Genomic DNA, 271,809 nt, shown 5'->3' on the forward strand with positions numbered 1-271,809 from the left:
GTCAGAATTTTTCACAGCATGTTTTCAATAGGTTTTACTCGAAATATAAAAAAAAAAAATGATTCGGAATCATGAGAATACCCCTTATCACTTTTGGACAGAGATAAAATAATTTGAGGTAAAAGTGAGCGCACAAATTGCCACGCCCACAAAATGGACAAATCTGGATATATAATTTTTTGAAGGCGGAAAGTTTTATTTTATTCAAATATGTACAATTGTGTTAGAAACAATTGCAGTGGTATAACCAGCAATTTAATCGAAGAAAAAAATATTATTTTAATTTTTATTATAGTTTATTTATTTTATTTTATTTGTTGATATCCTAAGTTGCAATAAATATGGTTTTTTTGAAAAAATAACATGAAGTGCTACTTTATATAAATAGACAAGTATGTAAACAAAAATTTCAGCTGTGATTACCAATATAATAATGCTGAATAATGAAAGTAAAAGATAATTTTTTCCACTTGTATTATGGGAGAATAAAAATAGATCACATCCGAATTTTTGCATATATAGTAAGAGATATCATTGAACTACAACTAAAAATTATTTTATGTCACAAAAAAAAAAAAAAAAATACGGAAATATCAACGTTTCCATTGATTGACATATTTTGCGGCCGTCAACTTCCTGAATAGGCTTCTTATCTAAAAAGAAAAAAGTAAATTTTTTTTAATCAAGAAGCTTTTATCAAGTGCATAGTAGAGGGGTTTTGAGAATTTCGAAAAATTGGGAATGTAGGCCTGGATTTTCTAAAAACTGCCATTTTTACCCTTGTTTTTCGACATCAAAATAGTTAAACCACTGTCAAAATGCCATTTTTTTCGGAAAAGCGCTCTATCACGCACTTTATGTAATATAAAATTGTCTATAAAATACGCTTCAGTTCAAGTAAATCGGTTAAGTAATTCACTCGCAATTTTGACAGCCGAATAAAAAAAGTTAGTTTCGAGGAAACGAGCCTCAAAATTTTTGGACCTATGCAGCCGCTGCAAGAAGTGCAGTTGTTCTGGGGTCTATTTCTTCGTAAATATTCTGAGTATACCAAAAAAACTTCGGCACTAGAGTTTTGAATAGTTTTGAATAGTTTTCGATTGATTAGAGCCAAAAAAAATGTTTAAATTCTAGAGATATCTCCCCTTTTAATCCAATACTTGTATAACAAACCTTAATCCAATATAACAAACCTGTAGCATAGTAAGAGAAACACCCTCCACTGTGGTTTTGACATCTAAATGTTTTACCGTCCGAAAAACATACATTGAATGATATCAAGAGTTTTCTGGCCTTCGAAAATACTCCCTAAGTTCTCGCGAACCGAATAAAATCATCGGATCAAAAGCACAACTTTTCTCAATTGTGGCCGGGAAAAGGCCTGCTTTTGTCTTTTTTTCGGATTTAACTCCATTTCATTGCATTTGAAACTAGTTTGGCAGAACAACTGAGCAAATATTCCTGCAACAATTTATTGATAAGTTTTCGTTCTTCTTAAATGCCTGATATGGCCAAAAATGTTCAGTTATACTTGAATCAAATGGCATTAATTAAAAGGTTTGCAGTTCAGTCAAAATCTTTCAAATAATACGAATTTTTCCCTTGTACCGCTATTATAAATCACAAAAAAAAATGGAGTACTGAAATTAACGGCACTCCATGAATCTTACAACTACTACAAATATCGATATAAAGATAGAGTTGCAATATTGGAGCCTTTGTTCTGGCAAAGAAAAAAAATAAATGCCAATAACTTTTTAAGTGTAAAAATAGCATTATTGTTTACTGCTCATGCTACTGCCATTATGAAAACCGTTATATATGTAAATGTGCCATCATATATATGTATATTAGGGTGTTTTTTTTTTTTTTTTTTTGAACTATTAATTTTTTCAATCCCATCAAGAAATTTACTTAGAAATGTCCTAAAAAAAATCTCTGAAGATTTGAGCTCTTAATATTAACATTAAGGACTGGACCAAGGCATGTAAAAAATTTTCACTGAAAATACACCACAATCGTCATTTTTTATCTTTAAATTTCTATAGCTCAGAGGCATTTTATGGCATCGGTTTGACTTTAGACACATATTCTTCAGAACTGAATTGCGACAAAGTCGAAACTTACACCAGCGAGGTATTACGGGGCTCTAAACCTGATTTTTGCACTAAATTCGCTTTTTTTGTATGTATCTCGTAAATGATAAGAGCTATAGAAAAAATGTACATGACAAACTTGTAGGAATTTTTTTTGCTACAAAAAAGGTTCGAGGTCAAAATCGCTATCATTATAACTTCTCGAGATATTCTGCTTTTTAAGTAAGGCTTCATAGAATTTTCATAGATGATATGTAATAAAAAATCTATAAAAATTCCATACATATTAAAAATGTTATATAAAATATATGGGAAAAGTAAAATGATTTAAGCACAGTTTTAATTGCAAATAAAGAGCCTGTTTATATTGGATTCGTTTTTAAGGGTAAAAACTGAAACTTCAGGAGTATTTGACACCTTAATATAAGCGCTTGCTCTTACGCAACATTTTCACTTCACATGATGTGTTAAAGTATTAATGATAATAGAGTTGGCCGGCGCTGAGAGCGTGTGCATGTGGCGACTTAATCGTTAATTGGTCGTTGTTTCAGATGTTCCGCGCCGCAATCTTATTGCAACGCGGCCGATTAAAATCTTATTAACAGATGCCAGCAAGTAAAAGTACTGACATGAATTTTAATATTACATGCGAGTACGGCTATTGATTTATATGACAGGAAGAGAGTTATAATATTTAATTTATATAGTATGTATCATAATTTTATATATATATACAGGGTGCATGGAGCTGAGGTAATTGCATGGTAAATGTAGAAATTAATCAGGCTTAGGGTATAACCACTGTTGAATGACGGCAAGCACTCAAGAGTAGAAAATAGGAAAATATACTTTTTTTGCCAACATATTAACTCACTACATCACTCATGTGTCTTCCTTTACAATATATCACAATTTTTGTTGTAAATTTACATATTCATTCTATATTATTTAATTATATTTTTGCCACGCATGTGCTACTACCTTTATGAGAATAAAATATTCAATTAAATTATTTGGTGTAACACGAAATTGAGTCTCTGGCATGCGCATAATAAACTCAGCAGATAAACTTCATTATTTTCCAACTGTTTGCAATAACTTCTGCTCCATTAGTCTTTTAATTAAATTTGGAAATAAACAGAAATGCGAGTGCAAAATTGTAGTACACAAACCAAACTGTCGAAAAAGAAAACAAAAGTTTTCATAATTCTCTGCATCATATACATTCACCATAAGTACATTGGTGTGGGTGACAAATGATCGTGTATACACATATTGCATGCGTGTGTGGGTGCGCCTGTGTAAGCGTCATCATCATAATAAACCATATTTGCAGTGCGTGTATTTTATGGAGAATGCTAAATAGCTATGGTCTATCCATAAAATACACTTGGTTCCTAACAAAAACCGACACATAAAAGCTGTCACACATGAAGCACACACACTTGCATACAGACATTCGAGCATACAGCTACTATAAACTTTAATGTGTTAACTAAAACTGGCAAAGTAATAGCACTCGAACACGCACGCCCCGCACACACACACAGCAGGAGTGGACTAAAACTTGGCTTTGGATGTGCATATATTTGTATGTGTGTATATATGTGCCTCAAGCTGTAAAGCTTAGCCCCTAAACTTGCCGTTATTTTTCACTGCATTTGCGGCTACCAACGCATCAGTTAAAAAAAGCTAATGTTATTGTTCTTGCTTATGTTTATACATTTGTGGGTGTGTGCGTGTTTTTTTCCCTTCTCTCTGTTATAATCTGCTAAATGGTTGCCAATTTTTAAGTGTTTACCAACCTTCTAACCGTCACTATACTTCATTTCACTTCGTGCTCTCTTCTCTTACGGTATTTTTTTTTTCGTTGTCGCTTAGTGGATGTAAATATGCCGTTAAACTGACCGGAAATGAGTTTAAAACGTCCAGCACTCACCACAACCACAGCAAACTTGGTGCAGTTTATAAATGCGAAAGTTGTGCCATGAAGGACGGATCAGAGCGCGCACCATAAGCTATATAAAGAAAAAATGTAAAACAAGAGACACATAAAATCTGCAAACTGATGTTGCTGGTATAACAGTTATTGAATATTAAGCAGCTGCAAATGTTATTAGTAGCTTATAGTGGAGGTTAGTTTGCAAAATATTTTAGCACAGTAAGCTGGAGGGCTATGCATGTTGTACGAATTGGGCACGTAATTGCTAGGCGAAAGGGGAACGGCAGATTCTGATTGGCTCCAAAATGTTTAACCAGATACCCGATATATCGCCGTAGTAAGTTTTTTTTATTTAGTTTCAAAACTCGTGCGACTAACTAGACAAATAGAGAAAATAATCGAATCTGCTCAATTTTTGTGGGTTTAACTATGATAAAGCGCCTTTTGAATCGTTCAGTTTGTATGGCAGCTATATGCTATAGTGATTCGATCTGAAGAACTTCGACTTCTTGTTTTAGCCAATAACTCGGACCAAATTTTGTAAATATATCTCGTCAAATACCATAGATTTCCATACAGGCATTTGATTGCGATCACTCAGTTTGAATGACAGCTATATGCCATAGTGGTCCGATATCGACAGTTCCTTGTTGAGAAAAGGACGTGTGAAAAATTTCAGAGCGATATCTCAAAAACTAAGGGAATAATTCACTTATACTTGTATGCAGACAGGCGGTCAGACATAAACGACCTACTGGCCGACATATGCGGTACAAAGTCACACGGAATTTCGAAAATCTCTATATCAGGTATATGGGGGCTAAATGAAATAATTATTGACCTGAACCAACCAATTCTCTGAATTTCAATTATATATCTCACACCTTGACCAATATTTTTGGTAAAATGTCAACTATAAGCACTGGGTTCACAAATTCAGTACCAAGAGGCTTGTTGAGTAATTTTTAGTCACACGGTGGAATAACTCAAATGCACTATAAGTGCAAAGTTTTATCCTGATATATTAATTCATTCTTGACCTTTGTGCTGGAAAGTGAAAGTGCGATATGGGAAGTAGGCGTAAATGTAGTCTGACTTCACCCTTTTTCACACTGTAACATAAGAATATCAGAGGAATGTCACCTATCAAAACGTTCGGGCGGGTCTTGAGATATGTGATTTCACCTAAAAGTGGAGGGTGCCACGCTCATCGTCCAGTTTTCACACCGGCTCCCTTAAAGCCGTCTTATACCAACTTGAAGGTAAGATTTAGTTTCCAACGTATAATGGGGTTCCCATCCGATTTCATCAAGTTTTACACTGTCGATTGGATACCGTCAAAAACGGACTATAACTGTGCAAGACCTCACATATTGAACATGTGGACTCCAGTGCGTATGGATATTTTTGGAGTTCGGGGAAAATGTTTCTGTGATGATTATATACGCTTATGTCAAAAATGGGTTGAATCTGCTAAATACTTCCCAGAACTTCTAGTTGATCACATTTATCGACCGATGTGCTAATTTAATATAAAGTTTTGCCAACATCTTTGTTTAAGTATTTCTTCAGCTTTGGTCCTTGCGATTTGCAAAGAGTATAAAATATTCGGTTATATCATACTTAGCTCTTCCTTACTTGTTTTGTATAAGTTGTATAAGTAAGTCATCCTGCGCATACTTTTGCTGTGGTTTCTGGGCGCTAGAAAAAATTTCAAACACTTATTTCGACTTATCTTCAAAATGCTAATTTGTGCGGATATTTCGAGGGCAGGACGAAATATCATCTGTCATCAAACAAACAGTCGTCGCACTCGCGACCAGGCACCCATGTCACTGTTGACAGTCATAACTTCGAAGTTGTAGATAATTTCGTCTATCTTGGAACCAGTATTAACACCAACAACAACGTCAGCCTCGAAATCCAACGGACTAAGTAGGCAATTAAGAAGTAAAGTCCTCTCTCGATGAACAAAAACAAAACTCTATAAGTCACTCATTATTCCCGTCCTGCTATATGGTGCAGAGGCATGGACGATCTGATGAGTCGACGTTGCGAGTTTTCGAGAGAAAAGTTCTGCGAAAGATTTATGGCGCGCGTTGGCCACGGCGAATATCGCATTCGTATGAGATATACGACAACATTGACATAGTTCAGCGAATTAAAAGACAGCGGCAACGCTGGCTAGGTCATGTCGTCCGAATGGACGAAAACACTCCAGCCCTGAAAGTATTCGACGCAGTACCCACGTGGGGGAAACAGAGGAAGAGGAAGACCTCCACTCTGTTGGAAGAACCATTTGGAGAAGGATATGGCTTCGCTTGGATTCTCCAATTGGCGCCACCTTGTGAAAAGAAGAGACGACTGGTGCGCTGTTGTTAACGCTAAGATATCTGAGATCACTATATATATAATTATAACTGCTTTATTTGAGATAGCTATTCAAGCTACGGTACCATAGTTAACATTTTGTTAGTTGAATAACAATAGAAGAATAAATTAATTAAGATGGCCCAATAGTGTTTTTCAGTAAAATTTCCATTTCAAAAATAACTATTTTTTCTCTTAAAATCTTAATAAATTTTCAAATTCGCACTGTCTTACATAACCAACCTTGTATAATGAATGCCATATTGCTCCCGGGCAACCAGCAGAATTGTTTGGCAAAAGTTGGAAATGCTTTTCATTTATTCGAATGCCACGCACACACAGATACACAGCGGCCATGGGTGCAGCACCTTGCCGAGTCTATTTTATTAGTGCTTTATTTTTATGCTACAACAACATTTAATTCCACTCGTAATTGAAAATATGAGTGCACTCGTACATACAATTAAATTCTGACTGCCTGATGGACGACAGACAGCACATGCCGGCATGAAGATCACGCGTTGCGCTACGCTTAAATGCCGCACGTTTCGCAATGGCGCGTGAGCTCACGCTCATTAAAATAAAAACAATTCATGTATACGTATGTGTATGTGCATGTGTATGAGTGTGATATGTGCCCAGGCACTACACAGATGCACAAATATAGCGAACAACGGACTTTGCGGCAAAGTACTCCTATGCGCCATATGTTGCATGTTGCTGTAGCATGACGAGTAATTCTTTGGCGTCGCTACAGCGCAGCGGTGATCAACTGTGCCACCCAGAATTCAGTCACTGGAAGTAGTGTAATTATTCATATGAATTGGGCGCTATGCCGCGTGGTGTATGTGTGCAACTGTGTGGCTGTGCGGTGACAGGACGCGACGAGTGTGTGCGCTTTCATTGAGTGGCGGCTGTACATCGATAGGTGAATGTGACTTGGAGGGTCATCGAGTGCTGTTGTGTTACTCGTTATAAGTGTGCGCTGCCCCCGTACAATATGTACATATATAGGTATGTAGGTATGTATTTAAAAGTAATGGACTTCACGTTGTGTGTGTTGGTGTTGCCTATAAGGAGAGACAATCACTTAGCTACACCATATAGATGCATGTATGTAAGTGCTAACTCATATGCGCCATTTTGGCCATAATTTTATGTTCTGCAGTAATAACTATGCTCGCTTACCCTGGTGGCTATAATGCTTATAAGCATGCAAATAAGCGTGTGTTTATGAGCTGCAATCGCACTAGCCGTCCATCATGAAGTTGTATGTGCTTGCAATGCAAAATGATAAAATTATTCTCTTTACTTTGTTGCGTGCTACGCTGTTTTATTATATTTCAGTGTGGGCTACATTGGCTTGTCCAGACGTACGGGGGTACGGACATTGCGCGTTTTCTTAAAATATTCCAGTTAGATGTGCACTGGCAGGTTAAACTATTTTGTCTGATTGTGGCTCTATCAAGAATATAATTGAGCTGCAACAGGAAAGGACTAGGCCGAGTTAGTCCTGAAATATCCGAAGTTTATTCTAAAACTTACGAACCACTCAAACAAAAAATAAAAACAAACTTTTCAAAAAACATTTCTACCAAAATATGTAGAGTTTACATTTTCAGCACCTAAAGTTTAACACCAGCACCACCTATAGGAGCACAAAGTACTTGCGCTCGCCTGTTTTTTTTTCAGAATATACTTCCTAATACTTTGAAAAACTCGCAACCAAATTTATAACAATATTGAGTAGCACCAGTGATCTCATGACTTCACTCTGTAAAATTTCGGTTTCGCTGAAATCAAAGTTCCTTGTCTGGTTACAAATTTTTTCATGGTACTATAAAGAGAAATATATGCATGTACATGTGTGTGTGTGTATTTACAAATGGTGCATCGATATTCATGAAAAATCGCCCACCACTAAAGCAGCAATAGTGTTTGCTAACGCCTACTCACGCAGTCCGCACCAACCCATCGCCGATAGATGCAAGCAATCCATTTATACGCACACTTGGAGAACTTTGTGTTATAATTTATTGGAAATTCTGCAAAAGCGCATACAATCTGAAAGTGGTTCTAGTGGAACAAAAGAAAATATTATGAAATTTATTTAAGTTCGAAAATTATTGCTATTTTAAGGTGATCAGTTTTGCTGGCATTTTAACTTGGTAAATGTAACGGTTGCTTTCGGTGGCCAAATGGAAGCAAAATAGTTTGGATTGCGCGTTATGATTTGAGTTCCTGCTAATTTTTAAACTTCTCTGTTGCTTGCGACTTTTTTGTTAGTTTGAGATGGGATTCACAAAAAATGTTCATAGAAAGTTGGAGGGTATAAAATTGATGACGTAGTTTTAAGTGCTTTGAAAGCTATTTTTGAGGATTCGAAAGCTGTGGCTCTTTCAAAATGTCTTGATTAGAATATTCGAATGAATGTCTGATTAGAATTCGAAGAATGCATATATGGCAGTTTAAATCGATTTCTTGGTAGTTATCTACATATTCGATTCATTTCGAAAGGACTTTTAAAGAAGAAACACAGAAACTTCAATTTTATGGGTAATATTTATTATCATTCGGAAGAACATTCTTCGGCATTTATTGTTTAAAGATTATCTCTTTCAAATGTTCGTCGCGGTTAAGTCTTCGATGGTCTATTTGTTGAGTCCAATTTTCGATGACTCGTTCGAGCATTTCGGCTGATTACTGGCGAATGACAGCGTGATGTTGTGCTCCAATTCTTGACTGGAAGCGGAATTGTCCGCATAGACTCAGACTTTACATATCCACACAGGAAAAGGTCCAACGGTGTTATATCATACGATCTTAGTGGTCAAACGACCGGTATAAAATGTGAAATTATCTGTTCACTGAAGTGTTCCCTCAAATAATTCCATTGATTGATGCGATGTGTGAGAAGTGGTGTCGTCTTGTTGAAACCAAATGTTGCCGAGACCACGAGCTTCAATTTTAGGCATCAAATAGTCGGTTGCCTTGACGCGATGACGATCAGCATTGACGGTAACGTTGTCAACGGCATCATTTTTAAAGCAAAATAGACCGATGATTCCACCAAACAAACCTCACCAAACCATTTTCTGGATAAAGTGGCAGCTGTTGAATCTTTTCAGGTTGCTCTTTGCCCCATATGCGGTAATTTTTTTTGTCCACGGGCTTCGTGTACACTCTCAGCTACGGCTGCTATATTTTCTTCATTGCGTAAAGGACGTGGTCTATTCGGTCGAATATTATCCAATTGTGAATGCTCGGTCTCAAGAGGGGCGATTGTGCTGCGAATAGTACGCTCAATAGACCGATTTTGTGGACCATAAGTTGAGCACAACGCAACATATTTTTTAAAGAACATGAATTTTCGTAATAAAGTTGAGCGATTTGTAAACGTTGTTCAGGCGTAAGTTGTTCATGATGAAATGCCAAACAATACTGAACAAAAATAACGTGATAGCTTGATATGACTCTCGTGTGATCTGTCAAAAAAGGGTTATTGAAAAAAGTATGTATACTTGGATCACCCGTTATTACGGAAAATAGCTACAAATTTGAGTTCATTTTCAGACATTTTTATACCTTGAACCGATGAAAATACCTGGTGTGCCACGAAGAAAAGGTAAAACCTTATATTATATACATATATGTATGTATATCTGATTGGCATGTAACTGTCTGTCACCATATTTAGTTATATGCACTCTAGCCCTTTTTTATTTTCGAGATATCGTACTGAAATTTTGCACAAATCCTTTTTTCCACAAGAAGCTGTTTATTTGTCGAAATCGCCGATATCGGACTACTCTAGCATATAGCTGCCATGCAAACTGAATAATCGGAATTAAGTCTTTGTCAGGCAAGCTTTTTCAATTGACGAAGTTTCTTCACAAAATTTGCTAAGGCAGTAAAACAATCTCCGTTGAAATTATTCGGATCACCATATCATATAAATGCCATACAAACTAAAGATCGGGATCAAGTTCTTGAAAGCATCTTTGGTATCTGTGGAGAGTATTATAACGATGTTCCTTGTGTTTTTTTTTTTTGTAATTTTGATAAAGAGAGTTTTATCGCGATAAGAAAATATTTCGGATAAGTTGAAAGCAATTTTTACGGACTGTATCGTTGGCATGGCTGGTTTTGTTATAACTAAATATGATTCTTTACTAAACTAGTATTGAGGAAGAGAGATAAAGAAAGTGTACGCCTTAATGAACGACTTTTTAATTGATGGGTGCATTGTATGTAAAGTTCAATACTTTTTTCATAAAAAAACAAAAAAATACAAATTGAACATATTTCGTGCGTACTACATAGGCCCAACACTCCAATGTGATTGCAAACGTACACATGTAAAATAGATTTTATGTCATGAAATATCCAAAAAAGCATGCATCACTCGACTGCATTACATAAATATTCTCCAGCCTCCGACACTATGCGAAAGGTTTTCGAATTTTTGTGTGCTCCAAGCAATGTTACTCTAAAAATATTGCAATAGAATGGCAAAAATGCACTCACACACATTTTTCTATACATCTGTATGTGTATGTTATGTAATGCTTGCATGCGAATGTACGAAATCTCATTGGAATTACATATGCATATTGCACATATTTACATACAAAATACATGGGCACGAGCTTGTGCATTTGCTTTTAATTGCCAGCTCTGCTGTATGTGTGGTCATGCTTTCTGTTGTTGTTGTGTGTTTGTGTGTGTGTATTAGCTGCAATTTTTGATGCTGGAATACGAAATTTGCAATTCAGTGCACAAATTTCCAAGTATAAAGGAACCGGCTGACAGACATGACCATTTAATGTCACACCGGCATGCGGTGGCACAACCAACGGGGACACACACACACAAACACACTAACACCGGGCGTGTTCATATTATTTTGCATTTGAAAGCACAAAAATTCTTGCTGAAATCACCGGAGCACCGGAGTTAGTGCTCACAGCTTCATCGGTTTTTCAAGGAATTTTCGCTTAACTTGTTTTTCTTTTTGTTTTACTCAAGAACAGAAATTAGTTCAATAAACAAGTTAAGTTTGGAATAAGTAAGAGCAAATAACATTCGGGCTTTTGGCGGAAAATTGGAAAACGATTCAGTAATTTATGAGAATTTATGCAAAATTTTTTTCTATCAATAGAAAGATAGATTTGAAAAGATTGCGCCAAAGATTTACTCGGCTTTGAAAAGTGTCAAAAATGGATACAAATGTCACGCGAACAAACACTTAGTTGTTTACATCTCACCACCACGGGAAGCACTGCTCAACAACCTTTTTATACTCTCGCAACAAAGTTGCTAAGGAGAGTATTATAGTTTTGTTCACATAACGGTTGTTTGTAAGTCCTAAAACTAAAAGAGTCAGATATGGGGTTATATATACCAAAGTGATCAGGGTGACGAGTAGAGTTGAAATCCGGATGTCTGTCTGTCCGTCCGTCTGTCCGTCCGTGCAAGCTGTAACTTGAGTAAAAATTGAGATATCTTGATGAAACTTGGTACACGTATTTCTTGGCTCCATAAGAAGGTTTAGTTCGAAGATGGGCAAAATCGGCCCACTGCCACGCCCACAAAATGGCGGAAACCGAAAACCTATAAAGTGTCATAACTAAGCCATAAATAAAGATATTAAAGTAAAATTTGGCACAAAGGATCGCATTAGGGAGGGGCATATTTGGATGTAATTTTTTTTTGGAAAAGTGGGCGTGGCCCCGCCCGTTTTTTGTACATATCTCGGAAACTACTATAGCTATGTCAACCAAACTCTACAGAGTCGTTTCCTTCAGGCATTTCCATATACAGTTCAAAAATGGAAGAAATCGGATAATAACCACGCCCACCTCCCATACAAAGGTTTACTAGCTTAACGGACTAACAAAAAACGTCAGAAACACAAAATTTTACGGAAGAAATTGCAGAAGGAAGCTGCACCCAGGCATTTTTTAAAAATTGAAAATGGGCGTGGCCTCGCCCACTTATGGACCAAAAACCATATCTCAGGAACTACTCTACCGATTTCAATGAAATTCGGTATATAATATTTTCTTAACACCCTGATGACATGTACAAAATATAGGTGAAATCGGTTCACAACCACGCCTTCTTCCAATATAACTTTATTTTGAATTCCATCTGATGCCTTCTCTGTATAATATATAGTACATACATTAGTAACCAATGATGATAGCGGAATAAAACTTTACACAAATACGGTATTTGAAAAAATGTAAATGACGGATAATGAAATCTCGATTATCACTTTACCATGCGAGAGTATAAAATGTTCGGTGACACCCGAACTTAGCCCTTCTGTTTATATTTAAATTCTTATAATGTCACACGTTTGCAGCTTCTCGAGACTGTACTCTTGATCTTACAGCGATTTCTTCTTCTCGTACCCTTCGCATAATATGCGCTATTATCCCACATACAATATCCCATGCTAGATGGAAATTTCCTACATCCATTGAATGGTATGGGTAGGGGCTTTCCTAGTTTTTCAGGAAGTATTTGAATTTCCTTTTGGTAGCGGACACTTTCCACCACTACGTGATCTGCCGTTTCGAATCAATTTTCGCAATGCATGCAGAAAGAAGATTCAACATGCTTGCATTTATACAAATAGCTTCTGAATCAGCCGTGGCCAGATGAAAACTGTGTAAAGTAAGTAGTTCACATCACTATGATCCCATGTAACGCAGTCTCTAATATGGGGTATCAGAGAGTGGGTCCATCTTCCCTTCGGTATTCCATCTTTCCTGCCATTTCGGAGGTATCGATTTTTGCCACTTCCTTTTTATATTGGTTATGTGATATGTTAGCCCTCATTTCTCGGACTGTTGAGCAACGCGCTGCTGCTTTGTCTAAGGGGAGTCTTCTTGATATAACATTGATTGCATCATCCTATAAATCCAAACTGGCGCCGCATATAGAAAGGTCGAACTACTGACATTTATCAGCAGCTTTATGACTAGTTGTCTGGGGCCTCGCATATTGGGCATTATTCTAAAAATTGCCGACACAGATCTCGCCGCTATTAGATTCTGCTTGAATGAAAGTCTATGATTCAGAATTACTCCAAGTTATTTGAGATGTGGGCTTGATTTTATTGTTTTCCCATCAATACAAATCTCAATTGTTTTCACTCTTTTACGACTACTCATCAAAATTACTTCCGTTTCGTGAGAAGTTAGTTGGAAACCAGCAGTCTTTTGCAACCCTACGGAGGAGACTTCTTCTTTTTGAGAACCGTTGTTGGTTAAGATCTTTTCTTACTTTTCCACATCTTCATCTAATGCTTGAATACTATTGAGTTTAGTTTTATATTTTTCATTTAATAAACTTTTTGTTGCTATTTTGGTAGGTAAATACATGGGTATACCACCTTGGCTTATATTCCAGAAGATGTCTTGTGCACAAGCTCTAGGTTCAACTCGTCAGGGTTTAGTATTTTTGTTTTGTAAACCTCTCCTCGATGCTATATTTGATATTTCGTACACTTAAGTAGTGATTATTGAATTGACAATTATTTGGGCGTTCAGAACTGCACTCTTTTTCTCTGCTCTTCCCTTACTGTACCAGTGTCAATTAAATTTTGAAATTTCCCAGCAAAGGACCGAATTTACAGAAGCCTCATGTCCACCGAAGTCGCAAAATTATTTATGTAATACAATTATATAAAATAACCTATATACATATACATATGTATATCATATATACATACATATATATATATATAATTATAATAATAACACTAACAATGACAACATTAGTTTGAATAATCACGAACAGGAAGCATTGTTGGCTTTGCAACTGACAGCGGCAACCACTGGCAAGCAAAAACAACAGTAGCAAAACAGGTTTAAATATTCAACACCGTTTTAGCCGTTCGGTTCGCGTGCGGGTGTGTGCAACACCTGCAATTTAGTCATTTTACCCACACGTGAGTGTTACTGACACCGCGTCCAATTTCTATGTCATTGAATTAATGGCAATTCAACCAAAAATTGGTGGTGAGGATGTCGTTGCAAGTCTGCTGGTTAACATGAAGTGCTAGCTGACGATGACGGCTTTAATTTTTGATGTGCTACATTTGCATGTGTGGGTACGTCTGTGTGTCTGTATGTTTTTACATAAACATACACAAACGTGAAGGTGACAGTGTTGAAAGCTGCTATGTTGACAGTATGTGTCATCGTGCTGCGTCGGTGACTTGCATGTGCCCAAGTGACTGCTACAACAATGTTTCCCTCGACCAAAATATTCAACTGTTTTTGTTATTGGTGTTGTCGAAATAAATAAAGTATGTCTGTTGCTAAATAAAATAGCTTTAAATTTTGCAGTTTTATGACTTTTTGTCTGAAAAACATTAAAAAGTGTGACTTACTGATGAATGATCTGGTATTCCGGTTGAATGAACTCACTCAAAACTGTTCGAGATCTCCTCGGATCACCAGACAATGCTTCTTTTCGCTAATTGAATGCAAGCGTGAATACAAATGCTTTTCATGTAGCTTTTTTCAAGTCGGAGAGGACTCTCTCAAATCTGTGCTAGTTCTAAAATAAATATTTGGCCTCACCCGTGATGACGTTACTATCGTAAGTCATCATCGTATGCTACATTGTTGTAGACGGATGCTGTCAAAATTCCAGCCGAATCGGACTCGTAGTTCTGTTTTAACCGCATGTAAGAATGGGAGCCTCGGCTATATATAGTATATACGGCGATTCTTCACTTTCATCTTCGACGCAAAATATCAATGAACTCTTTTTAAGGAGTCAAGTATTTCCTTGCACGTATTATTTTGGTGTCTTCTACAAGCTTAGTATTTATGCAACGCTTGCGCTCCGCATCGCTGGTTCGTATGACGTTGTCACTAATTTGTTAATGTTCCTTTTTAGTTTAAACTTGGCCGATCGTCTACTTCTAATGATCCACGTCCAGGGGCGCCTAAAATCTTATCTCATCTCAAAGACGTAACGGATAACATCCTAAATGAAATATTGGCCATGAATAAGCTCTCTGCGCGCAAATAAAAAAGGGAGTGATTGACCCCAAATGTTAACAAAGGTTTTGGACTTGGCTAAATGTATACAAAAGGCTTATTAAAATAAACGCAAAGCGTTCCTTGATGTAAGTGTCAATTAACTAATAGAATATAAACAAAGATGTCATTGAACCCATCAAACGTAAACAAAATAGTTACTGAAACCAATTGCAAACAAAGGTTGTTGACTTCACTAAATGCAAATGCAGGTTGTGAGCTTGGCTTAATGTTAACATAAAGGCTATTGATTATATAAACAAAGGGATCATTGACTCCATAAAATGTCAATAAAGTGGAAGAAATTAAAACAAAGGTTGTTGGCTAAACGTAAATAAAGGGTTTTGTCTTAGCTAAATGTGAAGAAAGGCTCATTGACCTCATATAATATAGGAAAAAAAGGGTTATCCATCTCATAAAAGCTAAACAAATGAGTCATTGAGCCATTGAGTTTGGTTGTGGACCTATCTAAAAGCCTCGTGGCCAAGGTCAAGCAAGATAAGGTGGAAAACCTAGTCTTATCCATTCTTAAGAATGAAAGCGAGTTTAAAGCTCTTCGCTCTCCGACAATATTTCATTTATATGCATTATTTAAATTGTGGATGTCATCAGCACTGACCGTTATTGCACCACGCATGCGCATTGATTTACATACATCATAAATCGCTATGAAATCAGGAAATTACTTAATTAGTATCAACTGATTCTGCAAATTAATGAGTAAATAAACAAAAGAGTAATTAGCATTACAGAGTGTGGCTGAGCGAGCAAAACAAATAGTCGAGCAGAAAATTTAAATAAACCAAGCGATAACACAAAAGCAAACAAGCTTCAGTACTCCGTACAATTCCCTCGAACACTGCCTTCCAGCCAGTAAGGACTTGAGTTATCGCTTCCTTTCCGAGTGGGCACAAAAAATATTGCTTAAAATTTGTGAACTTTAATTATTTTTCGGTGAAACTTTCTCCGTTCGGCCGGCGAAAGTCTGCTCCAGTGTGTGTGTGTGAGTGTTTCTAATCGTTATTTTATGCAACCGCAAAAGTGGCCAAGCTGCAGCCGTTGAATTTATACGCCGCCCTGAAGGCAGCGAAACAGGCGCGCTTTGACGGCTGTAAGTGAATACGTTTGGGCACGTTTCAATGTAGTTGCATGTGTGTGTGTGTGTGTGTGTGCCCTGGCGTTTCGGACGAACTGCCGCGCAAACAATGAGAATGACCAATGAAATTCTTAAATCTCGTTAAAACTTTTCATTCTAATTATAAAACGGAAATTTGCCTAATAGCCGCCGGGGTGGAAAGGGGTGTACTCACGGGTATTAGATAATCGCCGAAAAGAGCGAGCAACGCGAAAATACCACTGTGAAAATAATACCAACAAATTATTTCAAGTAGAACTGTTTTTTGGCTTTGTCACTTTGTCAGTATATGTGTGCGTGCGTGTGTGTGTGTTTGTGTGCTTTTGCGTTCTGTTTTGCGCTCCTTTGCTTTACTTCCAGGGATAATTGTTGACCCAGAATGCAAATACGCGAGCGAAAACGAAACCGGCTGCGTCCCATTAACCGTTCTTTCTGCGCACTTTTTTCTCGCATTTCGCGCTCATTTAGTTGCCTTCATTGTGCCTTGCGTATACTTCTTGGCAGTTTTTTGTTCATTTTTTTTTTAACTACTACTTATCTACAATGTTTTTATTTCATTTGAAACTTTAGTCCTTTCCTTTGTTTCCACTTTTTTCTTTGGTTCTGCGTGTTCTGAGCAGGGTGCCGCATTACCCCGGCAACATATGATGGAGTTTCCCTTTTGCGCTTGAGTGAATTCGTAATTAGATAACGGTTTGCGTTGAAATCTGTGCGTCCAACTGTCACCGCTTCCGGATGCGTTGCATGTGGCCGAGGCCAGTCGAATTTGGTGCGAATGTGACGCCTGTTGTTCACGCATTAGCGAATTTCAACTGAACAGCATTTGCACATAGATAACGGTATATATGAAACTATTTGCAACATTCAAAAACGGTTTCCGTTTCATTGTTCACTGTTTAAATGAAAGTTCGGCTGGACAATGTTATTCTTCTTCATGTGAAGTGTATTCTGCCTTTAACGTTTGAATTTTTATCACTTTGGAACGCAGAGTAAACAACCTTCAGGAAGCAAACTCTGGACCGATTTTTAGTTGAAGTCTTAGCTGGTGCGTACTTTTGATCTCTGGATTTAAAACTCTGTTATAAACAATAATATCGTTTTGTCCTTAGAAAAGTCAGAACCTTCATGTGCTTTCAGTCTCAATGCCATTTCTATGAACTGTAATTACTTGGGAATGCAATTGTGCATGACCTTTGTTTATTGGTGGAGAATACCAAACGTTTTGTAGTTTATTACGTTTACCATTGAATTGTACTATGACTGCCAGTAAAAAGCAGGGAATGTGTTTAACTGAAAGCTTCTGTAGAAAATCTAACGGAAAGCTTATGGAGAAGATATATATATAAGCTTCCGTGAAAGCTTCTTTTGAATATTTACGTGAAAGCTTCTGTGAAATTTTTAACCAAAAGCTTATGGTGAATATTTACGTGAAAGCTTCTGTGAAATTTTTAACTGAAAGCTTATGGTCAAGTTATGCATGAAAGCTTCTGTCAAAATCTATGTGAACGCTTTTTTTGAATGCCTATGGGAAAGTTTCTATAGCAGTTATAAATAAATACTTATAGTGAAGGTATATATGAGAGCTTCAGCGAAATTTTCTGTAGAAAATCTTACTTAAAGTTTTTTGGTGAAGTTGTACGTGAAAGCTTCTGTGAAAATCTATATTAAAGCTTATTTTGAATTTCTATAGAAGTTCTAAGTAAGAGCTTATGGTGAAGATTTCATATATATCTTAATTTTTTGTAGAAAATCTATCTGAAAGTTCATGGGAAATTTATATATGAAAGCTTCGGTGAACGTCTATTTGAAATTTTGAATGTTTACGTAAAATCTTCTATAGAAGTTATGAGTAAAAGCTTATGGTGAAGACATATATGAAAGCTTTCGTGAAAGTTTCTGTAGAAAATCTTCTGTGAAAGTTTCTACAGAAAAGCTTCTGTGAAACCTAACTAAAATTTTATGTTACATTTTATATATGAAAGCTTCTGTGATAATCCGTGTGTGAAAACTTCTGTAGAATACAAGTGTATGTGTTGGAAGGCTAGTTAAGTTTTAATAAGCCGTCACTTCAGCACAGTTTCGCCAAGTTTTACCCACATTTTCGTATATGACATTTGTATATATACACTGCTTTATATCCGAAAACTTTAGAGCCAGCTCCAAATTGTTCTGAGTTATAAGTGAGTGGCTTGAGAATATTTGTTGAGAGTCGACGGCTGTGAATAATATTTTTGAGTTACAAAAACAATACTCAATTTTACGATACTTAATGATCGTTTTCGTAATTTTGTATTAAAAGTTCGCCAATAAAATTTTGGCTGTCCCTTTGAGGCTTAATTGTAGAGCGATATTATTTTAAATGAAAATGTAAACAAATGTCAGCATTTGCTGCAAATTTTATCACTGTTGGTAAAAAAGAAAAAATGAAAAAACGTTAACTTACCAACAATGTGTTTTAATGCTTTCATTTTTTTTTAAGCTGACCCAGTTGTTTATTATACATACATATATAACTTCCTTTAAGCGTCCCACAACACATGCCACACAGTAGCACCACTTGAGCCATACATGAAACATTCTTCTCATGGCTTTGACGTCGATACTGGTCAGTCCAACTGACAGCCTAGGCAAGTAAGTATATGTATGTAAGGCGTTGGATTCTTTGCGTCATAAGAATTAATTCTCAGCACAGAAGCTGACACCTACAGTGCCGATTCCACATGCAGCCACTCACACTTATAAGCACTCGCACTTACAAACAGATACATACACTTTCACTTTAATTTGTGCAACTAATTGCACTCCATTGGTTTGCTTTCTGAGTCACTTACTTGACTTTGTGTGCAGTAAATTGAGAGAGAAACTGCCGCAGCAACAACACTACGGCAACTCGGCGACAATTCAATTGCCAAAGCAACTACTTTCCTTGCTTCGTTGCAAGTGAAAGCTTAAAAGAGCTGACGTAAACACAGTCACGAATACAAGGCAATGCGAACCTCAGCAATGCAAGAGCAGCAACAGTATAATGAGTATACGTTCAAAGTCACTTTTCCTGGCTGTGCGACACTTATACGCCATGTTGACCTTTTAGTATATGCCTGCTCTCTAATGCAATGCTCCAGGCAAATTTGGTTACTTTTATCAGTTTTTGTTTTTGTTTTGCTTTGCTTTGCCAGCGTGTGTGGCAGGAAGACAGAGAGCTATATAATTCGATCTGTTGCGATAAGACTTTTTCGATGTCATCCCCTGGGCAAACGCACAAACACACGTTTTCGTGTGTAGTTAAGTTCTTGTGTATTGACAGCAAACAGTTCCTAGTTTTACTTACTCGCCGGGGAGCTAAAGTGGCAGGCGTTTGCAACTTTCGTTCGATGCTTGGTGTGGCTGGTGATTTCTTGTGGAAAACGCCTGTGACATCATTAACTTTTAACTGAAATGCAATTGAAAGCAAACCGACAATCCCTCGCTCCGAAACTGAACTTGTTGGTATTGCCAAAAGCCAGAAGCCAGAAGCTATGTTGTTAAAGTGTCGAACTGGAAGTGGTCGAGTGGTGCCTATCACAAATGGGTTCAAAGTATTGTCGATCGAGTGGCTCGTCGCTATGAATGGTTTCGGTGCTTCCACTTTTTGTCACTACGCTAGGGTGGGCCGAAATAACTTGTCTTGGATATATATCAATAATTATAATTATTTAAGTAGGATGAGAGCAGCAATAATCTTGGTTTCGTGAGGAAGGCAAATGGAAATCTAGTATTTGAGAAAGCAGTTTTTTTTTTTAATGCATTAATTTACCCTCAAATAATTTTGTAAATAAATAATGATTACAAATTCAGAAAGTACGATGGCTTGAATTACATAAAATTTATTATACATTGATTAAACAAATTTATTTCAAAACTCTGAGCTTATGCCAACAACATTTTCTCCACATCGTAATCCTGTTGCACCTGATCGGGAAATATATGCGGGCACCCTAGTATATACTTTTTGTATTTGTTTGCCTGTTTTTGAGTGCAAAAATCAATTAAATCTGGTTTTTGCGAGCAAAGAAAAGTAAATCCAAATTTTCGCCATTTAAACTGTTTTATAAAATAAAATCGCAAAACCAGTGAGTGTTTGGTCTTTTAGTATTTCGTCGAAATAATTAAAAATAATAATTGATTTACATATATTGTAAATTTGTGCTAAATTTCTCGCAAAACATTTGCTTGGAAAGAGGGAAAATTCTCTGGAAGCTGTGGTAAATACGGTAAGTGCAATTATTTTTTATACCCTTGCAACATGTTGCTACAGAGTATAATAGTTTTGTTCACCTAACGGTTGTAGCTATCACCTAAAACTAATTGAAATTCGTAGATATTAGAATTATGAATAAAACTTGCGTAAAGCGAACCAAAACTGTTCATGACCATAGGTACTGAATATGTCAACCCAGTGCTTATAACTGACTTTTTACAGAAAATTACCGTCAATGTGGGAGATATATAATTGAAATTCAGAAAGAATCCTTTCCCGATAATATTTTGCTTGTATGCTACAAATGGTTTGAATTGGGTCCACTTATATCTAATATTGAGATTTTCGAACTTCCGGACGACTTTATACCGCATATATATCGGTAAAGTTGAGAGAGCCGTTTGCACTTGAAGGTAATTCCCTAACTCGAATCCTTGCAAGTTACAAGAGTACAAAATGTTCGGTTATACCCGAACTTAACTCTTCCTTACTTGTTTCTTCTTCTTTTTTTGGTATTGCAAATGAAACGCTTTTCAACCATATTCGCATCATATTTCCATTTAGGTCTGAAATCAACAAAATTGACATAAAATCAAGACGGAAAGTTAGAATTGGCATACTGGAGTGATAATCGAGTTTCAAAAAAGAGTACGACCAACCAAATTCCTTCATACAAACCGAGCAATTATGACAGCAATACTAAAAACAACAGCTAGAACGAAACGCAAGAAATGTCAGCTCAATTTTTGTACAAAACCAGGGAAGAGTAAACGCCAAAAAATTAAAAAATTCAAAAACGTTGAAATGAAAATGTTAACAGTCAGCAATTAAATCACAACAAGCATAGCAGTAAAAGTTGTTGGATTTGTTGTTAATTGACTTGCAGCACATACGCTTACACACAGGCTTAAGATAAATTTTGTGCAAACTAAACCGACATTCTTCCTCTGCGCTTTCGCTCTTCAGCTTTTCATTAAAGCTTGAACTCACCCGCACTCCTGCATGTGAGGACAATTGACATTCTGCACTTTAAAGTGGCATTCAAGAGACAGGCGACATACTGAAGCATTTGAGCAGATACTCATCTGTAACCCACACATATCTACACAGTTTGAGAATTTCGGTGTGATGGAGATAGTGACCAATTGAGCGAAGTCTACGTCGTGATGTTGGCTCAATCAAAGCTTTGCAATGCGAGTAATGTTGTTGATTTAGCACAGGTATGTTGGTGAAGCAGTGCTGTATTTACATTTGCAATGAGACTATGGATTAATATTTACATACATATGTACATATGCTTTTATTTCTACTTCTAATACTACACTCGGTCCAGAAGATATGGGGAATTCTTCATTTAAATCTCCCGCTTATATGGAAGACAGGTAAGCAGCTGTTTATTTTCGAATTTGTTTTGATGACTTCAATTAAATCATAACCGTTTCCCCGGAGCGGGAACTTGTAACTTTGTGTTACAAGCATAGCTACTTATACTTATACTTATACTTATACTTATACTTATACTTATACTTATACTTATACTTATACTTATACTTATACTTATACTTATACTTATATACTTATACTTATACTTATACTTATACTTATACTTATATACTTATACTTATACTCATACTTATACTTATACTTATACTTATACTTATACTTATACTTATACTTATACTTATACTTATACTTATACTTATACTTATACTTATACTTAAACTTATACTTATACTTATACTTATACTTATACTTATACTTATACTTATACTTATACTTATACTTATACTTATACTTATACTTATACTTATACTTATACTTATACTTATACTTATACTTATACTTATACTTATACTTATACTTATACTTATACTTATACTTATACTTATACTTATACTTATACTTATACTTATACTTATACTTATACTTATACTTATACTTATGTTATACTTATACTTATACTTATACCTATACTTATACTTATACTTATACTTATACTTATACCTATACTTATACTTATACTTATACTTATACTTATACTTATACTTATACTTATACTTATACTTATACTTATACTTATACTTATACTTATACTTAATCTTAATCTTAACTTAATGGCTTAGTCGATTCAGCTTGCCACACTGTGAGAAACTTCATATGCTTTGTTCTGGGTATAAAAATTGGATCTCTGTCAGATAATTAAATAAGGTTTTGCGTTTATTCTAAAGCCAGTATTTACTTTTCGAAGTAACTGCTATGAATGATATACAGGTTCTTCCAATTAACCTAAAACCTTGAAGTCCACAAAGTCCTCTAGAAATTATTTCTAGCCGCGACACGATCGATTTCAATTTATTTTTCTTTGTAAAAGTCCTTGTGGAGGTCAATATACTCAATTCAGGCTAGCAGCAACCGGTTATGTGCTCTGCCTATCTTGTGGTATCCGAAGATGCTGACGCCAAGTAGCGGGTCTACACCTGTTAGACCTCTTAGCTAACGAGTTTAAAAAAACCTGTTACGGATAGTATTTCGGCAAAGAGAACTAAAGTGAACTATCTAAGCAGAAACGGTGAAGCGCTGTCAAAAAAGTTGGAAAGAAGGTCGAAATGGACGCCGTATATGCCAACCGATCCAAAACCATGAGCTATGCTCAAATATGTACATCTCATGACGAGGTAGGTTTCTATCTTAGCTTTTGAGTATGACTTGCCCGAGAGCTTTGGTACCTGAACTTACTATTTCGATGAGAATTGCATATTTTTGCTAAACTAGGTTCGCGGACATATTAACATGTATTATTTGGTATAAATCACGAGCTTGTGACCTCTTTAAGTGAAGTTTTTAGCTGTTACCACAAGCTTAGGGCGTTCGCAGGGGCGTTGCAAGCGATATTTTAATCTGGAATGTGGATCAACGCGAAATTTGTAAAATGGGTGAAATTCGAATAAGAAACCCCAATGGATTTGAGACCTCATATAATATATGCCAACTTCTCTTCTTATATCTTTAGCCTTTCTTCTTCATGGGTATAACCGATACTCTAACCGAGTAACCGATACTCCAATAAAGGAGAATCGCAAAGACCTACTTCTGGGGTATAACTTTTCTCACAGGGTTATATGCTCTCAACACTGCCACCAAATTCCAATAGCAATTGCTAATACGAGTTTATCTGCTTAAATGCGAAATGGCGTATCACTAACGGGCAATGTGGCAGACATCAAGTAAAGGCCGTACCATATATGTATTATATTATATTTTATGCATGCAAATTTATGAAGATTTATGTGTACGGATTTATGAAAAGTCAATATAATTCATTACCAATACAACCGTACGAACCACTAAATAATAACAACAGATGTGTCTTTAAGCTGTGCGGCAGACGGGTGGAGTGGGAATGGGCTGATGGCGGCCGATTGGCAATGGATATGAAAATGATAGATGACATTGGCAGTAGTGGCATAATATCAACAATCACAACAACAAGCAAAAACAACAGATTGAATTGCAGAAATGAAGTCGACATGACTGGATGTCATCATCAATTGTGCATTCAGCTGCGGAACAATGCACAATCACTGGCATGCCACAGCTCACCGCCAACAACAACAGCAACAGTGGGTGAAGAGGCAGTCAGTGTGAGTTTTAGCCGACGGAAAAGCAGCAGCATGGCTAACAGTCAGCCACAATGCAGCGTCGACAACCGCAACAGCGCAACATCCGACTGCCAATGCGACGATGGACAGACTTAACGGCTTGGCGGTGCTGATACTAGTGTGTGTATGTGTATGTGTGCGATTTGTCCTGTAGTGATGCTTTGGCTGATGCGCTTGATGCTGCAGCCTGCCAAAGTTGATGAAGCGCAAGTTATGTGGCAGCGAACTCAAATGTGATTGTTTGTATGTAACGTACATACATACACGCACGTGCATAATATATATGTACAAGTATCGATGTATACTTAGTTGCTACTGTGTAGGCAGTTGCTTAAATAGGTATGTTTGCAATCTGTTGCCACAGGAGAATTATTATGCAACAAACTGGTGCGTGTCAAAGTAGGCTGCATGGGGCGTGGCAGTTGACAACAACTCACAGCGTATATTAACAATAACGGCAAATGAATGTGCGTGTTGTAAACATAGTATATCATAAACTTATTAATTGTATTGTGAATAACAGCATGATACAACAACAACAACAACAAAAACATCAGCGCCAACAGCAACCACTCTGTCAAAGGACCTTAAGGCCTTAAACATTATCGACTTTAATTACCGACACTGCGCACACACGCACACACGCAAACAAACAAGAGTTTACCACACCCTTTCACACACACACACACACACACATGCACGCGCACACACAATATATTTATTTGTTGGTTTGAAGCTGTGGTCTGCCCTGGCGTTGGCTAAACGTAAGTTGTACGTTGCATGGGATCATTTGTCTTTTGTCACGTACCGTTACGTTCGCATTGGCCATCGGAATGAGCGAAAGCAACAACACGGACGCATGCACATACACACACACACTAACAATATACATGCGCTATTTTGCTAGCAGAACCGGTGCGTCATAGCCTAGTTGGTCTCCGTGGGTTTCTGTGGGGAAGTAATGCTGGAGTTCAGCGTGAATGCAATTAAGTTTACAGACACTAATCCGAGCAGATTAGTCAGCGATTACAGCGCACAATCTGCTAGCGATTTATGAGACAAAATGGTTGAGATTCTCAAAAATATTGAAGACTAGATGTAGACGTTAAGGTGCCCACATGCCGGCTTGTTGTGCACTGCACGCAAACACACACATATATATACATACATTTGTATATGTATGTCCACACACACACACACACACTTTCAAGCAGTTATTTGCATGTGAAGGGTTGGCGCTCCTCTGGCTGAGCGTGGACACTGCACTGGCAATTAATTCACAAGTGATCCGAAAATATTGCTATTTGCTCTTAATTTGGAGCGTCTGAAGTTGGCTAAGACTTTCGGCAAACAATGCGTTGAATTGCTGCAGCAAACAATGGGGCTTTTTGCAGTGCAAAATGCAGTTGGCCCTCATTTACTATTCGTATTTATAAAGAATTTGAAGCTGCAAAGAATTTTAGTAGGAAAAAGGTTTGGCTTTGTTGAACTCGCTTAGCTTAGAAAACTTTGTTGAGTTATTGATTAATTGGAATTGTACAGATTTTTTGAACAAATCTGCCATAAACTGCAGTTAAGATGGGAAATACGTCTTTAGATATGGAATTAGTGTCATTTCATGGCTGCGCAGTTTCATATATTTCCTGTTGTGGTCGGTAAAGCGGCAGTAACTTTTCTGAATTTATTTGGCGGACTGTTGGTACTGCTGTCAGGGTGGCAGTCCTTCAGTGCAAACAAGTTTGATTTCATTCCGATTACGACGATATTTGAATCGAATTCTGTTCGGAACTGAATTCGTTGAGAAAAATACATCCAATGTCGAACTGTGGTTTTCGAATTATTTTTTGAAGGCATAATTCTGTGACAATACTGGTCGCAACTTCCAAACTTTTCATCAATTTGTTTGTATTACGTAACCAGTAACATAACGGTATTCGTTATCTGGCTGAGTTAGTGCTAAAGTGGCTTCTTACTCGTTGATCAACTAAGCTGGACCCAAATTTACAAAGCTGATTAAGTTAGCTTAGGTAAATAGATAGGATATTCGTGAGGTCTTATAAAATCGCACTTAAACAACTATAGATGCCTGTTTGTTGTTTTGATTATTTAGATATATATTTAATTCTGCTGTCTTCTACTTCTTTCCCATAGAAATACTAAGGTCTTTATGCATAATTTCATTACGCATGTACCATGGTGAACACTTGATTGTTCTAAACATTTTTGATTGGAACCTTTGCATTATATCAATATTAGTTGCACAGGTCGTACCCCACAGTTGAATGCCATACTTCAAATCGGCTTAATGACTGCATTATATAAAAGCACTTTGTTGTCTAGGCTAAGTTTGGAGTTTTTATTTAATGGCAAATTTAAATTTGCAGCTCTAATCTTCATACATGTAATTTTACCAGAGATGTGTTTTCTCCACGTGAGCCTTCTATCTAGGTGAATACCAAGATATGTTACTTCGTTCGCTTGGGGTACTAAAATATTGTTTATTTTTACTGCCGGCCACATTTTTGGTCTAAGCGAAAATGTAACATGCTTACAATTCTGTTCATTCACATTTATACGCCAGTTCGCTAGCTATTCTTCGACAGAACTTAAATGCTCCGCTAATATTCTTGATGCTAAAGTGTGGCAGTTGTTACGGCTCACTACAGCTGTGTCTTCCGCAAAATTTGAAATATAGTGATGTATAGTGTTAGGAATAAAACACTGCCCTATGGTACACCAGCCCTTATCTGTCGTTCATCAGATATTTTATCTCCCACCTTTACCATATATTGTCTATTATTTAAATAAGACTCCAATGTTTTATACAATTCTATAGGTAGAATATTTTTAATCTTATATAAAGGCCTTCAAGCCACACCTTATCAAACGCCTGAGCCACGTCTTGAAATATAGCTGAACAGCACTCCCTGTGGTCTGTGTGTTTTTCTTATTTCGTTAGAAATTCTATTTACTTGCTCTATCGTGCTATGTTTTTCACGAAACCCGTAGTGGTGCGTTGGTATTATATTATTTTCGTGGAGGAAAGGAGTCATCTTTGATAGTAAAAATTTTTCAAATATTTTAGAAAGACAGGGTAGAAGACGGATTGGTCTGTATGATGACGGCTGTGTTAAGTCTTTCCCAGGTTTATCTAGCAAGATATTCTGCGACTTTTTCCATGAATTAGGATAGTAGCCGAGATTAAGAATTGCATTGAAGAGCAAAGAAAGCACTTCTACGGCAATATTTGGTAACGCAATTAGCATTTTTGGGGTAATATTATAATGTCCTGGTGATTTTTTTGGGTTAAGATCTTTTTTTATTCTAGTAACTTCAGAAGTAGAAGTCCTAATAGACACAAGCGACTCGTTAGCGGTATTGGGCAAGGTTGGCAGCTTAAAGTTGTTCTTTGGGCGATTGGGATGAAATACTTTTTCTAGGTGATTTGCAAAGCAATTTGCCTTATCCTCACCACTACGTGCCCAATTACCATTGAACCGTTTTAGAGGTATGTTGGAATCTACGGGTGGCTTAAAAGACTTTTGTGCTTTTGTTTGCCAGAATTTGGACACAGTTTCTTCATATAATTTTCAGTGTTGCGTTCTTCCTCGCGTTTTAGCGCTTTTTTTAACTTTAGTACAGCAGATTTTAGTTGGAGAAGAGTTGAAAGGGAGCGATTTAACTGCCATTCACGTCTACATCGCCTTTTCTCATTTACAAGTTTCTCTATTTCATTATTGGTGATCTTTCTAAATCCAACTGGTTTATTGTTTCTTTTTGGTGTTGCCAATTCAGCTGCATTAGTTATTACGTCATTAAATTCTTTTATACTTCCATCAATGTCTCTTCCTGTATTTATTTTGAAATCAATAGTGATGTGGCTGCTGACATACTTTCTATACTTCAACCAGTTAGTTTTATGTGATGTTGGAGAAACTTTTGGCTCAAATATCATGAGCTGTTCGAATAAATAAATAAGTACAGGAGAATGATCAGATGATAAGTCTGTACAGATATCAGCTGTCATACGCAATTTATCTATATTTTTGACTACAGCAAAATCGATTAAGCGGGCTTAAACTAAACTAGAAAGGTGTTTCTTTCATTTTCTTTACTGACGTAGACACAGCTTACGCGGTTATAGCCGACTTAAAAAAAGCGCAAGTCATTTCTTCTTTTGACAATTGACGCCAATTCGAGATACAAAGTGCAGCCAGGTCCAGGTGGAGGATGAAGTCATGTGTAGAAGTTCACGCAAGTGAGGAAGGTTCACTTGTTAGTGCCCAGAAACGATTCATTTACATCTGGTCTTGGACCAAGTGTCCTCTGAGCAGCCAAAGAACATCCGTTTGAAGGCGAGCTAAAGTGAGAAGGCGAACCATCCCTTCGCATGGTTGTGCGAACATCCTTTCGCATATCTTACATACCCTTAAAAATCGCAGTATCGAAACCGGTTTTAGACCCATTGTCTCTTCGGCAAAGTCAGTCAGGATGGTCCGTAAAACATGTTCCGCATACGGAAAAATCGATCGGCTCCAAAGTACATACTAAGTATAAGTGAATGGGAGTATAGGGTGGACTAAAACAGCGCACTGCAGGAGCGCGCTGATTTACATACACATTAATGTAAGTGTGCTTGTTTGTTTAAATGCGTATGTGTTAATGCGTTTTTGTTCGAATGTAGTTCGTGCAAGTGCAAGTGCGCTGCTGCCAACTTCGTGTCAAATGCGACTGAGAAATTGCACTAATTTTCAAGCCGCTCTCGCATTAACCCCGAAAATTAGAAAACAGCGCAGCAGCAGTAACAAGCGTGCAACCGCGGTGTAGTTCTTTGTTACTACAGAAAAAACAACAACAACGACAACAAAAATGTTAACAACAGCGCGGGCGTCGCCAACATGCTTTACGCGACAGCGGTAAATGGCGTTTGCTTGTGTGGCGCACACCGCCAGGGTCACGATTAGGTGTGCGGTGGGGGTAAAGGCAAAATATTTAGTTCGCGTTTGGATGTCTACGTGTTTTGAAAAAAACTATTTGAGGGGCTGTGCGGAAGTGGCGACGCCAACTTTCGAACGTGCGAGGCAGGCGTTGGGAGCTTGCTGCTGCACTTACAGTACAAGGATAGCAGATCATTGCAATGTTGTTGTTGTTGTTGTTAACTGCGTTCAACGGCTATTGTAGTGTTAACCTCAATGTGCAACGACAGCGAAAAGTGAAAGGCAAAGCCCCAACCGTAGCCGCAGCAGCAACAACTTTACCCACCTAATGACAGTCGAGAAACCGGAGCGATGCGAAACGAAACGAAACGTAGCGTTGACATTGGTTGCGTGCGGTTGCTGTTGTTTTTGTCATCTTGTATCGTTCACCTCCATGCAACGCAATGCCAACGCACAGGTGAGTCATCTGAGCCCAGTTACTGGGGTATACAATTCACCTGCAACATGGCATGGCCGCTGCTGTGGCATACATTATGACAATTGAAATTAGAGAGAAAGTGTAGTGCCAACGCATTGCTGTGCTGATCGTATGTTGCACGGGGTAAAGTGTTGCACGTTGTGGTGGCCGGAGCCCGGAACCCGGTGTGCATTCGCATACGCATTGCAAAAGTTTCTCATGTTGCACGCATGGCGTATACAAGAGTATATCTTCACTTTTAGCCGATGCCAGTTGCAGATGTGTGAGTTGCCCCACCCCACTTCTATCGGCAGCAAGATGCTTTGTGGCTTTCACCAACCTCTTTGCCTGCTGCCTGCTGCGTGCTGTGCGTTTTGTGTGCTTCGTTACAAGTTCAAAACCAAGTTTTCTGTGGTCTCTCCACCGCATCTGAATACAACACTGACATGCAGGCGTAATCACATATGCATATGTGTTTGTGTGTGTGCCCTGGCTCATCCATAAGCATAAACATTCCGGCCTGCCATTCTTGGGCGGCTTTCATAAGCAGCGTGCCCCACCTGCATGTAGTCAGCGCTGTCCTTGTGGGCCCCCCTATTTGCGCATGCAACTCTGCTTTGTGCATTTATCCTGCACGATTGTTGTGCTTGCTGTGGTGTTCACCTTTCATTCAGGAAACTATGCAAAATGTTGTCAATTGCTCAGTGCTCGCATGTGTCTGTATATGTATGTGCGTGTGTTTCTGAAAGCTGAGAGCGAATACAATGCTTGCCAACTGTCGTGTAGTGCTTCCGCCCTCATAAGATTGCACCACTTACAGTTATAAACTTTCGAACTTTGTGTGCTGCTAATAGGCTTACCAAACTTTCGAACTGTCAAAGATTCTACGAAATGCTGGCTCTATTCATTATTTCAAAATTCAGATTATACATAATAAAATACAGAATTATTAGTTGATATTTGCATAGTCAGGGAAAAGTTCAAAGCAATTTCTATGCGATAATATGAAGTATAATTCTGTCAACCACAACCGGTGCTGCCGGCGATGAGTGCACCAAGTTTGATTCAGTTTGATAAACTGGAAATTGAGAAGCACACTAATTTGAATAACAAATTCAACAATTATTCTCTTTAACCCTCATGTGATCAGCTGTGAAAGGTAAGCTTTCTACAAAAATGCCTTTAACTACAACTCACTCCTGGGCTTTGCTTTTAACTGAATTTTTTATTATTATATTGTTCTTCTTATTGAATACTACTCTGAAATCAGTGTAAAATAAACATGGAACGTAAATTTGCTCTACAAATAGTATTCGAAACAACACGAAAAAACAGTTTTGGCATTTGTTTTTTTGACAATTACCTCTTTCAAATGTTGGCTGCGGCTACGTCTCAGATTGCTCATCCGTTGAGTTCAAGTTTTGATGACTCCTTCTAGCCTTTCGACTGGTAACTGGCGAATGACATGCGTGCTCTTTTGCTCCAAGGCCTGAATCGAAGCTGGATTGTCTAGGAAAAAGTTCAACACTATGATATCACACGATTTTGGTGGCCAAACGACTGCACCAAAACATGAAATTATCTGCTCAAAGAAGTGTTCTCTCAATAAATTCATTGATTGTTGCAATGTGTGGAAAGCGGCGCCGTCTTGTTGAAACCAAATGTCGCCGAGAACACAAGCTTCAATTTCGGGCATTAAATAGTCGGTTAACATGGCGCGATAACGGTCGCCATTGACGGTTACGTTCTCACCGGCAACATTTTTGAAAAAGTATGGACCTGTGATTCCACCGGACAGCAAGCTGTTGTTTTTCTGGATGAAAGTGCATCCTTTGAACCTCTTCAAGTTGCTCTTCGTTCCAAATGCGGGAAATTTGCTTGTTTACATACGAATTGAGCCAAAAATGCTATTCATCGCTGAACAAAATTTGGCTCGAAAACTTCGGATCTTTTTGGAACTTTTCAAGAGCCCACATAGCGATGTGATGTCGCTTGGGAAGGGCGAGCGGCTTCAGTTCTTGCACAAGCTGTATTTTGTACGCTTTCAATTTAAGATCTCGACTTAATTATTATTATATGGTGGTCAACACTCCAAAGTTGCAAGGTAGAAGTTCCAAGAAAAAATTTAAGAACACACTAACCAAATATTATTTGGTGCGCACTTAAGATGACTGCAAAAAGGAGCAGCCTTTATTAAGGGGGCATTCGCATGTAATCACTTCGAAAAAGTGAATATAAAAAGTTTTTTTTTATGTTTTGACAGTAAAACCTATTGAAAACATGCTGTGAAAAATTCAGACCGAAATTCATAGTATTTGATAAGTAACAGCTCATAGTGGCGGACGTGTCGTAATCGACTGTCTACCAGGCGCCACGACAAGTCAGAGCATTTTTCTCGAATCATCATTTTCTGAAACTATCATGGTCCAAAAAAAAAGGTATTCAACCCATTGCTTATCGTCCCTACCAAAATTGTTTATTTTCGAAAATATTTTCACTTTTTTTTAAACGATTTTTAACGAAAAAAACATGATTTTCGTGACTTTTTTTTGAAGTTCGACATTTTTTTTTTTTTTAATGAAATTGATTATATTTGGTAGGGACGATAGCCGCAGAACTACTGAATAATAATCCATTCGATTTTTTTTATTTCAGACGACATGAACAGCCGTTATCACCATGTCCAGTGAACTACTTTTTTTTGTTGGGGACTACTTTGATTTAAAAAAAATGTATATATTATAAATGTAAAAAAAAAAATTTCATTTTAAAATACAAATAAAAATATGTTAAAAAATTAAAATGATTAAATTTTGTTGTCGCATAAAAAAAAATTTCCTAAAAAGTGGTAAAATGTATGCGTTCACATGAGAGTACCCCCTTAAGCTATAAACCATAATGCTTATAAAAGGGTGTGGGTACTGCAAGTGACTTGCATGCAACACGTAATGGCTTACAAGGAAAAACAACAAAAGCAAAAACAAACTGAATGGACCTACGAAGGTAAATGAAGGGTACTATGATGGTGAAAATACACATATGTATGTATTGAAGGGTAATGTCAGGCCGCTATTCAATGGACACATTTTTCACAAGGTGTAATATTGTATAACGGTAAGTAAGTTGATAAGAGCAGGAGACAAGAGAAGATGTCAGATTTTGCAGGAGCAAACTACAAGCCACAATACAACAAGACAAGGAAATACATGAGCAACGCCAGAAGGAAGAAACAGATGCACCGACTATGAATATAAATGAAAATAAAAGGAGGGGCAAAGTAAACAAAAACACAAAAAAATGGCCAGGAAATAATCGACCAAAGCTTGAACATGGTAAGCCTCAACCAGAACCGTTCACCAAAATGTAAAAAAGTAAATAAATGTGACGATGGAAAATAACCGCAACAGCAACTTCCGAGTGCAATGTAATCACCTGCGGCAAGATTTTCTTGCACGACAGCACAGCAGCGGCCGCAGTCACTGCAAACAGCAACGGCATAAAAAGTAAATACAAAAGCCCGATGCAAAAGCTGTTGCGAGCAAATAGCCTGCAACAACAGCGCACAGTTACTCGCTGCGACTGCAGCTAGCGCACACAGCGGCGCACACGTACGCATTTGCAACTTCCGCAATATTTCGAGCACAATCAGCGAATGCTGCAACAGAAATAACAACAACCGTCAGCATGATGCATGCCACAAACGCCGCACCAAAAGCATTATACACGTACTATATGTGTGGTGCTGCAGAGTGGCATGCGCTCGTCAGCATCATTATCGGCCATCCTCCGCCCGAGCGCATCCGCAGCACGCATCGCCGTAATCAGCCTCGACATCAGCATCAGCATTAGTGACGCTGATGATCTTCTTGCATTGCCGCTACCCATCAGCCGTGCTGCACGTGTAGTGCCAAGCGATTGGGCTAAGTGCATGTGTGTGTCTGCGTTTTGGTGCTGCATTCAACTTTCGGGTGTCGTCGGTTAGACGCCTTTTGGTTGCCACTTGAATGCTGCGGCTGCGGTGCGTTTGTGTGTGTGTGCGTGTGTGCTGGTCGGCGGCTTTTGGCCGTGTTCGACTGCGATTTGTAGCGATTACGTGCAGTTTCCTTGAGTGATGATTATGACGCGAGTGCACACGTGGTAAAGCGTCTGCTGATGAAGTAGCTTTTGATAATTCCTCTTTTGCCATTTCTAGTACTTTTGTTGTTATTTCCGTTGCCGGTGCCAGTTAAGGCACTTAATGTTGTTAGTTTTGGAAAGTGCTGCATGGGCGCTCGCAGCAAATGTGACCCGCTGCTGCTTTTGAGATACTTCGCCAACATGATGGCCATTAAGCGATATAAATATTTTAAATTTAATGTCACAAACTGCCACGAAGACTGGTATAAACTAGAGGGACTTCTATCTAATAATGTAGGCCTCAAAATCCTTGTGTATGACAGACACCTCCCTCGTGGTGCAGGGGCTTAAGCCGCAGGGCGTACGCGGAATCTCCCAATCGGCATGAGCGCTGCTGTATGGCATCACTCCTGCGGGTTGTCAGAGCCTGTATGCGTGCGACAACGTAGAGCTGATGATTTGCAGCCAATTCGGCTGTATTCTAACGGGGCCTGCCCAAAATCGCTTAGGCGAACTTTCTCATTCCTCTAAACCAGCTAAGACTAGACTCTGCTCACCGCGTCGAGCCAAGGTTAGTACGAAAAAGGTGACTGAGCGCAGCAATAACAACAAAACTAAACCCACAACGATTACCACAACAAGACAACAGACAGGAGTATCGGTTTAGAGCAACGATAATGACAGCAACGTCAGCACCGCTGCAAGTAAGGGGTGCGCAAGGGTTAAAAGGAATTTAAGCTTCTTGGATGCCCTTTCATCAGAAGAGCAAGCGCTGTTTGAGAAGTATGACAAGGATGACGACGACGACATGTCCTCATGTAGCGGCGCTCAGCAGGCGAAATCAACTGCGGCCTCTGCGTCTGCAGCGGGCACTACCAAAGCTTCTCTCAGCGCAAAATAGGGTTAGAGGCAGTAGTGTTTCACCTGCACCGAAGAAGCGCAAAGGTGTCAAATCCGCTATCATTGATACACGAGGTAGCGGAGCTCGGATCCGTTGCCCGCTTAATGCAGCCCCGAGCGTCAGGCGAGGTAGCGAAAAGGCAGCGCCTTCGACCACCCAAACCGCAAAACGGAAAAATGGGCAAATTTCGATCGCATGCAATAGCCTTAGACAATAATTCTTGTCAAATCAAATAGTTTTCCATACAAAGACTTGATTTTAATGGTTCTGCTTGTATGACAGCTATAGCCTTTGAAACTAAAAACATAAGCAAAATAGTGGATCAGTATCTCAGTTTGCTCTGACATCCTTCTGGATGTTTCGCGTCTGCTTGTTGTGTGGAAAATGTGAGCCTTTTGAGATATTTTGTCCTGTCTTCGAGCCTGTTATCTGATGGTTCTCAAATTCAAAAAATGCTTTTATAGGAGAATAACTCTCAGTTGACCGACGACTTTACTATGAAAACTTGAACCGAGTATAAAACAATTGATACCATAAGAAGCTCACACAGTTAATCATAGTTCAAGCTTCTACACTTTTTTATCAGCAATTTGTTTTATCATAACTGCAGAGTGTGAACACTATACTTTGAATAAACGTCTCATACAGAGAGACAACTAAATTGGTTTGTGGATGTTTATGTAAGAACTCTTATGAAAAAATATTAAAGACTATGTATCTCTTAAAATGATTATAGTTTTAACCATTTCCTCGCGTAAGGGGTTACATGGGTTTCACAGTTTCAAAAAATCGAAAATATTTTTTTTGTCTTTTTAAATTCTATAACATCTCTAGAATATTGTCCTAAATTTTCAAGTTGATGCGGCTAATAGTTTCGGAGATGCAGCCGCACAGTGGTGCCGCTTCATACAATCCGCGGCAAAAAATAGAAGGAATCGAGGTAGGGCTTTGAAATTTGGCACACATCTCTCATATTGCCAAATTAGATGAAAAAAAAAAAATTTGTTAAAATCCGCCCACAACCACGCCCACCTCCCATATAACACAAAAATCAAAAATCATCCTACAGTAACAAAATTTTCTACAGTGTAATATTTTGTAAATATAAGCTTGTCCAGAAAAAATGAAGCAAATCCGCCCGCAATTACGCCCATCTCCCATATAATATAATCACAAAAGTTGCAATATTTTCGCTGTTATCACAGCTAGTTGTAGTAGATTAAAATGCTAATTACTCATGAATTGGCAGCTAATGGCAGCTGATTTTTTTTTCTATCGATTAAGGAGATTTTAAAGTTTATTTTGTGTAAGTGGCTAACCTGCGCGCTCCTGCGCACAATAGTTATATTCTGTTGAAGTTGTGAAATATATGATTTTTTTGGACCATGAAAAAACATCATATTAAAAAAAATCTTGAAAAAGAAAGTTTACATTTGATGATGTAAATCACATCTATAACATTGGTTTTAATAAATAGAAACTTTACAATTGGTATTTTATAGTTAACTTTTGAGTTTTAACCTTTGCAATATTCATCACATTTTTCTGAGTAACTTTGCGTTGATACTTTGTTGGACTTTGAAGCTCTCCCAACAAAAAACCATTGAATATATCAAGCCCAAGTATTCGGACAATGTTATTTGATTAGTTCTTAGCTTAAATTGAAAAGATGGTACAAATTTGGAATGATAAAAAAAATCCTTTTTTTCCGCTCTGGCACCACCGTGCGCCGTCTTTAAGCGCGTTTTTCTCAAAACTATGTTTTCAAAGTCGGTTGTCAAGATTTCTCGCGAACTACTCAACCGATCTTGATGAAATTTTACACAGGTCTTCGAGATATCATTTACAAGGTCTTGAACGAAGAATTTTTTTTTTTAATTACAACTATTTAAAAAAAAATGTCGAGAAATTTTCATCGAAATTTGCATTTTTTTATAAAAACGTCTGCCAAAAATCCAATTTTCATTTTTTTTCCTTCGTCCAATACCTAGTTTATTGTCTTTACTAAAACACGTATTGTTTATTTTTATTTCAGATGATCCTGAAAGAAGTTCTGCTGACAACGCGGATGCACCTTTTTTCCGAGGGACTGCCGGAAATGGCGTCGTAATGACTGACATTTTGATATTTTTTTTTGAAAATTTTACAAAATGTTTATTAAATATGAGCCTTTTAAATAAAAAAAATTCATTAAAGTATTTAATTTTTTATATGTAAAAAAAATTATTGAAAAAAGGCCGTTTTTTGCCCGAGGAAACCCATGTAACCCCGTAAGTCAATAAAAGCTCCATTATATATTACAAATAATTTACATATGATTACACTTGATATGTGCATATGCGTGCCTTTATGTATGAGTTCAAGTCAAAGTGAGTGGTTTTTTGCGCCATAAGCATTATTTCAATTCTTTTTTTTATCTTTAACGGCTTTCGTAATGGACAGATAATGAAAAAACAGTTCAATAAAGTTATGACATGTAATAACCATTTTACTCTCGGGCTTCAACTGCGTTTTTTCATAAATGGGCTTTTGATTAAAAATTTTACTGTAAATTGGTTTGGTATGAAAATGTTCAAAAGCTGCAGCCCTTGCGACTGATGGTTGTGCGATGCATGATTGTGGATATGCCAGGTGTCATAAACATTTGGCTAGCTACAGGGTGGGCCAAAAGAAACCAAGGGGTGTAAAAGTTTAATAACTTTTTCGTTTATTAATTTTTTTTTATTTTTTCTTTCAGATTATATAATATACAAAAGGGAAATTTTTTATACTAAGTATGAAAAATGAAGTCTCTTAAATGACCGCCGTTTTCAGCTTCGCACTGATGGGCCCTTGTTAGAGCATTTTCCATGACATCTTTCAAAACTTGTGGCTGTAGCGTTCGAATTTCTGCACAAATGTTTGCCTTGAGTTCAAGGATTGTCTCTGGCTTGTTCACATACACTCGCTCCTTCAAATAACCCCAAAGAAAATAGTCGGGTGCTGTCAAATATGGCGATCGCGCTGGCCAAATAATTTCCGAATTTCTGAAAATTATTTGCCCTCCAAAAATTTGACTTAAAAGTGCCATTGTGTCTCAGGCAGTATGGGCAGTAGCTCCGTCCTGCTGAAACCACATACCAGGTCTGTTTTCAAGAGTAGGACGTAAAAAAATTTCTATCATATACCGATACCGCTCTCCATTTACGGTTACAGCACTTCTATCTTCATTCTCGAAGAAGTAAGGCCCAATGACATTTTCAGATGTGATCCCACACCATACTGTACACCTGATGGGGTGTAATTGGCGTCGATGAATGGCTCTTGGATTTTGAGAACCCCAGAACCTACAGTTCTGCTTATTAACAAAGCCATTCAAATGAAAATGAGCTTCATCACTCATAATCAAATTTTTAATAAAGTTGATTTCATTTCTGGCCAACTCTTGAAATTTAACTGCAAAATTTAGACGTTGCCGATGATCTGCGGGTTTTAATTCTTGCACCATTTGCACCTTATATGGGTATAACTGTAAATCTTTTTTTTTAAATGCGCCGAAGTGACGTACGAGACAATCCTAGCTGAGCAGAACGCCTTCTGGCAGATGTTTCTGGTGCTTCGTTAACACTTTGCTGTACTCGTTCAATATTTTCCGCAGTGCGACTTAAACGTGGTCTACCGGTTCGAAGCAAATCTGTTACGCTGCCATGTTGGTGATGACGATCAACTAAGCAACGAATCATTGCTTCAGAGGGCGAAATTCTGACGTTAAAATGTCGACGATATGCTCTTTGCGTTAAAATAATTGATCTCTGGTTTAAATAATAAAATTCTTTTGTTCTGGTTGTCTATTCAGTTGTGTACCTCTCCATTATAAATTCTCCAAGTGTTGTCTATATAATCTGAAAGAAAAAATAAAAACAAATTAATAAACGAAAAAGTTATTAAACTTTTACACCCCTTGGTTTCTTTTGGCCCACCCTGTAGATAAATATTTTAAAGGTGCTGTATTTACTGTTTTTTTATCAAAGGTAGAAGATTTGTATTCATTAGCGTGGCTGTTATTTCCCAAGTATATTTGTTTGTTTTTTTGTTGTCGCAAATGCCACCTGAAATTTCAATTTTTTCTTAAAAAAATGTCCAATGCTAACCAGTTCTTTATTTTAAATTTATACCGTGGCTAAATCATTTTACTTGTCATATATATTTTCCACGGAATCCTTTTGCCTTTTGTATTAAATATTTTATAAAACTTAGAAAAAATTGTATTCGAAAAAATTTCTGCTCTACAAAAACGTTCTGTTCGTTTTTTCCATAAAACCATTCGCTCAAAAGTTATATGCAGTTAAATTTATGCTTCAAGTGTGCTGAGCATCCATACAGCTGCCTTATGAATTTGGTGTTGCTCATACGCCATGGTGTACGAGTGCTGTATGCATAGCTCAGTACAGTTTTTTGAATGTTCATTGCGCTCTATGGAGAGTCAGACAGATGTGAGAGTATTGCTATCATTGGTCTATTGTGTCCTCTAACTCTTTTCATATAGCGTCATCTAGTCGCTTGATGTATAATTTTAATTGAAATGCATTTTCAAGCGCAAATTTGCGTGTAACTTTGAAAGGATTCACCGAAAAAATTTCAAATTTTCTTTGTGTATTCTTAAATATATGCAAATTATGAAAATTAAGTAAAAAAATCGATTTTTTGAAAATTCTAATTGCAAATAATCCCTTAATTGCGTAAAACAATAAAAAAAACACCTTTGTTTGGAGAGCAGAAAATTTTGTATATGAGTATAATATTTTATGGCTATAAGTTTAAGTTTTGCCTGTAAAATAATGATACTTCCTTGTACTATACATGGGAAACGAAAAATATTTCAGACAGCTTTGAAAACTGAGAATATAGAGCTTGCGTACGTGGGATCCTTTTTACAGGGCCAAAACTGAAACTTAAGTATTGATTGCAAATAAAAATAAATTAATATAGAAAATAACCAACACTTTAGTTATTACAGTATATATGACTAAAGTCCACATTGTCCAATAGGTCAATCTAATCCAAAACTTTCATTTCTAGTTTTCGACATATTCTAAAAAGTCTTATAACTGATACGCCAACATCTAAAGTATCAGTAGCTGGATATAACCAGTGCTGCATACTCAGCTGCACAATTTATTATAAGTTGCAGACAATGACCTGCACAAATATGTAGAGCAATTGTTTATTAGAAATGCCAGCCAAATAGCCGAATATATTTCCCATATTTTTCGCAATGAAAAAGTACACACAATAATTTTTTTTTATATTGATTCAATTTAATTGCATCATTTATTGAATGTTTTATTGGAATTGTACATACATACCATACACTTATGTATTCTTTATTTATTATTTATTATTCATTACTTTATTTGATTATAATTTACTCGACCATGAAATTTAGCCACACAGTCCTTATGGAATAGTTCTTTTTTGTTGTTGATGCTATTGTTTTCATTTAGTTTAATATTTACAATATTTTAAAGTATCTCCATTATTAGTTATATATGTTATATGTAAATAGTATATGCAGTGGTACATACGTATGCTTTTATTGTAAAATTCCATGAATATTTCGTGAATATGTTAAAGACTTGTGCTTGGCTATTTACCGTAACTGTACTAACATACGCAGATAACACAGCAGTATAAAATAAATGGAGAAATACATACATGCATATATACTTAGTTAACATTTTCGCCTTCTACTCATTTCGCTTACGTGGCGCTTCGCTTTCATTTCACTGAAGCATTGCCCCCGTCTCTGATTTGTAGCAGCGTTATTGGTTTTGACCAAGTCGAATTTTCGCAAGCAGCTCAGTCTTCAACACTATCAGGAGATTTTTTAAACTGCTTTTATTATATATATTATATATGTATAGCTTCCTGTTTATTTGTAATATTTTGATTTTATATTCCTGCGCAACTTAGATCTAAAAATTCACGATTTTTACAGTTAATGCTCAATTTGGGTTTTTGCTTGGAATATGAGGTAATATATGATGCTTTCACATGTCGTCAAGTATTCGGAAAATCATCGCAACTTTTTCGAAAACAAAGCGAAAAATTGAGAAATTATGATTATTATAGGAAAATACATTTAGAAGAAAAAGTTCGAGTCAAGGAAGAAATTACAGAAATTATATTGCCTTGAACAAGTGCTGCGAGAAAAGTAAGTGTACCGCCTTTATTTACAATAATTGTGCTGCATTAGCCACTTAGCAGAGAAAGAGCTCCAATATTCTACATTTTCTGATCAAATTTTTTATGTGAATAAAAAAGTATTTATTTTTAAATATTGAATATTTGCTGGATGCAATGTTGAGCTCTTTCAACCACAAGGGGAAATATTTTAGTTAGCCAAAGTTGAGCCGGCTATAATCAGTATGTCTACGCCAAAAAGAGGCAGAAAGTTGAGTATATACTTTATCAAGTTTTACAGCCTGCAGCATGCCCTGTAGAACTAAAAATATTTTCTCGCACATATTTTAACTATGGTAAAAATCTTCGAAACTCATTTGCATGCCATGGCGTATGAGTAACATTTTCATCAAGTGTTTCTAGTAGTATTGTGTAAATGGCTCAGTCATTCACAATAAGTAGGTGAAACGTCTGATCTCATTGTTAAATATAATATTTAAGAACTTAAAATAATTCTTTAATGCATTCAATGCTGACTCTTTCAACACGGAGCTGTTTCAAAGCCACTGCCAAGTTGCACTGCAAATTCGAGCAAATAAGTTTATTTTATTTTAGGTGGAAAATGAAGTGGTCTTCAGCGCTCTCATTAATGCTATAAGCTTAAAGTGAGAATATTTCGCAGAGTTTGACACATTCTTCTATAAAATGAGTATATTTATGCGTTAAAAGTAAACTCATTTTACGAAAGAAAAAAGCAAATATTTAAAAAAATATTTAAAATAATAATGGTGGAACTCAAATTTAAAATTATTTAATGTTATGTAAATATGTAAACATTGCTGCTGCAATTTCACTTTGGCATATCTTGTTTGACTTTCTACAAAACTTGTTTCAAAACACCGTGAAAAACTCACTCACATTGTACCTCATTCCCCAAGAAAAGGCTTACCAGCTAAATACTTAAGTATATTGAATGGATTAGAAGTTCTAAAATTATTTTACAAAATTTATTTTCAAATACTCTAGTTACAATTATTATTATTTAATTTAGCTCTACTTATTTACGGTAAATATGTTCATGGAATAAATTTTTCTTCATTGCTATGACTTTTCTCAGTATTTTTCTATTGAGAGACAATGCGGACTTTCCTTCTGGTTTTGTTGGTGGCAATATATGTTGTTGGAGAATTTACTGTTACGAGAAAATTTCTATGTACACAAATAAGTTTTTTGATGGTTTTGATTTGTATATCAATTCGTTTGGTTGTTTGTGGGTCTTTTAAGCAAAATTGTTGCTGTTGAAATCTTATTTGCGAATTGCAAAAATAAGTGATGAATGAGGGTAAGATTCAATGGCGCAAAACTTCGTGTAGCTTCCTAGCTCTCGATAGTTTAAAATTCAAATTATCAGAAACCACAAAATTTGTGTCATTTGTCAAATGTCAGGTATTTGCTTGGTATGGCTGCGTGAATTTTTTGATGTATGTGTGTAAAAGTCGCTTTCGTACAAAGAGTCGGCTAGTTCAGAGTATATATATGTATATATATAGCTAACTTTGCATACATTCTATATGTTTTATACATGTGCATACATACATATATATACCTGTGATCATACAGCAACAAACAAACAAACACAATTTTGCTGAATTGGTTAAGTAATTGCGGTTAATTTGTCTTGTTTGTGTTGTGTAACCGCACACTGTATGAATACATCTATGACGACAAATATCATTGAATTAAAACTGCAATCGACTTTAAATTTATTCCACTTGTTTCAGAGCTAAGAATAAAATATAAGACATAAGAATAGAATAAATTAATGCTAAGTTAAATTCAGGCGATTTTTTGCAAGCTTTTCGTATTGAGACAAAATGAAATATAATAAGAGGCTGTTAATATAAAATACAATGGGAGAGGATATAGAAGACTTAGAATTTTTTTATATTCCTCGCTTAACTTCCTACGTACGCCATCTCTCGACTAAAGCAGAAATATGATGTGACTCTGTTTTAAATTATTACTTTTTACACGGCGAGAGATGTAGGCAGGAAAGAGAAAACGTTATAATTTCATGGCATAAACGTTCACTAAGTGGCTGAGTTAATCAAAATCAGAATAAAGTTGGTGGTTCGTTTTAAGGTCACAAGATTAAACTCTGAGATTTATTTACACAACTTCTCCGTGAACGAAAACCGAAAAGAAAGTTTTGGAGGGAGTGAGAAAAGCTATCCATTACAAAAAAAAAAAAAAAAAAAAAATCAGTGCTTTAACCTCTTCATGAGTCCGCGTTATAATGGACTAAAATACTAGCATATATTCGTTACTTTTCGTCGAATGGTGAGTTCTTTGGCTATACATACTGTAGTGGTTTGAAGCAATAAGACAGGTAGTAAGCTTGAAACAGCGGATTCGTTCTTGCAAAACAAAATATTGCATAGAAAAGCGCATGATTTCATAATAATAATAGAATTACTGAAAAAAGCGCTGCATATCTTGTTATTGCTGTTCGATTAAAGATGTGTGATAATACTGGGAAAATTGTAAAATCTACTGATGTGTATTAGTATAACCTCCAAGAAGGTGAGACATTTTTATCGATGCGAACTGGAACTTTATTTGTGGGCGAGATTGAGTAGGACTTGCGAGTAATCTGTTTGCGGTGTATATACAAAATTCAAAATCATATAACTTGAGATGTAAGCTATTCTAAAAACACTATAAACAATTGAAAATATATTAGGCGATAAAATTTATAAATTTTATGTCATGCGTTAATTTGTGAAGAAAAATTTTGTGTATTTTTTTTAATTTGTTTCTGTTATATTTTTTTCGTAAAAATAAAAACAATTATATCATGAGATAAATATTGTATCAGCATTGCCTAAAAAAGTTATTCTTTGATTTTAACTTTTAAATGAAAAGAGATGTTAGCAAAAATTGAAAATGTTCGGCCATGAGATAATTATATTATTAATAGACACTGTAAGAAATCGCTATGTTTTTTTTAGGATTAATTATAGCTTAATAAAAGATTGTTAACAAAAGTTGAAAATTTTGAGAAATCATGAGATAATTAATATATTTTAGTTCATACAAAAAATAACTTAGTGTTTATCTAAATTAATTATAGCTGAAAAGAAAAAATTGTTAGCAAAATTGTACATTTTATGTCATGCGATATATGTTTTATCTGTGATGCCTACAAAAACTAATTTTCTAAATCAACTTTTAAATGTAAAGAAAATATTGTTGGTAAAATTTGCAAATTTTATGTCATGCGATATTTATTATATCAGTGGTTTTGCACAAAAACGTATTTTATAGTTTTCTAAATTAAAAGAATATAATTGTCAACAATAGTTGTATATTGTGTGTCATGAGTTATCTATTATATCATGAGATAATTATTATTTCAGTGGTGCTTATAAAAAATAATTCCGTTTTTTTTTCAAATTTTATTGTAAATGAAAAGAATTTTTTTTAGCAAAAAGTTAAAATTTTATATCATGACATATAAATTATGTTGCACAAACTTGCAAAGAAAATTTTTTGTATATTTGTATAAATTATTTGTAGGTATTTATTTTCTAATAGTTTACTGTACTGCATGCAAATATTAGATTTCGCAGGTGGTTTTGTATGTGTAGGTGAAAGAGTTAGGGAGAGCAGACTATACCGCCTAGAACAATTCATTAAGGTAGAGTGTAAATTGCAGATACAACTATTTACTTGCAGCTTATGTTGTTGTTATCTAATTCAATTTATTTTCCTTTTTAATTTCACTTATTTATTTCACTAAAATTACGCTTATTTACACAAATGCGAGATTTTTCATATGTTAAGTAAAATTATTCTATGCACTCATAAGTTAACGCTACATTCAAGTAGCTTTTGTTTATTTTTTCGCTTATTTACTAACACATTTTCCATTTTTTCATATCTGTATGCATATTTAATTTTATATTTGAGTGAAGTGTTGGTTTTATTCTCTTTTTTCTCTTAGCAGCGTTTCTCATTTAAATAACGTTTCCATGTTTTATAGTAAATTGCATGGTATTTTTTGTTGTTTTTGTTTTTGTAAACTTACCTAAGTCTGAAATAGAAGTTGCTTAATTACACTTTATTGTTTTGTTTTTTTTATTATTACTATTTGACTTGTTTTTGCTGATACCATATTTCAAATTTAGCACAGTGATTTTTGCATAGAAAATCTATAAAACTAAATTTACATATGTATTTGTAATTAAAGTTAAATGCAATACAACACAATCATATACAAAAAATCGGCAGTTGCTATATTGAAGACCTCTGTGCGAAATCTAGCAAAATTTGTCGCAACTCCCGATAAAACCCAGTTAGTTCTTACAATGCTGAACACATACATGCACACATGAACTTGTGAGTTTGTTTTTTACTGTTGTGAATACATTTGCACGTACTTAACGGTATACTTACATTTACCTAGCTTAGTTAACTTTTGCTAATGTTATGCTTAGAGCTTTTGGATTTTTTTCTAACTGTTGGCTTGTTTTCCTTATGTGTTGGCTATGTGTGTGTGTGAGATTTCCAATGTTTGTTTGTGTTTGTCACTGCGGCTTGTTGTTGTGGGCCGTAAGCGCTTAACGGCAAATGCCAGGCGCACGCTTGTAAGATAACACGCCGCACGCACGTGTCAGCAGGTGTTTGCTGCCGGGGACGTACGCGTCGTATGAGTAACACTAATTCTCAGGCCGTGCAGCACGCAAACAAATGTAGCAGTGCGGGTGTGTATGTGTGCAGCTCTTACGTTTCAATTGCCACTACATTTGTTTATGACACTGCATGTGTGTTTTTTTGGCTGCACGTGTGTATGTGTGTGTGTATGTTGGTATATTTGTGTGTATGTGTATTGTTGTTGCTTAAGCGTACGTATGTTTCTGCCTACATCTTGTTGTTGGCATGTTTTTTCTGCTGTTTCTTGTGTGCCTTCTTTGCTGCTTTGTGGGTTTTTTCACTCGGCTACAACAACAACAACTGCTACAACAAATGCAGCTTAGTCCCTAGCCTACTCGGTTGTTTATTTCTTTTACTGCTAGTTGTGTGTTTTTGTTTGTTTTATTGTTGTTGTTTGCTTAGCCGCCGCTTGTTGTACACACATAAGTCTATGTGTTGTTCTTTTTGTTTTTGTATCTAATATCTATGGATACGGTTGCCTATATAAACTTACAAGTTAAAGAAGAAATCGTTTTAGTTTTTTCTCTGACGCATTAATGTACTGAACCGCACAGTTGTTGTTGTTGCAGCAATGTTTCTTTTATTTTAGTCGAGTGTTGTTGTTGTTGTGCACACAAAGTGCTCTTTGTGCAACTTTTCATTGTCATCTTGTTTTGCGTGCGTACAATCTGTATTGATTTATTTTCCTCTATGCGCTTTTGTTTCTCATCTTCAACTTTGTGTTGTTGCTGTTTTTGTTGCTTTTGCAAATTAACATGTCATGTGTTGTGTCCACCAATTATAACGATACTGAAGAGCATGGCCAGTATGCAGGCTGTGTACGCTTTTCGTACTGGAGCGGATGAAGTGACAGCTGATGCGGATGATTCACCTGTGAAAAGGAGAGAAAGAGTAAAGTGAAAGAAAGCGTTAGAATATATGAAATGGGCGCAAATAGAAAGCTTAAAGGTTTGCTGTAAATGTTCATATACATTATTAAATTATATATTTACGCGATTTCTTTAAGCAACTCACTATCATCACATAGCTAGCTATGTAAACAGCTGTGTGGGGACTACAAGTGGTATATCTAAGCGATAGATATAAATGCAGTTATAGTCAGTATCTTCCCTAAGCACGGTAAAGCAGTTTTATACATAGCCAAGAACTGTGGTCCCAAGAGGATTTCGAAATAATCGTTTGGTATTTTTTTTGCCTCTAAACAAAAGCTGTATATACTCTGGATGGGAACATAAATAATATCAACATCGATAGTGAAGCGACAATCAAAGCAATAATCTCAGATCGCTATGCGTCAAAAAATGTCCTTAGAAGCTGGGAGACAGTAGATATAGTGGCAACCGGAAAGCGCTGCGTAGATCCAGACTATAAAGGCGTTCCGGGAAAAGAAAGAGCTGATGAAATTTTCAAGAGTGTCATCCGCTTTACTAACGAACCAATTCAGGAAATACGCAAGTCATTAAAACGATACACAAATGTCCGAAAGCGCTATCAGACATATTTAGGTTAGGTGACATGACTCAAGGGTATGCAAGATCGCCAAGATCGTGTGTTTGTTGACTTAACTTCAAGTTTCCGTAGAATGTTCTTAATTAGATTTGAATTCGTTATATTGGGTAGTCGAAAAAGTCGTTTTGTATTTTGCCAATAGATGTCGTTGCAGTCGTAAATATATCTCCAGTGCTACCAATCAAATGTCATATCGTATAATGTAGGAAAGATGAGATTTTAAGCTTCATTTAACCAAAAAAAAAAAATAAAATAAAAAAGGGGGGAAGTTGAAGAAAAGTTACAGCTGTTGAAAAATGAGTATGAATAAGTAAGAAATTCGCTATTTTTTGAAATTTTTGTAAAAAAAAAATGCCACGCAAGCCACCAATGAAATTTATGAAGTTTACGGAGACGTTGCTGTATCAGTTCGTGTAGCTCAACAATGGTTCGCTCGCTGCCGTTCGATTTACACTGATGGAATAATGTCTCTAGCGGAAAAATAGCAAAAAGTGGTCAACCAAAATGATACATATTAGTTAATTTTTTTATTATAAATATAGAAAAAAATAAGTTGAAGTTTGATTAGAAATACGAAAAGACTTTTTTGACTTCCCAGTATATACAAAACCAAAATCGATTTTTTGAAATTCGTAGTGTGGAACCTAAACTTAGCCTTACAAGAAAGCATATGTCCTACGCCGTTCTTTCGTTGCCCTTTAGAAACTATAAATTGGTTCCTATGTTCTTCAAACCTAAACTATTCCATATATACAAGTACTATTCTACACTCCTTAAATTATTAGGATTTGAAAATCAGCTTTGAACGAAAAAATTCCAAATTTATCTAAATAAATATTTTAAATTTAAATTGTGAAATTCTTACTAATAAAAACGTAATATTTTTAGTCGCCAAACGGTAACTAAAATACCCATTTGTTAGCTATAAAGCATTTCACAAACTATTAACTCTGCTGTCACTATATTGATTATGATTTCATTGAAATTTATGAAACATTTTCCATTTAATTTTTAAGTTTGCAACCGCCGCGTACTCAAAGGCCCAATAATAATTGACAATTTCAGCGATAAAACGTGCAATTTCGGATTAATTGAAAATATAATGAAATGTGGCAATGCGCTATGAGATTTCAATGAACAAATATTGACGGCGACCACATTTAACAGTGGAATTGACAGTTAACGACATGGTTAGCCTCAGTCGACGCAAAAAAAGCGGTCGTGAATTTTCAAATAAATTACGATAAATTCATGCAGAACTAAATGAATGCCAATACATAAGTGCATTAGTATACAAACATATATATAATGATGTATATAGCCCTGTGTGTGGTAGCAAATTGCATGTTGCAAGTGTTTGCATTTGCAACTAAACATATGCAAATGGCAGAAGAAATTAAATAAATAATTTATGCATTGGTTAACCCATTGCAACAATTCTAAAATATGCATAAATGTGCAAAAACGCTGATTTGCTAATTGAATGCGGTGAATTCAATTGTAGAGACTCGAGCGCAAAACTGGGTTGACATTAAAATTAATTACATTTCAATTTCGTAGTAGAGATAATGAGTACTTTGTCGCCGCGCAAAAGGTAGAACCGTTACAATAGCGACTGAAGGCATTTTTCGAACGGAACTTTTCCACCTAAACAAAAGATTACAGAAAATGGAGAACAATTTCGGCGAAATTGCAGAAAATTAAACGTGCTTCGTTGACTAGTATGCTCTTTAAAATAGCAAGTTGCAGCGAAAGCTGGAAGCTGGAAGCGAAAAAAATAGAAAACAAGAATTGAGCAACCGAACGAAACAAAACGACAGATAACTGTAATAACGAAGCTGAAAAAACGGAACACAAATGTTTGCTACGTTCATTATCAGCTCAATTCGTCGCTAATTAACTGTAATTGTTGGCAATTTCATTTTCTCTCAGTATCACAAAACATTGCAAACACAGACTCAGACATATGGAAATGTTTGTATGCGTTTTCGGGAAATCGAGAGGAAAATTGGAAAATTGGCTAACCATAAAAAGCGGTGAAAGGCCAACTTCAATGGACTTTTTTTATTACAATTACTTCCACCACAGCCGCATATCGTGGTTGTTGACCTACTTTTTGCGCAGACTGTATGTAATTTGGACTGCAGCGCACGAAAGTAATTTGAGCATTGGCGAAACATCGCTCCAGGGACGATTGGTGTAACTTAGATTTCAGATTTGGGTTTGTAAACTGGAACAGTACACGAAATGGCATGCAATAAGTGCGAAAACTGAATTATGCTTAGTAATTAAGAGTGCACCGTAACTCTTATTAGACTTCAGCTTCTTATAAGCGCGTACTACGGGACTTTGAGCGGCTTTTATTGGTAGCCAAAATAACATTTCTAACGCAGTTCTGCTAATTATTATCTGGTAATTCACTGATACGCTGTAGGAAGGTAGAGAGTCGCCTCGTCTGAAACCTCTTTTTTCCCGACGGAGCTTTCGGTGTTGCTCGGCGTCAGTTTGCACAGCCGTATTATTTTTTCGCGGATATAAAATTCAGACATCGCGGCGTAAAGGCAGCTCCTTTTCACGCTGTCAAAAGCGTCTTTAAAATCGACGTAAAGGTGCACACACCACCACCACACGATTCTCTTTTCACGGATAATTTCTAAGATTTGGCGTATGGTGAATATCTGGTCGGGTGTTGATTCTCCAGGTCTAAAGCCACACTGATAAAATCCAATTAGTTTATTGATGGTGGACTTTAATTCAGACAATACGCTCGATAAAACTTTATATCGATACTGGCAGAAATGGGGCCCGATCAAAAGAGATATAAATATTTGGAAAATTATCAAAATTTGAAGCAAACTCTCACAGTCGCCATTTTGTGTAAAATTTCAAGGAAAATCGTATAAAAAACTAATGAAATTAGTGGTGCTGGTATATTATATAGATACAAGTTAACTCTTAATATAGCCCCAATTTCTTTCGGGTTTACATTTATTTTCCTGCAGAAAATCCCAGAAGCTACTTTATTAACTGTTTATTAACTTTTGTCGCATTTCTGCTTACTAGTACCTATATATTTACATAATTTTTACGCATTCCAATTAATTCATATGCTAAGCGAGCAGAAAACTCGCCTGCCAGAATTGAATAGTGAAGTCAATCAAGTGCTTATAAAACCGTTAAATCGACGTATTGAATTGTAAGTAGCGCATATTATTATTTCTTAACTAATTGCCTAAACTCATTTGCATTTAGTTGCTAAAAAGCGCCACGTTTTTTGCATGGTAAGATTCATGGCATTTTCTCCACAAAACTTAAGTTACTTTTACGAGTAACTGCAGCTGACCCACTTTAAAGCGCACTGCATATATTTAGTGGATTCCTGAAGCGGAACATGTTGTGCCACATTCTTGCACTTTAATTAGAGAAACTTTGCTTTCCATTGAAATATTTAGAGAAACTATTTCTATTGTGATTGCCTAAATGAATTGCCTTCCAAGTAAGAATTAGCTGAAGTCTGAAAAAAAAACTAATTACGTCCACAAATATACACACATATAATAGCATTTTCAAATAAATGCACCACTTCTACCTGCATTAGTGCAAGCATACAGACGAGTGTGTACAGCGCAACCGCAACCAGACCTGACAGTTAACGTCTACATACAGCGATCGGCTCAATTGGCAGCTCGTACAGCATCTGGCAGCCAGTGATTTGCAAACGATTTCGCCACAGGTGTGCGGCGATATACACAAATACATACACACTAAACCGGCATTTGTAGCTTGTAAGGTTTTAGCGCTGACATTTGCCTACTGGCGCACCGTGTCGTATGAGCAACTTCGCTGCCGGCATTTCAATTGGCAGGCAAAACGTATTCGCACGTGTGGGTCTGTGCGCGGGCGACTGCAGGCGGGGGTGGTAATGTAGCACACTCAACAGTGCATTCAACGTTGCCGTAAGCGGTGTTTGCGACGTTTACGAATAGGCAAACAAATTAAAATATATATTATGCACAATTTATTAATTGAGGTAAAGTAGTCGCAATTTTTCTTCTCAATTGCATTTGAAAGAAATCCACGCTGAATGGCGCATGTTGAGAGTCGGCTTACATGTGTACTTACCTACATAAGCAAATATATGTACACATGCACTGTTAATAAGTGGCTGCATTTAGCTGTGCTTGTGCAAACATTTAGCACAAATTGAGCGACAGTCGTCGTTAGCTTGGCTTGATTGCATAAATATGCTAGTACTTGCTGGTTAATTAGTTGTGATTTTTACACATCTCTTTTCGACATTTATTTTCGCCGTTTATTCATTCGTTTAGTAAATGGTGCTTTTTTTGTGTTCTACAAACAAGCATTTTCCGAGCTGAGCAGCTAGTCTATGGCTGTGGCAATTTCCCGTACTAAATTCCACTCTGTGCCATTAAGTGCTTTCATTCATTCGCTCATTCACTCATTCGCTTCTTAGTGCAATTATCTCAGCACTTGCAGTTGTATTCAGAGTTTTCACAGGTGAATAGCATTACAAGCGATTCGGCGAATAAATGTACCTATATATAGTTATATATTAGCTTTTAAAACGCTTATAATATCCTTTATATATAGTGTGCATACATACATACATATTTATTTTTATATCTGTATCTGCACATAGCAGCGACAGCCATTCGACTTGGTAGCAGCGAAGTTCTTTGTGCGCTAGCTACCAGCCGGTTCTATGAACTCTTGCAGTTCAGGGCATTTGCCCAATCTGTAACTATCTTCATTTAAGTTGGATTGCAGTGACTGTCCTAGCAAATAGTACGATTTGACATTTCGAGTGGCATCAATTCTACGCAAATATGTAAATACGTCGTGAAATATTAAGTGTGTTTGGTAACTACTAAAAATTTAGTTTCAGTTGAGCTTTTGGAAGCTTTTCGCGAAAAAGTAACGGTTACTATTTTGAAAGCATTTAAAGTTTTATAGAAAATGGAGACTGTATCGATGGTAGGACTTAAACCAAAATCAAAATAATAAAGTACAACTAAGAATGTTTGTAGAGTGAAACTCGAGTTCATAGTGTAGTCTACTATTAAAAGACTGTCACTACTGCGTTCTCTTAATTTCCTTCAATTGTGCTGTAACTCCAGAAAGTGTCTTTGAAATATGACAAACGTTCTTGAGATAATCGGCTGGGCCTATTGGTTTTGCATTGTGATTAATATCTTTAGCTGACAGAAAAAGTATTCGAAATAATACTGAACGATACCTTTTGAGTATGACCATACTATTTATGACATACAGCGGACACATAACTATCTGTCATCACTTCAAAATGAAGAGAATTCTCCTTTTGGAAATCATTTATACAATCAACTATTTATGGTATCGTGCTGAATACTTTCAAGAATAAAAAGTGTAAGGTAAAAAAGGTTAAAACAAATAAAAGAAATTAGAGGACTTATACGTAATTGTAACTTCTTTATAGGAGTCTCAGAAAAAAAATTATGCTCAGAATCCCGATAAAAAAGTGTAAGTGGTGAGGTATGATTTAAGGAAGATAGGTGAAATGATATAATAATCATGCAACGAAGTTACGTGAAGTTAAGTTTATCTTAGTTAAGATAGGTGAAATTAATTTACAGTACATAAGTAAAGTAAAGTAAAGTAAAGTAAAGTAAAGTAAAGTAAAGTAAAGTAAAGTAAAGTAAAGTAAAGTAAAGTAAAGTAAAGTAAAGTAAAGTAAAGTAAAGTAAAGTAAAGTAAAGTAAAGTAAAGTAAAGTAAAGTAAAGTAAAGTAAAGTAAAGTAAAGTAAAGTAAAGTAAAGTAAAGTAAAGTAATGTAAAAATTATGTTAAGTTCAATTAAGTTAAGTAAAGTAAAGTAAAAAAAATTATGTTAAGTTCAATTAAGTTAATTTTCGTTAAGCGAAGTTTAATTAAGAAAAGTTACACTAAGTTAAGTTAAGTTATGTTAAATTAAAGTGAAGTAAAGTAAAAAGATTAAGTTAAGTTAAGCTAGGTTAAGATAAGTTAAGTTAAGTTAAGTTAGGTTAAGTTAATTTAATTTAAGTTAAGATAAGTTAAGTTAAGTTAAGTTAAGTTAAGCTGTGTTAAGTTAAGTTAAGTTAAGTTAAGTTAAGTTAAGTTAAGTTAAGTTAAGTTAAGTTAAGTTAAGTTAAGCTAAGTTAAGTTAAGTTAAGTTAAGCTAAGTTAAGTTAAGATAGGTTCACTAATTTAGTTAGGTTAAGATGTGAAAGTGTTCTAACGAGTTTAAAAACTGTTCAACGATCTGGATTTCGTTGCCAAGCAATAGTGAAATTCATAAAGTTACCATACAATTACTGTATCACGACAAACGCTCCACGAACAACCTTCCTGTACACACTACCGCTCATGAAAACACCTTGCATACTTGAATTAGGTTTAATACAAAATGTCAATGAAATTAATTTGGATTTCTACACAATTCACAAAGAAAATATCAAATGCTGAAAATGCAATTAAAAAAAATATTTTTGAGTTCTTTTGCACCCCAAAGAATTGAAAAAAAGATGAATGAAACAAATAAATTTTCACATAAATTAATTAAAATCCTGCACTAACTCAACGATGCGACCTGAAATGTAATGAAATTTCTGTGGAGTTCCAAATTTCATTTCGAACTAACCAATTTCTATTGACATTTCTAAATAAAATCTGTGAAATGTGAATCGAAAATGTACACCAAAAATGGCAACATTACAAAAAGGAATGAGAGAATTAGAAAACTGTTAAACCGGAGAGATTTACAAATGAATGTGGTAAACAAATTTGCGAAATTGCGGTGATAAGCATTACTTTCAGCAAACAATCGAATTAAAACAAAAAGTTGGAGAAATTAAGAGCGCTTCTCAACACGATGAATGTTGTATGCAACATTCTAAGCAAGCAACTAATTTATATGCAAACCGTTAGCAATAAAAATGGAAGCATGTAATTCTTCAATGCAGAAGCATGTATTTGTATATTATATATGTGTATGTTTTTGTATATACATATACGAAGTAGTGGGTAAGCAAGTCAGCACAGCAGCAGACAGTAAGGGAAATAGGACAATTTCGAGAATAGATCAATTGAAACCGGTACAATGAACATTTTTTCATTACAGCTTTTTGTGGAAAGGAAATCAAATTAAATTTTGTACTATTGTCAATTTATTTGCACCACCCACACATGTGAACGCATACACTTTAAAAACCATTTGTATATTATTGAGCAGGCAAAAATATTTGAAAGCAGCAAAATTCCTACATTTCAACTAACAACTGGTATGTTCGTGAGTGCTGACAGTTGGCTTTCGACATTCTGCGCTTTCAGTTGTCAAACAATGAATTTGCAACTTTTCCGAGCATGTTGCTTGTCATTTATACAAACATATGTGTATATGTGTGTGCATGTAAGGAAATAAATGTGTATATATGTAAATGCCGGCATGTGGCTTCGTTGGCAGAGAATTTGATTGTGGCGCTTTGATTGACGATTTCTACATTTTTCGATGTCCCAGCAACACAGAAAGCAAACCAATTTTTGCAAAAAGTTTTTAAAATAAAAATACAAATTTAAACTTTTTTCAAGATTAGAATGCCACTACCTCAACAAGCGGCTGCGTAATGCTGGAGATATTTCTGATTATCGCTAAATGTTATAACGCACAGTAACCGTTTATGGAATCTGATATATCAATGCGGTGTTCACATATGAAAGGTCTTTCAGGAAGCTCAGCAGTTTCTCATGATGTTTGTAACACCCAAGAGAAAAAGTCTGAGAACTTAAAAAGTATGTATATAATTTTTTACCTCAGAGTCATAACCGAATCTCGATTGTTTTTTGATACATTGCCGATACAAAGATTTAGTTCCAGGTGATCTAGGCGAAATATTTAGTCCTACCAACAGCGGACTTTTATCAACCAAACAAATATAGACTGCTCAATTTGTTCACTCTTTTGTTTACAAGCCAAAGCTAATATCTTGAAGTCGCTTAAATTGAAGGATTCAAGTTTTTCTGACGAAACTATTTGAGATTCAATGTTGGAGTTTCTTTAAGTAACAATTAAAGTAAGTTTCAAAGGGAGCTTTGATAAACTCAAATATTTTTTACGAAAATCAAAACTTATTTGACATTGTTTATTGAAGGTAGTTCAAATGATTCTTGCAGAAAAACTTACAGAGCCAAGCTTTTTGTATGCGGCTTCATAGCCTTCTACTTTTATCTATCATTTAAAATATGTATTTATTTCTGCCTCCGTTTATGTATTATATACATATTATATATATACATATGTATTATATACACTGGGATATATTTAACACACTCGGTAGGTTTAATGTTCAGTTGCTTTTCATTCCGTTTAATATGCTTAATCTGTCTTTTATGTTAGTACGCTTTCATATCAGGCACGTAAACATTTCCCCAGATCGTAACAGCTCGTAGCTCGGGGCGCACACATCAACCGCTGCCCAGAACAGACAACTAAGAGCAGTGTTAGCATAGAGCAAATTGTGATTATTCCTTCAGCACACTATTTTTATGGCTTATGTAGGTCTATAATAAACTGTATGTTGTGAATTTGTGAATATGAATGCCGGTTTTCTAGAAGCCATTGCCACTCCTAGCATCTCTGCTATGTACTACCGCCATGCCGTAATGAATGCAAAGAATTAATCATTAATGTTCGCCAAGCAAACAAATTCCTAATTTAAGCGTAAATGTTTGTGCATTCTAGACAGCCATCATGCAGATAGCGCGCACTACCAACAACAATCATACACGCATACACACATACTTGATGAGGGACGGGATTTATCAGCTAAATCTTTACTGATTTGCTGGCATCACTATTCAGACATATACGTATACTCGGCGCAACGGTGCTCAGGCTCGTGTCAGTGGGAGCGGTAGGCTTTGCTGGTAAACATAACCTCAGGACTTGTTGTCATATCCTTCAACGCGTTCGTGGCACACGCGTCAAATTACCATTTCTGTGATGTTGATTTTTTGCCACTTCAGGCTGTAAGACTTGGTGACTAGAGTGCCCCCGAGAGCGCTGCAGATGAGCGCAACGCAAGTGTGGAAATAAATTGCGCGAATATTATCACAGAATTAACAATATGACGACTTGCGGCTTAGTGAGCGGCGCAGAAAGAGAGCAGGCATGCAGATAATAAAAATAAACACACAAAGCATAAAGGAATAACACAGCAAATGCAAATGCGACAAGCGGATGCGTTATTTATCTGGCTTGATGAGGCATTCTATTAAAGTAATTGCCTGGTTTGCTGAGTGAAATTGTAAACAGGAAGTCATAGCAAATCAAAATCGCAAAGAGAGGCATTAAAGAGAGGCAGAGAGTATAAAAAAAGTATAATTCGAAACACAAAAGATGCATTACTGTATAATCTATAGGCTGCGTTAGTACTTAGTATCAAAACTGTACGAGTTCGGTCTTGCTACAGCTCACAAATCCGCTGTTCTCTATTCGAAATATGTCAAAATATAGCCGGCTTAAGACGTATGAAACCTATCACATTAAATAGCACTACATTCATGACGATATCTTTGCTGTGGGTTAGCTTTTGGAACATCGGTATGGATCAGCTTTAAATGACATACTTTTATCGAAGCAGCTACCTTGTACAAATTCATTTGATTTCCAATGATTGTAGTCTCTCGTTATTAAATAGAGGGTCAAGTGCTCATAAATCTAAGAAGAGTCGAACACCTTTCATATTTGTTCCGGAAATCAAATCCACAACTCAGTTCGTTGGTATGCATAACAAGCCACCTTTAGCTTGTGGAGCCAAAAATAAGGGCCTTTTCGTAACATTTTCTCTCCGACTATGCTCTCTGAGAGGTAGCCCATTATGGTAATTTTCATAGTATCAATTCTGATATCTGAAAATCGGAGCATAATTTGCGCAAATAGAGTTTTCTATGGGCGCCAGATTGATTCAAACTGCTGCAGATTGGCCGAGATCATGTGCTCGATGAGAAAAGACCGCTACGAGCAACCTTTGGGTATGTCTCATAAATATTGGAAAACATTCTGGGGGTGTTTGAACAAACTAAAAACTATCTGCGCAATTGGAGGGGCTCAAATAATTATTTTACTCGGAAAAGGAGTACAAAAGACATGCCCTAATTGTCTAGAGTTATTCTAAAATAAAGACTCAAGCCACACGAATGCATATTGAAGAGAGAGAGAGAGAGAGAGAGAGATAGAGAGAGAGAGAGATAGAGACAGCGGTTAGAGGTCTTTTTACGCGTGTCACAATGAAGGGAGATCGAATGAAAGAGTTAGGCAAGCCTTTATAAAAGATCTAAGCACGAATTTGCAAAAAAAACTAGCAATAATTCCACTAAATTCTGAATCTCCTGCTATATATAATAATACTGACAGATCTTGAATATCTAATAACGGTTAAATACACTCTCACTCTTGCTTCGAAGGTGTGCCAGTTTTGAATCAGTCTAAAAATCGATTACGTGTACAGTATCGGCAATTTCACACACAAGTGATTGAATGATGCTTAGACACTAAAATGTAATCTGCTAAACAGAGTCGTGATTAAGAACTGCAAATATCAGCGACAAACTGCTTGCAACGACAAGATTTGCTTCACCAACGTTGAAGGATGAGCAATCAAGTACGCGAATAACATAAAATATATATATTTGTAAATAAAAGAGAGAAAGTATTCATTTACACTTGGTTTGTTTAACTTTTGCTGATTCGCTTTTGCATTTAACCAACCAACCCCACGTACTCACCATTTATAACGTTGAGCATCACAGTCACACTGGGACTATTTGACGGGCTACATGTGTAATTGCCATTATCACGTTTTTTCGCTGATTCAATGATTAATGAGCCGGTCTGTATTTGCCAGTTGAATATCAACGATGCAAAGTGTCAGCGTCGGTGCCGGTGTCAGTGTCGGTGGCGCAGGAGGCGGCGGAGTGGGTGGCGGCGTCATTGAAAAACAAAGGCAACGTGACAAATCCACCAGCATCGATGAAGAAAACCAGTGAAGCGCGCGTGAATGTCAATGACAGCACACGTATTATCCGCCAAACGTTTTTGTTATTGTTAAGCCATTTGTTGTTGTTGTGCATGTGAAAGAGAAAATAAATTATTATGAAATAAGATTTGTTGTTTAGAAATGTGTTATTCTGTTAAATAGATGTCTATGGGTTGTATCTTTTTTCAACCTTCTTCTTTAGAAATAATCACTGCTCGCATTTTGAAGAACTTTGAGTCATAAACATGGAAAAAACGATACAATCGAAAATGCAAAGATTGATGTGTCGAAGAATATTCGTGTTTGCATGTACGCATTCTCTGTTCACTACTGCGTGATCTTGATGCTAAAAGAGAGTGGAAGCTTTTCTCTGTGACGTGCTAGGAAAATAGTACCGAGTTTTGTTTTACTGCCCGTTTTATTTATTCTCGTTTTTTTCGTATTGAGTGTTGCAGATTTTCCAATATAAATTCTCACAATCAGTGTGATGTATTGTATGCAAAAACTGTCAAGCGATAATCAGAGCTACGAAGCCAGGATGAGTCCGAAATGTATACCCATAGTCAATATGTAATCATAACAGTAGTATTAAGAAATTACAACTAAGTTTTGTAAAATTCAGTGTCTTACAGGTTTGTGCTTCGAATGAGAATGAGAGCTAAGAAAATGAGAAAGGGAGATGCCAAGAGAGTGTGCTATGTCACTATTGCGAGCAACAATATAATATTGATTCACTAGACGAGAAATTGAGCGAGTAGCAGCGCGCCGTGGCTGAATACAAGTTAGTGCAAGATGCAGATAAGAAACAATATTTCAAATGGAGATCAAAAATCTAACGCCAAGTTTTCAATTATGCTAATGCAAATATATGTACGTACATCATTCCTCTCGCAAACATCAAAAGCTGAATTCAATTAAAGAACGTCCACTTTCCACTTCCTAACACTTCAGGCATTACGATTATTGCTGTAGTGCTGAATTCAAGTGCTAAGTTGCAGTAACTTGTAATGGAATGAAATCAAAGCCTTGCACGCATTCAAATTGTTTTCATCCCCCCAAAGCGGTATTCTAAAGTCTTCAAATGAAAAATTTAATAAATAAACGTAAAAAAAGTTGCTTTATTTGTGTTTACATTTGGATTTAGCTTAACTTGATTGCTTATTCTTGCACAGCAGTCATTCGATATACCCTAATTGGCTGTCATTGCTGAGGCTGACAGTCGTGCTGCTGTCGGTTAATAATAAATATGGATTAAATGCGGCTGAAATGCGACAAAGGAACAGGTGACTTGGCATTTGCACTAAGCCGATGATCAAACAAAAATGTTTGGCCATAAATGAGAGCAATCTAAAGCAACACGAATGTACGATTGTATTTGTGTATTTGGGTAAGCACATAAATTAATGTTAAATATGTATGTACTACATATACTAAATATGTTGCATAATACAAAGATTTATTGCTGAACGTTTATGATAATATGGGTAATGCTTTAACGAGATTGCGAGCTTATTTGATTATCTTGTAGACATTTCCTTAAGCATTCATGGAGAGGCTTTGAAGTACATATGTATATGTACTCACATATACTTATGTGAGTGTGTCATGCAGCTGACAGCGATAATATCTTATTTTGCATATATTTAAATAAATTTCAGAAAAATTTGAGTTCGTGCGCCGAAATTTATAAATATTATCTTAATTTCTTAAGCTATGTATCGAAAGATAAACTGTTTGAGTTAACGAGTATGCCTAAATATGTTTACATGTAAATTTCAGTGCTCTATGTAAGTGGTTTGTGAGTTAGACTTTTCGTCAAAACACAAAATATACATATGGTAGAGCGAGATATCCACTTATGCCAAATTTTAAATCATGGTATTGATAATTATGATGATAAATGATTGAAAACTGTTAAAATGCTCTGTAGTTGGTAGCTGATGGCTTCAAAACTTCATTATATTGGGTAGTCGAAAAAGACTTTTCGTATTTCTAATCAAACTTCAACATATTGTTTTTTTTATATTTATAAAAAACTGAACTGTATGAACCAAATATATACCATTGACGGACATAAATGACGATAAACTTGGCAATGTGTTTACCGGAAATCAAAGATCAGCCGAAATCATCATTGAAATTCATGAAAATGGAATTGAACATCTCCAAAACATCGATTTATCGCATTTTGACTGAACATTTGGGCTTACGAAAGATGTGTGCACGGTTTGTTCCGCACAAATTGACTGACGACCAAAAATTGATCAGAATCCAACATTCGAAGGACGATTATTTGACCAAAAATCACATTTTAACCATTAACCACTCCCCGTATTCACCTGATATGGCACTGTGCGACTTCCTCCTTTTCGGAAAAATGCATTTGCCCATGAAAGGAAAGCGTTATGCAGACGTAGAGGCCATTCAAAAGGCTTGCACCGGCATACTGGCGGCCATACCGGCAAACGAGCTAAAACACTCGTTCGTACTGAAGGGGTAGAAGACTATTTTGAATAAAATAAATTGATTGAATTGGTTTTGTTTTTTTTTAAGTCCTGTTTACTTTTTAACGCTCCTGGTATTTCAACTTCTATTACTATGTAAAACTTCTCAGGTTTCTCGGCGAAAAACTGCGACAAGTAATTTTCACAGGCTTCTCTTGAAGCCAACTTTACTCCATTAAGGAAGTTCTGCATTGACCGAAACAAATGTTAGTCCGATGGTGCAAGATCTGGGCTATATGGTGGATGCATCAAAACTTCCCAGCCAAGCTCTCCCAGTTTTTGCCAAGTCAACAAGTATGTGTGTGGTCTAGCATTGTCCTGATGGAAGACGAAGACCTCTTTGTTGATAAGTTATGGCTGTGTTTTGTCGATTACTTACTTCACTCTCATCAGTTGTTGACAGTAAAATGTAGACCCAATCATTCGACCACGCTGGAGCAGCTCATAGTGGATGATTCCTTCCCAATCCCACCAAACACTCAGCATAACCTTTCGAGGCGTCAATCCTGGCTTTGCGACCATTTGTTGAGTTTCACCACGCTTGTACCATGATCTTTTTCGCACATTATTGTCGTATTTGAACCACTTTTGGTCTCTTGTTTCCATTCGCTTCGGAAATGGTTCGATTTCATTTCGTTTCAGCAAAGAATCGCAGATGTAAACTAGGTCCATTCAATTTTTCAAAAATTTCAAAATATAGCGAATTTCTTTATTATTTTCACCAATTTTTTTCCAACACCATATGGTAAAACACAATGTGATTGGTAGCACTGGAGATATACGACTTCAACGACATCTATTGTCAAATACGAAAAGTCTTTTTCGACTACCCAATGCTATTTAAGAAGCTAACGTGGATTGTTGAAAAATGCAAAGATTTCCAAAAAAATTTCCTACTCAAAGGATTACAAATGTTAGATAGCGAATATCGGTATATAAAACTGATATAGTGTTTGGATGTGTTGTTGGGTCTCAGCTGAAGAAAATCAGCTACAAATATATTTCTATTTCTTATTTGTGTCAGCTGCTACTTCACTTACCGTACTATGGGCATCGCCTTCGATTTCGGGTATATTTCGGTCAACTTGTGTGCGATAACGTGTTGAATCGCTGGTGATTTGCTCCGTACTATGATACCACATAATGAAGGTGGGCGGCTCCAGGGCACCGCGTACGATACAGCGCAACACGACAGTGCTGCCAGCCTTCACTAAGCGTTCTGGTCCGCCGACAATTTCGGTGCGTGGCACTAGAATTAGAAAGGCACAAAAAAATTGTAAATATGAGTGCGAAATATTTATTTGCAATGATAGAAATGCTGAGGAGAATAATTTCGAGAAAAATACAGGTGAGCAGTGGCAGCAACGGCAGCTTGTCACACTTATAACAATTGAATGTGAAGCAATAAACTAAATTAACAGCTGCCTGGCACGTAGGACACGTACCACGACCACACCAAAGCACACATGTACACACACGCACGCGCAAGGCCGCATGTTCGATGAGGTGTTACATGTGCATTTCTAAAACTTTTCTGCCACCACACACTTGTCGAATAAATAAATATATTACATGTACATATATGTGTATGCGCGTGTGTGTGGGTGTGTAGTAACTCAATTGCGAGAAATAAAAACGGATGAAGATTTCGAGGATTTCACATTTGCAATGTGGCTGTAGCAATCAGTTGGCATTACGTTACGGTAGCGAAGCGCATCTGTTACGAATGCGCAAGTGAAATCTTTTTCGGAGAATAGCAGCTGTGGCATTAACACGTACTCGCAAAACGGAGAAGGAAGCGTGAATGCAAAATTTGCCTTGCTGACGTGCGCAACAACAAATCGTTTCATATACTTGTATATATGTCTATATGTATGTGAGTTTGCATGTGCGTTTCGCTATCTAGAATACCTAGCCTTGCATTGGTTGTAGTTTATATCAATCTGCTTGAGCACACTGGTGCCACAAGCACGGGTGTTAGTAAGTATGTATATATACAGGGTGTGCCAGGTGGTGATTTTTCTTTCGATCTCTTATCTTAACAATGATAGCGCTCTTCTGCTGGAAGTCTCGACAGATGGTGTCTAGCAAAGCTCTATGGTGCAACATTAGAATATATTGTAAAATTTTTTACGAAGCTCAAAGGAAGCAGTGTTTGAAAATGGTGGTGTGATTATCGAGAAGTTCGAAGGTTGTCAGTTTGCTGAAGTCATAGTCTGTATAAAACGCTGCTAGAATCAAGATTTCGCTTAACGGGCAACGCTAAGTTCACCATACAACTTTTTTGGTCCATGAGTTTAGCCCTTGGATCTTACTAAGATGCCGCTGCATATCCCACATCTCTATATCTTTAAGTGGTATCTTTCCTGCCAATGGTTGAGTTGTATTATTTTCCCTGCTGACGACATTAGTTAACCATCAAAGAAGTAAAATTTAATACCTTTTAGGAAATAAAAGTGAGAACATCCTGTTCTTAAGTTCAAATTTGTTCAAGCCAATGTTGAAGTGGATGATAAAATCAATTTTCAACCGAAGCTATTAACCCTTAAAAAATTCAAAAGATTACTCACAAGAATTTCGCTTCAATCGTTTATATGCTATAGTGACCCGATCTGAACAATTTTTCGCAGATTATACCACTGTCTCAGATAATGATCTATGCCGAATTTCTTAAAAATATTTCATCAATGATTTCTTATACAAACGCTTGCTTTCAATTGTCTAGTTTGTCTGGCAGCTATATGCTATAGTTGTCCGATATGCGCGGTTTCAACAATTGAGGAGATTCTTGGTGAGAAAAGAGTGTATTCAAAATTTTAAACCGATACCTCAAACACTGAGGTATTAATTCGCGTACATAACGATGTAAAGCGGCTTTTGCGGCTACTTAAAATTATTTATTTATTTAACCAACAAATATTTCATATACAATTCCCTTTTTCTTCTTTAGAAAGTAGAAAAACAACAAATGGTTTCAATAATTTATTTTTTATTTAACACCTATAATCACGTGGTCGTGAAAAAAGTTGCGTCACGCAGCTTAATCCGCATAATCACTTCACATTTCCGACATACAAATTGAATTTCCGCTTTGTCCTTTTTTCGCCATTCATGGCAGCATTGCTATTCAGCGCCGCATAGCCCGTTGTCATTATCATATTTGCATTTTTTGCGACACTTTCTCCGGAGCACCGCACATGTTGTGCGCAGAAAAAATACACTTTAATATCCATTGTGCCGCTCGCTGCCATTTACAACGACAAAGAGCTTGTCGCAACGACCACACGCTGTTTGTTTTTCAACTATTTATACCTATACGAGTATACTTACCTATATAATAATTTAAGTAGTATATGTATAGCTATGCATGTGTTGATAAGCATTGCTTTGTTCTCGCATTATCTACAGCAATACTCTGTGTGAGTCCAGAATGGCTGCGGTATTCACCAGAACAAGCAGATGAGAGAAAACATACAAAGTACCCTACAGGAAAAAGTTATTCTAATTTTCGATTTGACAGCTTAGAACGGCGTTCCGTTGTAACTGCCGAAAAAACATCCAGAAATTGTAAATTAATTCCCCGGGTAAATGTTATTTCAAAAAACTGTACTCCGCTAAGGTGGTAGGACTGTTCTTAATTATTATATCAAGTATGAGCGTAATCTGTCAACCAGTTTGTTTACAGCAGCTGCATAAGTCGGCACACCCCAGTGCTGCGTTGCCATTTTTATAGTGTATAAAAAAATCGAACAAATAATTTGTCTCAAATTTTGTATTTCTAACCAATTCGTTTAATTTTAGCAAAAAAACAAGCCTACGAGGGATACACACAAGGATGTGCTTAAAAATGCACATGTGAAATAGATGGCAAGAGAGATCTCGCGAGTCCGTTCGAATGATTTTGGTGGATATTTTGGGTAAGAAACGCGTTCTTGCTCGACTCGTCTCGTAAAAGCTGCTTTTTTTGTCAAAAAGAGCACTACTGAATTTAAATCCAAAAACGTAATGAATACCATCGATCAACCACAGTATTTACCAGATTTGGCTCCATGTGATTTTTTCTTGTTCTCCAAACAGAAATTGCCGCTCCGTGGAACCCGTTTTCAGTCGATAGAAGAGATAAAAACAAGACAAAACGTTAACTTCGGCTGCACCGAAGCTAATATACCCTTCACAGGTGCATTTCTTTTAGTAACTATGTGTTCAGTTTGTATGGAAGCTATATGCTATAGTAATCCGATCTGAACAATTTTTTCGGAGATTACATTGTTGCTTTAGAAAATAATCTATACCAAATTTGGTGATGATACATTGTCAAATGTGAAAGTTTTCCATACAAGAACTTGATTCCGATCGTTCAGTTTATATGGCAGCTATATGTTATAGTGGTCCGATATCGGCCGTTCCGACAAATGAGCAGCTTCTTGAAGAGAAAATGACGTTTGCAAAATTTCAAAAGGATATCTTAAAAACTGAGGGACTAGTTCGTATACATATATACAGACGGACGGACGGACGGACAGACAGACAGACAGACGAACATGGTTAAATCGACTCAGCTCAACATACTGATCATTTATATATATATACTTTATAGGGTCTCCGACCCTTCCTTCTGGGTGTTACAAGGAACTGAGGGCCATTCTAAAAAGTGTTTATGAAAAGTGTTTCGAGAAGTGAAAAAATCGTTGGTATAAATGCTTTATATATAGTGGGGATTACTTTGATAGCTACAAAATAAATCTTGATGAATAATTAAATAGTTTGCTTTTCATTTACAATTTTCTGGTAGCTTTTTGTCACAATGTAATTTATCGTAAGACCCTTATACTTCGACAAAACCTTTGAAAAATTTATTGAGACGGCCAATGTCAGTTTCGGCTATGAAGAAGAAGCCGCAGATAAGACCACCGCGATATTTCATTTTAAGTTTTGCAAAGGCTGAACAATGGAAGAGTAAGTGTATGTACATATGTTTCCATCTCACCCTGCTCCATATAACTTTGATAACTTGCGTCCGTCAAGATTTTAGACTTATCGCATGAATGGCTATTGGAGAATGTCCGAGAGGAACCCCTACTAATGTCGAAAGAACATCAGGCATTGCTTTATATTCAAGCCTCTAACTAAGAATTTTGCATATTAGATTGCTATTTCGGAGTGAGAAGGCAAATGAGGAGTAAAATCCTCTCTCGACGAACAAAGACCAAACTCTACAATGCACTTATCATATCGTCGTGCTATGTGGTGCAGAGACATGGACGATGACAATGTATGATGAGTCGGCGTTACGAGTTTTCGATTGGCTGCGGCGAATACCGCATTCGATGGAACTATGAGCTGTACAAAATATACGATAACATTGGCGTAGTTCAGCAAAGACAGCGGCTGCACTAGCTAGCCCATGTTGACCGGATGGAAGAGAACACTCCAGCTTTGAAGGTTTTCGATTCAATACCCGTCGGTGGAAGCAGAGGGAGAGGTACATCTTCCCTGCGTTGGAAAGATCAGGTGGAGAAGGACCTTGGAATCTCCAATTGGCGGCGGAAGGAAGTACGACTGGCCGCTTTTGTTAACTCTAAATGAGAAGAAGAAGTGTGCAACTGTGCCCTTGCCTTTTCTTTTCTTTCCAATCGCACTTTAAAGGGTTTTGAAAGTTTCAGTTTCAGCTACATTTATATCGGTTTCGAGTATTTATTTATACTAATTAAACTGTGGTTTGATATACTCGAAGCGTTGAAGTAGTCCCTCTCTTCCTCAAATATTGTAATGAAGCAAAAAAAAACACGAACCAATACAAATATGAACTCCTCCTATATTTATACTCACTCCCATCGACTTTCCCCATTCCCCGAATAGGTGGAAAGCAATTTGCATTTATAGCCTTCGTTTTGTCATTGGGACCCTCCTTTTGTGTGTTTCGCCAGTTTCACGCGTACGTTTTTCTGTATTTGATCGTTTGTTGTTGTTATTGAGAAACCAATGTTAAATCTGGTATTTCCGCTCGATTTCTTTTGCATATGTTTGCTTTTATTTTCAGTGTGTGTGCTTTCGGCAGGGTTGATCTTCGGCCGGCTTACGTGCTTTCCCTGCCTCATTTACGAGCAAATTACCTAAGTATTTGTGTTTCTGTCATTTACAGCATATTTTCCTCGGCTCATTTGTTTCGGTCACACATAGAGGTGTCTGAAGCCCTTGTGGATTTATTTCAAGCATGCATTGGCATAATTGTATGTATTGGGGAAGAATATTACGTGACCAGAAATATAATATTATTAAAGTGCAATGAATAAAGGGGAATAAAATTATAAGTAATGATAAAAAAATAATAAAATAACGAAATTTTAAATTTACTTAATTTGAAAACAAAAATTTAATAAAGTTAAAAAAATATGTTGCCGCTGGAGCAAGCAAGTAAAGGCTTAGTTAGGGGTAAATGTACATTAAACTTATTAGGGGTGAAATCTTGTGGGAGCAAAGAAAAATAGTAAAATTAGTGGGTTTGGATTTACATATCTTTTTGAAGAATTATTATTATTATTTCACTGAGTAAAGGTTAACTGTGAAGCCACATATCCCCAGGAGAATATGTAATGATGAGTTAAGTGCCAGCTGCTGGCACATTGACCACACACGCTTGCGTTTTAATATTTACCATAGAATAACTTTCAGAACTTTTTGGTGAACACACACAAATATTTAACAAAATAACAGTAATTTTGAAATTCTACGAAAAACCACTAAAAGTCAATTATCGGAACAACTACTGACAGCGACACACCCACTTCGAGCATTGCCCGAAGAAATATTTAGGAAACTTTTGAAGCGTTCAACACTTGCACTTTTCACACATGACCAAATATTAGTTGGAAGTTGAACTTTCATTTATTTTTCCCTTTTTTATTTATTTGTATATGTTGGCGCTTACTTTTGTTATATTGTTATTATGTAACTCCGAAGCTGAGTCCACAGCATCAGGCGAAGATGCTGAAGACATACGTGTGCTGGTGTGTTATTACTGAAAGCCACACACACCCAGATACAGACGCCAACATATGTATATGTACGTCGCACCCAAGCAGCGACTTCAACCGAAGCTGAACTAAATAAGACATTCTTGTATGTGCCATTAAATTCCTAACCGTTAGGGGCGGCGAAAAGTTTTCTTGTTAAAAGCTTTTGGCTATGCAAAAGTTTCTTTTGTCATGACCGTTAGGCAGTTGGACTCTGACTTTTCAATACATTCCAGCCACAATTAAAATTAAATTCTCCAAGTAAATTTAAATGCATGGCACCGCAATGCCGGCGCATTTGAGCTTGTGAATGAATGGTTGTGTTGGCATGTGTGTGAGTTTGGCGCTGCGGGTTCACGCATACGTATGTGGCGTAGGAGTTTTGCAGTCCTCAATTTTGATGAAATATGAAAAAACCCAAAGTCAGAATACCCTTAAATTATAAAAGGTCTCTTACAAGAACTTTGTTCGGTCAGTTGGTATGACAGCTTTCTGTTACAGTGAATCGATGCAATTTCTTTGGAGATTACAATACTGCCTTAGGTAATAACCCCTGCTAAATTTAGTGAAAATATCTCGTCAAATGAGAAGGTTTTCCATGCAACCACTTGATTCCGACTGTTCAGTTTGTATGGCAGTTATATGCTAAGTTTCTATATCTATATTTCAGATCGATATCTCAAAACTGAGGAACTAGATTATGTCTAGTCATCGAAAGAGTTATGGTACAAACTTAAGTCTAAATTTAGAAGCTGGAACTCATTACTTCAAGTCACATGTGTCACAGTTATTAATTTCTGAGATTGATTTCAGTCAAAGGCCTGAAGACGTTACTCTAGATCTGGCGTCCTATGAGGCATAGAGAGCCTAGCTGAGCTACTAGTTAAATACCTCTATTACTCGAGAAAACTAAAACTAAATAAAACTAGCTGCCCATAACCGAAATCAGTTCTGCCCTCCCTGGGCACTCAGTTCCGCGCTGGTTGCAAACTTATGCGATTAACTCTGGAAATATGTGAACTCAATTTCTGATAAATATTAAAGTGCATTTATGTGTGAGAAAGTATCACAGTAACATAGAAACAAATCGCTTGTGACAAAACAAAAGTGATAACAACAACACATAGTTCACAGGTGAACATGTGTTTGTGTACTGAGACCACACTTAACCTTTCCTAGAACGCCTCGTTTGCTTAGAATTGACTTAGACTCAATGGTTAAAGCCGCAAGCTGAAAGCAGAACTTTCTTTTTGCTTTCCTTCACTTAATTGCATAAGTTTTGGCTGCCGCTGCCCTCGCCGCTGCAATAAAATGAAAGTTGTTTGCAACTTACCAACCACTTGCAAGTGCACTCGGGCGCTAACTTTTGGCTCCGTTGACACTTGACACTCGTAGGCGCCCGCATCTCTTGCTTGTACGTATTTTATTTGCAGCGTCCAGAATTTGTCCGGTTGCTTTAGCGCCAGAAATCTTTGGTCTGCAATGAAGACGGCTCTGCAAATACGAAGAAAAGTCCAAATAGAATGAGTTCTAGTTCATTTTTTATTTATTCAAAGATATATGTGTTTACAAGATGTTATGTCAAATATTTTATTAAGACATTGTTCAGAATAATATATAAGGGAGAGAATATTATTAATTTAGGCTGCACTGACCACTTCAATGGGAGATAAAAAATAATGGTAATATATTCTATTTCTCAAATCAAAATATATAGTTTTATACTAAGAGCTTACCTAAAGCTTTAAGAATAATTCAAGTTTGTATACTCCAACAGATAATAAAACATAATTTCAGTGAGATCTCTACCAAATTGGGTTAAGTTATTCTATAATCTGGCTAGCTATACGATTCATACGATAATGAGCTGTACGAGAATCAAGAAACAGCGGCAGCGCTGGCTAGCTCAAGAATGTTTAGACTTCTCCTGAAAGTACTGCCATGTTGAGTGCCATTTGTAGGATATAAATTCGAGTTGATTTCTTGTACATAAAGTATTCTTTTTTAAGAGCTCAATGCATCAACAATAACTTAATAAAAATTTGGTCAATGATGCAAACTCAAAAATGTTTCACTTTTGGAAATTGTATCTGCCAATTTTTGCTAACAAAGGTTCCAGCTTTTTGTTTGCAGCATTCTAGACGATTTGGAGACAAATTGATCTCATATAAATTGTATATTGAAATTAAATTTTGTTATTATTTGCTGAAAAAGAAACTTTAATTCAATAAATCTTAAAGAAATTTTGGAACCATTTTATTGAATTCTGCGTAGAGCAAATGTGCCTCGCAAGAATTCTTATATAAAGTCATGGACATAATTGAACTAATTTCTGACTTTTTATAAGAAAGCTAGGACCGAAGTGATTATTTTCTGATTTCAGAAAGTGTCTTCCTCTTAACATATGCCTTTTCAGCGAACATGTCACTAGTATCTAGAACACATTTAAGCAGATATTTAGGATATAAAGAGACGCGTTGAAATTTTCTTTAAAGAATTTTTAGGTGCGCGTCACAGCTAACTATTTGCGGTGTGCGTCTTTGCTGTTCACCGAAAAATGGAAAATGCGTTTTATGGACGCCTTTCATCAGAAATCCTTTTTATAACGAAGCATGCAATTGAAATTTATGGACTTAAGCTTTAAAGTGTCTTTATAAAATATATCATTTCATCTTTTTGTTAGTAGCACAACATAATTTACTAGTAGTTATAAAAGTTTTCCGGTGATTAAAGCACCTGCTCTGATTTCAAACTAAACTGCTTGTAAAATCCAATGGATGTTTGCGTGATATTCACATGTGTAATAAAACTTTTCCAACTACTTTTGCTAATGCTTGAAGGCGTGAGCATTGAAATGCAAGCGACTAAGTGGAGAGAGATTATAAATTGCCTGCACATTTCAAACTTTTTTATGCTTATTAAAAAGCAAGAAGCAGACAAGTAAGAAATTTGCGCAATTTTTTGCCACCAATTTTCAAAGTTTATCGGTTATAACACAAAAGCTGCGGCAGTGGGGCAGGTGTGTGGCGGCGTACAAATATAGTATATGAAAAATGCATAAAAAATACGATAGAATAAAGAAACAGCTCGACAAAACTTATGTGAAGAATCTGGCAATATTCTTGTGCTTACACAATTCTCTCATTTTGACGATGAAAAAGTTTAGAAATTACTATAAAAATTGTTGAGGGAATTCGAAAAAAGCAGCGAGCAGAAGCAGAATACACCAAAGTGTATGTAAAAAGTTGTACAACAAAAGTGAAATCAAAATGAAAAAAAAACAAAATGAGACTACACAAGTACAACGAGTACAACGAGTATGAATGCTTGAATGCTCTCGTGCTTGAATGCCATGGGCAAAGCAGCCGCCGCAGTGGTTGAGGGCGAACATGTGAAATATGTTTTTTGATGCAACTTTCGGTCGGATTTTGTTTCGCTTTGTTGTGGCAGCATGAATCTAGATAAGAAATTGCAGCAAAAAAAGAACCAAAGAGAGAAAAAACATTTCAAGAAGCACCGAAATGAAATTGCAAGTCAACTAGAGCAGCAAAAGCCAGCAGGCGAATATTTTGCCATCATTGTTGTTGTTGCTCTTGTTTGGTTGACGCGACATTTATGCTGCTGCCATTTGCTGTATTTGCTATTGCATGCACTTGCATGTATATGTGTGTGTATGTGGCTATGTGGTCGTTTTGTATTGTTGCGTCGTGGCGAACAACTTGTAAGCAGGAAATGGCAAAAGTCATAAAATCACAAGTTTTATGAGCGCAAAAGGTCTAATCTCAGCAGGCGTTAAACTTGTTGGGACCCCATCAACCTCTTCCGCTAGAATTTAAGGGTTCACAGCAAACAAGCGCGTTGCTTACCTAATTGTGTAGAAGGGACAAAAACTGCGTATGTGGGAATTATTTGCATAAATATTGGCAAAGTGCTCAAATTTACGATTGAAAGGGGTGAATGTGCGTGTATGCGTGCCGGAAGTCAACACTTATGGATGTAGCGATTTACCAATTAAAATGGAAAAGATTTTTCAACCGTCATAGTTTCTGGAAACAATTTAACAAATCCAGATGTCCAGTTTGCCATTGGATTAATTGGAAATTGAGCCAATATCAATATTCATTGCTTTCAGCAACTCCAACTAGCATATATCCGTGCATTTCTGGAAGTAGTTTGTAAGGAAAGACACCTTGAAAATATTGGAAGTATGGTCTGAAATTCGAATAAACCTTTTTTCCCAGAAATTTTGAAAATTTTTATTGCAAGGGGTAAGATTAGTCTAATCAAGAACCATTGAAGAGCTTATTTTTTATGCCCTGAATAAGTACAAGTTATTGCCACGAAGTTTGGGACAGCGAGCAGGAAACAATGAAGATCCCATAAAGCATTTATGTAAATGATCAGTGTCATCAGCTAATGGAGTCGATTAAGTCATGTCCATTTGTAACATACCGTATATACAAAGGGCTTTCCAAAGTAAACAGGACTTAAAAAAAAAACAGAACAAATAGTTTTTTCGGCAAAATCAGTTTATTTTATTCAAAATAGTTTCCTTCTGCTTCAATACACGGTCCAAGAGCACGTCGAACGAGTGTTTTAGCTCGTTGGCGGGTATGGCCGTCAGTATGCCATTGCCAGCCTTTTGAATAGCCTCTACGTCTGCATAGCGCTTTCCTGTCATGGGCAGATGCATTTTTCCGAAATGGAAGAAGTCGCACGGTGTCATATCAGGTGAATACGGGGAGTGGTTAATGGTTAAAATGTGATTTTTGGTCAAATAATCGTGCTTCGAATGTTGGATTCCGAGCAACTTTTGGTCGTCAGTCAATTTGTGCGGTTTGTTCCGCACACACCTTTCGTAAGCCCAAATGTTCGGTCAAAATGCGATAAATCGATGTTTTGGAGATGTTCAATTTCATTTCCATGAATTTCAATAATGCTCTCGACTGATTTTTGATGAATTTACGCACAGTTTCGATGGAATTTCCGTTGATCACGGATTTTGATTGACCCACATGGTGATCGTCATTTATGTCCTTACGACCACTTTGAAAACGTTGAAACCACTCGTGCACTCTGCTACGGGTTAGGCAATCATCGCCATAAACTTGTTTCATCAATTGAAACGTTTCGGTAAAAGTTTTATCAATTTTAAAACCAAATTTAATGTTGGCTCTTTGTTCGAAGCTCATTTTCGCACCGATAACACAAACATACTGACACGTAAAACGCAATAACTTCACTTCCAATCAATGAAATGTCATGAAATTCTCACTGGACAATTGATAAAGATATTAGATTCCAACGCATCAGTCAACATATAGATGGCGTCACCAGAGGGCGCTAGATTCAAAAAGTTCTTTTTACATTGGAAAGCACCTTGTAATTATACCGGAACAAATCTCTCAGTTTTTTTAGATATCTAACAATTTTTATATAAAGATCCTCGAGCAAAAGCTTTCAATATAACTTTTTTAGTTTCAGAAACCATTTTTAAATTACAATCCAAGAAATATATACCCACCTCCGGTATTGCCTCTCGGTAACATCTATTGCCTCTAACGGAATTATCTAATTCTTCACTAAAAATTTTAAAAGTCTGCCAACTACAGCAACAATTAACACACTAAAATAAAATCAGGAAAGCGCTCTAAATACCAATAAACGTAAACGTATTTACAACAATTGCCAAGTCTTAATCAAGAATTGGAAATCACTTCAGGTCATAAAAGGCACTTCCTTGTAAATCTTTGCATACATGCAAAGCGGAGGTCACGAAGTGAGCGAGACTACACCAGCCACGGCTCTGCAATACAATTCGTGCTCGGCATAAATATGTTTGACTTCCATATAAAACTTAAAAGTGCTACAAGCAAATGCATAAAAACTCCTACAGCGTCTGCCAATATGCAATTGTATGTGTGTGCAGCAGTGTCTGTGAGTGTGTGTGTGTGGGCGTGCAATTTAGCGGAAATGTTGCAACGCAAACAAGCGGCTTAAGCGAAATTACATTCAGGCATATGTAAGCGATTTTCCACACTTAAGCGCAAACAGTAAAAATCGCATAAATTCACAACAACAATTGCCGGTATAAAAGTTCGAAATAAATAGCTTTGAAATCGCGTGTACAAGCAATAAAAGAAATTCCGTTAGGACTCTCAGCACTTATCCGCCGCTATTGTTTGTTGGTGTTTTGTAAACATGACCGGATTACTCTTTTGCATACAAAATCAATATGTGCATGTGTGCCGCATGTATAAGCATGTGTGTGTGTATTTATCTGAGCATCTCACGCGCGCTTCAATCGGAAACCAATAGGTGAACCAGAGCTAAATGCGTTGATTGGATAGCTGCGGTGATCTTCGTTGCTTTCTAGCTCAAGCTGAAAATTTACCTAGATGCTTTTATAGGCACTTATGTGCTGACGAAGCCCCTGTAAATACACGCTGGCCGAGAATCTAGGTTGTGGTAAAAGAAATTGATCTCACAAACCATCTGTCTCCAAGATAACTCGGGTGATCGACCCAAACCGGCAGTAACAACTTCATGGGCTACAAATGAAAGACATAGCTTCATATTAAGTTGAAAATATACACTTGGTTTCTGGATCCATATATTCCTGATTATTTACTCTTATTTAAGGTTCGCGCTCCCATAAATATGTGAAATTTCTTCTCAACTAAACTGGTAAAGCAGGGATTCTAAAGCATCGCAGAGGACTTGCGATATCTCTAGAAACTTTCGAAAGAAGCTAGTATTGAAAATTTTCGTCGATGATTCCCGAAGGCCCTCATTGAGAGACAGATCAGTTAGATGATTAGCAAATGCTATATAATATCTAATATAAATGAAATACTTTTGCAAGAACTGGTGAGTATAATAGACAAGTTTAGAGAATTAGTTTATGCATCCTAAATTTGTCAACTTTTCATCTTGGACCACAAATAATTCTTTTCTGCTTAACTAAAAGCCGCAAAGCAATTAAAAACAGATTCATTTGATACAAATTCAGAAAGCTTTGTAAAGTAAAACCTCCTTGTCCATAAGTAAAAAGAATAAATGCGAACATGACACACAAAACCAGAATGATATTCTAAAATATACTGAAAAAATTTTTAACCAGCAAAAGTGAATATATATTACATATGTATATAGTATGCAGTTTATATTAACAACACATAGCATATATGTGTACAACAGTGCTGAGCAATATAATGAAAGTATGAATCAAACAACAAGTTAAGAATATAATATCTCCGCGCTCTCAAAGTACGTTGGAGAACGCCGTAAACATAGAATCATACGACATGCACTAAAGTAATGCTTGCTAGATTTGTTGTGGGAAAGAGAGAGAAAGATAGAGAGAGTTTTAAGACCGGGTCAAAGGACTTTGTTAAATGAACTAGAAGACAGCAAGAGAGAGTGATCGATAATCTAAATTGAGTACAAGGAACTTGGAACCCTTATTGACAAAATTAAGGAGTTTTCTGAAAAAAGGAGTCCTACTTTGGAAGTAATTAGAAGGAATACGCTAACGTTTTTTTTTTTTTCAAAACGACACTACAAAAGTAGACCGATAGGGGCAGCAAACGACGTCATATTTTTTCCCGCTCTTTTGACATTTCTCTTCAGTAAGTCTTGCCATTTTATCATGAAAAGATATACGATTCAACAAAGAGCCGAAATTTTTAAAATTTTCTACCGAAATTCGTAGTCAGTGGCCTCAACTTTAAGAGCGCTACGTCCAATTTATGGTCGTGTTAATCGTCCTGTCAGATCAACAATTGAGCGTCTAATGGAAAAATTTGAATTCACAGGCACACCACAAAATGAAGCCGCTTGATCACCAGAATCGTCCTATGTTCGTGAATTGGGCAACAACTTGAAAATGATCCGGATTTTCATCGAAAAATCAGCTTCAGCGATAGGGCCCATTTCTGGACAAATGACTTCGTCAATAAGCAGAATATGAGTCCATGAGTCACCATTGCATCCCGAAAATATTGCGGTTTGGTGCGTTTTACGTGTCGGCGGCGTCATTGGGCCATACTCCTTCCGTGATGATCAAGACCGGCAGGTTGCTGTGAATGAGAATCGTTCTGCTCGATGTAAATTTAATACTTTTTTCCCGAACTGGATAATATGGACTTGGACAATATCTGGTTCCAACAAGACGGCGCCACAAGCCACTCAGCGAATCTTACAATCGATTTTTTGAAAACCAAGTTTGGTGTATGTCTTATTTCACGAAATGGTCCAGTCAATTGGCCGCCTCGGTCGTGCGATTTCTCGCCGTTAGACTATTTTTTGAGGGGCTACGCCAAGTCTTTGGTCTACGCCAACAGGCCAGCGACGATTGATGAACTTCATACGAAATCGAACATGAAATTGCAGCAGTATCGATGATTTATGCTTGAAAACCACATCGAAAATTGGATTCAGCGTCTGGATTTCAGCAAGCATGCCTGTGGTGGCCATGCAAACGAAATTGAGCTCCATACATAATCGCATAGAATGCACTTTCACAAGAATAAAAAATTTCATTCACCTTTGTAGCACTTTTATTGAAAACCCCGTTATTTGCAGAAGAATTTTTACCTCAAGTGAAATTTGAAGACGATTTATTTGAGCAGGAAAAGACACATTCAGCGTATTCAGCAACGGTGAAAAAATCAAAATGGAAAACTCTTGATTGCATTTGAGTTTATCAATATCCTTAAACAAACACTGCTATTTTTTTGAACGCGAACGTAAAACGAATCAATATGAATTGTTGCCAACTTGGTACATATTGCGCATATGGCTTGGCTGTACATATATTATACATATATCAGTAAATACTAGGTCGGATTAGAACCGGTGTACGCGCAGAAATATTTTCATATGCAATGCAAAGTATGAATCTGATAAAGCTGGTGTATTTGGTGCATGTAGCATAGCCTTTGGACAAAAGTTGATGCAACTTGCTTTTTGGTGTTGTAACACATGTACTCCTATGCCGAGTTGTTATTATACGTGTTGTGTTGTCCCCTTCTCCAAACGATCAACATAATGAAATAGCACAGGGTAAAGGCGGCAAGGACAGCACAACTTCGTTTGCTGCATTTCCATTATCACGTTGCTGTTTCATATGCAGATTGTGGCCCGAAGCTTTACAAGCTCCGCTTCTCGACTTGTGCACCTTGCACCGCAACAGTGTGTGTGGCAGCCAACCGAATCGGTGATTGTCTGGCTAGCAGAGATTTCTCTGTGGCATTACATTTCGGACAACTTGGAAAGTATATAAGATTTGTTCTGTTTTCAGTGAGAATTCGGAATCGTGTTATTTTCCTTTGCAATGCCACAAACAACTGTTAGCGAACTGTACATACGCAGATAAGCAATCGTGTTTGTTGCCGTGCATAAATATGTTTGTAGTCGTGTATTTATGTGGCAACGTGTCTGAAAGCTTGCTTACATACACGCCGCTGTGACCTTTAAACTTGTGTGGTTTCGTGGCTGTTTTTGGAAGCCAGCTGAAAATTTTAATAAAATGCTGGCCAAAGGGAAAATCCACGCACCAAAAGATTTTCATTACCATAGCAGGTATATGCAGCTGCATGTGTGTGTGTGCATATGTTGCAGGGTGTGAAAGTGTTTGCTTTTACTTCTGTTCAGCTTGCAACATGTCGAACGGCCTGCTGCCACCTTGCCTGGTTTAGGCATATGGTATGAAAAGGTGTTGGTGTATACATGTTTGGCCTTGAAAATGTCTATTAATCAACTGTTACCTTTTGTGCGATCAAGTTTTGTTTTACAGATTTTAGACTAGTTTTACTGTTTTGATTGGCATTTTCCCACCAACGACATTTTACATTTTCTCTCCACGAAATCCTTAAGTTTCTCTACTATATGTGCTACAAGAAGTTATTTGATATTTGAGTGACATGAAAAATAGCTCACTGAATTGTTGGTTAAGCTTTAAAATTACATGGTGCATTCCAAAGTAAACAGTTTCGAATCTAGCGCCCCCTAGTGTCGCCATCCATATGCCGACTGGTGTGTCAGAATATGTATTTTTGTCGATTTTTCAGTGAGAATTTCATGACATTTCATAGATTGGAAGTGAAGCTATTGCGTTTTAAGTGTCAGTATGTTTGTCTTATCGGTGCGAAAATGAGCTTCGAACAAAGAGCCAACATTAAGTTTTGTTTTAAAATTGGTAAAACTTTTACCGAAACGTTTCAATTGATGAAACAAGCTTATGGCGGTGATTGCCTATCCCGTAGCAGAGTGCACGAGTGGTTTCAACGTTTTCAAAGTGGTCGTGAGGACATAAATGACGATCAACATGTGGGCCAATCAAAATCCGTGATCACCGGAAATTCCATCGAAACTGTCCGTGAATTTATCAAAAATCAGCCGAATTCATCATTGAAATTCATGAAAATGGAACTGAACATCTCCAAAACATCGATTCATCGCATTTTGACCGAACATTTGGGCTTACGAAAGGTGAGTGCACGGTTTGTTCCGCACAAATTGACTGACGACCAAAAGTTGCTCAGAATCCAACATCAAAAACGTCACAAAAGTCCACCAAATAATTTTGCATGACCGATGAGTGAAATTTTTCAAGATACCAGGCACACCAGAGAGATCAACTGCATCATATCATTCACTCTTTGCAAAGTGGGTGCTGCGATAGCTCGCTTTTGACCAAAAGCAACGACGAGTTGATAATTCGGAACAATGTTTGGAGATGTTCAAGCATAATAAATCCGAGTTTTACATCGATGTGTTGCAATGTATAACACTTATCTCCATAATTTCACTCCGAAGTCCAATTCACGGTCATCTGAATGGACTGCATGGAAAAATGCAACTGTCGCCCGGTAAGGTTATGGCGTCTGCTTTCTGGAATGCACATGGAATAATTTTTAATGACTACCACGAAAAAGAAAGGATCATCAACAACAACTATTATATAGCCTCATTAGACCGTTTAAAATACAAAATCGCCTAAAAACGGTCGCATTTGAAAAAAAGTGCTGTTTACCAAGAAAATGCATCGTGTCACCAGTCGGCGAAAACGATATCCAAAATCAATGAATTGAGCTTCGAATCCATTGTATTCACCTGTTCTGACTCCCAGAGACTAGAATGTTTGCTGGTAAGATATTTTTGTCGATGATCATCGAAACTGGGGCCTATTTTGAAGCCAATGACAAATCTTACTACAAAAATGGTATCGCTATAATTAGTGTATCCTGTATCTTGAAGGGTACTACGTTGAAAAAAACAGGAATTTTGCCGAAAAAATTAGCATTACAATGGTAGGCCGGAGACTTTTTAATTGATATGTTATATACATTATACGCATATACTTTCATTCACCAAAGTCTACCTAATTATTTCTATCTTAGAATGTATGAAAATCTTCTCCCTCTCTCTCTCTCTCTCTTTCTCTCTTGCTAGATTGATTTCGCACGAACAAGCCAGGAAAATCAATTTCAACACTTTTAAAAACTATTTGACGTAAAATACTTTGTCCGGCTTTTATTTCTTCTGTTTGCAGCGGCTCACTTCCAACTGACAGACGATGTGTCATTGATAGCTGATATCACTGGATAGTTGAGAAAACTTCTTGCACTCGCAGCGGTTGCCAAGAAGTGTTAGTAAAAGAGTGAGTGCCTAAAAATACATACATACATATGTACATACGTAAGTCCAGAAGTTTAAGGAAAAGTTAACTACGATATACAAAATTAGAAAAAATAGTAGATGTTTGCGTTAGAAAATCTATAAATGGGCTGAAGCTTAGTAATTTTTTTTTTTTTTTTTTTTGAAATAGGATGCATTTCGAAGTTTTTCACATATTGGAATTTTTGTAATAATTGTCTTGAAGCATGAATTTCAGGTAATTTTTTAAGTGTCGTAAAAACAAGAAAAAGCGTTAACTTCGGCTGCACCGAGGCTAATATACCCTTCACAGGTGCATTTCTTTTAGTAACTATGTGTTCAGTTTGCATGGAAGCTATATGCTATAGTAATCCTATCGGAACAATTTTTTCGGAGATTACATTGTTGTCTTAGGAAATAATAGATACCAAATTGGGTGAAGATACATTGTCAAATGTGAAAGTTTTCCACACAAGAACTTGATCCCGATCGTTCAGTTTGTATCGTTGCTATAGGATATATACCCTGTGCAGGGTATAAAATGGCAATTAATATTTTTATTAAAAAGATTATTAATCTATAATAATGTCGGAATGGCCGGAACTACGGAAAAGTGGGAATTTTTTTTTCACAAAATGGCGACTGCCTGAAAAAAAGTTTTTTTGCATCACTTTTTCCTTCTATTTCGAACTTTTTATAAATAATAAAAACAAAAATTTGAGAATGGGGCTAGTTCCAACCATAGACAAGCCTATGAAGAAGACTCTATAAAAATTTCAAGTAAATCGGTCTAATAGAACCTGAGAAATAGTAGATATCGTTCCGAAAAAGACAGTTTTGAGAAAGACGCGTTTAAAGTTTAGGAGACAATTCTAGTGAACACGGACGACACGTCACAAAATCGGCGGTATCTCCGAAAATAAGTCGAATTTTGAAAAATCCTTCCAAGGTCATATTTTTGAAAGTCTAAACTTTCAAGATACGCAAAAAAAAAAACGATTTTTGCAAAATCCTAGACACGAATGCCTCCTTAAGCTAGTAAATTTAGAGAAAACAATTTTAAAGAAAAAATCACTTTTACTTTTGCTTTGTAGCTTGATGACCTTGCCTGGCATAGAAAAGAAAGTTAAAGATAACGAGAAATGTCGTAGAAAACAGAAAATCTAATTAGAAGCAGATAAAAGTTCAACACATTGAGCTGAGACTGCGAATAAAAAAGTGACTTTTATCAATAATATTATTTTAAAATCAAAATTAAATTCACTATAAATTCGCTAACTTCAAACGGTGAAGTTCCGGTGTTTGTTGACAATTCTCTGCGCCCTGTTGGCTTTTTATTTTACAGTTACTTAATATTTGTTTATATGCTTCAGTTGAGACTCTTTAGCCTCTAATGGCGCATTCACATACAACTTTCCTCGCTTTGCTTGAGATTTCATATTTTTACAATGAAGCGGAGCAACCAAAGGGTATGCCAGAATGAACACTTTGCTTTCAGTGTTGCTCCTTAGTTAGATTACATGGGTTCACGGGTTTCAAAAAATCGAATTAAATTCTACAATTTTAGAATATTGTCTTATATTTTCAAGTTCATTCGAGTAATGGTTTCGGAGATACAGCCTTGAGAACTTGTGCGCTCGATTGGCACGATTTTTTGAGAACTACTCAATCGATCTTCATGAAATTTTACACAAAAACTTTGAGACATAGTTCTTAAAGATTTGGTCGAAGGATTTTTTTCTATTACAACTATTTGAAAAAAAATGTGGTGAAATTTTCTTTTTTTTTTTTGTAAAAATGTCTGCCAAAATACAATTTTCAGTTTTTATTCCTTCGTCCAAGTTCTGAGTTAAGGTTTTAACTAAAACAAGTATTTTTTCACTAGGGGTCACCGGAAATGGCGTCGCAAAGGCCGAGTTTAAAATATTTTTTTCCAAAAATTTCAGTATTTTGTTGTTAATAGTGTATGTTTGTGACAATAAAAAAATTGTTGAAAAAAGACTGTTTTTTGCCCGAAAAAATATAGTATGTGAACACGAAAAACACACATCGATCTTATTTGCCAAAACAATCGTCTAAGGCAAAGCGAAGCAAAAGTTCTATGTGAATCAGCCCTTAGAACTCAAGCTCTTTCATATTAATGTTTTCTTTCTGATGCTGCTCATTAGTAATCTCATTCTCTACTCTTTATCTCAGCAGCGTATTTGGAAAACATTTGGAAATATCTATTCCAAAGTTGCTCTACGATTCTCAATCTTCTCAATAGCATTTACTTTAATCGCTACCTACACGAAAGCTTACGCAATCCCATGTGTTTGAACGCACAGACAAGCACTCTCCCACATTAGCACAATTGCTGGTATCTATTTCAGGTCATCTTGCCAATTTTTTCAGTTCTCACTTTCCACTATTTCATTTTTCAACTACTTGCATTACGCCGTAATATGCTTACAATTGTCGGAGATGGAGGGAGCGTTGTCGCCAGTGTGTATCGAAGTGCAAGAGGAACCAATGAACCTGCCACATTATGAACAGTTAACCGAGCAAATGTGAGTAAAGTGCGCAGCATGCATGCGCTTTTCGTTTTGTTTTTTATGTATGTATGTATGTGTGTGTTTCAGCATGTGCGATTGTTTGCTCGTTGCTTGCTGACATCTGCCCAATACAAATGAAATGCAACACATACATACATACATACATACACACATGTGTGCACACCATCAGTGACATGGCAAACAATCAGCAACAATGGGCGAAAAATGTGAGCACTGCAAACAGTAGAAAAAGATAAGGGCAACAGCTGAATTGTTGACCGATAATATTCTTCACCACGTACATACTTGGCTAGATACACATATACATATATAAACATACACTTGCAACAGTGTTTGTAAACCCTTCTGGTATATTATATTTATATAACACAGTCTGGCCTTCTAGAGCACATTATCTTTGCTTGCTCCCACACACACACACAGCACACACACAGCCACACTCACAGACGCACACACACGAGCATTTACAGCCACACACTGACACTTATTGCCTTCGCCTCGCCGTATGTGTAACAGCATGTTGCAACTTCAAGGCTGCAATTTACTTCCGCTGTCAGTTGATTGTCTCAAGTTTAGCTCGCATTGTCTGCTAGCTGCACATCTGTCCTTTCCTTCGCCGCTATATTGTGCTTTTCTTGCTCTGTTTGTCAACATACAATGTCTGCTTGTCCCTTCCAGCTGTCAGTTTGTGCATTCAGCGCGGCAACTCTGCGCAAATAAATATGGACTCGGGTGTGTGTTGCGAGTCCTTGCCCGTCTTATTGTTCAGATTTTGTTGCTGTGCTGGATTTCTTATCACATAGTCGTATAAGTCTTACTAAATTGTTTTCTTGGCTGCTAACATAAGAGTGCACACCCACACACATACGTACTTCCAGAGATTTATATATACATTAGGGTGGTCTGTGTTTCCCTTAGTTTGCTCTGAAATCGCGTGCCATTTCTGCTTCCTTTTCGAGTGCATGCTGCGACACATCCTCAATTCCTAGGTATATTTATGTATTTGTGTTTGTAAATACATTTGAATGCCGTTCCTAGTGCCATTTCCTGGTATGTGGTGCTACACCCATGTATGCTTACTTCGACATTAGTAATGTGATCATATAATGGTTTGTTTAATAGAGATTACTTGCGTTCGCAAAATACATAACAGTAAACACATAAAGATGCGCAAAAGCACTCAGAATTATATACATACATATAAATACATTATGACAGATTCAACAAGTAAATATTCCTTATTATTATGAGTTGCTTAGCGAAAGTATTTTAAGGACGTCTACTGTGTGCAGAAAATAGTAAGACTTTTTAATATAAATTTTGCGCGAAAACCCTTTCCTCAAAATATTTTTTTTCTAGGTTGATTTCACTGTCAGTGACATCTGTAATAGTAAAATAATAATTAGTGTTTAGTATACGCTTGTCTTTCTGAAGTACATAAAGTGCATTCGGCGCTTTTTACGATGAGTGAAATTATTCAAAAAATAAGTTCCATTAAATTTTGTGTGTGGAATCAAATTTCTGGTGTTGAAACGTTCAGAATGTTATAAAAGGCCTTCGGTGTTAATTTTTTGCAGGCAAGTGTATTGATACAAATTATTCCAAGAGGGTTGGGAACGCGTTCACGACGAACCACGCACGAGACCATCAACATTAACTGATGCTCAACACGTCAATAAAATAGAGGAATTGATGCTTGAGAATCGACGACTAATAGTCAGACATCTCACTGGCATCGTTGGCCATATCAGAAGGATCATAGAAAACCATTTTCAAAGATCACTGGCATCGTTGGAAACAATATCAGAAGAAACATTTTGATCAGAATATATTTTCGAATCAGATTCAAAATTATCATCAATGTCGAGCTGAGTCAATGTTGCCATACCCGGTTATTTGTATATATGCGAATTAGTCCCTCACAGGTTACTTTCTCCAACAGAAATTGCTTATTTTTCGGAACTGCAGAAATCGGAATACTATTCGATATAGCTACCACAGAAACTGAACTATCAAAATTCTTGTATGAAAACTTATTTATTTGACAGGATATCTCCACGAGATTTCGCACGGATTATTGTCGAAAATAGAGTGCATCGATGAACTAAAATCTTTGTATGGCTATGAAGCACCATCCTATAGCACTATGAAAAACTGGTACAACGAATTCAATCGTTGCCGACGCCGAAAACATCGATGCCGTACGTGAACTGATAATGCAAGACCGACTTGAAAAAAATTGTGATCACACAAATGTGATGAATTTAATTTAGTTTTTAAGCAGATATCTGCAATAATTAAGTGAGCGTACCTCAGTCGGTATGCCAGTAGTTGCTTTTCGAATCAATTATTCTCCAGTAACATATGTACATATGTACATATGTACCACTTATATACTCATACACAATTACCAGTTAGTCAAATTAATTCCTTGAAAAGATCTAATAACCTAACACATATAATTCATACTTACATCAATAAAGGCGTGACAATATATCATACACTTTATTACATCATTGGATGCGTACTCCAAATGCCCCGACATGCGAGGCATCCAGAACTCATTTGGTTGCATCAACAACACAAGTGTCATTGTGAAAATTATATGCTAACTGACACTGGATTCTACAATATTGTTGCTGCATGTACGTGCAGAATTTCGAAAACATATTCAACACTAATGTAATAAAGGCTTATAAACACATAAGCCTGTATGTGTGTTTATTTATATGGCAAGCGGGTGCTTCAGTTGTGTAACTAAGCCGAGAAATTGCACAAAATTTAAATTAAATATGGCAAAAATGATAAGCGTATATGGAATCGCAGAGCGAAAATTTTACTCAAATACAAATGTATGTATGTACAGCTAGCATCTAACAATAGGTGTGCCAAAATGGCTGATAATTTGAATTTTGGGAAATGTCTGCTAACGTTTATATAATGATTATATTTAATTTAGTATATATGTAAGTGGCACACGATTTATGTATATTGTATTGCCTTTGAGTAGTGTTGTAAGTAAATTCCTGGAAGCAATAAGCAATTAGTGGGCATATTGTTTACTTATTAGTGCATAATATAATATTTTATAAGTATAAGTATGTATATATTGTACACATGTATACATAGCATACAACTTATACTTGTATATATAAGTACATTTCCGCATTATTGAAATTTATATATGCAGATATAATGCTTAGCTAACATTTTCCAGACAATAATTTCAATGGGAATGAATTAAATGCTATTCTCATTAAAACTGTATGAACGATATACACTCGTGGCCACGCAAACCTTACCACTCAAAATTTTCAAGTATTGTGCACACATTGACACCTTGACCACATTTTATAGCATAGAAATTTTTTATTTAGAAATAAGTTAATGACATGTTTATAATCAAAAATATTAAAAATAAAACACATTCAGCTATGGATAAATCAATTGAAAGATAGTGAGCTTTACAAAATGAGCTCGAAATGTAAGATTTTATTTTTTTATTTTTATTTTTTTAATATCATTTACATAGTGTAATTTGAAACTAATATTTTATTTTATTTTTTTTTTAATTAAAACACGAGGTTCAGTCTGTGTATCACTTTAAAAACAATAAAATCGGCCGCTTTTGCATAAGCAGAGAAAAGCTAATTCATGTTTTTCTCATTTAATGCAATAAATTAAAAACTATAATTATAATTAGATAATATAATTTAGTTTACTTATGCTTCCCAAAAACACAAAACAAAATTGAAGTAAATCCCCAACGAACGAAAAAGTTTGAAAAAAAGTTTAAGAAAGTATAGTGGTAAGGTTTGCGTGGCCCGAGTGTAAATCTATATTATAACTAAGATGGTATTAGATTTAAATAAATGAATATATGCATAAATATAAGATTATATCGTAAATGTATCGACATCGCGATATCGATATCAACTAACTTTAACTTTTTTCGTGTTATTAATAAAAACACTATGTATTATAAGAAAATTTTAAGGTAGATATTATTGAAACCCTAACTCTATCGCTAAACCTCAGAATCAATACGACTGCTGGCATTTAAGATATGAGTCACCAATTTAAATGCCGTCGACTGCCTATGTGCCGTGAATGTCAAAATGTTGTATGAAGTCATGTAAATTTGCACTCCAACACCAAGCAAATTACTTCACTTAAGCCACATGCATTGTGGTAATTAAGTGTTTGCTTGGCTAATAGTTTACAATTAATCCACTAAATGCTCGAAAATCAAACCAGATGAAAATGCACGATTCTGTGTATGTATTTGACTTAGATTTAATGCGTTGGGTATTTCAAATAGTTTAATATGAGATCAACACATTTTGTAGCTTTCAGAATAGGCTTCAAGTAAGGCTGCTTAAAGGCTTTCGTTTTCACTATATCCATATATGTAAGTATATATAAGCATGCCTCATATATTTTCAATTTATATATGTATATATAATAACAAGTATTGGTATACTTAGATTTATTACTAGCCTAGCGCATTGTTACGTTTTTAATTACCTGTCAACGGTGAGTATATGACCATCACGCACGCGCACCCAGGACACTGATTTGTTGCCGAGCTGCTTCACCTTAACACAATGCAATGAGAAAGAAAGAAAATTGGAAAACATGTTATTTCATTTGACTGCCAGTTTGCGTTGTGAGAAAATATTAAATATCAGTTAGAAACGCTTAAGTTTGAATGTTGAATTTTTGATTTGTAAAAAGTTGAATACTAAAAAACTTGGTTAAGAATTGCTTTCATTGCAAGCAAAAATTTTTTGTTAAAAAATCCAGAGAAGAACCATTTAAGTTATCTTTTTGTAATAAATAAATATATATTTTTGTTAGATATTAAATACATTTGGAGGATGGAGCGATGTGTAGAAGATCGCACAAGTTAGGAAAGTTCACTCAGCGCCATACACTTGGGAGTGGTCAGAAACGATTCTTTTATTTATGGCTCAAGCAGCTCACGACTTCCGGTCTTAGACCAAAGAAGGTACCCAAAGAACATTCGCTTGTAGGCGAGCTAAAGTGAGAAGACGAATCATCCCTCCCCAGGGTTGTGCGCTGGGTTTGAAAGCCGCCGCGAAAAAAATACCCCAGTGAAAAGGAAGAATCTATTTGTGCTTTTTTATGGATAAGTCAAAGCTTGAGGGAAAGACTAGTGGAGAGTTATATTGTCATGAATTTAGTATCAACTTCAGTTACAGACTACCTGACTATTGCCGTGTTTACTCAAATTAAACTAGCAGTAGATTTACTGCTCCGGAATGCAGCCTCTTTTAGAGAATTGACTGTCTACTCTGATAGCAGTTCGGGGATACTAGTTTGGAGGTCCTTAACCGTGTGTTCAGGAATCTATAAGGCATCCCTAACCTCGTTATCAATAGCATCGACTGACTATGTTATCAGGCTAAGACTGGTTTCCGGAACACAACGGAATTTTAGACCACTATAAAACCGATAAGCTGAGAAGGGAGTGTACTCTAGCTTTGTTATTAGTGGAATAGGAACGGATCGATGCACTTCAGTCCTCGTGTGTTCTATTAGTCGATGGGTGAGCTTCGCGTGAACTTGACCAGCGCTGGGCTAAAATCGATTCATGAGCTTTCGTCAGATCAGTTTTTCCCCAGATTGATCGCAAGATATCCAGTGTGCTCTCTTCCCTCTGTAAGGCTACCCACTCCATATTTGTTGGAGCTGGCCGTTGCCCTTTCGGCGTTCATGTTGTAATTTTGAGAATATCATCGGACACCAGTTGCATGGAGGAAGGCGAAATGGATTTCAGCGCTTCCTTCTTTATTGTTCCACTTTTGCGAAATTAGGACTCAAAGACTTGGGAGCTCACACTTTCAAATATTACACCGAACTGGTGGAAGTAGAAATTAAACGCTTGAGCAAAGCTTTTATTGGTCACAAGGCGTTTTGCTGACTTAAAAGTTCAAAATTATAGGAATCCTGGGCCTCTAAAGGTTCACAAAGAACCGCACAGTGCAAGTGCGACCTCTGAATCAGCCATAAAACCTTACCTAACTGTTTACTATTTGTCTTATCAACTAAAAGTCAGCTTGATGTCGTAGCATTTAATTTTACTAATATCAACTTAAGCGCTTTCTAATTCTAAACGAAATATCTTACTAAATTATGCTCATCACTACGGCATTATATACTTTATATATTCCTTTTATACTAGTATATATGATTACCTATATATGTATATGCATTAGATTTAAACGCAGGCTTTGTTTTATGTTCAACACTTTCATACTAACAAAGCAGTAATTCAGAAATAATTTTCGTGCTCTCAATAATCACGCCCACTCTACATAAACATACATACATTTACAAACTATGTGCTTAATGTATGTATAGACAACGTTGCTTTTAATGGACTCTTGGTTTCACTAGACTCTACTGGACACTCAATTAACCGGCTGTTGACTGAAACCATATACTCTGTATGTGTGCATGTCAAGCAGTGAGCAAGCCACACCTGCTCACTTATTGTAGAAGCATAATTATATACATGTATGTATGTGTGGGTGTCCACGCTTGTGTAGTTCTATGTTATTGCGTGTTATTTGTAAATTATTGCAGGTGCTGTTGCATATGCTATAATTCACACACACACAACAGCAACAAAAACAATAGCAATTATAATGGCAGCAATATCCCATGCATTTACCCTGCCTAGGTGGACTGCTCCTTATACATATCGATTCATTATTTGCTGCTAGCGAACCCATAATTTACAACAGCCCTCCGCCACGTCATGTTGTTGTTCAAGTTGGGCAAACGACACATATTACTTATACACATACATATATACAATATAGTAGACAATACACACTATATATACGCGCATTGCAGTTAATCTCCTTTGGCTTAACTCAACTTCGATCCCTATTTTGTACATTTGACGTCAGAGTAAATTACTGGTTTCGGATTTTGCATAATTTGTCAACGAGCGTAACACTGATTTACTGCTATCCGAATACAGCCAGCCCAAGGCCGAAATGAAATGACCAACATTGATAGGTCGCACCTTTAATTTTGAGCTTTTCGTGAGAGCGCTTCGGCGGTACATTGTATGATATATAATTATATAAGTGTTTTACGCCACAATCACACCAATCAAATGTGCATTAATGAGCTGAAATAGCCGTAAATACAAAAGTAATTGTTTGTTGTTTATTGTAATTAGTGTTCACAGAGATATGGCAACGCTCATTACATGTATTACTTCACGTTTAAACTCTTACTTCCACTTAAAGGCAGCAATAGTCATTAAAATCTTGTATATTTACTTATACAAACGTCAGCATCGAGTGAACAACAAATACAAGTGGCGTGCTATTTAACGGCATTGTGGCCTTAGAACGTTACGCAAAACACAGTTTTAATTTCGCCATTCGCTTTTAAGCATTTGCGCTCGTTTAAATCTAAATGCCTGCAACGCGCTTTGAAATGCATAGAACAAACGCTGGAGTAGGGGAAGGTAAACCAACATGAAAATGCAATTAAAAACTTAAATTGCGTTAAACGCGCTACCGAGTGCGGCTGCATCGCGCAAACAACGCATTCTAGAAGACCCTGTAGGAAGAAGTGTATGGGCAAGCCTATGAAATATTATACATTTCTTTTAGTTTGTTATCAATTTTTTTTACAAACAGTCAGTTTTTAGATTGCTTTATAATCAGCGCTGGCAATGAAAGAAAATAATGTGTCATCATCCACCTCTAAAGAGCCAGAACCTGCTTTTGACCAAAACTGTTAAACGGGTTACTGCAGACCAATGGAAACTGCCTATTAGAAGCGAAAATCTGCATTTGGACAATTGCTAGAAAACTAAATATTTATCATTACGAGGCAGTCCAAATAGGCATGGGTGTCATTTGCATGGATCAGAAGTAGATTTGGGGACGGAATGTGCCTCAAGATAAGAGTTCGAGTGTTTTGGATTCAGAACTAGACAAACTACTGTGATCAGATTGAAAGGTGAATTTTGTCCATTTCATTTCCTTCAAAGTAATCCCCTCCCGCTGCAATACACTTATGCCAACGAATTTTCCAGTCATCATAGCACTTGAAAAAATCCTCCGTCGTGATGGCCATCAGAGCCTTCTTCGATTCAGCGTTTATATCCTCAATTGAGTCAAAATGGTGTCCTTGTAGTGGTCATGTGAAATTGCTGAGTAGCCAGAAGTTACACGAAGGTAAATCAGGCGAATGCGGTGGTTGCGGCACGATATTAGTTGAAAATGTGGCGAAATGATGACGAATAACCAATGCAGTATGAGATGATGCATTGTCGCACTTCTTCAATAAATTCAGACATAGTAAAAATCGGAGAATTCACTTTTGGAGCCTTACAAAACGACGCGTATCTCAAATACTAATGAATATTTTGATAATAATTTGAATTTTAGCATAGATGTCATTAAAACAGTACTACCAACTTACAACCAAAAAAAAAAATTCACCAATTCGAAAAACACGCGAAGTATAAACTAAAAATTCACCTTTCAATTTGATCACAGTAGTATATAGGCGAAGGATTATTTATGATGAAACAGAAGGCTTGTGGAAGAATTAAATCTCATCAAAGAGAGTAGCGGAACTTAAAACATTTATACAGCTGGATCAAAAATATATTAGTCGGAGCTGGATCTCAGATGACCATTAAAGTTTCCTGAATACTGCAGTATCTTTCAAGCGGAAGTCTTTGCAGTCAGCAAAGCATCCGAAATAGCTAACAATAAAAAGGATAAATATATTCGTCGATAGCCAAGCGGCAATTATGACAGTAATCACACATCGCAATACGTCCTTAGAAGGGGGAGGCATTCGATGTAGCGTCTGTCGAAAAGCGGCCGCATATATACCAAGTTCCAAGTCACAAAGGTATTCCGGGTAAAAAATAGCTAATGAGATTGCCAAAAATGCCATCCGCCTGCCAATTAAACAAATACAGGAAATATGGAAGTCACTAAAATAGTATAAAACGAAATTTCTGAATGGGCTGACAGGTGGATCAGGGCGAGATGGAATGTTTTAAGTACACGTTAGAAAAACTCGCATGTTGTTTACTTACGTGCTTTCGAAAGTACTACCGGACGGCTGTTCGACTCTTGACAGAACACTATCTCTTCATATCACATGGGACCCGGATAAAGTAAAGGCGACACAAGCAGGAATCGCAGAAAAATTGGCATGAGAACTTATGAACGTATGCAGCACTATCTAGAACAAAGGTGTGTCTACCGAGATATTTTAATCATGGTTTCAACTCACTCGAAAATGCAATTGTTTCAGTCGATGTACTATGTGAGCGCTTGCATTGTCGTAGTGAAGAGTGATCCGTCTTCGGCGGTTGGTTTTCCTGATTTCTAGAAATACAACTGGCAAACAAATGGTTGTAGACCACTCGCCTCCATAGTTTGCGGAATCACACTGATTTTGGAAGACCTTCACGAAATTCCCCGTGGAGTGATCTATGACCTCGATTGTACTCTCCATACCATCGATAAACAATGGTAGTTGATTTTGCACCAGTTGTAAAAAATAATTTTCGCGATTTTTGTTCCAGTTTTTCGCCAAGATGAACATTTAAAGTCACTGTAAACAACACAATTAGCGCTAGTTTGTCAAAGAGTTCGCCATTCACGTGGGAGTGGCAAGAAACGATTCTTCACGACTTCCGGTCTCAGAACAAGTATCCTCTGGGTATCCAAAAACATCCATTTGAAGGCGAACTAAAGTGAGAAGACGAAACATCCCTCCCCAGGGTTGTGCGTTGGGCTTGGAATCCGCCACGTAAAAACACACTTCGAATGAAAAGAATAAAACGACCTCAAATGAGTGGCTATAACTGCGTAAGCGGTGTCTACGCCAATAAAGATGAAGATATATCCTGTAATATAATAATATTATATTTTGAAGTTGTACATTTGTGAAAACCAGTTCGCCTATTCCAATTTGTACCAAAGTGGCATTTGAATGATCCATATAGGATACTCTTTTCACTTTCTCTTTGCTGATTGCATTGAAATTCCAACCAGTAACGCATAGTGGGGCGCAACTCGGAAATAAGCGCTTGCAATAGCCCACAAATTTTAAGTTCCGAGCAAGAGATGTATGCATTTTCCCAACTCACCATGCAATTAAATCACTCAAACCCCTCAGCCACGCCACGCCACATAAACCGTTTGTAGTTTGCTGCCTGCTCCTTCCTATTCTTGGTAAGCCTTAAATTAAATATGCCTAATTGTTGTTGCAACTGCACAACACACTCACACATACACGTGTGTACACAAATGCGCATATGTGCTTACTCGTAAGAGAGCGAGTGCTATCTGCCTGCTCCGCTTCCAGCGAATCACTTGCCATTGTAATCACTTCGTCTAATTAGCGGCTGCAAAAGTGGCTAAAATTGTTAATTTGGATAATACTAATCGAAATTAGCCTATTCTAGCGTGAACGAATGAATATTCAATGCCAGCTTGATAGGCCCGCTCAGTGGCGTTGTGGGCGGCATGGCTTGTACCAACAACCGTTACTAACACAGTTACGGCAAACAGAACCGCATTTGAAAATTGGCTTAATTGATGTGGATTTGTATGCGTAGAAGTGGTCTCATTTGGTCTCATTCGATTCGAATTCTAGCGCAAATGATGGCCTTTAAATTGGAAATGTGGAGCACCAAATTATTTAGGCATATTCTTTGTTATATTGCGGAGCAGAGGCAATTTAACAGTTGCATTGGCAGAATTAGATGATATTTCGATTGGCTTTTGTTTTAAAGTTACTTGGAGAGTTCGATAACTGTGTTATAGAAGTATAAAAAGAAAGTTAATTGGTTGCTTGGGAGATCATGGTTTTTGTTGATAACACAAATTGACAATGTCAGATGCTCGGCACAACCTGGATACACGCTTGCTGTCACAACTATTGTAAGACCGAGTCTGCTCTACGACGCAGTAGTTTGGTGGACAGGCGTTTGGAAATCCACCTATCGAAAGCCAATGGAAAGGGTTCAAAGGCTCGCTGCGCTGTGCATGAAAGGAGCGCTAAGAACCAATCCAATGGCAGCTCTTGAGCTTGTGCTAAGCAGCTATAAGATAATTTACATATAGAAGGAGAAGGATCAATGGGTAAAGGCGATTTGACAAGCACTGATCACATGTCCTCACTTGTTGATTGGGAAAGAAGGTGCAGAGCATACTAGAGAAAGATGGTTGGCGTAAAAATATATTGGCTGCGCGCAACTCATTAAACATCTTTACCGATAGCGCAAAATGAAGGACGGAGTTGGTGTGGTGATATACTGTCCAAAGTTAGGCATAAAGCAACGTCTGCAGTATATCTTAAGCAGAGGTCTTAGCTATTGCGAAAGCCGCGGAGCGAATCTGTAATGCATCAGCACACAACGCCACAGTTAATATCTACGTAGGCAGCCAAGCAACAATCAAGGCGTTAACCCGGCAACGCATATCGGCTAGAAGTGTCTTGGGAAGCAGGGCAACAGTGAAGAGCTTTGCCAGGAACAACCTATTTCACTTGTAATGGGTGCCAGGTCAAAAAGGCATCGATGACAATGATATAGTGAAGAAGATTGCCAGAGTGATGTACGGCTGTCATGTAATAATGTGACTGACATTGATAAACCCAATTATTGTCTTTACGACGACCTGAACAAGGTCATGGCAAGGATTGTGAAAATTCGATGGTATGGTCTATCAGGATGCAAAACTACGAAAGTGTTTTACACTGCGGTAGGTCTAAAATATGCAAGGTTCCCACTCACTCCTGAAAAAAGAAACTGTAGAAATATAATTGCAACAAACTCTGGTCACAGTCTGGTGGCGGCACATGTCTGCATTATGGGGCTAAAAGATCAAGATGCAATGTTTAAAACATTTGGGAGCCCATATCGTGCGACTCTGGACAGACAGACAGACACTGGAAGAGGTAATGATGGTGACTCCGTAGAACCTATTGAAATTCGCTTCGAGCGCTGGCATCATGAAAGATGATTACTTCTCTTGACTAACGAAACAGCACTGCGTCTGTCATCGCTAAGGACCATACTAGTCTCTGCGTGGCTCACGAGCCCGCCAGCGTAACCTAACCTAGCCTACGATGATGTGGTTGACTGACAAAAGTACAACGGGGAAGCTTATTACGTTGACTGTTCGTCGTACTTTGAGTTCCAGAACATACTTGTACACAATAAGATAAGTTTACGCAAAATTTCGTGAAAGCAAAAAACTTTTGCTGAAGATAAAAATAGGAAACCCGAAAACTGGGTTATGTGTATTCATCACATCAAATTTGAGGTTATGTGAAAAAAGTCTGTATGCAAGAGTTGTAGATATTTTCATTACCTACAACATTGTCATATAAATTTTTCTACAAAACTAGTGGTTTTACCGAAAATCGAGTAAAAGCAACTTTAACCCTTAAAAATTTCAGCCATGCTGCTTCCTTTTCCTGAACTCAGATCGGACTGGTTTTTACTTAGTAGTTGTTATTTCTTCTTTCGTTTCCGATAAGTTTCATGCATTACTACGCATTTCATTTTCAAAAGCTTCTGCACTTGTCTACTTTGTACGTACAAATCTTCACATATTTCTACTATAACTTTGTTATAGGAAATATTTTGTGCCATTAAATACAGAAAATTATTTTCTTGTATTACCTCACTCATTCAAATATGCATGAATAGAATCCAATCAACGAAATCATTTGCTTTTCACCATTATAATATATTAAATTACTCCTGCACAAACACCCTGTCACACTTCTTCACGCTTAGATTTGGCTATGCAAAAGTGAATGGTATTTGCACTTCCTGCTTGACCCCACTGTAAACACAGCGTTGTGATAATAACTGCTGCCGCTTGTCAGATAAATTTAAATAAATTGAAATTTCGACAAATTGGAACGCATGTTTTTAATTAAGAACTTTTCGAAAATCGAATCGATTTCATTAATGCCCCCCAAAAATAAAGGATGTCGTCATTAGAACAAATCCCCAGGTTGTTTGCGCGCACAGATACCTATACATACATATTTGAATAGGAGGGTGAGAGTCTGCAGTAGTTGTAGTTGTTGTTGTTGTCGTAGTCGTTGTAGTTGCGGCAATGCGACACTCCAATTACGCGAACAAAAGGATATGCAAATCACCTGCTACGCTGAACTTTGTACGAATGACAGTAGTGAATGGGAAATGCTGTTAGCAACTGGAGGCAGCAGCCGTTAGCAGCTACAAATTTCATTAATTAAGTCGACGTCTCCGTGCGACAGACAACAGGCACACACACAAATCTGCACAGTTACTCACACAATAACCATTCACCGAAAATTAACAACGCTGTGGGTTCAAGCAGCAGCAGCTGGCGCAAGGCACAACCAAATTTGGCGTTAAATGTAAATGAGTTTTTGAACACAAAGGACTCGCTTTCAATGGGCGAAGTGAAATGCATAGAAGGCAGACAGTTAGCCAAAATGTATGCCGTTTTGAAACTTAAGATTTGGTGGCAGTAATACGAAAACGCATAGTTTTCAAAGACTCTCTGGTAAAATAGCGCCTCTTATAGTGCTGAATAGGTTTGAAAGCTTCTCCCAATGCTTTGAAGTCCCAATGCTTTCACCGCTAATTATCAACTATCGTGAAATTAATTCATTAAAATTCCAACGCGACCTTGTGGCAAAAAATTGTCAATAGAAATTTGATTTAAATAAATAAATAAATACTTTTCGTAATTCAATTATCTGCTGGAGTTCCCCTTTTGCCACTATAAAAGCTTAGTTATTCATCGCTTCTGTTGAAGGCACGCAAAGCCTGCAACACATTTCCTTGTAAATATTTGCTTTGTGTGCGGCAATGCGAGATTAGCATTTCATACAAATTGTATTTCGTTCATTGCACTATGCTATATATATACAACTAGTATATTATTATATTATATAATATCTAAATATATAAGATGCTAAGCATTTGCGAGCAGCGCTGTTGACTTTGTGCTGCTAACACCCGGCAATAATCTTTTGTAATTATGAAACCCATCATCAGGTAATCCGAGCGCTTAAACGTGGTCTTATTAATTTTGTACGCTACAACAACAAGCGCTCTCAGTTTCAATCTCAATGGCATACGCTTTGGCATCCTCATAGCTACCGTGAAGGCCACTTCTGCCTAATTAAATTTGTTTGACTTGTCTACGATGCCACGGCAACATTACATCACCTGCTGATAAACCAATTTTTCGCTTTCAGCTCTCGTTTTACCGTTACTTTCATCTGCTTGTGCCTTGTAGCAATCTCGTTAGCCGCAAAAATATTGTTTTTTGTTTTATCTCCTCTACAGTTTCGCTAACCTTAGTTGGGTATTTCATTATTTTTTAACAGCAACCTAATGACACTTAAGCTTTCATTTTCCTGATTTTTACGTTCGGTTTTTTTTTAACTGTAAATAATTTTTATACCCACGGCATGTATTTATAATGAATTTGACCGGCGTTTTGGGCGATTAAAATAAATTAAAGCACAACAGCATAATAGAGAACAGAGTGACTCGTTGCCTTGGTGACGTCATACTAGCGCAGAATGCTGAAGTATGTCTGACTATTCGACAATTTTCTTCTGACAGCAGCTGGTAATATGAGTGTTCGAATAGTTCAAGTTTCTTTTTTAGTTATAGAAATAAAATACAAGGTGCGTTTCAAAGTAAATAAGACTTAAAAAAATATAACAAATGGTTTTTTCAGCAAAATCAATTTATTTTATTCAAAATAGTCTCCTTCTGCTTCAGTACAGCTTTTTGCACGATCCAAAAGCATGTCGAACGTGTGTTTTAGCTCGTTGGCCGGTATGGCCGTCAGCATGCCGGTGCAAGCCTTTTGAATAGCCTCTACGTCTGCATAACACTTTCTTTTCATGGGCAAATGCAATTTTCCGATAAGGAAGATATCGCCCGGTGCATATCAGGTGAATACGGCGAGTGGTTAATGGTTAAAATGTGACTTTTGGTCAAATGGGCAAATTTTTGCAATTTGCGAACAAACCGTCACACACCTTTCGTAAGCCCAAATGTTCGGTCAAAATGCGATAAATCGATGTTTTGGAGATGTTCAATTCCATTTCAATGAATTTCAATTATGATTTCGGCTGATTTTTGATAAATTCACGCACAGTTTCGATGGAATTTCCGGTGAACACGGATTCTGATTGGCCCACATGTTGATCGTCATTTATGTCCTCACGACCGCTTTGACAACGTGCACTCTGCTATGGGATAAGCAATCATCGCCATAAACTTGTTAAATCAATTGAAACGTTTCGGTAAAAGTGTTACCAATTTTAAAACAAAATTTACTGTTTGCTCTTAGTTCGAAGCTGATTTTCGCACCGATAACACAAACATACTGACACGTAAAACGCAATAACTTCACTTCCAATCAATCAAATGTCATGAAATTCTCACTGGACAATCGATAAAGATAGCAGATTCAGACGCACCAGTCAACATATAGATGGCGCCTCCATGGGCGCTAGATTCAAAAAGTCATGTTTATGTTGGAACACACCTTGTAGTATTTACTCTGTTGCTTCTTTGCATTTTCTTTAAATTTAGAAACACATATTTTATTTACTTTTATTTCAAACTCGTAGTTATCGAATACATTCCTTGGGTACAACTAGCTTCATTGCATGCAATCACTGTAATCTTTGTAGCCGTTTAACCGCCTGCAAGTGGTTCTCATCATCATTCGCTAAATTTACCGTCTGAGAGCGAAATGATATCATAATCACCTTGACATTGCATTTAAGCTTTGCTTTTAAGCATGAGCACTTTTTATTTTGTTCTTGTAATTTGAATTGCTAATGTAAAACAAGTTAATAAACATTAAAAGGACAAGTATCCGCTCACAAATGGCCGATGCTTGGGTCTGACGTTATATTATATTGCTACCGTCATCTATATTTATTGCTCTCCAGTTTCGCGTTGCAGGTTCATTTTTGTTACCCTTTATTTATTTGTGGCTCGAATATTTCTTTAAAATATTTGATTTGACTAAGGATAAGATTTTATCTGATGAGTCGGCTTTAGGAGCGTTCGAGAAGTAGATTTTGTGGTAGATTTATGGTCCGATGAGCTGTGTGAAATATTCAGCGTGATTGACATACTATAGTTCAGTGAATCAAGAGACAGCGCCTACGCTGACTCGGTCATGTTGTCCATTTCGATGAGAAACTCCAGCTTTGAAGGTATGCGATTCATTACCCGCCGATGGAAGCAGAGGAAGAGTAAGATCTCCACACTCTGTTGGAGAGATCAGGTGGAGCAGGACTTGGCTGTACTTGGTATCTCGAATTGGTGCCAAATAGTGAAGAGAAGAATCGAGAAATGATGAGTTAACTCGGCTGTAAACGCGTAAGCCAATAAAGAAGAGGGATATGTAAAGTGTTAAAATTAAGAGAGAATATTTTTGCTACACTAAAGACTTTAATAGGGTTTTGTGCCTTGTTTCAGCTGGAGCTTAGCTTCTAAAATAGTTTTAAACAAACATGCATTAATCTGCTATAGCTTTTACGGTAAGTTCTTCTTTGTGAAAATGAAAATATATATTAGGAAATGCGGACAAAGTGAAATATTTTCTCCAAATAGTGACCAACCAGTACTCGAAAGACTCAATATAATATTTACTAATATATTTTTTTCATAAAATTTTAGAAAATGTTCTGTTTTTATACCCTGAATAGGGTATATTAAGTATGCTACGATTTTTTTAACACCCAAAAGAAATTGTCAGAGACCCTATAAAATGTGTATAAAAATGATCAGCGTGAGAAGCTGAGTCCATAGAGTTAAGTCCGTCCGTTTGTCTGTTTATATAGGAACTAGCTCATCAATTTTTGAGATATTGATTTGAAACTTTGCATCTGTCTTTTCTCATCAAGAAGCCGTTCATTTGTCCATATCGGACCATTATAGCGCATAAATGGCATACACACTGAAGGATCGGAACGAAGTGCTTGTATGGAAAACTTTTTCATTTGACCAGATATCTACACGAAATTTGACATGAGTTGTTCTCTAAGGTAATAATCCACTCTCCGTGGGAATTGCTCGGTTTTTGTTTTGTTTTCCATAAAATTTTCCAAAAATATCTGTTTTTGTCTAATAATATGTAACGATAATAAATCCAAATATTTTACTTTGCTGTCAATCAAGCAGCTTTGTTTGAAGTTAGTGTCAGAAATTTGATATTCGTCAAATACCTACAGACGTGAAAGCGCATCAAAATATATTTGCTAAGCCGCTATTTGGGCCAGTCACACGCTTCAGCTGTTTTCCAACATGAAATACAAACGAAATTATAAATAACTAGACAAAGGCATAAGCAAGACAGAAAATCAAAAACAAAAACTAAAGATAATATATATGATACAAATACAATGATGCATAATAAGGAATTTTTTATACGTCTGCAAGGAAACGCCGAGGAATATGCAGCGCTGGTTCGCGCGGGCGTATGAGCAATTTGAGAATAAACGGTATTGATTCTAATTAGCTTGTCTTTTTTTCCAACACACTTACCCGACATGGCAAATACGCGTGCGTGCCGATCTGTGCGGTTACGTTTGTTGAGGCATAGCCCTCCAAGTAGGGTTCCACGAAGGCTGGCACTGTCGCCGTGGATGTGACACCCACTGTGACGCTGCTGCTGCTGCTGGTTATGACGGCGGGAGATGCGCTGTATTGTGGCGTCAAATCGACAACTTCGGCATGAAGGGGTACTGAAATGGGAAAATAACAGCCCAATGAAAAATTTTAGGTTCAAAATGTAAGAGTTTCAGTTAAAAATTTCGATTTAAATAAGACTTAGGTATATATGTATATATAAATGTGTGTGTGTTGCTGTAATAACGCCTCCAACAAATTTGCGACTTTTTAATTGTGTTACACAAAACCGAAAATTGCAACCATCCATCAAACTGGCAGCCGCAAGTCGCTGTCAATTCCATGTCTACGCGCAAATAACACTTTGTCGTGGCATTTTGAAACAAGAGCGTTCAAATATGTACCCACATCCACTTGTGCTCCTCTAATAACGGCAAAAGCGCAATTTCAAAACTCCATAGGTGCATGACTAACGGCAAACGCGCACACTTTCAGAAAAGTTTCAGTTTATTAATTTATGACATCAAAAGTAACGATAGAATGACACTTTGAAAATTCTTCCGAGCATACACGCGGAAGCAGTTTCCAGTTTTATGATGCCTCATGCCTCAATGTGTCGGTTTTGTAATGGCTTGGCAATTAGCTTATAGCATTGAGTTGTTTCTTAGTTGAGGACGCAAAATTATTTAACTAAGAAAAAAATTAAGACTACTTTTACTAAAAATTTTTCATCTCATAATATTAATCATCTGGCTAATTCTTTTCTAATTATAGTATTGAAGCAGCCTTTAAAAGCCCCGATTTTGAGGAGAAAAAACAATTTTATGAATCTGTTCCCGGAAACGAGAGTTACGATTTCTTTAGGCGAGTTTGAGGTGATGAATCACAGTTTAATTGTCATTAGTTAACACAAAAATTCAAGCTCTCGTGTAACAGCACTACTGAATATGTGGCCTTGGTTCTAATTGCTAACTTTTTGTCGAAAATGTCGGTCGTTCTATGAAATACATCATTGAAATTCGGAAAAAGTCGTTTTCCTGATTATAATGCGCTTATACGTCAAAATTGCGTTGAACCGAATCATTACTTCTTTTAGCCTTCAAATACTTAATATAAGCCTTATACATGAGTGATAGTAAGCTAGATAACTTAATGAAACTCTAATGTACATCTTTTTCTATTAACAATATGGCGTACGGCCGAACATAGATGCAAGTCGGGCCAACAGGTAAAAACTCGTATAGGACGGCAGCTACAGTTTATTCCCCCCTCGCATATTTTGAAAATATTTACTCATGTTTAAAATCTTTAACCTCAGCTTGAGCACTGCTTATTAAAAACATATTAAAATAACGCTCTACTAATCTCATACCTACATTCAGCAACCTACTTTCAACTGAAATTCACCTCCTACTGTGAATTTTGAACGGCAACATTTGATCGCTGTCTTCAAAAGCAAAATATGCAAAAAAAATAGCAAAAACTGTACAAATTCTCATGTTAACAAAAACAAGTTATAAATACTAACCAAAGCTTAATCAAAATGCGTAATTTTTCGGCGAACCCTCCGCCTCGTTCATAGCGATTGAAGGTCTATACTACTAAAATGACGCATTAAAATCCATTGTTATAAAATTCTACGAAATCATCGTTAGAAATTGCATGCTAATTGGGAATTTGAAGAGTCATTGGTGGAGTGGGATTCTACTTAACTATAAAATTTGCCAACTGCCTCCACAAAAATAAATTAAAGTGGTTGACTGACTGAAACATTTTAAAAGAATTTCAATATCACTTTAAATATTTACTGCGCAATATTTCTCTACAATATTACACTGCTGGGTATCCATATGCTAATTATATTTATGAACAACCTTAATTAGCCGAATATTTAGTAGTTGAGACCATAATTAGGAAGTCACCAATACACATATAATTGCACGTGTACATGCATGCATACATGACTGACATAACTCTCTAATTACAATATACTGCGCAGTAATAATAAGGCTTCATGACATAATTGCCATGAGTATCTGTGAACTCATATAAATTTCATATTACAATAAAACATGGACTTCAACTAACAATGTGTTGTAATTAAATTAAGCGCCTAATCAATGGATAATGTGCGGCAAGGAATAGCTTGCATATTAGGCGTAAAATAAGCGACTTCAAAGGCAGCTTTACAAATTTGCTTTGCTATTAAACACCGGCACTTAAATATGCAGAGCTAATTGAAGCCACGAACTTTTAGTTAATACTTTTAAAAAATTTTATTTTACAGAAAATTCGTAGCCAATTTTTGATATCTGCGAATTAAGTATGTTTCTTGTAGGCCTTAAGCCACATAAGCTTGAATCAAATGATTGGTACTTTCACCAACTGAATGCAAATAAATTTGTGAACTTCAGATTATGCTATGAAAACTGTTTCATGCAAAATGGTTCGTCGCACTCCAAAGGCGCATGCCACAGTGGTTTTTTCGATGCATTTAATAAAAGCGATGGTAAAGATATAAAGTGTTAATTTTGAGAGATAGTTTCATTCTAGACTTCGTGAAGTGAACACCGAAGACGCTGAACGCTGTGGACCCCCAAAAGATGTTGTTACCGACGAAAATGTCCAAAAGGTCCAGAAAATAATTTTGGATGATCGTAAAGTTAAGTTGTTCGAGATATCAGGTACTATAAGTATATCAACTGAATGTGTACATCGTAACACTCACGAATATTTGGGTATCAGAAAGCTCTGTGCAAAGTGGGTGCCACGCGAGCCCACTATTAACGAAAAACAACAACGGTTTCATGTTTCGGAGCAGTAATAAATCCGAGTTTTTGGGTCGATATGTGACAATGGATGACACATGTCTACATAATTTCATCCCGTAGTACAGTCGACAGACATCTGAGTGGTCTGCACACGATGAAACCGCTCCAAAGCGTTGGAAAAACGCAACAGGCGACTGCCAAGATGGCGTTTGTATTTTTGAATGTGCGTGGTATGATTTTTATTGACTACCTCGGAAAAGGAACGACCATCAGCCGCGATTATTATACATATAGCGTTATTGGACCGTTTGTAGGACAAAATCACCAAAAAACGGACGCATATGAAGAAATAGATACTGCTGTCTCACCAAGATAATGAACCCTGTCACATGTCAGTAAAAATATTGGCAAAACTCCATAAATTGTACACATTATTTTCTTTCCAAAAAGCTGTTATTTGTGGAACCGTCGATATCGGGTCACAATAGCATATAGCTGCAATATAAATTGAGCGCTAAAAATCATATCTTTGTGGGAGAACCTTTTTTATTTGCCGAGATATCTTATCGGTTGGCGTTTGTTCTTGCTCATTGCCTTAATGATGTCTTCGAAGAGATTTTTCAGATTGAACCACTATAGCATATAGTTGACATATAAACAAACGATCAAAATGAAGTCTTTGTATGGAAACTATGTTATTTGGAAGAGCAATTATGGCTTTGGTGTAACCGAATTTCACGTTTTTTCTGAATTTTTTGGCATTTTAAAATTCCACTCACCATTATAAAAACAACATGATGAGGAAATAGCAATTTTGTTCGAGCTTCGATAAGCCAAATAAATTATACATTTCATGTATGCCTTTAGAGTAGAAAAAGCAAAGTATACATACATATGTATACGTAGTCAATGCGAGCGCAAAGAGCAATCCGACTGAGAGCTGCTCACAAAAAGTCCAATTAAAACGTTGAGTGTCGCGTAAAGTCATTTGAATTTTCAACGTTACAAACGTCATTTTAATTGGACAACCTATAGGTGACACTTTTTACCAGATATTTGCAGAATTGTGTGACGGTATATGTGTGTGCGTGCATACGGCATACGCTATTGAGAGCACTCATACATATAACGTTTAAAGTAAGCATACGAAAAGCGAGCTATTTCGTATTGCTAACTGCTACTCTGGTTTTTATTAAATATTACCGCAGCCGGGTTGCCATTGATATTCAAAGTAATAAAGGTTTTAAAAAGTTGAATAGTGAGATTTTGACTGGCATGGTTTTATATTAAAACAGGAGAGTCGGAACTTAATTTATGGTTATTTTGGTGAAGGTAAGCCGTTTAAATGATTTAACGATTTTCTCTCTTTTAGTCGTACCCTTTTAGTGTTCACAAGAGTTGGAACGCCTAAAACGCGGCAACATAAATTGGTTCATACCAATCATCACACACGCACACATACAAACAAAATACGTAGACGCACAAAAACACCAAGGCTCTCTTAGGCTGCGATGTGTCAGCAGAAAAAAAAACACTGAAAGTTCGGAAAAAGCACAGCAAGTTTTTTTGAAAGGGAAGCTAGCAGCACTCAACGGGAGAGGGAGCCATTGTTTGGCGGCAGAAACGCGTTTAATGGCTATTCGAAAAGATCGCTGCTGCTGACAGTTAATGCGCACCGACATACAAAATTAACACACACTGACACATTTATATGCACACACACACGTGCACAGTGTCCACTCAGACAGAAATGAGGAAAAAATTAAAAATATTTCAACATAAAAAGCTTGATTGCACAAAAGGCATAAATACAATGAATATGCTGATGCAGTGCCATTGATTTCGTAAATGTTTTTAACCAGCCATTTGTTGTCGAAATTAATCAATTTCAATGTCGGAATTATAATTACCGCGGCATTGTCGGCGCACCGAAGACTCGGTGTATTTCAACAGTTTCATTCTTTGCTATTAAATATCATACAATAATTTATGTGTGGGGAGGACAAAAATTTTTGTGTATGATTTTTGATATTAACCAAATGACAAAACATTATGACCCGAGTGTTAGAGAAATCTTTTTCATAATTTTTTAGTATGAAAATCAACATATACATACATATCTACCGATTCTACACAATTTAATGATAAATAATAGAAATATTGCTTTTAAACGCTGAAATAATAAACAGTAAGATTTTCGGAGTTTTAAGAATTCTTTAAAGCTTTCATCAAAAAGCTTTCTGGAGCGTTTAGAATGCTTTAAAGCTTTGACTAAAATGTCGCATTTCAAAAACAATTATTTACTATTTAATTTCGTAACATTATCTCATTAAGCTTCCAGCTTCTCTGATCACCTCTCGTTATTATCCACATTCACAGAGACACAAACACATGCCCATACACGTGTACGATTTATTTATGAGCATAAATGCAGATTAATATGGAAAATTTGAATTTATATTGAATATGTCAAGGTAAGCCACATTGCGTTGCGAATTAATTAAATTTAAGCATCAACATCAGCCCGTAAAGTCATAACATTTATTACCGAGTAAGAGCTGTTGGCAGCTGATTTCATAATGGTGGATTTCATAAATAAATATAAATGCATATGATGCAGGAAGGCAGGCTTCGCATACAGATTATCGAACTGAATAGTAATTAAAGTCGAAATTCGATAGCAGGCAGAGCTGCAAAATGTATATAATTTTGGTTATTTCTCCTGTTAGACAACAACAACATATATCATGGTATTTGCAGAGCTTTAATTATCCCTCGGTGAAGAATATAGAGAGTATAGATAGTTTTTCCAATGAGTGATGGCAAACATGTCTCCCTCATTGCTATGTAAATATATAGAAATTTCTTCTATTTACGAAAAAGATTAAAGTCACTTTATTATCTTATTTTCCGTTTATTTTCCATTTTAAGAACGTTAGAAGTCTTTCTCTAAAACTACAGCTTTTTGCTTCTGCACAATTAGAGTTTATTGCTAATGAAATTTGATAAATATTTGCACTTTAGAATCAATTACAGTGTATGTATAGTAAGGATGATTGCCTGCCCAGTTAATATATCACTGTGAAGTCTTCCCAGATTCTCGCTAAAGGAAGAGCTTTCACTTACAAAAAGTATGACTTGCTACTTTGGTGGAGCTTTGAAAGCAGCAATAGTTTTTACTTCAAATTGATGAAAGCTTTGTGATTAAACTTAAATTTGAAAACTTAAATAAGCTCTAAAAAGCTTTTAGCCATCGGAAGCTCTTTAAAACCAAATATTTGTGAGCTTTTAGCCAATAATCATGACAGAAACCATATGTGATAACAAAGATCAGCTTGTACATATGTATATCTTATGCCGCTTATGGAACTGAAATTGCCTGCTTTTGTTGGATATAATGGGTGTGACTTCTTTCTCAAATCGGTATGTTTGATAAAATATTTTAAAGTATTTAAGTTAATGGAAGTGAGATTAAAGCTCGGTCTCAACAGAACCTATAATCGTAAAAAAAACTCTTCAGACCAGGCAAAAGATTTTCAAAAAATGCTGTAACTGCAAAGCTATGGCTAGCAAGCACAAACAACTCTGAATGAACATTAAGACTTGGTCACGTGTTAAACAAATGTCTAAGCGCCAATTATATTAACTAATTTCCGGCTTTTTACTGTTGGGTATATTCTCAGAAAGCCAAGCATAAGACATACATAAATCAGGCCGGGTATGTTATTGCCAAAAGGCTAAATATATGGCGGTAGGCAAGTTGACTCTTTACGCTCCATCAGTTGGTGCACTTAGCCCTCCTGTTGAGCCTATTTGTCAATTTTTAATGAACTTAACTCAACAACACACGCATTTAATCCATCTACACGTTTGTTTACAACAAAGAGGGTTGGCAATGCAAAAAATAAATGTGTGCACATATGTCAAAACGAAATTTGTAAAGCATTTGTGCGTTTTAAATTCATAACATATTTTATTTTACTTTTCTTTTCCCTGCTTCCGTGAATTCAGCAAAGAGGCACATGAAAGCATGTTATGAAAGTGGAGATTACGTAATCGCTGTCACAGCTGGAGTTAAGGTTAAAGACATAAATAAAAAAGTTCAACAAAGTTGGCATAAGAATGTGCTGAATACAGGCCTGAGACAAATTCCTGCTGACGGTGTGCTAAAAAGTGAAGTTATATAACAATATTAAGGTGCTGGCAAGACGCGTACGTAGGCGTTCAGCTACACACATGTGATCTATGTTAAATTTGTAAAAGCTTATTTAATTATTTTTTGTTTTGTTTCGAGAAAGCCAAAAGGCACATAATTAAATCAATATAAGAAAGGAGAATTTTCGAGCAGAAAATTTTGCTAGGAGAATAATATTCTCCATTTACTTGGAGCGTATATTTTTCTGAAGCAGTTGCGCCTGTCTGAAGAATTTTTCTATACGAATCGGAATCTAAACATTAATCTTGTTTAATCCGTAACTCGTTCTTCTTGTACGGTAGCAGTAAATTCGTTGTTTTTATATTAACTGCAGAGACTGTTAAACAAAATGTGGCGGGCATCAAGCGATTATAGGATTTTAAGTGCATCAATAGTCATATTGTCCTCTCCCATGGAAGGATAATACACATCAACTACTAATATGGTGAGGAGAAGAGCAAAGACGGTAGGAGTAATAACTACAATATATGTTCATTGAATGAAACAAATAATCTATACCAAATTTCGTGAATAGATCTTGTCAAATGCAAAAGTTTTCCATACAAGAACTTGATTCCGATCGTTCGGTTTGTATGGCAGCTATATGCTATAGTAATCCGATCTGAACAATTTCTTCGGAGATTACATTGTTGCTTTAGAAAATAATCTATACCAAATTTCGTGAAGATATATCGTCAAAAGTGAAAGTTTTCCATACAAGAACTTGATTCCGATCATTCAGCTTATATAGCAACTATATGTTATAGTGGTCCGATATCGGCATTTCCGACAAATGAGCGGCTTCTTGAAGAGAAAATGACGTTTGCAAAATTTCAAAACGATATCTTAAAAACTGAGGCACTAGTTTGTATATATACAGACAGACGGACGGATAGATAGACAGACGGACAGATAGACAGACGGACATGGCTAAATCGACTCAGCTCAACATACTGATCATTTGTATATATACTTTATAGGGCCTCCGATACTTTCTTGTGGGTGTTACAAACTTCGTGCCACACTTAATATACAGGTTCGCTCGTCTTTTGTCGGGAAAATTTTCAAAATATCGGGTGATTTTTTAAGAGCTTGATAACTTTTTTAAAAAAAAAAACGCATAAAATTTGCAAAAGCTCATCGGTTCTTTATTTGAAACGTTAGATTGGTTCATGACATTTACTTTTTGAAGATAATTTCATTTAAATGTTGACCGCGGCTGCGTCTTAGGTGGTCCATTCGGAAAGTCCAATTTTGGGCAACTTTTTCGAGCATTTCGGCCGGAATAGCCGAATTTCTTCGGAAATGTTGTCTTCCAAAGCTGGAATAGTTGCTGGCTTATTTCTGTAGACTTTAGACTTGACGTAGCCCCACAAAAAATAGTCTAAAGGCGTTAAATCGCATGATCTTGGTGGCCAACTTACGGGTCCATTTCTTGAGATGAATTGTTCTCCGAAGTTTTCCTCAAAATGGCCATAGAATCGCGAGCTGTGTGGCATGTAGCGCCATCTTGTTGAAACCACATGTCAACCAAGTTCAGTTCTTCCATTTTTGGCAACAAAAAGTTTGTTAGCATCGAACGATAGCGATCGCCATTCACCGTAACGTTGCGTCCAACAGCATCTTTGAAAAAATACGGTCCAATGATTCCACCAGCGTACAAACCACACCAAACAGTGCATTTTTCGGGATGCATGGGCAGTTGGCCACCAAGATCATGCGATTTAACGCCTTTAGACTATTTTTTGTGGGGCTACGTCAAGTCTAAAGTCTACAGAAATAAGCCAGCAACTATTCCAGCTTTGGAAGACAACATTTCCGAAGAAATTCGGGCTATTCCGGCCGAAATGCTCGAAAAAGTTGCCCAAAATTGGACTTTCCGAATGGACCACCTAAGACGCAGCCGCGGTCAACATTTAAATGAAATTATCTTCAAAAAGTAAATGTCATGAACCAATCTAACGTTTCAAATAAAGAACCGATGAGATTTTGCAAATTTTATGCATTTTTTTTTAAAAAAAAGTTATCAAGCTCTTAAAAAATCACCCGATATAAAGAAATTTTAATGAGTTGACGTTTTTCAAAGCTTTAAGTTAATATATTTTTAACATTGCACTGAAATAATAGCCCTAAGCAGAGTATATAAAATTTGCCTCAATATTTGTAACACCCAAAAGATATCGAACCACTAGAGCATCCCGCGGCCATATAAACTGAACGATATGAAACAGGTGGTTTTTATTTAGCAAGGTATCTTTACCAAATTTGGCATTTCTTAATGCCCAAGGCAACGGTAGAATGATTGATTGACTGGTCGTTGTCTCTACGATATGTAGAACCAAAGGTCGTCCACATAAACATTCTTGAACTCAAGCACGAAAAATCATTAATATTGCCTACATAGGGTTCTCCATTAAGTACAAGAACATGGCCGACCTTGTTTTTGAAGGAATATGGCGCAATGATTCCCTCGGTCCATAGAATTCACAAAATGGTACGTACAACTTTTTGACCATGTAACGACGCCTCAATAATGGCTTATGGATGGATTATCATCATTCCCAAAGCGATAATTTTGTTTGTTAACGTACGCATTCAACCAAAAGTGAGCTTCATCGCTGAATAAAGTTTTCTTATGAAAATCGTCTTCGGGTCATCTCGTTTGTGCTCATTCACCGACCCCTTGTTGGTCGTTCGCTTTCAATTCTTGCACGAGTAGCATTTTGTTAAACCAATATCCTTCCGCAAATCTTTCATAAAGTGGATGGGTTCAGCTCCAGTTGTTACATGTGTTGGCAGATGGACTCATTCGGGTCTCTTTCAATACCCGATGTATACTGTACGGCATATTTCTGAGTATGCGCATTATTTACCAATCCGATAACCAATCCATGGTTACTCTGCCGACTCTGCTAGAAGAACCGCTTTTTTTTGATAATAAATTTGTACGATTTGCAAATTTTCTTAATGGCGTTACACAACAAATTCTTAAAATGCGAGATTTTAAATATTACAATAGAAATGTGTAATGAAGCAAGCCAAATCGCGCCAATAATTATACCAAAGAAGCCTTAGAAAAAATTACATTGAACTTGAGTGTTTACTAGAGCGGGTCGATTTTTATTTTCTATAAAATCACGAATGCTGGAAATGTCCTACGGATCTTTCTGAACAACTTTAACTAAGGGATAATGGGTCGTAAACTGGTTTCGAACCAGCAAATTTTAAGACGATGTTTAGAAATCTGAATAATCAGTTGTATTGGAGGTATGTAATATAGTTGTCTGATCTGACCGATTCCGACGAATAATCAATCTAATATCAAAATAGAACATTTCTCGCATATGACTTTTACCGTTTTTTTTTTGGCTTCCTGTAAAACGACCCGCTCTAGTGTGTACCCACGCACTTGCAGGCTTGTAAATTGAACTAACTCTGAGAAATTTTGCACTTGTCCACATATAAACGTTTCATATTAAGGTTTTATCAAAAGTACTACAGTAATTAAAAAGCATTATTACAAAAGCAAATTTGAAACCTTCGGAAATATTGTAGTTATCAATGAAAACAGTCCGAAAGCAAATGATTTTCCTTCAGAAACTTTTTCCTTTTGAATTGTATGTCGACCCATACTCGTACGAATACATATACATGGAGTAATTTAGGAGGAAATTTCCCCTAATAGAAAGTCACGCCACTCCACTCGAATTTAAAAATATGCCAAGTAATTAAAGCAATAACAAATTTCCGCGGAGGCAATCAACCTCAAAGGAAACTGAATTTCACAAATAATGAAAATGCCGCAGGTCGAAACGGCAAGATTTCAAAGCGATCGCTAATTGCTTTTGATTAGCATGAACGGCACAACACACACACACAATATGAATATATAAAGAGATGGATATATATTTTGTATATTATATATCCAAATTATATTATATGCGACTCAATACAACTATACAAGTAGTGCGTATGCATGTGGGCGCAATCGTTCTGAATTCATTATGCAACCAACAGTTTGATTCATTCGGCCTGCTATCAGCAAAAAAGCACAAACGATAACGGTATTATGTTGAAAGCGAATAGAGGAAAGTGAAAGGCGAAAAGGTGAAATAAGGTTAAGTGAAAATTTGTAAATTTGCCAAAAGGCCAAACGGTCATGCGAAAGCTCGAGGCCGTGAAGCTTGCTAAATGAAGCGCATGCAAAGACAAAGCAACGGCGCAAAAAGCAAATAATAGCAACAACACAGCAGGGTGAAAAAAATCACAGCGCCATCACCGATAAATCAGCGTTAACAGCATTTCAGCTGCAATCGGCTGCCGCCTGCTGACATCCGCTCGCTAGCAAGTTGGTGCCGCCCATACAACATTGTTTACCCAACAGTTTCGCACAGGAAATTTGCATATCATCAGGCGTGTTGCCGAACACCATTAGCCTTGTTGCCACAATGAGCCGTTGAATGCGCACACACACGCACACACATCTATTGACAATGTGTGTGCCATAGCTATACCCAGCTGTGCGTGGGTGGGCCGACAAACGGCGTGTTTGGGCAATCAATATCGCGTCAATAGAAAGACAAAGCGATGTAGATAGGGGGCCAAGCTTACCGCGCGCTTGCCTGTACAGCAGCTGCTGTGTGTGTATGTGTTGATGTGGCAGTGTTTTGTTATATTTACGTCACATTACAACCAAACCCATTCTAATGTCATCAAAAGTAAAGAGAAATGGCATAGAAGATAGCAGCGTCAGTTAGTGTCGACGGGTAACATTTCGTTGGTATCTGGCTGAAATGGTTATCTACATACATACACGCATATGTATGTATGTTGTTTATGATTGAACACTGGCGTGTCTGGCAAATTGTTTCGGGGGCAAAACATAAAAGCTTGCTTTAATGCATTTTTTTTTGGGAAATATATGCGCTGAAAACAGCAAAATTTACAAGTTTTTTATACGTTTTTTCTGCATATAAAACATTTCAAAACTATTTTATTTTATTAAATAAAAAATATTTTCAAACAATTTTATTTTATTACATTAAGACCACGTGAGTTTTGTAAACAACGCTCATCAAACCCGCCCCCGCTGCTGCCTAGGCATATTGCCCTTTGAATTTTAATATAACTCTAGTCACATACACACACATATACACGCTTGTCTGTAAACACACGCCATTTTGCCAACTCATCTCTGCTTTGCCACCATATAGTTTCGCTGTAGGCCCGCAGGGTGCCATCACAAGTCACATCGACTCAATTTTGATACAAATTTATTGCAGAACAGGCTGCAGCATACACTCACGCACACACTCAAACAAGCCAACGCCAACAAAAGAGTGCAGGGAAAATGCGAAACGGAAATCAATAAAAGTAGAATACTGTAAAGAGCTGATACAAGTGTATTTGTAAGTCTGCAGGCAAGCAGTGGCTCGAATGAGAGACACCGAAGTGTATTGTTCGTGAATTGATTGCGTCAAAAAATCATGTCTTCTCCTACCCTAGCCTTCAAAAACATCCGATTATGCTTTGTGTCTTGAAATTTGCTTTTAAACTTACAATGTACACTGATTTGCCGTTATTATATTTTGGTGTTTCGTACTTTTTGTTTGCCAGCAAGTTTTACAAGAAAGTAAAATGTCTGACAAATCACTTTGATTCGTTTTATGTGCATTGTGTATGCGTATGTATGTGTTGGTGTGGTCCCAATCGGGTGGAACTTTAATAGAAGCGCTTGTTAGAAGCAAGATAAACAATGTTGTTTAAGGCTATAGAAAATTAAAAAGACAGAAGATGTATGAAATATGATATCCGCAATTACAATCAAATTCAAAAATACAATATTGAGTTACACAATTTTTTTTTTTTGTTAAACACATTTATTGAGCCACAAGTTTATGTGTATTTTTCAGACTAGAAAGTAGAACTTTTAAGACATGACAGCATTTATTCGGAAGGTCAAAGTACAGTTTCGAGGCAGAGTTGGGTAAGGCTTTGAGTAGTGCCAGCGTTGAAATTGTTATCTAATCTAATACATGCATACAATACATGTATTTTTATACCTTCTCCCCACCTGATGGTTCCCTAAATATGTATTTACTCTAAATCTAAGGAAAATATAAACAGCCTAAACTTTGAGCGATAGTTTTATGACACCCGCCAGCGAGGTCTTAAACATCCGTAATCTTACACATAAAGATTTAATGTAAGATATTTACTCTAGAAAAGAGGAATTTCGCGAAATTTAAGTACTACAAGTTAAGTGAAGTGAGGCAAATTACGCTTAGATTACAAAGAGGGTCTCACGGGTCCGTTCTAACATTATTTGCATTAGTGCGATCTGTAGTAAGAAAGGAGAAAAAAGCCAGAGATGAGAGTGAACAGATTGCTTTTTGGCCATTCGTGTGTCTATAAAGTTCACTATTTTTTAAAGCTTCTCATACTTAATAAACGAAACTTACGTCTACCGTTCAAAGCAGATGAGCCTAAATTGAAAATTCAGTCATTTACATAATTATATTTCTGGCCTTACAATCAAATAACATATAGAAAAGGGCAAGGTGATGTCTCGTACTAGTATCAACGAGCAAATAATCAGCCAAACTGTACGAACTCCTTCGATAAAATTGAAAATTACCTCTGAGCACATTACATCTAAACTTAAAACGGTACCTTCAAGAGTAAAATAGAGTGGAATTGATGGCAACGCATCATCTCTGCGAGAATCGTACACTTATCTGGTTGTCCTTATAAATTGTATCTGAGCTTTGCGCCAGGAAAATCCACCATACATTAGTGCTTTCTTAAATTTCGAGAAAAAAATACAAGTCTGCTGCTCGAATCTTTTCCTTATCCTTCCGTCTTCTACATAGTTGACTACAGAGACCGTTTTCTGAGCTTCTGAACTGAAACAAATGCTGTGAGTGAGAAGTTTATTGCTATGATGTGGTAATCTCCAAGACTAACTTTATTTTATAGTAAAGTTATACCAAAAAAGCGATTGTAGTACAAAAATGGTATAGAAAAGCCGGAAAGAGGGAGTCAGTACGTTTCCTTAGTACGAAGTTATAGGTATATTATGGATTTATGTGGAGCAATAAATATTTTCAATTTCATTAAGTAATTTAACACGTCGTGTTACCTTAGCCTCAGCTGAACTCATATTAATACATCTGCCAACTTCATTATAATATGTGTACGGTCTTTCAAGAAGTATGATAACAAAAAAGGTACGTCAGAAGGCACGGGGAATATGAGCCTAAAAAATTTCGGTTTCAACTATGATATTTTTCTAATTTTACCGATAACTTTATAATACCTGAAAAGCAAAAAGGAATGCACCACAAAGTAATTACTGAATTAAAGCAATAAAATGCCGAAAATTTAATTAACTCACTTCAAAATGAAGATAAATAACTATTATCAAAAAATTCTAATGAAAAATTTAGCATTTTTTAGTAATTTATAAAAGCTACTTAACGGTAATTAAAAAGTTAATGTAATGAGAGCCTCTAAAACCAACACCAATCAATGTATGGCTGCAATATGACCCTCAAATGGTGAACTAATACTAAACCGGCAAGTTTTTTAAGTTTTGAATTCAATTTTCATATAGCAAAATCAACAAAAAAAAGCGAAAACGCCAAAAGTGTAGCTGACATTTGCGCTGACGTCAAATACTTTCTAAAATTTACACCAAAGCCGCAGCATATCACTCAAATACAACATCAGCGGCGCTGCGGTCCGATTGCGGTGAATTATTTTACAACCGTATAAATGGAAAAAACTGTGCATTTAAAAAACTGTGTAAACACTTGCGCACTCATTTAATTTAATGTAAATAGCAAATTTCGAAAAAATGCAATTTCAACCGCAAATAGAGCTAAATGGCGCAACCGCAACAGCGCAGCACCGCAACATGTACAGTGTGCACCGCGGCAACATGTGTACATATGAATTAAGCCAATGTGTGGCACAAAAACGTGCAAATGTTGCTGCGCCGCACATTAGCAGCTCATTTGCTGCGTGCACCGCGGCGACCACAAAAACAAAAAAATAAAATAACACAATAAAAAATATGTAAAAGACAAACTATTGCAATGCCAATCACGTGAATCAAGCGCAGTGGGCGTCCATTGATGTGCGTTAATTTTTTGCAAACCAAAACTATGCGTGAAAATAAATTGCGGTTGCAAGTCATTGACTTGCAGCTTGCGGCTTTGAAAGTGCTTTTTTCTAATGTGGCTAATAAAGTATGGTGATTGTGCGTTTGAATAATAAAAATCAACTCACAAATTAATCTGAAGACATATTATTTAGCTTTTTTTATTTTTTCTAACTCTTTGAAGTTTCATTAAAATGGAAAAAGTCAGTTTGTTAGAGAGATATTTTAATTGAAGTTAGAGCACGCTTTTTAGCCAATCTTCTGTTTTGCATACATTACAGCGCCAGTATCATGGTATGAAGTAAGTTTCACAGAAATTTGTAGAAATTTTGATGACTGTGACCGATGTTTTGGTATTTGGTTTGGTATTTGGTTTTTGCCAAATATCACAGAATTTGTATCAACTTTATTTTGAAAATACACAGCAGTGTGTAGGTAAGATGTTTAAACTGATATTTTTAAATATTTTCTTGACATTTTAGTACTTATCTCCGAAAATCTAAATTATTTTCATTTATTTTGAAGTTTTTTATTAAAAAGTGTACAAGAATCACGCATTTCACAATTAAAAACAATTTTTAACGGTAAGGCGAAGAAATGGCCGAGTTACGAGTTTCGTTTTTATGCCCTGAGTAGGGTATATTCAGTTTGCCACGAAGTTTGTAACACCCAGAAGGAAATTTTGGAGCTCCTACAAAGTATAAAAATAAATGCTGATCAATGATGACTTGAATCAATATAGCCATTTGTCTGTTTGTTCGTTCTGTCTGCATGTGCGCAAATTAGTTGCTCAGTGTTTGCGATATCGGTCTGAAATTTACATTTGCATCACTGTAGCAAATGGTTGCCATACAAACTGAACGTTCAGAGTAAAGCGATTGCATTGAAAACTGCTTTAGTGGACGAGATAACTTCAAGAAATTCGGAATGGATTATTATCTAAAGTAATAGTGGAATCTTCGAAGAAATTGCCGAGATTGGAGCATATAGCTGTCATACAAACTAAGGATCGAAATCAAGTGCTTGTATGTGAAAGTTCTTCATTTGGCTAGTTATATTCATGAAATTTGGTATAGCATATTTTCCCAGACAACAGTGCAATCTCCGAAAAAATTGTTCAGATCGGCTAACTAGTAGCTGCCATACAAAATCTCTGATCAATCTGAAAATCAAGTTTTTGTAAGGAATATTTTGTATTTGTGTAGGCTTTTATAGCTTCGGGAAAGCCGAGATTAACGTTTTTCCTTGTTTAAATTGAATATAATATAATGAAAAACTTGCGTTCAATTTCCTGCAGCGTGTAAAGCACACGATTGTAATGTTACGTATACGCTGTGTACGACGTGCATGCTTGTACATATATTTTCCGAAAGTTTTAGCTGCACATATGCTGTTTTTTTGGATGTATTCTTCTATACGGATTGAATTCGAATACTTTTATTGAACATTTTTAATAAACTTCTTGTATTTTTAACACTTTTTATCACAAAAGTGTACAATTGTGAATTTACGAAGTGATAAGCTTAGTTTTCAGTCGAAGGGACTATTAAAAATTTTGTTTATAACTATAGCAGAAACATAGTACTTATATCAATCGCAGCTAGACCCCAAAATACCTCATAAATTAGTCAGCAGTTGTAAAATGACCAATAAATTTGTTTTAATAATATTTCTTAGTGGCATAGTTGGCAATAGAGCGAGCAAAATATGCACTTATTTTTGTTTTATAGATCATATAGTCAAGAGATTTTTAGATAGAAAAACATTTACCTTGACTATCGAGTATTTGAAACCTCTTGAATATCTATTTCTCAATATCTTTGCATACTATTTTATTGGCATGACTGTTTGTGTGACAAGTTTATCTGCAGTAAGCAGCGAAAAAACATATGTTTACCTATCTAGATTGAGACTGGCTTACGATCCGTTCCCACAAGAGTCGGGTCTACGTAACCGGAACAGATGCGGGTTTTCTCCCGGCCACGGACTGTCAACTTGACATAATACTCCCGTTACAACAACAACAACACTGCTTTATGATACTTTCCAGCGAATATTAGAAAAGTAGCTACTAGTTACCACAACAACTTAAAAAAAAGTGTTCCGGAAAGCATACTGTGCACTCCAGCCTGCTTCCAATTTAAGATAGATATATATCCATTGCCACGACTACAGCTTGGCCTAATATTATGCTCATTTTATCACCTGGTAGTCAACTTTTCATTCCTCCCTATGCAAATGTAAACACGAAGCCCGCATTATTGTCTAATTTTTGAGTTGCCCAAACTGAAATGTCATGCCGCATACACGTACATGCGACATGTACGTGGTTGCCTTCAACGGGCGCTCATAAATTCCTACAAAGAAATAAAAATTCCATAGCGTACACTCCCTAGCGTTCACACCCACCAATTACCGAACACACACACACATACATAAACAGCCACCCTTCATGTGCGCGTATGTGCTTGTTGTTGTGCGCCTTTGCAGTGGCTGCTAAATTGTGCCACTCACGTGGTTTGTTGCCACCAGGTTGTCAGCGACAAATGCTGTCTTATTTGTTGTCATACAGCGTGCCACCCCCATTTGTTGTTGTTGTTGGTTTATTTTTTATTTTCCATTTTTTGTTGGTGCTACAAGCATGTTGCGACTGCCTTTGCTGTTGTTGCGCGCGTCACAATCGCGACGTTTGGGGTATGTTGCTGCGGTGTGTGCTGCAAGTGGCACAATTTGTTAGTAGCATGTAAAATTGTGTTTTGTGGATTTTATGGTTGTTAGAAAGGATTTAATGATGCACATGAAAAAATTACGTGTTATAATGTTTCCAACTTTTTTCTCTTCGTTATTTGCATACAACCGCAGGCAGCGCTGGCATAACAGTACACTATGTAGGCGCTTTGTGTATAAAGTATATGCCTCTTGTCAGCAGGTGGCATTTACATACATATATACATATTTATGTGGGCTTATTTATGTACTTCTTTACACATTATGTATCGAGAGTGAGTTCAGCAGACTTTAAATACTTACATACTTACATGCCTACAAAGTATGTGAAGTATTTGTTATTGTATTAAAAAAAATCGAAGTTCTTTGAAGTTGAGCTTGAGGGTGTATGTTAGTAAAGACAGTGAAATTACTGTTAATAATAAATCCATTAAAGATCCGCTTACTTATAACAACACCAGAGATTGTAATTTTTATCTTTTTTTTGTCACGATTTCGAGAATTTTAACACCTTTTTTCCGAGTTTAGTAATTTCTATAACAAATTTTTCCGAAAGAGAAAGTTTTTGACGTCTCAAATATACTCAAGATATTTACAGCAAAAAAGTTGTTTTATTTGTTATCTTTTTTATACCCTGAACAGTGTGCACTAAGTTTGACACGAAGTTTGTAATAGCCATAATGAAACGTCAGAGATCCTATAAAGTATATATAGTACATATATAAATGATCAGCGATGTGACCAGGGACATACTCCAAATGTCAATCACAAATGAATCTTCCGCATCACCAAACACTAATCAGGAGATATGGCTGAAGACCGACGTCATATTGTCGAGTCTAGTTTCAAGCTACGTTCTTGATAATACGGCGGCTCCGTACGCGCCCCCAATCTTCAAATACGCGAACCAAACTTCTTCTAACTTCGTGACGCGTAGCCTCGGTAAAATTAGAGACGCCTTTGAAGACATCAAACTGAAGCGCATATTCGCTGAAAACATCCCTAAGATGACAAAGAGACCATACTCGATTTTGGTTGCCCCTTAAAGGAGCCAAGCAAAAAACTCACCTGGCGTATAAAGCTGCTAAGCAAGTTTGTTCTCGAAATAGACGAGTGGCAGCTTATTAAGGAGGAGAAGTCAAATAAAGCAAGCACACCGACCCTAAGTAGTGTCCATCAATACTGACTCTATCGAAGGATGACAACAAAATCAGCTTTTATACTCCCAAGTTTGCATATATTTCCAGCATGGGAGGAAGTCTTATACCTTACACTATAAACTTCCGAGGAGTTATCTATGTCAGCTACCTATCTGTTAATAATATTCCCTTATTCAACTATTTACATATATACAATAGAATAATTAAAAAATATATTTGTGTAGCTAAATAATTGCCAGCTATACAATAATTGTACTACAAAAAAAGACATTATTTTTAAACGTAGCTTGCCTATATTTTAATACCAACACTTCCTTCGAGAGCCTCTATGAGTGCTTATTTCTAAAGTGCTTTCAACATGTGGTTAGTTAACTGGGGGAAAAAAATCAGAACAAACTAAAACTACGAGAAACGGAGAACCAATAAATTATTAAAACACTAACTAGAAAGCACACAATATTTTTGCAACACTTTTCCGCCGCAGCACAGCACATCAGTCTTCCATGTGCAGGCAGACCATAAATTTACAACGTCATTTGACAGACAACTAAAAATGAGTTGGAGCAAGCTCTGACTTGACTTTGAGTTGGACGGAACAGATGCAATGTGGCGCCGCAAAGCAACTGACCGCAAACGAATGAAGTGGCTGGCAAAAGTGACGTGCAGTTGAAAGCGCAAACGAAGTTGCAAGAATGAAAGTAAAAACTGGTGGCATGCTGGAAACGAAGTAAAAAATACATCGGAATTCATATATGTACTTGTATAACTTGGTTGCAAATGTATCTAACTAGATACAAGTATTTCAGCGCAGCACAATCTGACTTACCGTCAGTTATTCGTAAAGCAAGCTTTGTTTTCTCTGAAAAAGTGTTTTGTGGGATTTTGTTTAATTTATCCTCCTCTGAACTGTTAAACAGCTTTTTAATGATTTATTTCCTTTCTTTTACATCTTTTTGTTATGTAAAGATAAACATGCATGGAAGGGAGACCAATTAGAAAAATCTTCCACGAAGCTTTCGCAGTTCGGCTGTTAACTTTGGCAACATACAGCTAGCTTTTTAAAGTTTAAGCCATATATTATTTAGAATGATAGATATAGCTTTCATATTACAAAGGTTTATCTAAAGCTTTACCGAGTATGTATATTATTTCGAACGGTGGATGCACCTTTCATAATCCAAAGCTTTTCCGATGAATGAAGCTTTCATATTACAAAGCTTTATCTAAAGCTTAAATGAGAATGTAGATTATTTCGAACAGTGGATGCAGCTTTCATAATTCAAAGCTTTGACAAAAGTAAAGATTATTTCGAACGACCATTCGAACTTTGATGACCCAAAGCTTCACCGATAATGTGGATTATTTCGAATGATGAATAGAGCTTCCATATTACAAAGCTTTAGCTAAAGCTTTACCGAGAATGTATATTATTTCGAACGATCAATGTGGAGCTTTCATATTCCAAAGCTTTATCTGTAACTTTGCCAGAGCTTTATCGAAAGCTTCACGAGAGTATAATCTTGTTTAAATCATTGGAGTTAATTTTAAATCACTCGAGAATTATCTACAATAAAACAAGCCTAAGCTATAATTTGCTGCGTTTCGCTGCCATTCGTTTGAAATTTTCAATTAAACACAAACTTTTACATATAATAAAAAGCTTTTCATATAAACTAAACAGACATGCAGAAATGTCTTAAAACGTATGAAAATTTCTTCATAAACCTAAATAACAAGTTAAATATCCTAAAGCTTAACCATTTGATTTACTCACGCCCAAATGAAATCTGCTTTGCATTGCTAAATCACCAGCTGCGTTGCTCTAAGCTTAAAAGCATAGTTGCCTTTACTTGTTTGTTATAACTTCTTGAGTTCACTGCATTCTTTTTAACTTCACCAGTTAACAGTAGGCAAGCCTACCGGCAGCAGAAGTTCTCATTCACAAAAAGAAAATGAAAATATTTTGAATAGCATTACTTCTATGATCTGAACTTTTGCCAGCAGTCTCTCAATCTGCCATTGAGCGTGGCTGTTGGTGCCGATGACAGTGTCATAAATAAATTATGTTAAAGAAATTTTTAACTTTTTGCGCTTATTTATAGCAAACTGCAATGGCAAGCTAACCCAACCGTCTACCGTCAGGCAAAAGCACCGCCAAAGAGTGGTTAGAGTTATGGGTTGGAAGCCTCGTTATTTTTTACGTATTATAAAATTCATACTGCCGCTTTGTCATATTTTTCACCAAACTGACAATGTGGCAACGCTCTTTTTCGCTCGCTCTCCTCCTTTCCCTTTCTGTTTATCCTCTTTTGCTTCACTTTACTTAGGTATTGTTTTGTTTTTGTAGCTAACTGCCTGGCGGCGTGCTTTGTTTTGCTTCCGTTGTATTATAATATAAGTGCTGCATGGCTTTTAGAGAATATTTGGTGTATACATATATGGTATAATTAGAGCTGGTCGATTTGCAGGGTGCCAAAAAACGGAAAAATTTCTAATGCGGAAAATATTCTAAGGATCCTTCTGAACAACTTTGCTCAAGTTAATATGCGTCTGAAACCTGTTTCGAGCCACCAATTTTATTACTTTGATTTTCTAATTTTAATTTTTAATTAATTTTTCGTCTTAAAAATCGCTGGCTCGAAAGTTGTTTTAGATCTATAATCTTCTATGCAAAATTGTTCTGATTAATCCGCAGCACATTTCTCGCATACGTGATTTTAAAGGAAAAAGTCGACCCGCTCTAATATATCATACATTGATATCTATATATATTGTACTTTTCGGTTGCCAAAACTGACCTAAATTACAATTTACAACGCTGCTGCGTTTGTTTACATAAAAGTTTGCCGCAACTTTTCTGCACAATTTTGCTTTAGCTTCAGCTTCAGTTGCACCTTCCGCCACTGCCACAATCGCTGCGACTTCTATGTAGCGCTGCCGCTTCTTTTACTACTCTTTTGGTTTAGCTAGTTCTTCGCTGCGTTCCTTATTTGCTTTGTTTTGGTTGTGAAAGTTTCAATTTGTTGCTGCCAAAACTCGGCTCCTGTGTTCTTATAAGTGACCTGCGTGCTGACCTCAACGTTGCGGCTGCGTTGCATTGCAGCGCCGTTGCCTCACGCTGCTCACATAGCGGCATAGTTGGCAAGTTGCGCGCACTCACATTGCTCTAAGCGCTTGCCGTCAAGTCTTTAAGCATTTGCAACGGTAAACAGAACTAATTGAAGCAAAGTGATTTAAATGGAAACGTCATAATCTCTCTTTTCTCTCGCATTTAATTGCAATGGAAAACAACATTTAATTGTGTATGAATGAATGAATTTTTCACATCATCACATTCTTGGTATTGTGTAAGTCAAGTTGTCTGTTTATGGTACAGTGAGTATGCTCGAGTTGCAAGTACCGGCACAGTTTGGTTTTGTGGCTTACCGCAAGCATATTAAAGTGAAAAGAAAGTATATACAAAACGGTAAAATGTTAAGCGGTTTGAGTGAATAATATTGGGTTGCCAAAAAAGTATTTTCGTATTTTGTCCACAACTAATCGATATACGAAGTGTCTTTGAAAAATAAAGGGAAGTTTGGTTTTAAAGAAAAAATTTATTCATTTGTACTCATTAAGTTTTCACCTGGCCTTCAGCACTTTCAGCGATCCGATATTAATGCCATCTATGCTTGTAAACCGACGAATCTTTGCGTTCTCCTTATTTCTTTTTATCGTACTTCAGGGGCAAATGGATCAGAATATCACAATATTAACACTGATTTTAAAGTTTTTTACCTTGCAATGGATAGATGAATATTTCAAAACGAAATTAAAAATAAAATAATCGGATTCAGCGCATACGTTTTCTAACATCATATATTGAATTTAAAGATGGCTTAAACCCTAAATCTCAGTCACTCTGTGAAATTTCTACTCGAAGTTAAGTGTGCATATACATATGTATTTCTGATAATAATTTGGCTTGGTACGAAAAGTCGGTAAAATTATATCCATGATGCTCCTTGTTACAATACATGCTTACCGACATTCGATCTTGTGAATTGACTTCATATCGTGTAGATTGGTCAAAATGTGTTTAATATTAAAGATACATGTTTTCTGGAACGTACTGTGCTATAGCGTCAAAAATTTAAGACATCGTCTCCGACCGTGGTGTAACGTCCATAGACTTAATTTATTATTAACATTATTTTTTCTGTTCTACAGTAACATTAACATTAAGTGAATATGTGGTTTCAATCATCACATAGACAGTTTTTAAAATTTAACAATCAATCCATATGCTCCCTTTACTCCACATAAACAAAATAATGATTAATGAACGTATGGCAGAAAATTTATTTCAGGTTTAGGGCATACCCTAATACATGAATGCCTACATAAAAGCATAAGCTGTTCCACCATTATTCCCGTTAAAGCTTTCAATTCTTTTCACTTCTCATGCAATATGAAACTACGTTGCTTCTTAATGACCATCTGACGCTGCCATTAAGTCATTGTTGGTATACGTAATACATTGTGTATTACGTATTTAAAATCATTGATGGCGCTGATGTCTTCATGACTATTGTTATAGTGCTATTATTATTGTTGTTAAGCGCACGCTGACGCACGTCGTTAGGCACCGGCTTCATTGTGCGCTATTATGTGGAGTCATGAGTCGCTGTGTAAGTGCTGTATATAGTGTGCTAGTACATTTGTATGTGGTAGTGTAAAATGTCACTCAATGAAGCGCTTTAAGGATTTTCTCAATCACCACTTCGCAGACGGATGTGAAGTGGTATTTATTTGCTTGCGTATTTATGGACAGTTGGCGATGTTTTGTGACACATTGTCGATGGTCTTAGTAAAGAAATATATGCTATAAATATTCATACTTTCAATTTGCATAAGATTTTATAAAATGAAGTAAGAGTTGGTAAAATTAAAAAAAAAATCTTTTGTTTGCATAAATGCAGCAATTGTGCTGAAAGTGTGCCTATTTAATTAATGGCGTAACTCAAAAATGTATTTCTTGAAGCTAACAGAAGCAACTCATGTGCGCGCTGGAAAATATCAGAACGGCATCTGGTTGCTCACTGCCGAAATATCAAAAATTATAAAGTAAAAAATTTATGAGAGAAAACTCGTATACCAAAGTTATAGTCCTTTTCATTACCTACAACGTTACCACATAATTTCCTTCTATCGGACTCGTAGTCTTGCCGGAAGTCGAGATAAGCTATCATTAACCCTTAAAACTTCAAATCTTTCCCCGAACTCAGATCGCCGGTAAATTATTTTTCCTCAAGTTTTGTTATTTTATCTTTCATTTTCTATGGCCTTCATCGTACTATGACATTTATGTTTTCAAAAACTATTTCCACTGTTCTATGTAGCAAGCCTCGTTTTCAAAATATGGAATTAAAAACTTTTAAAATTCATTTTATTTCAAATAGTTCTTTATTTATTTGCAGTAATGCAGTACAAAGTGCTTGCATAAGTCCGCATTATATAAAAATCACAATTCATAATATTCGCAAATTGATGACGTCAGCGGCTTCACAGCGCGTTCAGCAGCTCAACCATTGTCAGCTGCTAATTGGATTTGCACCAACAGTCCGTGGATAATCTGCAGTCGAAACCTGGCAACAATGCAACCCTGTCAGCATTCATAATTCTGCCACCGCAGTGTTCGCGAGTGATGTGCCGAATATGCAAAGCAATGAAAACCGACTAAAACCAAGTATTATAGCGACCCTCTCACACGAATTATGTATATGTCTCATACATACAAACATAAGTGGACACTTGTCACATGCGATCATTTGTGGCATTATGTAGTTCGGCGTTTCTCACCATTGGCGCTAACCAGCATGTCAGGGGCTATTACCTAACAAAGCAACACACATGCGGAGTGAGCGTAAGCACTTGCTATACATGCGTTGCCAACTGACCCGGAACTGACAAGTAAGTGAGCGATGATTTCGGACGCAATGGTAAGTCATATAATAGTAAAAGTAATATGCTCTGCGTGGCTTCAAATGTGGCATCAAATTGAAAAGGCTTCTGGTGTTTACAATACTTAAGTTGTGTAACATTTTAATATTGCAGATTAGGCTTTGACCAGGAGAGCAGGAGAGACCAGAAACTATTCTATTAAATTCAAGCAGCTCATGACTTCTGGTCTTAGATCAAGTATCCTCTGGTCAGCCAAAAATCATCCGTTTGAAGGCAAGCTGAAGTGAGAAGGCGAACCATCCCTCCTAAGGGTTGTGCGCTGAGTTTGGGACCGCCAGGTAAAAATCAGCCCCACATAAAATGATACAACAGCCTCTGATGAAATACTCCCCTTATTGAAAAGTATTCTTTCGAAGAACAAAAACCCAATTCTTCAAGTTACTCATCATCGCCGTCCTACTACATGGTGCATAGTCATGAACGTTGAGTCGGGGTTAGTGGTTTTCGTGATAGAAAGTTCTGCGGAAGATTTATGGTCCTTTGCGCATTGGCAACGACGAATACCACAGTCGATGGAACGATGAGATGTACGACACATACGATGATATTGACAGAGTTCAGCGAACGAAGAGACAATGGATACGCTGGCTAGGTCAAGTCGTCCGACCGAACGGATGAAAACGCTCGCAGTACCCGCCGGGGAAGCAGAGGAAGCAGAGGAAGAGAAAGACCTGACTACACTTCGAATCTCGAAGTGGCGCAAAACAGCGAAAAAGAAGAACGACTGACGTGCTTTTGTAAACTCTACTGTAGCCTAGTGTGGTGTTTGTATTATAAAAGAGTTTTCTTTCAAAAGTCACTATATATAATGTATTAATATCTGAAATCTTGAAAAAAATTTTTCGTGCTTTTTTGAATTTTGGGTTTAAATATTTTTTCTACAAAAGTGTCGTTTTATATGCATTGGCTTGAATAGATTACTTACGCTATGGTTTTGAAAGCCAATATATGTACTTAGTCTGCGATATGTTCACGTATTTGATGACTTTTGTATCAAAAATGTTTAATATTCTCTACTTTTATAGCTTTGCACTGAAAATTTCACGCTCTCAAAGTGCCCCACACAATCGTATGCTGGTATAAAAAAAAACAACGAAACCGAAAACTGACAACCAAAAACCAGCAGTCGGCATTAACAAACCGCTGGGAAATGCGGACGATATGTGGATTTGTGATGAACGCGTCGGTCCATTGTTTGACACTCACATTTAGCAGCAACAATAAAAAATAAATCTGTCAACTGTTGGAAGGGATTGTGGCCGCTTTGCTGTGGAAAATAGCGACCAATCGTTGAAGCTGTGGAATTACATTAGCATTTTGTGCAAAAAATATGTGTCAAATTGCTGAAAAAGATGAGAAGTAGAATTTTGTTTAGTGTTGATGGGAGGAGGAAAATACCAGTTTTGAAATTTTGGAAACATTACAAGCTTTACACACACATTAACACGCATACATATGTATGTATGTATGTGCGGTTGCACAGTTGTCAACTTTTTTTTGTTGTTGTCAAATTGGTTGTTTGCATGTGTGTGCCGTTGTTCCAGTTGCCGAAATTTCGTTGAAGAGTTGTAATAATTTGAAATGAAAAATGAATTCTGAATGTGAAATGTGAAATGCTAACGAAGGGCGCAAATGAAATTAACGAAGGGGCGCACGTTTTTCGGAGATAGTCTGCGACAAAATTAAAAAAAAAACTACAAAATAGTTATATTTTCAGGCAAAAATTTCACGTGGGAAACTAAAAGCGGCAGAAAAACAGAAAAATTGGTACTAACTGGAATTATAGAGCGCTAAAATCAGTATTGATTAGTTCTTAAAAATTTAAAATAGGAGAGGGACAAAGGTAAATCACCGTTAAGTTTTCCAACCTTAGCAAATAAAAATGAATAATATTTTATGAAAAAATTTTCAACGTAATGAAATAAAAAATGGGTTGTCGAAAAAGTCTGTTCGTATTTCTAACAAAACAATTTCTTTATATTTATAATAAGCTTTAATGAACCGAGTTTTTTCCCTACAGACATTACTCCATCAGTGTAAAACTTTTCTGATTTCTGAGCGAAAAACTGCAAGAAGTACTTTTCACAGGCTTCTCTTGAAGCCAACTTTACTCTATTAAGAGAGTTCTACATTGACCGAAACAAATGGTAATCCGATGGTACAAGATCAGGGTTATATGGGGGATGTAGCCAAACTTCCCAGCCAAGTTCTCTCAGTTCTTGCTGATTCATCAAAGATATGTGAGGTTGGCGTTGTCCTGATGAGTGATAAGTTCTAGCCGTTTTTTCGATTACTTGCTTTACTCTCATCAGTTGTTGACAGTAAAATGTAGACGATCACGCTGGAGCTACTCATAGTGGATGATTGCTTTCCAATCCCACCAAACACTCAGCATAAGCTTTCGAGGCGTCAATCCTGGCTTCGCGAACATTTTTTGAGTTTCACCACGCTTGAACTATGATCTTTTTCGCACATTATTGTCGTATTTGATCCATTTTTCGTCTCCTGTTACCATTCGCATCCGAAATGGTTCGATTTCACTTCATTCCAGCAAAGAAGCGCAGATGTTAATTCCGTCCATTAAATTTTTCACAGCCAGCCTCTCTTAAATGGTTCAAAATCATCTGATGGTGAATGTTAATTTCCTTAGCCATGTCATGACTGCATATGTAACGATCTGTGTCAATCTTTTCCATAATTTCATCGACTTTTTTAACGATAGGTCGACCAGAGCGAGGTGCATCTTTCACATCGAAATTTCCAGAACGAGCGAGCCATTGTTGTGCTTCACGTACTAATACAGCATCGTCTCCGTAGACGTCATAAATTTCATTAGTGGCTTGCGTGTCATTCTTCCCTTTTTATACAAAAATCTACTGACAAAATACGAAAAGACTTTTTCGACTATATTCCCTAGGTTATAGACTGAAATCATTTTACGACAGATTACTTGATTATACTCTTGAGAACTACCAAACTTAATAGCACCGTTAATTCTGTGGAGCTGTGTTTCACATGCCCCTATTTCATTCCTTAACTATGTGTTCCACATGTTTATATTTGATTCTTTGCCCATATTTGATTTTAACCATAAACTGTGTTCCGATAGAATGCTAATATTTAGGGCACAGTGCATAGTAACACACATAGAATATATTTATACCCTGAACAGGGTATATTAAGTTTGCCACAAAGTTTGTAACACCCAGAAGGAAGCGTCGGAGACACTATAAAGTATATATATAAATGATCATTATGTTGAGCTGAGTCGATTTAGCCATGTCTGTCTGTTTGTCTGTATATATACGAACTAGTCCCTCAGTTTTTAAGATATCGTTTTGAAATTTTGCAAACGCCATTTTCTCTTGAAGAATTTAATTTGTCGGAACTGGCATTGGACCACTATTATAGCGCCATACAAACCGAACGATCGGAATATCTTCATGTAATTTGACATGGATCTTCACTGCTTAAGGTAATAATATAATCTCCGAAAAAATTGTTCAGATCGGATTACTATAGCATATAGCTGCCATACAAACTGAACACATAGTTACTAAAATAAATGCACCTGTGAAGGGTATATTTGCTTCGGTGCAGCCGAAGTTAACGTTTCTTCTTGTTTTACTTAAGTCCATCGTCGATTAGCAGAGATCTTCTAACGTTCAACATACTGTATTAATAAATTTAAGGATACTAAAGTGTAAATTAGAGATGCTATATATTTTTTTGTTTTTTGGGTTGTTATTTCTAATAGTAAATATTAATATATTACTTAGTGCAAGCTCTGTTAATTATTTGATAACATCACAAGTGTCTCTAAAAAATGTTGTGCAATCATCGACTAGTTGAATATCAAGCAAGATATTTTCAGAACTAACTAATAATCGCTCATTTATCATATGAAATATAGTTGTGAATGAGATGGTATATGAAAAGTCACATAGAAATACCATATTCTGAAGCAATAACTCAAAATCATATGCTTATCTGGCATATTTCTTCGACACACCATGAAGTATCGTTATAGATGAACTTGTTTCCAATGCTGTGATGCTGCTCTTGAAAGATACACAAATACACGCAAAACACCTGTCACACCTATCAATGTAATAAATAACTGGCTATATGTATGTATATTGCCTCGCAGATAACGGTTGCCTATGTTGCACGTACACGCAACCACTAAACTGAGTTGTTTTAGTTGAGGGAATCGATTTGAATTGATAGAAAAACGTAGCTATTGACAACAAATACATTGACAAGACAACAAAAAAGCCATACAAAGAACCATTTATCACACTGAGTAGTCTAAGAACGTTTGTTTGGTATTATCACTACTTAATAAATAGAGAATTAGATATAAAAGAGAAATATTAAGCGGTATACAATATACACAGACATATGTATATATGTACGTGTGTATTTGTTATGTAAAATATGACTTAGTGCGGACAGGTGCCATAAAGCTGTGCACCATCATTTAGAGTGCACGCAAAGCTGTATGGCGTGGATATGGCAACGCTCATCTGACGCAAACGCTGGCGAAGATGAAAGGCGGACAGCGTTGAAGCGCTTAAACCATGGCGACCTGTGTGCGGTTCATTCAGTGTAAATGTCAAAAAGTTCTAGTTGTAATAAATGACAGTTTGTGAATGCAGCGTAGACAATCAGCACAACAAAAGCGTTTAACAATAGACGAGTAACTGATAGCCAGCAAGAAAAGAATAATTGTCATATTCAGAAAGAGTTTTAAGATGGATAAACTGCACAAAAACACTTTTCTTTTTATGTAAGTGAATTGATACGGCACGCAAGCGGTGCACTCGAAACGTTCATTAATCCTGTGGAATTACGTCAAAAGCATCTTTGTGGAATAAAGGTCTGTAAGGTGGCATTAAAAGGTTAGGTCAAGATTGGTGCAGTATTTATAGCGTTTTCTAATAAGAGTGGCAAGATTTTATTTTATTTTTTTTTTTTAATAAAAAACGAATAGTTAAGGAAATTCAAATGTTTTTTTGTTTTTTGTAAAATACAATCAATACAATTAAGTTCTGAATACAACATCATAAAAATGGCCTGAACGACTTCTTTTGCATGAACGAATTCTATGGATCAAATTTTCGTGGAAAGGTGGCACAAAAAAGTACTGCGCGCTAATTACCCTGGATGTCAAGAATGCGTTCAACACGGCAAAATGGGCACACATAATCAAAGCCCTGTATGAAATACGCGCCCCTGAATACCTCATAAACATTATATTGAGCTATTTTAAAAACATTAGGCTTTTTTTTGATACAGACGAAGGTACATACCAAGAGTTACTCTATCTCGAGTGCAGTACCCCAAGGGTCAGTGCTTGGCCCACTATTATGGAACCTCATGTATGACGGGGTGCTAAAAGGACAGCAACCAACAGACGTGAAACTAATAGCATATGCGGACGATCTCATGGTAGTAGCAGTGGCCAAACAATTAGCTAAACTAAGAAACAAATGCAATGAGTGCTTAAATGATCTACGCCATTGGTTCTCTTCTGTGAGTCTGGAACTGGCGGAACAAAAAACTGAAGTTTTGCTCATACATAAGCACCAGGAAGGTGTAAGAACAAATAGAGCTCACCATAGGGGAGTGCGAGATTACTTCGCAGCCGCAGCTGAAGTATCTGGGAGTAATATTAGATTCTAAATTAAAATTTAAAGAACACCTGGAGTATTCCTCCAGTAAAGCAAACAAAATTTACAATGCTCTATCGAGAATGATGACCAATACAGGCTGTGTGCTTTCCAGCCGGCGATTCTTAATAGCGAAAGCATTGAGTTCCGTAATACTGTACGCAGCACCAGTATGGATACAGGCAATGAATATAAAAGCGTATGCTAAAGAAATAAGTGCGGTGCATAGGCTTTCTGCAATTCGAGTAATAAGTGCTTTCCGGACTACATCAACCGACGCTGCTGAGGTATTAGCCAGCATGCCGCCCATTGACATCCAGTGAGATGAACTCGAGCGTTGATATCACCTCTCAGCGCCTAAAACAGTATCGGCAAAGACAGAGGAGAGGAACAAGAGCATTAAAATGTGGCAGGAGCGGTGGAATTCCTCATCCAAAGGGCGTTGGACCCACCGACTTATACCGGACATCCACACGTGGATAGACAGACGACATGGGGACCTAGACTTTCATCTGACCCAAATACTTAGAGGACATGGGTGCTTTAGAAGCTACCTTTTCAGATTCCACAATGACATTAGTCCGAACTGTCCGACATGTACAGAGCATATAGAAGACTCTGAACATGTATTATTTTATTGCCCTCGATTTTCTAATACAAGGGAAAAAATAAAACCCACAATCGGTGGTAGTTTTCGGTCGATAATTTAACGACACTCATGTGTCAGTCGACTGATAATTGGAGAGCTGTCAGCGAAGCGTCAGCATCCGTAATGACAAAACTGAGACTTTTTGAACAAATTAACCGTCTGTCACTCCGCAAAATAGAGGAGACTTGTGTAAATGTCCTGTCCCTCCCATGAAGTAATACTTAATCGTTGGTCCCGTGGGAGAGTCTTGAATTGGGAGTGGGCTAGGTTTAGCGGATTAAAGCTCTGCAATCCGGCTTTCGATGCTTCCCCTACTATAAAAAAAAAAATCGTGTACTCTTTCCACTAAATCAAGTCGTTTGTAATGAATTCATGAACAGCATGCGCAATATTGACTTCTAAAGCTTGAAGAGAGTCTGGTTTACTGCTGAAGACCAATGACTTCAAATATCCATATAAGTAGTCTAACAACTTTTTGAATTCCATTCAATGTCACAATTTATTTAAAAAATGGAATATCCGAACTTTTCTCGCAATGATTCGTTTGTTGCACATGCTGTGTGGCACGTAGCCCCGTCTTGTTCGAACCAGATGTTGTCAAGATCAACTTCTTCCAATTGCGACCATAAAAAGCTGGTTAAAATCGATTTACAAAGCTGTCCATTGACAGTAACTGTGTCACCAGTTTCATTTCGAAAGAAGTACCGACCGCTGATTCCACTAAATGCCACGTCAAACTATCAATATAGGTGAATGTTATGGTTGCTCATGAATAATTTTTTGATTTTCTTCCCATCCGAATCGAGAGTTTTATATATAATATTTACCGCGTCACTCAGATAAAAGTGTCTTAAAACAATCAGCAACACTTGCCTAAACGGCAGCAGTATTTCGATTACTACGGTTGTTCACAAATCACAAAATTGTATTATGGTAGCAACTATCTCAGGATACTAACTGCTGAAACCTCACCGACAACGACATAGTAAGGTGAAATCGGCAGAGTGCAGGGTTGTTGAAACATGAAGCGGAGAGTTACAACTACGTATGCTTAGTCTTTAGGCGGTTCAGGAGAAATACCTTCTGCGGCTCTTAATGTTTCCATTTAAACCTAATTGGGTAGTAGGGACAACAATTATTTCAATGTTACTCTAAGTAGTTGAGACTCCTTAAGGAGTTTAATAAGATTGTGGCAACTGAAACTTTCGCTTTCCAGATTAATAATATTTTTTACGGAAAAAAGCATTATTAGTTTCTTTTCTGCAGATAAACCATAAATACCTAAAATGATGAAGTATTAGATTAGTAGACTCTGTTACTTAAGGTGCTGTGATTGTTGTTCTTTTGCGAGACCGGCTACGGATGAATTTTATGCTATGACAAGGCGATATAAGGCTATAGTCATCAAAATTAAAATTCTGAAAAGGAATACAATTCGGAGCCGCTCACTTGACACAACCTCAAGTATAACCACAAGCCCTTCACTGATATTTCGACGCTCATACGGCTTATATGTATGTACCTGTGTATGTGTGTGTTTTTCATAGAAAACACAACTTTGTGCAGGCAAACACCAGCGCCGCTCAAGTACATTGAACAAGTGTTTGGTTAAAAAATATTTGTTTGCTTCAAGTGTTTATTGTGCAATTGTGTGCTTGGCGAGAAAGTGAAAATTGAAATTTCTTTCACAAGCAGTAAATGGCTTTCCAGCCAAGTTGAAGTGCTATGTGCGAAATGGTGAAATGAGAGCAAAAGGGAATTTAAATGGATTTTTCGGACATTTCAATTGCAGCGATTGTGAGTGGGGCATGTATAACGGTGCATTGCTGCAAATGACATTTCAATTCAATAAACGATGTGGCACTCAGCGCGACGTGGCATCAACCAATAGTGCGATAAGTCAAAAGTACAACTATTCAACAAATGATCGATCGCATTGCACAAAGTGGGTAGCGGATGCGAAATCGCTGGAACGCTTGTTTGTAAATATGTACACCTGCACGATGGCGCACTCATACACACAAAGCGATGGATGATGGCGTGGCGGTGCTGTACCCCCGTATAGGATAGGATAAGAGCTGTCAACCTCATATCGTTTGTAAATGCATGCTTATCGCGCTTGTGCGGCTGGGTGGTGGAGAAGCGACAAATATTCACTTTTGTCTTGCCCCGCTGTTGGTTGCACAGTCACAGGCTATATATTATGGCGCTGCAAATGCATTTCTGTGCGAATTTTTATTTTATTCTTCGTCGCTTTTGCGCCACACTATTTTGTTGCATATGCATACAAATCACCGATCTTACTGTTATGGCTGCTTATTTGCCTTGGAAGCGCGCTGAAATACCAAATCCATTGCGCACAACTTCCGCTTGCAAAATTTTACTTTTGCTGCGGTTTATTTCATTTTTTTTTTGTTTCTTTTTTCCTTTTGTTTTTTCTTTTTTTGGTTAGCGCACCGCGTTTGTAATATTTCTTTAGCCAAATTTGCATTATTCGTGTTTTATTATTTCTATGCTGGTTTGCTGCCGCGCATAAAAACTGTCAGACGCTATTATTCACAGCCAGCGCGCGAACTGCGGCTTCTCGTGTGGGGCATTAGCGTGCAAAACGCGCTCTTTGTCACGACGAAATGGCGTACAGTTTTTCATTTTCTGCAATGGGTGAGCAATTTTTTTGCGTCACTTTTGCACTCAATCTGGCGCGCTTACCTGAGCGTACAAATTTTGCCAACTACAAATTTTTCATTATTTTACAAATGTTTAAATGCTCGCTGATACTGAAAATTCATGTTGGGGTCACTTTATAGACTGTATGCTCTAAGTTATTGGAAAATGAAGTAAAATATGTATATTGCCTACATACATATATATACATATGCATATAAATGATCAGAGGAGCTGAATCGATTTAACTATGTGCATTTGTCTGTCCGTATTTCTGTATTTACGTGAGTTAGCCTCTAAGTTTTGAGATATCGAACTGAAATTTTGTATATGTCCTTTTGTTCTCAAGTAGCGGCAAATTTTTCTGGACCAGCAATATTGGATTACTATGGCATACAGCTGCAATACAAATGAACATAATCAAATTCTTGAAAAGAATCTCCAGTTTTTGTGATGTTTATGGCTTCTTTACAACTGAATTTTACTTTTTAGGTTTTTTCCGCTTAGCATTCTCACATATTTGTAGTCTTTTTATATTTTGTCAATTTCATGTCGTTGAATTCGTATATCTCCAGTGCTAGCAACACAACCATATACTGTTGGAATGGTGAGATTTTGAGCTTCATTTAACCCGTTTAATCAAAAATTAAATTCGTGAAAGTTGAAAAAAAGATGCTGTTCAAAAATAAGTGAAAATAATGAAGAAATTTGCTAGAAGAAGTTTACAGAAACGATGCTGTATCAGTTCGTGTAGCGCAATAGTGGTTCGCTCGTTTCCGTTCTGGAAATTTCGTACTAAAATGCATCGCGCTCTGGTCGACCTATCGTTGAAAAAGTCGATGAAATTATGGAAAATATTGATCAGCACCGTCACAGAAGCAGTCATGATATCGCCAAGGAACTTAACATTCATCATCAAATGGTTGTGAACCGTTTAAAAAAGACTGGCTACAAAAGGAAGCTCAATGTTTGGTTACCATATGAATTGTCTGTGAAAAATTTAATGGACCGTATTAACAACTGCGATTCTCTGCTGAAACGAAGTGAAATCGAGCCATTTCTGAAGCGAATGGTAACAGGAGACGAAAAGTGGATCAAATACGACAAGCCAGGATTGACGCCTCGAAAGGTTACGCTGAGTGTTTGGTGGGATTGGAAAGGAATCAGCCACTATGAGCGTTTCCAGCGTGGTCAAACGATTGATTCTACATTTTACTGTCAACAACTGATGAGAGTGAAGCGAGCAATTGAAAACAATGGCCAGAACTGATCAACAGAAAGGACTTCATGTCCTATAAGGTCAACGCCAGGCCACACATATCTTTGATGAATCGGCAAGAACTGAGCGAACTTGGCTGGGAAGTTTTGCTACATCCCCCATATAACCCTGAGCTTGCACCATCGGTCTACCATTTGTTTCGGTCAATGCAGAACTCCCTTAATGGACTAAAGTAGGCTTCAAGATAACCCTGTGAAAATTACTTGTTGCAGTTTTTCGCGGAGAAACCAGAAAAGTTTTATACTCCCAAAAAAATGGTATATATTTGGTTATTATAAATATAAAAACTATATGTTGAAGTGTAATTAGAAATACGAAAAGACTTTTTCGACTACCCTATATATCAAAACTTATTTCTTTCTATTCATTTTATAACTCAATGAAAAAAAAATTTATTTCAATTGTGAAACTCTCTTTTAGTAGGTGTTCTAAAATGTTTCGATTATGTTAATCCGTTTGGGTATATTTATCCTATGCAGACGTGTATAACTGTCGATTTTTCAAAATAGCAAGAAAAAAATATTCGATGTTTATGTTGCATTCACTGATACGTCCCGACACCTACTCACAACAGCATCTCTCTACATCTGTATATACATATATCTTAAAAGCAAATGATGCAGTTATTTTTTGGCAACAAGGCTAAAAAAAATGCATAAAATGTATTTAATACATTTTTAAAAACTAAAGTTTGAATTTGCCATTATCACGCGCACAAAAATCTTTTGAATTTCCAACCAACACAATTATTACCTAATAAAAGTAAATAAAAGATCGACTTTAAATCGCTCAAATAATTTTTCACTCAACAAATTTTAGTGGCATCCTTAGGAACCGCGCGCGCATACACAAGCTGGCCGTAAAAGCGAAATCTCCACAGTTGCTTGCACATAAGTGCTCTTAAAGTGCACATTACGGGTTACGCCGCCCGAGTCGCCCATACCGCGCCTGAAAACCGTAATGTGCGCGCCATTGTGTGCACAGTGATGCCACAATTGCAATGGCAGCAGCTATTTGGTTGCCATACTAGCTGGTTGTTGTTGTTGTTGTTACTGCTTTATATTGTATTTTATTTTTGTGTACATACTACTTTGGCAGCGCGTATAAATTATGGTAATAAAAACAGAATCACCATTTTATACAGACTTTCTCCATTCAATTTTTACAACTCTGTGTATCCTCAAGACTTTACACACATATACATGCGCACACACATGCTGCCTTCGTATCAACAAATTCTCGATATTTTTCGTAGATTTTCAACATTTGTATTGTTTTCCTGCTAGTTAGCTATTGGACATTATGCTTTTTGTGTTATATATCAAATTGTTGTTGTTTGCTTTCCATTGACTGGATAAATATACATTTGCTGTCATTGTTATTTTGCGCTTGTTTGCTTTTTTCCATCGTTTCACGTTTATTCTACACTCTTTTTCCAAAAATACACACAGATAAATAAATATACAATGTACATCCAAAAGTAAGTAGCGCTAACTTGCTCTTGCTGCTGCCCCAACTGCTGCTTGTTTACGTTTTGTGGCACTTTATGAATGCGCATTCATTATGTGTATAAAAATGGTAATATTTTGTATGAAAATAAATTCGCTGATTTTGTCTCCATTTCATCGTTTTTTGTTTTGTTTTGTTTTTCTATCGGCGAGTTCTGCCATATACATTTCTAGGGAGTTTCAGCATCTCCTGCTGGTATTCTGCGTTCATTGTATGTATTCTGTTATAATATATTAACGTAATCACTTAGCAAATAGAAGTGCTTTATGATGCTTCCAAGCATAAACGTGTGATAACATACGAAAGTATCTTAATTCTGTAAAACTTATTTGTGGCATGAGCTCTTGCGCAGATTTTTATGCATTCGATATAGTTTGGTAGGAGTTAGTCGACTAGGGGAGATGAACCTAACAATTTAAAAATTTTTTCGTAAAATGGTTCTAAAAGACTACATGATTCTAAAAGAGTTTTCAAAGGTAATTACTCCCTAGAAGCCATTGGTAGCATAATACATAATTTTTCCAATAAGCTCAAACGAAATATTTTTCAAGCTATTTATACTATATGTGACCTGGTCTACGGAAAGGGGGCTTAGGTGTCAAAAAAAAGGAGAACAATTAATGAGATAACGAGAAACTGACGATTATTTTTAACAGCTTTTCCCAGAAAACTAGTTTTCGCACGTTAGCTCCCTTTTCGTAGACCAGGTCACATAATGGGTTGTCAAAAAAGTCTTGCGGTATTTTTATTGAATTTTTTTTTTTTTATTGAAATTGAAATGAATTTTTGATGACTCATGCCCAGCTCTTGACCGATGCGATTTTATCGCAATTTTCGACGACAGGCCTTCCGGAGCGTGGCGCATCTTCGACCACCTCTACACCAGAACGAAAACGTTGAAACCATCGTTGCGCGGTGGAAATGGAAACTGTATCGGGTCCATAAACTGCCCAAATTTTATTGGGGGCTTGAGATGCATTTTTGCCTTTATCGTAATAGTACTGCAAAATATGCCGTATTTTCTCTTTATTTTGCTCCATGTTTGCGAAGCTATAACTCACGAACGACTTAAAAGAAACGACAATCAATCAAACACGTGTTAGCGCGTGAAATGAGCTTTCCAAAAAGGTATAGCATGACCCGATGCGACGAATAAAACTAGAACTACGCGCTTTCAGCGCCAACTAGTGAAAATACCGCAAGACTTTTTTGACAACCTAATATATGAATTTACTGTATGTATAAAGGACTATTTCTAAATTTTCTATTAAAATCCACTATTAAATTATAAATGCGCTTTACTGCAATGGCATAACTCCCACCGTATTTTTGTTTTCTCAGTTCAGTTGAGTTTTTCTTCAGAAACGATATATGGGTACCGTGCGTATGAGTAACATTTTTCAATATGCATTTTCGCCACCAAATGTATCGATGTTCGCATGCTAGTTCACAAACATATACAAAATCATAAAAACACATGCAATCATTCATACCACTTTAATGTACATATGTTTCTTCTTCTTCTTTACTGGCGCGTTAGTACATATACAAAACCAAATTTAACCTTAAAATGCTTTCAAAAGTGTATAAAATGAAAACTAAATAATTTAATTTTTAATTTATTTCTCATCCCCATTGTCATCAAAATCTGACCTCAAAACATCTAAAACGGAAGTCTTAAATAGGAGAAGAGAAATTATTTTTAAGCAATTCACAATATTGGTCAATATTTATTTAATGCTAGGTAGGCTCTATTCCATTATGCAAAAAAAGTACGCTACTGACATAATATAATTTGAGATGTAAACGTAGAAAAATGTTCAAAAATTCACTTAGAACTTGCCGGTTAAGATATTTAAAAGCATACATGTAAGTCATCGAAATATTTTTTTTTGTACATAAAAAAATAAAAAAATAAATTTATTACAACTTTTGGGCAATATTTGAATAATATATAGTGCGTCTTTTTTCTTTAAATTTTGAAAATTCAGCCACAGGCAGCTGGTTTCCGAAGGCACCACCCAAGATTATCCGCAGTGGCCGACATAACAGCCGATGGATTTATTTAAAATCCAAAAATCTTATTTCATCGGTTAGTAGATGAATATAGGTTGTAACGAATCGAAAGATTTGAAACAAAAAATAAATTTTGACACAATTTTAGTTAAAATTTTTAACGCTAATTGTCTTTAAAAAAGTAATTGTAAGAGAAAATAATATAACTTCATGACTTATAAGGTCATTATACGTAGAATAACTGTAAAAAGAATTCAATGAGATCGCTTCACTAGTTTCTGGAAAATCGTGACCGACGACTTTGAGAACGATGTTTCGAGAAAAACACGATCAAAGATTGAAGACAGGGGCTCTCCCAAAGGTTCCATCGCTTACACTTTCATAGCGATTGCTTTGAAACTTCGTGAAAATATACCAAACATATCATGAATTAAAAAATATATAAAAAAAATTATATTAAATTTCTAATTCCACTTAAGCCCTTAACCTTGAAAATAAAAAGTGATTTGCTAAGCAAAACTTATTACCAATATTGCGAATCTCTTTCTGAAAAAATGTTAAAAGATTGGCAAATATGCAACAATTTTACACTTAGTTTCCTTCAATATAGAAAAGTAATTATATAAAAGTGCAAGAATTCAAAATGATATGAGTTTAAACCACCAAAACACCTCAGCCAACAAATAAAATAACGAAATATTGTAAATTGTTTCACTTCAATCCCAATGTTGACAGCTTTAGCCACATAAATCAGCGATTCAGCTTAAGCTCGTACAATTAGCTGCAATTTATTTCAATTAAGCAAACCGGTGAACTGTATTTGAAGCTGGTACTTCTGCAAGCGCTTACCGTTTAAAATATTACTTGCAGCACATAAAATGGCGCAAAAGCTCGCATATAAACTCGCAAAGCTATTGCAGCTCGGTAAAAATGAGAACGAAAGGAAGTGCGGAAGAAAGCAAGTCGAATATGAAATTGAAGTAGAAAAGCAAACGAGTTTACACAAATAAATCAATTTTGCATGCAATTTCGAAAGCCAGCCCGAAAAGCCAGATAATGGTGAGTCAATACTCAATACAACAGAAAGCACACGCGGAGTAAGGAAATATGTATAAAGCATATTTCAAAAACACAACACAGGCAGCAGGCTGCTGGCGGTACCCAATAAATTGGATACTTGAACATACATGCATGCTTATGTAAAGTTGTATCAATATATATTAAGATAAATAGATGAGGATTGCACAGCGATATAAGGGCTATTGTGCCATCAATATACATATGTTGCTGTCGTTGCGATCAGAAACATTCCGAGGCTACGCCATGGCGTACGATTTTACTTTGAAAATCATGTTTTTGGCAGAGAAACTATGTGTTTTGTACAGGAGGACCTATTATATTTATAAAGGGCCTTTTTAAAAGGAGTTTTTGATATATTTTCGATTAATATATTATAGATTTCATTGTTTTATTAGTATTTCAAGACATAATTTTGCTATGCCATATATTAAAAAAAAAAAAAACAGTTGAAAAGTGGCAGCATTAAACCTGAGCCTGAGCTTACTTGCAATTTTAAGTTTCCAAGCATTCACCCTTTATAAAAAGCTGCTTACATCTTAAAGCTTATTGTGAGTGAAATATATTTCAGTTGAAGGCAAAATTTGGCTGGATTTCTTACTGTATATCCTGAGCATATTTGTGTTTATTTTTAGATGCAGACATATGCTCTGTCTGCTTTAACATTTTTAGTTGTAAGTTCTTTAATGTATTTCCATACCAAATTCGTGTAATTAATTTCAGATATACTAATATAAAGTCGCTTTTGACCTTTATTGTAGTCACCTGCGGTGTGCAGCTGCTATGTCTGGAACTTTAATTAAGCATCTTTGAAGACTTTATTCTTATCTAAGGCTTTTTTCCAGCTGGAAACTTATGCAAAAGCCTTTAGTGCCGGCAATTTTTACTTTGTAATATATAAAATAAATATAAAGTGAAATTATGAAAACCAAAATTTTATCGTCAATTATTTCTACTTGAAAAGTAAACAGTGTTTCGTTTGAAAAACATGCCGAAAATCACATTTCTTCAAATTTAAGCAAATCTTGCTGGTATTATATAAATTTAATTAGCTATAAATATGAATTTTAATAGTATTAATTAAAAGAAATAAAAAACAATCTATGTGCTTTAACTTCTTCAATAAATTTCACCGCTAACTTAGGCCAAACACGCCGCCAAATGCACAGCACTTTAATAAAATGAAATATTGGCCCAACGGGGCGTATGAGTGACTTTTAAATGAATGTGAAAAGTAAAACTGACTTCTAATATACCGTTCACGGCGTCACAACGGTCGGCTTAGCAACAACATTCATAAAAGTTTTATGTCACATTCCGTTTTTCGCCATCCAACCCGCCGCCCCCCCTACCACTGACGCCCCACGCGCCCAACTCACGTTTGCGACACTTCACAGGCCATAAAACAGTTTGAAAAGAAAACGCTATGTATTGTGAAAAACGTTGGCGTGACAAAGGTTATGTGTGCACTGTATTTTCCGATCTTTGTTGTTGACGCTAGCAGCACTTGCATGCACCGCACTCAGCACGCGCCTGCCCTCCGCTTAGCTCAGCTCAGCTTTCGCTTGTCCGGCGCAATAAATCTCGACAATGTGCACAATTTAGCATTTCACAATGCGTCACTTGTTGTAAAACAAGCATTTGGGCATACACTTTCCACTATGCGTTATGTTGCTTGCATGCATTTGTATGTGTGTGTGTGTGTGCAAACGTTTAGGCCATCGAAGCAACGCAATTAGTGCCACACAGTCCATTACCGTGCGCTATTAGGTGTTTTTTGTTCCAGCGCCTAGCGGAGACAGCAATAATTTCTGCATATATGTGCGCATACGTCTATTTGAGTCTACATTCATGGCAAAATGTAACAGTATTGTTGGCAATGTGTACACACATCGGTTCCGGTATGCATAAATTGGAGTCAATTGAAGTGTAGCCATTGTTACCAACACATACCAGCACACACTCACATGCAGATGAAGTGAAGTTCGTAGAGCTGAAAGCGGCGTTCGCTGCTATTTGCGGCAATTATCATAAATAGACATTTGGGTGCACATTTGATATTTGCCCAATTTGTAGCTACAAATGCGCGCCTGGCTTACGCTGCCGTAATTTATGCACTTTAATATGCTTTGTTGCGCTAATAAAACAAATTTTACTTCAGACATCCCTTCATTTTCTTACGCACTAAATCAATATTTATTGCAGTTATAAATAGTCGTTTAAAGTTAATATTAGTCAGCGAAAATTTATTTTATTGCTGCAAGTGGCTTAAATTGCCATAAAGGGCACACAAACTGCACTCATTTTTCTTAACAATGAAATACTTTTGTTTTTCTTTCAAACCGGCAGGCTATAAATGCATAATAAATTCAATAACTAATTCTTCACAGATTTTGAATTCTTTTATTTATTTGTTTTGAGCTCAGGCATTTTAAACTTGACGAAAAATAAAGAAGTTGTCTGATTTAAAATTTGTAAACTTAAATACAAGGAGTTTTCTAAAGTAAACAGGACTTTTTCAATCTATATGTCGACTGATGCGTTAGCATTTGCTATCTTTATCGATTGTTCAGTGAGAATTTCATGACTTTGATTGATTGGAAGTGAAGTCATTGCGTTTTACGTGTCAGTATGTTTGTGTTATCGGTGCGAAAATGAGCTTCGAACAAAGAGCCAACATTAAGTTTTGTTTTAAAATTGGTAAAACTTTTACTGAAACGTTTCACTTGATGAAACAAGCTTATGGCGATGATTGCCTATCCCGTAGCAGAGTGCAGTGGAGATGGTTCAACGTTTTCAAAGTGTTCGTGAGGACATAAATGACGACCAACATGTAGGCTAATCAAAATCCGTGATCACGGGAAATTCCATCGAAACTGTGGTTGAATTCATCAAAAATTAGCCGAAATCATAATTTAAATTCATGGAAATGGAATTGAATATCTCCAAAACATCGATTTATCGCATTTTGACTGAACATTAGGGCTTGCGAAAGGTGTGTGCACGGTTTGTTCCGCACAAATTGACTCTCGACCAAAAATTGCTCAGAATCCAACATTCGAAGGACATCATTAAAGAGGTAAAAAAAAAACAAAAACTTCCTTTACAATATTTTGACTGGTGATGAAACGTGGTGTTTCCAATATGATCCCGAATCGAAACGCCAGAGTGTTGAATGGAATAGGCGGACTAGCCGAAACCCAAAATATCGCGCATGTAGGAGTCAAAAGTGAAGACAATGCTGATTTTTTTTTTATGATTCCAAGGGTTTTGTCCTGGTACCGTGCGACTTCTTCCTTTTCGGAAAAATGCATTTGCCTATGAAAAAAATAAGTTTTGAGATTGAGCTTTCTAAGTGGTACCCACTCAGCTCAATCAGCTATAATAGTTTTCTGGAACATATATATATATATATATATGTCACCTGATCATATATAATATATGTATTCGGATTCGTTCACTATTATTTCTGTATATTTTTTATAAAGTCCACCAATCCCTCCAACTTTTTGAGTTTATCGAAAATCAGACTACTACATGCCAAAAATTTGTTTAAATTTCAACGCCGTCATTTTGTCCATTATTAATTTGCTTTTCGATCACATGTAATTGTCCGAACAATATCTTTTCATAAATATATTTTTAGGTTTTATCCACGGAGAAAGCAGTGGAAACCCTTTTTTTCGATAGAGTGCAATTTTGAAAAGTAATTTCTTTCTTCAAATATGCTGCGTCTGCTTAAAATATGTACTATATAAATACAGATTAAAAGTTTTAAAAATATTTAAAATTTGTGTTAGAAAAATATCAGTGCTAGCTCTCAGATTTCAATAGAAAATATATATGTTTGTATATTATTAGGGTGGGTCCAAAAACACGTAAATTTTTTGTTCGCCTAGTATTCCGAAAAATGTAGTAGGTTTTTCGACACCTCTGAGAAAGTATCTCCAATTATGAATAACGCAAAGGTGCACCACCATAAAGTCTTCTATTTTTGTCTTAATTCAAACGGAACAATTCAAATCTGGCTTTGCGCTGCTTGAAATCACAAAAGATTGTAAAATATCTCCCTTCCGCTTTTTTTGCTCTTTATTCAATGCTTTATAAAAAGTGTTACAGTGATCGGATTTAGTTCAAATATGCGCCGTTTCGTTCGATAATCTGTTTCCATCTAGACGGCAACTTTATAATACCCCCTCGTAGAAGCCCCCCTCTTTATTTGCGAAGAACTCGGACAGCCACTTTTCAAAAGCCCCCTTTGAGCTCAACTTTACATCAACAAGGGCGTTCACCATGGACACGAACAGGTGGTTATCACTTGGCGCTATGTCCGGGCTATATGGTGGATGCGATAAAACCTCCCATCCGAGCTCCCGTAGCTTCTGACGAGTCATCAACAAAGTGTGTGGTCTGGCGTTGTCCTGCTGGAACACTACACCCTTGCCAACTCTGGACGCTTCTGGTCGATCGCTTACTTCGAGCGGTCCAGTTGTTCGCAGTAGACGGTAGAATTAAGCGTCTGGCCATATGGGAGCAGCTCATAGTGGATGATTCCCTTCCAATCCCACCAAACACACAGCAAAACCTTCCTGGCCGTCAAACCCGGCTTGGCCACTGTTTGGGACGATTCACCGGCCTTCGACTACGACCGTTTTCGCTTGATATTGTCTTATGTGATCCATTTTTCGTCGCCAGTCACCATTCGCTTCAAAAATGGGTCGAGCTCGTTCCGTTTCAGTAGCATATCGCAGGCGTTGATTCGTTCCAGAAGGTTATTTTGCGTGAAATCATGCGGCACCCAAACATCAAACTTTTTTGTGTATCCGGCAGGAAAAATTTAAAATAGCGCGAATTTTGGCGTTAGTGTTTACACGTCTATAGCTATTGAACGCAATATCCAAACTAATCACGCATAGTGTCGTTTTGTAGGTTATGTCAAGATCTTTCAAAGATGTCAAAAGACAAAAAGGCGGAAGGGAGATATTTGACAACCTAATATTTTGTTTCATAGTTCTTATGGGAAATTAAATGTGCTATAAATAAGGTATATTACGTCTATGATTAACAGCAACTAATTTGATTTTGTCAGCCCAAAGTGATCCTTAGAACCACTAGTTAGGCTTTGGAAGAAAAGTCACCGAAGTGTTCATCCTTTTATTTGGAATATTTGCTCTTTATTGATTTCCAGTTTCGGGCAGCTCTGTAATATTTAAACTGGAAGAAATATAAAATATAACTATTTGCTAACTAATAAGTGTTTATGCGAACTTCAGCCTTCACTTAACCTTTTGTTCTTTTAACTTAGCTGGATTGCTCTACATACCACACATAAGCATGAAGAGCTTGTCCGGATTTTGTGCAGTTATCGTAATTCAGTGTCTTCATAAATATTTTGCAAATTTGCGTAGAAGCTGTATGAGCACCAATGGTGACGAACCCAGTGTACGTTCAAATGAAGCCGTCACGGGCGAAAGCAAGAAAAAATTCAACAATGATTTGGATGACCGTGAAATGTGATTGACTGTTATTGCTGATATTTTAAGAATATCAAAGGAATATGAGAGGTGTGTCGTTCATAAATACTTGTGACTGCTAAAGCGCTTCGCAATGTTAATTAATAACGCTGAACGGTAGTTAAATCCCTTTAATTGTATTTAAGCTGAAATTTCTCGTCTATAACTGTATGTGACTATCAATGAAATGTGACTGCATCAGTTTACTCCGAAGTACAGCTGATACTAGTCATTCAAGCGACTGCTTGCTGTGAATTGCGCTTCGGTACTCGCTGTCAATATCAAAACTAAGTTTTAAAACCTTTCAGTTAGTTGGCTAATTGGAAAATATGTATGTTGAACAAACTTATTTGCCTTGAAATTTTTGTTTACCCATATTATAATAACATTTTTAAGAGATATTTTTAGATATCCCTTGCAGTCAGATTTTAATTAATTCGCCAGCCAATGACAGGCGCTGCGCATAGTTCACAATACAATGTGAACAGCGCGTGAGTTTGTTGCAATACCAAGAGCAGTTGTCTAAAAAATCAGGTGCTCTTTCAGCTAGCTAAACTGACAGCTTCATTGCACACACATAAATATATATGAGCGCTACGAAAGTATGCGCTAATTTATGGACTTTTTTTCACTTCTACAACAGAAGATAAATAGCAGGCGCAGTTCGTCGTCGTCATTTCAGCAACAACGTTGGCAATTTGCCACACTTGTGTGCGTGTGTGGGGTTGGGTGTTTGAGGCTGCAAGTAATTTAAATGTCATTCAAGTTGCGCTGGCGCTAAAAGTTTATTTCATTCCGCCTTAGTTCTGCAAATTATGTATTTATTAATGTATTCAACATGCACTTTTCACTTACCTATGCTAAGCAGCGAGAAAATGACAGCTGGTAGCAGCTGTTGCCACATTGGCGCGCGCACGTCTGGCTGCCGCGAATGCATGCTGTCTGTCGCTCTACCGGTGCTTGTGTATGTATGTATGTTAGTAAGTGCGGTGGTTGCTGCTGCTGCTATTGACGCTGCTGTGGCGCCTAGGGATACACGCGATTCACGGGATTTACAATTTCACAAACTTTTTTTTTATAATGGACGCTGCCGCGCAGCTAACGCTCTGCTATGACGTTGCTTGGCACCTTTGAATAATTTGTATATATGTATTGGTATGTATGTGTCTCTTTTGGCTTACTTCGTCTTTCTACTTGACGCCACTATTGCACTCACTCAGTTGTGTTTGTGTAATGGACATAGTTGTCGTTGTTGTTGTTGTTGTTGTGGGACTGACTGTATTCGCATTGCGGATTTATGCACTAAATTCTTGTCTATTCACACGGAAACGGCGTCAATTCCCCCGCACCTCAGTTCATTGCACTGCGCTGCTGCTCACCAACTGTGTGCCACCAACTGCCAGACCAGGCTGCTGTTGCAACAATAGCTGCCGCAAATTCCAAGCACTGTCGGCAGTGGGGTTAACAGCGATTTGTTGTTGTGATTCTTATTAAAATTACAGTTGTTGTAGTTACTTTTGCTACTGCTGCTATTGCTGTTGTTGTCGCTGTTATTATTATTTTTGTTATTGTTGCTGGTGTGAAAGTAATTATTGTGAGGGCTGTCAGCCTTTCTTATGACTATCATGCTGCCACTGTCAGTTTCAATATTTTTCACGTCGGCACAATGCCGTTTTGTTGTGTTTTACTTATTTGAATGTGTGTGCGTGTGTATGTATTTTATTTTGTTTTAGTTCATTTTCTTTCTGCACAGTCTATTTGTGTCACTTCCTTTTTGAAAATGCCAAATCTACAGAACATAAATAATATGCCATAAAAACTGAAACAATAACAAGATATTTGTATAAAATTATATTGCACAGTTTTATTGAACCGAATGAATGGGCCGTAAGACCTGCGCGCCGCTTGTAGACGGCCTGCTTTGCGATTGTTTTATGTTTTACGAATTTTCAGTGGCACTTCAGTGCGCTTGACTCACTTTGCTTTTGAGCAATGTTCGCGTGTGTGTGTGTGCGACAGTTTGCAAGCGTCACTTCAACTTCTACACACACCCCCGCGCCTCTTGTCGATTGCGCCGATAGGCGCACAAATAAACTGACTTCAAGTTTTATTGCGCGCTGCTCATAGTTTGACTGCCACTTTGCCACTTCGGCACTTTTATGGCCTTCGTGTTCGTTGGTGCGTTCAAATGTTGTTGCTGTGTGTTTATACTTTGTTGCTGGTCGCTTGCTGTATTTGCACTACTTTTATTCGATGGTCCGCTTTTCTTGCGCACTCCGTTTTACTTTTGTTTTAGTTCTTAGTTCAGTTCATGTTTTCGTTGTTGTTATTGTAGTTGTTACTTATTGTTTTTCGGTATTTTCATTGCACACTTTGGCCTTTTCAGTTCATTTGCGTAGCTAATGTAGGAGTTCTTGCCGCGATTATCGATAAATTTTTCTTGGTCCTGGCGGATTAGCCTGTCGCTGCATGCTTACACATGTATATGTATTTATGTATATGTTCGTGTGTCTGTGTGTACTCACTTCACAATTTATTTATATATTTGTGCACTTCACACGGCCACACCACTTTTCTACTTTTGAATTGTTCGGTCATCCAACACTGCCTGCGCCTTTTTTGCCGCTTGGCTGCATTACCGTTACGTTTGCGTCTCTTATTTGTATTTGCGCAGCTGCCTCCGCTGTCCACTCTTCCCGTTCGCTTTCGCACCACTAGAATGGCACTATGCTGCCGTTTTATCGTGTTAGCATTCTCTCAAAGGACTTGCGATTTATTGTTATGGTTCATTTGCTTATTTGCTCGCCGAGTTTATCTGCAAAGAAATTGTGAGCGTGAAAAGAAAGAAAAAAAACGAAATGTTAGCTTCAGTTCGGCGGAAAGGTAAGAATAAACAATAAGTGTTTGTTTAATAATAAATGGTTGTGCTTTTGTTGCGCTAAGCAAACCGGATTTCCTTGCCTATTTACTTGGCGGTCCTTAAGGATTCCTATGATTGATTAAGCCCTGGCTTTGCCTATCTATGTAAATCATGAATATTGTTTGTTTATGCTTTTTTGTCTCTATTTTTTGTGATTTATTGTTAAAGCTATTCAGGTGGTAAGTATTTGGATCATATTAAGCGTACAAAATGCAGCTGGTTGGGAGAATTTTCGTTGTGCAAATATTTGCTCTACTGGGACATATTTAAAATATTAAAGTGCTTGGCAATAAATCTGCATGAATTATTTACTCTTCGCATTCACTCGCTAAGGGTATCATTAAAATGTTGCATGGTTTCTGTGCGGAGATTCTTATTTCAATAATTTTGTCAAATGGAAAGTGGGAAAAATTAGGAAATGGAAGGCCGAAGGACACTTGCAACACACATATGCGTGGCTTTTTGCAAAAATTCTGCTCACCAATTGATTGAGAACAAATATTTAGCTAACTTAGCGATGATGTGAACTGTAAAACTATAAGATATTTGTATTATTGGTAATAATTAATATTTCCCTAAGATATTCTCAATATCATTTCACACTATGCGCTGCAGCTTCATGTGTTAACTGCTGATAGTGCATCAGATTCTAGACTGCACAGCAATCTGTAGATACAGGTATAAGGCCCTTGGATCCATATAAATATATATATCGGCTAAACTTCCGGCTATATTACTTTTGGATAAATTTGTGAATTTTTTGAAGAATGTCAATTTGCTTAATATTCTTCTACAATTTCCAAAGATTTTACCAAACTGAAACATGAGTAGATAAAATGACAAACCTACTTGAAGACACTGACAAATCTGTAAGCCATCATGTGCGCCACGATGCTCCAACAATTCGAACTTTAATTCATGGATTTTAGCTATTGTCGAAATGCACTTATGACACGGTTCATTGTCCTGATGAAAAAGTATTTTTTTCTTCTACAAACCGGGTCTTTTTTCACGATTTTGTCCTTCAACTGTTCCAAAAAGTTGCAATAATATTCAGAATTAATTGTTTTACCAGTTTTGATCTGAAAAAACTGATGCCATAACCTTCTTGGCCGATTTCCGGACACGAACTCGTTTCGAAACCGAACAACCAGGTTCACACCACTCTTTACTCTCTTGTTTGCATTCAGTAGCATGATAATATACCCAAGTCTCATCGATAGTGAACAATCAACGCACAAAATTCAATTTATCTTTTTTAAAATGCTCCAAATGTTGCTGTGAAAGTCGCATTCGTATGTGTTTTTTTTTTCCATTGTTAGCGACTGCACAGCTTTCTAAAACCCAAAATTTCACTTGAAATATGTATAACTCACACTGCCGAATGAGATGTGTAGAGCCTCTACTAAATCTCTCGCAGTCAATCGCAGTCTTTCAAAACCGTATCCGGTATTTTGGCTATGACTTCTGGTGTTGATGCGTTTTTTGGACGTCCTTCACGTGTAACGTCTTCAAGGCTTGTACAACCACGCTTAAATTCAACAACCCATTTTTCTAATGTTCTAATTGTAGGTGAACAATCATTATACACTTTTAACAATCGTTCGCAAACTTCTTTTGGTGCTACACCTTCCAAAAATAGGAATTTTATCACTGCACGATATCCAATCTTTTCCATTGTAAAAAAATACTGTGACACGGCGCCACTAAATGACTTGTAAACAATGAATAAATTGACAAATTGAAATGAAACTTCACATACATAAGTTGATGAGTGTACCAACAAAACAAAAAAAAAGAGGCTAGTAGCAAGCTCCTCTCTTATCGAACGACAAAACTTATTGAGCAACCTAGTATAATAGTTTTGTTAACCTATGTATCGCCTAAAACTAATCGACCTAGATATAGAGTTATAAAATGATCAAGATGACGAGACGTGTTGAAATCTGGGTGACTGTTTGTCCATCCTGCTGTAACTTGAGTAAAGTAGAGATATCTTGATGCAACTTAGTATGCGCGTTCCTTGACGAACAATTTTCAGGACCCGCCCTCTAATAAGTTTAATATACATATCTCCTTGACCACTAAAGCTAGAGAAAAACGAAGTTCGCCTAGCGTATAAAAAGCATATAATATGAATTATCCTAATAAAATTGAGAGAATATATTTTTCTTATACTGGTGCATATATGTGCTTAGAATGAATAAACTGTGTTGAAAACTCTCCCTAGACTCGATTTAACTAACAGTTCTTTTGTTCCTGATGGTACCTCCCTGGCTTGAATCCGTGCATGTTGCAAGATATACTCTCCTATCCAATTTCCTAGTGCATTTTCCAGCAAAAAAACCGAAATCGAAATATCACAAAAACAAAAAGAATCAAAACAAACATGAACTACGTAATAACAATTTGCTTTACTTTGTACTAAAACAAATTTTCGCAACCGGAGGCCACGTTTGCCGACAGACGATGCACGCGGCACACACGCAAACATAGCAACTCAGCACACACAGATGTGTGAGTTGGAAATTGCGCTTATTCATACGGACACGTAATCTGTTGTGTAATGTCTTTAGTTGTGTCAACTTTCGTTTAAGTAAAGACGAAATAATTCTACAAGTGAAAGTTTTGAAATAACATTAAGATAAATTTCCCCGGGGAAGTCGACGAACAAAGCAAGGCAACGGTGCGAGCGGCCGAATATACTGCACACATACACATATAAACGTGTACACATATTGCTCTGGGGAAAATGTGGGATTTCAAAAGCATTCGTCCCTAACTCCATAGGCTCCAATGTGTATATTTACCGAGCGTAGGCTTCGCAAACATAAACTACAGCAACAACAGTGGCAGTGTAAGACGACAAAAGGATGTCAACACTTTACGCTCTGGGTATACGCAGCGATGTGCCGCTGGTAGGTATCAGGGGATGGCGTGAGTGTAAGTAAGTAACACTCAGACCGAAAGCTAGTGATAATCGAAAACAAGCACAGGCAATTTTATCGCTTTTTAGCTCACACACACACACATGCGCGCACGCCATGAAAATATTTATATTTTGTGTATAGTGAAGTGTGTAGTAAAATGAAAGTTTTCAGCCTGTGTATTTGTGGGTGTGTGTGTGTGGCGGTACTTCATATTTAACATTGTTGTGCAGATACTTTGCCAAAAGTCTCGCATAAACGCTTGCACACGTGCGGATGTCACTTGAATTTATGTGTGTTTTCGAATGTTTTAATTAAATAACTGTAAAAATTCAAATGGCTTGGAAGAGTAACGCGGGCGTGTAGAGAAAAGTGAAGGTTAGAATTTTGAAGGTTGAATTTTGAAGTAAATTAGTAGTTTCATACGTACCCAGTGAGCCAGTAGCGCGGGTAAGATAGGCTAAAGCTATTTCAGTTAAATGCGATTTTGTTAAAAATCCACTGCAGCGAAGCTAATATACCCTTCACAGGTGCATTACTTTTAGTAACTATGTGTTCAGTTTGTATGGAAGCTATATGCTACAGTAATCCGATCTGAATAATTTTTTCGGAGATTATATTATTACCTTAAGCAGTAATCCATGTAAAATTTCGTGAAGATACCACGTCAAATGCGAAAGTTTTCTATACAAGCCCTTGATTCCGATCGTTTGGTTTATATGGCAGCTATATGCTATAGTAAGCCGATCTGAACAATTTCTTCGGAGATTGCATTGTTGCCTTAGAAAATAACCTGTGCCAACTTTTGTGAAGATACATTGACAAATGTGAAAGTTTTCCATACAAGAACTTGATTCCGGACAGCTTCTGGTAGAAGAAAATGACGTTTGCAAAATTTTAAAACGATGTCTTAAAAACTGAGGGACTAGCTCGTATATATACAGACAGACGGACAGACAGACAGACGGATATGGCTAAATCGACTCAGCTCAACATACCGATCATTTATATATATACATTATAGGGTCTCCGACGCATCTTTCTGGGTGTTACAAACTTCGTGGCAAACTTAATATACGTTGTTCAGGGTCAAAGTCAAGCTGCGCAATATTATTTTAAATTTGGGTTTTTGGAGTAAGGTCCACTCACATTCGAATGCCACCGAGTTGGATCTCCATTGGCATCTAGCGTTCTCGCATTTGACCAATGGACCGCAGATGCGCTTCTGGCTGATTGCAAGCTCCCTTTGGCCTAGAGGAGAACATAGGAAGTCTTCTGAACTACTTGCCTTTAACAGGGTTCATCTTGTTGCAATCGTAGTGATCCTGACTGGTCACTGTTCAATAGACGGCATAAATGTCTATCAGTTCAAGGCAAAAACTCTTATCGGACGCAAATTATCACAGTTGTATTGAATAGGGAGTGAAGGAAACATGCAAGCACTTTCTTGAAACATCCACGGTGAACCAGTTGACATTGCCGAAATTGTCTTTAGTCGTCTAAACTAATCTAAGATACTTCAAAGCGCTAATGTCGACTTAGAAAGGTTTTACGATCTATTATGTAAGAGTTACAGGTAACATAACTGGTCAGCACAGCTGTCCAAATGAGTTCCTTATAATCTAGTTAACTAAACCCTAGTCGACTCGGATTCTATCCACCAATTTCTTCGGCTCATGTAGCTTCGCAAATATTTGCTTTCTAAATTGTGTTACTGTATGTGTATGCATGTGCTTCAAGGCGGAAGTGTCAAAGCGTTGAAACACAAATAGCTGTGTTAAAATTCTTCTAGAACATAAGGCAACCACGGAAGTTGGCAGTAGCGTAAACGGAAGTTTGTCAGGAGGGCAACATTTTCATGGTAAAGTGTTCAATGGTCTGCGGTTGTGGGTTCTTGGCGCATTTTTAGGTACTTTTTTACTTTTTGAGTAAATATTTTATGTGCCTGTTAGTTTATTTAAAGAACTGTTAACTGCTTTGTTTGCTCATGCTCTTCGAAGCCTAAAACTGCTTTAAAAATAAAAATGAAAGGATATCATTGAAATGTGAAACTTTAATTATTGTACTACTATGAGCAAAAAATAGTAAGACTTAGTGCATTATTTAAAATTTTTAGTTTGTTCTTCAAAATCTATGTCTATGCAGAAAGCGTCAGCTGCTCATATGTATTGGTGTTATTTTCTTCCTCTATAGTTAAATAATTTCTTATTCTAATTTCTAATTTTCTATTTTTTAATGAAATTACATTCCCAAATGTACTGCTATAGCCTAGATTTGACGTTAATATACTCTTTATTATAACTATAACATGTTACTCATACGCATTGTAGGACATTTTGGTTGAACAGAAATATATATCTATATGTCTGTATTAAATGTAGAGTTTTGAATAAACTCTAATATCATATAAAAAATTATTTATGAGCGTTTTAAAAAGCATACTTCGGTTTGCCAAGACTTGCATTTTGTGGCGAAAAAAATTCTTTTGGTTTTGTTTGAGTCCAAACTGATACAGAATACTGGTAAAAAAATTTAACTTTAAAAGTTTTGTTCATTTATGCAATAATGTAGCGATATAAGATGCCAACGTGCACGTTGTGATACCAGAATATGTAAGCTACCCAAAAGTGTGCCGGAGCGTATGAGTAACATTGGCCTCCAATTAATCATTCATACAAAAAGAAGGAATAATATGAAATTGAAAAGCCTGAAAGCGATTATAATGTATGCCCAAGCATATTTTTAGGATTCGAAGCATATTTTTGAAAATTACAGCCCGAATTGGTATAATTTATGGAGAAAAAGTTTTTGATTGAATTTATAAAACGCTGAATTACTTAAGTAAGGAACAATATGAGCATGTAAGCATACTCGCACTTGTGAAGATTTCGGCTGAAGCAACAAGAATTATAATAATTGTTCAATTATTAATAAAAACAAGTTAAATTTAGTGCTACAGCTAACTGAGATCGTCGGAATGTTTGTTCTTAACCACAAATTGCGAAATATTTTTAAACGTAAAACAAAGCAGAAACTACAAAATATAGAAACTACCAGGTGAATTAACTTAACTTAACTTCTTCCTATGGAGAAAATCTTTTTTGAACATCACATTAGTGCTTAAATTATGATTTTCCTGCTTTAACTAAGCAAACTTATGCAGACAAACGCTGAAATGTCAAACGAATTAATTTGCATTTAAATATGCATAAACAGGTTCAAAAGCTAATTTTAGTGCAAACCACCCGCCAGTGTAAAATAAGCAAATATATGCGACATTTAGTTAACATTAGCATATATAAGCGGAAATTTTGAATATACGCTTAACAAGATTTAGTCTCGCATCACAACAAACGTGCACATACATATACACACCTACATATTTTGACTTATATATACATACATATGTGTATAGCGGCACACAATGACTTTATTATTTATTCAGCAGAGAATTACTCATTCAAAATTTGTGGGTCAGAATAACAATATACGCTTGATTACATTTGAGCAGAGGCGAAGCGCCAATTTAAACCTCCACCTTATGCATCACGAGCTGGTGGTGCCATCTCCGCCATAACAAGCGTGAAAATAACGGGAACAACAACGAAGGTTCTATATTCTTTAATTTCTGAGCAACGGTCGCTTGGTTGTTGCAACAGTCACAGCAGTCGACATCCGGCGCCAAAAGGCAGCCGGGCAGACAGACAGTTAGTTAGTTGAGCTGTGATTGAGCGAACGAATGAAAAAGTGAAGCGCCAACAATGCATTTGCCACAGCGGCAGCGCAGCAATCTCATGCTAGCAGCTCTGCGAACAGATTCATATTTAATGTGATTTGGACGCGTTGCTCTTCCTCTAAGCGCGCACATACATGCACACACACACATACATATTAAATAATTCCTCAGTCTGCTTGTGTGTTTGCGTTCATATTTACGTTTGCGCTCAGCGCTGAAATCAGGGCAATGGCAGCTATATCTTCTATGCTGCGCTGTGATGTTGGCAGAAATGTCACGGTACGGCAAATAGGTTGCCCGAACACACATACTCACTAAGATATTTCTATAAAAGCTGGTTCGCTCACCCGCACTCATATAGTATATATATGTATTCATCGCTACATTACTTGGTGGCACCATATTGATATGGCGTACGGGGCATAGTGTATGCAAAACAGTTGCCTCGCTTTCACTAGCTCGCCTAAATGGCTTCTACGCTCCAGCACGTTGGCGGTGCGGCTGGAAACTAGGCCACTGGTTTCAGTGGCGGTGACATTAATGCGCCTGAATTTATGCAGTTGACATTCACCGCTGTCAAGATAATGCAAGCATATGCAAAATTTATGAAATGCGCAACAGTAGAAGTGATGACAAAGGCGACACCGGGCGACAGTGGCCGGAGTTGGGTAAAATTCGCATTGCAATTTTCTTCAAACTGCAAGTGCTGGAAAAGATATGTAAATTTAACATTTTCATGTGATGCTAAAATGTGAAAGTTAGCGTACTGTGTGTTGGGGCGTATGAGTAACATTTGCCTCATATTCATTATTCATATAAAAAGAAGGGGTACCTAATGTGAAATTTAAAAATCTGAGAGCATTTATAAGATACATATGTGTAAACATATATTCGGAACATTTTATTTATAAATACAGTAATTGGTCACATGTATATGAGTATATAAGATATGCCATGAAATTTTGTTTTCGAATAACAGTTTTGAGTTACCACGAATCACTGAATTTGGAAACCAAAAAATTATTTTCTGCGAGGGGAAAGCTGGGAAGACGAAAAATCTGGCTTCCTTTTAAAAATGTTCAGTCAGCCACTTTATTGGAGTTTTAATTGGGATATATAGGTGTCCACTAGTAATAAAAGGCAAATGACTTTAGTTTGACATTAAGCCAATATTCTTATAAAAATGATTTTCAACATAATATACAACTACAAAAATACCACTGCAGTATTGAGTCGCAAAAAAGTCGTTTTATATTACAGGAAGGAGCCCAGTTGATAACCCAACGAACACTGTAAGCGCGGAAGGTAATCTCAAAATTATTTTAGCACTATTCCTTGTTAAACTATAAAATAAATTATTTATTCAAAACAAATTTGAAATTTTTTCTTTTTATTTTTGACCTTGGAAAAGAGTGCGCCTAAGCTTCTTGGGTTTCCACGTACTCCAAATGTCAAAATGGAGAGCACTGCTAGACCATGCGACCGCAGTAAGCGCGAGAATACTTCACAAAACTATTTTCGAAATGTTTCTTGTTTTTACAACAACAACAAGCAATGCAAATCCTACGCAATGGTTGAGTTTAAAAATAAAAACATTCTGCAATGATAATATTAAAAAATTTATGATGACTGAAATTAAATAGCCATTTCCAATCGGGAAAATTAGGGGGACGGGCGTGGTTGAATTTTTAAGGGTTACAAACAGTTTGTCTCGATTTTAGGCAAAACTACGAGTCTTACATAAAAAAGTTGTATGGCATTATTGTAGGTACAGCAAAATGTAGAACTCTTTTTTATAAATCTTTTTCATGTTTTTCACATAACCCACAAGTTTTTATCAAAAATTCAAATAAATAAGTTTTGGGTTTTTTACTCTTGTCTTATACAAAACTTTTTTTCTTTCACAAAATTTGGTGAAAACTTCATATGCCTTCATAGTTCCAAATATATCGATTTTTTTATTTAAAATATGAAGTACGAAACCTTATTTCAACTTGAAAATTTTCAAATAAAATTTTTATTTTTATTTAGTGAGAATACCGGATTCAAATACGAGTTTCAAATGCTTCTCCAGTGCAAAAGTAAAGAGTTTTCAGTTTAGAAATTATTTAAGCAATATTTTACGCTGTTTATGCCACTGTACACCGAAGATGTGATTGAAAAATACGCGAAATGAAAAGCGTAGCGGTGGAAAATTAGCGAGCATAAAGTAAAAAAAATAGCACAAAATGTACAACGTCAAAGCAACGGCACATATACACACATTTATACTCGCGCTCGTGCTCCTCTGTGCATATTGGTGTATGTAAATGCCAGAGCTTATGCGCAAGTGAAGGTGAACGCATAGATGAAAACGAAGTGCGTATTATAAAAATTACTTTCACTGGCACTGCTTGCTTTAAATAAGTTAAAAATATTTAAATTCACTTTATATTGAGTTCAGCAATGGGAAGTGACAGTGCTGTCTTGCAAAATCCCTCTCCTTCCACTTTCACCCCCAATATGGTTACTTTCTAGCAAATATGCATGTGTTTGCATGTGCCGTTACTAGTGTGCCCGTTTATCATTTCAATTAAGCAGATTTTGCTTTGCTTCAGCTTTTAAGCAATTTAAAGTCACACAATGTGTGAGTGTGTGTGAGTCAGTTAAGCTTTAGTGCTTACAGGGGAAAGTAGAAAATAATTGAGTTACGTTGCTAATTTCTTACATGCTCACACATGTGTGCGTAAGCTTGTGCGTTTATTGTCTTCCATTTTGTTTCTCCTATTTTTTCTATTATAATTGCGGAGCTTTTTCTTCTTGCTCACACTTTGGGCCATTCGAATCCAATTACTCTCTCTATTTAGGCATGAAGCAATTTATTGTCTATGAGAAACTGGGTTGCTTAATTGTGAGGCTATTAAAGGCGTATTCTGCTGATTAAAATTGCATAGACACTCGATAGTTTTATTAATGAAACATGAAGATACTAATTAAATAGCACGAAAGCTTTTTATTTCGGCATCTTTGGCTTTGCTTCATTTTCTTTGAGAAATCTTGTGTTGAGCGTATGCCTGCAGTGCCTTCTGCATGGCAAACTCATTTAGCTTGAATCTGAGCTATATCTAAGAACATAATAAAACCATCGGCAAATGTAATTAAATAATCGATATAGTATAAAGTTTGTATTGGACGATTTGGTATGGATTTAGCAAAACTATATATTTGAAAAATGTTTGATCTCATTGGCGATAGACCGATTGTAGTGTTATTAAAAAGCCTCAATCTCGTGCATACGTTCAGTTGAGACCATATATTAAATACTTCTACATAAATTGTTAGAGTCGATATATGGAGAATGAGCAAAATTCTAGCTTTTCATATAAAAAATAAATATGTCTTTATATTACACAATATTAACTGCTATAAGTATTGCCCACCGAGTATTCGAAAAACCCATTATAAATTGTACGAAATAGGCACGTATAGAATATTCGTTACAAAAAAGAAGCTACTGCATAAAATCATTGCATATATTTTGGCGCTCAAGTGAAAAAGTCGCTTCCTGAGTCAGAGCCATTTGAAAAGTTAACCAGTTCGAACTTGAGGCGGCGTATTCGTCAGCTGAGCGTATATACAAGAATTTATGAGAACCGGTGCTGAAACTTTCCAAATATTAAGGAAATTCAGTAAAGCCTTTTCGTAAAGGAGTCAATTGAAACTGGAATTCAACCCTGTGGGTTGTTGTCTGCACTGTAAATATAGCTGAGTTTAACTCTGCCGGTTGGTGTCCAGACTATAAATTTGATTGTGTCCATCGCTAAAATGGCAATCAGCTGATGAATTTTAATCATTGAAAAAACTAGAAAGTAATGAAAACAAGCCTGTATAACAGCTGATCGTTAAACGAGCCTATGGTTGATCGAAAGTTGCCAAATGCATCAACTGGTTTCTCAATTATTATCTTTAAGCACCACATTAATTTGGCGAAAAGTCATAACCAATATTTTTTAGCATTCTTAATGCTAGACTTCTCCCTTACGAACTGCTTAAATTCAAAATGATTTTATTTATGAAGTACATATACATGGTCTCTACTTTCACTCCCTGATTAGCGACATGCGCTAATTGAAAATTCTTAAGTCGATTTTGGAGTTATACATTTTCAGTGTAAAGTGAGCAGTGCCACTTTCACGATGAATATTTTTTGAACATTTGAAAAAATTTGATATTTATTTTTTTCTTTCTATAGTTAAACACGTTTTTCGGAATATCAATTATGTATGCCTGACTAAAAGAAGGCTCTATTTCCCGATTTGCCCAGACTTTAGTGCTTAAAAACTTTAAAATTTTCGTGGGATCCTTCAATTTTACACACAAAATTTTTGACATTCCTTGGCGCTGTGAGTTTTAATTTTTCTTTATTCTCATACCAACATACAAGCAAATCTTCTTAAACGACCGACACACGATTCTAATCTTTAATAGCGTTAATATGGCGAAAGGGTAGTAGAAAGGGAGAGTTGAGTTGAAGTAAAGTACTCATAAATTGAAATAGCACAATGAAATTCCCTGAAGCAATTAAACGCATAAGCAGCATGGCAGCCCTCACAACTGGCTGCAGTGCAGAAGAAGGATTGGGCACTTCTAAAAACTGAAAACCTCTTCGGTGAGTAAGCCAAATGCCAATAAGCAGCAAGGACCGGTGCAAGTTTTACATTTCCGCATAGATTATTGCCTGAGTGCGGAAGCGAGTTTCGAAAAGAGCATCCAATTAGCTTCTTCATATATGCCAACAGCAAGAACGCTTGCATATTCCACAAGAGACACGCACTCAGCACGCCAACCTCATTTCAAGTGCAAATGAAGGTGTGTGGCTGTGTAAAGCGGGTATGCAGGAGGCAATAGCAAATTCTCGGACACTTTCAGGCGTGACAGTCATTGTTCATACCCAGCAGTACACATGCCTGTTGTGAAGTAGATGTGAGTATCCAATAGCAATTATCGCAACTACACTGTCGGGCTCCTTGGACGAAATACAAAACACACAAACGCAACTAACCAAAAAAAAAAGCACAAAAGCGAGCAACATGCACAAGCCCGCAACAACAAGTTGTACTACAACCACTAACGGTACTGTCATCAGGAAGCTGCTTTAGTGGTGTTGTAGTTGTAGTAATTCGATTTTTTTGTTTTTGCTGGCAGTGTGTTATATTTCTATTGTGCATACAAGCGCATAGCTGGAGCTATACCAGCCCTCACTAGCCCCACGACACATACCAACCCAGCAGCACCTCGTTCGCCTTTGCTGCATTCGGCACTTTAATGCTGTCTAATTGGCTGGCATGCTTTAAAGAGTCCTTCCCTTGCTTTGCTGCCTCTTGCGGTGCGCTTTTGTCATTTACCGTTATCCGTGCGTCTGCCATAAGCCTTGAGCAGCTGCAGGTGTCTCTTTGGTTACCAACTTCATATGCATTATACTACTATGAGCAAAAAATAGCAAGACTTTGTTTTAAAATTTCTAAGTCATTATTCAAAATCTATGTCGCCAAAGTAATGTCTCTTGTTCTTAATAAACTTGTGCCAATGTTTTTTTCCAATCCTCGAAACAGTAGTTAAAGTCAATTTCCGAAATATCATTCAATGCGTGCAGCGATTCACGTTTAATGTCTTTAATTGACTTAAAATGGTATCCTCGGAGCAGTTGTTTGAGTTTGCTGAGTAGTCTGAAATCACACGGAGCTAAATCAGGCGAATACGGTGGTTGCGGCATGATATTGGTTGAAAATTTGGCGATAAACTGACGAATAATCAATGCAGTATGCGGCCATGTATTGTCTTGGTGCAAAATCCAAGAGTTGTCGGCCTGAGTTAACAAATATCTTCGTGCAAATGACACATAACACTCAAAGAGTTAGTCTAATTCCTTGTTGGCAGTTTTGTCGGTCGGAAGGCATTCAGAATGCACCACACCACGAAAATCGAAGAAAACTGTGAACAAATGTGTAACTTTGATTTTTGATCTGCTTTGACGTGGCTTTTTTGGCTTCGGCTCACCTTTTCCACGATATTCGACCGATTGATAGTCTATTTCTGAGTCGTAAGCCTAGATCTAAGACGCGTCGCCAGTAATAATACCTTTCATGACATGCAGGTAGTCGGAAAGCTTTGTTTCGCAGACATAAACGTGATACCTTTTTTCGGAAAAATTCAGTTAATTTGGAACCAATCGTATTTCCACTTTTTTTAAGCCAGCATGATTTTTCAAACGATTTTCACAGATTCTTCCGCTACTCCAACGACGCAAGTAAGTCCTCTGACTATTAATCATCGATTCTCAACAGAAATTCTGTCATTTTAGTGACGTGTTGATCATCAGTTGATGTTGATGGCGGTTTGTATGTGGTTCGTCGTCAACGCATTATCGACCCTCTTTGAATAATTTGTACCAATCAGGACAATTGCACTTGTTTAAATTTTATCACCGAAGGCCTTTTCCAACATTCTGAACGTTTCAGCACCAGAAATTTGATTCCACACACAAAATTTAATGGAACTTCTTTTTTGAATAATTTCACTCATCGTAAAAATCGTAATGCATTTTATGTTCTTCATGAAGACAAGCGTATACGAGTACTAAAACCAATGATTATTTTGATGTTGCATTTGGCACAGATTTCACTGACAGTCATACCAAACTTGAAAAAAAATATTTCGGTGTTTTTGGCGCGAAATTTAAATTAGAAAGTCTTACTATTATTTGCTCAAAGTAGTAGTATGCGCTTTAGTGTTGAGCTGTTTCGTCGAAGAGACCGAACCCCATATCGACGTGTTCCTCGGACTTCGACTCCTCCTTTTTGGATTCTTCCTTCGTTTCGACAGCAACGCTAACACCAGCAGCTGGAGCAGGGGCAACAGCATTAGCAACAAACTTGCTGGGGTTCTTAATTAATTTTGCAATTTATATGCGTCTGTGGTTAAAACAAGCAATACAAAAAGATTTCATATAACTGCCATGATTGTTGTACAAGTTGAGGCTTACACATATATGTAAGTAGATAATAATGCGCAATAATAACACGATCTTCCTTAGCGAACAATTCTCGATGCCCAACCTCACAGTTGTTTACTTACAATAACAACTTCTAAGTTCCGAAAATGAAACCAAACAATTTCGAATTATAAAAACCAAATTATATCAATATCTGAGTTTCTCAGTTCACTTTGCTTGTACGTATCATACTACAAGTATAAAGGGTGGTTTTTTGGTCATGTGGTTTCGAAGTGAAAATAAAGAGTATTTTTTAGAGATCTGGCTTCGAAGAAGAAATAAAACGCATATAATTAGCTGCTTTGCTTTATTATAAAGTTAATTGCTTTGCCATAATGATTTAAATTCCAGTTTTTTACCACTTGCAATTAGTGCGGAGGTTGCAGTATGTCAGCATTAATAAATATCCGCTTACAATGCATTAATCGTCTCTCGCTTATCTGTAAAGACAAACGACTTCACATAAGCCTAGCCAAAAGAAGTGGAGGGGTAAATGATTTGGAGGCCCACGACGCGAGTTAATGCGCTCATCAAACGTTTTCTCCAATAAATTGATTGTTACGTTGATTGTGTGGCAAGTAATGTCATATTCTTTAAAGCGCAGTTCGTCCACATCAACATTCTACAATTTAGGCACGAACAGGTCATTTATCATGGCTATGTAGAGTGCTCCATTGGTTGTAATTTTTGTAGAAATATGAACTAATGATTCTTTCTGCACTATTTGATTAAAAAAAACTTTGTACTAATGCCGCAACTAACAGTTATATAATATGCTTTGTAGGTGATATAAATTGTGATAAAAACGTTTCGTGATACTCAGACTATTTGTCAACTTTGTCTCTTTATTTTAAACATAAATGATGGGCTTGGATGCCCAACACAGCTTCATATGGTTCACTCAGTGACGTGGCTTGACTTGTGAGTGCGTTTTCTGATCGCAAAATATGACATAGATGTCGGTGTGGAACAATTATTTCCTTTCACCGCAATTCTTCGATTTTTGGTAGAGGCGCGCAGCTCCTTCCTCTTCCTTCTCTCCCAATGGCTTGACTGTTTTCAAAATTTTAATATTTAAATACAATAAGGAATTAAAAAAATATTAATCTCAACATAGTATGTATGTATCTCGTATCAAAATAAATCAGCTATTATTCTTAATAAACAGCTTCCTTCAACTGCATTGCAGACGAGTTGCTTCAGCGGAGGTTAATCTCCTATTTGTACTGACAATAAAAACTTAATTTATGTCGTCTATCTTACACACTCTCAGCACAGTTACAACAGCATTTTAGATTCATAAAGTTTCACTTCTGTTACTTAACGCCGAGCAGCTAAATTGCTCGCTTCTTTACAGCCGAAATTTACACCTTTCGCTTTGAACGTCTTCGTTAGTGCGTTCGAGCCTGACTAATTGTGTTTTCAGTCTTTCAAGCAACACTGCACAGTGTTTTCAATGGTATAACAACAACAAAAAAACTAAACAACTTGCATGCAAACAAAACGCCATGAAATGGCAAGTCGCAAAAATGTATACAACATTCGAGTCAAGATTAGCTTGGCTGTTGGCAATTGCGATTTTGCGCGAGAATGCTGGAAATTGCACAAGTTTTGTGCTTTGAGCGTACGAAAACATAAACAACGAAGTGAAAACTTTGAAATAACCCGCCGCAGAAGTGAGCATTTTCGAATTCATTTCGAGAGCGCATTTAGCCAACAACTGCTCGTCAAAGTGCAACTTTCCGTTGTAGCATCCTTCCGGCTGCGGCGCTGACAAAGTGCGCACAAATACCCGAATTGCCTATTTCAGCTGACGACAACGACGACGTCGACGAAAGTTTCACGGCATTTCACTTTAGAATTTTCCTTTCCCACACGTACTTTCGCCGTACTTTCCGCTGCACACATTTACATACATGCGCCACCGCGTAAGACAAACACATACTCACACATATGAATATGCGCAGGTTGGCATGCTCATACATGCACAACGCCTGTAAACATATGCGCCCAGCATGAGTGATATGTGATTCGGTTTTTTTTTTGATGTCAAATGTTTCCGTGCGCGTTGCGCCCGAAAGCGAAAAGTTTTCAACACTTTGCATGAGTGAAAACAAATATGAACGCAGCGACACACACAAACACACGCACCAGTGCATATATGTGTTTTTGCGCGTTTGTCGTCATGTCGAACGCAAGCAGAGTTCAAAACGGTAACATGGTTTTCTATAAGCCAGTGTGGCCACATTCTCAAAAGTGCCCATATATACACACAGACGCATACACACAACACCATTAATAAACTTGATACGTGCGAAAGTGTGAAAATGAATAATGCATGTGAGAAATCAAGCTGGCGTGTGTGGGACATAAAACAATTTTTACTTTTATGCATGAACTTTCAAATATATTTTTTGTTTTGAAATTTGTTTTGCTTTCGCAAACAAGTTTGCATTTTTCGTTTGAAGACCACAAAGGATTTCGAGTTATCACTCAGAAAGCATAAACATTTTCCGCTAGTTGAGTGCAGCATTGCTTTGTAGCAGCAAATATAGACTTGATCAGCTGTTTAAATTTATTTTTTTTATTTTAAGAATTTAACTTGCAGTGTGTTGGAACAAACGTTTTTCTATTGCGCGAACAATTCGTGGTATTTTTTTCGCAACAAAATAAGAAACTCCAAGGGAGTGAAGGTCTTTCTCTTCATCTGCTTCAATCGGCGGTTACTGAATCGAAAACCTTCAAAGCTGCAGTGTTCCCCATCCGATCAACATAACCTAGCCAACGCAGGCACTGTGTCTTGAGTCGCTGAACTATTCAAGGAACTATTCAATATCGTAACGTCAACTCATCAGATGTGGTCATCGTCCATGGCTCTGCACCAGCACGACGGGTATTATGAGTGATTTGAATTTATTTTCTGTTCGACGAGAGAGGACTTTACCTCTCCTTTTCCCACTCAATCCAAAGTAGCGCCTGTTGGCAAGAGTTATCCTGCTTTGGATTTCGAGGCTGACGTGTTTGTTGGTGTTAATGCAGGTTCCAAGATAGGCTATCTACAACTTCGAAGTTAGGACTGTCAACAGTGATTTGGGAGCCAAGTCGCTAGTGTGACGACTGTTTGTTTGTTGACAGTAGACATTTCGTCTTGCCCTCGTCACTACAAAAACTCAATTGCTTCGCTTCCTTATAAAGTCAGAAGAAGACAGGACTAACGGCGCGGTTGTTGATGTCAATGATATCAATATCATCGGCGTACGTTAGGAGTTTAACACTTTTGTATAATATGGTACTCCCTCTTTTTAGTTCTGCAGCTCTAATTATTTCCTTCAAGAACTCACACGAAAGGGAGTCACCTTGTCTAAAACCTTGTTTGGTGTCGAACGGCCCGGAGAGTTCCTTCCCGACTCTGAGGGAACTTTAGGTATTGCTCCACGTCAGTTTATACAGACGTTTTCGTTTTCGGTTATACCAAATTCAGACCAAGCGACATAGAGGCAGCTCCTTTTCGTGCTGTCAAAAAAAGCTTTTAAATCGACCAAGTGGTGGTGTATGTAGACTCTCTTTCCACGGGTTTTTTCCAATATTTGGCGTTTAATGAATCTTTGGTCAGTTATGAGGGTAGTATAGAGCCGATTTAATCTATTTTTGTTGCTGCCACCTATCAATAAAATGAAGCATACTAACAAAATATTCCCCCAGATTCACCACGGCTCCTCCCATGTCATCACCAGTCATATGGAATAAAGTCAGCTGGATGTTCGAAAATCCTGATGTTAGGTCAAGTTTTCACATGACTGTATCCATTTTAGAAAAAAATACGCTGTTATGAGTAAAGTATGCTTTCTCATTTTCATTAGAAAACTCACATATTGGCCGATATATCCAGTATAAAATACACGAATGTTTGCGAATCTTTATGTTAGGTAAGGGGAAGTTATTAACTACATTCAACCAATTTTTGACACAAAGAGACTCTATCAACAGGAAAAGATTTTCCCTGAGTTTCAATTGTGTATCCCATACAGTGACCGATATTTTCGGTAAAAAGTCAACTATAAGTACTGGGGTCAAAATTTTCGGTACTTAGGAGCTCGAAAAGTTTCAGTTGCATATAATATTTTTACAGTGTCGTAAGGGGTGCTCAAGGGTTTGTAATCAAACCCACACTTTCAAAAGCAAACATTGAAAAAGAGTTGCATTAGGGGCAGGAAAACATCAACTGTAATTGAAGCAATGCAATATTTACAGTTACCAATAGTTAATATTTGAGTTAACAATAAACGACTGGCGCGCTGTTGTTAACTCGGCTATAATCGCGTAAGCGATGTCTACGCCAATTAAGAAGAAGAAGAATGTCTGTGAAAAGTACAAACTTTTATTCAAAGAAGTGTTGAGCTCCCCCCCAAGGTGAATGTTTATGGATTGCTTCTCTGCTTATAGATTCGAAGGTTTTGAGATGCTTCACAGAAAACCTGAACGCCATCAATATGACAAAATTGTATGAAAGAGCTTTACTGAAGTCAGTTGAAATCCTTTATGAAAATATATATATATATATAAATATTACCAGAAAGTTTATGAAATTGAAAGGCGAGTGTGACTTAAAATCTGACTAAATGTTGACGTCACTAAAAATATTGTAAAGCAATTGTAAGCAAAAAATGGTTCTACATAACTTCAATATATCATGGAATACTCTATCATTGGTATTTTTCTTTCAATTAGGAATGTTCGTCCATTCTTAAAATATAAACTTGTGCTTCAAGCGAGCATATGTTATACAACAGAATGGTAATTAAAAACTGTGAAAGAATTTTAAGGATGGCTTACCGAAAAAATAAAACTACAACAAAGCTCTATGCTCAAAAGTGAAGGAATAAATAGCTGAACTATACTCTTCATGAGCTATGAGGTGAGCTACGGAAAGTAGTGATCAAAACAGAATACCTAGAATACAAAACAGAATTGAAAAAAACCCGAGTATGCCCAGAAACATATTTATTTCTGTGCATGGAAGGCTACTAAGCCATACATACCAACACAAGCTTTGTTTGTGCTCTTATGTGAGCAAGTGCATAGTTTTTGTTGTTGCCCGTACACTCTCTGACAGGAAACGCAATCGTGTGCTTATGCGTGAACTTAGGTGCATTTTAATTTGCTTAGTTTCTGTTATGTGTATGTGTACATATACATGTGTGTGTGTCTGCGTTAAACTTTTATACACACAAGAATGTGGCAGGTTGTTTTTTACTCGTTTTACCGATTCAACCGACTGACTGACTGACTTGGCACTTTATAAACTGAAGCTTGCGAGTGAATATCTGCGCACTGTCTATCTGTGCCTTTTTTCAGTGTTGGCTTTCCTTGTAGTTGCGTCACACTTCATGCGTTTTTCATAGCGCTCGCCGCATCGATTATGAACCCAAAGCAAAGCTGGCAGATGTCGAGAAAGTATGTGAGCGCACATGCGGGATTTCAACTAAACTCTTCAGTTTATGCAAGCAAAGCTTTTGATGCGGCCAATAGAGCGTTCTGAGACAAGCGTAAAAAAGTAGGAAGATGTAAATTTTTTATCGGCCGTAAAATTATGCACGCACCACCGCACCGGTGGCAATGTCCAGTCTTGCAGTGAGGCTTCCAATTTAGGGGTTTCCATACACATTGCTCCTTCACTTCAGTGCATGACCGCTCACAACGTGGCAGCCTTCAAACTTGTGCCGCAACCTTGGAGATTATGCAAATTTTGTGGATGTGGGTAGGTTCGTAAAGGGTATATTTCTATATTTTTTGCTTGTAGGTTAAAGCGTAAGCTAAGTGTGAACTGTTGGTGATATTTAAGGCAGCTCCGCCGCTATTCGAATTCAAACAGTCTGCCTTTAAGTAAACTGAAGTGTATTGATGACACAAAAACAAAAATGGAGTGGAATTTTCTAAAATTAATGAAAATGGCATTTAAATTGAGAGCACAATAAATTGACACTAAAAATAATAATTAATAATCAAACGAAAAAATAAAGCAACAATATTAATTTGCGTCCTTGCAGTTGAACAAATTCTCAAAGCTCTTTGCGTTATTCAAAAGCAAGACATGTAACTAAATATTGCAGAAAACACAAATTTTGACCTTCGACAGTATTTACCAATTATATTTTACTATTCGTAAATACTCAGAAATGCATTTGAAACTACATTTTGTAAGACTCATGTTAGATAAAGTGGATTATGTATTGAAATTTCAATGTAAACATAAAATTTTTAACGAAGATTGAATAACAAAGCAGATGGCAATAGGATTTATAGAATTAACAGAAAAGTCCAATATTCCTTTATGTATGCAAGTGTAGGACAATATCTATATACGTGTATACAAATATGTAAAATCTTTTTCGAATATCACAAATTCACAACTTTGCATATACGAATGCACTAGTCATGAAGAAAACATAGACTTTTGGTATCAATCAATCATTCGCTTTTATACATAGAAGATGAATAATTCCGAAATAGAAAATTATATTTTTTAGCTGATCCTATACACCTCTTATGTTGAAGAATAAATATTGGGTGGTCGAAAAAGTCGTATATTTCCAGTGCTATCAGTCACATTGTGTCTTATTCTATAATGTTGGAACGGTGAGATTTTAAGCTTCATTTAACCTATAAAAATAATATTTGGGAAGTTGAAAAAAAAAGTTACAGCTGTTCAAAAATGAGTGAAAATAATGAAGAAATTGCAATATTTTGAAATTTTTGTATAAAAAGGTAAGAATTCAAAGCTACCAATGAAATTTGTGAAGTTTACGTAGACGATGCTGTATCAATTCGTGAAGCACAAGAATGGTTCGCTCGCTTCCGTTCTGGAAATTTCGAAATTTTGATTTACACAGATGGAATAATGTCTCTAGCGGAAAAATGACAAATAGGGGCCGAGCACAATGGCACATATTTGTTTATTTATTTATTAGTATAAATATAAAAAAAAACAAGTAGGGCTAAGTTCGGGTGTCACCGAACATTTTATACTCTCGCATGATCAAGTCATAATCGAGATTTAATTATAAGTCATTTAAATATTTTTCAAATACCTTATTTGTTTAAAGCTTTATTCAGCTATCATCATTGGTTCCTAATGTATACAGAGAAGGCATCAGATGGAATTCAAAATAGCGTTATATTGGAAGAAGGCCTGGTTGTGAACCGATTTCACCCATATTTTGTACATGTCATCAAGGTGTTAAGAAAATATTATATACCGAATTTCATTGAAATCGGTTGAGTAGTTCCCGAGATATGGTTTTTGGTCCATAAGTGCCCATTTTCAATTTTTAGAAAAAGCCTGGATGCAGCTTGCTTCTGCCATTTCTTCCGTAAAATTTAGTGTTTCTGACGTTTTTTGTTAGTCGGTTAACGCACTTTTAGTGATTTTAACATAACCTTTGTATGGGAGGTGGGCGTGGTTATTATCTGATTTCTGCCATTTTTGAACTGTAAATGGATATGCCTGAAGGAAACGATTCTATAGAATTTGGTTAACATAGCTATAGTAGTTTCCGAGATATGTACAAAAAACTTAGTAGGGGTCGGGGCCACGCCCACTTTTCCAAAAAAATTACGTCCAGATATGCCGCTCCCTAATGTGATCCTTTGTGCCAAATTTCACTTTAATATCTTTATTTATGGCTTAGTTATGACACTTTATAGGTTTTCGGTTTTCGCCATTTTATGGGCGTGGCAGTGGGCCGATTTTGTCCATCTTCGAACTTAACCTTCTTATGGAGCCAAGAAATACGTGAACCAAGTTTCATCATGATATCTCAATTTTTACTCAAGTTACAGCTTGCACACGGACGGACAGACGGACAGACAGACATCCGGATTTCAACTCGACTCGTCATCCTGAACACTTTGGTATATATAACCCTATATCTGACTCTTTTAGTTTTAGGACTTACAAACAACCGTTATGTGAACAAAACTATAATACTCTCCTTAGCAACTTTGTTGCGAGAGTGTAAAAATAAGTTGAAGTTTGATTATAGTAAATGCGAAAAGACTTTTTCGAGGGCTACGAATAGCGTTATAATTAAATACTAACTAAATATTTTAAATCCTCGATTATTATGCCAAAAAGAGAGTACATTAAGTTTGCCAAGATGTTTGTATCACCCAAAAAGAAACGTTAGAGACCCTTTAAAGTGTATATATAGCACATCATGAGAAATAATCCCCACCAAAAGTATGTAACACACTTATGACAACAGCTTTTCCAGTCCTCAAAACACTTTTCATAAGCACTTCTTGGGATTTTCTTCAGCTCCGTCAGCGAATTTTGTTTTATTTCCTCAATCGACTGAAAACGGAGCGACAATTTCAGTTTGGTGAACAAGAAAAAATCATACGGAGCCAAATCTAGTAAATACGATGGTTGATCGTTAGTATTCATTGCGTTTTTGGATTTAAAGTCGGTAACAAGCGTGACTCGATGCGATGATGCATTATCATCGTGTAAAATCCATGAATTGTTCTACCACAATTCCAGCTTTTTTCGACGAAATTCTCACTCAAGCGCCTCAATACGGCCAAATAGAACTCCTTATTGACCGTTTGCCCCTCGGGAACAAATTCATGATGCACCAAACGGCGAATATCAAACAAAACAATGATCGTCATATTGATTTTTAAGCGGTTTCGGCGTAGTTTTTTGGGTTTCGGCTCGTTTTTCCCCCTCCATTCCGATGTTTGTTGACTTGTTTGCATTTCAAACTCATAAAACCATGTCTCATCGGCAGTTATTATGTTCGCCATGACTGTGGGATCAGAATTCGCACGATCAAGCATGTCCAAAGACCTATTTATGGTACTTTTTTTTGAAGAAAATTCAGCTTTATCGAAACGAGTCGTGCAAGAACGCGTTTCATACCAAAAATATCCGTCAAAAAATTAAAACGGACTCGCGATAGATGTCCAGCTCTCCTGCCATCTCTCTTACATGTGCCTCAAGATTTTCAAGCCTTCACTTGTTTAATATTTTCATCAGTTGAAGCGGTCAGAGGTCGTCACGAACGAGGCATATCTTCAATGATCTCTCGATCTTCTTTGAAGGCTTTGTACCACTCGTAGGCTTGTGGTTTTAACAAAACTGAATCACCTTAAGCCTTTTTCAATATTCGCAACAATTCTGCAAACGAATTTGGTTAGAAATAGAACATTTAAGACTAATTCTTTGCTGATTATTTTTATCCTGAAATTGAGCAGATATTTTTGTTCACCAAAAAGTTGCTCATTTGTTGGAACAGCAGATATTGGACGACTATGTATAGCAAATAGCTATACTGAACGATCGGAGTCAAGTGCTTTTATAGAAAACTTTTTCGCTTGAAGCTGTCTGCATCAACTATGACATTGGTTATTGTCCAAGTGAACAGTGAAATCTCCAAAGAAATTGCTTGAATCGGATCTCTACAGCATACGTCTGCTATATAAACTGTCCATTCATAGTTCTTGTAAAGAATTTTTATGTTTGAGAACTATTACTGTAGAAGAGCAGTCTGTATCTTCTTATTAAATAACCTCTTGGAATTCTTTCAGTTACCTGGTCTTTAATCCAGTTGAGAGCCTTATAATTCAATACATAAACAGGTATTCTAGTCTAGAAATAAAAAAATTAGGCGGTCTTTTTTCTAGTTTTTTCTGGTCTAGAAAATAAAGAAATATCGATTTTTTTATACTTTCAAAGTTTAACTATTCAAAAATATGCCTACATCAAACTTTTCCAAAATTCGAATTATAGGATATATGTTTTTGCCGACCTGGCATCCAAACTGGTTTAGCCGGAACTAAAAATTTAAACGCATGTTTCTCGGAACTGTCTTTATCAACGATACCACAATTTCTCAGTTTCTATTGCACCGTTTTATAATAACTCCATTTTTATACCCTGAACAAGGTATATTAAGTTAGTCACGAAGTTTGTAACACCCAGAAAAAAGGATCGGAGACCCTATAAAGTATATATATAAATAATCAGTAAGTTGAGCTGAGTCGATTTAGCCATGTCCGTCTGTCTGTCCGTACGTCTGTATATATACGAACTAGTCCTTCAGTGTTTAAGATATCGTTTTGAAATTTTACAAACGTCATTTTCTCTTCAAGAAGGTGCTCATTTGATGGAACTGTCGATATCGGACCACTATAACATATAGCTGCCATACAAACTGAACGATCGGGATCAAGTTCTTGTATGGAAAACTTTTACATTTGGCAAGATATATTCACGAAATTTGGTATAGATTATTTTCTAAGACAACATTGTAATCTCCGAAGAAATTGTTCAGATCGGTTAACTATAGCATATAGCTTCCATACAAACTGAACACATAGTTACTAAAAGAAATGCATCTGTGAAGGGTATATTAGCTTCGGTGCAGCCGAAGTTAACGTGTTTTCTTATTTAGTCTTCTTTATAGACTTGTCTATGTCTGGGACTAGCCATCTCCTTAAATTTCTGTTTTTATTATGTTTAAAAAATCTAAACCGTCAAAAAAGCGGCACAAAAATTGTTTTATCTAAACTTCATGCCTCTGGATTAAAATTTTCTCTTAACGTAAATCTACTTAAAGCTGTTCCTCTATAACCCCTAGTAATTTTTCGCATACTACCTCGATTCCTCGTATAACATATTGATTGATGACACTGTGAAAAATAATTCCAAACACAAATTTAAAGTACGAAGTTAGTGACCTTCGACGCATGATATCTAAACTCATGTCATCCATTAATTAACACCACACCAATTAGGTATTTAAGGCCTTTTATCTACGTTTTATATACAAAGTTAAACGATTTCAATCAATTACAATTATGTCAAAACTTTTAAGTAATTGCATTGTAAATAAATAGTCGGTTGAAAATAGCACATACCTAAGAACCCAAAACTCAACCAACAATCAGTGGCACTAACGCTTGCCAACAACTGCCCAAAATTCAAAGGACGTCCTTTAAACGCCTACGAATTCAGCAACCCTTTAAAAGATTTACATTTAAAAGTTTCAAATTAAATTCAATTTCATAAATTAATAGACACACTAACCCTGCAGCACACAAGCGTAGCGACCGCAAAGCGATACAAATATACATGCACACAGAAATACACCTACACCGTTGCCTGTAAAAATAAATAAATTTATAAATAGACGCATGCTTTTAGGCGCCCCAAATTGTCGATACGAACTAATGTATGCAAACAATTCGTTCAGGCGTCCAAATTGGCAACATATGTGCGTATGTACATGTATATATAATACAGCTATGCCGTGTACATATGTCTCATAGAAAGATCTGAAGTGCGTCAAGCGCCGCCGCCGCCACCATCTTCAGCACGTAAACAAGGCAAACTTGTTTACCACAAATGTTATTCAATTTTCGGAAAACAAGCGCCAGTACAACAACAACAACAGCAACAGCAGCAACAGTAGCTAAGAAAATAATTACACTAACAGCAAAAGTGTTGAAAGCAAACATGTGGCCGCAAAGTAGGCACACCCACACATACACACACACTTACTGACAGGCGAACGTTTGTTTGCTGGGCGTTGCAACGCAAACAGAGCGTAGAACACTTTGAGCGCTTTCGAAACCATTAAACTATTCAACGAAAACTACTTAATGACAAAACCACACTGAAGCAGCCCACAAACCTTAAGCACACACATAAGGCACAACACACGCGCCTTTGCCTGTGTGTTCGTGTTTGCACAGTCAAGCCTCCTTTGCATTTACTTGAGTGTTGGTAAGCACTATTTCTTCGTATCAAATTGCTACATATCACACAAAAAAATTGTCGTTGTACTACAATGAATGAATCACAGTTTTTGGTCAGAGATTAAATGTGTACAAGCGAGTGGGGGTTCATAGATACATTCGTACATATTTGCAAGGAAATAACTGTGCATGTACAGGTTTTAATTTAAATAAAACGAGTAAAGCTGTTGCATAATAATAATGTTTCCCTTGCTTAAATTATTGTTGTGAAATATGGGTACCAGACTGAACCCGAATTGCTGAGTCCGGGTTTTCCATAATCAAAATAGTTCCTAGGTTTTACTTGGAATTATGTTTGCAAAATTTTAGCTAAAATTATTTAAAAAGTATATGCAGTCGTTAAAATTTAGATGAAAAATTTATTGGTTCGCCTAAAGGTATGCTTTTCAAATATAAAATTTAAAATAATCGCCTAAAAATATGGAATAAGCATTAAAACTTGAAGTAAGGGTTGGAATACTATATTCTCCCTCTTCAGAAGCAATCTTTGGATATTTTTTGAGCTACTACCCATAAATTGTAAAATAAATAATAAAATATTATTCATTAGCAACAGCATAAGCTTAAGGAAATTCAAACAATAAATGGTGCTGCGACGATATAATTTTATTTTTCTTTAAGTTTTAATTTTTCTACTTTTTCGATTTAAAAAAGCTTGCATATTTTTACCGCATTAAAGTTAATATGGCATACTTATACGATGATTGATATTTTAATTATAATTTTTTAATTTTTCATATTTTTTATAATTTGTTTTTATTTTATTATATTTTTCACAATGAAAAATATGGCATAGTTTTAGAATGATTGATATTTTATTTATAATTTTTTAATTTTTCATATTTTTTTTTTATTTTGTTTTTCGCTGAGTATTGTTGACTTCTATTTCTTGAAAAATTTTTAACAGACTTCTAGAAATTTTTGTGCTATTTTGATATGAATATTTTGTTTTTGTGCCAAGGATGAGACCCTATTTTGTACGACTCGAAAGATTCTTCGGGTTTTTATACAAGTATAGATGCCCTTGGCTGGAAATATGGATTTTCTTCGAGTTCCTTTACTTAGAATACCAAACATTTTTATCGCTCTTTATTTGTCTTTATAATGAAGATACTTAGAACTATCAAAATGCACGAAACTTATATTCCACATTTCAGATTTCCAATTTTCCGCTCTTGTTGTGTGGACTCTTCACGAAATCAATAAATCGCTAAAGCTATAGTACTTTTTTCTGTTAACAGAATGAACAGGTTTTAGTTTTTTTATTTTGTTTCTGAGAACTGAAGAATATTCAAGTAAAAAACACTAAATTCTGAAATCCTTCAGAGAGACGAAAATATCTTATCACTCAGTTTCTGACAGCTATCTAAAGAGCGGAATAACTGTTATAATATAATAATAATAATTATGGCTACAAGGCTCCACCAAAGATAGTTTCATCTATTTTGGAATAAGCATTCATACCAACTACAATATCAGAATCGAAATCCAACGCAGAATAACTCTTGCCAATATGTGTTACTTCGGACTGATTAGGCAATTGAGAAGTAAAGTTCTCTCGATGTTCTTTCGATGAACAAAGAGCAACTTCTACAATTTACTTACCATCCCCGTCCTGATAAATGGTTCAGAGGCTGGACGATGACATCATCTGATAAGTCGGCGTTTCGGATGAAAACACTTCAGCTCTGAGAGTATTCGACGTAGTACCCGCACGGAGAAATAGGCGAAGAGGAAGACCTCCACTCCGTTGGAACTCCTTGTGGAGAAAGACCTGACCTACCTTTCGAATGTCAAATTGACGTCAAAACAGTGAAAAAAAGAACGACTGGTTCGCTGTTACAAATTCGGCTATAACCGGCGGTGTCTACGCTAATAAAGAATATGATAGGACTCCATTTACTGGTTGGTCTTGTGTACGTCTTAGTTTGTTTTTTCTATTAGAAATTCTCGACGTTTTCGCTTATGGAGCTGACATAAGTCCCTAAAACATTGGGGATATAGTTGTTTTGTAGTTAAAGGTCGATGTTCTATACCGATTTAACTAGCTAGAAAGATTTCTAAGTGTAAGTGCCTCTTAGAAGAGATATAAATCTGGATTTCGGTAAGTATTTTGGAACCTAGACCTTCCACTATATATGTATATCAGTAGAAATATGGGTTCAGAACTTTCCTTCTAAAAGACAAAAAAGCAATAACAAAATACCAACATGTAAAATATAAAATTCAGAAAACACTTTAATAATAAAAAAATTAAAATTCACAAAGAGAAGTATGACATAACTGTAAAGATCATGCACAATGTACGTAAGTTTGGTGCTTTGGTGCCGCTCCAAGCATATAAATACCGTGCACATTACCTTTCTCGCTTTAGTTGCCGCCACTGCAGGTCTTAAGCTGGTTTTGCCCGCGGTGCATTCGCAACAGCAAAAATTCTGCCTTAAATACAGACACGAGGATTCGAGTTAAGAATCGAAAATAATATACACACTTTAAGCACTAAATAAATCTTGTATTTAAGTTGTTTTACGTAAATGTAAAAAGTAATTCGCAATAATTTGTCTAAAAAGAACAAAGACTTAGACTAAATGAAACTTTCAAAAATTGTTAAAATAAATAATATAAAATTTATTTTATAACTTGTTCGAAATGTCTTAAAATAATTAAACAATTTTAATAAATTTTTATTAAAAAAATTATAAAAAATTTAACTTAAAATTCATTTAATATTGTAAAACAAGTTATTTTTTTTTTTGTGAAAAAATTATAAAATTTTATTAAAAAATTTCACTTCATGTTATGATTGATTACTTATTATAAGCATATCATTTGACATTATATATAGTAGGGAATATATTTAGGAATTAACGATTTCTATTTAAAAAAAATTCAGCACCGATATACAAATAAGTATATCGGCTTAAAATAAAAATGTTAGTATAAATATTATATGTTATAAATAAACGCAAATAACAAAATTAACGAAAAAATCTTTTGAAGTTTTAACATAAACGTTGAGTGCTTGTCTACTTCTCATTGAAAATTTTAATAATTTTATGTTTACCTTTATTTTGCGGCATCTAATTGTACCTAATTAGTATTAGTACTCACTTGTGAATAGTTTAGCATGAGGGCCGCTGAGAATATATCAAAGAAAACACGCCGAAAGTCGAAGAGAGAAATTGCACGGTTGGAAAGAATATGTAGTATGTCTGCGAGAAGAATTAGAAATAACAGCATACTAATAAAGGATATATTTGTGTACCGTTTAATATTTATGGGACAGAAAGCATATGAAGACATTAGAGAGGAATTGATAGCGTCCAGATTGTATATGAAAGCACTGTTAGTTATACCGATGAGGACTAAAACGAGGACTTGAAAACGAATCAGAAAAATGTACATAAGTAATTTGTGCATAACATTTTTTACCAAGCCTTTGATGATAGATAAGAAACAAGCACCGAAAAACATAAATTTAAGTAACAATAAAAATCAAAAACAAAAACTAAGTAATACGTATGTAATGAATTAATCGTTTTATGTACTGAAATAAGGTAGATAATTCGAGGCAAAAAGAGCTTAGTATTATTTATCATATTTTCATTATCCAAATATTAATTGTAACAGCTCAGATTCATTAAAAATAAATTTTAAGAATTAAGAAATGTTAAAGAAGAAAATAGAAGATAGAAAGAAGAAACAAGAAAAAAAGAAAAAATGCCACAAAGCTGATAAATTTTCTTATTAAAGTTACAATAAAGAATATCTAAATCCCTTAAACAAAATTTTCAAGAAATAAAAAAACTGTTATTATTAGTGAAAACAACTCATTGAGTTTAAGCGTTGTAAAAAAATGTTGTATGTCCGTCCGTATAAAAAATTCTAAAGGAAAAAAATATTTGATTATTAAAAAAAAGAGCTCATCGCGCTTAATCGTATGTTAGTTTTTTTAAGACCACTGAAAACAAGCAAGCTATACTTGTATTGAAGAAAACAAAATTTTATCAGAACAAGTTTTGACGCACTTTGCTAGATGATACTCACAACAAGCTTCAGGTTAAAAAACATCGATAAAATACCTACAAAAATAATTTTGAGTGATGGAAACATAAACTGTAACTCCAACTATTATTCAGCAGTTATTTTCTTCAGCCCAACAAAGTTTTTCTAGTGCTTTTGTAAGATTAGGAATTCAGCGCATTATTCAGCTATCATTTTGTCAAGCTGAATAATGTAAGAAAAGCTTGATTTGGAGTTTCAGCATCAGGTATAGGGCGTTAAGTATAATATTTGCATTAGAGACAATTTACATTTTTTAATACTAGTTAAAATAAAGAGCTGCTTTTATTTTACCAAGTTGAACTAGAGTCGTGAGGAGCTTTTTGTAAGGTTTGGTATTCAGCGCTTTATTCAGCTATCATTTTATCAAGCTGAATAAGTGTTAAATTCGAAAAGCTCGCAAAAATTCGTTTCTAACTTTAGGCAACAAAAATAAGCCATCCGTAGTATAAAGCTTTTAAAGTGTTAGGGAGAGCTTATAAAACACTGGTAAAGTGTTCGCCAAATAAAATTAGACTTTTTCGGTTATTTGGTAAGGTTTGGCATTCAGCGCTTTTATGAAGCTGAATAAATGCTGAAATCACAAAGATCAGGAAAGAACGATGTAACATAAATAATAAAAACTCTCCAAACTCGTCTGCGAGTGCAAATGCAATGAATGAAAACGAAGGAGAAGTTGCCAATAATGAGTAACAAAAATGTTCACGTCTAAACTCAGACTTATAGTCCGCTAAAAACAGCTAAACAGAGGTAATAGCTCGAAATGGCAATACCATAATAATATGCTAGAGTTGCCAAGTGAAAAACACTATATACTATAAAACGGTGAATACTTCTTCACATATCTTAAAGACCGCTCACAGTTAGATTCGTTTTGGAGAATTATACTTCTAGATACTTTTACACTATCTACCATAACTTCTAACGACTACACGTTTAATTATATTACTCCCGATCTCTGGTAAGCAAAAGCTCCAGGATGTCACAGCTATCCTCAAATCAGGCACATTTTCGTCGAGCTTCCTTACGAATTATTCCAAAAGCTGTATTCGGACGGACTTAAAGATGCCATTTCCGTGGTGAGAGTAGTAACCGAAAAGCCACCAGCAAACATGTGCGGTCAACGGCATATTAATCCTAAACTGAAAAGGACGTGTACTCAAGCCAATCTAAGTTCAGCATACTAACAGCATGGCTCCACATTATGAGCGCTCTCATGACCAAAACCGCATTACTGAGTTTAAAACAATAAGCTCGTTTTGTTAAATGAATTCAACGAAACCGCTAACCACAAAAAGTTATTTAATAACAAACAACAACTGAAAAAGGTACGAAATACTTTAGATCTGTTTCTACACGTGTTACATTGCAACATAAAAAGCTGTCTTAGCACAACAACAATAACAATAATAATAATAAATGTGACCACAAAACCAATGCTTGAGGCAACTTTTCCCCCAACCACCAAATGCTTCAGTTTGCACAGGTGACCCATTATGAATGACATCGTTGACTGGCTTCGGTTTCACCGAAACCAAAGTGAAAGTAGCATTGATAGAAGCAGCGAAGAAAGAGAGAGCGAAACATCCCAAGAGTATCCTTAGATGCTCAACCACCATGCCATCGGTGTGACATATACTAAGCCAGTGCTGTCAAAGCCGAAGCAGAGGTTTCTTTGTATCATGTGACTCAAACTAACTGAAAGTATTTCTAGTGTTTTGGCCGTTGAGTGCTTTTGGCGGCGTGCGCGCTTACAGCTGGACATTTATAATTTACAACTTAGGGTTTTTTAGTACTCCTCACACTCGCATACTCAAGATAGCGGTGAAATAGGCCGCTCGACTCGAAGTACAGACATGCATATGCATGCATTTATGTAAATTTATTAGGGTGATCCATAAAATTAAAGTGACGCATTTTACTGAACTCACGCGATCTTTCGATCTATAAAATGACGGTCAAGCTAATCGCTCACTTTTTTACCCACTGTTGCCGAGTATACCCAACCTGGACGGATATTTGTCTATATGAGGCGTGCTCGAAAAATAACGAGAATTTTCGGTTTTTGAAAACAATATTTACGCATTCGCCTTCACAACGGACACCAATTCGATATTATGTAATTTTCTCCATGTTTCTTTCAACTGGATAACCTTTAACTTTTTCAGTCGCTTTTAATGTGATCTATGGAATAGGAACTATTCACACGGCGCCATGTCTGGCGAATACGGGGGCTGGAACATTTTTACAGCATTGGTTTTTACCAAGAATTCACGAAGAAGCAACGAAGTGTGAGTGTGACGAAAATCGCCAAGCTCATGGAATCTCTGACCTTACCGGGTGCTACAAACAAAGTATAATGCATAAAATAAAGAACAGATCGTACTTCATTGAATATGTTTTGAGTTCTAAAAGTCTTGTTATTTTCTGAGAACACTTAGTATATGTTCTTTTATAGTAGTTCTTTTTCAGGCTTCATAACCATGATTTATTATTAACTTTTTCTTCTTGGGTAGTATCGAGGTGGGTATTGAGATTTAGAAAATCTTAGCTAAAAACTCACAGATATAAGTGCCACCCTAATAAGCATAATAGTCTTTGCCTACTCTTAGCTCCCTATCCCACGTGTTGTCATTGCGTCTATGGCGAAAGCTTCAGTCAGACCGGCACTTTTGCAATCGCACCTTGGGCCAAAAGTAAGACAGCTTTGTCGTCCACGGTTTCTTATTCGACTCAGTATATATGTACTCTTATATATACATACAACGCATACAGTTATATATTTATTTATACAGATATAGAGTTATGAACAGTAGTCTTGCTTTTGTCTATGCCTCGGCTTATATTTTATTTATTGTGGCCTTTTCCGGCGGGCATTTGCACATAAATTTTATTTAAAAAAGAAATGCTCAAAGCAGATGAGCAGACTGCCGTCTGGCAGGTGATATTTTAAATAAATATGTTGCTGTTTGCATACCAAAAGCTTTGAGCAGAAGCCGTAATTAAGTTTTAAAGGTGAATGAATTGTGTTGTCGCTTTCGTGCCACGAGCAAAACAACTCCGGGCAGTAACGCTAATATGGATTTATGCATAGGCAGCTTAGCGCACGCCTCCGCAGGCATTCGTAAAGCAGTGCACATGAACAAACAGCGGCAATTTCGCGTGCCTCGGTCGCCTATAAAAGCGTGAGCTATCAAAGCTAACAAACAGCTCACTTGTATCAAGCGTTTTTGGCTCTAAATGTGGCGTTGAAGCTGGGCGCTTTGTCAGCTAGTGGCACACCGCTTTTGTCATTACAACTTGCGCACTCATCCACATTCATTAGGAAAGCTATAAATATACATAACACTGCCTGAATGTACAAATAAAAATTTATTTGTGAATATCTACAAAGCGTTGGTGGAAATCCGCTTTCATTAATCAATTTGCCTGCTTTGGGAATTACGTGCACTTTCGTGACAGGGCAGGCATTTGTATGAATTACTATATACATTCACGTATGACAAGGCACAACTATACATATACGTCACAAGAACAGTTATTATATATAGATTAAATTAATTTTAATAAATGAGGAATTTTTATATAATATTTAAGGCAGTTAAACTGAAAACAAATTTTACTTTTTCTAAAAAAAATTATATATTTTTCATACATCACCAGTTCTAATAACGAACAGTTTTTCACAAATTTTTTGTAATGTGTTTGACGTAAAATTCTTGAAATGCATCCCTGTTCCATTTTGTTTTTTTTTTTTTTTTGAGTTTAGTATCAATCTTAGTTCTTAAGCAGATTAGTATGCATTTAGGCGCAATGGGTTTGCTAATATTATACTGATGGCTTGGTTCTTGCAATTATTTTTTTTAGTGTGCTTAGTTGTGTTCTGATGCTTTGAATATCAAAATAATTAAATGCCGTTGAGAATCATTATACGTTAAAGGACACGTCAAACCTTGATGTGATTTCATTGCATACTTTCGGGCTGTACGCAAATCAGACTATAATAATGGTAGCTCGCTCAGACCGAAGAACTCTGAGGAAGTGTTAAGGTTTTAATGAGCTAGTGGGAGCATTATGAGAACAATGAAATTATGAGCCTCTTGGATGAGCGGACATTTCATAAATCTCTTTACCTGGCTGTCCTCATATAGCATATTTTGTTTAGAGGTGTAAAAATTCCTAAAGGTGTATCTCTCAAGCCACATATATGATTAATATAGTGTCTCTTATTATTTGCAAATAGTACAGTTAAGCTGGCAGAAAAATGCAGCAGCAAGATTATTTTCGCAACCACGTTTGCCTTTTGTTCAAAGTTCTATTCAAAAGTGTGAAAAATTTAAACACTAATAAAGCCAAAGCAGGTGCCAACTAATTTCTACTTTGTTGTTTTTTTTAATTGCTACCTCTAAAAACAGACCCTGTATAAAAAACTTAATAATAAATTTAGTTTTTTGTGACTTGTTCGAAATAAAAATTGTAGCACTCTTAAAAAAACACCTTATATATTACAAAAAAAGTGATATCACTCTAAAAGACACAGCCTATATAAGAGAGAAACACGAATATAACGGCAGAAATAGAGAAGGTTTTGATGCTACCGGCAATGCAATGTAAACTAATGGCAAAACCAGATAATTTTAATATCCAGGGGATATTAACAAGTAAGGAAGGGCTAATTCGGGTGTCACCGAACATTTTATACTCTCGCATGATAAAGTGATAATCGAGATTTCATTATACGTCATTTACATATATTTCAAACCGTATTTTTGTAAAGTTTTATTCCGCTATTATCATTGGTTCCTAATGTTTATACTCGTATTATACAGAGAAGGCATCAGATGGAATTCAAAATAGCTTTATATTGGAAGAAGGCGTGGTTGTGAACCGATTTCACCCATATTTCGTAAATGTCATCAGGGTGTTAAGAAAATATTATATACCGAATTTCATTAAAATCGGTCAAGTGATCTTGGTCCAATTTTCAATTTTTAAAAAGCCTGGGTGCAGCTTCCTTCTGCAAAACGTTTTTTGTTAGATTTCTTCCATTTTTTAACTTAATAGAAGAAGACTTTGTAGACTTTGAATATCTATAGTTTCCGAGATATGTAAAAAACCAAATAAATATGCCTCCCTAATGCGATCTTTTTGTGCCAAATTTCACTTTAATATCTTTATTTATGCAGAAATTTTAGAGAAGTTTTCAGTTTTGATGCTACTGGCAGCCCATGCTAATGGAGCAAAAGTATTAAAAAGAAAAACGGACGTTTAGCTGGAAGTTTAAGAACGCAAACTGTTATCTAAACTTCTTGCATAAAAATTTCATAAATTAAAAAAAAGTTAACTAATATATGTACATAAATATACAAATACCTTTAACTCTATTATCTGCCTAATTATCGCAAAGCAATATCTAATTATCCCGCTCGCCTTTCCGTATCTATTCGTCACGACTAAACCTACAGCCTGCTACTTCATCATTCTGCACTAACGAGACTTGCACATTTTTACGTAAAAGCAAAAACAACCTTTCAAAACCCCAGATCTGAAGGCATTTCAGCCACATGTGTCTCGACTTGCAGCACAAACTTTCTCGGCGCTGTATGAAATTGTTCGCTGAGTAAATATCACGTCCGGCGAGTCACAAAAAAAATACAACACGAACAAGAACAATGACAGCGCATCGAAAAAAATTTGTGCAAAAATATCACGAAATTTACTTTCGCACCAAAGTTTGCTGCCATGCACTAACATTTTTCACTCTACACACACACATACACACACCACTACGTGTATGAGGGGAGCGCGTTGAAGTTAGATTTTGTTCGAACAAGTGACCCGGCACTCCATCGCCTTCAATAACTCACAAAAACCAGCTGGAGTGTTGATGGTGCTGTCGCTCTTGTTGTTGCTGCAGTTCATAATAGTGTTATTGTACATTGCTCTTGTTATTGCTGTTGTTGCTGTTGTTACTGTAGCTGATGGTGATGATAATGATGATGATTGCAATTGTGCAGGCCGCACTGGTGGCGGCCGGTCGCTGCGATTGCTGGTGATGATAATGGCGATGACGATGATTGCGCTTGATTGCTGGCAATTTACTTTTTGGAGCGCGCGGACGATTGCTGACAAGAGCTTTGGTGGCAAACGTTCGCCAGAAGTGTTTCTAATTCATTTCAATTTTAGCGCGCCCACAACGCAGATTTGCCGACCGCCAACCGCTGACTACAATAAAAATAATGCTCAAATTACAAGTTCGCCCACACACACACACACAATCACCAATGTATATGCACGGCTACAAACTTGGCGAAGTTGCGAAGCGTACTCTGCATTGGTTTTAATTATTATTGGCTTAGCACGCGATCACAAGGGAATAACATGGCGTTCTGTTGTGGTGCAAGAGGAGGGTGTGTGGTGTTCACAAAGTTTCTGTAGAGGCCGGTGTCTGTGGTGGGTTCTGTGCGCAGTTGCATGTTTGCCACAAGTTTCCATATGTGTCTTGACAGTACAGTGATATGTGTGTGCATTTTATTAGCTTATTAATCTTATAAACTCGTGCACAAATAAACGAGGCAAAGTTTTGCCAGCAGCAAAGTAAATAAAACAAGCGTATTTCTTATTCCTCCGTAGATTTGATAGATAAATATTGAAGAGAGGAAACAGGAATTATGTGATGTACTCTAGCAATTTATGTAAGCATTGCAGCGTCATGCCAATACGGTTATGCCTAAAGCGTTTTGATAGCTTACTAGTCAAACTGAAAGGTTTAGAAAATTATTTTTTGTGTTGGCGAAATATGCCAACTGCCATTATATAGCAAGTAAAACATTCTCAGTAACTTTTCGAGACAAATTTTGAAGCACGATTGTCTTTTGCTTTGCAAGGAGCCTAAGTCCCGTCAGTTTTTATCCATCAAAAATTCTCTGCAGATCTTAGAACAGAACAGAAACAGAAGAGACAGAAACAGAAGAGAACAGAAGCAGAACAGAAATATATTGCTGGCGGCCAGCTTCGTGAAATATTTTTTTAATTTTTAGTTTTTTTTTTTAAGCTTCGCCAGTTTTCTTTGAGTGTCTACTTTCCCTACTCGTTCTCAAAAATATTTTAGACGTTATACATTAATTTTAGTGTACTGGGTATTTTCTGGCAAGCGAGTTATGGAATTATTTATAAAAGGAGGACTTTTTCAATTTAGACCCAAGATCACATTTGACCCGGACTGCTCCATATAAACTGGACGCATAAACCAAGTTGACAAATATTTTTGTTGTATATGGGTATGCGTTTATTACGTTGGCTTATTCATTTACATATACAGCTTTTGCAAGAACTGAAGCCGCTTGATCTTCTAAAGCGAGATCGCTTCGCTCTGTGTGCTTTTGAAAAGTTCCAAGACGATCAGACATTTTTGTTCAAATTTTGGTCAGCGATGAGGCCCATTTCTGGCTCAATGGGTATGTACAAAATCGAAATTTACGCATTGAAGACGAAGAGCAACCTGAAGAGGTTCAAGAACTGCCATTTCATCCAAAAAAAAACACGGTTTGGTGTGTTTTGTGGGCCTGTAGTATCATCGGTCCATATTTCTTCAAAAATTATACCGGTGAAAACGTCAATGGCGATCGTTATCGCACCATGATAACCGACTATTGTGTACCTGAAATTGAAGCTCGTGATCTTGGTGACATTTGGTTTCAACAAGACGGCGCCACTTGCCACACATCGCATCAATCAATCGATTGAGAGAACACTTCGGTGCGCAGAAAATTTTACGTTTTGGGCCGATCGATTGGCCATTAAGATTGTGTGATCTCATACCGTTAGACCTTTACCTATGGGGATATGTAAAATCTTAGATCTATGAGGACAATTCCGCTTCCATTCAGTCTTGAAGAGAAACATCATGCTTATCATTCGCCAGCTACCAATCGAAATGCTCAAAAAAGTAATTGAAAATTGGACTCAACGGTTGGACCATCAGTGGCCTAGCCGCGGGTAATATTTGGAATAGTTCATATTCAAAGGATAAATTCTAAAGTATGTTCTTTCGAATGCTAATAAATATTTCTAATTAAATTTGAATTTTCTGTGATTTAAAAAAAAGTAGGGAATCTCGAAATGGATCATCCTTTATTAATTTAAAATTCTGCCCCAAGAATGCAGCAGGCATAGAATGCCAACCCTTACTTAGTAGAATGTAACTTGACTTGGCAACTAGTCAACGAATCGCGTCAGACAAGCTGACATTTTTTTAATTTCTTTACCTTGTATCATCAACCAACTCATACAGGCTTATGAAAGTCAAAGTCAACAGATGCCTGATTGTGCAGCTTGTTACTTATATGCTGCTTCTACCTCGCTTACCCAACCGTGATGATAGCAGATAAATATTTTGCTTGGGCCAAACGTTTAACAAATATTTTTTTTGTTTCATTTTCTTTTATTATTTATTTGCAATTATTATTGTATTATTTATTTGCAAACCACTAGGCTTTGTTGAAATCGCCCACAAACCTTTGAATGCCTATAGTCTGTCTAATACAAATGCATTACACTTTATATGTTTTTTTTTTCAATTTTTTCGATAAGAAATTTTGCCAACAACCATCTTAACATATTATTATCTCAACAACTAAAAAGTATAATTTATAGTATAACGAATTTTGAAAAAAAAAATTTAACGATTTTACATATTTATGTATATTTACAAACACAATAAAGCAACTTACTTGAGAATATAAATCTTTATGGCTGATGTTTACTTGCAGCCGTTTAATGCGGCATAAAAATGAAAATTCGCAATACAACAATAACAATTCGCGCAAGAGCGCCTCCACTCCACAACAGCGCAAAGTCGTCCGCCTTCACATCCAGCGCCTAAGTGCACACAGTCTTAATTACTTTTGCGTTCAACCGCAAGCTGCAGAAAAACACACGCGCACATTTACAATTTATAATTCTTCCTCGACCTGGCAACATTTACTTAAATGCTTCTTGAAAAAAGAATTTAAATAAAAAACGTAAAAATGAAAACTTTTCCTTCTAACATAATCTCTTTTGTTTTTTCACGTGCTAGCGCATTTGGGAAACAGAAAATTGCGAGGTCAGAGGGGTTGGAAATGAAATTGAAAAGACCTTCTTAGGTATTTGTGGTGAGAATGTGCGCGCCGCACAAAATATCATTTATCACGCGCTATTTTAATTCAATATTTTCTGCGACTCCGCTAAAACTCACACAGCCGACGCCTGCCGCTGCGCCAACGCGGCGTTTTCACTTTCGCGCCCACACAGCACACAACAAAGCGGCTTACATGACCGTTTTTAATTTTTCGCAATTTACACAAACCACTTTTTTATTATTTGCTGCTTTTCAACTTGCCTTCTTTCCGCTGCGTGTTTGCTTTTTGTGTATTAAATACAAAATGCTCCAAGTCGTTAAGGCTGGCTTGTGAGTAATAATGTTTTTGTGTGTGTTTTTGCTGAAAAGCGCTGGAAAACCAACAATGCTAACAACCAGCGCTCACAATTTACTTCCTTCTGATCGCGCGCTGCTGGTCTGTAAGTCACTTGCAGTTGCCGCTGCACTTCCGTTTGCCGCCGCGCACGAAGCAAAGCGCAGGCAAAAGAAAGACGAGAAAGTAAATAAAAAATTAAAATTGAAATAAAAACGCGTGCGAAAGTGTAAATGCGCAAAAGCGTAGCTGCGAAATGTGTGGAAAGCGCGTCAGCGGGCAGGTGAGCGCGCTGAGCGCAAAGAAGCGCGCATTTAATGGTTTTTTAAGTGGTATTGATATTAACAGAACGTTGACGCTCCGTTGCTTCGCGGCTGGCGCGCCCTTGCGTAAATGTAACATAAAAGGTAAACGCGTATTAAACGTAGCGGTAATAATAAACGTGTTGCCAGCAACAGCAATAATAACACTGCTTTGACTTATCGAAAAACGGGCAGCAACAACAAAAAGTATTATATACTTAATTTTTAACGCAAGTATGCGCGCTCATATTTAACCAAGCGCCACACCCCTTTTCCGCCTACCGCAAAATTATGATTCACCTTTTAGCTTTTGCTATTGTTATTGTTGTGCACTTTGTGTTAACAACATCTTGTGTGGCCGTAAAAAGGTTGAGTAAGGTGTTTCATAAAGAATTTAATGAACAAACAGCTACACAGCGTACAACAACAATAGCGAAATCGTGTTCTCTGCGTTTTTATGAATGCGTTGCGCTGTTAATACAGCATTTTGAAAGCATAAGCCGAAGTAAAAGGCCGCGCTGTAAAAACGAATTCTAAAGAAATTAAAAACTTTAAACATTCTTAAAAATTTTCGACGCTTACACGCGGCGTATGAGCAACTTTCGCCACAGTGCACACATATAAATTGCCGCAGCATTTTTTAATGGCCTATTAAACACTCAACTGACCAGTTTATGTCTTGTGTGCTGGCGATTTATGGTGAAAAGTATTAGTATCTGTTGCCAACTTGTTTCATAGAAAATTTAACAAATTTTTATATCAGAAGTTGTACAATGAAACGCCCACAAAAGTTGCTTGTAGCAACATGAAGGTATCGTGCTATAATATTTATGCTTGTTTATAAGTGTGTTTAACAACAGGTGTTCAGTAAAAGTAAGCTTTTGAACGATGGTGTGTATTTCTTAGCCTAGAGCAGTGTTTGTTATGGATAACTAGAGTAATGTGCGCATCACATTTGCTAACTAAACTAATTTCCATCAGAGTATCCAAAAACTTACATCTGGTATTTAGAAAAGCAATTTTCTCAAAGAGCGAGATTTGCGCAACAGCGCGCATAACAGGCAAATTTGATACTTCAAGATATGTAATTTTCTTTTGTTCAATATTATTTTATTTATTGGATCTGTTTTTTGTTTGAAAAGCCTAACAATAAGTTTTAAAATCTTAAATCTATTTAAAAACTAGACGAGCTCAAGCAAGTGATTGAGCTGTTTTGGTGATACGTTGCTCCTTAGTACGCGAGCATATCTCTTCTTTTCAGGCGTATTTAATCGCAGGAATGTACCAAAGCATTAGCCAAAGGGTTTGTGTGATCTCGGAGTTTAGATATATATTTAATTCTGCTATCTTCTACTTCTTTCTTTACCATAGGAACACCAAGGTCTTTATGGATATTTTCGTTACGCATGTACCACGATGCGTAATTGTTCTAAGCATTTTCGATTGGAACCTTGGTATTATATTAATATTAGTTGCACAGGTCGTACCACACAGTTGAATGCCATACATCCAAATCGGCTTTATGATCGCATTATATAAAAGCATTTTCTTGTCTAGGCTAAGTTTGCAGTTTTTATTTAATAGCCAATTAAAATTTGCGGCTCTAATCTTCATGCAAGTTATTTTACTAGATATATGTTTTATCCACGTAAGTCTTCTATCTAGGTGAATACCAAGATATGTTACTTCGTTCGCTTGGGGTACTAAAATATTGTTTATTTTTGCTGCTGGCCACATTTTTGGTCTAAGCGAAATTGTAACATGCTTACAATTCTCTTCATTCACATTTATACGCCAGTTCGCTAGCCACTCTTCGACAGAACTTAAATGTTCCGCTAATATTCTTGATGCTAAAGTGTGGCAGTGTTTAAGGCTTGCTATAGCTGTCTCAACAGCAAAAGTTGAAGTTAATACATTGTTAGCTGTTGGAAGATCTGATGTAATTGACTGGTTTTTAAACTCACTATAATGAAATTTCGTATATCAATTACTCCGCAATGAATACCCGTTTAGCTGGGCAAGCTGTACGCTGAGTAGTAAAAATTTACACATCTTAATGAAGCTTGGTACAGATGATTCTCGGCATCGCAAAACAGCTGGAATTGCGGATGGACATAATTGGACACTGCCACGCCCACAAACGCCATTATCAGGAAATGTATAAAAAGCCATAACTAAGCACTGATTTAGATATAGAACTGTAATTTGGTAGATAGGCTCGTAATAACAAGGCACATATGCGGGCTAGAAATTTAAAAAAGTGGGCGTGGAGCTTCCTATTGGTTAATTGTTGATATCTCCCAAGCCACTTAAGCTACAAAAACCACATTCGCTTAGGACAAATTTTTTAAGCACCCCTACCGACAGTGTGAAAATGAATGAAATCGGTAGATAACCTTGCTCACTCCCCATATAACGGTACTGTTTAAAACTACTAAAAAAGCGATGAATCAATAACTAAATACGCCAGAGACATAAAATTTCACACTCGAGATGGTATAAGAAGGCTTAATATGATGGTAAAATTTGGACGATAGGTGTGGTACAGCCCACTTTTAGGTGAAATCACATATCTCAGGAGTCGCCTGACCGATTTCAACAAAATTTGGTGTGTGACATTATTCTCACATTTCTATGAAACAGTGCGCCAGTCGGCTGCAACCACGCCTATTTCCCACATAGCACAATTCTAAATTCCATCTGACTATTTACTTTCCAGTGCACAAACTAAGAAGCAATTAATGTATGCCATTTTGTGACCAAAAATTGTTCAAATCCAACAAAAACTGTTCAAGACCCCAGGTATCGAATATGTGAACCCTAGTAGTTGACTTTTAATTGCAAATATCGGTCAATATGTGAGATATATAATAGAAACTCAGAGCAAAGCATTTCCTAACAATAATTACTCTGTGTATCAAAAATGGGTTGAATCAGCTTAATACTTCCTGAGCCCCATATATAAAGATTTTCGAACTTCCGGCTGTCTTTATACTGCTAATATTGGCCAACATGTGAGTTATCTCAATGAAAATTAGAAAGCGTGTTTTACTGTACCTTTGTGTCTAAAATGGATAAAATTGTGCGAAAACTGGACCTTGCCTCCGGGTGACTTTACACCATCTGATTATTGATGGTATGTGAGACGCCTTAATGAATCTCAAGGAACAGTTTATTAGCATGCTGCATGTTATTGGTATGTAGTGTTGGGAAAAATTGATAAATTTGGATCAATCCTTCCCCAATACCCAAAGGCTACATAACAAACTTTATGTCAAATATTTCGGTCACTGTATGAGTTATATGTAAATATATATATAATTACTTGGATTTCGATTTTCTGAATGACGTTTTGCACTTTAAGGTATTTCCCTGGCTTTGATTCTTGCAAGTTGCGAGAGTATAAAATGTTGGGTTGCACCCGAATTTAGACCTTCCTTACTTGCTTAACTCAAATTCGTAAGCAGGACTCCTCAAATACTCTATAAACTCTTAGAAAATCAGTCGCAAATTTTTTCTTCAGATTTGTTGAGTAGAGTAATCTTTTGATGGCTTTCTTGCAAGAAAGGCGAGTCCTTTAAAGAAGACTTTCTACATAAATATGTTCGTACTGTGATTAGACTATGTATTATTATTCCAATGCGATGCAGAAATATATTTTTAATAACTTTTCGGTCTATCCTCTTCATCTAAGAGTTTCGTGGTGTTACAAATAATCTAATTGACCACTTCGGGCACCTCTCTCAGCAAACTTCACAGGCCGAGCCTATTACTGGACTTAAAGAAAACTACAAAAAACCGCGGGAGAACATGAAAGCACGCACCACAATCAAGAACAGATATGTGTGTACTACAATCCCATAATCTTTCTTCCATTTTATAATATAACATAGATGGCGAGGCCTCCAAGTTTCACAGAGTTTTCGTATACCCAAATATTTATGATATGTTAAACACGTTCCTTTGAGATTTTCATATTGTCAACTAACACCGTCAACCTCATTGTAATGTAGTATCAACAATCTATATTTTATTTTGAGATATTTAGTTCATACTTTTGGTACTAACGACGTAACTATTGGATCTAGATTCTTGCCGCGTTGAATTTTTCTTTAAATAATTTCTAGGTGCGTGTCACAGCTAACTATTTGTGGTGTGCGCCTTTGCTGTTCACCGAAAAATAGCAATTTCCGGGTACTTTTTTGTAAGTATAAGTTCGTCACTTACATATGTTTCGATTGTCCGAAAGTTGTAAGGGTTGTAAACGCGTCGTTTACGATCTAATCATGAAATCTCTCACTTAATTAAAGAGTTGTAAAGCTACTAATTGGAAGACTTGCTATGAAGTAAAAGAAATTAGACTTCTGCCGAACATTTTAGTTGCATTTAACTGTAATCATCAGTTCTACTTACACAAATAGAGCATATTTACCAAAGAAACCTGCGAGATTGTTTAAGTTTTTCGCATTAAGGGAAGTGCTAAAACTAGTAGGCGCTCTAAAACTCCAACTCGAACAAAAATAATAAAATTGTGCCACAAAACATAATATTCGTGCGGAGCTAACGCCCATGAGTGCTGCCATTATAAGCAGATATAAATATATAATTTTAATGTCAACTCATTTGGTGAGTCCACGTGCGACAGCAAAATTCCCAAGGACAACCAAGAACTTTAATATCCTTTACGCATTAACACATTAAACGAATGGCATAATGAATGTGTTGTTGTTGACAACAAAAACTACGAAGTCGCACAATGCAAAAGTAATAAGATTCCGAATGGCGCAAACATGCACGTAAATAAATGTGTGTGTGTTTGCTGAAATTTATTTAGCGCTATTAGAGCGTATATGGAAGTGTGTGTCTATTTCTGAATGTGTGTGTGTAAGCGAACAGTAAAAATTATAAGCAATTATATGATAATAGAGCATGGCCAAAGTGTCCTCAGCAGAGGGGGGCGGTAGAGCAAAGCAATCAATACAGATAAACGTAAGGAAGAAGAGAGCGGAGAGGAAATAAGTTGGGGAGAGCGAGAGGTAGTGCGCAGATCACGCGTGACAAAAGCACGTGGTGTCATTAAATTATCACCACTTGAATGGATGACCGCTGCGGCAGCGAACACGGCAAAGGACGCAACTAAATGCGGCGGAATCTTATTAAATGTTCCACGTGTCGTCCAGCCATTTCGCAACGTTGGCAAGCCATAACAACTGCTATTAAGATAGTAGTGCTCGTTAAGACGCTGCAGGCCATGAAAGTCCAGTGGATGTGATCTGTATTGTGGGCGCGGCGTAGTTAGTTATTGGCCGCACTCAACACAACTGCAGAGCAGGGGCAACGAAAGGATAGTGGCCGCCTGTCAGCAGCATTACTTCGAAACCTTATGAGCTCTACTTGGCTTCGGCGAGTCTTAGCTTTGACTAAGTCGTTGCCTTTGTTGTTGTTGCGGACATGCATTTGTGCTATTGGTGGCAGAGTATCAAGTGCAAGCATTGCGATTTGCTTGCAGTGTTCCGCTTATTCCGATGTACCAATAATTGAAGTAGCTGCACGCTAATTTCACTCCACTTGGCTGGAGATAAGTTTATAAGTATACATATGTGGGAGCATATTCGTGCCACACTGCTGTTGGCGTCCATATAACTACTACCTGTATTACCTTACTATTATTACCTCGGTGCTTCCTGCACTTTGGCCGGCTTATAATCATCCTCCGCATTACTGAGGTTTTACGTGCTCGTTACGTACTTTCGAGACCTGAACTCAACTCAGCTCAGCTCAACGCTGCTTTGTGGGATATAAAAATTCATTGGCTTTCGTGTAATGTGAAAAGTCGAGTTAATGCCACAAACTAAAGTATATAGATAAGTATGAGTTTGTGTTTCTTGAAGCACTGGCGTAGTCGAATTTGCAGTTAACCCTTGTCAGCATGAGTTGTTGAACAGTAAATGTGGCATATATGTATGTATGTATGTATGTAAGTATATACTTACAAAATTTACTCAATAAGTAAGTGACAGAATTTCATGGAAAATTAAATTTTACATTTAAATCAAATTCAGTAATTAACAAATATCTTTTAACATACAATTAAAGGCTTCCAGAATAGGTGTGCCGAATCGACAAAAATAGTTTAATGATACCAACTACTCTAAAATGAGAATGCTACTTGGATTAGCAAAATAACTTTAACATCATAAGCCTTAACAACAGAACACACAGTCTTCTCCGGCGGAGAAAAAGTGGCAAAAGACATCTCGTGGTGGACGAGTACAAGACAAAGTAGCCACGATGCCACACACAAAGATTCCTCGCATCTTGGGAAATACGTTACTAATGGCAGCTATAAATTTCAAAAAGTGAAGAAATTTGTCTACCTCTGAGGTAGCATAAATATCACACATAACCCTACCCGTAGATCAAGTGCAGAATAACTCTTGTCAATTGGTGCTACTTTGAAATTGGTAGGCATTTGAAAAGCAGTTTTCTCTCGGTAAACAAAAATTACGTTTAATAAATCTATTATCACACTCGTCTTATTAAGAATGTAAGTTGACGAACAGAGTTGCTAGAAAGCACTTTGAGCACTCGGGAAAAATGTTCTCCGCAAAGTCTTTGTAACCAACCCGGTCAGCGATGAGTATCGAAATGAAGGAACCACGAATTGTGTGAGTTCTATGACAACATGAATATAGTTAAGTGAATACAGTTAAGATGATGCTCCAAAAAGCTCCTTCAAGAATCATGGGTAGACCATAGAATCAAGGACCTTCACACATCCGATGTGATCTAAAGGACAACTACAACGTACAAAGTGGCAGTGGAAGTTTAATATCAAGAAGAGGAACAGCATAAAAAATTATCCTTTTCCAATATAGCTGTAGGTAGCTCTCTAAGTAAAATAAATTAAAATTAAATAAAAAAAACTAAAATAAAAATAAAAAAATAAAAGTAAACTAAAATAAAAATAAAAAATAAAAGTAAACTAAAATAAAATAAATTAAAAAGAAAATAAACTTTAGCATTCAGCCTCTCGTCAAAACCCCCTATTCCCCCATTCCGTCCGCTCCTGTTCGCCATTTTTGTAGCTAGAACTACTTCTGCTATTGTACTCTTCTATTGCGCGTACGTGTGTTGTTAAGAGTAACCGTAAACAACAACAAACTTGCTGCAGCGAGTAGCCAAAAATCCGAAGCAATCAATGTATATGTATATGTTGCAAGCCGAAAACACTGGAACTTTGTCCAATACAAAACAACCAACACAAAGGCTATATTTAGAAGAACTATAACCACAATGATAATTTGCCGCTTGTACGCTATCAGCCGTAGTATCAGCAACACGAACACGTATATGTTTCATTGTTGCATGTGGTTATGACTCGGAATTTGTAGTACTTGGCTCGTATGGCCAAACTATGGACCTTTGTATTGATTGGCTGCTTGAATGGCTTAGCCGCTGCTTTGTTAACTCGATTTAGTTGCTTCGTACAACTCTCGTACTGGCGAAAATTCCAGTTTTTATGTTTCAAAAACTTGTATCTCGGCTTATTGCTGCCGCTAGTCGCATTAGAAGCATATACAAATATTAAAGTGTAGAGGTTTGGAACTATTTTTACCGCTTCTCCTTACATTTATGCTATCCTTTCTCAACACTTCTTTCATAGGCCACTTTTATGGTGGCTGTACCCGTAACATGCCATTTCGTTAATTAGCACTTTGCACCCACATTTCTTCACATTCCATACGTTGGCGTGTGTTGATTAGAGTTGCCACATGCCACTGTAAAGCCAGTGTATGATTATATAGCATTTCTTTGCCTCCTTGCATGCATGTCTATACGCTTTTATTTCGATATCATGTTTTTCCTTTTTGTTGCTCGAGCATGTTGTTGTGTTGCTGTTTGTTTCGTAATTAGTGTATTTGTGTATTTGATATGCAATCTGATTTAACTACTTTTGGAAAAGTTGGTATTGATTTCATTCACTCTTCGCACGCAACGCCGAAGCCTTGCAGCTGTTGGCTTCTGACATTAAACTGTCAGACAGACATGCTCGGTTTACATGTGTACATATTATTTTTGTAACTTACATACATATGTTTGCATAATTTAGCATTGAACTCAAGTAGTGGTATGTACCTGAAAGGAATCAGAAAAAAATCAAGCGTAAGTTGGGTTATATCGGATAGTCGAGCAATAATTATAATAATAAATAATTATAATTTTTTAAAACTCACGGAATAATTTTTAATTCTATTTTTTGACTACTAATATCTGACTGAATCAAGCCTACTTACATATTTATACCCAGAACAGTTTATATTAAGTTTGTCCGACACTTTGTAGCACCCAGAAGAAAACGTTGAAGAACCTTGTGAAATATATATCAATATATATTTCAGCATGAGGAGCTGAGTCAATTTAGTTAAGTCTAGCTGTCTGTCTGCATACACACGAACTAGTTCCTACAGTTTTGAAAATTTTCTCACGTACTTTTCTCCCCTAGAAACATAATACAAACTGAATGATCCGAATAAAGTGCTTGTATGGAAAACTTTTTCATAAGAACAGATATCTTCAAGCAAGGTAGCCGGATTATTGTTTAAGGTAATGGCGCAGTCTGCGACGAAATTATGTAGATCGGATCAATACAGCTGACAAACAATCTGGCCAATCACAGTTTTTGTAAGGAGTCTTTTGTATTTGTGAAAGTTATTACAGCTTCCACAATTTCATATAAGAAGATTTTATTTCAAAGATTTAAAATTTCTTAGATGGAAACCATTCGTTAATTTAATCCTTCATGAGATTATAAGGTAACTTTGAAGTAAAAAATTTAAACACAAATGGAATTTCGTATTTCCAATCAAATTTCAACTTATTTTTTTTATAGTTATAATGAACTTTAATAAACCAAATATGTACCATTTTGGTCGATCACTTACCATTTCCATTAGAGAAATCATTCCATCAGTATAAAACTTTTCTCCTTTATCGGCGAAAAACTGCGACAAGTAATTTTCACAGGCTTCTTTTGAAGCCAACTCCACTCCATTAAGGGAGTACTGCGTTTACCGATGCATCAAAACTTCCAATCCAAGCTGTCCCAGTTTTTGCCGAGTCAGCAAAGGTGTGTGTTGTCTAGCGTTGTCCTTAAGGACGAAGCCCCTTCTGTTGATCAGTTCTGGCCGTTTTTTTCGATTGATGTGCTTCAATCTCATAAGTTGTTGACAGTAAAATGTACAACCAATCGTCCGACCAGGCTGGAGCAGCAGTGGATGATTCCTTTCCAATCCCACCTTTTGAGGCGTCAATTCTGGCTTTACGACCATTTGTTGAACTTCACCACGCTTGGACCATGATCTTTTTCACGCATTATTGTCGTATTTGATCTACTTTTCATCTCCTGTTACCATTCGCTTCAGAAATGGTTCGATTTCATTTCGTTTCAGCAAAGAATCGCAGATGTTAATTCGGTCCTTTAAATTTTTCACAGACAATTCATGTGGTACCCAAACATCGACCTTTTTTTTGTAGCCAGTCTTTTTTAAATGGTTCAAGACCCTTTGATGGCTGCTTATGTGACGGTCCTGGTCCCTGGTAATTTTCAACGATAGGTCGACCAGAACATGGAGCATCTTTCTCACCGAAGTTTCCAGAACGGAAACGAGCGAACCATTCTTGTGCTACACGAACTGATACAGAATCGTCTTCTTGACAAATTTCAACTGTGGCTTGTGTCATTCTTCCCTTTTTATACAAAAATTTCAAAATATAGCGAATTTCTTCATTATTTTCACTCATTTTTGAACAGCTGTAACTTTCTTTCAACTTCCATGAATTTATTTTTTTTTTATTTTTAATTTTGGTTAAACGAAGCTTAAGATCTCACCTATATGGTATGACACAATGTGATTAGTAGAACTGGAGATATACGACTGCAACAACACCTATTGACAAAATACGAAAATATTTTTTCGACTACCCAATATTTAAATTTTTTTCCAAAATTCTTGTCTGAAGCAAAGAAAGTTCACTTGCAGTAGATTCCCACAATCAACATACATTTTTAAGTACATTTCCAGTTTGAAGACCTTTGACGAGATTAAGGCCAATATTGAAACCGAAATCTTCGATTGACTCAACGAGGTTAGGATGAAAATGCAGCTGAGAGGTCAAACATTGTTGTGACTGAAATATTCTATGCTTTTGGATTAAGCTGGACTGGAGTGCTAAAATTATAAAAAAATTACTCGCAAAAGGTCTGTTACACAAACCCCAGCATACTATAGTAAAACACAAGTGTTTGGCAAAATTCTTTTTTTCTTATTCAACATGGTTCCCTTTGAGGGTGATAAACGGATTATAACGCCTCTCATATTTTTCGATATCAATTTTATAGTACGATTTGTCATTTGCTTCAAAATAGGCCTCAGTTTCTGCGATCACCTCTGCATTCAACGAAAATTTCTTCCATACATTCAATAACGGTTCAGCTGGAGCAGAACTGATTTCAAAAATATATTTTTACTACGGTTTTTTGAATTACTTCTACACACATATTGGATTCGCTATAATTCCACCCTCATATACATAAATGATTCATTAGCTTTTATTTAATGAATTTTTCAGAAAGCACTTCTAGCTGAGCTGACCTTTAATTGAGACCTCAAAGAGGCACTCAAAATCCACTAAATACAAACAACACGCTGCAAACGTTTTCAATTACATTAGCAAGTTAATTATACCGTAAACCTAATTACACAAAACATAACGCGAAAATAAAAGCGTAAGCCTAAAAAATAGCATTAAGAAATGAAATTCAAGAGCACTAAATGCTGCTTGAGTCAACTTGATTTCTTTTTAGCCACGCTTACAATTCATATTCACACACACACACACACACATTCGAATGCCTCCTGCAAGGCCGTTGCGTGTATATTTCAATTAGGCGAGCGCGTTAATTACAGTTTTTGTACTTATGATGAAGCGGCAGCAAAGGCCAATACACAATACAAATAAATCACGCTTACACATGCACCTACGTAATAATGTTGGCGCTGAAATTAGCAAGAACAGAAGAAAATAATAACAATAATATAAAATAAGAAGTGCGTGTGCGCGCTGGGTAGTGCCGAATAAATTGCTGTTTTTAATTTTGTTAATCAGATTTCTCGCTCTTTGTGTGTCATGATTGTTGTTATTAAGTGGGCCGATATGATATCACTCATACGCCATGTAGGCCACATAAATGTGCAATTTGAAAGGTAAACAATGGAAATGAATCAAAAGTCAACAGAAGCGCAAACAAAAGGAACATGAATACGACGGCGGTGTGGTGGAGATGAAAGTGAAAGAAAACGGAAAGAAAAGCAAGATGGCGCTTCATATAGCGGTGCTTTCAGCACGACGCTTGCACTGGCCCTTACGCTCATTCATTATCATGTCACGTCAATCGAAAACAATCTAATAGCTGCACATGATGTTTATCTTAAATGGAAAGACAACTCAAGTGTAAAAATCTAATGGAAAAACAAAAAGCAATAACGAAGATGAGCAAAAAACGGGGCGAACAAATTGCGAAATGACGTCGCCGGTGACAGCAAAGCAGCGAGCGCTTCGCACACCGCAAAGTGGGTGGCAAGACATGCACATAAAAACACGCGTGAAATCGGCGAAAGTCGCACAATAACAACAAAGCACGATGGCAACCAACTACAACAGTAATAACAACAAGAAATGAATAGCGTTGCTGGGCAAAAGCATCAACAAACAATGATGCCGCTGACGATAATGTAGATGAAAATGAGCAAAGTGTATTAGTTAGGCAGCCAAAGCGCGGCTAAATTATTAAGTCAACTGTGTGGCAAGCCCAACCGCACAGCTCACCCGTAAATATGTTTGTGAAAGGGAATGTTCAAGCAAAGTACTTATAATGTAGTTTAGTACACACTGAATCGAGCTACTTATATATCAATATATATGATCATAGCGACTACATACATACATATTTATGCACTGACAAGCCAACGTGACGTATCAATGCAGGCGTTCGTGCGCGCGCGCACACAGAAAAGGTTAAGGTCGTTATCGCCCGAGTGACTGCTCAACCCCAATTCCATATCGGCCCATATCAAATCCGTTGACTTTATGTCAAAAGTACGTGATCTTCGTGGTATTGTAGGCCGTTGCGGTTCAAATGCACACACACAGTAAAAAACGTCTGTGTTGACGCATGTATAAGCACAAATGCGTGTGTGTGTGTGCGAAATTTTGTGGCAAACAACTAAATGCATCACGTTTCACATATTATTACTTTGAGTTTTTTCAACTTGTCCAATTTTTCGCTCTTTCTACGCGTCGATGGGGCAAAGCGCAAAAAGTTGTCATGTGCTAAAGTTGTTCTGCTACATTTTTATACGCTTATGTCCTTTGATTGCAACATTGTAGTTAGCACGAAATTAAGTTGTCGCATTTGTTATGCCTTTTGCTTGGTTGTGCTCATAATTCATGACTATTTTGGACTTTTATTAATAGTTTTGCATTTTTTTATTCAGAAACTGGTAACTAACTGCGATGGGTGTGAATGGACACATTAGGGTGAAGCTATTTTGATGAAGAATCATATTCCATATGAATAAATTTATTCAAATGGTTAATAAGCTGATTTAAAAAATATTTCTTTGAGGAAACCACTAAATTTTTAACATTTTATTTAAAATTTTCCTCCAAACCCCTTTTTTCCTGACGAACCTACCTTATACTCGCCTGAGAACGCACTAATCCTAATGTAAGCAATTTTCATATGGCCACAATTGCACAGGCATACAGACGTACAGGCGTACATGTTACATGAGTATGATGTATAATACTCTGGAATTGCTTGACTTTAGCCTTCAGCTTAATTACAGCACACTTTATAGCGAATACCGGCGACGTGCCGAGTTTCAGTTTCCGCTATTCGCATTTAATTACCGGATGTTTACTTTTCACTACAAATGCTCGCCTATGTTACGACGTTTGTGAGAGGTCGTGAGAGAGGAATTAGTCTCTTGAAAGCAGACTCTTAAGTCGTACTAGAAAATGAGTTGAAGTTTTTAATTGCCTCTTTGTTGCTGAGTGCTAGAATTGCTGTTAGTATTTTTCCAGTTTTTAGTAGAAATGTTAGAAGAAATATTTAGTTCGGACTTTGTGTGTATTTAAAATGTGAAAGCGTCTCAAATATAGAAGTACTGACTTATTCCCCAATGAGTAAACTATTTTTAATTATTTCTTATTTTTTTTAATTTTTTATTTATATATAAATTTTATGTATACATTTAAAGCGAAAGAGGAATTAAAATCTGCAAAAGTGACAAATCATAAGCAAAATGTGGTTTTTATAGCCGCCTTTTAGGTGCTTTCATAGAAGCGATGTTTTCCACAAGTTCAAATATGTCTTTCAACTGGTAACGAGTTATGATAAATAACTATTTTTACTAAAACGTGTCGATCCCACAACATACTATGAAGATAAATATTTCTGTACTCAATTTCGCGGACATTACGCCGCGCTCCCACCAATATCAGTGCTCTATAACATATTTTCTATATGTTAACCCTAAATTTTGACTAAAAAACTCGTGTTTATCGAAAACTTTTAGATATTTGGCATTTACAGTTAAAGTCCTTAAACTCGTCTCTTTGCTGTTTATGGTATTATTGGGTAGTCGAAAAAGTCTTTTCGTATTTTGTCAAAAGATGTCGTTGCAGTCGTATATTTCCAGTGCTACTAATCACATTGTGCCGTAGCATATAGTGTTGAACAGGTGAGATTTTAAGCTTCATTTAACTAAAAAAATTAAATTCGGGAAGCTGAAAAAAAGTTACAGCTGTTCAAAAATTAGTGAAAATAATGAAGAAATTCGCTATATTTTGAAATTTTTGTATAAAAAAGGGAAGAATGCCACGCAAGCCACCAATGAAATTTGTGAAGTTTACGGAGACGATGCCGCAACAGTTCGTGTAGCACAACAATGAATGATACAAGTTTTACACTGATGAAATAATGTCTCTGGCGGAAAAATGGCAAAAAGTGATCGACCAATGGTACATATTTGTTTATTTATTTATTATTATAAATAAAAAAAATCCAAAAAGTTTGATTAGAAATACAAAAAAACTTATTCGACACCAATATAACCCTTTTTGCTATGAAAGTTGTAACACCTAGCAGAAAGCGTCGGAGACCTTAAAAAGTATATATATAAGTGATCAGTATGTCGAGCTGAGTCAATTTAGCCATGTCTGCCAGTCCATCTGTATGTATGTATATATACGAACAAGTCCCTCAGCTTTTAAGATATCCTTTTGAAATTTGGCAAACGTCATTTTCTCTTCAAGAAACTGTCGGAACTGAGCATATAGGATCACTCATTTGTCGGAACTGAACCGGATAACGGAAAACTTACTATATATATTCATAGCTGCCATACAAACTGAATGATCGAAATCAAGTTCTTGTATGGAAAACTTTCACATTTGACAATGTATCATCACGAAATTTGGTATAAGTTATTGTTCATAGAAATAATGTAATCTCCGAAGAAGTTGTTCAGATCGGTTAACTATAGCATATAGCTTCCATACAAACTGAACACATAGTTACTAAAAGAAATGCACCTGTGAAGGGTATATTAGCTTCGGTGCAGCCCAAGTTAACGTTTTTTCTTGTTCCAAACACATTTTACACTTCAGCCTATTTTTTTTACAAAAATTAAACTATTTTGATCATCAAATCAAACTTGAAGGACCATAAACAAGGTCCGATTCATCGCTCTGCTGTTGCTTCTAGATTTATTAGATTTATCGAGGCAATGGTCAATATGTCTATAAAAGAGGCAGTTGAATGGCTTTTTGTTTGTTGTTTTTGTAGAGACAAGTACCAATTGGTGTTAGAAATATTGATGACTTAATTGACAATCAACGGTTGAATATAAAAACGATTATAGCCCAGTCTACCATGTTCCTTTGTTAACAATTTAGATTGATATTACTTGCCAAAAAAGCTCGAGCTGAAGATCTGAATAAATTTCGAATGAAAACTGGTTGAATTTTCCATGCAACACAAGCCAAAGTTTTATAAGCAAATACTCAGAAGTACATATACCGTTATATATGGTACTAACTCCTCTCTTTATATATATGCATGTGTGTAGCCGATTAATGGCACTTCTGCTTATATCAACTCACTAATACCCGCTATATATTATTAGCTACTAATGGTTTCCATATAAGTATCTAGACTCATTAAAAGTCAAAACTAGTGCGCGTCATTAACACTAAATGCGTAACACCTCCAAACAACAACACCACTAAACATTTCATTAACAGCTTAATATTGGTGGCGCATTCCCAATGACATTTCCATTTAATTCCGTATTCCGCATACCTTTGTAAGCGCTTTCCGTGTATAATGCAGTCATCGCACACATGCAATGCAATTGTATTGGTAAATGTGTATGTATTAGCATGTAATGGTCATGTTGTTTAATCTGGCTTTTCTTACTTTGTGATCTCGACGCTTGCATGCGCTAAATACTCGCTGTACCAGGACATGCTGCCCACAAATGAAGTACAATTAATTTGCTCTTTCAACGCATTCTCTTCATGCGCACTTTCCACTTCCCTCCCACACACACACTCACACCCACACATAACAAACGAATGAGCCATGTATTTAACTGTATTTACCTGCCGTTTTGCATGTCTGCTAATGCAAATAATTGCCATGTTAATGACTTTGTAACATTCGGTTAGTTGTTATTGTTGTAATAGTTGGTAGCAATGTTTTTGCCTTTTCTACTTTACTGGTTTACTGGTTGGCCAGTCGGTTGTGCGCTTCATAATGCCAGCCGCTGTTCATCAGCGCAAAAGTGGTGTAATTATGCAAGAGTAAAAAACGAGAGCAAAAAGCGCAATTGCAACGGTAATTGAAATTAATTAAATTACAACCACAACTTTGTGCGAAAATTAAGCTGAAAATAATATGCACAGTTAATATTTTCGCTGCGCCATGAAATGTTTAAAGTAGCAAGTCTGCATGTGCATAGAGCTTCTGCTGATAGGCAGGACTGTTACAGCGCTAATTTAGCGGAGTTAATTATTAACTGTTCAAAAGGGAATTAAGACCTTTGTGAAAAATAAATGGCGTACACGCCGTCATATAAATTAAGTTGAGCCATTTTATTGTGGAATTTTTGTATACTTTTCGGGGCATATGAGAGAAGTATCGGCTACCCAATAAAATAAAAAAAAACTTCATAAACTTTTTATATTAGTTAAAAACATTAAAGGCTACCCGAAACCGTTTAGACGATATCGAACGGAGATTGAGCTAGAGAAACATATGTACATATACATATATAAATAATCAAGACAATTAAAATTAAGGTGAAGATTAAAATAAAGATAAAGGTAAAGATAAAGATAAAGATAAAGATAAAGATAAAGATAAAGATAAAGATAAAGATAAAGATAAAGATAAAGATAAAGATAAAGATAAAGATAAAGATACAGATACAGATATGAATTTTTAAGTCAGGAACTTGGTAAAATAAAGTATAATTACTGTTATAGAATGCATTTACCGAACTGAATTTAGTATTTCTCAATACATAAGAAAAACTTCACCCGTCACACGTGATATAATCTGATTGGCCCAATAAAAGCCTCTAAAAACTTCAACAGTCACAATGTAAGTGTCAGATTGTCTAGTGAGTAGCTACTCACACTATGAGAGGGCTCAAGAGCAGTGCGTTAGTAGTAGATCAAGTAGACAATCACTGTCAAAGCTCCGTAAAAGCTCCAGGCGGCTTTGTCAGAGGCAATGTATTAGAAAAAAATCGAACGGGTAAGAGTAAATTGTATGTACACACAAGCGTATACAATATACCTACCAACAATAACATTTGTTAATAGCTATGGCGAAGGACACGAACGATATGTAAAAACGTAGGAGTCCTTGCCATGTACGTGTACACAAGAGGAAAGCTCAAGTCATGCGTAGGATTTCATTTGACTGGGATTTGCTTGACTTTCACTTACAGGTGAAAATGTATACATCCGAACGAGAGCAAACAGAAAAACCAGAAAGTGTGAGGCAAAGGGAGAGCTGCTTTCCTCGCATGATGTGTCACAGGCGTGTGCCCAACGAATCGATGCAGAAGAAGTGTGCAGCAGGTGGAATATATGAGTACGAAAACGGTGGAAAAATTAAATAAAATTGAATAAAAAGTTTATGTAAACGAAACAAAGGCTCAAGTTGCCAAGCAGCGTTAAAAGGTTGACAAACGGTGCCTTGACAGGCAAGCAGGCAGGCAATTGGCCAACAATATCCGGCAACAGTTTGCTGCTGCAGCTGCCGTGCAAGTCGTTTGTGTGCCACTTTTGTAACAGCCTGTATATTTTTCACTTCTCTTTTTCTGTTAGCCACTTTCTCCTTGACTGCTGCCGCTTCGACGCTTCATATACACTTTGCCGCTTGAGTGAGTGCCCTTTAAAAAGTATTGATTTCATTGAGGCGCCCTGCTGTCCACAAGGCTGCTCGGTGTCGTTACGTTTTTGTTACCTTGTTTATTTGTGATTTTTAATTTTTGTTCAATGCATCCATAACTTGTTGCTCATAAACCGAAGTGTTGGCAATGCATTGGAGCTTTATTTACCATACATACTGGCGTTTGTATATATGGTGTTGTATACTGCCAATGCCACAGTCTTCGTGGCAAGTCAACCGGTTTGACGGCGCTTTGAAATTTGATTATAGCTGCAGCCTCTCAAATACAACTCCCTTTCATCTGGCACATTTCACTACCCATCAGTTACATTATTCTGCTTTTCCACGGGATAAATCCAACGAAGCGGAAAAAAGGTTGTACAATCTCGACGCTACTTATGCGCTACATATTGACCGCTCCCACGTCAATGTATAGGTATATATGTATATATTTATGTGTGCGTGCATGTCTGTTTACCAAGTTCAATTTTATCCAACACATCAGCTTTTCTCCGCCACTCTGTCGCTCGGCTTGATTCCTTCCGTCGTTGTTGCATGAAGATTGGCTTCAGTTATCTCTTTAAACGTGGCCACGGACATTTGATCTAACATTTCGCATCCCCTTACAGCAACGTTGTTGTTATAATGCTTATTCTCGTTTCGTTTCTTTGTTTTGCTCCATTGTTTAACTCGACTAAATGCTCGTTGTTTGCTGTTATGCTCCGAAAGGGATCATAAAATGTACTGCTGCGGTGAAATAAAAATAAAGTTAATTCAGTTCGGTTCAATCCGCAGTCAGTAAATGTCAATCAGACAACGAAATGTACTTAGCTAAGCTAGTTTCCATCCTTCCGCTCGTCTGCGTCCATTCTGCGTGTCTGTGCGCACATTTTGTTATTGCGCCGCCTTCGTATGTGCGTCGCTGTTATTTAGGTCGCCAACCAATTTTTTATATGCATCAGATATGTTCATCAAATTTACCCCTTTTCGTCGCCCCTTAGCTTGTCCGTTGCGCGCTAAATCTGCTCTTGCATCTCCGCTTTGCCTCCACTTCCAGTCAAATGCTCTGGGTCCTTTTGTCGCAAGCCGTTTACTGCTTCCTTTTTCTATTAGCGGCGTCCGCCTTGGCTTACAGGCAACAATTTCATTCATTTCTTTATTCTTTCTTCATGTTTTTTTGTTTCCGTCTAACTTTCTTACTATTATACTTACGATTGCTGTTTGTGGATTTCTTAGTGCTGCTTGGATTCTTTCGAATTACTTTGTGGTATTTTATGATGAACATAGTTCGACGTTGTCCGTGTAATGATACAAGTACAGAGTTCAATTCTTTGATGATGGAAATTCTGCAAGCATCTTTTGATTGCGATTTTTATGCAAGCAGCTTTATTAGCAGTTCGCTGTTTTATGATTAACTCTGTATGTCGAAAACATCTACATTTTACTCGTGAATGTCTTAAAGAGAAATTGATATTTGAGAAATATCTGCATATGGAGACACTCGTGTGTGAAGAATCTTAACACCGTTATGCAATATTTAATGTAAGTGCAAGAGGCGAAAAAAGGTTTTTTTGGGTATTGGACATAATCAAGGTTTTTTCGATAGTTTAATTTTTAAGTGAAAAAGTGTTTTCTCTTATTTTTGAACTTAGCCTCCATAATCGAAAAATTCGACTTTGAATTTCGAAACTAGGTCCTCTGTAAAATATTAGCAAGCTATCTTTGATTCAATATTTCTCTGCAAGCTTCCGCTGAATATTGGGTAGTCGAAAAAGTCTGCGATTCTTTGCTGAAACGAAATGAAATCGAACCATTTCTGAAGTGAACGGTAACAGTAAACGAAAAGTGGATCAAATACGTCAATAATGTGCGAAAGCAGATCATGGTCCAAGTGTGGTAAAGCTCAACAAATGGTCGCAAAGCCAGGATTGACGCCTCGAAAGGTTATGCTGAGTGTTTGGTGGGATTGGAAAGGAATCATCCACTATGAGCACCATATAGTCCTGACCTTGCCCCATCGGACTACTATTTGCTTCGGTAAACGCAAAACTCCCTTAATGGAGTGTAGTTGGCTTCAAGAGAGCCTGTGAAAAGTACTTGTCGCAGTTTTTCGCCGATAAAGGAGAAAAGTTTTACTCTGATGGAATATGTAATGTCACTAGCAGAATTTTGATTAAAATTGCGAAAAGACTTTTTCGACTACCCCATATCTAACCGACTCTATTTATAGTATTGTATAGCGTAGAATGTAAACACCATGATAATTTTAATCGAAGGCATCGAAATTATGTTCACAGTAATAATAAAAACAACAAATTGTGGAGAAAATTTTGGAATGAAGCGTGGATATAGGCGTTCCCAATGGGTGGGTATGATGAATAATTCGATTTCTTCTTATTTTCAGAAATTGACTCTAAAGTTCAGCATTTTTCCCCAAAAGAACACTGCGGATTTGGAAAAAAATTTTGAACTGCGATATAGTGCCACTCTCACCATGCACACAAAGCCATGCATGCCTATAATTTACCCAAAATTACTCGCAAAATATTGTAAACAACTGTTTTACATGCACTGCACAGCCGCATAGCGAAGAGCTCATAACAGTGGATTGTAATTAAAGGTTCACCAGCACTTGATATAAAAATAACTGTACAACTAGCATTTTAATTGCCATAGCAAAAATTATGACCACTCGCACCACTCAAGCGCGCAACACAACAAAATAATCAAAATATGCCAAATATTCGCGCAGTCACACACACAGGCACACACACACCTACATACATGCATGCAAATAAATAGACTTGTAAATAGAAATGTAGATGCAGCGGATAAACTAAAGCACGCGCATAGCGGGCGAATGCCAAAAATAAATACAACGAGGCTCGAATGTGCAAAAACAACCTAATTTCCAGTGGGCGCAGGGCATTTCACGCCGCCACAGACACAGACAAAAAGCGCACTAAACGAAACGACGAACGGTTGAATTCTTAATTGCCAATTTGCATGCGGCAGTGAATAATTTCAGCAGCAACGCAAAGCTTAATAGGCGCGCGTCCTCTTCCGCCACCGCAAGAGCACGCATACATGCACACAAACATGCTGGTGTGTGTGTGTGTTTGTATATTTATTTATTTAATGGCGCTTATTCAGTTGTTGCGCTACATTTTTGCAGCATTGTTTATTTGCCGTTGCCACCGGCGTTTCTAATGTTTATTTTTATTTTATTTTTAATAATTGTGCTATGCTTGCATGTGTGTGTTTGCGTGCACGAGCCGCGCTTTCGACATTTTTGCACAGTTCTTGCACAAATAATAATTTCCGCGCTTCCGTTATACGAGTATATTTTCACAGTTCACCGCAGTGAGTGTGGCATTTACGCCCACACTACTTCAGTCGCCCCCTTAAGCCTTTCAATCATTAGTGAGTCATTGACTTAGTCATTTTAGTGGCTGGCAGTTGTTGAATGGCGCATAGCTTACGCGCAAACGCACTTGCTTTTATATATATTTGTATACATATATATATATACATACATGTATATAATTGTATGAATTTGAAGCGCGCGCTGCATATTTGCGCTATTCGCTTTCAATTTAGTTAATCCAGCCAATTTGGCGCACGTTATCTGCATCATTACTACTACACACACACGTATACACACATATAAATGCAGTTATATGCATATCCACTAACGGTCATATTACCGTTAAAGCATAAATTTGCAGCGTCCATTCGTGGCTGCGCCATTTTTATGCAAATGTCAAACATTCTTGCGTTCATTTTGCCAAGCACTTCACTATTTACACATTTGCCGCTTGTTTGTGTTGCCGCAAAATGCATGAGTGTGTATGTGCGTGTATGTGTGTGGGTTCAACGTAGCGTTAGTTCATATTATATTGGTCAGTTGGCCTTCACATGCCGTGCTTGACATGGCACTTTGCTGCCTTCACATATGAAAACATAAATACTGGTTCATAGTGAGAGCGACACAAGCAAATATGGTATACCATATATGGTATGTACATACATACATGCATATATGTATTTGGTATATATGTATGTCTGTGCCAGTATGCATGTACTCACTGCAAAATAACGGTAGTGTATCCGTTACAGCTAGTATTCAAACCAACTGGCGTTATGCCCAACATATCGCCTACACTGCGTACTTAGTAGTGCTGTTCACAACCCCACTGCTGACCCATAGTTTTAAACCAGCAATTACGGAATTCCTGAAATTCCGTTAACTTAATGGAGCAACGTTTTTGTGCGACCAACATTATTTTGCGAGTATTTTTCTGCGCTTTTATTTTTCAGTTTGCATGTTGTACATCCGTTTTATTGATAATTCATAGCATTTCATGGACGGCTTTGAAGAATGTATACATAGCCAGTAGGAAAGCAAACGCCTAGAACGTAGTATGACTCCATTGTCTTAAGAGATATTACTAACTTAATCTTTTTTATTTTTTTTAGCGAAAATATCAATTTAATTTTCAATTGTTCACTGCTTTCTTGTGGTTCTATAATATTGTAGTATAAATTTGAGTGGTGAATCGAGCAAACAACTGGCATGTTTCTGAGGGAAGATAAGAAGTTACACCACTTCATTAGGGTTTCTTCAAACTCTTACTATCTTTGACTTCGAAAGTTAGCGAATAGAACGGACAGCTGACATAAATAAACACAAAAACTCTATAAAAATACAAAAAAAAAAAAAACAAAAAAAAAAAATAAAATAAACAAAAAAAAAACGGATAAAGTCTATGCCATCAATAGGCACAAGCTGTACAACTTCAATAGAGTTCCGCAAACCCTAGCTGTTTTTGATTCGAAAAACTTTGGAGAGTACCGAAACGAACAAACGACTGGTGTAAATAGACTGGAATAATTACTTAGCTATGAAAAAGCAGGAGCTTAGTCATTACACTCTTGCAACATGTTGCTACACTGCAGAGTATAATATTTTTTGTTTTAATTAGGTTTTATTGTACACTCTTTATGTCTATTGAACTTATTTCTTAACTTTTTCTTTGCTTTCAATTTTCGTTAAAAAAATCACAACACAAATGTGGCATAACAAAAAAATAAATAACGCTGGCAAAATTATTCCTACCACATATATGCATATAAATATCGACATATCCATTTATGCATACCCGAAAAGGTCCTCTAGTCAAAGCTATGCATAATACTCTTACCGCTTGATCAGTGCGGAATGTTGGTATGCTCATGTGTTAGTTTCTAGGTACCCTCCTGCGGTTAGGACGTGGTTACGCATTCATAGAAATATTCAATAATTTGCGAGGGTTTCGAAATCTAAAAAATTAATAATGAAATAGCAAATAAATCATGGCATGGCCACAGACAGACAAATGCCATTTCCATTAGACTTGGCATCATTTTGTTGCTAACAAATACTCAGATGAGCTTGGCCGAACATGCATACCTGTAAATATATCATCACCTAAAATGCAAAATAACGTATCTTTAAAAAATCGAAATTGAGTTTTTTATTGCTTACGATTCACTACATCATATTAGACGTATTTATGTGGCATAAAATTTTCAGCTGCCGCTGTGAGAAATAACCATTTTATAACCAAAACTCAAAATTGTGTTTCAATATGAGTGTTTTCTATTATGTCGTTTTTCCTTCGCCTGTAAACTTATGATAAGTGATGTTACGCCATTTTAAGAGACGATAGATGGTAGTCGAAAAAGTCTTTACATATTGCTAATCAAACTTCAACTTATTTTTTTTATATTTATACTAATAAATAAATAAACAAATAAGTACCATTTTGGTCGACCTCTATTTGCCATTTTTTCGCTAGAGACATTTTTCCATCAGCGTAAATCGAAATTTCGAAATTTCCAGATCGGCAGCGAGCGAATCGTTGTTATGCAGCATCGTCTCCGTAAACTTCGCAAATTTCATTGATGGCTTGTGTGACTTTTTTCCCTTTTTTATACAAAAATTTCAAAATATAACAAATTCCTGCATTATTTTCACTCATTTTTGAAAAGCTGTAACTATATTTTCAACTTCCCTGAATTTATTTTTTTTTTGGTTACATAAAGCTTAAAGTCTCATATTTTTTACATTATACGATATGACACAATGTGATTGGAAGCACTGGAGATATACGACTGCAACGACATCTATTGACAAAATACGAAAAGACTTTTTCGACTAACTAAACTAGCGTATAAAACAGTAAAATTAAAAAAAAATTATGAAACTGGAACTCTGTAATTTAAAGGGAGTTTAACAGTGTTTTATTTACGTATAAATAATAGACAGTACTTGTGATTTCAGCTGACATCTGCGGCTGATTTTGCTGAGCTAAGCTGGACTGATACTGTAGTTACTATTACTGTGGATTTAAAAATATTTTTCGGCGGAAAATTTTTATTTTTTATTTTAAAGAAACGTAGTGGTCTTAAAAAATCATCATAAGGCTTAACGCTACTGCAACACCCACACAATGAAAAAGAATGTCTCAAGACCTTAATAATTTTTTATGCTGTTAAACCTGCCCACTCTCCTGCCATTTTTTGCCATTTTCTGCAAATTCTAGTCAGCAGCGAATTACACGCTTGTCTATCAAATTTAAACCCACACTGTTTGTGTTTACTTATAAATGGCAACCCGGTTCGCTGTGGCTGTGGAGCGCGCGTCTGAGCAATGCATTTACCTCATCGATTTGTGGAATTCCCGCAGTGAAAGTGTGCTCATTTACAAGTATTTGTTGGTTCGAACTTTGCTAACGTTTTTGTTTTGGTGGGTCGTATTCGTAGAATTTTGTGGTATTTCGAACCAGTTGTGTTACACTCGCATATATACATATATATATATATATATATATACTATATGTATATGTATATATGTATATATGCAGACATCGTTTTAGAGAAAATGCGAAAATTATTCAACGTAATTTGCACCGACTTACGCACGCAGCTGCAGCGTGAGCGAGAAACATGTGAGATAGGGCCGCGAAAATTGCTCGCAGATATAAACACAACGCACACATATGCGCAATGGGGCAGTACGTGAGAAACGGTGGCACTTAGAACTGCTCGAAACAGTTAGGGAAGTGAATGTGGCGTCAAACGTTGAAATGGTTCTACAGGTATATGCAAATATGCGTTAGAGCGGGTCGATTTACACGGAGCCAAAAAAATGGAAAAATACGAGAAATACTTCACGGATTATAGTTACTTATAATAATATATATACATATATATAATATATATACATATATAACTATAATCCAAGAAGCATTTCTCGTATTTTTCCATTTTTTTGCTCCGTATAAATCGTATATTTCATATTTTTTTTGTATATTTCTTTAAAAAAAATAGCTCCGTTTAGAACCTAAACACATGCATCATGTTTTACTGACAACAAATTGGTTCACCCTAGCATATACATAACCCATATTTATATCGCTCCTATACGTAAAATGACGAAAGCATTAAAGTCATTGTTACGGCAAAAATGTAAGTAAGGAAATCAGTTTCAAGACTTGGCCAAGTTAAGAGAATATGGTAATGTAGGTGAAGCCGCTTAAGTGTGCTTGAGCGCACATTTTCAAACACTACCACCACCACCGCCAAGCGACAATGGAAACAACAACAAAGATAACAGCGATAATAATTACGGTGTGTGGCAAAGCAAAGAAGTCAAAGTTGGTACGAAACCGTAAAAGGTAGCGCAAATGAGACTACTTGGCGGAGGTGAGGTAGCACACAAGTGCTGGCTGTGGGTCGAAAAATGGTAGCACTGTGTGCAAAGTGAAAGTGAGTTGCAGACATACCGCTATAAATAGCCGTGGCACACATATTTGCTTATACTTACATTATATGCTCGTATTTGTTGCTCCAAGTAGAAATAAGCTGTGTTTCGCCTTAAAGTATGCCTCCAAAGTCTAAGTATTTTCGTTTTCTCATTTACTTATCTTTTTATATGCATACAACTGTACTTAAAATTGTATTTCTGTATATATTTAAATACCACTTTGCATTGTGCGTGTTTCTTATATTTCCTTTTTCATGCATTCACATATTTGGTTGAAATCTTTTTACATTTTCGCCCTTCCGCACGCAGAAAACAGGCGAAAAATGGTGTCAATGATGCTGAAACTGACGATAACTGTAATAAGAGTAATAATAATTGTGATAATGATGATGTCATTTCGCTGTTCTACCACAAACACAAACACAACCATCAATAAAACTACACCGACACACGCCACCCGAATACAACAACCTCCTATGTACATAGGCCTGTACATATAGTGAGCGTCTCGTACAGGAGCGTGGGGAGCAGGCGAATGTTGCTGAAAGCATTTTCTGTGCCACCACAAATGAAGCTGAAAGCTGTACCGAAACTGTAACAACGACCGCGTTCGTAATACTCATTTGCTTTTCTTATTTTTATTGCACTACGAAAGTAACAATGCCACAACCGAGCGTAAATACAACAAAAGTCTATTTATATAAATATGTATTGGCGACGAGCAACAAACACGGAACGCAATTTCTATGTTTGCGTATAATGCAAAGTCCAGTGTTTTCTTTATATATTTTTTGTATGTTTCTTGAATTCATCTTCGCATGCTTTTCTTGGCCTTTCATTTTTTTTTCTTTTTTCTTTGACAGATTTTTAGCGCCTGTGATGTAATCTTTCTAACGACTGCCGCAACAATAGCAATGCAAATAAAATCCAATATATTTATGATTACAAGTCAGGGCAATAATGCAGATTGCATAACAGAAATGACAGAAATGGTTTGAAAGCTATGCAAAAGCAGTGCAGACAATGTCTTTATGCTGAAAAGTCTTGAGCAGCACATATTTTTGAAATAAGCAAAATGATGAGAAACTGGAAGGTTGGTTAAAGAATTTGTTATAACTGCAACTTAGTATTAATGTAATGAGATTTGTTTGAAGTTTAGCAACGGTGTAACTTTCGATGTATGTAAAAATCAGAAAAACCAGATAGTTCCTAAAAAAATTTCTAGGTTAAACTTTTTTGAAATAGAATGAGCTTGGTGCCGCCCAAGATACAACAAACGCATAAAAAATGCAAAAATGCATCCACGCAAGTGAGAAAGTTCTCTGAGCGCCAGGAATGATTCTTTTGTATTTTACACGTCTTTCTGGCCGAAATTCCAGAGCATATTTCCAGAGTACACAGCTTGGACAAAAAATTACATAAAATATTCAGGAATTGTTCGCCCGTCCTCAGAACTATCCACATTTAACCATCATGGTCGGTAACTCCTTTTAGCTGTATCCTCCACGCGGTTGTCGACTGGGAAATGGATTTCGTTGCTTGCAATGTCGTGGTTTCAGGCTTCCACTGAATTGGCTGAGTCATGACATTACAGAAAGGCGTCACACTGGTGTATTTCCCAATTCACCCTCTATGGTGGACTACTTTATAAGCAACCACAGACGGAAGTGAATGGGTGAATACCATGGCTACTGATAATGAGGTGCCTGCCGATAGGTTTAAAAATGCTGAAAAAGAGACCACCGAATTCATCTTTTAGTTTGGAAACCAACCAGGTGAAGCTGGCTGGGATATCGGTCCGAACGTCGTTGAAAAATGACCACTGTGTAAGCTCGTCGAGTCAGCAAGCTGTATCACCAGTGACCACATCTCCATTGCAACGGGAAAAAATTGCGGTGATTGTAGTACTACCGCCGAGCCAGCTCTACGATGCATAAGTGTCACAGTCCTTGAAAATTCGGATCAAGAAAAAGCTGTAAGCTTTAATAAAGAAAAATAAGTGGAGTTTCTGCGCTCTCCTGAGTAAGTTACCGAGGGCTTCAACTGGAGCAAAAAGAAAGGGCCCCGAAAAAAGTCAAGCAAATAGGAGCGGAAAGCAAAAGCGTGATACAAGGTGATTGGGGTATGTGGCCGACTCTAGGGCAAATCCAACCTAAAGGAAGGGGAGGGGAAACGGTTGGATTGATCCCGAGAGGCGGTAAAAAATGGCCAGACTCATTTTGCCACACGCACGTGATGCAGCACCTTGGATCCCGCGTTTGAGAATAGCATGGATGAGTGAATCGCTGAGAAGAGGCAGCGTTCGGTGGAGAGCGAACCGAGCATACCAACGAAAAGGGGGAGAGAGTCAAGCACTGCACGTCAAGCACGAGGATGACGAGTCGACAACATTAAAGGTAACGGCGGCAGCCAATGAGTTTGCTAAACAAAATTTTTTCGTGACACTCAAAGACCGCACTATTCCGCTGATACAGATATCACAGGAGCGATGGAAAATAGTGGAGATGAAGCTATTGAAAGCCCTCTTCTCGAAGATGGACTCCCAGTCAAAAGCACTTATTCCGTTATTTGATGGAGCAGGATGGCTTAACAGAGTCAAAATTCTTAAATGCACAAGGCTGATCCATCGCCGACATGGGTGTTGGAAGCTATCAGAATGCTTCCGAACCTGTGGGCAAACGCAAAACTGGAGGTGATGAACCGTAGCAATATTCTATTCATTCATCATACCGCGCACAATCGGAAAATGTAGATGAAGGTCAAAGCTACATCTTCTAGGTCAATAAGGAGGCAGACAAAAATGTCATTTTCTTCAGAGAGTATATCTACTCATCTATGAATGATTACATAGCTAAGTATATATGTATGTAAGGCCTCTTGTCTTCTTCTTTTAATTTTTCAGTCTAACACTGTCAAGTAGATAAAATTAATTTTCTAACTTTTAGTTAAAAAGTCGGCCGTGTTACATATGTATGTATGTATGTACTTTACACATTATACGCTCATGCATATGTATATATATGTATGTAAATATATAACATATATATAGCACATTTCCCGTTATATAGAATAAGCAAAGACGCCGCGTTTACAAAAATTCTGAAACAAAAATTAATATAACCAACATATATTTACTTCTAAACAAAACACAAACAAAACATTCGCTGAACGTAAATTTTTGACGCAAAATATTTCTGTCTAACATTGCAAAAAATAATAAATGAAACGTACACATTGGCACACGCACACATTGGCGCAGGCAAAGTCAAGCCTGGCTGAAAAGCAATGAGTTGTAGCGCTGTGTTTACACATAAATAGACGCGCCCCGGAAAACGAGCACAAAAGTTAAGTTCACTTTGGATCATACCATATTTAATATATGTATGTATATAAATATATGTAGTCGTATACATGTTTATATAAGTAGATACGTATATGCTTTTTTGTATCCTCCTTATTTGGCGTAGTGCTCCGCCGTTTCGCTGTTCGCTTGTTTGTGCGAGCGTGTGCTGGAATTGAATTTTTTCACAAATTGGAATTCGCTTTGTCTGTTATTCGCGCTGCTGCTTTTTAAGTACGCCAGTATTAGCGTCTGTATTTATCTGTGTCAATGTGCGCGCTTGCACCAACACAAGCATGCACACGCACACACCGACACCCGTAGAAACAACGAACGCGTAAAAATTGAGCACAGGCAAATTATGTTCGAACACGTCTACTTTGCCTACTTTTTACTTGCCAAACACACAAAGTAAACGAATACAAGTGGGTGGGTTGTGGGGCAAAATATGGAGCACCAGTCGCATTGGGGTGTGTCCTGTTGTTGTTTTTTCCTTATTGTTGAGACATGTGCTAAGAGTCCTTTAATAGTCCTTGATTTGCATGCGACTGTCGCAGTGGGAATACGGCTAGCTTTGGCGCTGACATAGCACCGCTGTTGCTATTGAAATTATATGGTGTTATTGGTAGTGCTTAAGCTTTTATAAATAAGTATGAAATTGCTGTTCGTTCGTAAAGCTGTGCCTGCATTATCGGATCGACGACTCATGACAAGTTAATTAATTGAAGTATTTTGCACAAACTTGTTTTCGGCATTAAATATGTCTTTGAAACTCAAATTCATTTTATCGCACTTAAACTAAATAACATTTTATTATTTTTAAGAATTTTACGAATCTAGCTTGTAGGAATTTAGTATTGAGAATATTGTTAATTAGCCACTATTGAGATAATTTTACATTATTGTGGACATAACTCTTTTACAATTATGACTTCAAACAATCATCGTGGTGAGGCGACGAGTCAGAACAGCTGTGGAATGGCAGGAATTCCCAGCGTTACTTTTTGTAAGCGTAGATGGGCAGATGCTAATAGCCATTGTCTTTCTGACGAATAATTTAGAAGGTTTAATGTCTGTGGCCTACATTAATGAAGTGTAGTTTTATGGGAGGCACCTAGTGCGACAACCAAAAAACGGCGATTTTTGGGAATTAAAAAAGCACATATTGAATCAAATAATTTACTTTTCTAAATTTTTATAATATTTTTTTTTTTTGCAAATTTTCAAAAAAAATTTTATACGAGGTACACGCGATCTCACGGGGCGCTTTGAAAGTATCTCCCACTGCTGCAGTGATTTCGGTATTCGCCGTGAATGTAAACTAGTTTCAAATTCTGACTAGAACATATTTTCTGTATAATGATTTATGGTTGAAAAACAAATTTATGTAAAAATTTAAAAAAATGTTGCATTTTAAAAAAATAAAACAATTTTGTCGTTTTTGGTCTGCAAAAATTCGATTTTTGATCAGACCAAAAAACTGATAAGCCATTGCATAGAAGATTATCTGCAGAACATGCAGAAAAATAAAGAGATTTTATTATTCATCTCCGAGTAATCACCGCAGCAAATTTGAAAAAAAAGATAAGCTAATGTAGCTTCTTGACCATAGTGGCTATATTTTTCAAATTTGTAACTCAAAAACTTTATATATTGTATATCGATTGAAATTTTAAAGTATGTTATTTTTGAAGGTAATTTTTTTCTTAATAAATTTACATAAGAGATGTTCATAACTACATTTAAAAATCATAAAGTTGGCATATATTTTACACATATGCAAATATTTTTGCCAAAAATTTACTTTTTCTTTTCAACTTTCTCTCAAAAATTTCAAAATAATCTCTATAATTTTACACTTTCCTTAAAAAATATTTTAGTTGCCTCAAACTGCTTCATACGATTTCATACCGATGTGAATTTTTGTTGCGCTTAAAATGCTAATGTTATGATATTTGAAAAATGTTATTTATTTGCAAAAAAAAAACTCATGTATATATTTTAGTTTATTATCATAATCAAAATTTATATGTGAATGCTATACTATATATGTAATTGGTAAAATAATAGCTTTTTTTCGGAAGCAAAATATAGTCCTTTCATCTTCGCGATATACGCGCCGAACACGTCGAATGCGGCACACCAAACGCTTCAAAACTCCAAGGTAGAATAGCGCATTAAGGTTTTGGGTGGAACAAATTCTTTGTGTACAAATCAGATCCCTTCGAATCATAAAAACAAAACAGCATTGTCTTTGCTTTTGTTTTCTCCCTGCGCGATTTTTTGGTTTTCGCAATAACTTCACTTCCAATCAGTGAAATGTCATGAAATTCTCACTGGACAATCGATAAATAGATAGCAGCCTAACGCACATATATGTAGATGACATACAGATTCAAAAAGTCCTGTTTACTTTGGAACGCACCTTCTACACTTTTCCTGGCAGTGACTAAATTTATATGGCCCATAAAATATGTGTTGAAAGAGAATGTTTCATTATACTCTTGTATGTATCACTTAGATATAGGTATATATATATATAAATGATCAGGTTGGCGAGAAAAGTTGAAAATAATAATAATATTGAGTAAAATTCCAGATATCTTGATAAAACTTGGTACACATGTGCCTGGGCAAGAAGTAAGGCGGAGTTCGTTAATAGGCGTAATTGGACCATTGCCACGGCCACAAAACCTTATTTACTAAAAACGTATAAAGTTCCATAACTAAGAACTATAATAAGACATACAACTCTAATTTGGCACAAAGTATCGCAGTAGCTAAGGGCCTCTAAGAGCTAAAAATTAAAAAAAACGCGCATGACTCCGCCCTCTAGTAAGTTTAATGAACATATCTCTTAGAGCACTAAAGCCACAATAACCAAATTCATTCAGGATAAAGCCGTTAAGCATCTCTACCGACACTGTAGAAATGGTTGAAATCGAGAGATAATACCGTCAACTTCACAAATAACGGTACTGTTGAAAACTATTGCTATAAATCAATAATAAAATACGACAAATAACCTATACTCGAGATGATATGAGAAAGCTTTGTGAAAGACGGTATAAAAATTGGACGATGGGCGTGGCACCGCAGACTTTTATGTAAAATCGCCTATCACCGATTTCAATCAAATGATACATGATATTTTTGTCACGGTTCTACGTCACAGTGTGAAAATGGAAGAAATTGGACAACCACCACGTCTACTTTTCATATAGCATAATTATGCCCTGAACAAGGTATATTACGAGTTTTCGAGAGAAAAATTCTGCGAAGACCCTTATGGTCCTTTGCGTATGTTGGCCACGGCGAATATCGCATTCGATGAAACGATGAGCTGTACGAAATATACGACGACATTGACATAGTTCATCGAATTAAAAGACAGCGGCTACGCTGGCTAGGTCATGTTGTCCGAATGGACGAAAACACTCCAGCACTCCAGTGTTCGACGCAGTACCCGCCGGGGGAGCAGAGGAAGAGGAAGACCTCCACTCCGTTGGAAGGACCAAGTGGAGAAGGACCTGGCTTCGCTTGGAATATCCAATTGGCGCCAAGTAGCGAAAAGAAGAAACGACTTGCGCGCTGTTGTTAACTCGGCTATAATCGCGTAAGCGGTGTCTACGCCAATTAAGAAGAAGAAGAAGGTATATTAAGTTTGTCACGAAGTTTGTAACACCCAGAAGGAAGCGTAGGAGACCCTATAAAGTATGCACGTAAATTATGAGTATGTTGAACTGAGTCCATTTAGTCATGTCCGTCTGTCTGTCTACCCGTCTGTCTATCCGTCTGTCTGTATATATACGAACTAGTTCCTCAGTTTTTAAGATATCGTTTTGAAATTTTGCAAACGTCATTTTCTCTTCAAGAAGCTGCTCATTTGTCGGAACTGCCGATATCGGACCACTATAACATATAGCTGCCATACAAACTGAACGAACGGAATCAAGTTCTTGTATGGAAAACTTTCACATTTGACAAGATATATTCACAAAAGTTGGCACAGGTTATTTTCTAAAGCAACAATGTAATCTCCGAAGAAATTGTTCAGATCGGTTCACTATAGCATATAGCTGCCATACAAACCGAACGATCGGAGTCAAGGGCTTGCATGGGAAACTTCCTCATTTGACAAGATATATTCACGAAATTTGGTATAGATTATTTTCTAAAGCATCATTGTAATATCGAAAGAAATTGTTCAGATCGGCTCACTATAGCATACGGCTTTCGCATTTGACGTGGTATCTTCACGAAATTTGACATGGACAATATTGTTATCGCTGTTATGACACCGCTTTAGAATTCAAAGACCTCCCTAATGCACACAACAACGCAAATTATATTTTTTCAAAATTCAATCCAGAATTCAATGCTTTAAAGGCCACCCTAATTCACTTAAATACGCGCATGATATTTTTATCTAAATTGAATTGTGGAAAGCATTGATTTAAGAGCGAGATCAGAATTCACTTGCAGGCCGGGTGTTTTACATACATGCCTCGGAAAAGTGGCAGCGGTGCTAGTGTACACAAACATGTAAGGAAAGTAATCAAGTATGAGTGAGTGAAGGTTACAGTAGATGTAAATGTGTAGTATTAAATTGTATGAAAACAATAAGAGCATTTTGTCTGAAAAAATTTTTTCACTTATAAAAATTTGTATATATGCCTACAAAAGAATATCTATAAATGTCTAACGGTGTCTATAAAAAGTTCAAAAATAGTACCAAATAAATTATATACACATATACATATATACTAAATATATTTGTCTATATTCACCATAATATAAGCAATGAAGGCAACCGAGTAATTAATAGCATTCAAGCTCATCGAAGTAATTTCATTTGCTAGTCTCCTGATAATTAAGTACTGTTTGTGAGGGCGTATATTTGTATATTTATATTGAAAAGTTTCCCGACAAGGGTCAAAGACGCAATTTTAGAGGTCAATATAATCAGTGGAAATGGCAGCTGTCACATGCACAAAGCACATCAATAACAACAAACTCAACAAACTAAGGCATTGAGTGGCGAAACTTATAAACAGATAAACATAAATAAATACACACACATACACATGCAATCACTCCTGCACATATATTGAACATACGTATACACATACATCTATATATATACATATACATATACATCAATAGTAAACTCAAGCAGCACGGCCCAATTCGCCTCCACCTCCAACTCACAGTACTTTTGTTGTTATACACACACACGCACACACACTATGATGTATCTTTGACCTTTGTTCGTGCGAATGACAAAATGTAAAGTTGCTGCTTTGTAAATGTCACCAGCTTCGATTTCGTTTCTATCATTCAAGCAAAGTGAAATTGCCGACACAACAAAGTGACAAACGCATTTTGTCTAGCTTTTGGCCTCAAAAGTACGAAAAATAAAACCAAATACGACAATGTGTTAAGGCACAAAGCAAAAATCAAAAAAAAAGTAAATGAAAATAAATTATAAAAATAAAAATAAACACTGCGTGATGAAAAGGTCAAATTTGTGCTAGTATATAGGCACACAGCTGTGGTTTTCTGTTTTCGTTTTTTGCCGACAGCACACAGATAATTTAAAATAATGAAATATTCATACAACAAGGAGCGTGTCTCTAATGCCAAACCACGGTTGACACTTGTCTGCGAATGTGAAATGAATTTTGTGCCATGATGGCATGGCGTTTAATAAATTCCTTGTTTTAAAATACACATTTGTTATTTAAATTTCATTTAAGTCATCGAGTTCAAATGGAATGACGTGAGGGATTTCCATTCAATTTCGAGTTATATAATATCGAAACTCACTTCCTTTTGATAAACAAGCCATTGTGATATAACTATTTCCAACAAGATAAAGCGACAAAGAATGTATTGGGTAGTTTGAAAAATCTTTTCGTATTTCTAATCAAATTTTAATTTATTTTTTATATTTATAATAATAAATAGATAAACAAATATGTATCATTTTGGGACACCATTTTTGCCGTTTTTGGGCTAGAGATATTATTTCATCAGTGTAAATCGAAATTTCCAGAACGGAAGCGAGCGAACCAACTTCCGTCACTTCACAAATATTATTGGTGACTTGCGTTGCAATTTTATAAAAATTCGAAAAATCGGTTTTATTTTCACACATTTTGACAGTAAAATCTATTGAAAACATTCTGTGAAAAATTCAGACCGAAATTTATAGTATTTAATAAGTTACAGCTCATAGTCGCCGACGAGTCGTAAGCGACTTTCTACCAGGCACCATTACAAGTCTGACAAGTTTCTGAAATTGTCATGGTCCTAAAAAAAAGTATTCAACCGATTGCTTTAAAATTTACATATGTTCTTTTACTCGTTTATAGTTATCGTCCCTACCAGAATTGTTTATTTTCGAAAATATTTTCATATTTTTTTAAAACGATTTTTAACGGAAAAACAAGATTTACGTAATTTTTTTTTTTGAAATTCGACATTTTCTTGTTTTAATGAAATTGATTATATTTGGTAGGGACGATAGCCGCAGAACTAATGAAAAATAACCCATTCGATTTTTTTATTTCAGACAACATGAACAGCCGCTATCACCATGACCAGTGAACTATATTTTTTTGTTGGTGACTACTTTGATTTAAAAAATATATATTAAAAATGTAAAAAACGAAAAAAAAAAAAATTTTTTGTACACATTTCAAAATACAAATAAAAATATATTAAAAAATTAAAATAATTGAATTTTGTTGTCGCATAAAAAAAATCTTCCTAAAAAGTGGTAAAGGGAGTACACCCTTAAACAGCTGTAACTTTCAACTTCCCCGAATTTAATTATTTTTGGTTAAATGCAGCTCAACTGAAATTAAATGAATCTCACTCTTCCAGCACTATGTATATGGTATGACACAAATTGACTGGTACGACTGCAATGACATCTATTGACGTATTATGTTAGATGGCTGATCCAGAGATCGTATTAGGACTGCTATATGTAATCCTTTGTGAAGCCATAGAAAAGTTGAACCTCTATGTTCGATCTTACATTAGCAAAGCGCTTAGTGGCCAATACAAATTTGCACGGCGTGGGTCAATGAAGAAGGCAGTGCTGAGATTTTTCCAACTCGTCTTCTTCCATACAGCTTCTGCAGCTGGCGTCCAGTAAGAAAAATATTTCTTAAAAATTGTTTTTAAATGTTTTATTTCAGGATTAATTTTTCGCGCAAACACTAAGCAATTATATAATTGCATTACGAGTACAACAAAAACATAAGCTAAAGTGATTTCAACTAATAAATAAAAAACTCGCTTAAACTCCATAAGCGCATAAAGAATTTAAACACAAAAGCTTAGCAAATTTTATGATTTCAAGATAAAAAGAAGGTTTCCATACAACAATACCAAACACAGAACTTTCGAAAAAATGAGAAAATCATAACAATTTAAAAGGGTGCTTTATTTGCTAACTGCAGAAACTTCATTGAGCAATGCCCGCTTCCTTCACTAATTTTGTATTTTTCTTTAAGATAACTACTTTTGTTTGTTCTGCTTTGCTCGCTTTGTTGCTTCGCACACGTTTTGTCCCCTATTTTATTTGCATTTCATCCCATTGTTTTCAAATGTTAGTCCTTGTCGTTATCCTTTTTACGTTTGCGAATTGTCTGTGTAATTTCAGCCTCATAATTATTGCTGTTGTTGTTGTTGTCTTTTTGCGCCTTTGTTTACTAAGCCTTTTGTTGCGTCTCTTTGGGCATAAAATATGATGAAATGGTTGTGTACGAGGACAGAACAATTGTGGTGGCCATTGTCTGCCATCTTTTCAGTCGAGGTTTATGTACTACATTTAGTTATAACTGGGCGCCTGAACACGCTATGACGTAATTTAGTGCTTTTGTTTGGTTTTTGGGCGATTTTCATTTTGACAATCTTAGTGTTGTGAGTAATGACTTCATCTACACCTTGCCCTAGTTTGCGTTTTTTAAGGCTCAATAGCAATTTTTCTCGATAATCAATATTTCCTATTAATATACATGTAGCCTATGCTTTTTCATAAGCTAAATTCGGCAAATCACCAAAGAGAGATTAGCACCTTTGCTTTTTTTGCGCATCTAGTGAGAAAATATTTTTAATAGCCGTTGGCTGTAAGCTTTCAGCTATCTAATTCAGCTATCTAATAATAAAGGAGAAACAATTAAAGGTTTGAATTTAAGACCTTGTTTACATACGCAGCGGTACCAGACGTTTTGTTCACTCTGCAGGCGATTCCTGCTAAGATCAATAATTGCGTTCGCCGTTACTTCCATAAGATTATATCTAATAGATTAAGTGGAGCTGGTCAAAAACTTGAAAAATACGTATATTAAACTGGTATAAACGAATTAAAATTTGGTATAAATTGGTATAAAAACTATTTTTCAACTATAATCTTATATATCTGACCTTATATCTGAGAACGCAATACGTGACTTATCCAAAGGCGTAAACTAATTTTGCGTCTCCCTCTTCAGGGTACAATTTTCGAAACCGCAATTCGTCTTTGTGGAAGTAACTAAAGTTCCACAAATTTCTGTTAACAACTCGTTTTGTCTTTTCATATGTCCACGTTTGGCATCTTCAAGAGAACACAGTTTGTTAATAAGTGATTTCTTTGAATTCGTTTCTCCACCGTTCACTCTACCACCAAAACCGTTAAGCTGGACTTGACACATTTACAAATATGCAAATCCATGTAGGCACATATGTGCTTTTAACGACGAGTAAAATTCTGTCAGCCGCACATACACTTCTTAATTTACAGCGCTTGCTTCGTTTTCAACCTCATCCTACTTCCCCATTACACAACTCAACTATTTTCTCTACCTTTTGAATACTTCCTTCCACATCTACTGCCACGGTTGCACTTGACACATATGTACAACTACACCCGAGCTCCCATTTATTTGTTTACCTCCAACGTGACGCACTTCACCTTCAAAAGCGCGGCGAGTGAGGGAAAACGAAAGTTTGGTATGCCCTTAAAGCAGTGAAATTGAAAGTAAAATGTAACGGAAATGTCGACTATCAGCACCATTCTAGTTTTTTTCGCCCACAAACCTCACGACTTTTCGCGCTACTTTACCAGTCTGTTAGCTTAATGCCATTAAGAGCGCTTAGCCTTTGCTTTGCTGTGTGACCTCAACAAGGTCGCTTGCCTCGGCTGCCATCCATCATTTGCGGCAGTTTCGGTGTGAGTCAGGCAGTTGAAAAATCTCAATTTGGTTTATTTGCATGAGAGCTTTTCAGCAATACACACAAATACAAGCTAAGTAATGCACTTAGATACTTAATTTAAATTTCTACAAATGTTCAAGTAGACCGCGCTAACCAACAAACCGACCGAGCCAAAGCCAAGTTCGCAGTGTTTTGTCTGCGGTCGAAGGACGAAAATGTAGGATAATTATTTGACATTTTTAAATGACACCAGTACATACTGTTACACATACTGCAATATATGTAAATGCGCTCACATTTGTTTACAAAAATATGTAAAATTGTAGTGATTTCAATTGCTTCATTGTCCGTCATCATTTTTACCTAAATTGTGGGTACCCATGTATACATCGCCACATATATGATTTTGAAACTAATCGTGCTTTCACTTTTCTTAGGCCCAAGGGATATTTCAAAATGGTTTACACAGATCCCTCCGATATTGCAACGATGCTAGTAAGATCTCTGACTATTAATCGTCGATTCTGAGACACCAATTCTTTTATTTCATTGACGTGTTGATCATCAGTAGATGTTGATGACTGTCCTAGACGTGGTTCGTCATCATCTTCTTCTTTGAATAACTTGTACCAATCAAAAACACTTGCTCGCGACAAAAAATTAACAGCAAGGAATCATAAAATTTTATAAACCTTTCCAACATTCAGAATATTTCGGTATTAGAGATTTGATTCCACACACAAAATTTAATGGAACTTTTGGTTGAATGCAACTTATGTTCTTCAGAAACGCAAGTAAGTATGTACTAAACACTAATGATTATTTTGATGTGACATTTGGCACAGAAGTTACTGGCAGTCATAACAACCTACAAAAAAAATATAATTCGCTCAAAATTTAAATTAAAAGGTTTTACTATTTTCTGCCCACAGTAGTATGTATATATTTATGTATGTATTATTATAGGAGTAAATAATCGCATGTATGCCTACTTATACTAAGCTTAATTAATGGCAGTTACAACAATTTTAAGTCGCTCAGCAACATGTTGGACGTTGAATGCATGTAAGTGTCATGTTAACGGTTTTTTAAAGTAAATACACAACACTGGCAAGCTTGGTATTTGATATAAAAATATATAGCTGGTCCATTATGTAGTACTACGTACGAGTATATGTACATATGTATACTCAAATCATATCGTGCTTTCAAGCTTACATGTGTTTTGCAAACTAAATGTAACACAGTTGCAAAAAACATAGTTCAAATTTTAGCACTTAATTTAAACTTAATTAGTCTGCTCAAACTTTTGGAAAAAATGGGAAGAACCACTCTAACTCCTTTTCTCTCTCTCTCTAAGTCATGGCGTCATAAGAGGAATCAAAGCCATTTGTGTCAAATTTTGCTTACAAAAGGAAATAAGTGTAACAAAGTGTGTGAAATGGTATGTCTGCTATGAGAAAAATAAGAGTTTATGGGTGCTATACAATGCTTTTCTACGATGACTGTGAAGACGTTTAGGATGAGGAGCGCCTCGGATGCCACAGCGCATAAACAACCGATGAGAACTTGGAAAAACTGAAAGCAATGACTATGAATAAACACCAAATCACAATCAGAGAAGCCCCTGATGATGATGACATAGCGTTTGAAACATGTTATAATAGATGACGAAACACGGATTTAAGGATATGACGTCGAAACTAAAGCTCACTCATCTCTATCTTATTCATTGCTTTTAATAAATGGAAATCACCAAGCTCATAACACCACGGATTATGAATACAGCTGTAAATTTTATAGTATTGCAGGAGCATGTATATCAATATAATAGAAACAAATTTTGAAATTCCCGTAACATTTCGAAAACACCTCATACCATACTCTATTACTATTTGGTCGACCTTTCTTTCCTATATTTGCAGGGCCCAAGTTTTTTCCAAACTGCAATAGCTGGCCGTTCTGTTGACTTTCGCCCACCATTGCTGGTATTTTCAAAATATTTTTTTTTTATACACGAACTTTGTAACTGGTATAAAATTGGTATAAAACTCTCACAAAACAGGTATAAAATTGTATAAACCTTTCTTGCGCTCTGTATAAGATAATTGTGTTTTAGAACTGGTATAAAACTCTCATACAACTGGTATAAAATGGCATACATTTTTCTTGCGCTTAATTCAATATAAATGATTTTTAAATGATAATTTTAAAACGAATGTAGTGCTGGTATAAAACTCTCACACAACTGGTATAAACATATATTAAATTTCAGTAGCTTCAGTCAGCTGCATCGCCTTTCAGATCATTGTTTCTGGAAGCTTATGTTGCTTCATCGGATAGTAATAAAATTATTTAAAAACAAGAAAAAACGTTAACTTCGACTGCACCGAAGCTAATATACCATTCACAGGAGCATTTCTTTTAGTAATTATGTGTACAGTTTGTATGACAGCTATATCCTATAGTAAGCCGATCTGAAGAATTTCTTCGTATATTATATTATTATCTTAGAAAATAACCTGTGCCAACTTATGTGAAGATACATTGTCAAATGCGAATGTTTTCCATACAAGCCCTTGATTCCGATAGTTCAGTTTGTATGGCAGCTATATGTTATAGTGGTCCGATATCGTCAGTTCCGTCAAATGAACAGCTTCTTGAAGAAAAAATGATGTTTACAAAATTTCAAAACGAAATCTTAAAAAATGAGGAACTAGTTCGTATATATATAGACAGGCGGACAGACGGACGCACAGGCAGACAGACGGACATGGCTAAATCGACTCAGCTCAACATACTGATCTTTTATATATACACTCAGTCCTTTTTTAAAATATTCTTTTTACGAATTTCAACTTTAAAGCGGTATATTTTTGCAAAAACAAATTCCTTTTTTTTTACGATTTTCTGCTTGTATAAGATAATTTGTTTTAGAACTGGTATAAAACTTGCAGCAGAACTGGAAAAAATTTTGTAGCAAATGGTACTGATGCCGAACAATATAACGAATTTTTAAAAAGAATTGAGTCTCTGCATGTTAAGATATAAAGATCAACATCGGAATTTATTGGATCCAAAAGAAGCATCAAACAAAATAAACTGAATTTATGGTGCAAGCTCATCGGAGATGCTAAGTCAAATCAGAACATCAATCCAAGTTCTTACTATTGATTCTGATACAAATTCTAGTGATATCAGTGCCGGCCATCAAAATAAGCGGCTAAGAATAATTTCCACTACGGATAATGACAGTGATTAAACAGCATTCAACAGTTTTTTTCAATAAATCTACCTATTTTCTATTTTCTTCTCTTTTATATATGGTTTTTGTTTTGTATTTTTTATTTTGTTATGAATGAATAAATCTTATGTCTAAAATTTGAAACTTATTGTATTGTTTTTGAATATTTTTTTGAGCGGAACCAATTCGACAGTTAATATTGAAAACTAACCATTTTTAACGCGATTTTTTTAGCTCAACATACTGAAATCTTTTATATATACTTAATAGGGTCTCCGACGCTTCCTTCTGGGTGTTACAAACTTCGTGTCAAACTTAATATACCCTGTTCAGGATATAATTAATTTCGAATCTAAGGCTGATATATCAATACTAAGGCGAAATAAGATTTTGGTTTCTAGGTTATATGCGGTAAGACTCTTCCTTACTACCAGCCAGATTTAAGCTGCTGTAAGCTGAAATTAAGTTTTTCTCTTTCTGTTGGCTTCTGTTCTTCAACCACACTAACTTCCATCTACCATATATTTTGACAACGTAGATCAATACCTAGTTTTATGGTGAACATGAGCTCAATTCCGATCAAAATGGTGAGTATAAGTTAATTTCAGACACAAAATCAAGTAAAAACTACTTTGATGATATAGAGAATCATATACAGCATATGTAACGTATACGCACTGGTACACGGCAGTGAAATCAATTTATGCGCTTAATGCATTTAGACTTTTTTGCATTTTATGTCGAAATGATATAGGAAATTATATTTTTAAGTTCTTTACATATTTATTGATTTTTACGGCAGATAATTTAATGTACACAGATTCGGGAACAATTGGAAAACTCCCACCAATTTATTGTAGCGTGCATCCATTAAATTCTCACATATTTAAATTCATTATTTCGTAGGTTTTAATTATAACACTCTCAATTTTTAAGCTATTTATTAATAATGTAATACTTTATAAATTGTGACAAAATAATAATTTAAGCATGTAATAGGTTCACTAAGTTTAGCGACATTTAAAATTAACGGCTTCCACCTTTTGGAGTATTATCATATTCAGACACATATAATTTCTCTAAACACCGCAATTATATTTTTAAAATTTTCAATATACACAAGCGCATAAGTACATATTTGCAACCGCAGTGTCTTGCTATGATTATTTTAAGCAAATAAGTGAAAACAAACCAAATCCAATTAATTTACATTACTAATGTAATCGCTGAATAAAAGAGCAAACAAAATACAAATACAAAATAAACACTAAGCAAACACGAAAAACCGCACATTTTCGCGTGCATGTGTGTGTTAATGTCGGCTTAGTCACACACGTACATCGCCAGGTGGCGACCCATACTTGTATAATATACATATGTGTGTGTGTGTGTGTTACATAGGTTGATGTACAATCGCGACGTTACTATTTACACAGCTGTTGGCGAAGCTGTAAACTACCACTACTGGTTTGTTTAGGGGTTTCTAAGGGTTATTTCTAAACTTAGTTTGCTTTTTCTGCTGGTGGATTGGCCCATCAAACATTCACCGATTTTCATATGACGCTTAAGGTTAGTATTAAATGAAACATAGACCGAAGTAGCAACTTTTGGGTTGCAAAACTTTTTTTTTTCACCTTAACTCATGGACAATACAATGTTCTACATAAAAATACTAGAAAATCGTGAAAGCGTATCAAATTATTAATGTAAATACACAAATGTTGGTGGTTGTCTTGGTTTTTGTGCCAAACTAGTAGGAAATATTTATAATATATGGTTATAAAAATTATTTAATAGTTTTTAAAAATAAAATTTGTTTCCACTTTGATGCTTGCATTGAAGGCAGCGGCTGCGCAAAAAGACTAAAAACAAAAAAATACATAAACTAACTGTTAACCAGAATTTAATACTCTGTCTTATATCTAGTAGCTTTTATTGACTAGAGTTTTTTTACCAAAAATTATAGCAAATGCCTTGACTATAAAAAAATTGGAAAAATATCTTTTTTTCGCTTACAAAACAATAAGAGCGACATCTGTTATAGAATATAATACTTTTGCTCACTGTATGGCAAATACTAGCAATTTTTTTAAACGGTAAAGTATTTCGAATATTTTTATCAATATCTCTCAATGTATATTTTATTTAGATAACTTTGTAGTTTAACTTTATGGCACAAAAGCGCAATTTCATTTAAAATGCTTTGTACGACTTTCAAAAAAATAAGCAAAACCAGCAAAAAACAACAACAAATAGTCACAATACTACACAACTTCGCCATCAAAACCATAAAGTCTCATTGTTTTCGCCAAATCCACTCAATATTGGCCATTTTAAGTGCAGTATTTATGTGCATCGGTAGCTATATACCCTCTAGGAAATATATTTCGCGTCATGTGGTTTAAAAAAACTTTAAATTGTCAATATAATAAGCTTAATCAAAGTAAATATGAATTTTTAACTATTTTTAATAAAAGTTTTTGAATATGAATTGCGAGTTTTATAAAGCAAAACTGAAATTGTTAATTTTTTTCTTTATTCAAAATGTTTATTTTCTTTATGATTAATAAATCAGACCCCATAACAACTTTTATGTAATCACATTTTCTCAAATAAAATAAAAAATTAAAAGTTAAATTCAGCAAAAACCAAATTCATCAACACTACTACTTTTCTACTTTTCCTACAAGGCATGCCGGCGCACATACACAACAATTACGCAACCACATATACTTATACACCTAGCCATTTGCAATTTTTGTAAACTCTTATTTCATATTTATGCATTTTTTTCTCTCCATTATACTCTTATTTGCATTTGTATGAAAGCGCTCGGTTTGCGTTTTGTATGTTTAATATGGTAATTTGTTTACCTACACAGTGTTATTGTGCCTGTTGTTATCCTTTATTGTTTTGCCGCCGTTGTTATCATCCTTATTTGTTACGAACACACACACATTTAAGTCAACAATACGTGTATGTGCGTGTGTGTGTATACAGCGCTCAAGGCTACGCATGTTTTGTGCGCATTTAATGCAATTTTATGCAATATTTTTGTAAATAATTGTTTATACACAAATAATTTTCCATTATTTACACAAGTTATCAATGCCGTAACCGAAAGCTGTGCACTTTGCCATTTGCGTTCACTTATACAATGACAATCGGTTGTATTAGGAAATGCGATATTTGTAATGCATATGAAAGTGAGGTTTGTTTTAGTCAGCTCGTGCCATTCTCTGTAAAGTTTTAATAATTATAAATTGCTATGTGTTTGTTTGCATAGATAAAGCGTTTTCCCTCGTGAGTTATTTTAAATCTCTAATCTGTACTAAGTGGATTCCTACCTTCGATCAGAATACGTATAATAGTGGAACAGAGACCAAATATTTAAGAAATTTTTCGCACAATATCTTTCAAGTACAGATATTCCAAATATAACCCAAATACATTTAGAGAATCGATATGCTATTACTTCTCTTCATATCTGAGATGTGACATAGAGCGACATAAAGACGCGACTTGTTATGGACTCATTTTAAGGCTCCTTTTCTTAAATAGGCAGTTGCTATCCAGATATTTCTCTGCTCTCTTCTGTTTTCTACTCAAGGTTAGGTTAAGTGAGAGGTCGAGCGTAACAGGGATCTCATTTGGACAGCTAAGAGCGCCGTCCGTTGTCGTACCTTAAACTCCGATATAATTTTTTTTTTCAATACTATTTTTATTTATTGGATCTGCTATTTTTTAAAGCCTAACAATAAGTTATGTAGAAAATCTTAAATCTATTTAAAAACCTGACAGGCTCAAGCAAGTGATTAAGCTGTTTTGGTTCTACGTTGCTCCTTATATCTCTTCTTTTAAGGCGTGTTTGATCGCAGGAATGTACCAAAGCATTAGCCAAATGGTTTGGATGATCTTGGAGTTTGGATATATATTTCATTCTGCTATCTTCTACTTATTTCTTTACATAGGAATACCAAGGTCTTTATGGATAGTTACGCATGTACCACGGTGAACACGTAATTGTTCTAAGCATTTTCGATTGGAACCTTTGTATTATATCAATATTAGTTGCACAGGTCGTACCCCACAGTTGAATGCCATACATCCAAATCGGCTTTATGATCGCATTATATAAAAGCATTTTCTTGTCTAGGCTAAGTTTGCAGTTTTTATTTAATAACCAATTTAAATTTGCAGCTCTTATCTTCATACATGTTATTTTACTAAAGATGTGTTTTCTTTACGTAAGCCTTCTATCTAAGTGAATACCAAGATATGTTACTTCGTTCGCTTGGGGTACTAAAATATTGTTTATTTTTACTTTTTGGTCTAAGCGATATATATATATATATATATATATAATTGATCACAAGAATTTTACAAATCGACAAAGCGCTTTGAGCCTTGACAAGTTTCAGCTAAGTCTCCTGCTTCGCCAAGGGTAAGACTGCCGAAATGTTTCAAAATCAGTTTCGAAAAGTTTGGTGAAGTTGGAAGAAAGGGCCCGGATGTTTCCACTTCACCCTTCGCCATACAATTTTGGCAACTAGAAAGAACTGCTACGATTGGGGCATTTTTCTAAAAGCAAGCAGTTTAGTGGATCCCCTGCAGTCAACTCTAGACCAAAATAACCTTTCAATCCAATCGGCTTCCGCTAAGCGCACCCAAGGTCTATTGATTCAGTGCTATAACGCAATATGCCAATAAATATTTAACTCGTGCCTTCTCTGGCTAGCTCATCGGCTTTGCAGTTACCAGCGGTTCCACTGTGTACTTTATAATCGAACTCTGAAGTAAACTCTCTCTGAATTATACTAGTAGAGTAAATACTAACCCATTTACACAACTTATAGCAAATTTTGAATGCTGTATTTTTGGAGCAAGATTCTGAGTATTTAGGTCAGAGTAATTACATTTCGCTCAATTTTTTTCTTTCATGTAAAACATATTTGGCTTTTTATTGTCACCGAAACTAGTGCCGATCTGAGAATATCTTTACTTTATGCATTTTTCACATTTACCTTTTTGTGAATCATAACTACTTTAATTAGAAGCTGCTGATAAAATGTGTTCGGTCAGTTTGTATGACAGCTGGCGCAAATCACCAGCGAAATGCCAAGACTACGCTGAAAGCATCTGGGGTCCCACGGTATGATACACAGAAGAAGGTATCGATAGTGAGGCCCCAGAGTCTGTTAAAATTCGCATCAAACGTAGGCATTCTAAATGATGCCTACTCTTCTTGGACTCAGCAACTGAACTCCACTTGTTATCGCAAAGGACCAAAACTTGTCTATGCGTGGCTTATTTGCCCACCAGATTTACCTAACCTAACCAAACCTTGTATGGTAGCTAAATTCTATAGTGATCTGATTTGAGCAATTTATTGGGAGACTGCAGCTTTGCTTTGGACTATAGAACATTTCGACTAAGTTAAGCTTTTACGAGATATCCATCGTTAAATATCAATGAAAACAAAAAATAAGGGACAATTTTGGTGCACTAAATTTTCTAAAAACAACTACTAGTTTTGCAATTTAAAATGATTTTTTAAACGGTTGGGTTTACGAAAATCTCATAACAGATCGGTTTCTAGAGCATTCAATTTCCCACAAACTCTATGAAACAAGATATTAGATAGTGGTTGGAAGCGAGATTTTAATTTTTCTATCTGATAGTAAAAAAATAGAAAACTGTAAGTCAGGTTATCTTTTCGTCACAGTTAAGAGCTCATACTTCGAGAGATTTTCTTAGTACCAAGCGAAGACATTATTCCATCAGTTTAAATCGAAATTTCCAGAATGAAAGCGAGCGAACCATTGTTGTGCACACGAACTAATACATCATCATCTCCGTAAACTTCGCAAATTTCATTGGCGGCTTGCGTGACATTCTTTCCTTTTTTATATAAAAATTTTAGCGAAATTCTCAATTATTTTCACTCAATTTTGAACAGCTGTAACTTTTTTTCAACTTCCCTTTAAATGAAGCTTGAAATCTCAACTTTCCAACACTATACATATGTACTGGTGTACTGGAGATATACGACTGCAACGACATCTATTGACAAAATACGAAAAGACATTTTCGACTACCCATATATTATACATATTTTAGAGCATCTCCAACGTTTCCTTCTGGATATATGAAATTTAATACAAATAACTTTAGTTATCTCTTTAACACTTTCTCTCATATATTTATATAGTATTCAACAGGTGTATTCGTTAACTTGATTACCTCACACTTTTTTTTTATAATTTCGTTAAAGAGTTTCGCTGACACGCGCGTGCTTATTCAATCATTTATTCATTAACCGCAAGCCGTCGCAACAACTCCAGCAAAAACTACAATACTACACATATTTGTTATACGTCACCATTTTTTGCAGCGTTTTTTCGCTGGTGGCACAGCTTTTGACCGCAGATGAAATATCCATAAACAGACAATAAAAATGCAATAACGCAATACTCGCGAACCCCGTAAGTCGCTCTCGCGGGATCTGCATAACTGTGGTTGACAAAAGCCAACAACAACCACAACAACAACAACGCAACAAAAATGCCAGCAACACAACTAACACAAAACTCTGCACAAAGCCCGAGTAGTGTATCAACATAAATAATACTTTTTTTATTAGTTTTGTCCTCCGCTTGGACGGTGGCACCGCAATTGACTCTGGGGGCCACCGTACTACCCGTGACAACTAAATTATTAATATCAAATGGACTGAGCGCGCTAACAAGTGTACGCACACGCAAATAAATATGCAGCTAATGCAAACATTTGTGTGCCTCTGTGTGTGTGTATGTGTTGGTGTGGGACAGGCGCGCCGTTTGCATAAAATTGATTGTGTTGTGGTTTGGTGTGCATACATATGTATATGTATACGAAAATACCAACATGCATGGCAATTTCAAATTCCACACTTTTTATATTTGGCTCATTGGCTCACTCGCGCACTCTCCATACATGCATATGTTTGCGTGTGTGTGTCAACCTCCCATACGGACGCATCGACATGGGAATGCATATAAATTTCGCACCAAAAAAATATTTTCACAAAAATTTGCAATAAAAGGTGTGGTTGTGCGGCGACGTTGCCGTATTTTTTCTGCTTGTGCGAGGTTAAGAATGTATAGAGAATTTTGATAGGTGCTGAGGTGACATATTTTTTCACGATTTGGCAAGTATTCCATATTATAGCATCGCACTGCAGGAAATTTCAATTGAGCGCCAAAAATGTTAAGTATTTTTAAGCCTATGTAGGCCTTTTTTTGAGAATTGGTGGTATTGCAAAAGGGGCTATTAAAGAGATGAGAAATTTGTTTTTGGTTAATTTATATTTAAAGGAGTCAGTCAGTGTCTGCCTGTGGGCCAATAGTTTAATGATGATAAATTTTATGTCTGAGAATCATTCCTTATTCGGTTTAAACAACAAAAATTTACCAATTTTTATGCGGTTTGTGCCAACTGAGACTAGAGGTTGCTAAGTTCAATAATATACTGTAGTAATATTCTCAATCCAAACAGAGCACATGTCACATCTACATACACTGTGCAACAGAAATTTTCTCTATTCATATTTTTTTTTTCGTTTTGAACATAAATCAGAATTAAACTGTATGCAAAAAACACTCTTAGTTATTCCTTTTTTCATTTAATAACCTCTTTCATAAATTCAAACAAAATTCAGTTTAACACTGTGCAACAAAATATAATAATTTTTCGAATATTGCTTTCTATTATGCAACAAATCATTTGTACTGCATTAAATACAAAAATTCAAACAAAATTCAGTTTTACACTGTGCAACAAAATATAATAATTTTTCGAATATTGCTTTCTATTATGCAACAAATCATTTGTACTGCATTAAATACAAAAATTCAAACAAAATTCAGTTTTACACTGTGCAACAAAATATTATAATTTCTCGAATATTGCTTTCTATTATGCAACAAATCATTTGTACTGTATTAAATACAAAAATTCAAACAAAATTCAGTTTTACACTGTGCAACAAAATATAATATTTTTTCGAATATTGCTTCTATTATGCAACAAATCATTTGTACTGTATTAAATACAAAAATTCAAACAAAATTCAGTTTTACACTGTGCAACAAAATATTATAATTTCTCGAATATTGCTTTCTATTATGCAACGAATCATTTCTACTGTAACGAATATAACCTCTACAAGGTATCCTCGTAATTTTGTCAACTAACTCAATTACATACCTTTATTAAACATTTTTGACACCCTTCGTTCAAAAATTCGCTTGAAAATATGCTGACTCAATGCTGTCAAATTTGCATATAAATTAATAGGCAATAAATACCTAAAGCCTGTAAGCTGCCAAATCGAGATTTCTGTTACTCATAATTTTCATTTAGTTGATTTTTTCCATCTTATAATTACAAAAAGAATAGAAAACCGTTACAAATAAGAACTCATACTTGGACAGTCTTTCTAGAGCTGTCCAGCAACCAATTTTTCAGAGAACAAAATGAAAAGAAAAATCATTCGCTTCTTGCTAATATCCAAGTACATAATCCTATAGATAAAATATTTGAAATCTCTTTAATATTGATTTCTTTTTCTTTGGAGACAAGTGTTTCAAAATTGTTTTTCACAAAACTCCAACTTTTAAAACTTGAAATTACAGCTCGATCTTATGCAACATGTTGCAAGCGCATATATGGCATTTATCACGCCACAATTTACATATTTCACAATTCATATTCACAGCAACGGTGCATAATCTGTAAATAGCATTTATCAAATGTCACTCGACAATCATAATTCACCGCCGTTTCCTACATAATTCACTCACATTCGCACTTCATTGACTTTGACGGTTAAAGTTCTTGACTTCGTTTGATTTTAATTGAAGTCAATTTGCGCGCACGCACACACACAGACACCCACGCAGCTGCACACAAGGTCGCTGTGCGCGCATAAATACGAGTACACATGCATTTCCATATGCACGCTTATGAATAAATAACCGTTTGAAGTGATGCGCCCTCATGACTCTTGCAGTCATGTCGGGTACATGTGTGTGGTGTGTACGTGTGTGTATGTAAGACTGTGTCAAGCAAAATAGTTACGAGTGACGCTCATATTACGCGGCGTGAAGCGAAAAAAGGCGACCCACATCGCGTTGAATAGGGTGGCGACACAGATGTCAACTGTTCGATCGAACTGTATTGAGTTACTTGAGAATTTTTTTTTTTTTAATATAATTTAAACAGCTTCATATTTGCGGTTTTTCATACATACATATGTACATTATACTTATAAGTCACTTCAGTCATAGAAATATTAGTTAATTTTGGCTAGTAAATTTTGCTATAAAATAATATAAATTTTTTCCAGTAGAAAAAATATGTATTTAACTACTGTTTCAGGTGAATGAAAACAATTGCTACAATTTATTACCGCAATTTTTGTGTGTTTGTTTCAATTTCATGGCCAGAGCAGTTATTTCAACTGCTAACTGGCAGCACCAGCAATATGTAATTTCTTGAAGGCAAATTTGTTAGTCATTAGGGAAATTAAAGCTAATGTAAAATGCGCATACACACGCAAGCATAAATATATGATTATTTGCAAGTTAACAAATCCGCCAACAACAGTTAGTTGCATATGTGAATTTCTAAGCACGTGGCATAACCTTTTATGTATAGCGTCTCAAAGCCAAACACGACTAATTAGTGCAAATATTTGTACAGCAAATGCCATTCATAATAAACTCGTAAACATAATATATGCTTATAAATAAATATATATGTATACGATATAAGTAAATATATATGTATACGAATATATATGCCCTTTTAGCAACTGAAACATCAATTATTCACAAATCGAGCACTTACATCGCTGACAAATTACTAATACGCATTTATTTGAAAAGTGCTCATCAATTTAATTAAGCCGCCATATTTATCACTAAAATGTTGGCCATTAAATATGCAACGTATTTGCTGATGCATTTGCTAATAATAATCTGTCGCATACCGCATATGACATAGCACACACACACATACACCAACAAAAAAGTTAAAAATGCACATTTGACAAAAATAAACAATTTGGTCAGTCAAATATTGTTTTGTGAGCTTTAGCAATTAGTTTACTAACACACACTAACATGTTAATAAGTCGAAAAAAGTTCAAAAAAGTCAAACCAAAATTTGCTCGAAATGCAAAATATTATAATATTTCGTTAATAAAATATTTATTGGTTTCTAAAATACATTGCTATTGCGCTGAAATTATATGTTTTCATTAATTAGTGCTTTTAAATTCGCAACCTGCTTAGCAATTACTGTGCGACATGTCGTATACGCAACATTTTGTGTTAGAGATAAATATACATATGTAAACGAATTACAACAATGTTTTTGAGTGTGTGTATTTACTAAATTTCATTATTATTTTGATTTTCTGTCAGGATTCATGTGAAACACTGAAACTGCTTAAGGGGTCAGTAGGGTAATCTGGCCTGCTTTTTGACATTTTTTTCATAGAAATTTTTATTCTACAACAGAACTTTTTTCACATATCATGAGGTATATCGTGGAATGTAGAAACAAATTTTTTCGGAATTTTTTGATGTGATGACATCCCTCAGAGAAATGACTGGGTGAATGAGATGCGTTCTTTCACTGGCGGACACGATTTCCCATGTTTGGATCATCTGACATACAAGAACCTAATTTATGCTTAAAAAGCCGTGAATGGTTATCGTCCCTACTAGAATCATGAAAAAATGTTAATAAATAAAAAAGTAAGTAACGCTTTTTTTTAATTTTTCCACATGTTTTTTTACATAAACTTTGTCATAACATTGTCAATAAATTAAAAAAATTTGAATCTAGTGGGGACGATAGCCAGGCGTTTTGTGAACATTTAAAAAACTTAAGCAAATCGGTTGAGTAGTTCGACCGGAATCATGTCCGCGTTTAAAGTTTGAGGGGTGCACTCGGAGCTCTCCGCATGTCGAGCGGTATTATGATTTTTGAGCCTTTTTCGAAACCTTCCAATGGTAAAGTGGGTTGCTACATTAATTCTAAGGGTATAAGGCAACAGAAAATTCAAAAAAAAAATTTTTTGAAATAAGATTACCCCATTCCTATTCTGCAAAAGACTTTTAATTTTAATTTCTAGTGAAAGTGCGAAAATCCTCATTTTGCCATAAAAAGCCTGAAAATACATCTCAACATGAAATAAAATAATGTTAAACTTCAAGCGAAACTTATAGATGATAACATATTTTGACACTTCAGAAGCTATAAATCTCAAATTCTGATAAAATTTAAAAATTCAAAGCTTGACTTATTTATGTGGCATTACATTAATCCACGAATGCGACAAAAAAAAGGACTTTAAAGCTATTCATAGCTTCAAGCTGTCATTAATAAAAAGAGTGTTATTACAACAACAAATATCTCAATTCAGTATTTTCGGTTGATACTAGGGACACAATAATATTATATAGTATATGTAATTTCACTATTCCTACAGTGCTCCTATCGATAGACATTTGTCATTCTGAGGGCAGCAACGTCTCATTGTTTCTCTAGCGATAAACTACCTTAAATCATGCTCAACACATTTTAGCCAACAGCACATACCATTAACATGCCACATTCTAACTCAATACGCAACACTCTCTGAGTTTCGTTCACGTACCTCACAAACCATTACCAATCTATACAAAGCAAAGTCAACCCAATGTTCGAAAATAGTAATATTAGTTATATAGCGGCAAGATCAAGCCGTCGATTTGATCAGTTTTAGGCTCAAAGGTAACCTTTTATTAGTAGAAAAAAATTTCTCATTTTCATTGAGGTAACTCACATATTTGCCGATATATGCAGCATAAAGCCACCGGAAGTTCGTAAATATTTATATCAGGTATCTAGGGGCTCACGAAAGTATTGACCCAATACAACCAATTTTAGGCATTCATACATAATAATAATTATCAGGAAAAGATACTCTCCAAAACTCAATTATATAAGTATGTCTCACACATTGGCCGATATTTTCGACAAAAAGTCAACCATATGCTGTGAGGTCCACATTTCCCGTTCCCACGACAGTCGGGTCTACGTAACCGGAACGGACCCGGATTTTTATCCGGCCAAGGACTGTCAACTCGGCAGAATTCTGTCGCTACAACAACAACAACAGGTCCACATTTCGGGTATTTGGGGGTTTGAATGGTTTCGAATCAATTTGGACAATTTTTACCCATATGGTGACACACCTCAAAGGCAATATTTGCGTAAAGTTTATCCCGCTATATTAATACCTTCGTCATTTGTATCCGGATGCAAAAGAATCAGATGGAATTTCGGCTATCATCCGATATCGCATAGCATAGGTTTAAAAAAATGTGTCTCGTGCAAATTTGGGTGATATAGCTTTATTGGTGCTCTTCTTTATTGTGATTCGTTGTGCCAAATTACAGTCTTATACCTTAATTTTGCGGCTTAGTTATACGTTTTCTATTGATGCCGTTTTATGGGCGTGGCAGGGGTTCGATTACGCCCTACACAAAACTAAACTAAACTTCCAACGGTGCCAAGGACATGCCTACCAAAGTTTCATCAAGATAGTTTAATTTTTATTCAAGTTACAGCTTGCACGGACAACGTCCGGTGTGTTTTACGTGGGTACCTGCTGACGACAGCCTTAACTCCACGGCGCTCAAAAGCACAGCGGATCAAATCAATGCGTTGATCAGCGCCCTGAGAATGCTAAGCATTTTCAGTACCAATTGGCAGTGTGGAATGGAGCTTGCACGGACAGTCGGATGGACAGACAGACATTCATCCGGATTTCATCTCAAAAGCTTGATTTTGATCGATCCGATTGTATGGTAACTACATGTATGCTATCTGATCTAAACATTTTGTTTGCAGCTCGTAGTGTTATTATCTTGGAAAATCGCGCATATAGACGAGCAAGGTTAAATCGACTCAGATCGACTGATCTTTTATATATTTACTATATAAAAGTTTTGAGTATTACTTCACCGAAGTGTTTCGGATATTGCAAGTTTCATGGCATTCCTCTCCCGGGTATCAAAGAAGGAAAGAAATGCAATCTGAAAGTATACGATTCCAAAACGCATGTTTTTTGAACAAATTGAAAATTTAATTAAAAATTGTTTAGTTCAAAAAAGACGTAAATAATGAATAAGAATCTACTTTGCAACTAAGCGATGCTTAAATGCGCAAAAATATCATTGCCATGAGACAAGGCTGCTATATTCAACGGCATTATCCACCAAATGTTGGATAAAAAAAAACTTTATTTCAACTAAAAATCGAGAAAGCAAAGCTTTTATTACTCAATTACCTGCTTCAATTTCAAAACAGCATAAGTCGATACTAAGAAATCTGTGCAGCACACCAAGAGTTGCTTTATTCGTTTTCTTTTTTTAACTTAAGCTTTTTCACTAAACATCACTATGTTTTTTTAGTTATCCTTGCGCTTTTTAAACACTTTGCGTTGCCAGCAAAGTTTTTTTTATTTTAAATCGTTGTACAATTTCGCAGAATCCACTCAGGCAGCGCTTGGGCGTCGCATTTTAGCAGCCCGCAACCCTTTGATAGCCAAACTGTAGACAGTACCAATTAAATGCATATGGATAAATGAAATGGATCGGCTTGTGGCGCTTAAATACGCTTCAGATTTTATGCTCCAAACTAAGCCAAACACCAGCACTGTCCATTGCACACACACAGTATGTATGTTTGTATATTATATATATTTCATATGTACCACAACGCTGGAGCACACACTTACATGCTTGAAACACATATCACTCTTTGGCGTTTTGCACACCACTGTGTTTGTATGTGTGCTTTGTATGCAGACAATTTCAACTTTCGCTTTTTGTCAATTTATTGCTCATCCGCAGCGCAACAACAATTTTCACCACAGACAGAAATAAATTGAATTGCAAACGAATTATCTTGTAGCATTGTATGGCACCGAATTGAATGGCATGGAATCAATTAAATCACTTCGACCGTAAAGCACATGCACGCTCCACTGCTTCACTCAACGTATGTATGTATATATGTGTGTGTGTGTATTAGCGTATATGTCGGTTGTCTCAATGTTGTGACATGCTTCAGCTCACCACAGCACAGTAACACTATTTCACTGCTGACTGACTGAGCGCCAGCACAGAAATGCTTTAAGAATTTCACACATATACATATATGCACGTGAGTATGTGTTTGTGCGTCACAGAGGTGTTTGTCAGACTGATTACGCACGCCAAATAGCAAATGACCACCGGCGCCAACTTTCTTCAATATTCCTATTTTCCGCTCAAACAAAAGACACACGCTTCAACGCACCACGAAATGTCTGCGACGATTGACGGCGTTGGCTAATTAGTTAACGGTGCGCGGGCACTTTCTGTCACATAGGCGCCCAGGCGCTTGCACTAAACTCGTGGCACTTCCGTCACACGTGTGTTAATATTTCCTTTGTGTTGTAATAAATTCTTCACGCAAAAATGTGCGGCACAACGCGACATGTGCCGTGACTACAGCTACGTCAGCTACGATGGGCAAAAACGTGTGTAAACAGCGTTTATGACGAACACGGTGGCTACGCGCTCACAGCACAGACACGAATACGGACGCGGGCACAACATGTACGAACGGCGACGACATTGGTAATGCGACTGGTGTCTGCTGCTGCTGCTGTAAAGCGTTAACCAACTCCGTCAACACGCCGAAGACTACGACGGAGGCCTGGAAAAATTCACACACACTCATACACACACACGAACCTGCACACGCGTAGCGGGAACAATACGGCACAGCAAGGAAAAAGTCACAGCACGCTAACATAAAAAATCAGCCGAGCGCAGGCGACGAAGAGTTTGCTGGCAAACTTTGTTGTAATTGCAGATTTTGTTGTGATTGTTTGATATCCTTGCTCAATGCCTAGCTTTATGCTGTTGTTATTGCTAATGCGACGACGGCTGAAGAGAGTCATTTTCGCAAATACCCATATATACATTTGTATACACACACGGCTGTTAATATGTATTAGCCTACAAATCGGAGAAATTTCAGCGCGAACCAGCTATAATGAGAGCGAGCGCAGTTGTTGGAAGTGTTGCCAGCTCATGCGTGCTTTCGACAAATTGTGTGCTAAGAGCAATTACAGCGCTATGGTCTATGACATAATTAGGCTGTGAGAGCGGCAGATATGTCGTAAATGCTGCGTTGCTAGTGAAAACGCCTAAAAGTGCGCTACAAAAATATGCGGTACAACATTTGGCAGTCACGCAGTGTATGCCTTTAGTTGCGCTTGCTGGCACTGCTTTGAGGCAGTCAACGCAAATACGAGCACAGCAGGGCAATACAAGTCTTGTCTGCGCCTATAGCCGCACTATCAATTAGGCGTTTCGTACTCTCTTGTGCCGCTTTGACGCTCATCTATGAATGCTTTCTCTTCATGGCTTATCTTAAGAGCATGGCTGTTGTTTTCAGCATAGCGCTGCGCTCTTTGTGCGTGTGCTGAATTATGGGTGTTGTTCACGAAGAATGTCAATATATGTTTAGGCGGGCGCATGCGCCACTAGCAGGTGCAGTACTGCTACACTAGCAGCTGTAGAGTGTACTATAAAACATGTGGTTTGAGCTGGGAGTGACACATATGCAAGATAGTGCCTTTGAAATATATAAACATGGTTTTATTTTAAATTATTTTATTTTTTTTTTGTTTCTCTTTTTGAAAAAAATCGTTTTTGTTGTTCTTAAAAAACTTATGCTTAAATACAATTTTGCATTTATACATATATATTTTTAAAATGTAATTTTTTTTAACATAATAACTTTTTCTAACTGCATTTAATTCGTTACTCTTCGTAGTTGCTTTCCCTCACTTGAATATCATATGCCTTAACAGTTGCCCTCTCACAGCTCACAGTCTTCCAATGTCACACATTCGAAGCTTTGTCCCAAACAGTGTTGGTCCTGCTTCCAGAGCCTGCTCACGCTGCCGCAACGTTTGCTGTGTCCCAAAGAGCGCCAGCGGTGTCCCAAAGTCTCTCACGGGGCACCAAAACTCAGCGCGTTTCTCTTTGCTTTACGCTTTGTTTGTATGTTATGCATGCGTGTGTGTGCGTGGGTGAGTCGTGCACCACATTTGTGTTCGTCTCGACAACATTTGCGCGCATTAAATAAACGGCATTCGTGTCAGTCGTTCACCACAACGTTGCAATAACGCTCCGCATACGGTCGTTTTATGTTCGTAGTGTCTTAGGTCAGCGCAGTGAAAGCTTGCCAGGTTGCCAGCTTCCAGCATGTCAACCACATAAGTGTGCATGACGTTGTCGGCGTGCGTGTTGGCTGTGTTTTTAAAAAGGATTAACAACGCCATGTGCGCCAGACACTCATGAAAGAGCTGCTTAATTATGATTAATACCAGACACACATACACACACGTGCATGCATACACCGCCACATAAGCATACAGACACCGCACGCTCTGCGTTCTCTACTTTTGCCACAGTTTTTCATTACGTTTATCATTTGGTGGGTTACCAGGTGCTTCGCCATAAATATTTTCTAATAAATTCATAAACTAATTTGCTTTCACATGCAATTTTTTTTTTGCTCATCCAAAATATTTCAACTAAATTTAGCACAACTCGAGTAAGTTTGTTATAAACCAACATCCTTGAGGTGATTGCAAGCGTAATTATTATTATGTACTTCAAAATATGTTTAGATACTTAAGTGTAATCGTCCATATAGTCCACTGAGCCTTTGTATAACTTCATACGTGTACACGAGTATATACATACTTATGTATATATATATAAAACATATTTATAATCATCTTCACACATATACACATACACAAGCTTACATACATAAAAATTAGGGTGGGGCAATAGAAAACTTTAATTTTTTTCTTAGATACGAAGAAAATATCGTCCAAAATTACGAAAAAAAAGTTCTGGATTCTAATTTTAAGTCAATCGTTTTCGACAGAATATAAAAGTTATCTTTCACGAATAAAATATCTATTTTAACCCCAAATAACTTTTAACATTTCGACTTACTAAAAGATTATGTTGAACCTATTCGGCAGATCGTTCAATTCGCAATAAAATAAGATTGCATTTCAACTACAAAAAGTGTGTTCAAATGTATTAAACATCCTAGCAAAATAAGAAAATATTTTGGTGTTATTTATATGAAAAATCAAAAATCACAAGTCGCCACCTTTTTGTATTAATATAGGGTAGTCGAAAAAGTTTTCTCGTATTTCTAATCAAACTTTAACTTATTTTTTTATATTTATAATGAACTTTAATGAACCAAATATGTATCATTTTGGTGGACCACTTTTGTCATTTTTCTGCTAGAGACATTATTCCATCAGTATAAAACTTTTCTGGTTTCTCGGCGAAAAACTGCGACAAGTAATTTTCACAGACTTCTCTTGAAGCCAACTTTACTCTATTAAGAGAGTTCTACATTGACCGAAACAAATGCTAGTCCGATGGTGCAAGGTTAGGGCTATATGGTGGATGCATCAAAACTTCTCAGCCAAGCTCTCCCAGTTTTTGCCGATTCATCAAAGATGTGTGCGGTCTAGCGGGTTCCTGATGGAAGACGAACCCGCTTCTGTTGATCAGTTCTGTCCTTTTTTTCGATTGCTTGCTTCAATCTCATCAGTTGTTGACAGTAAAATGTAGCATCAATCGTTCGACCAGGCTAGAGCAGCTCATATTGGATGATTCCTTTCCAATCTCACCAAACACTCAGCATAACCTTTCGAGGCGTCAATGCTTGCTTTGTGACCATTTGTTGAGCTTCACCACGCTTAGACCATGAATTTTTCGCACATTATTGTCGTATTTGATCCACTTTTTGTCTCCTGTAACCATTCGCTTCTAAAATGCTTCGATTTCATATCGTTTCAGCAAAGAGTCGCAGATGTTAATTCGGTCCATTAAATTTTTCATAGACAATTCATGTGGTATCGAAACATCGAACTGGCTTGTAGCCAGCCTTTTTTAAATTGTTCAAAACCATTTGATGATGAATTTTAAGGTCCTTAGCGATGTCATGGCTACTTAAGTGACGGTCCTGGTCAATATTTTCCATCATTTCATCGACTTATTCAACGATAGTTCTTTTAGGTCGAAATTTCCAAAACGGAAGCGAGTGAACCATTTTTGTGCTACACGTACTGATACGGCATCGTCTCCATAAACTTCACAAATGTCATTGGTGGCTTGCGTGGCATTCTTCCCTTCTTTGTAAAAAAAAATTTCAAAATATAGCGAATTTCTACATTATTTTAAGTTATTTTTGAACAGCTGTAACTTTTTTTCAACCTTCCTGAATTTATTTTTTTTATTAAATGAAGCCTAAAATCTCACCTTTCCAGCACTGTATGGTATGATACAATACGATTGCTATCACTGGAGATATATGCCTGCAACGACATCTATTGACAAAATACGAAAAGACTTTTTCGACTACTCTATATTTTGAAATTGACTAGCCTTTTTATCATTGTGGGTAAAAATCTAAGAAATTAGTACGGAATCTAAAGAAAAATTTATACCTTTTTTGGCACACCCTAATAGTCATATGTATAAATATCACATTATATAAAGGAATGTTATCTTTATTTCTTGGCAAACTCACTGGCAGACAGACCGTACAGCATCCAAGCGACTGTCATGCATATCAGGAAACACAAAAAAAAAACAAAAACAGCAAAAAAATGAACTAAAACCAAAGCAAAAACACGAAACATCAAAAAAAAAACAGGGCAAATTGGTGTTGAGTTTTAATTAGGTTCCATATGGAATAATTGCTCGTACACTTGGGAAAAGCTGTCTGATAAACGCCATGTCGCTTATTAAAATGCATGCACTTACTTAATCACATTCACGCATAATAATATACTGGCATATGTATGTATAGTATATATTGTCTATATATTGCTCTAAACGAAAACTCTCGCAAACGCTCATAACACTTTTTCTCTTCACACACACACACATGCGCATATACATGTCATAGCATATGACCTCCCATCATATATTGGTGCTTATAAATTACATATTTACACATATATGTTTGTGTGCCTGCATGTAATTTTGCGTTTGCAATGCAAAAGTATTGCTTCTAATTTTATTCATAGCACAAATCAGACCTTGACATTTGTATGCAGATTTCATAATTTATGCTATTCGCCGACACAATTACATACAAACAAATTGTAATGGAGTTAATTTTCATGTCACAGAATATAAAAATGCAAAATTGTTCGCAGCATAAATTAAGGCATGCATATATTCATGTCTGGATATAAAAAGGAAAAGAATCTTGTTTGCTCAATGCAAGCAAAATCAGTTATAGTTAGAAATTAGCACGCTTTCATAACATTAACGAAATTCTATAAATAAATAAATAATATAGGTTATTGCCGCACTCCTGATCGAAGAATAATTAGGAAAGTACTACCAGTATAGAAGGCAGACAATTTTCTCGCCAGTGTGCCACTTGGACTTAACTAAAATATGGCAACTAATTGCAGTCTTTCGACATTGTTTTTTAATTTTCTTTATTTTTGTTAAAATTGCGACAACAAGAGCGTCATGTTTCCAGTCAAAAATTCAACTTACCTACACTAAAGCTGCTCTCAAAGCCGTTCGGCGTGAGCAAGTGTTTGAAGGCGTTTAGAAAATTGATTTTTTCCTACACACAAAGCAATGAATTTAATAAATATTATAATTTTATTTATTTTCCCGCAAACAGCTCATGCAGAGTGAGTTCTGAAAAAACAAACAAAGCGGTTTATGTAGCGTATACGGAATGGTGGTCTTAATTTTCACAATAATAATATGTTACGTATACGCCAGGGGTACATGATGTGTACACTGCAACTGTACGCTAAGAGGGAGATTTTTATTATAACCTAAAACTTAGAATGATAAAAAAAAGTAAGGAAGGGCTTGATGTCTGAAATTGCTGTTATTAGTTATTTGGCGTCTAGGGAAAGTTTTAAGTCAATTTTATCCATTTTAGGCACAAAGATGCGCCGTTTTTAGTAAAACAAGATGAGTTGACTTTATTTAGATGGAAGTTCGAAAATCTTCCAATTAGATATATGCGAACAATGAGGCGTATTGATCCGATTCAAACCATATTTAACAAACAGGCATACTACTATCCTACAAGGTCTACCTGTGATTTTATATATTATCCCTAACATATTGACCGATATTTTCATTAAAAAGTCAAATATATGCACTGAGGTCTACATAAGTACTCTCTATATAGAGGCTTAAACTGTTTTTCTTCAATTTGGACAATTTTTAGTTTTAAGGTGACACATTGCTAAGGCACCATTCGGGGAAAGTTTTATCTCGCCACACTAATTGGTGGTTTCCTCTTATACTGAAATGTGAAACGATCAGATAGAAACTAATACTTTGTTATATGAGAAGAAGGCGTGATTTTTGAACTATAATATAGGAATATGATAAGAAAGTTATGTACCATATTTCGTTGAGATCGCTAGACTCTGTCTATTTCTAGGCCCTGCTCCTTTAAATTTATCTTCTGCCACCCTGAACATAAAACTTAATGTCTCTGATGCATTTATCATGCGATGTCACCTACTTTCAAGCTTTCGTAGTTCGTGTGATATCACGTCGTTAGACTTTTTCCTATGGGGATATGTAAAGTCTAAAAACATCACGCATGTCATTCGCCAGAACGAGTCATCGAAAAATAGATTCAACGTTTGCACCATCAGAGAAGTAAAAAAAAACAACTTTAAGATCGCATATTTGTTAAAAAAGATATTTTTTAAATTTATTTACGTCAAAAAACCGCTATAAAATATGCAAAGTGTCATATCTGAAAAATCGTCCACATATAATCCTTTGTGAATATATTAATTTAAATTGAATTTCTCGACTTATACATAGAATTAATGTTAAAATAACATAAACTAATAAAGGGATTTTTTATCCATAATATCTTAAGCCATCATTTGCAAGCAAATCAATTTCCGAGGGCCACTATAGTCTCAACATGGCTGCTGCATATTATATAATTATTATAAATTCTTTGACCAAATCGGGCTCGTGAGCATCCTAGTTCTGCGAAAACTTGTTGCCTTGGATGGGAATGACATTCGGTTATAGTTTACTTAGGACGGTCAAAGAAATAAGTAAAAATTCTTTGGTCTTTCAAATTTCATGGAAAAAAGTAAATTTTGTATTAAAATATTAGCGCTGCTTTCATTACAAACTTTTAGACAAGGCTTGGTGGTTGTGACTATATCAAAATAAATAAAAAAAATTATCAAATTGTTTCAAATTGTATAAATGTGCTTGATAAACTTTATATTCTGTAATATATTTGACTATATTGGTAAGCACTGCGGGTTTTTTTTGGAAAAAATATATTTGTCAGAGCAAAACCGCTGCTATTTGCTTGAATATACACCTCTTTTATATCCACCACACAACGTGACACATCTTATTCTGAAGCAATGTTGTGGTGGATGTTATAAAATGCAATTTGTGTGCGATTTAAATGGAGCGAAAAGAGATAAAAGGGAGAGAAAGCAAAACTGCTTGCATCCAATAAAATAAAAATTCGCAACGGAATTCAGTGAATGCCGCACTCCGCCGAAATTTCTATTATCTACAGCTGCCATGACGCAAGCGCAGCCAGCAAGACGGAGCTAAACAGAGCTCAGTACATTAAGTGCGCTAGATGAGCATACCAGACTTGCGTCAAAAGTCGCCTGTGAAGTGGGAGCTGAGTGCCAGCAAAAATCGCAAAGGCAACTCAAAAGTGGGACGAAATATAAAGCATTCGTTAAATAATTGAGAGTTGCGCGTACAACGCTTATTGCTGCTTTTATTAAATATTAAGTTGTAGTGGGGATTTTATTTCCGGCGACTTTGTTGTTTTTGGCAAAGTTGAGATTGTTATGCTCTTGTGCACGGCATTCAAGAAATAATACAAAGTGCAGGCAACCAAACATTAGTGCACTAAAAGGCACTACACAACACACACGCACACACACACTGCAGATGCGCATGTTTGTATGTGTGCTTGGGTATTTTTGGAAAAATATACAATTCTGCATTTATGCAGTTGCATAAATACGGCAAAATTCCCGCACAAAAGAAGCGCATTTAGTTGCAGTCACTGCCCATTTTGCAGCAGCAGCCAAAAAGTGCATACACACACACGCGCAGCATGTGAAACACATGAGTAATTGTGTTTGTGTGTGTGTGCTGTTGCTTGTTTTTCAATTTACCGCCATGTTTAGTGGGATAAGAATAAATGTGTGCACTCGAATGCAAAATGGAAAATGGCTTTCTTTCACAAATATCTTCCGAGTTGCGTATACGCCGCATCGCACCGCATTACTACGTAGCAACGTGAACGCAGCATGCGTGCTTGTGTATGTGTAAGTAACGAAACGCTTTTGTATGCACTCAGAAAGAAGTAATAGAAATGGTAAGAGCACAGCAAAACCGCACAACATTTACACAAAGACTGAAATTACTACGGATAACTTGCCGATTTAAGGCACGAGCAGTAAACGGCTGGCGGGATGCGGGCAGCGCAGCACTAGCAAGTAGCAATTGGCTGAAAAGCGGATGCACTGAAGTAAGCAAACTAATACGATAAGAAAAAAATTAAAATAAACTACAAAAACAACAACAGCAACAGTAGTATGAAAACCAAGACCCAGTGAAAGGCATATGCGGCAATTTGAGGTATACGGAGTGAAAGTGGCGGCGGTTTAAGGTAGCCTCTGCATTTCAGTTGGCAGGAAATCGTCTGGTACTTGGAGAATAGACACATTTCGCTCGAATAGCGCGCGCATTCGCATATACATATATTTCGTACAAAGAATACAGTAGCGTGCAATAAAATTGCATTGGTATGAGTTTGATTGCAAAGCTGTTAAGTGTAATGCAGTAGCGTGCTTATTTTTGTCAAATAAATAGAAATACAATTCATTTTATTTAATTTGGCCAAAATTGTTTCGTTCAGATTTTTTTATTTTTGGTATATCGAAGCCCATCAGAAACTTCAAGCACTGAGTGACTGAAAGGCTGTTAGGAGTTTGTAGAAAATGTATAATCACTCGCCGAAAGTTTCTTCTCAAGTATGACTTTCTGTTCTTTTTTGTCGGGATCAACCTTTTAGCTAGAATTTTTACAGACGATTTCGACCAATTTCTGCGAAGGATTATAAATAAAGGAAGGAAATAAAAAATAATATTTTGTTTTTTAGGGGGACAAAGGATGATTTTCAAAACTTACATCAATGTTAAATACTGGTAGTCGAAAAAATTTTTTTCGTATTTACTTCCAATCAAACTTCAATTTAATTTTATTTTTTATATTTATAATGAACTTTAATGAACCAAATATGCGCCATTTTGGTCGACCACATTTTGCCATTTTTCCGCTAGAGAAGTTATTCCATCAGTGTAAAACTTTGCTGGTTTCTCGGCAAAAAACTGCGACAGGTAATTTGCACAGCCTTCTCTTTAAGGCAACTTTACTCCATTAAGAGAGTTCTGCATTGACAATCGTTTTGGTCAATTTGGTAGTCGATGATACAAGGTCAGGGCTATATATCATCTATCTATCAGGACTATACTTGTATATCAAAACTTCCCAGCCAAGCTCTCCCAGTTTTTGCCTATTCATCACAGATGTGTGCAGTCTAACGTTTTCCTGACGGGCGGAGCCCTTTCTGTTGATCAGTTTGGCCGTTTTTTTTCGATTGCTTGCTTTAATCTCATCAGTTGTTGACAGTAAAATGTAGCATCAATCGTTCGACCAGGCTGAAGCAGCTCATAGTGGATAACTCCTTTCCAATCCCACAAAACACTTAGCACAACCTTTCGAGGCGTCAATGCTGGCTTTGTGACCATTTGTTGAGATTCATCATGCTTGGATCATGACCTTTTTTGCATATTATTTTCGTTTCTGTTACCATTCGCTTCAGAAATGGTTCGATTTCAATTCGCTTCAGCAAAGAATTTTTCATAGACAATTCATGTGGTACCCAAACATCGAGCTGGCTCGTAGCCAGCCTTTTTTAATAGTTCAAAACCATTTGATGATGAATTTTAAGGTCCTTAGCGATGTCATGGCTACTTATGTGACGGTCCTGATCAATATTTTCTATAATTTCATCGACTTTTTCAGCGATAGTTCGACCAGAGCGAGGTGCATCTTTCACATCGAAATTTCCAGAATGGCAGCTAGAGAGCCATTGTTATGCTACATAAACTGATACAGCATCGTCTCCGTATATTTTACAAATTTCATTGGTGTCTTGCATGGCATTCTTCCCTTTTTTATACAAAAATTTTAAAATATAGCGAATTTCTTCATTATTTTCACTCAATTTGAACTTTTTTTCAACTTCCCCGAGTTTAATTTTTTTTGGTTAAATGAAGCTTAAGATCTCTCCTTTCCAACACTACATATATAAAAATACGAAAAGACTTTTTCGACTAGCCAATATTTCAACAGCTTAGGCCACTTTATCAGTTTTACCAATCGAAGATCGTTTTCTATGCTTTGTTTCCACACTATGCTATCATCAAAATATCAAAAAATTTTTAAAATTACATTTAAAATACAAATTTTATTCGTTGTAATAGCATCCTTTGCACACAACTGTAAGAGCAAATTTTCTTTACAGCCATCTTGCGGAATGCACGCATATTTTAACGAAAAAGCAAACAAGAAACAGCGCGGAACACGTTTGGTAACACACCCACACACACGCACAGCCATATGCCCGCAAACACATATAAAGCAATTTTTCCGAGGATTTAAAGTTTTCAAATGAATTCGCGGCTACGCCGACACGCACACACACACGCATACTACCACACACAGTTTTGCGGCGCAGCTTTCAAACGATTGGCGAGAAAGCATCAACAGCAAACAGCAAGTGTTTGTAAGTATGCAGTTGCAGCGCGGCATCTCTACAACTTGCAGAGTAACTGTGAATATAAAAAAATATATAATTTTTTATGTTTTTTTTTTTCTATTGTAAGATTGTGTGGGTGTGAACTGCAACAGCGTGTACGCGACTGAAGTTGGGCAAAATGAAAATAAATGCACAGATTTCCTATTTTTCGCTGTTTGCATTTTATCTCACTCAGCGCAGTGCACACAGCACGTCCTGTGGCGCATCCTTGAGCCGCCGCCGCCGTCGCCGCTGCTTTGCTATTCTATGCACTCGCTCGCATGCGTTCGCATTTGTAAGTGCCGGCTTGTAAAGTGGATAAATAATTCATTTCGTTTGTAGCGTTCGATGATCTTCCGAGAAATCTACTGTATACACACAGCGGCACACACACACTCACGCGCTGGTACAGGCCGCTGTGGCAGCCTGCATGCAATTGCCACCTTCACTTACATCCACACACACACAAGAGCTGCCATATTTGTTTATGTATGCGTTTATGCTAAAACTTGTATGTGCCTGTGTACGCTTGCGTGCGTGTGTTCTCTTGTGTGCTTTGCTTTCTTTTCGCTATTGTATTGTGTGGTATTACTCTTGAGTTCTATCCATCCAATTTATATAGTTTCAATTGGAAAATCACTACATTTTTCTACGAGTGTATTCAATTATCTGCTTTTATTCAAAGTTTTCTTAGCTGCTGTTAATGCGCTGCATTTATTTCGCTTGAAGTGGTGAGGAGAAGAGGCTGAAAACTTTGAGTACATAAATCAATTTGTTAAAGCAATACAAAAACATCAAATCAAAATAAACGTAAGTACCTCGACATACTAAGCGCAATATAAAAACATATATGCAGACATGCATCGGATATATATATGCTTAGTAAATTTTCTTTCTATCCAAACCATCAGTTGAGTTTCATTGTTAACACAACGGTGTTTAAATCGAATTCAACTAACTAAAGTTGGTAATCTTAACTACTATATTTCTGTGCTATGACAACATAAACTTTATTTCCAGAAAATTTAAGGATCTTAATTCGTTCACCAGCTAAAAATTCGGGTATATGTCCATTTATATAACTTAAATGTAAAAGGAACGTGAAAACTTCTAAACATTTTTTTAAAATATACTTTTCCTCTTCTTCTTTACTATCTATCGCAGTCATGGGTCTTTTTCAACCTTTCCTTCCTCTTCCACTGCTTCCTCCGGCGGGTACTGCATCGAAAAACTTCAAAGCTTCCGAATGGAGCGGATATCATGACCTAGCTAGCGCAGTCGCTGCCTCCTGATTCGCTAACCTATGTTAATGTCGTTGTATATCTCGTACTGCTCATCGTTCCATCGGTTGCGGTATTCGCCGTTGCCAATCCGCAAAGGACCATAAATCTTCAAAAACACCTTTCTCTCGCAAACTCGTAGCGTCAACTCATCATAAGATGTCATGCTCATGCTTCATGCCTCCGCACCATATAGCAGTACGGCAAAAACGAGGGACTTATGTACTTAGTGTTTGGTCTTTGATCGTCGAGAGAGGGCTTTACTTCTTAATTGCCTACTCAGTCCGAAGTAGCACCTGTTGGCAAGAATTATTCTGCGTTGAATTTCGAGGCTGACGTTGTTTACGGTGTTGAAACGGGTTCCAAGATAGACAAAATTATCAGCGACTTCAAAGCTATAACTGTCAACAGTGACATGGGAGCCAAATCGCGAGTGCGACGACTATTTGTTTGGTGAAAACAGTTATTTCATCTTGCTCTCGTTCACAACCAGACCCATACGCTTCGCTTCCTTATTCAGTCTGGAGAAAGCAGACTTAACGGCGCGGTTGTTGAGGATATCAAGTTCAGTTATAACGGCATATAGGTAGTTCCTGTTTGATCTGTCGAAGGTGGCTTGAAAATAAACGAAAAGGTGGTCTTCCTTTTCCAAGATTTAGCACATGGTAAAATTTGGTCGATAGTAGATTTTCCGGGTCCAATCCTTCAGTCTTTCACACAAAATATGGCTTGAACATACACAAGAGCCTCCACTACTCCGCGAGAGAGAGAAATAGAGAGATAGAGAGTCTGTGGTACACGCCAAGTACTTTCCATAAGCCTGGATGCAAACCACAGAGTATAATCAGGTACTAGTAACAGTTCAGAAAATCAACATTGTTGTATTGATAAGTTTCTTTTATTAATGTCCTCGTAATTTTTTAAATAATTAAAAATTACTTTTATTGGTTCGACTTCTTAATTTGAAATTTTTGATTTTTTTTTAGAAAAATAAAAGTTTGTTCTTTGATTGGTGACGCCTCACTCTCAGCTCGGGCAATAACCACCCGCTGACTTCTCGCAGCTCAGTCTATCTCCTAACCACATGCATTTGTTTATATGTATGTAAGTATATAATATAACGTATATATCTATGTATATGCGCATATTTTATCGTTTGTTAGATGAATTTTCACTTTTGTTGCCGTTGATTTACTTTTATTTCGCTTCACTCTGTTTCAGTTGATTTCATTACGACGAATTGATTGCGCAAAGCACTTGTGAAAACTGATTGGAATATTTATTTTTGGTTTTCTGCACATTTCACTTGTTTCAGTTTTTTTTTGCTTTTGTATTTATTTTCATTGTTTCCTTTTTATGTGCTAAGCTGTGTTGTCATTACCTTTTATTCGAAGTGATCCTTATGATGCAATCGCATGACTTGTGTCGAGCACTTACTTTTACGCTTGTTGAAATTGAAGTCAGTTAAATCTTTTACCGTTATTACACACAGTTAGCAACTGTTTACTGCCGACAACTTGTGGTGCAATGATGTGGAAAACTTCAGTTGGTTTTTACTTCTGCTCAATAGCAATAGTATAGGCAACATACTCGTATTATATATGTGCATACATATTGTACGAAATCGATGCGGTGAAAATATTGTTTTTGTTTATTGACTGCACTTGCATTTTTTTGGTGTTTGCGGTTTTGTGGCTTATGAGAAGTGCTCTGAAGTTCATTCATGATAGTGCTAATTTACAGTCATGCATTATTAATAAGCTTCAATATATTAAACGATTAGAATTTTTGTGGTAAAAAGTCTATGAGCAAACATTTGTTTAGTTTTTTAGGACAATGCGATTATAAGTGTCTTTTTCTTACGAAATTTTTACTCAAGTTAGAGGCCATTTGTATGGCAAACCGGTCTCCTCATAAACTTCCTTATCTGCGCCAGGTTGTCTATCTTTATATAATAAAAAAAAGAGAAACATAAAAACCTACCCCGAATTATGCTGGGGAGCGCTGCTGAGTTAACAGACCCTATTTATGCTCATATCTGGCCCCCACAGCAAAATATCTGAAGATCGAACAACAAAAATAGTCAAGTAGATTTACATATTCCTTACGTATGGAGCACTTGTTCGGTGTTTATCATTAAAGAAACAATATAACTTCAGAAAATTAAATATAATGATTACATACGGAAAGTCTGGCTACCATTCCTGCTGTAAGAATTAAGGAGATTGGTGGATGGAACAAAAAGAGTTATTCACATAGCGCAATTCTGATCAAGCTCGGTGCAAACATAAATATTGGACTATATACTCCCAAGGTTGGTTTTGAATAGTGGCATTCATCTGAGAATACTTCTTTAAAGTGAATGTAACAGGTCATCCAAGTAGAGATACCTTTTTCAATAACTTTTTTTTTTGGCAGAACACGCTTGAGTAATATCAAGCTGGCATGTTATTCGAAATACTCGAACAAATCATGGAAAATTGGACTCAACGGATGGACCATTTGAGACGTAGCCACGGCTAAAAGAGACTCAAAAACTAAACACAAATAATGATAGGAATGATCAAAAAGGAGTTCATTACACAAATTGAACAAATAGCTCAAAATATATGAAAATATGTAACCAAGATGCAAAATAGCGAAGTAGATAAGTATGGGCAAAATATGACAAGGCAAGAACTAGTGATTTATTAAATACCTCCAGGAAACGTATATATAGACTTACAGTTGCTATTAAGGGGTTACATGGGTTTCTTCGGGCAAAACATAATCTTTTTTCAATAACTTTTTTCTCATACATGTATAAAAAATTAAATATTTTATTAGAAATTTTATTGTTACAAACATACACCCTGTCAAGAAAATATCAGGAATTTATTAATAAAACGAAAATTTCTCAAATTTTTCGAGAAATGAAGAATTCCCGATACTTTCTTGACAGGGTGTACAAAGATAACAAAAAACTTCTGAAACTTTTGAAAAAAATATTTTAGACTCGGCCTTTGCGACGCCATTTCCGGCGCCCTCTTTGCGAATAAATGCGTTCGCGATGGCAGGATAACTCCTTACAGGATCATCTAAAGTAAAAAATAATACGTGTTTTCATTAAAACCTTAACTTAGAACTTGGACGAGGCACAAAATAAATTTTTAGCAAATATTTTTACAAAAAATTAAAATTTCAGTGAAAATTTCGCGACATTTTTTTTTCAAATAGTTGTAGTCGAAAAAAAATCCTTCATTCTTGCCAACCGACTTCAAAAATTCAGTTTTCGAGAAAAACGCCTTTAAAGACGGCGCACTTAGCCTAGCTAGCCTTCAGCGCATATGTTCTATAGGCTGTATCTTCGAAACTATTACTTGGATCAACTTAAAAATTTAGGACAATATTCTGGAGATGTTGTCGAAATTAATCAGGCAATAAAAACAAAAAAAAACGTTAACTTCGTTTTGGCAGCTATATGCTATAGTAATCTGATCTGCATTGATTCCGATCATTCAGTTTGTATGGCAGCTATATGTTATAGTGGTTCGATATCGGCAGTTCCGACAAATGAGCAGCTTCTTGAAGAAAATGACGTTTGTAAAATTTCAAAAGAATACCTTAAAAACTGAAGGACTAGTTCGTATATATACAGACAGACAGACGGATAGACAGACGGACATGGCTAAATCGACTCAGCTCGACATGCTGATAATTTATATATATACTTTATAGGGTCTCCGATCCTTCCTTCTGGGTGTTACAAACTTCGTGACAAACTTAATTCACCCTGTTCAGGGTATAAAGATTGACTTACGGGTCCATTAAAAAACACATGTCAACAGCGTCAAATAAATGTGATAAAAAAAGCGTTTTTAGTTTATCTTCACTATAGAGACTTCTTCATAATACAAATTAATTTGTTTCACTTTAATATAAATTGTATTCATAAATCAACTGAAATTGACAAAACCGCTTACAAAAACTAATTAAATGAAATTATCAATCTATTGAATCATAAATGGTTACAATGCATAAGCCAATATATAAAAAAGGTTAAATAAAGCAAAAAAATTACATATAGTATAGTATTTAATAATTGTATAATGCGAAAAAGTCAAATACAAATTAAGTTTAAAATGAACTTTTTCGAAAAGCGAACATTTTAAATTTTTCGCCAAAATTTGCTCAATATTTGGTCACACTTTTTAAGCATACTCTAAAGTAACGGGAAAAAACTGACTTCATAAAGCCGCAACACTTGGCTCGGTTGTACATCTAAAAGCCAAATGAATATACGTAATCATAAAAATCTGGCATTTTAAAGTAAATATGTAAAAAAAAATTGCCATTAATATAAATTGTATGGCGAATAAAATGCTAAAATAAAATTTCAAATTGGTTTTCATGCACGGCCATTGCACAGGAAAAGAGCAGCGTATCGACAAAATGCGCATCCCTCAAAATAAAGCATAAAACCAAAAACGGGCAAGGGGGGGGGGGGGGCGAAAAAGCGTTAGACCGAGGGAGAGAACGTCAGCAGCGATAACCATTGGCGATTTTGTTTTTAGAGGTTTTTATGCTATTATTTTGCGCTTTTAAGCCAATTTTTTTCTATTTTTGTATTTATTTTTTTCTATTTTCTATTTTTAGTTTTCTATTTTTTCCATTTTCTGTTTTTAGTGCTCTATATGTATTTGTTGCATTGCTCTGCGCGTTTTAGGCATTTTTAGATTTTTCGCTAACTTAGTTTTTAGTTATCTGTGCACATGCATGAGTTGACGTGGCAGCTCTGTGAAGTATTTCTGCAAAATGAAAAGCGCCCAAATGTATGCAACATTTCTGCACAATTAAAAGCAGCGCACTTGTACACGAAACCTATGTATATGCAAATATACATACATATATCGCTTATGTACATGCATATGTAAGTGTAAATGTATTTTTGGAAATAGGCTAATCGGTATTCCACTTTCATGCCACTTCCTAATCACGTGCTTTCGATTTTGTTTTTGTTGTTGTTGCCGCTAAGAAATCTTCCGCGAGGGGCAGCTGGCAAGCGCTACGCTATCTCGTTTATTTAAATTTCAACTAGATTAGTTGCCATTTTGTATTTAAAATGAAATGCGCATGCTGCATATTTGGGCCAACATTTTGCGGCTTTATTACAACCGGCAACAGCAATAAATAAATAAAACCGAATTGTGACAAAGCGGCAATTGTTATGGGTGCCCCTGTGAGGTTGGCTGCGGCGTTTATTGTGGAACCGCGCCAAGTGTCAACCGCCACAGCGATCATTTGGCTTACAACACACTACACAAAAAAGCAAAGGTGTTTATACAAACATACTTATGGATAGGTGTGTATATTTAAACGCACACATACATACATGCTTTTACATGTAACTGGGTTAGAGTCAGTCGTTCTGCTCACTACTCTTCAATGTTAATTTGTCTTTCCACCTTTTCGAATATATTAGATTCTTTGTCAGAGATAAAGAGGCTGCAACACGATATATGTGGCGATTAGGCACCGTGGGGGCGGTTGAGAAGTATAAAGAGCATCCGAAAACCCGTACAAAATGTAAGATCAGGCACGGATACAGAGTAGAATTTTGGGGGGGGGGGGACTATAAAATTGTTTACTTGCAACTCAAAGTCATTTTCTTCGCAGAATGTAACTTATGATGGAAATAATGAATAATTTTGAACTTTTGGGGTCAGTTTCCCCCCGTGGATCCGCCGCTATGTAAGATAGATAACAAAAGGTCTGAAATAGAGAATATATCTCGTCAAGCTTAGAATCTCTTGAGGGGCTACACAATTTATGAAGCAGCGATGAACAGCAAAGACAATAAAACCGAATAGCTAATCGTGAACTAAGAGTCTTAGATTTCAATAAAAAGCTTTAAGTAATATATTTGAGAGAAGTAAAGTAAATATCCTCAGGCAGCTACCGTAATAGTTACTTTTACCTCTATTAAATCTTTAACCAAGCTCTTCCAAATAAAACCATTTGTGGTATTTCCCCGAAAAGTATAAAACGGCTATGACGACAAATGTTTCATTTTTGTTATATAGAAGACGGGTTTTCATTTCAACAATGCACTTCGGTGACTATGCATCAAACTTCTCTTTAAGATATTTTCTCGTTCTATTCAAATGCGGCGGCGAAGAGCTGATATGGAGCATATATCAGATTCTTTGTAGAATATGGATATACGAAAGTATGTCCTACGATTGGAGTTTAAGACTGCTCTGCCCAATCCACAAAAAAGTTAGACTCCACAATCTGCATCAACAACCATGGGATAAGCCTTCTCAACATCGCATATAATACTTTATCCAGCGTATTGTGTGAAAGAATAAAGCCCATCGTCAACAAAGTGATTGGATCTTATCACAGTGCCTTTAGGCCTGGAAAATCAACAACTGCGCTAAACCGTAGAAAAGACCTTTGAAAAGACACATCACCTCTTTGTCGATTTCAAAGCTGTTTTCGACAGCATGAAAAGGAGCTGAGTTTATGTCGCTCTGTCTGAATTTGGTATTCCCGCAAAACTAATACGTAAGCTGACGTTGAGCAATACCAAAAGCTCTGTCACGATCTGGAGGGATCTCTCTGAGTTGTTCGGTACCAAAAGAGGTTTCAGAAATTAATCGATCAGGTACAATCTTCTATAAGAGTGTACAGCGCTGGCGTATACCGACGATATTGATATCATTGACCGTTAGTTCTGCTTTCTCCAAGGAAGCGAATCAAATAGATCTGGCAGTGAACGAAGGCAAGACGAAATATATCCCGCCATCAAACAAACAGTCGTCGCACTCGCGACTTGGCTTCCATGTTACTGTTGACAGTCATAGCTTCCAAGTCGTATTATTACCACCAATAACAACATTAGCCTCGAAATCCAGTGCAGCATAACTCTTGCCAGCAGGTACTACTTCGGACTGAGTAGGCAATTGAGTAAAGCACCCTCTCGACGAACAAAAACAAATCTCTATAAGTCACTCGTTATTCCTGTCCTGCTATATGGTGCAGAGGCATGGATGATGACAACATCTGATGAGACGGTCTTAGGAGTATTCAAGAAAACGGTTTTGCGGAATATTATGGGTCCTTTACGCATTGGCAGCAGCGAAAGAGCTGTACGAGATATAAGGCGACATTAACATAGTTCAACGCTTCAAGGGACAGCGGCTGCGCTTTTTTTTGATGCAGTACCCGCCGGTGAAAGCAGAGGAAGAACTCCACTCCGTTAGAAAGACCAGGTGGAGAAGAAAGGCTTTAAAATTTATAATATTATATAATTCACCTAAGGTCAGGCTAATTTATGATGACTTAATATACAATAACTAAGATAAATCCTTTTAATAAACCCTTCAAACCGACTTGTTTGCATACCAAACATTTTCTTTTAGTGTCCCCACCAACAATATCATGCATGGCGTTAAGCAGCCGCATCATTACACGCATTGAAATATTTTTAACCAAGCAAGTTGTCAACTTTTAGCAGTTGTACACTTAGTAAGTTAGTTATGAGTAAGATTATGTCGCATACCAGCAAATCGCAGCGTAAAACAAACCAAGCGACCGCACTTTAAAACAAACAACAACTCCACGCTCACACTCCAAACGGCGTACAAAATTTAAACAAGACTAAATTTGTTCCTCGCACTCGCACTTACCGACCGCAACACGGCCCCTATCAGCGCCATTAGCCGAACAATGCGCGAGGCGACCACGCAGCGAAACACTTAGTCGGGCTGCGAACGCCTTTAACTTTTCAACTTATTTTCATAATTGTATGCGCGCAGATTTAAGTGTGAAAAAATTAATTTAATTTCTTGTTTGCTTGTCGCCTCAATTTGCGCCAACGGCAGCAACTCGCCACATTAATGCGCCGTCAATGGTGCCGATACATATCTACAAGCATGTCGTGCAGCCCAAAGTGTCTAAGCGGTTTCAAATTGTAGCGACGCGTTGACGAGCAGTCAGTTTTAGCCAGACAACAACAACACCCGTCCACTCTTATACCCCAGTGGCTGCTGTGCTAAGTATAATATTGCTATGTTTATTTGCTGTTGTTGTTGTTGTTGTTGCTTTGTCTTTCCGCTTGTAATCTCCTGTCTGCGCCGGCTGTGGATATCGCTGTCGAGTTGGTGTGTCCTGCTTTTATTCTGGTATTTGAACTCGCTTTGCTATTTGTCTTTGTGTCTTTGCGTCTGTGTTGTCATTATCGTAAACTTTTATGGTAAATACATTTCGGTGTATCGTAAAAAAAAACTTCTCTTTTTAGCTTTTGCCATTTTTCTCAAATTTTTACTTCACTTCTTTCAACTTTCGCTTGCGTGTGTGTGTGTTGTTGTTGTTTTCATTGTTTGGCTTTTGAAACATTTAACGCAGCTGCTGCAAAACCGCTTGTGCGTCGCAGTCCAGCAGCCAGTACACGTTGTGGCGTTGGTCACGCCGAAATGCTAACACCTACACACACACACACACACACACACAGAGAACCCATATCTCATTGCCGTCCAGTTCACCGCATGTCGCACACATAACTGTAGACTCTCTCTTTTCCTGACTCTTGTGCACCATTTGAATACGGTTTTGGCATCAGTGGCTGCGTTGCTTGGCGCCAGCATATGGTTGAGCGCTGCTTCCGAAGGTGGGTAAAAGGCGGTTATCGAGCTAAAAGTGGGCAATGCAATGCGCACGAAACAAATTGTATTTGCTTTTCGAATTTGCAATGGTAATGAAGCTAATGTGGTCGTTTTGGTATGTATGTATGTGTGTATGTGTGTGTGTGTCTAATGATGACATTGTCCGTGTCGAACATTTGCTCTTTTATTCCTTCCAAGTCCATTCGAGAGATTATGCTCTTTTTTTGTGTGTTCACTGCTAAAATGCAGAGCTGTCTTTACGACCACTTACAGTTATCTGCAAATTAATTAGGCCAACTGTTATATTAAAGCGCAATTTAGTTAGTTAAATGCTAGAAAAAGGAAAAAATCTTTACGGAAAAGGTTTTATCGAGCACATGGAGAGTTTTCAAAATAATTTTTAAGGAATTCTAACTCGAACGTATTAGTAAAACTGGCGCAAATTCGATAGTTCGTTGATTTAGCGGCGCTTTCTTCATTTAAATTATACCATAAACAATAGTGAACGGTATTGCAAAGTTCTCGCATGACATTCTCCAGTGATAGATGACAATTTTTTTATTGAAAGTTCATTCGAATTTTCTGAAAGACAGATAAGCTGCAAGTGGCAACATTATTAGTCAAAACCGGGACATTACAAAACTCTGTAAAATGGGCTAGTTGTTTTAGAAAAGCAGATAAAAGGATCAGGGATCAATTAAAACCAACGAATGGCCTTAAAGAGTTATGAAAACTGTTTTTGATATATCCGAGCTGATTTGAAATGGAAATGAAAACGATAATAAAACAACAGTTGAGCACCTTTTCAAGAAAAATAGTTGAAAGCCAAAGATAATCAAATGAAAAAAATTACAATACGCTTCAGTGGTAATTTTTCTACAGCCTAAAACAGTATCTTCCTTTTAAAATTTCGTAAAGAAACCTTGCCAAATTAAAAAGTTCTCTGAAGAGCGACTTGAGTTTGATCGACGGTTCTGACAAATGAGCAGCTTTCTGGTGAGAAATAGATTTGCGCTAAACTTCCGATAAATATCTCAAAAACTGAAGGACTAGTTCGCGTATATATAGTAGGCAGACGTCTTCCAGATATTTTTACCAGCATACACGTGGATGGTCATCAAACATTCTATTATATTTTCTTAAGGATCCAGTGAATCCCGTTACACATCTTCAGACATAAATATTTGAGACATATGCAGATACTTGGGGATATTTGGATAACTGGTTTTCTTCGCAGCTGTGATTTTTACAAAATATCTTGAGTGACTAATTCAGCTAGGAAAATCAGTCATTTCTCTACAGGTCATATGACTTTCAAAGATTATGAACCCAGTGGACAGTGGACTCAAAAAGGAAAGAAAATATTTAAAATATATCGAAATAGTTTGTAGATAGCCCTAAGATGAGTTAGTCGAGGTAACTGACGATCCGAAGATGACAAAGCCACATATTGTAGAAATCGTTCGTGAATATTTGGTTCAATGAAAATGACAGCAAATGCTTACAAATCTCTCTTCGTCTCCAGATATAGCTCCCGTCTTCAGACTCCCAAAAGAAGATGGCCAGATATAATTTGGCGAGATTAAGGCATGTTTGATATATTTTACTAATTTTATGTTATCGAAAACTTGAAAAAACACTAAAATAGAATAATGGCCTTCGATGCTGTCTACTTCTCATTCAAAATCGAATTTTGTCAAGAAAGTTTTATTCTATTTAAAACAACACGGACCATGTTTCTTATAAAACACATTTCGAGATTCACTATTTTATTACGATCGCTCCGACTACATTTGATTTTATCTTCTATTTAGCCAACCTTTACTAATTATCTAATTTCCGAACTAAATACAGCAAACATCATCTCTGCGCCGCGTCCCAAACATTTCCACGCTACACTAAATATGAGTGCGAGTGAGCGAGCCGTCCGGTGCTGCAACGGTATCGATGCAAACTTCGCGTGCAGAGAAATCTAAATCTGCCAACTGTTCATAATATGCGCTGCAGCTCAATTATTTTCACCATACTTTGGCAAATATGCGAATTTTTCGGCTCATTTTGGTTTTGGTCTTCGGTTGCAGGTACGCCACGTTGCCGGGCAAACTTTTCGCAAACACGAATGCATATAACTTTTGCATTGAAATGCGCTGAATTTGATGGGAATTTTTAAATGTGCAAATAAATGCAGCTTTGGTGGCGCGTCATATCAAGTAGCGGGCAAAGTGTGGTGTTGTAACAAACAAGCTGCTCAATTTCGGTTGCAAGAACGTGCCATATCACAAATATGTGGAATCTGCGTAATAATGTGTGAACTAATGTTAAATCTAACGTCTTCAATTTCTTTCTGTTGGATAATGACATTAGCGAGATAAGATATACATACATATGTCGGTAGTCCATGAATTTTGTAATATGGTGGCTACTTCACTAACAATCAACATTTCATTCTCTATTTATCCAAGTTCATGGCTTCAATTTCCAAACCGAACTAATTATAACTGTAAATGGCTAAAAATATAAGGCAACTTCATAACACACCCCTCGTAGAAGCCCACTTTTTATTTGCGAAGAACTCGGACAGCCACTTTTCACAAGCCTCTTTTGAGTTCAACTTTACACCAACAAGGGCCATCGCCATGGACACGAACAGGTGGTAATCACTTGGCGCTTTGCCCGGTCTATATGGTGGCTGCGATGAAACCTCCCATCCGACCTCCCGTAGCTTCTGACGAGTCATCAACGAAGTGTGTGTGGCCTGGCGTTGTCCTGGTGGAACACTACACCCTTCCTGTTGGCCAATCATGGATGCTTCTGGTCGATCACCTGCTTCAAGCGGTCCATTTGTTCGCAGTAGATGGTAGAATTAAGCGTCTGGCCATATGGGAGCAACTCATAGTGTATGATTCACTTCCAATTCCTCCAAATACACAGCAAAACCTTCCTGGCCGTCAATCCCGGCTTGGCCACTGTTTGGGCCGACTCACCGGCCTTCGATCACTACCGTTTCACCTTATATTGTCGTATGTGATCTACTTTTCGTCGCCAGTCAACATCCAATTCAAAAATGGGTCGAATTCGTTCCGTTTCAGCAGCATATCGCAGGCGTTGATTCGGTCCAAAAGGTTTTTTTGCGTCAAATCTTGCGGCACCCAAACATCAAACTTTTTTGTGTATCCAACCGTCTGCAGATGGTTTAAAATGGTTTGGTGACTAACTACCATCTTCTGGGCGATGTCACGAGATGCTACATGCCGGTCTAACTCGATGTTTTCCATGATTTGATTGGTAATCATCGTCACAGGTCTTCCGCCGGCTGGCTAATCCATGGTGTCGTTTTCACGAGTTCTGAATCGTCGCAACCATTCCACCGCAATTCGAAGTGAAAAAGTACCATCCCCCAAAATACCATTAATCTCACGGAACGTTTCTCTAGCGAATAGGACGGGCTTGCATACTCAGACAGTCCAAATTAAAACTAGAAAAAAGAGAAAAGACCAAGACTTCAGTAAAGGCAACTTCTTAAGCTACAACAATAAAAATACTTATGCTTGGACGACTTTGAAAAATATTATTTCCGACATACAACATGAGAACAAGGAAAAAAGAAAGACTCCGAGTTGATATGATTTCCAAGTGTCGTGTCAGTCATTTTTAAAAAGTCATGATGTGAAATTTTTTTTCCATTGCATACAGTAATGCTTACAGTTTCACCATTGAAAGATATACTTACGTAAGAAAAACGTTTAAAAATTATTCAATTTCATTATGAAAATAATCGTTCTACAATTGCAACATTTTACGTAATGCTAAAATGCCAATAACAAAGAATCGAAGTAATGAAAATATTGCTGCCGTTTAGGCAAGTGTTGTTGAAGACGTCAATTGGTCGATTCTCAAGAATTGGGACTATCTCAAACCACAACCTGGCTGATTTTGAGAAAGGAATTTTGCTTGCATCCATATAAAATTATTCTCAATCAAGAACTGAAGCCATTGGATCACCGCAAACTTCTTGAATTTGAAATTTCATCTAAGTAGACAAAACTTTCGATTCTGGTGCGAAGAAAATCGACAAGTTATTCATGAACAGCGATTACATTCACTGATAGCGACAGTTTGGTGTGATTTTTCGTCTGGTCCGGTCATCGGTCCACGCATCTTTCGAAATGAAGCTGGTGACACCGTTACTGCCAATGGAGAGCGGTGTAGATTGATGATAACCAACTTTTTATGGCCGCAATTGGAAAAAGTTGATCTTGACAAAATCTGTTTCCAGCAAGACGGGGCTATGCACTACACACCACGTGCCACAATCGAATTATTGCCACAAAAAGTTTGGAGATTCGATTATTTCAAGAAAATGTGACATTGAATGGCCTCCAAGAAGTTGTGATTTAACGACATTAGAGTACTTTTTGTGGTGTTATTTTAAATCATTGGTCTTTAGCAATAAACCAGACTCTCTTCAAGCTTTAGAAGTCCATACTGGAAGTGCTATACATGACTTGCGACTTGATTTAATGGAAAAAGTTCTCGAAAAGTTGGTGCATCGAACATGTTCCTGCGAAAGAAGTCATGAAGGCCATTTAAAAGACATTATATCCGGAACTGTTTTTTTATTTTGTTTGAAAAGAAAACATATCACTGTTATTGGAAAATCTCTACAAAACCAAAAAAAAAGAAAATTCGATATAGCATTATGACAAGATTGTTTCAAAGGGTAAGAAGGTTGACAAAACCCTAGCTCTAACCTTCTCGGTAATTATGAGTTACGATTTATTCCTGAAAAGAAGGCAAGCATAACTTCCAATCAAATGGAGAGTCTGCTTTCTGATTTTTTGTAGTAAAAATACTATTTAAGACTAACTTCAAGATGCTTAAGTAGAGCATAAACATACCTTTAAGGCAATTTCAAAATTGAATTCAAGTCGTTGCTCGCATGACCAACTAACGGAACTGACATTTACAAAATTTTACAGGAGAGCAGTTTTAATATTTTTGACCCTTTATTCCATTGTCCCTGTCGAAAGGTATGCATGATATTTTCAGTCTGCTTTTCTAATTATGTACTCTGCGTCTACTCTTCAATATTATTATGGCAAAATGGTATTATATTGGATTTTAATGCGATTTTTTGATTGCAATGCAGATACGTTACCTAGTTGCAGATACGTTTTTTTTATTTAAAAAAAAAACAGGATTTTGAATTTAATTTTTTTTTTTAATCTTTATTGGACTATAGATATGAAATACAAAAATAAAAAAATTTTATGAAAAAATATTTGTAATTAATGAGGAAGGGATTTATAAAAATTTGCATGTTCACATAACTTGATTACTGGCGTATCTCCAGTAGTAAGCAATACTAAATCTTCGTATTTATTTTGAGATATTTTAGGAGGAGTCGTGTTTAATTTTGAAATCTCTCTCGTCAATAAACTGACAACAAGGCGTTTTAGAGTCAAGGATCTATAATTTTTGTCTGTATGTTTGTTTTTAAAAAACAATTTGAAAGGCTCTCCTTTTTTTACTCTGTACTCAACCATTTCGGTCCAGTTTATTGGTTCTCCTGAGTCGTCTTTTCGAATGGATAATAGTTAAGATCGGTCGACAATTTCTTGAAATTTAAAAAATCAGAATAATCCATGGTAACTACATCGTATGGCTTCTTTATCCGCGCCAGCCTGAATATTGGGTGTACAGATTAAGACAGTCTTTGCTTAAGTCTGTACTGTGAGAGTTCACTTTTGACTCTAGTTTTCTTTATTAAAATTTCTTCCCTCAATACATTTCTTAATTCTAATTTCTTAACTATTTATATATGTATATGTGTGTATGCTTAGTGTGCATACACATATGTAAATATGTATTATATTTTTATTGCATTTTTCAGATACCAACGCATGGATATTTTATAGTTTTTTAGATTAGTGCATCTAACGCACTTATACACATACGTACACACGCTTGATACTTTCTTATCTGTTGCTTGTGTGCATTAATATTTCGAGTATGTATATTTTGTATTTTAATATTAGTATTATGTATACTCTAATTTATGAGTTTTCTTTTATGTGCAATGATTTTCACATTTTTATGAGCAAGTCTCATATTACAATTTTGTTGCTTACCATTGCACTTGACATTTAGTGGACTGTATATACTTTTTATTTAATTTATTGTTTACATGTATATTTTTATGTATTAATGTAGTTGTGTCAAAAATATAATTTTGTATATATAATTCTATCTTAAGGTTACAAAACTTTCATGTTCATATCTTTATGAACATTGGGTTTAGTTGACCTGGAACATGAACATCACCACTTTTCTTTAAGGCGTAGGAGATAGCGCTGTGGGCAGAATCTCCTTCGTTTTGTCCATGGCAAGATACCGATATTCTTAACTCTATTTCTTCAATATTAGTTGAGTTGTTTACTATATATAGTAAAGTAGCAACTGTCACTGAATTTTTGTTCTGACCACTACATCCGTCGGCAAACAGATAAACTTTGTTGCAGCCATTATTGTCATACTTCTGAAGAAAATGATAAACAGCAGTAGACACTTCAGATGCGCCTCGTTTGCTAATTCCTTCGTGCCATGTGTAGCAAGAACAATTACCAGATACAATATTATAGAATGTCAAATTATATACAGAAAGGCGTCTCTTATAAAATACAGCATTGTCCATTGAAATTGGAAGACTTATGACTTGCTGCATGTCAAAAGTTGCGCACAGAATTGTCGATATATGTATTTTAGCGGCTTCTTTACATCCATTTCTAATTAGTCGAAATTTGTTTTTTTCTCATTGTGTATTTCAAACCGTTTGCTTAAAATATTTTTGACTTCTTCAGTTCCTTTATGATAACTCATACATAGTCCACACTGATCTTTTTTGGGCCGATGGAATGACAAATTTTTTGTTTGAAATATCTTTCGATAAGTCGAAAGGCTGGCAACAGCGCCCTCTCCAATTTCCCTTGTTAAAAATTCTATAAATTTTTCTTTTTGTCAGATCGCCGTTAAGGTACTCTCGAGTCGAGTTGTTACGGCAATAATGAGACTCCACTCGTGGAAATCTATCAATATGGCTTTCCACTTGAAGAGTTATAAGTTGATCGCTTTCGATGTAATTTTGACGACGACCTTCTCGTTGCCCCAAATGTTTGTAACACCTCGAAATATGCGAGCTAGACCCACCTTAAAGTATACCGATCGGCTCAGAATTACTACTTGATTCGATTTAAGCATGTCTGTCCGTCCGTCCGTCTATATTATAGTAGGCCACGCCCGACTTTAGCCTTTCCTTACTTGTTTTATGAGAATACTGTAGTTTTGCATGCATTTTGTTGGCATATTAAATAATATCTTGCAATAATATTGGAAAATTTCTTTATAAAGTATAGCAGTAGGTATTAAATTGCAGTTACGTTAGTTAGTGAAAAATTTTTTTGGTCCATCTGCAGATACGTTGAAAATGTTATGGCGTTTTCTGAGATAACGGTACTATATACAATCACTTAATTTACACACAAGATGCGACATGCCTAAAGAAGTCCCATAGTGGTCCTAACTCAATTTCGGACAAAATGTCAGTTCCGTTAGTTGGTCATGCGAGCGACGAAGTGCATTTGTTTAGTAAAAAAATGCCGATTACTGTTTATATCTCTTGTCCATACATAGATGTGTTGAAATGTTTCCATTACTTTCAAAACTCCAAAAATCCTTTATTAAAGATTGATATTCACAAATGTTTGCTTACATAGATTTTTTTTTAAATTCGCTTTCTCTCGCTGATTTGAGAATAGAATCAAATACTGATTTAATTTGCCAAACAATTGTCAACTCTCACTGCTTGAGCACATTTTTATACCAAGAGATCCGCAAACTGTCAGGAATAAAGTGAAAATACAACTCAGCAAAGCAAAGCGGAAAGCGCAAAGACATTTTATAATGCTGCCAAAATGGCTGAGGAGTTGGATTTTCAGTGTAACAGCGACAGCAATAACAGTAAAATGCGTTCTAGTAACTACCGAGTATGCACACGCACACACACACACATATAAGTATACATGTAGTTCTTATGTGATGGTTCAAAGTTTTTACTGGATTAGTAGCGCCAAAAAAGAGTTCGCACGCACACATACATAACGGCAACTGCGAGTGTATGCGATGTAAAATGTGGTAAAAGGAAGATACTTGAGTAAACTTGGGCTTAATTTTC

General features: G+C 36.4%; 1 protein-coding gene and 1 long non-coding RNA gene across 6 annotated transcripts; one reads left to right on the forward strand and one right to left on the reverse strand.

Moving 5' to 3' along the window:
* Nucleotides 1-40,393: 40,393 nt before the first annotated feature.
* LOC126768063 (zwei Ig domain protein zig-8) lies at nt 40,394-243,309 on the reverse strand. Of its 4 annotated transcripts, XM_050485957.1 has the most exons (9): nt 241,974-243,309; nt 147,170-148,006; nt 146,047-146,980; nt 99,706-99,905; nt 86,613-86,683; nt 69,203-69,363; nt 61,897-62,105; nt 58,102-58,207; nt 40,394-46,664 (listed from the first exon to the last, which is right to left on the reverse strand). In XM_050485957.1, the coding sequence occupies exons 3-9, from the start codon at nt 146,126-146,128 to the stop codon at nt 46,552-46,554; spliced, it is 942 nt and encodes a 313-aa protein (XP_050341914.1). In that variant the 5' UTR covers nt 146,129-146,980; nt 147,170-148,006; nt 241,974-243,309; the 3' UTR covers nt 40,394-46,551. The 4 variants fall into 4 exon arrangements, with proteins under 4 accessions (XP_050341914.1, XP_050341933.1, XP_050341908.1 ...); XM_050485976.1 differs by having other exon boundaries at nt 86,613-86,674; nt 146,047-148,006; XM_050485951.1 differs by having other exon boundaries at nt 146,047-148,006.
* Nucleotides 124,406-125,398, forward strand: LOC126750758 (uncharacterized). Of its 2 annotated transcripts, XR_007665812.1 has the most exons (3): nt 124,406-124,758; nt 124,903-125,087; nt 125,188-125,398. It is a non-coding gene; the product is annotated as an uncharacterized LOC126750758 (long non-coding RNA). The 2 variants fall into 2 exon arrangements; XR_007665811.1 differs by having other exon boundaries at nt 124,903-125,398.
* Nucleotides 243,310-271,809: the final 28,500 nt, after the last annotated feature.

Source organism: Bactrocera neohumeralis, chromosome 2, assembly GCF_024586455.1.
Source record: "Bactrocera neohumeralis isolate Rockhampton chromosome 2, APGP_CSIRO_Bneo_wtdbg2-racon-allhic-juicebox.fasta_v2, whole genome shotgun sequence".
Classification (NCBI taxonomy): domain Eukaryota; kingdom Metazoa; phylum Arthropoda; class Insecta; order Diptera; family Tephritidae; genus Bactrocera; species Bactrocera neohumeralis.

What these genes read in the sequence shown, in the direction of transcription:
- LOC126768063 (XM_050485957.1), bottom strand. Translation starts at nt 146,128, where the DNA reads ATGCATTCGCGGCAGCCAGACGTGCGCGCGCCAATGTGGCAACAGCTG. An exon ending in TTTCTCGCTGCTTAGCATAG is followed by an intron (nt 99,906 to 146,046) that starts GTAAGTGAAAAG and finishes TTCCCATTTCAG; the next exon opens with TACCCCTTCATGCCGAAGTT. An exon ending in AAGGCGATGCCCATAGTACG is followed by an intron (nt 58,208 to 61,896) that starts GTAAGTGAAGTA and finishes TGGCAAATACAG; the next exon opens with ACCGGCTCATTAATCATTGA.